The 231,469-nt window shown below is 40.0% G+C and overlaps 2 protein-coding genes across 4 annotated transcripts; both read left to right on the top strand.

Moving 5' to 3' along the window:
- Positions 1–23,110: 23,110 nt before the first annotated feature.
- Positions 23,111–179,259, top strand: RASGRF2 (Ras protein specific guanine nucleotide releasing factor 2). Of its 3 annotated transcripts, none has more exons than XM_089493837.1 (27): positions 23,111–24,673; positions 70,805–70,911; positions 73,895–74,042; positions 74,736–74,825; positions 77,783–78,036; positions 80,664–80,743; positions 81,719–81,912; positions 82,178–82,287; positions 84,781–84,899; positions 92,537–92,697; positions 96,785–96,851; positions 98,210–98,346; positions 102,522–102,604; positions 103,620–103,868; positions 105,612–105,883; positions 111,785–111,913; positions 114,224–114,313; positions 132,450–132,556; positions 156,820–156,932; positions 159,567–159,627; positions 162,082–162,185; positions 164,274–164,358; positions 164,866–165,063; positions 168,058–168,137; positions 173,081–173,198; positions 174,422–174,490; positions 175,753–179,259. In XM_089493837.1, the coding sequence occupies exons 1-27, from the start codon at positions 24,329–24,331 to the stop codon at positions 175,843–175,845; spliced, it is 3,663 nt and encodes a 1,220-aa protein (XP_089349963.1). In that variant the 5' UTR covers positions 23,111–24,328; the 3' UTR covers positions 175,846–179,259. The 3 variants fall into 3 exon arrangements, with proteins under 3 accessions (XP_089349963.1, XP_089349961.1, XP_089349953.1); XM_089493835.1 differs by having other exon boundaries at positions 105,495–105,883; positions 111,788–111,913; XM_089493827.1 differs by having other exon boundaries at positions 105,495–105,883.
- Positions 179,260–182,542: 3,283 nt separating this feature from the next.
- On the top strand, positions 182,543–226,334 carry CKMT2 (creatine kinase, mitochondrial 2). Its single transcript, XM_089493814.1, has 10 exons — positions 182,543–182,648; positions 201,316–201,488; positions 203,493–203,691; positions 208,630–208,725; positions 209,511–209,732; positions 212,631–212,716; positions 216,543–216,666; positions 218,166–218,300; positions 218,502–218,627; positions 226,076–226,334. Exons 2-10 carry the CDS (start codon positions 201,337–201,339, stop codon positions 226,193–226,195), a joined length of 1,260 nt encoding a protein of 419 aa, XP_089349940.1. The 5' UTR covers positions 182,543–182,648; positions 201,316–201,336; the 3' UTR covers positions 226,196–226,334.
- Positions 226,335–231,469: the final 5,135 nt, after the last annotated feature.

Here is a 231,469-nt window from a genome sequence, read left to right as displayed (position 1 = left end):
TAAAACAAAAAGATTTTATTCTTGGAGGTGATGGTTTTCCCTTTAGCAACTCCCAAACCTCTCTGTGGGGAATTTCCAAAGTGTTGCTTTTCCAGGGGTCTTGTGAGGCTGACTCATCTGCCTACCTGACCCACAGCTTCTAGGATCATGGCTGCTAGCCTGGCAGGTCAGATTGGGGTCATGAAGAAACCACACACACTCCAAAATTTATTAAAATCCATATGTGGTAACACTACCAAAAGCTGCTAGACTCCAGAACATTTCAAATAGGAGCTCTGTAGGTACAAACCCCATTTGTGTGAGGGCACAAATGATCACCCGAAGAACCACTGTTACAGGTAAGCAACCTGTTCTTCTTTATCCCTGTTTTCTGGTAGTTTGCCAGAGTTACTGCCAAATGCTGCACACTCCTAAATGGAGCAGATTGGAGCAGGGGCTGAAGATGGGACAGGGGCAAGGAATTGGATGTTGCCTTTGGGTGCTTGTACTGAATTCTTTTTGGCAGCTGTATGATGTTTCCGTACAAGGAAACCTCTGACTTGGGTTTGAGCTTCTGAAACATTTTTTTTCTCTAAAAACAATTTTTGTTCTCTCCCCCTCCAAAGGATTTTTTAAAAACTCACTAAACTGGGAGAGACAGATCAGATCATCTTCCATTGCATGCATAGGTTACTGCAGTTAGATGATAGACCCACTTCATGTATTGAGGTAGTTCCTTGGATGTATAAAAAGCTCTCTTTGCATCCAATCACACACACACACACAAACATATGCTAGTGTTGGTGAAATGCATGAAGTCCACCGTGGCATCTTTAGTTGGTCCATTCTGTATTGGTGGGGTACTTTCCTGCCCTCATACATAGGGTGGAAGGTGCATTTTAGGTAATATTGCACTAATCACAACAATGAACAACGCTCTGGTGGATGCCAACACCAAGATGCTCAGGCATCATACTTTGTGGGACTGCTCCTTCCTAATAATTCTCTAATGCTTTTTTTTAATTAAATGCAATTTCTAGCATATATATGAAGTTTGTAGCTGTCTTTTGTGCATGCCTCCAACAAATGAAGGTATCAATCTTCCTCTACTTAGATTACTAGCTATTCATTGGGTACACACATCAATATACTGGCTAATGAACTTATACTTACGTGTCACCTCTGTGGCACTCTAGAATTAACACTCTATAATTAACACAGTAAAATAATACTTAACACTAACATCAACATTATTATAGATTCTGGCAGAAGACAAATCCTTATCAACTTTGCTACAACTGTGGCTGTAGGACTTGTTCATTTAGATCCAGAAGCTCATAAGGTTAATATGCTCACTGATAGCTGCCACTCTGTTTTCCAGTAGTGGACTCCCAGGCCACTTATCTTGTCCTGCCTTTGAGAGCTGGATGTTTTCTCTTGTAGCAGATGCAAAACACAATCTGCCTGGAAACTTGTTCATTCCCAACTGTTATAGTAACCATGGGTAGAGGTACATTATATGGGATTCACATTTGTGTTAGTAATGTGTGCTCCTGCATTGACCCATGCCTTCATGTAAGCACCCTGAATCCATTTGCTGTAAGGCCTTGCTAATTTTCATACTGTCTTTGTCGTGTTGAACAGTCAAGTTAACAACTAACAATGTGGCTGCCATGTTTTACATAAATGTAAAAAAGTTGTATTGGAATCATAGAATCATAGAATCGTAGGGTTAGAAGAGACCACAAAGGTCATCCAGTCCAACCCCCCTACCATGCAGGAACTCTCAATCAAAGCATCCCCAACAGATGGTCATCCAGCCTCTGCTTAAAGACCTCCAAGGAGAGAGACTCCACCATTCTTCAAGGGAGTGTATTCCACAGCTCTTACTGTCAGGAAGTTCCTCCTAATGTTGAGGTGGAATCTCTTTTCCTGCAGTTTGCATCCATTGCTCTGGGTCCTAGTCTCTGGAGCAGCAGAAAACAAGCTTGCTCCCTCCTCAATATGACATCCCTTCAAATATTTAAATAGGGCTATCACATCACCTCTTAATCTTCTCTTCAGGCTAAACATCCCCAGCTCTCTAAGTTGTTCCTCATAGGACATGGTTTCCAGACCCTTCACCATTTTAGTCGCCCTCCTTTGGACACGCTCCAGTTTCTCAATGTCCTTTTTGAATTGTGGTGCCTAGAACTGGACACAATATTCCAGGTGGGGCTTGACCAAAGCAGAATACAGTGGTACTATTACTTCTCTTGATCTAGACACTATGGCCCAATTTAGATAGGCTTTTGCACCACCCCCGTCACGTGCTAGGGGTTGGCCAAGGATGCACCATCCATACCGGCCTCAACCCTAGCATGTGATGGGGGCTTCAAAATGGCGGCGCCCTGTACACATGGGCACCGCCATTTTGACGCAACGGACACATAGCGTCCGCACGTCCTGTTGCGCTTGTGACATCACGAGTGCACCATTTGCACACTCGGGCGTCGCAAGCGCAACACAGAAGGAACCCGCTTCTTACGGGTTCTTTTTCTGCTGCCAGCCAGGAAGCCTCACCGTTTGGCAGTTGAGGCTTCCCTCCGGCAGAAGGGAAGCTTTGGCCCAGCTTTCTAGTCTATTCAGGTCATTTTGAATTTTGATCCTGTCCTCTAGAGTATTAGCTATTCCTCCTAATTTTGTGTCATCTGCAAATTTGATAAGTATGTCCCCAACTCTGTCATCCAAGTCATTGATAAAGATGTTGACTAGCCCTGGGCCCAAGACAGAGCCTTGTGGGATCCCACTGGTCCATTCTCTCCAGGATGAAAAGGAGACATTGTTGAGCACCTTTTGGGTTCAGCCAACCAATTTGTCAACCAATTACAAATCCATGTAACAGTTGCCTTGTCTAGCCTACATTTCACTAGCTTGTTTGCAAGAATGTCATGGGGAACCCTGTCAAAAGCCTTACTGAAATCACGATATACTATATCCACAACCAAATATATCTGTCCCTTATGCTGAATTTATTAATAGTACATTATCTACCATTAGAAATAATGTACAGATATCTAAATGAAAAAAGTCTATTATCTGGAGAGAGCATGTATATGTCATTGCAATCCAAAGAATGAATCTTTTAAAAATATATTGGTATAGTGTAGAATTTGTAATAGAGACACATATACATTGTAACCTACTCTAGTGGAACTGAAGATACTGAATGCATTCATGATATCCATAGCTAATTCTATAAATTTGTTCTATTTCTATTTTGAGATTAACAATAAAAACAGTAATTACAATGATACATAATGTTGAAGAAAATTATAATATGGATTTTTAAAAGCACAAGAAACTAGTTTTCCTAAACCTGCACAAACAAATTTATATTTGAAATTGTGCATGTGAGAGTTTTTTATTATTATTTTTATTGTTTTAAGTATATAACTTAAGCCTAATTAATGTTATAAATATTTCCTGCTGTGTTTTTGCATAGTCATTACTTGGTTTAGTAATTACCAGTAATTGCTTGTCAGGTTTAAAATTAGAATAGGGAACAAAATGCTCCCGAATAGGTATTAAAAACTAAACATTTAATAGATGTTCCTGCCTTGTTCAGATACCAAATTATTCCTACACAACTCATCTGCAAACATGTAGCTATCATCAACCTCTTGTTCAAGCTACACCTCTACTTTGAGGTAAGTCTCTTATTTTTCCAGCATGTCACAACACAATATTATCACTCATGGATAGAGAATAATACCAAAAATATCCAAGGATGCCCCTTTTGTTGCTATCTTGTTCATTTCTGAGACCAGCCCGGTCACTTTATGTCATGTAGCCACATCAGACAATAGCCAGGTTGCCATGACACAGCCATAATTGAGCTTCATAATGGCTCCCTGATTAGTATTGCGATGGCTTGAAAATCATATGAAATATGTTTTAATTCTAGATATGAACTGCAAGTTTAGCCACATCTGGGAACCTTAGTGATGTTATTTTTCCCCCAGCTGTCACCTTTAAAGTTGGTATTAGTTCTGTTATTCATGTCTGTGTAAATGTACAAACCAACCAACTGAATGGGGAGAAGAAAAGTGGTACAAAGAATAATTATACAGTCAGTCCTTCTTATACACAGATTTGTTATACACGGATTCAAGCATACACAGTTTGAAAATGTTCAAAAAAAGTATAAATTTCCAATATCAAACCTTGATTTTCCATTTTTATAAGGGACACCATTTTGCTATGTCATTATGTTTAATGGGACTTGAGCATCCATGGATTTTGTTATACACGGGGAATCTTGGAACCAAACCCCAGCATATAACAAGGGTCCACTGTACATCAATTTGAAGATGCAAAGTGTTAAGGGTGCAATGTGTTATATGATATTGCAGAATATCATCATGATCTGAGCAAATTGTCTCTATTTCAATTCATGCATAGAATACTGGGTTGGTGAATTTAGGACAGTATCAAAAAATGAACTACGTTCTTGATTTTTATTTTTATTTTCCCCCACCCACCTTTTTCTTTGCAAAATGCATGTATATTCCTATACACAGGGGTACAAGGAAAATAGTTTTCAGTATCATTTATCCCACGGATAGTAATCTCTTTAGAAGAATCTGAAAAATCATAGATGTATAAGTTTTGTCACCAAAATGAAAACCATAAGAAAAGTGGAGGCAGTTGAAAGGGAAATAAAATCATCCTGACATATATTTTCCAAAAGCTTTTCAGTGGCCTCTAGAAGTTTCAAAATGTTTTTGTTTACCTTTGCAAGGCCTACCTGACCTGGTTGTTTCATTTCATTTGTGTGTAATGTTAATTTTGAATAAAACGCTTACTGAAACATATTAAACTGCTGTCATTTTTGTGGTCTAGGAACCTATCACTATTTTTTCATGTTACCATGTACTGTTGGTACCAACGTTACTGTTAAAGAAGCCCAGGAAAGAAGCTTCTTTCTGCTGAAGAAGCCCAGGAACACATCTGCTTTGTTAATTGAGTTATACCTTTATATTATTCCTGACCACTGGACTCTAAAGAATGTTATTAAACTTCATGGATCTTTATGGAGGTGAGTGATTAGTGGTTATTGATCTTCATGGAGGTGACACATAAAATTACTGTAAAGTCAGCTGTGGAGAGCAATTCTGAACCTTTAAAAATAAAACAAGTTTTGAAAGCAAATGGTACTCGGGTAAAATTTGAGACAGCCAATATTACCATCCTGCCAGAGTTACTCTTCCCTTTCATTCATGAGGTAGAGAAACTTATTAATTAATGACTTTAAAAACAAATAACATCAGATGCATAATAAGGTTCCCATAGTATCCAGGCCAAGTTTCAGGTATCTAAGTTTCAATCTTTATAGCATAGTTGGCACATGCACACATGCTTGCTGTCCTTTATCATTATAGATACGATCAGAGTCTGGCTTGATCTCTCAAAGTGAATTTGCTTTTGAATGCACCTAAAAACATACCTGTTTTTAACAATCCAATCAAATTCAATTCTGAGTGCCATTGATTTCAATAGCTTCAGCATGACCATTGCAAATCCCTTAGGTTTAAGGGATTAAAGTAATAATCCATTATTTAACTTTGTGGGATCATGCCCTTGACTTTTAATTCATGCTTTTACTAAATATTATAATTGTTTGACACACAGTATTACAGTCTAAGCAATTAGATTAATTTCTTAATTATACCATCTGCTAGTCAAAATTATATAAAAATTATAAAATAATTCAGTGATTAAAATGTTCAGAAAGCCTGAGTTCTTATTTCAAGTCAGGGGTTTTATTGCTACAAAAAAGTCTTCAAAGATTTCAAGATATTTATATCTTCCATGATTATGTAACACAAACTAAAGTTTCAGAGAAGTACAGAATCTTTTCTCCTGCCTACATATCGAAATATAATTTTTCCTTCTCTACATATGGAAAATTAGAGTTCAGCTATTGTGCAAAGTTTCTGCACACTAATACTCTATCATTTTCTAATAACTGAAAAGAAGACAGGAAATTTGATTGACATTAAACTGGAACATTAGCTATTTGAAAGCAAAAAGGGCGGGGGGGGGGGGGGACAAATTCAAGTATACATGAATGAGATGTAAGCTAGGAATAACTGACTAAGAAAAGGATCTTGGGGTTGTGGTAGATAGCCAAATGAAAATGTCAGCTTCTTGTGCAACTGTTTAAAATAAAATAAAATAAAATTTGTTGGGCATAATTAGAAAAGGAATCAGAAATCAAACTGCCAATATCACACTGCCCTTACATAAATCCATTATGTGACTGCATACAGAATACTGTGCAGAATTCTAGACATGGCAGCTAAGAGATACTGTAGAACTGGGAAAAGTGCAGAAAAGGACTTTCTGGTCAAAAAGGTTGGGAAGGTAGCACAGTAAGCTGGGGCATCCAATCTGAGTAGGACACTCCAGATAGTAGTCTGAGCTTTAAAAGAACTTTAAAAATGGCAGGACCTATTTGGGGGACAGAGTTTAGAACTTTCGATAGCAGATTCACAGCCTCTCTGACATCACCGCCGACAGCTTTCCCTCCAAGTTGGCTTACAGAAAATGAAGAAGAACAAGGCAGTCCCCTGCTTACTAGCTCATAGTCTAAACTGCAGCACACACACACACACACAGAGGAAAGAGGAGGAAATAGGGGGGAAATAAACCGAGTTACCAGTTCTTAAAGTTACTTTAGTTATTAATAATCTGCTGAAACTGAATCAGGGAGAGGAGAAGCCAAATGGAGCTTCAGCAGAGCCAATGGACTGAAAGCCTTGCTTTTCTTGCACATTTGTTCTGAAAAAGGATATTAAAGCCATGATTGTTTTTGGGCCCCAAACCAACATGCTTAAATTACAATAAACAGGCTTTTAATTGCATATTAATTAAACAGCTTCTACTTATACATTTTTCACTAAGGATAGTCTACAAACTCACAGGGCAGTCCACTCTACTATTGATGGTACTGTCAGGAACTTCATGGCAGTACCACCAATAGTAGAATGCACGGCCCTGTGAGTTGGTGGACTATCCTTTCTAAAGTGTGTTTACATAGAGGTTGTTTGGCTACTTGGCAGGGATGCTGTAGCCATGGATTTCTTGTGCTACCAGGCAGGAGGGCTAAATGACTTTTGAGGTCTCTTCCAGCTTCTACATGTTGTTAGATGTGCTAAGCATAAAAAGACATTTTAATCTTGAAGACGTAATAGTATTCCAGCACTGTGACATGCTGATCAGCCAGAGCTAGGGAAGATGTCATCTCATCCCCCACTCACTCCTCTTCCCAGGCACAATACAACCATACAAGTGTAAGTGCCTTTTGTACTTATATCCAGTCTGTGATGGACTGCCTTTTGAGTGTTTCTCTGTGGATGACCGCTCACTGTTTTAAGCTGAACATGGATAAATTAGAGACCCTGGTGTTTCAACCTGACCACCCAGCAGCCCCATTTTAATTAACTTCACTGTGTTTGCAGGGTTACAGACTGAACCCGTCTCTGTTGTCAGGAACCCTAAGTCCTGCTGGATGATCATTTGTACCTACACTCCTTTATTGGGGCAGCTGCTAAAGCATGTAACTTCCATCTTTTGAACATCCATAGGATCTGTAGGTGTTTGACCATTGAGACTGACCATTTACTTGTCCAGGCCTTGGTTATTTCACTCTTGACTATTATAATAGTCTACTGGCAGGTTTGTTTTCTTGCTCTCTTACGCTTCTGATTTAATCCAGAACAGTGCTGTTCAGGTTGTTTTACATCTCCCTAAATACTCACATGTCGCTTCCCCTTGTAGATCCCTCTACTGGCTACCAGTTTGTGCCAGGGTTCATTACAAGGTTTTGGTCCTGGTATTTAAGGCCCTGTACTCTTTAACCTCCCCCAGTATCTGGCATCTTGGCAAGCATTGTATGCATTATCCAGCAGGTATCCAAATTGTCAGAAAAACTGTCTCTGTTCATTTAAATTATTATTGTATAGTGAGTAGATATATGGTACACAGATGCACAGTATTTTTGATCAAGGCTGCCATTTTGAAGTGTTGTTATGGACAGTATTCAGGCTCAAGGCCTCTGCTGTGTTTTGAGTGGAAGAAACACTATTATCCTCAAAGAGGTTTCTCAGTTGTTTTCATTGTTACCAAGGTTGCTGCTTTCGGTTTTTTTCTATTTTTCATTCATTCATTCACTCACTCAGTCTGACTTTTGGAATAAATTAAATGGATTTAATGAATCTTCTGTTCTGAATTGTCAGTGATTTGTTGCTGGGTTCACAAAGAATGCTTTTATGGGGGCACTATGCAATGTAACCTTTGCCAAATTACAATATTTGACACTTACTTGTAATAGGAAGGGTTTGTTTCTGTATGCTGAAGCTCTATGAAAGAGGCAAGCAGAATCCTTCACCTTGTCTATATGTGCCAGGTAAGTCTTAGTCAATTAGTTATGATGTAAAAAAAAGAGGAGGAGTTTCTATTGCAGCATGAAACAAAGTTTATATTTTTGTCAGCACAGTTCTTTTGCATGCAATACAGTTGGTCCTCCATATCCACATATGTATGGTTGTGAAAGCCAAACAGTGAAGAAAGCTGACAGGGGAAACATCTACTCATTTGAGATGTGGAGAAGAAGTCTGAGAATACCGTGGACCACTAAAAAGACCAAAAGACCTAGAGCAAATCAGGCCCGAACTCTCCCTGGAAGTACAGATGACAATACTGAGGCTGTCATATTTTGGCTGTATCATGAGAAGAAAGAACTAATTAGAAAAGACTATGATGCTTGGCAAAGTAGAGGGCAATAGACAAAGAGGAAGACTGCATTCCAGGTGGATAGATTCAATCAGTGAGGCCACGGCCATGGATCTACAGGAGCTCAGCAGGATGGTTGAGGGTAGGGTGACTTGGAGGTCTCTCATACATAGCGTCGCCATGGATCAAAGTCGACTCAAAGGCAATTAACAACAAACAACAAACATTAGAATCACATATGGCCAGTCATATTCTATTCACATTCTACCAGGAGAATTTTTGTCATGTAGGCTTGCCCCTAAAGAATAAAGAACACATTTTCACTTTGTATTTTTGAAATAAACTATTTCTCCAACGCATTCGTTTTGAATAAATTCTGATTTCAGAAGAGGTTCAGATGGATTACACATTAAACATCCATAAACAAAACAATGTTCCAATGGTCTAAATGCTTTCCCAAACACAGCCATAGAGGGTTTTTTTTTCCATAAGAAGGCAAGCTCAATGACCGCCCCATCCTTTAATAAAATTATAGTTGAATTATTGTGATTGTAATAATAAAGATTAAATTTAACAGAATTAGTTAAAATATGTCAGGCGGGTGACACTGCAGAAGCTACTGTCAAAAAAACAGAGTTCGAATGTTTCTGCCAAGTTCTAGGCAAAAATAAATCAAGCAACGCTTCCCTCCTTTGCAATTAACTAAATGAAATCTGCATCATTTTGGCATGGAGACAGACTGTCCCTTTTGCTTATGCAAGCAGAGGGATTTTGTTCTAGCTAATAGTTCCCCTGTCCCTACTTGTTCCATACTCATTTCCTAGTTCTTTGTGTATTTAATGCTTTTTATGACACATTAAACAATTAAGATGTCCATTAATGTCTCATAATTTATATAGGTGATGCAACAATTACTATTTACCTTTCTTATGATGAAATTGCAGGTGCCTCGACTGTGAACTTCACTGCAGTATTTGCCACTATCAGTTCTCAGAGCCATTACATTTATATAACAATATCCTTGAGCTCAGATACTTACTTCATTGTCAGACAGGACTCACTTGCGTGATCAAAACTCATCAAAATGTATATATAAATCTAATGCCCTTCCAACTGCAAATGAATCTTTAGAATGGTTTACTGTAATTCACAAGCCCCTGAAAAGAAATAAAACACAGTTCTTGATTTATGAAAACACTCTTCATTCAGAATAAGTTGAAGTAGATCTCACAACCATGATAGCAAGAAGAAGAGGAAGGACATTGCAATGAGCAGAGCTTGGAAATATTACTTTTTTGGACAAACAGAAATCCCAACAGTGAGTAGCCAAGTTGTTTGGGGGGATTCTAGGAATTATAGTAGAAAGTAACATTTTTAAGTCCTACAGGTAATCATAGAATCGTAGAGTTGGAAGAGACCACAAGGGCCATCCAGTCCAACCCCCTGCCATGCAGGAAATCTAAATCAAAGCATCCCTGACAGATGGCCATCCAGCCTCTGTTTGAAGACCTCTAAGGAAGGAGACTCCACCACACTCTGGGGGAGTTTGTTCCACTGCTGAACAGCCCTTATTGTCAGGAAGTTCCTCCTAATGTTCAGGCGGAATCTCTTTTCCTGTAGCTTGCATCCATTGCTCCGGGTCCTAGTTTCTGGAGCAGCAGAAAACAAGCTTGCTCCCTCCTCAACATGACATCCCTTCAAATATTTAAACAGGGATATCATGTCACCTCTTAACCTTCTCTTCTCCAGGCTAAACATCCCCAGCTCCCCAAGTCTTTCCTCACAGGACATGGTTTCCAGAACCTTCACCATTTTAGTCGCCCTCCTTTGGACACGCTCCAGTTTCTCAATGTCCTTTTCGAATTGTAATAAATAATAAATAATAATAAATAAATGTTTTATTTGTATACCGCCCTTCCGTAGGATCAGGGCGGTTCACAACATTAAAATACATACATAAAATTCCAATAAACAGATTTAAAATTACAAAACAATGCAAAAATAAAACAACAGCAAATGCCCCCAGGTTAGCAAACCAGTGCCTGTGCGGCCTTTACGGCAGGGGGGCCAATAGGGACTCAGTCGGGGAATGCGATTTTAAACAGGTGAGTCTTCAGCTCCCTTTTGAATTGGGCCAGGGAGGTGACTGAGCGGAGCTCTATGGGCAGCGTATTCCAAAGGGCCGGGGCGGCGATGGAGAAAGACCTCCTGGAAGTGGAGGATAACCTCGCCCCGGGAACCCTAAGGAGTTGCTGCCCAGATGTTCTGAGGGTGCGAGGCGGAATGTATGGGGAGAGGCGGTCCTTCAGGTATCCTGGGCCCAAGCCATTTAGGACTTTATAGGTCATTACCAGCACCTTGTATTGCGCCCGGAAGCGAATGGGCAGCCAATGGAGGTTTTTTAAAACCGGTGTTATATGGCTGGCCCTGGACGTGCCAGTGACCAGCCTTGCAGCCATGTTCTGCACCAATTGAAGCTTCCGGGTTTGGTACAAGGGCTGTCCCATGTAGAGTCCATTGCAGAAATCCAATCTCGAGGTTACCAGGGCATGTACCACAGTTTCAAGGTCCCTCTGGGCCAGGTATGGGCGCAGCTGGCGAAGAAGCCGAAGCTGATAACAGGTGCTCTTGACCGTCGCATTCACCTGAGCAGTCAGGTGAAGCGACGAGTCAAGAAGCACCCCCAGACTGCGCACGGAGTCCTTCACAGGGAGCGTGACCCCGTTCAGGACAGGTGGAACCACCGCCATTCCTGGACCAGGGGAACCTATCACAAGTACCTCCGTTTTCTCTGGATTCAGCTTGAGTCGGTTTTCCCTCATCCAGCCCATTACTGACTCCAGACAGGCCACGAGAGGAGAGACGCCATCCTCAGTCACTGCATCAGTCGGAGACATAGAGAAGACTATTTGGGTGTCATCAGCGTACTGATAACCCCGCGCCCCATGTCTCCGGATGATCTCTCCCAGCGGTTTCATGTAAATGTTAAATAGCATGGGAGACAGAACTGGACACAATATTCTAGATGGGGCCTGACCAGAGCAGAATACAATGGTACTATTACTTCTCTTGATCTAGACGCTATGGCTCAATTTGGATGGGCCTTTGCGCTGCCTAATTTGGTGTCATCTGCAAATTTGATAAGTATGCCCCCAATTTTGTCCTCCAAGTCAATGATAAAGATGTTGAATAGCACTGGGCCCAGGACAGAACCCTGTGGGACCCCACTGGTCACTTCTGTCCAGGATAAAAAGGAGCCATTGTTGAGCACCCTTTGGGCTCAGCCGGTCAACCAATTACAAATCCATGTAACAGTTACCTTGTCTAGCCCGCATTCTACAAGCTTGTTTGCAAAAAGGTGATGAAGCAGATTACGAGTTTTTGCTGTGTTTGATACAGACACAAAAATGAAACTTATCATTTATTTTTTTAAATATTCTCTCAAACATTTATTTAAAATATTTATAGCCAACATTATAATGCCAAAATTTTTCAAGACAGCTTGAGAGGCAAACCTGAAACATAATGCAAAGCTGAAACTTAATAATCAGTTTCAATGGACAAGTGAGCTAGCATTTAACTATTACAGGTTGGCCTTCACAGAGTCCCACTTTCCTAGCAGCAATATATCAAGTAGTGCCAGAAGGGTGTGATGTTTTTGAATGTTGGACTAGAACTTTGGAGACCAGGATTTGAATCTCTGCTCAGCCATAGAAACCCACTTGGGCATGCCACACTTTTTCAGCCTCAGAGCTGAGCAGAGATTCAAATCCTGGTCTCCAAAATTCTTCATAAATATTGCCAAAAAACCCCCTATGATACGGTAACCTTAGCATCACCATAAGTAAAAAATGACTTGAAAGCACACAACAATATAATGTGTACATGTCCTTGTTTACTTATCCTGTTTGTTGATTATTACAATTTTTTGCATTTTTTTTGGCACAACCATCCTCCTCTTTCGTTGTTTTCTTACTGAAAAAATAGCATTACAGAACTGTTCAAGATATGTGTCCTAATAAATCATTAAGGTGGTAAATATGAATTGATGGTAGATCCCTATTTTACCAAACTTTAAAATATTTTTCTTGTTACTGTTGAATGCAGATAAAGGCATGTGAACTGCTACTCTAGCAATTCTGAAGTGAGTCTTAATTTAACTTTTTTTTTTTTTATCATGATGGTATTTAGATGCATTTAACTGCAGCGGGTGAAGAAGTCTTTGCCCTCTGAAAGAAACTCTTTTCTTAAATAAGATAATGACACTTTGGTGTTCATTTCATGTATACTTCTAAAATTGGTAAAAAAACTCATACTAAATGTATCCTTTCCTGTTCTGATTTCCCCCCCCCCCCAAAAGTTTAATAAATAGTATGATAGTACATGTAACTAAGAGCCAGAGTGGGTTAGTAGTTTGAGCATTGGACTATGACTCTGAAGGCCAGGGTTCAAATCCTGCTCAGCCATGGAAACCCAATGGGTAACCCTCAGCAGATCACATTCTCTCAGCCTCAGATTAAAAGAAAGGCAAATCTTCTTGGAACAAAACTTGTCAAGAAACCCCCATGATAGGGTCATGATAAGTCAGAAACGATTTAAAGGCACAAAAAACCACTCAATTAATTAATGACAAGAATTGTTTACAATATCTAGAGAAAGACAGTTCAGATGGTGTGGGATCAGGAAACCAGGTCTCACAATGAAAGACTGAAAGAGCTAGCTATGTCTGGATCAGAGAAGATTAAGCTTTTGAAATATTTGAAGAGTTGTTACACAGAAGATAGAGCACAGAAGATAGAGCTCCAGAGGACAGGACCAGAACCAGTGGGTGGAAATGCAGAGAAGTAAACCTCAGTTGAACTTCCTAATGGTACAGGCTGTTCCAACAGTGGAACAAACTGCCTCAGGACATGGTTTATTTTTCACCACTTGAAGCATACAGTTGGCCTTCTGCATCCACAGATTCTACCATCCACAGCTTGAAAAAATATTTTTAATTATTTTACTAAAAAGCAAACCTTGATTTTGCCATTTTATATAAGGGATATCATTTAACAAGGCTGTTGTATATAATGGGACTTGAGCATCCATGGATTTGGGTATCCATGGGAGTCCTGGAATCAAACCCCAATGGTTACCAAGGGCCTGCTGTAACCAAAGGTTTTATAGCCATGCTTGAAGAATGCTGAAGTTTCATCCTGCATGAGCATTTGATATTCTAGTAGTCAACAGAAACCATCTACTGTAAAAGCTGTACTTTTGCCAGCTCAGTCAGTTCAATCTTCTATCAGTTCTGTTCCTAGGTTGGTAAACAAATAAGTATCTGGACAAGGACTTGAAGAGGAATACAATTCCTATAAACAACAGCTGTTGCTTGGAAACTCCAGGTAGACACAGCTGAATTCCCAATTCATTTATGCAAATCTCAGTAACACAATTCAGATTGGCACCTTAATCATGATCAGATCATGGATTAGCAGCTTGGTGAAAATGGATACTTGGCATCTGTGTAATGTGCTGCAGACATGAAAAAGATGGATTCCAGGCTAAAGATTATTAGAAAATAAAATGGGCATATTTGTAATGTGTTTATATAAAAATATAGAGCAGGCTGTATTTGGAATAAATGCATTTATTGTATTTGGAATACAATAAAATGCAGGATATTCTGCATTTGTAATATACATCAGAATATATCATGCTGATGAGCCCATCTTTTTTTTTTTAAAGGTGTAACAAAGGATTGTCAAAATTAGCAAACTCTGCTTCTCTTGATGCACCTTTTGGGTTGGAGCACTTTCCATCTTTTTGAAAATAACTTCTCTTATTTCTTTTAAAAAATTTAAGTTATTGCAATCTATAGCCAGAGTTATGTAAACTAAAGGGTTTTTTTTGTTTTTGTTTTGTTTTGTTTTGTTTTGGGTGGTTTTAGTTCAGATCCAAATGGGTTAGTGACCACCCAAGTTCAGTATTAGAGCAAAAGTAGTCTGTGTTCCATATTACTGATTTAAAATAAATCTTCTTCTGTTCCAACTTCCTTTTATCTATCTAATCCCCTCACTTTTTTAAAAACACATTTCCTCTTTTTCAGATGAAATTATGATGGGAACATAATATCCTTCCATATATAACATATCCAAAGGCACATGACAATGTCCATCTTGTTTATCCACAATGCATTGTATTCAATGGGATACGCATGCAGATTAAAATCTACATACCTACCCACATTCTGGCATGTGCATAAATATAACTTTAAGCACAGCAAGAACTGGATATAGGTGACAGGTTTTCATTGTGCTTCCAGTCTGTAAACACACAGGTGCTTTTATATTCTATCTCTTTTTCTGATAGAAGAATTAAGACCCAGAAATCCTTTTATCAAAATTTTTGTGCAATCCTCCTGCTATATAATAGAAACTCTAATCCAGGCCCCTCATTTTCTTTCCTCTCAGTTATAGAGCTTGTCAGCTTGCATTACAGATGAATAACAGAGAAGCATAAAGACATACCCTTGGGTAGGAAACTTGCTCAGCTTTGTAGGATGGTCAGGCTTAATCATACAAAATAATTAGAACAGTATGTGATAATAACTATAACATTTTATAAACCTGACTGGCATGAACTAGGTCCCACTAAGCAGTACCAACAATGTACATTAAAAACAAAAAAAGCTGAGACTGTATGATTATGCCAGAATAACACAGAAGGCATTTGTTAACCTGGGGGAAAGTGGCCCGATTCTTTATTATGTGCAGTTTATAAAGAATCAATATATGTTTTTGACTATCAGAGCATATCCTGAAGACTTAATTAATGCAGGTGCAGTAATGCAGGTTAACTAGGCTGTTAACCGGGTAAATTTGCAGGTATCTCATAATTTCATTATTTATACTGAAATTACGACATATAAGTCTTGTTCCTTTCTATGTATCCACGGCTGTATGTGTATGTGACTACCAGTCAGATGTAATGAAAGATTTTCCCACAGTTTCACCTGTTGGAAGAGCTTTGCTATCTTACAAATCTGTAAGAAATTATTGATGACCTTGGTCTATGGCAATCCTATGAATGAGACCTTCAAATTACCCTATCGTCAACACCCTGGTAGGCACATAACACTAAAGTGCAGTATAGCATTAAACATAAGAGACTTCATGCACTTGATCTTCTTCCTCCAGCATAGCCATAACATTCAAAGTTTCTATGAATTGCAATCTCATGTTAAGTCTGAACAGGGAAAGGTAGGTAGTTTTAACTCTCTGAACAAATCAGGATAATTAACCATGGTTTGAAATTGTCTTGTTTGGAAAACATAGTTAAAATAACTACAGTTTGTCCAAGTTGTGACACGATAGCAAACCACAATTAATTGAAAAGAGAACCAAATGGCTATACATTTTCACAGTTGTGATTTGAGGAGAATAGTGGGAGCCGTGCTCATACTGACGTGGAAAGGAATAGAGCAGTAAGATAATTTGAAAATGAACAAGTTGTAAACATGCACTTGCATCCAGGTGGGCTCTGAGGATCTTTTCTTCCTTGAGTGATCTTGGTTGCATATATGTTCTGCAACTGACCCAGAGCTCTTGCTGCTTTGAACAGGAGCACAAGCAAAAGTCTATTTCCTCTGTCCTTTCTGCAGTCCAAGTGGCAACTGGTCATTTGGCCCCAGAGTTCTTTTGTGGGCAGAGGGACATGTTCCCTGCATTTCCATATTCCCTGGTCAACGGATAGGTCCAAGCTGGTTTTCCCCTTGCCAGAATGACAATACCTCTCTCAGTTGTCTTTCCAATAAGAGGCCATAAAGTGCTTTTTTTCTGTATTGTAGTCACACCACATCCTATAATTTACTTATGATTATGTGTGAACAGAAGCATAAGCTCACAATATGAAGTACTTAAGCATGGGTTGAATATGATACGATGCTTTAAAATTGAAGCAATAACACAATAATAAATAGTTGCCATAAATTCAGATCAAGAACTACATTGATCCCAAACTTTTATCAGAAGTACAATGTGTGCCTGTGCATTGCGCGCATGTGCATGCCTTCAATTTGCCTGTCAAGTTATGGTGACCCCATGAATTTCATAGGGTTTTCTTAAGCAAGGAATCCTCAGAGATGGTTTGCCAGTTCCCCCATCTGAAAAATAGCCTACAGCACCTGAACAAACCTGTTCAGCTCATCTTTATTACGGTCATAGACCAGCACATGGCTGACCTTGTTTAACTTCCATGAACAGATGGGATCTGGTATCTTTAGGATTTTAGGCAGGCCTCAAAAGGTCAGACCTCCAAAGAACTGTATGATTGATTTCTGCACACCAAAAAGTATTTGCTTGGTTCTCACTGGAGCTGCATTTGAGAATAGTTTGTGGTAGATTATACTGGAATAATGTATAACCTTCTGCAAATCATATGAGTTTGTGGGAACTTTATTTTAGAGTTCTCAGTTGCATAATACATTAAATATTTCTCTTAAGGTGACTGTAAGGAATGGTATAGTTACATTGGGATTTATAGTTTTGGAAAGCAGCACCACTCTTTGACAAAGAATGTTAAATAACTTGTAAAACAACAAATCCCAGGATTGCAAGATTAGCAGGTTGGCAGTTTGAGGCTCGGGTGCTGCAGGATGGGGAGAGCTCCTGTCACTAGTCCCAGCTTCTGCCAACCTAGCAGCTCAAAAGCATGCAAATGCAAGTAGAAAGATAGGTACCACTTCTCAGAGGGAATGTAATAGCGTTCGGTGGAGTCATGTTGGCCACATGACCACCAGAGCAGTCCTTGGACAACGCTAGCTTTTCGGTTTAGAAATGGAGATGAACATCACCCCCTACAATCGGTTATGACTAGACAGTCATGTCAAGAGACTACCTTTACCTTTACCTTTAGATGCACCCTTAGAGGTATGCATCTGCTCTTAAGCAACATTCAGGTTGAATATAAACTACTAGTCGTGAAATTTTGACCCTGATGTAACATGTTGCTTTCTTGCTAATTTTGTTTCCATGGTGACCAACATTCTTTTGATACATTTAGCAATACCAAACATTTTGCTTTTTGAATCTCGTCACACCATCTCAGTAGGTTAACATCAGATAAATTTTTGGTTGCTTTAGGGATTATGCATACCCCACCATAAAAGTACAGATGTCTTTTCTACCTTGAAACAGTTAGTTTGAACTCCTTTCCGGAGTTCTTACAAAGGTCTTGCATATGTGCATTTACTGATACAGTTTACCATTGCTCCACCTAGCTCAGTATTATCTATATGAGAGCTTAGCCACTTTGAGACCTAATATTATAATACATTCTAGAACATAAACATATAGGTAACATTTTTAGCATTTTTCACTTGGAAACGTCTGTGACCAAAATTGGGGGTTATTAGCAAATCAGGTTATGGAAACTACCAGTACAGTACGTTGTTAACATACCATGCATATACACATGGACATGGGTCATAATTATCCACATAACATTTTTTTAATGATCTAGACCAGTGATCTTCATGCAGAAATCTTGTCCATACATACTTCATTATAATATTTATCTGCAGCATTCTAGAATACTTCTTTAATTTGCTCCCTTGTTTCTGTCAATGTGTACTCTGCACATTGTGTAAACAATGTATAACGTGAAAACCACAAATTAAGCCTTTGCTAACTGCAGTGTACAGTTGATTATTTTCTGTTCTCCTTTTGGATTAACAACAGTCATAAGTAGCACAAGAAGCAAAAGAGAAGAGAGCTAAAATATACCTTTTAGGATTATTGAAGAGGCATGTTGATACTGTAGATAGCCTATTCGTAAAATACAAACAGTAATTATACATCTGAATGGGTTGGATACAAATGTACTCCCATATTGTTATAATCTATCTATATTGGCACCTTGTGCACCATTTCATGGAAAGGCAGAAGACAAATGCAACCAATAAAGAAATGGAGTTGGAGCCAGATTATTAAACTGGTCATACTGATGCTCCATTTAAAGTGATGCAAAATGTTTACTCTCAATTTTAATGGAGAATAAGTACAACTAACTTAGTAAGCATCCAAATTGTAATATATACTGTGTGTAGTGTCCACATATATGGTGTCAGCAGTATAAAATAAAATCAGAGTAAGGTGGCTAAGTACCTGTAATTCTCAATTATTTTAAAGCGTATCTAGAAAGAAGAGAGAAATTCAATGTCTTTTGAGTAAAGAAGCATGTACAGTATTGGTGAATTTGGCAGTCCATGTCTGTTCACTCAGGTATGGTGATCCATTTTTTGCTGTTGTTGACTCAGTGACAGGAAGCATGATTAGAGTTCTGGAAAATGCAACTGCCATTTGGAAATGTGTTTATGGCATAGGCACACACTGTCTTCAGCATACACAGTTTGCAGTCCAAACAGGGACATGGATGTGAAAACATGTCTCATGTGCAATGTCATCAGGGCATTTAGATGTTGGGTTGGAACTGAGTTTTATAACCATTTCAGGTATAGTCTCAAGTCAAGTTTATTGCTTATGGCCAATGGCTTTTGTATAAAACAACAATACATACAAAATGCATACATAGTGATTCTCTGGTGTAGAGGTTTCAGCATTGGGCTAGGACACTGGAAACCATGGAGTATATCACACGGAGCTTTTTTGGAGATTTTCCAGCTCAGTTCCGACGTGACTGCACTTCCAACAATGCGCATTCATGTCGTAATGTGAATGTGTTATCAGATGCCCTTCCTTTCTATGGGAGCTCCTTGTGAGGTGCTTCTGCAGTGATTCCAAAGTGACCCCTCATTTTGGTAAAACCAGAAAAAAAAGTGACTTCACAGAATTCGCTTCCAGGCTCACTTCAATTGCACTGCAAATTGGTCTGGTGTGGAAAACCACTCCGATGTCACCCCCCTTGGCCTCCTGTGTCCTGATCCATCATCCCCCTCCTCCTCCTTCATGCCATCTCGCCCCCTCTGCCACCCTGCAACCCTTCCCATCATCCCTTGCCTTCTCCTGCATCCCAATCCTGGCCCCAGGGACCCCCCGCCATCCATCCCATCATCCCCCGATTGCTCCTGCATCCCCATCTCACCCTCTCTGCCAACCTGCCACCTATCCCACCATTCCCTGACTGCTTCTTCACCCCGATGAAGGATGACAGCTAAGGAGGGGGCAGGGAAGGAGGACAGCATCCAGAGCCCCACTGAGCATGTGCAAAGGTGCTGATTTGAATCATTGAACCCTCCGGTGTGGTAATACAATGTGCATTCACTCTGCTTTGCTTGAATCTGCATCACGTGACTTGCTTGGAATAGAACTGACTTCACTTGCCCCTCACTTCGGAAGGACAACAGCAAGGCAAACAGGTGTGGTAAAACATCACGTTTTAACCTTAATTCACATTGCTAGAGAGGAGTGACTCTGGATCTGGTGTGAAAAAACATCATGCTTTGCATTGCTAGAACAGGAGTGACTGCGGATCTGAGCTGCAACCCCCCCCCCCCATGTGTGATAAGGTCCCATGGTTTGAACCCCCACTTAGCCACAGAAACTCACTGGGTGACCTTAGGCAAATCACATTCTTTCACCCTCAGAAGAAGACAAAGGCAAAAGCCCTTCTGAACAAATCTTGCCAAGAAAACCCCATAATAGCTTCCCTTTAGGGTCATCGTAACAGAAATGAGTTGAAGGCACACAGCAACAACAACAACAACAACAACAGATCATTAATATAGATTAATATACTGTTTTGGAAAAGAAGATCCACCAATGTATTTCCCTGAAAATTTTACACCAGAAATTATACTAGTGTATGTGTGTGTGCGGAAAGAATTAACTAGTAACTTGTTGCTTGAGCTAGGATTGTGAGTTGTAAATGGAATATCCTGTTTACTTTTGAAATGCGACAGTATTATTGTAGCTGGCAATCTCTATGGCGATTAGTGAACAGGGATGTCAAAGCTACCGAGATTTTAATTGTAAACAGCTGGAACAGCTGGTCAGTTTGGATTTTGCCAGTTCGTTTGATCACACTGCAGATACCTTGCAAGCCTGACTGACTTTGCTGCTGAGCTGATCCTGTACCAAAAATGTCAGTCTTATATTTACTGAGCTTGGCTTTATCTTATGTTTTAACTGATATTATCAGATTCATAATTGTGATAACCTGCAACTGTGAACAGGTTGTTGTTTTTAAAACCTGCCAGGATCAGGCAGTTAGTCTGTCACGAACCAGCTTCTGTCTGAACATTATAGACCAGTCTGAGCTAGTTTTCTGGGAAGCAGGAACGTGTGATATAATTCTATCATTACAGAACTGATCCCCCCTAGTTTTAAAACCGATGGCATCTTAATGCTCTAAAAATAAAGCAAGCAGATCATTTTCCACCCAAATTTCTATGGTTTTTTTGTTTTGTTTTGTTATCAGCTGCTGTCAAGTTGACATCTCCTTATGGTGACTCTGTCAGAGAGATCTCTAGTGCCACAATAAACTCCAGTTCCCAGGATTCCCTAACACTGAGCCAGGGCAGTTAAAGTGGTCTCAAACTGGATTATTTCTGCAGTGTGTTTTGGAGCTCTATGAATGAGAGCCAGCTTGGTGTAGTGGTTTGAGTGTTGATCTGACTCTGGAGACTAGGGTTCGAATCCTGGCTTAGCCAAGAAAACCACTGGGTGACCTTGGGCAAGTCATATGCTCTCAGCCTCAGGGGAAGCCAATGGTAAATGCCCTCTGAAGAAATCTTGCCAAGAAAACCCCATGATAGACTCATAGAATTGTAGAGTTGGAAGAGACTGCAAGGGCCATCCAGTCCAACCCCATTCTGCCATGCAGGAACTCTCAATCAAAGCATCCCTGACAGATGGCCATCCAGCCTCTATTTGAAGACCTCCAAGGAAGGAGACTCCACTACACTCTGAGGGAGTGTGTTCCACTGTCAAACAGCCCTTACTGGACGTTCCTTCTTCCTTCTCAATATGACATCCCTTCAAATATTTAAACAGGGCTATCGTATTATAGGGTTGCCTTAGGGTCACTATAAGTTGGAAACAACTTGATGGCACACAACAACAATGAAAAATGAACGAGAGACTTCCATGTTATGCTATCATCAACAGCCTTTCTCAGGTCTTGCAGACTCAGGGCCTTGGCTTCCTTATTTGAATCTATCCCTCTGCAATGCAGTCTCCCTCTTTTCCTACCGCCTTCTAATTTGCTTAGCATTATTGCCTTTTCTAGTGAGTCTTCTCTTCTCCTGATATGGCCAAAGTAGGACAGGGTCAGTTTAGTCATCTTGGCTTCTAGGAAGTGTTCAGACTTGCTTTGTTCTAGGACCCACTGATTTGTCTTTTGCAGTATTCTTAACACTCTTCCCTAGCACCACATTTCAAACAAGGTGACGCTCTTCCTCTCCGCTTCCTTCACTGTCCAGTGATCCTCAGGAGAGATGAGGGTTTTCTTGGCAAGATTTGTTCAGAGGGAGGCTTTGCCATTCCATTCCTCTGAAGTTGGGAGAGGGTGGCTGGCCCCAATATTTTAAACACTTGCCAAGCCAGCCAAAGACACACCTCTGTTCCCACGCCACACTAGGAAAAAACACTTCAGCTGTTGTACTTCTGCCAAGAGTCCCTTTTAGGAATGGAAAAGTGGCAGCTGTACAGATTGTGGAGTGTCAAAAGGGTCTCCCAAACTATGTCCCTGAACGAAAACTCAATGAGAAAAGAGAAAAGGGTTGCTTGAACTACAATCCTGGACTAAAACTTAACTAGAAAAGGGAAAGGGGTCACCTGAACTGTGTCCCTAGAGTAAAACCTGACTAGAAAAGGGAAAGGAGTGGCTTGGACTATGTTCCTGGATTAAAACTGGACTAGAAAAAATAAAGGGGTCACCTGAACTACAATCCTGCACTAAAACTAGACTAGAAAAGGAAAAGGGGTCACCTGAACTGTGTCCCTAGAGTAAAACCTGACTAGAAAAGGGTTACTTGAACTTGGTTCCTGGTCTAGAACTAGACTAGAGAAGGGAAAGGGGGTCCCCAGAAGTACATTCCTGGGCTAAGACAAGACTAGGCAAAAGGGGCTCTGAGGAGGAGGAGGAAGCCCCTGGCGCCTGCTCTGAAGGCCTCTTCAAGCTCTCCATCTTCCTTCCTGACCTATATCTTCCCAAGTCAGGGGTCCCAGTGGCGTGAACTCTTTTTCTGGCTCAAGGCTATGGAATTCTGGGAGTTGGAGTTTGTTGTGGGGCCCAGAGCTCCGCTCCGCGCCCCACAAGAAACTCCAACTCCCAGAATTCCATAGCCTTGAGCCAGAAAAAGAGTTAACGCGGTGCCAAACTGGGTCATTTCTCCAGCGTGGATGCACCATCAAGGCAGCCAAGGCCGAGGTTTCCTCCTGAGAGCCCTTTGGAGGCAGGCTTTTGGGCGCGTCCTTCAGGGGGAAATCTCAGGCTTCAGTCGGCTTGACTGGCTCCAGAGGAGAAGGCGAAGGAAAGCTGGACAGAAAAGCCCTGGAGGCAGCGAGGGAAAGAAGGCAAGAGCCAGGCGAGGAGGAGGAGGAGGAGGAGGCGGGGGAGAGGGCGCCCTGGCAGCCTCGGCGGCGGAGACTTTGCTCTTTAAATTGGTCTCCAAAGCCGATTACAGCTGATCTGCCACGTGATAGTTCCCCTCCTGGCTCCTGCTCTCCCTCTCTCTCTCTCTGGCTGAGGAAGAGGAGGGAGAAGGCCCCCAAACGACGAGGCTGCTGCGCCTTTACGCGCCAAGAGCCCAAGGGCGCCTGGAGCAACTTTTCTGGGCACCCGAGGGAGCCCCGCTCGCCTTCCTTTGGGGCTCCGAAGGGCGGCTCCCAGGAGGAGGCCAGGCGGCATCCCTTGGCGGGCGGCGCCGCTCAGACGCCAAAGCAGCGCACGGGAGCTTGGAGCGCGACGAAGCCGCAACAGCAGAGGAGCGGGTTTCTCTCGCCTGCCTCAGGCACTGACCAGCAGAGCCCAGCCCCCGAGGAGAGAGAGGCCTTGCGGCCCCGGGTCTCCTCCTCCTTCGACGACGGACTCCGGCGGAAGGAAGGAAGGAAGAAGAGAAGGAGAGGGAAGGAAAGAAGGAAAGAGGGAAGGAGAGAAGGTAGAAAGGGAAAAAAGGAGGAAGAGGAGGGAAAGACTAGAAAGGAAAGAAGGAAGGAAGGAAGGAAGTAGGAAGGGAGGAAGGAAGGGCGAAGCTTCCCTCTCCTCCAGACCCGCGCAAAGCAGCCGGGGCCAGTTGTTGCTCCATTCAGCCCCCGAAGAGCTGACAGGGCTTTGAGTCGCGACGAAGCCGGAACAGCGCCTCTGGCCTCCGCCGCTGAAGGAGCCCGGCTCCTGAGGAGAAGTCTTGGGCCCCGCGCCACTCTGCTTTTTCGACGACGGGCTCCGGCTGAAGGAGAAGGAAGGAAGGAAGGAAGGAAAGAGAGGAGGGAAAGAGAGAGGGAAAGGGAGAGAAAGAAGTTAGGAAGGAAAGAAAGAAAACGAAAGAAGGAAAGGGAAAGAGAGAGAAGGAAGGAAGGAAGGGAAGGGAGGCAGGCTGCCGGTGTGCCGGGGCCCTCCCGGGGCCAGGATGCAGCGGGGCGTGCGGCTGAACGAGGGCCACGCGGCCTTCCTGGGGCTGGTGGCCCGTAAGGAGGCCCCCCGTCGGGGCTACTTGGCCAAGAAGACGGCGGAGACCAGCCGGTGGCACGAGAAGTGGTTCGCCCTCTACCAGAACCTGCTCTTCTACTTCGAGAGCGAGCAGAGCCCCCGCCCCGCCGCCCTCTTCCTCCTGGAGGGCTGCACCTGCGAAAGGGCCCCGGCCCCCAAGGCCTCCGCCGCAGCCCTCGCCTCCGCCGCCTCTTCCTCCGCCGCCGCCGCCGCCGGCAGCAGCAGCAGCAGCAGCAGCGCCAAGGAGGCCGCCCTCGACAAGCAGGTAGCCAGACCCCAACCCACCCCCTCCTCCTTTCCCAGGACCTCTCCTGCATGGCAGCCCCAAAAGGCCCCTCCCTTTGTATGCCCTCCCTCCAGGGTCTGGAGCTTTGCTTAAGTCGGGTCCTTCCATTTGATTTCTGGAATGTCCTACATTTTGGTGTGCCTTGTCCTCCTTTGAGGGTTGGGACCTCTGGTCGCCCTGCCCTGCTCCACCCCCACAGCCTGGCAAGACACATGGACACACAGACCCAGCTGTCCACCCCCCCCCCGGGCAGCCCTGTGCCCTTTCTCGCCCAGCCCGGATGGAGAAGAGGGGCGCCTGCTTAAGAAAGAGGAGGACCTGCGCACTCCTCCTTTTGCAAACCTTCCCTCCTCGGAGCTTGCAGCTGGGACCTCCCTTTTAAGAAGGAGAGACTTAGGGAGCTGGAGAAGAGATGGTTAAGAGGTGATATGACAGCCCTGTTTAAATATCTGAAGGGATGTCATATTGAGGAGGGAGCAAACTTGTTTTCTGCTGTTCCAGAGACTAGGACCCGGAGCAATGGATGCAAGCTCCAGGAAAAGAGATTCCACTTCAACATTAGGAGGAACTTCCTGACAGTAAGGGCTCTTTGAGAGTGGAACACTCTTCCTTGGAGTATAGTGGAGTCTCCTTCTTTGGAGGTCTTTAAGCAGAGGCTGGATGGCCCTCTGTCCGGGGCAGTGGCATCCCTAGGGTTGGTGTCACCCAGTGTGGGAACTCATGGTGTCACCCCCCGCACTGACCTCCTCCCATTTCACACCCTGCAGAATCCTTAGGAACACTTCTTTGCACTAATGCTGCTCATAAATCATAATTCCCATATAGCATGGAGTGTAATGCTAATAGTTGTGAGATAAACAAGTGGCAAAATTGAAACCATATCCCCAAATTACAATATCATACACACAACCGAAATGTATTCACATATGCATAGTGAAGATTTGGTTAAAATGTGATGCTTTCACATTTTCTCCTCCCACTGAGCTTCACCCCACTCCCACCATCTTTTAGAGCATTTTAAAGGGAAGCAAATGAAGGCCAGAGCCCATTTCTGCCAAAAAGTAGGTGTTTGAGGAGCAGGGGTGTCACCCCCCCCTTAGAGTGTCACTTGGTGTGGTCCACACCCTCTGCACCCCTCTGGTGATACCACTGGTCCGGTGTGTGTGTGTGTGTGTGACTTTGGTTGTGATTTCCTTCATGGCAGGAGGTTGGACTGCATGGCTCTTGTGGTCCCTTCCAACTCTGTGATCCTACATTTCTAAGGCTCTTAAAGGGTAGAGTTTCTAAACACCATCTCCTCCGGCCTGTCTTATATTATGTCCCAGGCTGGGACACCTGTGCATGAAATTAAGGAATAGATATCCACCTTTGGAGAAGAAATGGGTTCAACATGCCTCTCCTGGCTGACATTCACTCACAGTAGTAGTCACCAGTTTCCATAATGGACCTGTGGCCAATTTCTGTAAGATATTGGGCTTGAAGCCACTTGGAAATTCTTTTAGGGTTGGAGCATTGGATTTTTTTGGTACTGGAGTTTATCAGACAAGGGGAATTGGAAGTATAATCCGATGGCAATCTGAATGCAATCATGTGGTTTCACATTATTGCACGATAGACTGCCACACGCAAATTTGGGCAATGGCATGCTATTTGCGGGCAATGGAGAGCCAGTTCGAACGCAATGCACATTCACGTAATTGCGCTAAACTAGCGACTTTAAGTGAATGCGTTCTGGCCCCACTTTCTTTTCATTCGAATTTAAGAGAAATTCCTCCCGTTTGATAAACTCCACTATTTTGTTTTGCTAATGTTTGCAGGAAGGTCCTTTGCCTGGTATAAGAGTTTGCCTGGTATAAAAACCGACTGCTGTAGGCTTGCAGATTTCTGGGGATGCCGGCAGCTCCCTTTTAGTACATGGTAGGCACTTTATATAATGATAAGGGGAGCTGGAATAGAAGACATTGTATTGTCCCATCCAGCGCCTCTCTGTGTTGGGCTGGTCTTGATCTGCCCACTTCCTCCTCCTAGCCGTGTTTGTGGGCAGATGACAGTGCAGCCCACTCCCGCTTGGAGCCATTTTCATGATGATTATTGTGACAATCACACGCTAGGGCTAAGCCTTGGTAAAACAGATTTAAGATCTGTTTGAATAGACTCCTGCATTTGAAGCTTGAGATTGCTAGCTCTAGCCCTCCTCAGCCTCTTCACAGAAAGATCCAGAGAAGGCAGAACACATGTAATACAGTATAATGGTTTGCCTCCATTGTAAACCTTTCTAATGTTAACATGCAAAAATGTTCTTCAGTGAGCAAAAATTCAACCCAGTGGAACAGAATAAGATCGGTGGAATTTTAGCAAGTTTAGTATCCTTATACAGTTGCATTACAAAATATTCATAATCCATGCCTTGCAATTTAGACAAGATGTGCCTTAAATATTTTGTTATGTATTTGGGCTTTATTTGGGGATCAAATATTGACTATGGCATAATTCATATATATCATTAAATAGGTATATTTCAATTGAAAAAGACATCTTCTGAAATTAATCTAAACAAACAGAATGTTTTGAACCATTCAGAATGAGAATTTATAACCTGGTTGGAATAGTTAAGCCTTCAAGCATTCAGTTTAACTGCTTAGACTGACTGGAGTAGTTTTTGACTCTTTTTAATCCTGGGCTGGAAAAAAAAGGCTCAGTCAGACAAACATTTCCCCCCCAAATCAGTTTCTACTATTAACCTAAACTAATTGGATTTCAGTGGGCACAAATCACAAATTTTAATTTGGTTAGTTATCCTTATAACATAACACTAATATAAACTTGTATTTGAAAAATTCTGGATCCAGTTTCCCAACTGTCGATTCACATGCACTGAAAATGTAAAAGGTGCTGGCATGTGTGATGGCCATTCTGTGTGAATGAAAAGATGTGAAGAGCTGTATTGTATAGATTTTTATTGTAAGCCACCTCAATCCTCATGGAGAGGCGGGGTAAAAATAAATTATTATTATTATTATTATTATTATTATTATTATTTAGGCATTATAGCAGTTAGATTCAGGAATGGATACACAAGTAAGGTAGTAATTCGCACTGGTTTTGGTTTCTAGACATTTGGAGACAGAATCAGAAGACATGATATTCAATGTGAGGTATGCCAAAGTATTTCTCATTTGGTGTCATGATTTGGTGTCAGGTGTGATCTACAAATGGGTTTACCTTTACAGACTGAGTATAAGAGCATGGCTGATGAATTAGGTTGTAATCAGCTGTGTGTGCACACGTCTTCAAGTTTTAAAATGCAGACAAATTATATTGCCCAGATAGGAATGGTATGAGTTACAAAACAATATGAAGAAGCAGTACTAATAGAACAGATACCTTCACAGGATTCTTCCAGACCAAAGGCTCTTACCATCCACAGTTCAAAGCCACTGTGCAGATATTATTATTGACTTAACAGATCTTCTGAGCTAAGAATACAACAACACATGGATGAACTATTGGGAAAGCATAGGAGAAATACAAGCTAAAGTCATAAAAGCTTGTCTAGAAGTACCCTTTTTAAGGCACTTAATGGAGGTTTCAACTTTGTCATTCCATTAATACCCTCTGAGAAAGAATTTGTATTTGGTAGATATTGAATCATTTCTCCTTGATTTGTGGAATCAAACAAGTGTCAGTTACACTGAAAGTGCTGGATGTTTTTTCTCTCTCCCTATCTCAAGAAATTTGCTTTTTGAACTACAAGAGTAAAAAAAGAGATTAAAATCTTGAACCACTTCAATAATCTTTCCACCAAGGTAATTTATAATGAAAATAGATGCTGCTGCTAGGAAAGCTACATTTCTAAAATATTTTTTTGGTGTTACATATGATTAAGCAACAATCTTAAGTGCCCTTTTTAAATCAAGTAGATTTCCAAGTGGCTGTCCTTAGGATATAGAGTGTTTGTTTTTCCACTTTTGTATCCATGTTAGGTATGAATGGTTTCTAATGTAACTCAGAATCTATGCACAAATGTGTTCAGCTAGAGCATACTCTGTTCTTGTAGTGAGCTGCCAGTCTACACCTACATGTAAAACTATATTTAATTTTGTACATTATTGCTTGCATATGAAGATGATTAATGGAAAGAAAGAAATATTTATTATTTTCTTTTTTTACTTACAACAGATACTTTCGTTGATCTTGTTGTGTTCCTTTCCTTAGGAGATATGGTTGGCCAAAACCATGCCAAAAACTAAATTTGTTTTGCATCTTAATAACAAATTGAAATAAGTCCTGTGGGTTTATTTCTTTTTAATGGGTGTACTGTTGTATGTTTCAATCCTTTAGTGCAGTTTTATTGGGCCTTACTCAAATGGAAGTATCAAACTGTTGGAGAAGATCTTTGCCTGCTAAATGGCTATGCATATCCTAGCCTGATGCCTTCAGGGGTGATGGAAGATGTTGTCCCATCACCTGTGTTGAAGAAAGATTCAATATGCAGTATACATTAAATGTATATTTAAAGTTGTTGGCCCAGTTAATTTTTTAACATGGAGAGTTGATACTTTACATGGAATGCTTCAGGGTGTGAAATGTATTAGAGAATGATGGACTTGGAAGAGACTCAAAGGATTATTTAGTCATGACCATGCAGGAATACACAACTAAAGCTCTCTTGACAAATAGATGGTCACCTAACCTCTGGTTAAAGTCCTCCCCCTTCTCAGGTAGTCCATTCCTGTTGATCTGCTCTTACTATCTAGAAGTTTAAATGGAATCACTTTTTTTGTTATTCAAAATCCATCTTCTACACAACATCCCTTCAGATATTTCAAGATTGCTGTCGTGTCACCTCTCAGTCTTCTCTTCCCCAGGCTAAGCATACACCACCCTCTAAACCACAGGGCTAAGTTTCTAGCACTTTTACCCTCTTGGTTGCCCTTTCTGGACATGTTCCAGCTGGCCAGTATCCTTCTTGAACTGTGGTACCTAGAACTGGGCACAGTATTCCAGATGAAGTCTGACTAAAGCAGAATAGAGGGATACTATTACTTCCCTTGATTTAGACACTATCCTGTTGATGCAGCCTGGAATTGCCTTGGCTTTTTTGATCACTGCATCACACAATTCACTCAGCTTGTGATCTCCTAAGGCTTCTAAATCCTTTTCACATGTGCTGTTGTCAGGCCATGTGTCACCCATCTTCTATTGTGTATTTCTGTTTCCTTGTCTAAATGTAGTATCTCACATTTATTCCTGTATATTTTTTCTATGTAGAAAAAGCTTGGGATGCTTTTTCTCTTAGACCAGCAAGGATACTTTTGTTTTTTAACAAGTTGTTATGATTTTTAACAAGTTCTTATGTTTGTTACGATTTACAATTAATCACATAACTATTTAAGGCCTCCATTCTACCACACTAGCACCAAACTGTTAAACGCAGAGTAATTACTGCATCTGCCACTGAGTGATGCATGGTAAAAGGTCCTCCTGTGATTCTGTGTACAAACATTTTTAAGGTAAGTGTACCTGTGGAACACTGAAAAAGTACTGTAAATTGTCATGAAGTGGATCATCCCAATCAGTAAAAAAATCTAAAGTTATGAATATAAAATCATAATTTAGAGATTAATTCCTGAAGCCTGTTTTATTTAAATATTACTGAACCTGAAACGAATGTGTTTGAAATTACCATGAAATTAGTAGCATAGCCTTAGTTGGGTGACAGTTAATGTATATATTTTTAACTGTTAAGGATAATAAAATAATATGCAATATGGTGACTGCCCATATGTCTTTAAAAGATTTAAGCATTTGACCTCGACATTCCTCCATAAGCTTTACACATGAAAAGAAAGAATATACATTTAATGTATATTGTATACATTAATTATACATTAATGTATAATTGTATACATTAATTATACATTAATGTACAATTGTATACATTAATTATACATTAATGTATAATGTAGTTAATGACAACAGTTAATACAGTAGTATGGAAATGATTATAGTGAAAGCAAAAGAGAAGCCTCAGCTGTTTAGTTTTTTGTGGTAGTCAGTTACCTGGCAGAATTTTATTAATAAAGTGCAGTAGTATGCCAAGACTCAGATTATTCATAATTATTTTTACATATCTTTGGGAATAATCTGTGTTGTATTGAAACCATTCAGTGCATTTACATTAATTTTTAAATATACTGTACAATTATTGCATTCATAGTAAAATGATTATATCTTTCTCTATATTGTAGAACCTTGTGGCAGTGTATAGAGAAAATCAATTTAAATAGGATTGCCATTCTACCCGGTTGGCTAGTTTTAAACCAGTTTCTGGGCATATCATCTAGTGCTCATTTTGTCCCACATTCCAATATTTATTTATTTATTTATTTAAAATGCAAGTTATTTTTTGTAAGAATGGAATTATGGGGCAAAATGTTTTGTTGTTTTTCTTTCCAAACCCATCCCTTTGAGTGTTTAGCCAATGAGTGAAGTCTCACATCTAAGAGTGACTGACAATAGAGTTACAGACGTAGACATGACCCACTTGTCAATCAGTACCAATTTCTAGCTTCTGGGACCAATAAATATTACAATAGATGTTACAGCTTTTCAGGAAACTAAGGGCTGTTACAGACTGCCAAAATAAAGCTGCTTCGGATCTCTTTGGTGATATGCTATTTAAATGATGCATGGGTCCTAAGAATCCAGAGGTCGTGCCAAAGCCACACTCCATTTCTAAGCACTGGAGTGTAGCTTTGGTGCAGCTTCCGGATTCTTAGGACCCATGCATCATTTAAATAGCATATCTCCAAAGAGACCCGAAGCAGCTTTATTTTGGCAGTCTGTAACAGGCCTAACATTTGAAGGAAAGTTTCGTTATTTGTTGGAGTGGTGAGTTCATAGCCGTTGGCAAGTGCTGGCTGTAAAGCATTCCCCTTTAAATGTCTGTGTGCTAGGTGTTTCAAAGCTGCAGACAGTTTAAAAGCCTGGGTTGTAGCAGATCCTCCAGGAGTTTGCCTCTTCCCTTCCCAACTTCCATATTGCATCTGACATCAGTGGGAATATGGTAAAATACAAGAGAAAGCAATGAACAATGGTGATGTATGCATGCTCCGGATGTGTGGTAGGGGCAGCTGAAAGTAGTGCAACTCTCTGGCTGCCTTTTGTTCTCTAAAGGTGTTCAGAACAAGGAGAAACAATCAATGGCTGAGAAAGAAAGAGAGACTGAAAAAGAGAAAAGGGAGGCAGTTCCCTTATATCAGTGAGAAAGACAAGCATTACTCAGAAGGCAGAAGAGAACTTGGGAAGCCTTTTTTATGCTCTCTACACTTGGTTTCTCTCACTCTTTCTGAGTAAATATCAACAGTGAAAACAGCTTTCAGATTTGATTTGAGGAACACCTAATGTCTTCTTAAGGCTTATCTTCTCCCTCCCCCTCTACTCCACTGGCTCTGGAATGAGGCAGAAGACGTACAAGTGGAGTGACTATCTCCTTGCTTGTTTCAGCCTTAAAGCCAGCAACACAAGCAGGCAGTATATGTGCTCAGGCAGTGAGGCACTCCAAAGAAAGCCCAGAAAGATTGGATCCCATTCTACTTTCAGCATCACAGGTTCAAACTCCCCCCCCCCCCAAATTTTTTTGACTGGGGCTTCTTACAGTCTTCTTCCTTGATCCACCCAAGCCGTCCCCATCTTCCTCTTTCTCCATTGTCCTGGCAGGGTTTGTTTCCCCCTCTCCAGAAAGGCCATCCAGTTCAACCCCCTGCCATGCAGGAACTCACAGTCAAAGCACTCCCAACAGATGGCCATTCAGCCTCTGTTTAAAATCCTCCAAAGATGGAGACTCCACCACACTCCAAGACTGTGTATTCCACTGTCAAACAGCTCTCACTGTTAGGCGATTCTTAATATTTAGATGGAATCTCTTTTCCTGTAGTTTGAAACCATGATTATTGGATTGTAAACATTTTATATTTCTACTTCTTCCTTTTTGTGTGTGTGTGCCTTCAACTCATTTCCAACTTGTGATGACCCTAAGGTGACCCTATTCAGTTCAGTTTTGGTTATCTCATTTTAAGAAGGATGTAGACAAGTTGGAGCAGGTTCAGAGAACAGCAACAAGAACAATAAGAGAACAATAAGAATGATAGGAGAACAAACACGAGAGGAACAGCTAAAGGATCTGGTTTTGTTCAGCTTGCTGAAGAGAAGACTGAGGGGTGACATGATGGTACTTTTTAAATATCTAAAGGGCTGTCACAAAGAGGAAGGTGCAGGTTCATTCCTCTGCTTTCTGGAAGTGTAGGACCAGGTCTAATGGATTGCATTACAGGAGGATAGATTTTGATTAAACCTTAGAAGGAAATTCTTGACAGTAAGAGTGATTCAGCAACAAAACAAATTGTCTAGAGTCTCCTTTTCTAGATGTTTTCAAAAAGAGGCTGGACAGCTACCTGCTGAGGATGCTCAAACTGGATTTCTTGCATTGAGCAAGACTCAATGGTCTATGGGGCCCCTTCCATTTCTAATATTTTGTGATTCTTTTTTAATAAACCTGAATTTAAAATAATTAAAATAATATAAATTTAAAACAGTAGGGAGGTAAGAGGAATTTAAACAGTAAAAATACTGAACAGTTTAACAATCAAACCATTAAACAATTTAACAATTGTAAAAGATTAAGATAGTTTGTACAAGCATCTTAAATATTTGATTGTTAGCCACTGAAAGTGCACTTAGGCTATTCCACACATCTCACATAAGAATGATATCACACAAACATAGGAACTACTGTCACATTTACTGGTGTACAAAGAGCCTATGACTAAAGGCTATTTTATTATTTCATGGCCCATAAATTCCTGGCATTTGGTTAGAAATATAGCAGGAACAATTGATGGAAATGCTGTTTAGCTTTAAAGCAAGCTACTGTGGAAATGCAGTGCAGGCATGCAGTTTTGGGGTTATCATAACAATAAATATGCCCACACACACACGTATGTATGTGATCTATGGGTGATTTATTTGGAGTAATTTCAGATAATTTCTCTGCCTCTTTCTATGATATATTGCCCACAAAAGTGTGGTCTGTTTTTCTGAAGATCTATCATGTCTTTTTAAAAAACAAAACATAACATTTAAAAATTCTCATGCAATCTTATAAACAGCAGGCAGGAGTAGGCACATGGCAATGCTGATAATTTTTTGGTGTCCACACCGTTGTCTTGGAATATTTATCAAGATGTTATGCTTGTGAATGTAAGAGTCTGATCAGAGCTTAATACGAAAAATAACATTCGCTTAGTCAGTTTGATTATACATATTGCAGGCTTGAGTCCTCAGCTTGAAATCAAGTTTGGGGTAGAATCCACTTAAGTCCTGAGTTTTATCCCAGTGTGTGCTCATAATGGAGAGGAAATATGCACTTGGAGACTTCAGTTTAACAGTTCTCTGTATCACCAGTTTTGCCAGGTATCATCTAAATGCACTTGTAGGCAGGCTTGCACACAGTCCAGACCTAGGCATGCTTTCCTGACAGACAACCTACTGAAGTTCTCTAAGGAGTGCTTCTGTGCAAGCGTGTATATGATTATGGCCTGATGAGAAGTAGGAAAGGTTACCTTTGTGGTGACAATATTCTAAATCAGTGATGGTGAACCTTTTAGAGACTGAGTGCCCAAACTCAAAGGCGTTCCCACACCAGGTTTTGCCTGGTGCTGGGGGGGGGGGACTTCCAGAATGGAAGACATGGGACTTCTAGGGGCTGAGATTTCCACCTTCTGGGGTGGGACTTCTACCTTCTGGGGACAGAACTTCAGGAGTGGAACTTCCTCTGAGACATCTCAAGGCCCGTGAGGGCAGGGGAAAGAAGAGGAATAGGTGTGTGCCTGTTCCTATTCTTCCCTCATCCTCCTGTCTCTCCATGTGTCCTCAGAAATGGTTTGTGTGGGCATGCATGGTGGGCATGCATGGCATAGATTTGCTACCATGGGTCAAAATCCTTATGGCTAGCATGGCTGTGCAAACTTGAGGATTCTGGGAGCTGTGTTCCAAAAAGTAACTTTCTCAAGCTTTGGGTCTTACTCTGAACCATACATTTTCTTTGGCTGACAAAAAGCCATATAAGAGAGATAATATATATCTGTACATGCAGATGGATTGCCATGCTATGATTGTGATTTCCTGCATGGCAAGGGGTTGGACTGGATGGCCCTTGCGGTCTCTTCCAATTCTATGATTCTATGGCGCTTTACAGAGTGCCCAAAAAGGGCGCTCTGCTGGCGCCTGTGTTTGCTGCGCTAGGGAACCACAGCGGACAAACCGCGTGATTCCCGGGTGCAGCAAAAAGAACTCGCAAAATGCGGGTTCTTTTTGCGGCGCAGTTATGATGCCACAAGGCGCCAATGGCGCACTTGCGGCGTCATAACTGCACCACGACGTCAAAATGGCGGCACCCATCTGTATAGGGCGCCACCATTTTGACATACCCAGTATGTCCTATGGGTGAGGCCTGATTGGACGCTGCGTCCTCGGCCAACCCCTAGGATGTGTAGAACGGGCCTAAGATTCTATAACAGCATAAGAAAGCAAGTGCTTTGCAAATTGATAAATGCAGACTGTCATACTAACTGAAGGCCAGTGTGGTGTAGTCATCTGAGTGTCACAATAGGATACACAAGTGGTGTCTTATAAATTTTGCATCAAAAAGTACAGTTTTTTTAATTTGTGAACTACCTTGGGTTCCTTTAGGGGAGAAAGGTGGGATAGAAATCAATCAATCAATCAAATAAATAAATAAAATATTTTGTGAGATTTCAGTATACATAACACATTTTCAGAAAAGATCCATGAACCCTGGAGCCAGTTCTACATTTGCTAGTGTTTTCTTACATTGTATTTGTACTGTGAAATTCTGGGAGCACCCCTTCAGGAAATAGGTTATCTCTATGAGTTTGTCTTGACTCCCATCTGTGGAAATGGGACATTTTAGTCCCCCAGAGTTGCATCTTGTTGCAGAATTCATATAGAACCAGACTACAGTGTAGTGCCTCTCCCTTAGGATCTGATGTGAAGTAACAAATGTATTGCCTGCTAGATTATGCTGCTTGTGCCTACCAATATTCTACTAAGATATTTGTAAATGAAACAAATATGGTATTTTCAGAAACTGTAAGCATCCACTGAATGACCTCTCTTCAAAGGAGGCTGTCCCTGGAACCTCTCATTTCTGAATAAAGTGGTGAGCACATAACAATATGTATCAGGATAGATCATGCATGCTTGATCTTTACCTAACTGTAGTGATAAGCCATTCACAGTTACTCAAAAGTAGGACCAGCTGAACTGAGTAGAGCAGCTGAACTTTGGGGTTGCCATACATAAGCATACACTAATATCACAGATAGAACACTGATATTGCCTCACATCCCATTGTCTTTGGTGAAATCAGACCATTTGTCTAGGTACCACTGAGTGTTCATAGTAGACCACTTGACAGCCAGTAGTGAATAAATTGCCTGGCACTTTGCAGATAAAATTGCTTGGATCCTCTCTGACTTGGATGCTATAATTGATACAGATCCAGACAGAGGTAAGACACAGGCAAAATAGTATTAAGGAGAGGGATATATGAGGTCAACAAACAACCATATAAGTCATCATTGTTATTAGTCTTCCATGAGAGTTCTTTTCTAGAAATTTAAATGCGGGTCTGGTGGTTTCGGCTGACAAGAATGATTGTTACAATATACCCTAAAAAAAGGCTGCCATCTCTCCTCAAAAGAAGTATAATAGAGGTTATTTATCCTGTTTGACAATTTTTCCGTTAGTAAACTGTTCCACAATCTATGTCACCAGTTATCCATTGTTAAACTGCCTGTCTTCCAATTCTTGGCTATCTCAATTCTTGTGATGATGTCAAGGAGAAAACAAATCAGTGACTTATGTTTTAAGTCTTTGTTCTCTCGCAAGAACACAGAGAGTAATAAAAGAACTGGGCAGGGAGCTATTTGTTGAAGAGTGATTTCAGAAATAATAGATAGTGCATTTGACCAAAATTGTGTAACTTTATGACAATGTAACCACACATGGACATGTGTCCCTTTGCAAGTACATCATCTTCAACATTTTGCAGTTGATTGTTTAGAAAATCTAGCCAGCTGCACAGGGGTGAGAACCATTTATAGAGTAATAATAAGTAACACTCTCTAAGCAGGGTAGATCTTGATTTGAATGGAGGGGGGAAGAATCCAAAAATTATCCCAAGCAGCCTCTGAAATCGATATTTTTCAAATCTAATTTGTATGTCATTTTATATGCCAGTCCTCCCTTCTCATGATGTGTTTAAAGTACGAAAGCCTCAGTTTGGTCATCTTGGCTTCCAGGAGATTTCCAGCTTGATTTACTCTAGGACCCATTTCTTTGGCCTTTTGGATGTCCATGGGATCCTCAGCACTCTTCTCCAGTACCACATCTCAAATGAATGGATTTTCTTCCTATCACCTTTCTTAACCGCCAACTCTCACATCCATATGTGTTAATAGGGAATACAATAATATGAATGAGTCTGACTTTTGTGCTCTCTTGTATGTCTTTGCATTCTAGAATCTTTTCTAGTTCTTTCATGGCTGCCCTCCCCATTCTTAATCTTCTTCTGATTTCCTGATTTAAGTCCCCATTTCTATCAATGTTGAATCCCCGGGAATTCTTTTACTACAGTATTTCTATTTCTTCATTGTCTAGGTTGAACTTGTGAAGATCCTCGGTGGTCATTATTTGGGCTTACCCTTGGGACAAAATAAAAATAATAATAAAAAAAATCTTGCAATGTATAGAGACTTTAGTTTTCCAGACTCCAAATTGGGAGATTTTGTCAGGACTTTTAAATTTAGGATGTAAAAGCAAAGATCTACTTGGAGAGGGGTTGGGAGCCATCAGATAATTCCATTTTCTCCATATTGCAAGAGAAGAGTGGAGAAACGGCTTTATGATTTCATTAATTGGTTTTTTTTATTTTTGGAAGACAGGAAAATAAATCTAATTCTGGGGAGAAATCATTTCCAATTTCCAGTTGAGCCCATTTATTAGAACTATCCCATCTTATCAGTTGAATAAGCTGACTTAACTGGAAGGCAACTGGAAACCCAAGTTCATTACTTCTTTCCACCATAAGCCAAGGAAGCTATTTTCATCTTAACTGTGATCAGTAATGGACTGGATGAGGACAAACAGTTTGAAATTTAATCCAGAAAAATGAAAGTGGTCAGTCAGAAGGAAAATCGGGTCTAGGGATTCAGCCTGTGCTAGATGAGGTTACTTTCCCCCTGGTCTGCAGCTTGGGTCTGCTGGATTCAGCTCTGAGCCTGGAATCTCAGGTTTCTTCTGTGGCTAGGAGTGCATCTGCATAGTTTGTTTCTGCACACAATTCTCAGATCCAGGTTATTTGATGTACCATATTCTCCCTTACGAACCTGCCTGTGCTTTGAGATTTGGGGAGGCCCTTCTCTCTGTCCCACCACCTTCACAGGTACATCTGGTGGCAATACAGGAGAGGAGGCCCTTATCAGTGGCTGCCCCCAGGCTCTGGAAATCCCTTTCAGGAGAAGTCAGATTGGCAGTCTCCCTATATTCTTTTTGCGGACAAGTAAAGACTTTTCTGTTTAAGGCCTATCCCACCGTAATAATGTGCTGGATGTTAATTGTTGTGCTCTCTCTCTGTGTGTATTTAAGGATATATTTTTAAAATATGGTTTTAAAATTTTTGATTCTTGTTTTAACTTTTTTTCATGTGGATTTTTAACTATATGTTTTTTAATTGTAAGCCACTTTGAGTTTTGAACTGAGAAATAGGCAGGATAGAAATAAACATAATAATAATACTTATCAAGTGGTATACATGGATATATGAACTTTACAGTACATGGCTATGTCTAGAATACAGTGCAGTCATAAAAGAAAAGAGCCTTTAAGTAAAACAACAATTTTACAAGATGAACTACAGATGACAGTTTGTCTTGTAGTTTTCTGAATATGTCATAATTGAGAGTGGCGTCCTTTGCAAACAGCAACAATGAAGCCTGAGTTGCCAAAAACATGGTCCAAGCATAAACATATTGAAAAACTACTGCTAACAATATTTATGAAGCCACAGCACCATTTGAGCTTCCAGATGTACAAGCAATTAATTGTGTATAGCTGCTTGTCCACTTTTGTTTCCCATTTGCTCAGCAATTAGTGTTTTACATTCATAAATTTAGTTCTGTCACCATAGTGCATCTGCTTCTTATGATGGAGCCCCAGTCTGGTGATTTCTGAATGGAGTGTGAATGCACTAACAATAGAACCCCAACGTCAGAAAACCACGTTGTACCTGAGCAGAATGTTTACTCCTGCTTTGTAAGCTGTTAACAAAACCAGGCATGGCAAGTTTAATGTTAATTCTAAACCCAAGATTATGGTTAATTTGTAAAGTTGAAGGCTTTCATGGTCGGCATCCATAGTTTTTTGTGGGTTTTTTGGGCTATGTGGCCATGTTCCTGAAAAGTTTCTTCCTGATGTTTTGTCAGCATCTGTGGCTGGCATCTTCAGAGAATGTTTGCCGGGAAAAGTTATGGTTAATTGTTCATAAACAAGCAGGACAATAAACCAGCATTAAACCAAGGCTTGCTGTTACTTATTGTTCCTGGCTTGTATGGGCACAGTAAACCATAATGTTGAGCTTTGACATACGTAACCTTAAACCAGTGGTATGCAACCTATGACCCTCCCAATGTTTTTGAACTGTGATTAGCATTGTGTCAGTCCAAGGGACACAAATGTAAACTATAGATCCCTGGTTTGTTTATCCACTCATTCAAACATAATAAGCATGTACTCCATGCTGTTGTTGTGTGCCTTCAAGTCATTTATCAGGTTGACTTATGGTAACCCTAAGGAAGTGTCCTATCATGGGCTTTTCTTGGCAGCCTATGTTCAGAGGGGCTTGCCTTTGTTTTCCTTTCAGACTGAGAGAATATGATTTAGCCAAGGTCACCCAGTGGGTTTCCATGGCTGAGGATGAATTAAAACCCTGGTCTCAAGAGTTGTAGTCCAGTACTCAAACCAGTACATTACTCTGGCTCCATACACACAGTTTATACACATGGTTTATTAAACCAGCTTTTCTGCCATAAAGTGGCATGCAAATATGGTCTCTGGTTTTAGATCACAATTTTTCTTGGACCAAAATCATAATTTGTGGGCACAGCAAGCTTGAATTCAGACACAAACCTAGGGCCCTTTTACACTACACAAATATAACACTATGATTTCACTTTAACTGCCATGTTTCCATTCTGTGGATTCCTAGGATTTGTAGTTTAGGGAAAGGCATTTAGAATTCTCAGCCAGAGAGTTCTAGTGCCTCACAAAACTACAAGCCCTAGGATTCCATAGGATGCAGCCATGGCTGTTAATATGGATTCATAGTGCTATGATAGTGTAGAATGAAAGGGCCTATAGTTTGGACCAACAAAGGGCCCGGACAGGTCAAAATAAAGCTGCTTTGGGCCACTTTGGAAGTATGCTGTTTAAATGATGCATGCGTCCTAAGAAGCCGGAAGCCATGCCAAATCCACGCTTCAGTCCTAAGGACTGGAGTGCAGCTGCAGCTTTGGTGCAGCTTCTGGCCTCTTAAGATGTGTGTGTCATTTAAACAGCATACCTCCAAAATGTCCCAAAGCAGCTTTATTTTGGCCTGTCAGCTTGGGCCCAAAGTCTGGTTAAATAACCAGGCTATACGTGAACTTTGAGCACCTAGGCATGCTTGCTGTGCTTCTGAAACCTTTGTGCAAGAGCAAAAGAAGGCAGGAAGCTGCACTTAATCATTGTTTCCTAAAATTTGACATTTATTTATTTAAAGCATTGTATATTTTGTTCTTTAGCCAAAGACCTGCCAGTGTACAAATAGTTATTTCAGCAGTCACTGTCCTCAGGCTTACAATCTAAATAAGATATGACACAATACAACACAAAAAGAAGAAGTGTGGGAATTAATTTCAGCAGCAGCCACATCTTAGCATGATGGAATGCTCTCTCAGAGGGCAGAGCATTGGCAGCTGGAGGGAGGGATGCTCCTGGGCTCAGATACAATGGTTCTGTGCCTGGCTGCTCTGCTTCTGCCTCCAGGGCCAGAGCAGAAGCAACAGGAAAGCTGGAGAGAGGGGAGATTGGTTAGTGGCTTGCTTCCAAACAAGTCAAGATATGGTTTAAAATTGGGCTGTGATCCTGCTTTCCTCTAACATTGGAAGAAGGGCCTTCTGTTTATTGAGGTTCCCATCACTGTAAATAAAGTATCGAAGATATGGAGCAGGTTGTACTATGTTTATGACAAAGTAATTAAAACAAAACATAAATCTTAAAATAATAATAATAATAATAATAATAATAATAATAATAATAAAACAAAACATAAAACACTCACACATTTTCCCTTCATTAAATACTATGACTAATAATATTTTAAAAAACAGAAAAGCTTCAGCTTAAGTTGCAACAATGAGCCTTATTTAAAGGTAATAAGCACTTCTTGGAATAAGTGAAGAAAGAGACAACATTTTGTATTTTATATCCATTTTAACTGTGAGGAGCTAGTTCTTTGTAGTCCTAATGGTTTTTATGTTTGTGCTGCTGCAAATGTTGCAAATGGAAACTGGAAGCCCTGAGGGGGAGTGGAGGATGGGGAGAAGGCTTATCAAACTGGTGTCTAGTATTATGGCCCAACATGTGCAGTGAACTGAGAGAGCTTTTTGTTAACCAATCTCAAAGTTGCTACCTCATAAAGGACATGGAAGGGATGTACAACATTTAGTCATATTAAAGCATATTATGAGGGAAATTTTTCCCCCTTTATGTTCTGTTACCTATTTTGAAGCTGAGTAGTAGCTACCTTGTTGGTAGGCCAGAATATTAATAATGTAAAGATATATTTTAAAATAATAATATAAAGAAATGCTGGTGGAATTAAAATGGAAAAAAGCATACAGAAACTGTGGACTTCATTAATAGTGTTAAATAATTTTAAAAACACAATTACCCCTGGTATTTTAAACATGTTTAATTAAATTGACAGAGTGTGCTTGAGGTTTACTTCTTTTAGGAGTGATCCTAACTTTTAACAAACACCAGTGAAAGATTTAAAAAAAAGGATTATAGTGTTGTCATAATTAGAAACAAAAGGAGCATTGGAGCACATAAATAAAATTAACAATGCCCAACCAATTAAAAAAGTCCATTAAACAATGTGTGTGTGTCTATGTGTGTGCGCCTGTGCCTTCAAGATCCCTGTGCATTATTATGACCCAATGAATTTGATAAGGTTTTTTTAAGGCAAGTATTATATACTCCATAACTTCCAAAAGTCCTTGTTTAACGGGCAGTCTCCATTACTGTTGCCCCACTTGCTCAGTTGCTTTCAAGTGTCTTGGTTTCTTTCTCATCTTCCCCTTTCCTCCTTCATCCTCAGCTTGCTTGAACTGCTGCATACTTAATTCAGATTAAAAAGTAATTCCCACTCAGTAAATTCAGCCAGAAGAAGAGGAGGGGATGGAGTCTTGCCCTTCCTGCTAGGCTCATATGGATTTTTTCTTTGTTCAGGGGTTCCTAAACTCAGTACATAAATTCCACAGTTTCTTGGCTTAAAATAGGGTTTTTTTTTGTTCTTCCCCAATTGACTACTTTTGTTATCTTGTTATCTGGCTATTTTCTTTTGATTACATGCTGCTGCTCCTCAGCCACATGATTCCCAGTTTTCATCTGTGAAATGTTAGGAGTTTTGGTTAAGGAATATAGATATAGAATTTACAAGAAGCAAAAGAAAAGAAAGGATAAAAGAAGAATAGGAGAAGGGAAAAAAAGAGATAAACATGTGTGTGTGTCTACCTTTTTTCTCTTTATTTTTTAAATATTATTTAGAGCAACATTATGTGAATTAAGTTAAGAAAAGAAAACACTGTATTGAAGCCAATGTTTAAATGTAACAAATAGCTACTATACATCATGCAAGTTAATAGATTTTATTTATATCAAAAAATAAAACTGGAAAAAAAGAAATATTAGGAGCTACGACGCTCATAGGCTGTTTCTCATTGCCTTTTCTGAATATAGGTGCGTTCCTCACATGCCAGAAGTATGTGCTCGGCACGTACTAGGGTTAGGAAAGGGCGTCCCTTCCGGAGGCCCTAACCCTAGTACGTGCTGAGCACGTACAAAATGGCGGCGCCCATTCTACATGGGTGCCGCCATTGTGACGTCACAACCGCGCTGCCTCCAAACGGAGCAGTGCAGAAGTGACGTCCTGGGGCGCCCTTTCCACAGCGCCAGAAGGAGCTCCGTTTTGGAGCTCCTTCCAGCTTTGCGTCACTGGGTGCAGACTTTAGACGTCTGCGCCAGCGACGCAAAGCAGAAAGGGGCCAAGCGGCCCCTTACTTTTTGTCCCCGCTGTCATCGGGTGTCCTTGGGGCATGAAGCCCCAAGGACACCCCTTTCCAGGCTGCGGGGAAGCGGCCTTTTGCCACTTCTCCACGGCCTGGAAAGCAGCGGATTGGGGCCTCAGAGGCTGCCACTGTGGCAGCTGAGGCCCTGATCTGGCGGGGAAAGGAGAGGGTACAGGCCGCCCCAAAGGGGCGGTCTGTAAACCGCCATTGACTACAACAACTGATCTTTTGGGGTAGTCCCCCTTCCAAGTGCTAAGCAAGCCTGACCCTGCTTAGCTTTCAAGATCAGGTGGGATCTGGGGCTTTTAGGGTATTTAGACTTTTCCCCTTACGTAATAGACTAGATTAAATGGTAAAATTCAAAGATATAGCCGTGCTAGTCTGTAAAACCAGGATGGGAAGATGTGATGAATGCATCTGAGAAAGTAGACTTAAGTCTACAAAAGCTCATGCTGCCAATTTCTTCCAGTCAGTCTCAAAGGTGCTACAAGATCTCTTCACATACTAGCATGAACAGCAAATACCTAACTAAATGAAAAGTTCTTCACTTGGGCTCGAAACAGATGGGCAGACGGGGGCAGCTTCCAGTCACTCCAAGGGCACGGTGTTTCCCTGACGCACCCTCCCCAGTGTGCCCAGAAGTTGCCCCAGGACCATGCTGGGGCCGTGCAAGTCAGCCCAAATCTAGTCCCCAAAGGAGGGGATCTTTTCAGCTCCTATTTGGGGCTGTGGCAGGAGGTGCCTTTGGGCTGTGGTGTGTGTTTGCCGCAGCTCTGGGGTGATCAGGCTGCGATTGGCTTCCAGCTGCTCCTTCCTGACCATCTGCTTTGCCCTTTGCTATCAGAAGGACCAGAAAGACACGAGCAGCCTGCCTTCCCTTGGGAATGATCACCTAGGCAACCCCCTCTCTCCCAGAGCCCCACCGAAAGTGCCTGCAAGGTTGATGTCACTGAGAAAGATTTTCCCATGATGATCTGGAAGCCCAAGCAGGTTCATATGAGATAATACAGGCCTCAAACAGACAGGCCCAAAAGGGTCACTGTTGGCCTGCATTGGGGGTGTGGTGTTCATATTACTTAGAAATTGCTAATAGGAAGTTCATGTTTTCTGCATAGGAAGGCATTAGCCATGTTTTTTTGGAGCAACTAGAATAACAGGGTAGGGTTGTCTACACTATTAAAAAAAAACCTCAGTTCAAATTAGCAGCAATCCCGACACATGATGTTCTGACCAATCAGTGGATGTGGGGCTTTTAGGCATCTGGGGGTTTAATCTGCAGAAAAAAAGAATCTTATTTTCCTCCAAAATTTTCTGGAAAATTTGGACGAGCAGCTGTATGATCAGTGGATTTGCAATGGTGGCAGAGGGAGGACCTTGTGGTGGCTGGGGCAGGATAGACAAGATGTGGCAGTTACATGATCATTCTTGCCCGGAAGTGACAGTTCTCAAGAGACAGGAAGTTCAAGCTTATTTAAAGAGTGCTGCATTTGTATGCATAACTGGTTATCATTATATCTGCTTTGTACATATTTATACCTATATCTGCGTACTTCCAATTAACTGCTTGGCTCAGATTTTGAGGCTGTACATGGCCTCCAGCCGCCCCTTTTACAGCCAGATTGGGCCTGTGGCAACTACACACTGCAACTCCGATCTGTCCTTTCAAGGGCACAAAAAGGATTTTGTGCCCTGGAAAGAGCACAATAGCCACAGCGCTGTGGCTTTACGGTGCTCCTTTGGCACTGCATCATGTGGGTGTCTTTGGCAAACTGAAGTTTCTGAACACCTTTCATGGCAGTCCCACACAGAACATATTACAGTAATTCAAATAGGATGTTACTGGGGGTATTATCACATGAGCCTCTCATCTTGCTACAACTGCATTACTTGAGGGAACAGAAACATACCAGTTGGGAGCATTTATTATCCCACTTCTCTGGAAAAGCGCGAAGGTGCCTTTTAAAAAAAATCAATGGTCTGCTTGCTGTCTTCTGCATGTTTCCCTTAACTCCACTTTCCTGCCTTTGCCCTATCCAGTGTGCCTTTGGGTGTTTTTTAAAAAAATTAATGGAATAGTGGGGTTATTGAATGCAATTTAATTTTTAAAAATAGGAAAGAAAAGAAATGGGGGGTGGGGGGAAGGAAATTAAGCCTGCTTGGGAATAGTGAGGGGAGGGGGGGAGAGATGACACCACATGACTCCCCAATACTGGAATTGCAGTGGAAGGGACATACAGTGTAGCACCTGAAGACTAGTGGGCCAGCAGTGATATTGAAAAGGGATGCTCTACCAACACTTTAAAGCCAAAGCAGCAGGAGATGCCACCATGTGATAAATATGGCCACAGATGCTATTCTCCATCTTTTATTTTGGGTTAAAAGCCTCATGTGATAATGCCTTAAGACATTTGTCACTGTAAACTCAAAGGCTTGTTTGGTGAAGATATGAGAGAGAGAGACCTTCGATATATAGTTAAGAGTTTTCCTTTTAAATTATATTATAAACATATCTTCATTAACCAAACCTGTGACAAAAAACATATTTTTAAAAATTCTTTTAATGCCAGCCTGCCCCCTTCCTCCTTGTCCTCTGTCTTACTTAGAGGTTTTTAGCAGCATTGGTGTTAAGGGGATGGTGAGGCAGGATTATAGAAACAATTTTTGATGTTGTTTCTGCTCCAGCCAATCCTACAAGATAATAATACCTGCCTCCAGAATCCTTTATATGTGTGAAGAGCAAAACAGAAAAAAAGAAGTGAGCAGATAAGCCTATCTCACCAGCTAATTGCAGCTTGATATATATATATATTTTAAAAGCATTGATCTATAAGTTTGCAATCAAAAGAGAAACAATAAGAAAAGTGAAAGATGGTTTTAAAAAGTTTAAAAATCATCCCTGGATGCATTTTGGAAGAAGTTTTCAAGTGGTCTCTGGGAGGTTTTGTATTACTCATGGAAAATGTTTTTGTTTACTCATGCAAGATTTACCTGACCCGGTTATTTCATTTAACATGAGAATATTATTGTTTTGTATAAAACATTTGCTGAACCTTGTTTTGACTCCCCGCCCTCTTTTTGTGGTGCAGAAATCTTTATTCTTCTTATGTTAGTTCTATCTCTGGTACTGGATTTTCTGTTAAAGAAGTCACGCACAGGAACACAATTCATTATATACCTGTAATTATTATTGCTACATTCTCCCACACCCCCAGTTTATGCAGTATATTGTTTTATGTAGTCTTAAGGCACAGCACCCCATCACCATCTCATCACCCTTTTCCTCCCCACTTACATCCTGGTTGATCTTTGCTTGGGGAGATGTGTGTTCTTCACTATGGATATATGTATATGAAATCTTCTCTTCAAGTGTACATAATAATAAAATATCTGATTAGCAAGAAGATAAATCAGGACAGAGTGGAGGGACCCTGAGTGGGCTTTGTTTTGGAGAAACTTCGTAATGCCCGTTTTTTAAATTATTATTAATTCAGTCATTAAACAAAGACCAAAATGGCAATGATGTTAAAAAGAGCTTTTTGAGTTCATATTTCACTTTTCTGGGATGAATGCCACCTGACACAAATCATCTGATTACAATACTGCCATATATTTATTGATTGTGTCTGCTATTATATCAGCCTCAAAATGTTAAAATATTGAAGCAAAATGGCAGTGTCTACATATTCCATAAAAATACAGCGGACCCTTGTTGTACACTGGAGTTTGGTTCCAAGATCCCTCGATGTATAACAAAATCTGTGGATGCTCAAGTCCCATTAAATATAATGACATAGCAAAATGGTGTCCCTTATAAGAAATGGAAAATCAAGGTTTGATATTTGAAATTTATACTTTTTGTGATTTTTGAGGTAGTGTTATTAGCTAATAAATTAAATTGTGGGTCTGAAATTGCTAGAATGCTTGACAGTGGACACAGATCATTTGGAAGCTAATTCAGGCGGTGTATAGACCGCCCCTTTGGGGCGGCCTGCACCCACCCCTTCCCCCAATGGATCGGGGCCTCAGCTGCCACAGCGGCAGCCCTGAGGCCCCGATCCGCCGCTTTTCCAGGCCGCGGGGAAGCGGCAAAAGGCCACTTCCCCGCAGCCTGGAAAGGGGTGTCCTTGGGGCTTCAAGCCCCAAGGACACCCCAACAGCGGTGGGGAAAGGGAGAAAGGGGCCACTCGGCCCCTTTCTCCTTTGTGTCATTGGCGCAGCAGTGTAAAGGCTGTGCCAGCGACACAAACCCAGGAAGGAGCTCCAAAATGGAGCTCCTTCCGGTGCTGCGGAAAGGGCACCACAGGTACCCTTCCACGGCTCCAGGACGTTATGTCCACGCCACTCTGTTTGGAGGTGGCGCGGCTGTGACGTCGTAATAGTGGCACCCATGTAGAATGGGCACCGCCATTACAACGTACTAGAGTTGCGGGGCATCTGGAAAGGATGCCCCGAGGCAACCCTAGTACGTGTGCAGGCCGGCGCCTCAGATAACTTTATTACATCTGAGCTTTAAGACCTTAGTTTGAGCTATCCAGTTACTCAAATGTTGCTCTTTTTCATAAGCAACTCCTAATTAGCTTTTTTGCCCTGAAAGCTAAGTAGGAGATGTCTAGATAAACACTTACAAGGTAAAATAATAAAACAAAATCCAAAATTCGCAAAAGATTGTATCACAAAATCTTTTGTGGATTTTACATTTTGTTTTATTTTGCTGCATGTCTAGCATGGCTACCCCATGTTTCCAAGGCACAATATTGCCACTATACAGAACCTAGATATCAATGCTACTTACTGGTGTGCATTTTCTTTCTCAGCTAAATGTAAAACAAATAATAAAAACACAATTCAAAGATGGCAATATGGAGCATCTTAAGTGTTTTTGCTTAGGGTACATATTTAGGAATATGGCTTGATGGGCAAGTACCCAAGCTCTTTTACCTAGAACATCCATAAACAATATTTTTCTTGTCTGCAGTATGCAGGCATGTTTAAACTTACCCAGTTTCTCCTCTGGGTGTGTTTTGTTACTGAACATTAGCTCCTACTAGCCTCAAAATAGAATTGGGACGAATTAATCTGAGTGGCAGCAGATCTTCCAGGGATCAGGCACATCACCTGCTACCTGATCCTTTTAACTGGAGATGGAATGGACTGAACCTGGGACCTTCTGCATACAAAGCTAGGTGCTGTACCATTGAGCTGTGGTTCTTTCTTTTCTGCAAGAACATACTGAGATTAGCATACTGTGTTGAAGGTGTACAAAACATTGAAATCTTCTATTTTCCCTTTGAGATGCATAGTGAAGACTAGGTTATGGAAGGCAGAGCTTGGAAGCATTAGTGTACTTTTCTCTAGGCTTTATTGAGCCAATCATTATTGAATTTGCAAACACAATCACACAACAGACTTCCTATCTTGTTACCAAGGATAACCAATTGTTGCCATCTCTTCCAGCTAGGATAATCTGGCAAACTCCAGATTGTTGCCACTTGCCTCCTCCCACCATAGCATCAGGGAGGAAGAATGGCAAAGAAACCCAGTGTGAATACAATACAACCCCCTTAAAAAAACCTCACGTTCAGGGTGAGCATAAAATGTTGATGTGGATGTTGGGAATTGCCAGCAAATAGTCCACGACAACAGAAACTTTGTATGATTATTTAAAACTGAGACAGCCACATTTGCCTGGTTGAAAACATACTCCCCCAACCTAATCTGTACAGACAAAAATCTTCATCAATGGCCAACCCCAACAAAGTCTGTAGAAGGAAACTGTGTAACTGCTGGAGTTATTCTTCAAACTTTTCACTCCTATCCTAACAAGGCTTTCTTAGTTTCTACTCTTTCTGTTTCAAAATCAGCATGTGCCTTCCTGAAATATACTGCTCTTTCAAGGTTCAAGTCAAATCTGTTGAACCATTTATCTATCTGGCCCACATTTTTATGTACTGTATGTAATTTATTCCACACTTACCACAGGGCCACAATTGTGTCGCTGTGAAAAATTCTAAAATCATGCAGTCTTTATACAGAGTCACCCAAAAATGTATTTAGATTTTGTGTAGCACTGGGCAGGGGGGATTTACTTGTTTTTAGTCCACGAGGCTGGAAAACTGCAGTTGTGGGCATCTAGCACTTTCATCTTCATGCTCTGAAGTTTTATCTCGGTTTAGTATTGTTTTTAAAGAACCCAGAACGGGAAGGATATGGAAAGGGTGGAGCACTATAGGGAATTTTGCCTGTAACTGGAAAAATGGTTTTAAGAATTGTTAAAACAAATCTAAAACAAATTTACGAAGCTGTAAGTTTCTGGACTGCTTCCCAAATTGTGTTCCATTGTATTTTTTAAACAGGCTTTTTTGGAGGGGGGGGGGAATAGATGAGAAAACCATATCCATCTATGGTAAAAGTACTGTGTTGTATATCAGGAAAAATTCTTTCTAATGCTATTTGGGTGTAGATTGGCAAGGGTTCTGACTCGTCTGACCTAACTTTTATAAAGTGGTGCTTTTAGTTAAAAAATCAAAATTTTAGTTAGTACTCTGGCAAAACATATTTATTTTACTGATATCTCAGGATTAGATGTGTGTGTATGGGTGTGGGGGGGTGTTCTGTCAACATCTACTGCTCTACAGGGAATTAAAAAAGGATCAATGGTTACTTAATTATTAACAGTATCCTGTTGTTTCAATTGTAATGTTAAATACCTTAAATAAAAATAATGCAATGCCAAGAATATAGTACTGGGATCTTGCCACTTCCTGAAGCACAGGCTACTTCAACTTGGATCTATTGAGAAACAGGAAAAATACCTTTACAATGCCTGCAAAGGTTAGCACTGCTCCTGCTGCTTCAGTTAGGAAAAAAAACCCAATAGAGGAAAACAAAAGAACAAAGAGTGTCTGCTGCTGCTGCTGGAAGGTCCTTTACGCACCTCCCCAACAGCAGCACCCAACTGTCCACTTCCTTCACCAGTACTTTCCAGAAAATGCCCTGGGGTAGCAGGTGAAATTAAGTGGATAAAATAAAGCCAGAAATACTTGTCCTATTTTTGCTCTGATCTAGAGCTAATAATTTGCAAAGACATTCCGTATGAAAGAGAACTACATTCAGGAAAGACTTCATTAGTTGGGTTTGGATTGTCACATCTTTGATTAATAATCCAGCATAAGATTATTATTTTTCACCCTTTGCACATGTGAAGAACTCAACGAACAAAGCAGGAAGCTAATTTTCATTTTTTGTTTTTCTCTGAAACGGGATAAACCATAGTATAATGGTGTTAGAGCAAGCTAATATGTCAAGCCATCTTCAAGCTGTGGTGTCAAATCAAGCCAAGATATTAAGCCAAATCAAGGTGAAGGTTGAATTCTATGATTAAAATGAAAATGGGAATCTCTATGCATTTGTCAGATGCACTGTTGCTCCCTTGTACTCTCGCCAGCTTGTCTGCATGAAGTGGTATTAAGTGCTTATATGTAGCATCAGATATGAATGTTTCCATACATAGAGAGCTTTCCCCCCCATCATGGAAAGCCCCAAATGCAGTGGATTTGATTATGAATGTGTCAATAACCACAACAAGTGCAACAGGGATAGCTCATAACTATACATTGTGGCAAAGTTGTGCACTGTTGTCTGACACTGATTTCACTGGAGATAGAATTGTAAAGAAAGTTATGAGGATGTAAAGAATCTTCCTTTTAATCATAATGTTCTTGAATTTTTAATTTTTGTTAACATTGGTCCTGCTACTCTGACTGTTGTTGTTGTTGTTGTTGTGTGCCTTCAAGGCATTTTCAATTTAAGGCAACCCTATCATGGGGTTTCCTTGGCAAGTTTCTTCAGAGGGTTTTTTTTTTATTGCCATCCTCTGATGCTGAGAGATTGTGGCTTGCCCAAAGTCACCTAGTGGGTCCCCATGGCTGAGACGGGATTTGAACCTAGTCTTCAGAATCATACCACATTGCCACATTTCCCTCTTATAGTGCTGCTATTCCACTTTGACTGCTCTGGCTGCCTCCTGTTGCATTCTGAGGTTTGTAGTTCAGTGAGGCCAAAGAGCTCTCTGGCTGAGATTTCTAAATGCCCCTTTCTGAACTGCAAATCCCAGAATGCAACAGGAGGCATCCAGAGTAGTTAAAGTGGAATAGCAGGGCTAGAACAGTGTAGTGCGGTAATCTAGACAATCTAATGCTCAAACCACCACACCTCGCTGGCTCAAGGATTTCTTATAGTTCCATTTCTAGATGTTCCTGATTGCAGCTTCTACCAACACTGGTTTTAATTTTCCTTTCCAAGAAACAGTAGTTTTTCAAAGAAATTCACATATATGCCCCATGTGGAGGAGCCCAATGGTCTGTAAATATTATAAACTTTTGCTGCTTAAAAATGCAAGCAGTTGGGAGTAGATGAGTTAGAACGTAGTGCTACTGCTTGAAAACTAAGTGGCAGAAAAGAGGAAGAAAGAGTACAGTCTGTAAAGATACTGTGATGTGGCTGGGAGATGTTGATATGTCTAATTAACAATTTATAAGCCACTCTGATAGCCTTTTGGCTGAAGAGCGGGGTATTAATAATAATAATAATAATAATAATAATAATAATAACTGTTATTATTTATTATATGTGGTGGGTGACAAGGATAACAAACAGCAATTCAGTGGCTTCAGAGCTCCCTGATAACTGAACATGAGAAAGGAGGAGAGCAGAGTTGGGATGTAGATGTAGCCTTGAGAAACAGGAGCTTAATTAGAAACTGTAAGTTGAAAGGTTTAGTAGTCAAGTGCTGCTAAGGCAACAATAATTCTGGATCCAAATCACTGTATATAGTTATTTAAAAGCATGGCTAATGGGGTGCTGTCTGTTAGTCTTGTTCAGCCACTTACAGTTAGCAGTGTGTTTCCATTCTGGAATGAATGGAAATTTCTTAGTTTTTTGTGGGTTTTTTGGGCTATGTGGCCCTGTTCTAGAAGAGTTTCTTCTCGACGTTTCATCAGCATCTGTGGCTGGCAACTTGCCTGGAAAAAATTGGGTGTGTGTGTGTGTGTACACACACACACACACACACACACACACACACACACACACACTGTGTGAGCCTGGGAATGCAGGAGTGATTTGCATGTGTATTGCATGCAATATACCCAATTTTTTCAGGCAAGCATTCTCATAAGATGCCAGCCACAGATGCTGGTGAAACTTCAGGAGGAAACTCTTCTAGAACATGGCCACATAGCCCAAAAAACCCACAAAAAACTATGGATGCTGGCCATGAAAGCCTTCGACTTCACATTGGAAATTTCTTATTCACAAGCACCATTTAGTTTAAATTTTCTTTCATTCTAAAACAAATGAATCTGTCTATATGAAATACCTATGATAATCTGTCAGTGTGGATCTCAAGGTCTTTCATTACATGCATACCATGTGAGGATAAAGACATCTTATTTTTCCCAGATGCATTGACTATTGCATTGTGTCTAGGTAATCGTGGGAGAAAGTGACAACTACAGTGGGACAGGGTGAGATGGTAAAGCCATAATCCTGAGAAAGCGACTGGAACTATGTAAGGCCAGAGGAATTCTGAATAAATAAAATGATAGTTGCTTGGAGACAGCTGCTGAAAGCAGCACTAAGGACCTTATCTCACAAAGCTAGGAAGGTGGAATTGTAACACGAGAAAAGCGTCTTTGGCTGGTACTTATCATATGGCATTGTGTCTGTCCTGCTGGCACCTTGCATTGTTGTAGTGCACCTTTTCATTGATGGAAAACCCATCAACAGGCTCTGAATCTTCCTGCTCTTAATTTACTGCCTTCATGCAGGTCTGCTTTGCAGGTGCTCATATGGTGTTAGTGAGCATGATTTTGCTTCTCTATCCTCTGCCTCTCCCCCTCACTGTGATTACAGCTGTCAACAGCTTCTCAAAGATGGCTGCTGGGTGCACATCCACACAGCCAGCTTCAGGAGGTGGTTAGCAGCCACAACCACTCATTCCCACCCTTCCTTCCAGAAGGAAGTGTTCTGCAATATGGAAAACAGATCACATGACCATGGATCACCAATATCCTATTGTGGGGGAAAGTGTGATAAGAAATTATGCCAAACTGGCATACTTCTATTATTAAACAAGTGCAATTGTGATGGGACAGCAGGCTGGTGTGATAATGTCCTATGAAAACTGGTGGAGAAGAAAAAAGTAAGAGCAGCAAAGCAAATGCACTTGCAATAAATGAATTGCAAAACATATGGTTTTCACAAAAAATAGAACTGATATGATTATTAAATCACAGAATGGACAAGAATAATATTTTAAAAACTGTTTGTATGCTCTCTGTTCTGAGTTGGGGCAATTCTTCCTTAAACTATCATCTACGTACATATTTGAATCACATTCTCTTGATAATTATATATCACAAAGGTGGATTTTTTAAATTGTCATTTTGATTTTTTTTTTTTAAATGAGAAGCTTGCTAGGAACAGATCTTAAGAAGGATCCTTTTGTCTCTTGACTTCTACAAATAATTTAGCAGAGCATGTTACAAAGAAAATTACCTTTAAGAAGAGAGAATATAATGGCACATTGAAGCCAACAATATGTGATCCTTGATAGAATGATGCTCTAAGGGTGCATCTGCACTGTAGAAATAATGTAGTTTGACACTACTTTAATTGCCATTGCTCCATGCTGCAGTATTATGGGATTTGTAATTTGCTGAGGCACAAACATTCTTTGGCAGGGAAGGCTAAGGACCTTTAGGTCCGAGACAGACGGGCAGGAAGCAGCGTGGCGGTGCTGATTCTAGGCTTCGGTAGCATGCACCAAATGCATGATCCTGAACTCTAGCACATAACAGCGGTGCCATGATGGTGGCCTCCCGTCCACACGGGGGGCGCCATTATGACATAAGCGACGCACAGCGTATAGACATCGCTGCACGTTGTTTGTCACTGATGTGCCACAGTACGCCAATGGCGCACACGTGACGTCTGCAGCACAAACTTAAAAGAACTCCAAGAATCCATAGGATGGAGATATGGCACTTCAAGTTGTGTCAAACTGCATTATTTCTGCAGTGTAGATGCACCATCAGGCCTGATGTGTCATCCTACCATTGCTGATTTGTGGATGACTTCACTATATACATTTTTCTTCAATGTAACTTTCTTTACTTTCATCTCATGTTATTATTCATTTGTCTTAAAAAATAACTTTCCAAGCTCTGCAATTCAGTCTTGCCATTTCTGCCTGAATTCACTGTTGTTCACGCAGTTTTTGCTTTCAAGGCAGAAAATTCACCTAACATGCACAAAACAATCATTACTGAGAAAAATGGAGTATCAAATATTTTTATTAAGAAATTTAGTCCATGTAAATTATGAATGTTATGAAATAAAGACTAGAACTACTTGTCTCTGATAGATATATGATTTATATGGCCACTTGAAACCTTTTAATTGCATGGTGTCCAATCATATGAAAATATTTTTATTTTAGAAGAATTATAGTATGTGAATGGATTTTAAATCCATTGCCAAACTATTTGTCGTTTGTTAATTTATACTGCAGTACTGATATTATGATTCACCCAGAGGTGCAGAGCTATCTTGAATTACAAATTTGTCTGAGTTTCCTAACAGGAAAATTCAGTTCAGAAATACAGTGGGCCCTTGGTATACGCGGGGGATCCGTTCTGGACCCCCCCGCGTATACCAAAATCCGTGTATGCTCAAGTCCCATTTGTCCCAATGGCGGCGTGTGTGCATGTGCGCCACCATTGGGACAAAAGTTCCTGCCCCCCACTTCCCCTCCCTTGCTTCCCTCCTCCCTTCCCTCCCTGCCTCCCTCCCTTTCCTTCCTCTTACTTACCTTTAAAGTCTTGGCGCAGTGGCTTGGCCTCCACCTCCGCCGCTGCGGGGGAAGCCGGGTGGCAGCGGCGGCAGTGGAGGCCAAGCCTCGGCTTCCTCTCCGCCACCGTGAAAGGGCACGATGGCAGTGCTGGGAGCCTCTTGGCCCCCAACAGCACCGCCACTGGGCCTTTACCACGGTGGCGGCGAGGAAGCAGGGATGCCACGCTGGAGGCCTTCAAGGCCTCCCGCGCTGGCATCCGGCCTCCTCTATGCCTCCGCCGCCGCAGAAGGGCCGGATACCGGTGCTGGAGGCCAAGAGGCGCTCAGGAGGCTGGGTGACGGTGCCAGAGGCCTTGAAGGCCTCTGGCGCTGCTGACCTCTGCGCCTCCTCTTTAAAAAAAGGCGCGGAGGTGGGGAAGAGTAGGTTCGGAGGGCAGCAGCGCCAGAGGCCTTCAAGGCCTCTGGCACTGTCACCCAGCCTCCTCAGCGCCGCGGAAGGGGCGGGTGTCAGTGCTGGGGCCCTCTTGGCCTCCAACACCGGTATCCGGCCCTTCTTCGGCGGCGGTGGCAAGGAGGACAGAGTCAGGCTTCGTCCTCCTCACTGCCGCTGTTAAAGAGCCGGGTGCAGCTTGGAGGCCAAGAGGCCTCCAGGCTGCACCAGGGTCCTTTGCGGTGGCGGCGGCAGCAGTGAGGAGGACAAGGCCAAGCCTCTTCTCCTTCGCGGCCTCGGCCTCCGCCACCACAAAACGGCTGGGTGCTGCTCCTGGAGGCCAAGAGACCTCCAGGCTGCATCCGGCCTTTGTACAGCGGCGGCGGCGGCGAGGAGGACGAGGTCAACCTTCGTCTTCCTCGCTGCCGCTGCCACCATGAAAAGGCCGGGTGCAGCCTGGAGGTCTCTTGGCCTCCAGGAGCAGCACCTGGATTTTGCCGCCATGGCGGCAGCAACAAAAACGCGGCGGCGGCGTGGCGACCCAGGTAAGCAGGGAGGGAGGGTGGGAGGGAGGGAAGGTAGGTAGGTAAATAGGTAGGTAGGTAGGTAGGTGGGTGGGTGGGAGGGAGGGAGGGAGGGAGGGAGGGAGGGAAGGTAGGAAGGAGGGGGGAAGAGGAGGGGAGGAGGGGAACAACTTCCGGGTTTGCCATGCGCGTATGCTCAAATCCGTGCATGGCAAATAAGCGTATAAGGAGGGCCGACTGTATAGCTGGGATTTTTTGTCGATATGCCTATAAGTGTAGAATTGCAGCATTATATTTGCATCTGTTGTGGGGCAAGGGGTGACATGTTCTGTGATGTTCGTTGTGAGTATATATGTCCTTAACTCCTTTTTAAAATCATGGTGTATTTGCCACTTACTGTAGTGGATAAACAAAAAACAACCTTCATTGCTGAACATGCTTCATGCTGCTGTTCCACAATCATAAAATTAAAATTATAGGGGAAGTATTACTGGCAGAGGAATGAAATACTTGAAATGTGGCACAAACCTGCTACACTATTGAAACTATGAGAACAAACTTGCCACATCAGTTGGAGGCAGATGGATGCCATGGCTGCATGTTCAGTCTGAGGCAACTGGATGGAGCAGAAGGGTACACCCCCTTTTCTGTGTTGGAACAAACATTATTTTTAGGGCACAGGGAAGCATCATATGAAGCCCAGGGACTCTTACTAATACAGGAACTTTGAAAAAGGACATGGCATAATTATGGAAAAACAGTAGCACGTTGGAAGTATGAAGTAATAATAAATAAAAAACCATCCATGTTTTGTAAGATAAATTTGAAAACATGGAACTTGATAGTTTGTGTGTGTGTGTGTGTGTCTGTGCTTGATATATATAGAGGGAACAAGTTCTATACACATAGGAAACTAGGAGAGATTGGAGGAGAGCAGGTAATGAGGGTAGGGAATAGATCTTTTAACGAGAGTGAAAAGATGGAACTGCGATGAGTGGAAAGAAAGTCCTATTTTGGCCAGGAGAACCACATCACTAACACCATAAGATTAAAGCATAACAGTTTCTGAGACCAAGTGATATGAAAGTTGCAAACAGTACTAAAACTCACTGTGCCTGGGAACAGTTAAATAATAGCTGGAAATTTAAACAATCCTTCCTGTTACTTAAAAATATTCTGCTTTCAGCTCCACTCCTTGCTTGTGTTGAAATTTCCTTAGCATCACCCCTCATAGCCCCTAGAGTGGCTGTACAGCTGGCCTTGAAGTGTTTCACCTGCTCTCTGAATCGTGTTTATGGGGTACGCAAAAGCATGTTTTCCTGGGTGCTCTTCCTGCTTCCACTGGGTTCTGCTGTTGGAAATCCAATTTTGGATTTCCTTAAGGTGATTCACAGCCATTAAAACACCTGTGTAAAGTATATATATTTTTTTAAACAATAGAGCTATCTAAAGACAGCATCATAAAAATGTAAAGCCTTGTCATGCTCTAAAAGGCCTTGTACCAAATATAAGAAAATAATAGTGCCATCCTATAATTAGTTAACCTGCCCTTCAAAAGTAGGGGTTTCATTTAATAATAATAATAATAATAATAATAATAATAATAATAATAATTTTATTCCTGTTTCCCCGCCTCTCCCATTGGATCGAAGCGGGGTTACAGACTAGATAAAATCCAACATATAGATAGAAATCTTTAAACAAATTACTAACATTAAAATCTCAGCATATCAATAACAATTATCAGTTAAATTACCAGTTAACAATACAATCGGGGAATAGAGCAGCATCTCTTTCAGGGAACATGTCAGTCAGTATATTATATCATATCGTGGTAAGCTTGGAGGAAAAGCTCGGTTTTAATCGCTTTCTTGAATGCCTGTAGTGAGGTCGCCAGGTGGATGTCCTCAGGAAGGCTATTCCACAAACTTGGAGCCCTTATAGAAAAGGCTCTTTGCGAAGTGGAGGCATATTTGGGATTCCTTGTTTCCAATAAATTTGTACCCGATGATCTGAGGTTGCGGGGCGGATTATGAAGGGAGAGGCGGTCCCTTAAGTAACTCAGGCCCAAGCCATGTAGGGCTTTATAGGTAATAACCAACATGTTGTATTGTGCCCGGAAGCTAATAGGGAGCCAGTGAAGATCTTTCAATATAGGTGTTATATGGTTAAACCTTGAAGAGCTGGTGACCAGTCTGGCTGCCATATTTTGTACTAATTGAAGCTTCCGAACTTGGTACAAGGGTAGCCCCATGTACAGCGCATTATAAAAGCCTAGACGAGAGGTTACTAGAGCATGTACCACCGTTTCAAGATCCCTTTGGTCCAGGCAGGGTCTCAGTCGGTGTATCAACCGAAGTTGATAGCAAGCACTCCTGGCCGTCGCATCTACTTGAGATGACAACTGTAGGGATGAGTCCAGGAGTACTACTAGATTGCGAACTTCATCCTTCAAGGGGAAGTGTGACCCCATCAAGGACGGGTGGACAAATATCCTTCCTTAGACCTTGGGGTCCTATCACTAGTATTTCCGTTTTCTCTGGATTCAGTCTGAGTTTGTTTTCCCTCATCCAGCCCATTACTGACTTCAAGCAGGCGTTCAGAGGAGAGATGCCTTCTCTAGTCACTGCATCAGTCGGAGACATAGAGAACCATATTTGGGTGTCATCAGCATACTGATAACACCTTGCCCTATGTCTCTGGATGATCTCTCCCAGCGGTTTCATGTAAATATTGAACAGCATGGGGGACAGAATAGCTCCTTGAGGGACACCAGATGTCAATTCCCTCATAGAGGAGCATGCGTCCTCCAGCTTCACCATCTGGAATCTGCCAGAAAGGTAGGGGTTTCAATGAGAAAAGCATAGTCAATGAGAAGGCCCTTTACTGGGCATCTGTCTCTCTATATTGGAATAGTTCTGAACACAATATGTATTACTAACACTATTTTGATGATAAATTCTACAAACCTAGGTCCTTTCAGTGAATTTTTATTAAAATAGTAATAGGTGGTGATAAAAAGTTAAAGGGAAATAACTACTACAAAGTGATAACATTGAACGTTCCATCAGTTTCACATAACTTACTGGTATTTGGAATTTTTGCAACTCTGAAGTAGGTTTCTACTACTGTACTGCCATTTTACATATGGCAAGCTGAGTGGTATACCCCCAGTCAGTCCTGAACTGCAGTTTCCCACATTGAGGTCTAGTGGATTTTTATGAACTGTTTGTGGTAGCAAGTGGTGGCAGTTTGCATTGCAAAATTAGTTTTCAGCTATTCAAATACATAAACTGCCTTGTCTTTACAACCTGGAGACATGTTTTTCGATAGTAAATACAACCAGAGCATTTCCTATCTTTTAAAATCAGAGCAATTGTAGGTTAACCAATTTTATAGCTTAACTGTCTTTCAATTGTTATCCCTTTGGCAATATGTTATTGGTTGTGGCATGTTTCCCTGCATGTGATTTCTTTTTGAGAGCTTTTCCCCCACTGTTACTGTACATTTAGGTAATGGTTTTATAAATTTTAATAAAATAAAATTGCCGTGAATTCTTGCCAGATGTATCAGTGCAGGTGCAGTTACAGTCCTGGTAAAAATTTAGAAACAATAAAATATTTGTTTTTCTTGTGTAGTGTATTTGTAATAGGATGTTTATAGAGAGATTTGTAACTTCCTATAATTCTTAAACAGGCTGAGGGAGATTTGAATTAGAGTGGTACAATAGGACATTCTCTTCTTAAGCCAGGAAGAGCAAACATTTCACTTCAGCCCAGTTGCAGTAATCATGTCTGGAGGTCCATAGGCTCCATAGATCATGCTTTTTCCATCTTAGGACAGAATGGTGTTATGTGGGCACTGCATACTTGTGTAACACAGAATGGAAGGATTGTATATACATGCCATATCTTTAGCTAGCTTCTGCCTCAGCTTGACACACTGCCTGGACATTGACTGGATTCTTATGCTTTATGGTGTGTGCTTATGCACTACAGTATGTCTAGAGCAGACAGAATGAAACTCTTGTTATATTTACCCAAGTAGAACTATTAATGATGAGATTTCCTTTCTTATATTTAATTGGCAAATCTGAATTTGAAGTAATACCTTAAGGGTAAGGAATAATTTAAAATAGTAGTCAGTGTTATGTCTATACAAACAATTACTTTGACTTTAAGATATAGTGCTGCTTGCAAAGCCAAGGTGACTTTGGCCCAAAACACACTGCAGAAATAATTCTGATTGAGACCACTTTAACTGCCCTGGATCAATGCTAGGGAATTCTGGGAACTGTAGTTTTGTGAGACCTTTAGCCTTCTCTGTCAGAGAGCTCTGGTGCCATAATAAACTATGGTTCCCAGGATTCCCTAGCACTGAGCCAGGGCATTTAAAGTGATCTCAAGTTGGATTGTTTCTGCAGTGTTCTGTTGGGAAGAGAAAAGCACCATCCAAATATTCTTTTTTCCTGACAAAATCCATAATGATTTAAGTGCATCATTTATTGGAGATATTTCATATCATAAAGTAATTTTGTACCATTAATTAATATTTGTTGTCAATTTGTGGCACAATGTCTGCAAACCACTGTGTTTTATCTTATGGATTTCATCCACCGACTCAGTTGTTAAAGTGTCATAGGGGCTGTACAGATTAGAAGAAAGGGGCGGCCAGAGACCACTCCTTTCTCCACCAGATCGTTGCTGTGGCAATCACACTGCTGCTACAACAATCGGCCCCCAAAAGGAGCTGTGCCATTGGTGCCCTGGCGTACATCGATGATGCGAGCATGGTGCCGTGATGTGCAGATGCCGTGCCACGCTGCAACATCATGGCTGCCCCCGTGTGGATGGGAGGCCACCATGATGGTGGCATCTGTATGGAGTAGGGTTTAGGAGCGTGCGATCGCTGCACGCTCTCGAACCCTAAAATTGCCGCCATATGTCCCACCCATATGTACCAAGCCATAGAATTTAGTATTCAATTGTGTGTGTGTGTGTGTGTGTGTGTGTGTGTGTACGCCCTCAAGTTGCCTGTTGACTTATGATGACCCCATGAATTTCATCGTTTATTTTTTTTAAGGCAAGGAATACTACTCAGGAATACACCATATAGTTTTTCCAGTTCCTTCCTCTAAAATTTAGCTTATAGCACCAAGTATTCATTAGTATCCAAGTACTAACCAGGGATGAACCTGCTTAGCTCTCAAGATCAAACAGGATCAGGTACCTTTGGGGCATTTAGGTTGAATTAAGGAAATAAAATTTAACTTAAACTTCACTCTGAACATTTTGATTCTTGAACTATTAGACATTGATTAGTTACTTGCAAACTGTGAAGAAAAGAGTTGCATGGAAATCCATTCAACATTTTTAAATTACTTGAATTTACTCTGGACATAATCTATATTGCCCTTTTGGAATTCTGTGATATTTGCACTAGAAACATCATGTGAGACCTGGTGGCGCAGTGGTTAAATGCCTGTACTGCAGCCATTCACTCAAAACCACAAAGTTGCGAGTTCAAGACCAGCAAAAGGGCCCAAGCTCGACTCGGGCTTGCATCCTTCCGAGGTCGCTAAAATGAGTACCCAGACTGTTGGGGGCAAATTAGCTTACTTGCTAATTAGCTTACTTGCTGTTCACCGCTATGATCTTTGGAATAGCGATATATAAATAAAACAAATTATTATTATTATTAATTATTATTATATGTTAATTTATTTTATGAAGTTATTTGCATCCCACCTTTTGGAGATAACTATTTCCATACCATTCAGGGACGTAGCCAAGGGGGGGGGGTTTCTTGAGGTTCGGACCCCCCCTTCCATTAGAAAAATGAATGGTGCGTGCTGCTGCGCCGCCGCACCCAAGCCTCATTATAATGGTGGCACTTAGTCTGGACCCCCCCTTCCTAAAATCCTGGCTACGCCCCTGTACCATTCCATTTCTAACCTGTATTTTTCTGGTGTTATTTGCTTACATATATGGAGCTTCTTATAAGGCTGAGAAGATTGATACAGGGCAATGAAGTCTCCAAAGCATAAAAAGTAAAGATTTTATCTGTCCACTGTATTTCCAGGTACACCCCTTCAGGAATATTACCAGTAAAACTGTTAAAATTTTATATCACAAAGGGGTGAAACAGACCGCCCGCCGTTGCGGCAACTACTTGTGTGTGGCTTCTATCTGTTCCGGCACTGCTGTTTTAAATTGGCTTCTGAAAAGGAGTATTTTACCCCCCCCACTCCTTTTCAAGCCAGCTTTTTACTTTTATGGTGGCATTGGGGTGGCTTCTGGCTGTTTTCAGGGTGTGCGTCGTGTAAATGCCATGCCCCCAACACAGCCTGATAGCTCCCCTTTTGGCCCATCTGTTTCAGGGCATAGTGCTATACTCATTTATCTGCTGATAAATTCTGGTAGAATCAGAGGGATGTCTGTGGAAATATGACTGAATTATGCATTTCCCTGTCGGTTGGGCATGGTTGGGTACTGTACTTGTAGTCTTTAACATTAGGTGAGCTGTAGCCTAAATCCAATTGCCAACCCATTGAATAAATTGATATCTGGTAAATCAAAACGTATAGAAATCCCATTGCTTTAATGGGTCTATCATAGTTGGGACTAGCAATTGGATTTAATTCCAATACATGAAGTGTATGGTTCAGTAGGTTCTGGAAGTTATGTACGTGAAAGTACCACTCCAACGTTTTGAAGTATTTTGAAATGGTATTGCAGTAGCACTAGGTGGTGCTACACATCCAAGACAGAGCAGGTATTTTTAAATATTATTTTGTTGGTGGTTTTTTGTATGCAACAGGGCTGGGAATCAGGTGATCACCAGCCATTGTAGGACTGCATCTTCTAGCAGCCCTAGCCAGTGAGTTGCAATTTAACAGCTAGGGTTGCCAGATTTTAGGGCTGGCCTTGAGTTTCCAGTTTTCATCAGACATCTCCAGGCAGGAGACAAATTCTTCTGTTTTTGTGAGCTCAGCTACATGCAAGAAGAAAGAACTCTGTGCTTAACTCCAGCCCAGCTATAAAAGAAGCAGTTTGCTACAGTTTGCATGGATTAGTTCATTTGTTGTTGCAATTTGCAAAGATTCTCCATAGAGTCCATATATGTACTTAGTAAATAACTTCCTACTTCCATCCTAGTTGTTGTAGTGCCTCCACTCTGCTCTGCATTCACCTTCTAGCTAGAAGTGTGTGTGTGTTTACCTTAGGCTACATTACATATTCTCTATCCTGTCACCAGAAACAAGGGAGAAAGAATAATCCCTTCGTTTCACCTTGATCTGGAAACAGCCTCTTTAAAATTTCTGTGTACATTTGTACATTCAGGTTTTGCCCCAGAAACCTCAGGGTCTGGAACAATCCTGGAGCTGGCAACCCTACTAACAACATCCAGAGAAGCACACAATTCCTACCCTAGTCTACAATTTTAGAGCACGGATACATGTGAAGATTTTGACTTTTGAAAATTCTGACAAAAGGCAGAATATTATGATGGTATAGAAATATCTAACACTAGTAATAGAAAAGCCACTGTTCATCTTTTCCCTTTTTATTTATTCCCCTTGATCAGTCTTCTTTGAAACTATTTTCCTTAGGAGTTAAGAGGGACAAAGATGAAGGAAAGATACCTGCAGTGCTAAGAAAGAGACGAAAAACGGTTGATGAAGGATAGCCAATGACTTGGTTTTTTTTTAAAGATTCGATTCCCCCATTCACAAAAAATCCTTTCCATCTTTATTTGCTAGATGGTGAGCCCTCTTTGTACTTTTTAAGACAGAGCTTTCATCTGTTGGGTTGTTATCGCATGTAAGCACCATATGTAGCCAGATGTATAGGTTTCATTCAGAAGTAACAGTGGACTTTTCCACACGGCGGGGACCTATGTGCTTCCATCCTGAAAATGGTTAAAGTGTTGGCATCCAAGTAAAGCAGGCAAATTCGCTAATGCTTATCACACACAGAGCACAACAGGGTGTTAAAAGTACATTACTTAGGCAAGAATATGGGTCGAAAAGTGAATTTGGGTTTCAGACTGATGAGGACAAATCCCCGTTGCTAGCTTGGAAATAACTTTTTTGCACATTCTCCAAACTGTCATTTCCACAAGTGCGCGTGCGCACACACACATGCTCCAGAGATGGAAGGGAAACTGGGGAGGAAAATCTTCGCCCCAGAAGCTGTTTTAGAGGGAGGCAGGCTGAGGTTCCCCTTTGCAAACTCCCTTAAAACTACACACAGACACAGACACACATATACACTAGAGACAAAGAGGAGGTGGCTGGTCCATAAACTTTCAGCAAGGGCTGAAACTCCCAGATGCCCTCCTTTTCCAGGACATATCCTCCATTTCCCCGTCCTGTACAGGACGAATTCCAAAACGTCCTCTCTCTGCTTTCTCCCACCAGCTGTTCCCTGCTGCAGGAGGAAGGAGAGGGAAAGAGGGGTGTGTGTATATATCCCTTTAAAAATAAGGTTTTCTCCCTCTCCTTAGCACAGCAAGCAGGGACGTAGCCAAGGGGGGGTGTTCTTGGGGTCCAGACCCCGCCTTCCATTAGATAAAATGAATGGTGTGTGCTGCTGCTCCGCTGCACCCAAGCCCCATTATAATGGTGGCACTTAGTCTGGACCCCCCCCCCCTTCCCAAAATCCTGGCTACGTCCCTGCAGCAAGGAACCCTGGGAACAGGGAGAATCAGGGACATGGCTTTCAAACTGCTGCAATTACGTGAATAGAGTGAATTTAAAAATGAACTGGACATGAAAACATGGCTTTTTGGGGGCAAAAATGCTTATTCCCTGATTCACTTTACTTTCTGTCCGGATTCTGACCGGTTTGTGCGCAGCATCATTTGAAAAGCAATAGTGAAATTGTCTCTAATGCCCTGGATAACCCTGCATTATGACTAGTTTAACCTTCCACTTTTCCCTGTGTGAAAAAGTCCAGTCTTGGGTCAATAAACCAAGCACTTTTCTATGTCCTACACACACACACACACACGGTTTGCTTCAGTGCTTCAGTCCGAGCTCATCAAAATATACTTTTCCATGATATATGTACCAGTAAACTAATAGATGGTCCTGATCTAAGTGGGGGGACATCACCCTGTCATTTTTGGGTGAGGTGTTCCTCTGTGATATCAATTCAGGTTTGTAAATAGCAATTGAACAACCAATTTCTGTTTAGAATGCCATGCAAAATTATGTTTTAATAAACCAGGAGAGATATTGGGGCCATGGGAAAGAAGGATGAAGGAGGAAGCATGTGGATGCATAGCTTTTCCCTCATATCAAGAAACCACAGTTTATTAGGCCAAGATTGTTTGAAGAATTGGGCCTTAGATTGAGATTTACATAGATAATACAAAGAAATAGAGGCTCACTATTTCAGTTTTGTCAATGAGAAGAGCCCATTAAAATTGTAGAGTGTGGTTGCCTTTGTTGATCTCATATAAAAGGATTGCAACAGACCATTATAGGATCACATACTCCAACCAAGAATTTATATTGTGTATACATGTACTTTCTCATAAACTAGTTTTATGACTTAATCATAAAACAAGCAATCCTTACTCCATAGCAGGATTCTGGGTCATGCAGAGTCTCCTAGACAACCAATTTGTTTTTCTGAACACAGTATTTCCATGTAATACAGAGAGTGTCCTTCCACATACAACAACTATTAGCAGGCATTAGCAGGAAAGTCATTAGCTAGATATATGGGGTAAGTTTGAATTGATATCTTGAGATTTTCACCTTTTTGTCATGTTTCTCAAACTAATTATCACAATATAACTTTGAGATATGCACCATACGATATTGCTAATGATGTCAAAAATAGAAAGGAAAGTGCAGAAATGTAAGGCTCCCATTTATAACTCTCCAGTCACAACCCCTACTGATGTTTCTACACCAGCTGCAGTACATTTTATTCAACTAAATTTTATCACAAAATTTCAGAGATAACAAAATGTTTCTCTTTTCTATTGTGAGCTGCTGCTAGAGATCCAAACAGTGGTTAATGACCCAATTAGGTACATAGCAAGCATAAATCAAACTGAATAGAATTGATTCTTAAATGTGTTGTTTTCACTGAAGTTTTCTGTGCAAAATTACAAAACTACAAATTTCACATTGGTACTGATACAAAATCTGCTAAATGTATGATCTAGTCCAGAAAGAAACTTTGGCAAACTGTACAATTTTTTTATTAGTACATCTGTAAACTTTTCTTCGCTGCACATATAAACAACTCTAGTCTACTTCCTTTCTCCTCCTTTTGTATTTTTTTGGTGAAACACAGGCTTCAAAATGTGTTGAACATGAATAACTGAGTACAGTGTGCTCTTCTGCTACTGCAGTAAGTCTTGGAAAAAGCTATTGGCATCAGAGATGTGGACATTCAACTATTTTGCTCACAAGTGAGAACACATAATTTCCACAGTTTTCTGCCCATTGTGGAGAAAACAGATATACAAAGAAATTGTAGTTCTTTCATATTTGCATATTCCAAAATGTTTTAGTAAATTATTTTGTGCAGAAATACATGTGGGTGTTTTTGTACAAGAATTATGACATTTTGTGCAAAAACCACTGTTTTCAGATAGCTACATGTGTTATTGTGCAAGATTGTTTTTCTTTTCTGCATGAAAATCAGAAACCTTGCACACAAAAACTGTGCTTCCCAGTGCCTATTACCTCCCAGTGAAATAAATATGGCCAAAATCAGCTAAAATGAGAGGGAGCATGAAGACATCTGGGAGTGATGTCACTCCCTGGTAGCAGGCTTCCTGGTAGCACCCTGTGGCCCGTGGGGTGGAGTGGAGTGGGGAAGATTGCCCCCTGTGCATTTGCTTACCTTCTAGAGCAGTGATCCAGATGTTTTTGGATCCAGATGTTTTTGGACTTCAGCTGTCAGAATCCAGCATCACTGGCCATGCTAGATGAGGCTTCTGGGAACTGAAGTGCATTTGGTTGCATAGTCAGGTATACATTAACTTGTGCAACATTCAATAGACTTGCAAAGAACAAGCACTTCATAAGACTGAAAGGTTATCCCTAGCCTAGAAAAACAGACTAATTCATGTGTGTTGATGAAAAGCCTTTGTCCAATCAGTGTACAAGAGAGAGTTGAACTTCTGCAAGAATTCTTCTAGATGGATGTTTGTACTGCTGTGTTGTTGTATAGAATTTGTTAAGATGATCTTTATGCAGCAAGGAATCCACATTGAAACCAAGTATTAAAAATATTGTTGCTCCACACTATCACATTTGAGTAGTGAATATACAAAGATTTTGTCTTGCTAGGAAGAGAGACTATTGGAGAACATTTATATTATTTGTTTTATTTACAGAGACATAAACTGTGCACTTGGGGGAAAGGGACACACAGATAAACTCTTAAGTGTATGTTGCACAACCACTAACTCTGCATCAAGCTTTTCAAAGAAAGCAACTGCACCCCAGAGTGTCTTACTTTTAGTCAGTTTACAGATCTTCTTCGCTCTCTATGAAAATAAATATTCATCGTCCCAACAATATACAGTCGGCCCTTCTTATACACGGATTTTTTATACACGGATTCAAGCATCCATGGTTTGAAAATGTTCAAAAAAAGTATAAATTTCAAATATCAAACCTTGATTTTCCATTTTTTTATTTTGCTATGTCATTATATTTAATGGGACTTGAGCATACACGGATTTTGTTATACACGTGGGATCTTGGAACCAAACCCCAGCGTATAACAAGGGTCCACTGTATATCTGCCCTTCACATTAACTGAAGTGTATATTTAGAGGGTAAGTACCAGTCATTAATTCACAATGAAAAAAAAAATCAGATGAATATCCCTGACTGACAGAAAAAGGGTGGCCCCCAAGTAGTTGTAGTACTATCTTATAGTCGCAATATCTTTGTAGTTCGTTGCTTAACGTTGAGATGACAATATTTGCCATTCTTCAAGAATGCTATTTAGGCATCCTTTCACACATTTGAGGAAACATTAATTTCAATTCCACATGAATGACTTTATTTTATATTCAGTGCCAACAAAAAAGTTCATAATATATCTGATATTAATTAAAAAGTAATAATATAAGGGAAGTAGCACAAGATAGTTGGGTATGAGAAGTATATCTGTTCTAAGCATAGCCCTGCTGGTGATTATGTTATTTTCTACCAACACCAGCTTGCATGTAACCTCTGTGCAAATGAAATACTTCTAAGGTTAGTAGCTTTCAATTTTTATATTATTTTTTTCCAAATTAAGTCATACTCATATAGGGAAACGTGCCCTTATAAAACATCTTCCCCATTTCTTTTTAATGTAATTAACAAACAGCAAGAGTTTCATCTGAAAGCTAAGCCATATAATCAAATTGTGGTGTCTATAGAAAAGGCACCCCAAAAGGTCAGTTTCAACAACCCTTCAAATTATTACTTTATAACTTGTTTTATACAGTACAGACACAATTTTCTAATGAGATGTAATGAGAAATATTGGGGAGAAGTAATGAGAACATGGAGAGAATGGGGAGCACAGCTATGAAAGAACTAGAAAAGATCCCAAAATTCAAAGATATACAGCTGGCATTAAGGTTGGAATCATACAAGCCATTGTATTCCCTATTACCATGTATGGATGTGAGAGCTGGGCTTTTAAGAAAGAAGATAGAAGATGTGGTGCTGGAAAAGAGTGCTGAGGATTCCATGGACAGCCAAAAGGACAAACAAATGGGTCCTAGAGCAGATCAAGTCAGAAATCTCCCTGGAAGCCAAATGACAAAATTGAGGCTCTCATACTTCGGAAGCATCATGAGAAGGCACAACTCACTGGAAAAAACAAAATGCTAAGAAAGGAGGAGGGAAGTAGAAAGAGAAGAAGGCCAATGCTAGATGTATGGACTCTATTAAGGAGGTCACAGGTATAGGTTTACAGGAACTAAGAAGAACAGTGCAGGACAGGGAGCCTTGAAGATGTCTTATCCACAGCGTCGCCATGGGTCAAGATCGACCTGAGGGTGGATAACAACAACAAATAAAATTCTGTCTGCATGAGAAAGGAAGAGACAAATGGAGAATAAAACAAAAGAACACATTACACTTTTCTATGTAATGCTATGTATTACCCACATGCGAGAGGCAGATTTGACCCCTATCCTCAAGAGATTAATGAAGGTATCAGTTGTAGTGGGTGCCTAACTAATGAGAATCTTATAGGCGAGGTACAGACCACCCAAAAAGGGTGGTCTGCCGGCGCCTTGTTTTGCTGCGCGAGGGAGCCGCAGCGAACAAACCACGTGGCTCCCTCACACAGCAAAAAGAATCTGCAAAAAGCGGGTTCTTCTTGTGGCGTGATTGTAACGCCACAGTGCGCCAATGGCGCACTCACAGCATCACAATGACACCAGGATATGCAGACGCTAAGTGTCCGTTGTGTCAAAATGTCAGCGCCCGTGTGTACAGGGTGCTGCCATTTTGACACCCTCGTCACATGCTAGGGGTGAAGCACGTATGGGCAGTGTGCCCTCGGCCAACCCTTAGCACATAACGAGGGCGCACTATAGGCCGGTCTGTATAGCGCTGTAGACTGGATGCTATTTCTGTATATGTTTTGCAAAATTTAAAGCTCAAGAGCCTGCATTTTGGAAGAAAAAATGGAAATCAATATATTCTGTGACAGTGTCTTCATAGAGTGAATAAGCCTATTATAAAGTCAGTTCTCATCATTTAGCCTCCTATGTATAAATGTAAGATAAATTAAAGTAAATGCAGGCGAGTTTTACAGAGAGAAAAAAGAACCAGAAAGCTGTCAAGGTGGACTTAATTAGTAAAAGAGACCTTGATCATGCTGGGTAATGCTTGATGTCAGCTGAGTATGTCTGTGCCTTCATGTTGCCTGTCAATTTATGGTAATATCAAGAATTTCATAGGGTTTTCTTAGGCAAGAAAGACTCAGAAGTAGTTTTGCCAATTCCTTCCTTGTCTAAAATACAAACCAATTACCTGGTATTCATTGGTGGTCTCCCATCCAAGTAAAAACCAGAGCTGATTCTGCTTAACTTCCAGCCAGTCCTAAACACTAATGAAGTTTATTTCCATTGGCAGAAGATAAGAATCACTAAGTGCAATGTGAAAAAATGACGATATATTCAAGCTATATTGATGTCAAGCCATATTAATGTGCTTTTGCAAGTGAGGCATTTTATTAATCTGAAGGAGGGTGATGTGCCAGGCTCAAATAGGATGGGAAGCCTGCATTTAACCCTTGTTTTGTTGCCCATTTAATATCGTTTTATAGTCCCTCGAGGCTTCCTTTAGGTGAATGGGTTTGGGGAAAGCAATAATGCAAGGCTTATTAGACTAAAGATGTTAACTCTGGTTTTGTGTGTGTGTGTGTTCTTTTGAATTTATTATATTATTAATCAGCTGCATATTGCAAAAAGGCTTGTTTCCTAAAAGCAAAGCAAAACAAAGTTAGAACCTCAGACAACAAATAAGCAAATGAGTTGAAAGCAACATGCACACTTCACTCTTCTTCTTTCTTAAGGCCCTTTTTGCTACCTTGCGGGATTCCCACTAGCACCTCTTGTCCACTGTTTAGAAAAAATAATGCTGGACTAGATAGGTCTTTGATCTCATTGAGCCATGCTTTCCCATTTTGAAAATGCACACTTTTTAAAATTGTGAGCCAGAATGAATTGAATGGTTGACTATATTAATACTACACTAAATGTTTGTATCTTGTTCACTTTTGTATTTTGTGTTCAAACACTATTTTCTTTTTCTTTCCCCCCCTTTTTTACAACTTAACAGTACTATTTCACTGTCCTTTTCGGCCATGAAGGACAGAAGCCACTTGAGCTCCGGTGTGAGGAAGAAGCAGATGGAGAAGAATGGGTAGAGGCTATTCACCAAGCCAGGTATGAAACCAACTCCAGTGATGACAATTAGTTTCTAATCAATCAAACCTGGGGTTTACTTAGACAGAATTTCCAGCTTTCTCTTGTGTACTTATTGTGGCCTCAGGGGTGTTACCACCATTGTAAAGTAGCAGTAACATAAACATCTGTTGTAGGTCTGCTTCTTTCTTCTACTGAGAGAGACAAGAATTCTAATCCAGGAACCTCAGCAGTAATTCTCTGGCCAGTGCATCCTCACATTACTCATAAGCAAATCTCTAAAACTCTCATTTGCTTATGCTGCCACATCATTACATGCTATATTTGTTGATGTTGTTGCGTGCCCTTGTTTTTTCCATTAAGACAAAGCTATCACCGGGTTTTCTTGGCAAGATTTGTTCAGAGAGGGTTTGTCTTTGCCTTCCCAGGAGGTTTCCATGACTGAGTGAGGATTTGAACTCTGGTCTTTAGAGGCTTAGTACAACATTTAAACCACTGGAGCACACTGGCCCTTCTACTATATATAGGTCTGTGAGGACCTTCTCAGCTCTACCTGGTTGACTGCTTTGCTTATGTTGTGGGAACATCACCTAACTCTGTTCCACTTGAGCAGCACTGCTCACTAAAAGTCATACATATCCCCAGTGTGGGCTCCAGCTACTTTCCCCTAGATAGTTTTTGGCCATTGCCCAGTATAAAATCTTGCTTCAGAGCACTGGATCTTCTTGATGTTGACCATTTCTTTGAATCCTCTTCCATATTGCTGCTATGATTTGGCAAGTCTATGGGTCACTGTCCCAATCTGATTTTTGCATCATTGAATCACCAGGGAAGCTGATTTCCACATTAGTTTCCCACACGTAATAATATGACAACCATTGTATCATGTTGGTGATATAAATGTCATAGCTACTTCTCATACAAATGCCATCCTTCTCATTTTGGGCAAATTACTTTTGGGGCTGTAAGTACTAGATACCCCACTCAGTGTAACTACTAGCCATGCTGCCTGGAAAATCCTGGGGGCTGTATGAATTCTGGGTTAAAGCAGAAAGCACAGAAGTACAGTACAGTATAGTTGTTGTTCCATGATGGTGGTGATGATAATGAGGGTAACAGGGATAACTATTATGTTTGCACAGGAAAAAATGACTTGAAGAGCTATTCCCATTTAATTTAATAGGGGTTTGTTTTCCAGGCCAGCAAGCAGGTTTAATGATAATTCCCAAAATATCCCATTGATTGATAGAATACCATTATATCATAATGAATAGTTTATAATAGTTTTGTTTAGTTTGAATAAGAAAAGATTGACATTTAAATACCCCAAATTCTTTATTTTAATATTTTTAAACAATAGATTCAAAGTGGGGAAAAAATCAGAATTTTAAGAATAGCCAATTTAAACTGTGATCAAGTAAGATGGCCCCATTAAACACAGCAGGAATAGACACGCATAGGATTATGCTGTTAATTGGTTACTTGATAATGCTTTTCTTGTACAAAACCTTTTCTTCTTAGGTAGGCAACAGTGAAACAGTGAAGGTTACTGCACCGGGGATAAAACATTCCCTGATGCGTTGCAACGGGCACGAGCAGAGCTACGCAAGGAGCGTGATAGGAACCTGATGGGGCCCAGAACGCTAGTTTACCGCACAGGGAACGCCACCGCCACTGCTTCCGCGCGTTCCCATCAGGTTCCCATCAGGTTCCAGGGGACACCATTTCTGGGAACTGTTTTGAAATGGCGGCGTTCCCTGTGCGGTAAACTAGCATTCTGGGCCCCATCGGGTTCCCATCATGCTCCGTGCGCGGCCCCGCTCGTGCCCGTTGTAATGCATCAGGGAACGTTTTATCCCCGGTGCGGTAACCTTCATTGTTTCACTGTTGCCTACCTAAGAAGAAAAGGTTTTGTACAAGAAAAGCATTATCAAGTAACCAATTAACAGCATAATCCTATGCTTGTAACGCATCGGGGAACGTTTTATCCTCGGTGCGGTAACCTTCAAAGTTAAAAGATCTGTAGGGTGGGGAACAAAATATACAGGAATAGAATTTTTCTATGGAAATTGGTGTTGCTCTGTCCTAGCGTTCCATATAGAAATTCATATAAACACAGGTGAAACATTTCAGTACTGATTCCAATGAATTACATGCTTTCCTTCAAAAGCGTTATAAAATAAACTGCTCTTCCCAGATATAGTTCTCAAGGGCAACAACTTGCATTAATTCTTAACACTTAAAACAATGTTTTAGAACTCCCTTGTTCATTTTTCCAGTGTATAAATATCAGTTGTATAAAACACATATTCTAATATCAGCATTTATCAGTAATTTATTTAAATTAATAATATGTTGGTGTCCTGATTTTCCATTCTGGCCCTTTAAGTTTAAAGAGTGGTATCTTGCCAATACATACAATTAATAAATGCCTATAAAAGTATGAAGTACCTACATTTTGCTGAAAATAATGGGAAAGTGTCAGTCAAAAATAGAAATGGGTTGTTCTGTGAATGTGAGTTTCTTTCTATTTCTAATTATTCCAGATGTCAATTTATTTCATCTTATTTCTACATCAGTTTGCAAGCTTAAAGAAATCAGGCAGGGAGGTTGTGTGGGTTTCTCCTAATATGCACATTTTGCACACATTTTTGATTAAAGAATTACATGATTAAAGAAATGCAAAGAAGTTTGAATACCAAAGACAGTTATATTATTGTTCATATGTATTCAGGAAATGTGAATTTGGACAATTTATAATCTAACTACTATATCCTGATCAAGTTCAACTAATCATTTTCTTAAATTCAAATTTAAAATTTAAAATATGATTATTAAAAGTGAAATCTGTCATAGCCCTTGGCTATGCCTGCTGTTTCTTCACTGCATTATTAAACATAGGATTTAGAAGTTTCTTCAATTTACATGTTCATAAAGTGATCACAAAAGTTTCTATCATGTCTGATAACTTGAAATGTTTCCTTTCTGCTTTGTCTGTTTGTAGTTACTCAGATATCCTAATTGAAAGGGAAGTATTAATGCAAAAATATATACATCTAGTTCAGATTGTAGAAACAGAAAAGATCTCAGCCAATCAGCTACGACATCAACTTGAAGATCAAGACACAGAAATTGAAAGGCTTAAATCAGAGGTATGTTCCAACAGCAAGTGCAGTTTACTTTTCTTGCTTCATTTTTACTGTACTGCAATTACTGACTATTTTATATATGGAATACAATCTACCCTTCACTTCACTTAGTGATAAAATTCCCATACATTATAATTTTTATGCTAGAAGACTTCACTGTCTTGAAAGTAAGGGGCTGTACAGACAGCTCGGTAAGGAACAGCTCTTTGCTGCCCCTGGAAGCACTGGATTGGGGCCACAGTAACCGCACACCCAACCTGTGGCCCCAATCTGACGTTTTACTGGGCCAAAGAGAAGGGGCAAAATGCTGCTTCTCCTTGTCCTGGAAAAGGGGTGCCCTTACGCCTTATGCCCCCAATGCACCCCGACACTAACGAGGAGAAAAGGGCAGCCCCTTTCTCCTCTGGATCGTTGGTGTGACTATGCGGTTGCTGCACCAATGATGCGCAGGCAGGAAGAAGCTGTATAGAGCAGCTTCTTTTTGAGATGTCATAAGGGCTGTGACGCTGTTACGTCCCAGGGTTGAGGAGCGTGTGGTTGCTGTGCGTTCCCGAACCCTAGAATTGGTGCCAGCACACCGCTTCCTGCTCGTGTGTTCTGGGCCTAAATCCTTAAGGTCTCAAGTAAGAATTATGGAATAGGCTTGATCTGGTAGAAAATCTTAATGATTTTTATTAATTTCTTTTGTTTTGCCAGATTGTAGCTCTCAATAAAACTAAAGAACGAATGCGACCTTATCAAGGCAATCAAGAAGAAGAAGATCCAGATATCAAAAAAATCAAAAAGGTAAACTTCAACACATTGTATAGAAATGGAGTGCACACATACATTGACCATATTTTTCTTCAAATTACACTTGTATCCACAAATTGAACCATCTAGGGCTTGAGAAAATCTTGCGCCTCTCCAAAAATTCCAATGGACAAACCTTAATTTTGTAGTTTTATAAAAGGGACACCATTTTACTATGCTATTGTATATAATGGGACCTGAGCATCTACAGATTTTGGTATCCTAGAGGGATTCTGGAAGCAAATTCTAACAGATACCGAGAGCCCACTGTATTAAAAAAAAAAGAATTTTATGTAAAGGTGAAATATACTGTTAATTGAAGCAGACATAGGTTTATGGTATTGTTTGGACTATACAGTATGTGGGTAAAGTCCATATGCCTCAAAGGTCATATCAGAGCAGCAGGTCAAAAAAGTAATGACACAGTATAATACAGAAACAACATTTTTTAAAAAAAAGTTTGCAAACTGTTGTATTGTTGTGTTTTTTTCTGACAAATTAATTTCCATTTACAAAAATAATTTGACAGTTGTCTTCCTTGGTCCATCACTTCCTCATTCCTTAATTACAGTATATACTTGACTATAAGTAAAAAAAAAATTATGTCCCAAAATTGACCCTAAAATCCTGGGTCAATTTATATACTGGTCAATACACTAGAACTGCTTGTTTCATTCCCTTGGATTGCCTAAACTTCACTTCTTGTAATATTTTATATATTACAGGAAGCTTATCTATTTGTTTTATTTATATTACTGCTGGAATAAGTCTCAAATATATTAAGAGCTCTTGGGGGACCTTAAGTTCTGCTTTTAAAAGGAAATGATGATGATCTTGATGATGATGATAATTTATTTATTTCCCGCCTCTCCTCAAGGTTTGAGGCAGAGTATAACAAAGTACAAAATGCAATTAAAGAAGAAAACACATAAAACCAACAGTTAAATTACAATACTATAAAACCATTAAAATACAGTCATATACAGTGGGCCCTTGTTATCCGCTGGGGTTGGGTTCCAGGACTCCCTGTGTATAACAAAATCCGTGGATGCTCAAGTCCCATTAAATGCAATGACACAATAAAATGATGTCCCTTATATAAAATGAAAAATCAAAGTTTGCTATTTGGAATTTATACTTTTTTGGAATATTTTCAAGCCGTGGGTGCTTGAATCCGTGGATAAGAAATCCATGAGTAAGGAGGGCCGACTGTACAGTAATATCTTCTTTAAAATATACCAGTTAAAAGTCATGATTTAATAATAATTATAATAACAAGTTTTATTTCTGTTTTCCCGCCTCTCCCGATGGATCGAAGTGGGATTACAACAGTATTTCGGACAATACAATATCTAACATTACAATTAAAAAACAATTTAAAACCATATAATATCAAAATATGATAGTACAATATCATATGTGTCTTTAATGTTGTTTTAAATGCTGTCAATGTTTTTAGCTGTCGTATCTCTTCCATAGTGTGGAATAACATGTTCTAGGTAATATTAATTTGTTCAAGTTTAACTTTAATTACACATCTCTTTAACTTTAATTGCACCTGTTTATATACACATGGGGTGTGTGTGTGTGTGTGTGTGTGTGTGTGTGTGTGTATAATCTCTTCATCTCTCGTACTGATTGTATTTAAGTTTTTGTTTAAATAAATGTACTCTAAAAACGGAAACAAAAGTTCTGGTAATATTTTTTTCCTGTTGTTAAACATCTCTTGGGTTGTCATTGGATGGTTATTTTCTTATGCTGTTTTCTTTTCAATACTGGTTAAACTATATCTGTTTCATGTGATTCTGATTCTGTTTCTGTTTCTATTGAAGCAAAGCAATTGAAGTACTGGAGCTTGTACATTTAACCACTTGAGTCAATTAAAATGCATAATATTGTGTCTCAAGATTAGGCATAGCTATACTCCCTGATAATTTGAGACTGTACTTGGCAATGTTAATAAATTTTAGAGATGTCTTCCTGCTATTAATTTCACAAGTGTCATCTACAGTTGCTTAAATTTTACTTTTTGTACTGGTAATGAGACAGAGTGAAATACAAATAATACAAAGCAGTGTGGCCCTTGGCATTTTTAGCATAATTAATGTCCAGCTTAGATTATTTGCATCCAAACAACTTACTGTTATGTGCTGTTCCAAGTAGTTTACTGAGCCTTTAATTCTTGATTGTTTGTTGATGTGTGCTTCACATTGTTTCAACCTATGGCAACCCTTAGTTGAAGCTATCATGAGGTTTTCTTGGCAAGATTCATTCCAAGGGGGTTTGCTTTTGCCTTCCCTGAGATGAGAGAATGTGACTTGCCTAAGATCACCCACGGCGTTTCCATGGCTGAATGGGGATTTGAACCCTGATCTCCAGAGTCATAGTCCAACATTCAAACCACTACACCACACTGGTTTTTATTCTCGATCAATATCTACTTTAGACTCCTTTTTAGATCCTATTTCACTATCTCAGTCTGAAATCTTGGGTGAACTGCAGTGTGTATGTGGTGTTCCTCAATAGCCAGGGTTTTTTATTCTTCTTACCTCAAGAGAAGATGGGTTTGGAATATAACACTTCATATTATGACATGTGCAGTTATGAAACAATGGAAACAAACTCTATATTTTGTCTGCAGCCCCAGGTTCAATCAGGGTCATTAACAGAGTTAACTATGAAAGACTACTGTCTGCATTCCTGGAAAGGTGCTTTCATTTATACCAATAGTCCATGTAATATTGAACAGCATGTACTATAGGTATAAGGCAGTTTCCTATTGTTTCTGTTCTAGCTTCACACATTTCTGTTCTCTTTTTTACAGTAATGTCAGACATTCCAGAGGGACCTATTATTTTTGTAAATGACCATTATTTTTAAATTATAAATTAATTATAAATTAATAAATACATTTTAATTTTAATTCAATCAATAATTTATTTTATTTTTAGGTCCAGAGTTTTATGCGAGGTTGGTTGTGCAGAAGAAAATGGAAGACTATAGTCCAAGATTATATTTGTTCCCCACATGCAGAGAGCATGCGAAAAAGAAATCAGATTGTTTTCAATATGGTTGAAGCTGAATCAGAATATGTGCATCAACTTTACATCCTTGTTAATTGCTTTCTAAGACCATTAAGAATGGCTGCGAGTTCAAAGAAACCACCAATTAGTCATGATGATGTCAGTAGTATATTCCTCAACAGGTATGATTTAATATAGTTTCTAATTCTCATTCCATCATGGCTGAATTAAGTTGGCTCATCTGTGTCTGTTTTCTCTCCTTCGGTATGACTTATCATAAACTGAACCATGGAGCAGGGCTGGCCTTACCGTTGGGCAAAGTAAGACAACTTGCAGGCCTTCTTCCTTGATATTCTTTTTCTTGCCTGTTCCCCTCTGATTGAGGACTATTCTGGGTCACCTGGCTATCCTGTCAGCCTCAGATATGGTTAAGGATACTGTTCTGTCATCAGCATTTAAATATCCACTTGCCAATCCAACTGATATTTGTGCATGGTGTGGTGAGGGGGTGCCATTTTGGAGGTGCCATCTTGTCCTTTGTCTCCGGTAGCAAAATAGCTGGGGCAGCCCTGCCATGGAGGATTTAATTCAGAGCATTAATATAAATTAAGTAGAATTTAATGCTTTGTGCTATATTATTGCACAGTCACCCCTCTGTTTTTGCAGGGGATCCGTTCTGGACCACACCTGTGTAAACAGAAATTCGTGTATATTCAAGACTCATTGACTTGAAGGAGCAATTTTACTGGGCTTTTTAACCAACTATACCCATATACAACATCCCCCCCCCCCTTTTATTCTTTTTATGCTGCAAGAGACTAACATGGGCACTTATTTGAAAATTATCATATATGAAAATATATTTCCCCCACTGACAGGGAATGAATGGAGATTCAGTGTGCCAGATTCAGAGCTGGCCTAGTTGATGATCCATCTGGGAAAATGCAATTGTTTTTGATGTAATAGATCCATGTCTGTCAGCCGATAGAAAGCCCCATTCTGTCATACTAGCTAGTGTAGCCACCAGAACAGTAGAAGACAGTAGAGAGCAAAGATGTGAAAGCCAGGAAAATAAATGAAAAACTTGTGGAAAATATAATTTCCCCTGTTTTCCTGCAAAACCCTTATTTTTTGGGTGTGTGTGTGTGGAAAAATGATTATAGAATAATTTCTTTTATAATTATGAAAAGAATGTTTAAGACAAAATGTTCACAAATTTATTACCCCTATATTGTTTCTAAAAACTATGTAGCAGGTAGATTTTATGTAAGACTGTGTACTACTATGCAAAGTGGTGGTCCACAGACCAGCATGTGAGCCATTAGCTGCCAGTGCATGGTGAGTTTACAAGAAAGAAACAAACAGTTGTAGCCAATGGACACAAATATATGGTGCTGATATGCATGCATTAGGAAAATACATCCAGTTATGACATAATAGAATCATTGAATCATAGAATCATAGAGTTGGAAGAGACTGCAAGGGCCATCCAGTCCAACCCCCTGCCATGCAGGAAATTTAAATCATTGCATCCCCGACAGATGGCCATTCAGCCTCTGTTTAAAGACCTCCAAGGAGGGAGACTCCACTACACTCCGAGGGAGTGTGTTCCACTGTCGAACAGCCCTGACTGTCAGGAAGTTCTTCCTAATGTTGAGGTGGAATCTCTTTTTCTGTAGCTTGCATCCATTGCTCCGGGTCCTAATCACTGGAGCAGCAGAAAATAAGCTTGCTCCCTCCTCAATATGACATCCCTTCAAATATTTAAACAGGCCTATCATATCATCACTTAACCTTCTCTTCTCCAGGCTAAACATCCCCAGCTCCCTACGTCGTTCCTCATAGGGCATGGTTTCCAGACCCTTCACCATTTTAGTTGCCCTCCTTTGGACAAGCTCCAGTTTCTCAACACCCTTTTTTAAATTGTGCTGCCCAAAACTGGACACAATATTCCAGGTGGGGCCTGACCAGAGCAGAATATAGTGGCACTATTACTTCTCTTGATCTAGACACTATACTTCTATTGATGCAGCCTAAAATTGCATTGGCCTTGTTAGCTGCTGCATTGCACTTACGCGGAAGGCAAGCCCCATTAGAAGTAATGAGGTGCGTACCCACGCTGTGCACCCCATGTGCCGCCATGTGCACATGCCTAATTATTCCCTATGCTCTTTCCTATGCTCTTTTCCCCATACGCACAGAACCTATCCCCCGCATATAGATAGGGCGAACTGTATTTGCTTGAAATGTCTTTGTTTTACTGATATGGATGATTCTTCTCTTCTTTTGTTTGATTGGTTGGTTCTCATAAACTGGCAAAACCAAAGAGGTTTCTTAAGAGTTCAAGACCTTATAGTTCCTTTTCTAAGAAAAAATTAAATAACAATTTAAAAAGAAATAAAAATGTAATCATTTTCTTAATAAACTTTACTTCTAATATACAAATAATCATTTTATGCCAAACAAAGCTATAGATCATACTTTTTATATTTCTAAAGTAAGAAATGACATTCAATCTGTAGAGGGTGCCAATATAGAATTTTAAAAAGAAAATTCTGAAAATGTACAATTTTTCCCCAAGAAAAAGATGGAAGAGTCAGGGCTTTTCCCCATGTTTCATAAACCCTGAACATACAATCCTAGCTCCGACATTTTTATGGCTGGAGCGGGTTAGGAAGGTATGCTTGTTTAATTGCCATTTAAGAACAACAGCTGCTTATGCAGATATGTTTGGGATCAGACTCCATGTGATAGGTGCAAATAACATTGAAATAATTCCTTTTTGTAACAGACTTTTATTTCTTTCCAGTGAAACAATAATGTTTCTGCATGAAATATTTCATCAAGGATTAAAAGCAAGAATAGCAAACTGGCCAACTCTTATTTTAGGTAACCCTAATTGTTTTCTTATATTAAAATGCAATTTTCATGTTATTTTCCAAAAATTCCATAATAATATATGGATAAGTACTGTTATTGTTATTGTTAACTGCCATCATGTCAGCTTCAAATTATGGCAACCAAATGAATCAGAGACCTCTAAGACATCCTATCTTAAACAACCCTACTGAGGTCCTGCAAACTCAAGGCAGTAGCTTCCTTGGTGGAGTCTACACACTTGCAATGCACTCTTCCTCTTTTACTACAGCCTCCCAGTTTACCAAACATGGTGATCTTTTGAAATGATTAATTTTGTCTCATGCTCAGTTTGGTCACTTTGTCCTTAAGAGATAGTTTAGGATTGATTCAGTGGTGTTAGAGACTACCAAATCTTTGTCAAATTAAAAATAAAGAAAGGTATGTCTTTGAATAGGACAGGATAGTAAATTAATTTGGAAATGAACATTCTTATCTCTGCACACTTTAAATAACTTTAGATTTAATCTGGACAAACCAAACATATTTGGAAGGAATAAAAAACTTAGGGCCGAATTGATGGCCCTTTAAAGCCGGAGCTACCCTGAAGGTGCCCAGAAGTCGGGCAGTTGCCAAGACATAGGTGGCTTCAAGACGCTCTCTGTCTTCAGCAACTGCATGGTTTAGATTTCCTTAACTCTGGATCTTTGTACCTAGAAAAGAGATGCCTTTTAAATGTCTTTCTATTTATATTACTTAAATGCCACACAGCTTCTATCAGGTGACTTCAGTCACCTAGTCAGAGATTAATATTAGTTTAACAACCTAGTCAGAAATTAGATTAGATTGCTACTATTGTTAAAGTTTAGTAGCAGCCAAATGATCGTAGTACTAGGTGAATCACACAGATTGTGCCATTCCTCCAGTGTAAATAATTTAATTTTAAGTTTTTGTTTTTCTTATGGTGACTTCCAGCACAACCCAACTATTTCTCTTTCTCTTTTATAGCTGATTTATTTGATATCCTGCTACCTATGCTGAATATTTATCAAGAATTTGTTAGAAATCATCAGTACAGTCTCCAGGTTCTTGCAAACTGCAAGCAGAACAGAGATTTTGACAAACTTTTGAAGCAATATGAAGCCAACCCTGCATGTGAGGGCAGAATGCTTGAAACGTTCCTTACTTATCCCATGTTCCAGGTAGGGTTTTTTGTTGTTGTTGTTACTGGTGTATTTTTAAAAACTATTTGTATAATTTTGATTGTTAATCCTAATGCCTGTTGCTGTTGAAGTACTGTATTGATTTTATCTGGTGGAAGGGCCTTTAGATTTGTAAAGAGTAGCATTTCCATCTGCTTTTAATAAGAGATTAATATTTCTTAATTATATTTGGAAGCTGTTTTGAACTATCATATTTAAAATCATTTTTAATTGATTGCTGCTAAACCCTTTAATTTGTTTTTAGATCCCTAGATATATTATAACCCTTCATGAACTTCTGGCTCATACACCACATGAACATGTGGAAAGAAAAAGCCTTGAATTTGCTAAATCCAAGCTAGAAGAATTGTCAAGGTGAGACTCCATTTATTCTATGAATGCAAGGTTATTGCTGCCAAGTGCAATAAGGGAGAGGGCTCCTGTCCCTTATATATGTGTGTGTGTGTCTGTGTCTGTGTATTCAGCAAGTGTTGCTGCATGACAAGCAGTAGCTGTTGAAATTTCCTCTTCTACACAATCATTAAAGGGGCAAGAGCCTTGTGCCTTTTTCTACCTGGCAACCCTATATGAGACTAAAATAGAAATTGCAAATTATGATATCTGTACATTCTTTTTCAAAGTGGAATTTTCCAAAGTGGAATTAAGGTGTATGTGAGCACAGGAAAAATAAAAAGTGTCCCCAGAGAATGATTCTGGCTTTTCAGAGATCACTCAACAACCAATATTACCCAGTATAAGCATAGTTTTACATGAATAATATATGAATTTTTTTCTCAGCCTAGTTTACATAGGCACAAAACTCATGTGCATAAAGAAGTTGTCTGTGTTTTTTTTATCATAGGAATATAAGATATGAGCTATGGATATTCCAGGTGGCTCCGCTTTCAGAAACTACTAATACTTTATCTCAATCTTTATTCTTGTTTATGTGCTACGGACATGAACTATGCATATAGAAAGCTGTTGTTTAGATATATTTTCTTAGAAACTGTATGCTATTTCAATGGAAAAAATGTGACTTTAATACACTGAGTAACTTGAGAATTTTTGGTACAGACAGTTCTAGTTCAATGAAGTATATCAGTAGGCAAATATCAGTGGAACATTTTATAAAACAGAAACAAATATTGTAACAATAGTGATGTGTTTTCTTCTGTTCTGAAATGTATTTCCATTTTCTATTGCCTGGCAGATTACATTTATTTATTTATTTATTTATTTATTTATTTATTTATTTATTTATTATATTTGTATTCTATACTTTTTCTTAGGAATTCACAGTTAATTTTTTAAAAAGGCTTTTAAATAGAAGTGGTTCTCTAGATGCTTTTGATCTTCAGCTCTCATCATGCATGACTATTAAGTATGCCAGTTAGAGCTGATGGGAACTGGGAGTCCAGACAGCAATGTGGGGCTGGCAGAGTATCCTAATCTCTACCTTGAATCATGAATTCCCAAGATTACCTACTGAAGTTATGAACAAGTAAATGTTGTTCACACCTAGCATTCTAGCCAATGCCAACATGGTTATTCATGTCTTCATTTGTGATATTTTAAGGGCTGTTTTCTGTTCTTGGAGCAATATGCTAAAAATGTTGAATTGTTGATTGAGTGGAAGAGGTTGTAGCATAAGCTTTTATAGACTTGGTCTACTTCCTCAGATGCAGATTATAGACCAAGTCTACAAAAATTTATACTACAACATCTTTTGCATAGTTAGCCTCAAAGATGCTACAAGACCCCTTGCCATACTGCTATTCCAGACTAATGGTTCTGAATTCTGACTGAGGAAGGTTATGCAGGAGATAAAACGTGAGCTTCTATGTGCATCCTCTTATGAATAATGGGAAGTGGTAAATCTTCAACATTAAAACTAGAGTTTAGAAAAAGTTACTTTGCGTCTCTCAGAACTCTTCTCCCACTAACAAACATGTAGTGGGAGGTATAGTCCAAAAAAGTAACTCAGGACTCTTGCATAGATTTCTTGGATCTGTACTAGGGCTTTTCCAAAGTGTTGTTGTTGTTGTTGTTGTTGTTGTTGTTGTTGTTGGTTCAACAGGGCGTGATTTGCTTAGGTTGTCCTATGGAGTTTGAACAGTAAATATTCTCTTTCTTTTAAAAAAGATCTCACAGTCTCACAAATAGACTACAACATTATAACTTAAAAATAGATAATAGATAAATAGATAGATATTGTTTTGAGATGTCTCTACATTTAAAAATACACATTTGAGGGTGGGAATAAAATATCACATCTGGTAGTGGGAATTGCTGGTGAAGAATCTGGGCCAGTGTAAATGTCATTTGGATACATAGAGAAAAAATCCTGAAAACTTCACTGCAATCACCTCACACATTTCTTTTTCTGGAAGAACCCTTAGCCTGAGTAAAACAGCATAAAACAAAGGAATGGCAGTAACGTATGAAATCATTCAAAACCATTCAGTAACAATTCAGCTAGATGAAGCACCTGAGAAAGAAAAAGGACCTTCTACTAATGCTAAAGGGATTAAGACTCCAGGCAAATCTTCCCATAGCAAAGTACAGTAACGAAAAAGATTATTTTTCCAGTCATCACCAAGCTGACCTTAAATATTAGTGGGGCCAAGAAGAAAGTCTCTATGAAGGTCATAAAAGTTGGACAGGTTCCAGTGTTCATGGTCCACATCTAATTGTTATTCCTAACTAGGGAAGAACCATTGGATCTATTGCTGAATGTATCCCATTGATTTCATACAACTGCTGTACCAGCTGGATTTAGGCCAGTTAGTGTACGCATATTTATGCAGTTAACAATTTATTTATGGGATCTAAAATTTCTTTTTTCCCCTCATGGGTTTTCAACAGAGTGATGCATGATGAAGTGAGTGATACAGAAAACATACGGAAAAATCTTGCAATAGAAAGAATGATAGTAGAAGGGTGTGACATATTATTGGACACCAGTCAAACTTTTATACGACAAGGTAAGACCATTTAGTTTAAGACTAATTCATAAAGCATTAAAAAATGTTTAAAACAGCAGACTTAATGTTGGCATCACTGGGAAAGATAAGGATGCAGGGTAGTATATAGCTGAGACCAGACATCTGCACGTATCTAGATATGATTAATGAATTTTAGCCCTACAGTTTTGGGCTGCTGCTGAGCCCCACCTCTATGCTGTTTTTTTTCCAGGGGACATGAAAAACAGCAGCACTATAATAGTAAAGCACCCATGGGAAAGTAACATACACAATAACGGGACTACCGTCTTCAGTGGACCAGAAATTATCTACAGCAGCATGGAAAATAGGTCTGTCTGGCCAATAAACGTTGCAGACCCAGATGATGCCAACATCCAGGCAAAAACTCAAGAGAAACTTGAAGTACTTGAAGCTATGTCAATTGGTGGAGAGATTGTGAGGAATGAAAACAGCTGCCTGTTGTTCCCATTTTTAATTTGTGCTTCAGGGACATCACAAAATGATAGAATTTGATTTTAAAAAAATCAGTAGGATTTTTCAGTGCCAGTGCCAGTGCCAACTGGATTTTTTTTTAATGAGAGAAACCATTACATGGTATGTTTGAAATGCCTAGGAACCTGTCCTGCCTTAACTGAGGGGGTTGTCCACACAGACCCAAAGCCCTGTGTTCTCCCTGGCCTCCCATCATCAATTAGCTCTGGGCTGGGATCTGGCAGACTGGTGGATCCTGCCTGATCCCAGGTCAAAGGCAGCTTAGTGCAGGACAAAATCGCCAGCTATTTGCCACAGAGTTACTTCAGACCCTGGCAAATCAGATGGCCCTGTGCACCCCTTACTTCTCTTCACCATTGTAGCTAGTGAGAAGACCCTCGTCACTGTGACTCATGTGGAAATGGGATGCCTGGCTACGTGGATGCAGCAAGGTGCCTGTTTCCAGATCAGATGTGATGACAGGGATCTTCTCCCTCATCATGCTAATGGTGGAGAGAGGTAAGGGACGCATAGTTGTAGTTTGCCCATGGCACAGAGACAGGTGCAAACACCCACCCATCCCCGGGGATGATCTGGGTAGCTATCCTGGCCCCTGTATCTGCTGGATGTCTTTGGTGGTTCTTTGGGAAGCTCAGCATATTTCCCTTCAAAATTAATTATAGAAAGATACAGTTTAATGAACCCACATTACTTGCAAATTATCAATACTACTGCTCTGTTACCTGAGTACCTTTCTGTAATTAAAAAAAAAAGTACTGCCTGAACACAAGATGGAGATATCATAAGCTAGAAGAGGAAGCCAAAGGAATGATCTTGAAATGGGTGAGGGAAGAGAAAAGATAGGTGGGAAGTCCTGGAATGTGGCATGAGTGGAACCTTATGAAGGAACACTTGATACTGCCACGTTTTGTTTCAGGACCAGTTTGTGCTGTATGAATGTAGGTTGCTTCGTGTGTTATAGTTTCTAAAAATATATATACATCAGAAAACAGCAACTATCATCTCGAGATCTTTTTAAAGAGAGTCCAAGGCCAGTTACTTACACATCTATGTTGATGTTGTCTCCCTTCAGGTTGTTTCTGACTTATGGCAACCTTAAGGCAAAAACCCTATCATGCAGTTTTCCAGGAAATATTTGTTCAGAGGTATTTGCTTCTGCCTTCCTGTAAGGCAGAGAGTGTGTGCCTTGCGCTTGGTCACCCAGTGGGTTTTCATGAGGGATTTGAACTTCAGCCTGCATCTGCACTACAGAGATAATAGTTTTACACAGCTTTAACTGCCATGGCTCCATCTTAGGGAATCGTAACATTTGTAATTTTTTGTGGCATCAGATCTCTCTGACAGAGCAGGCTAAATAACTAATAAAACTACAAATCTCAGAATTCCATAGCATTCAGCCATGGCAGTTAGATCTGTTTTAAATTTCTGCAGTGAAAATATAGCCATAGTCCAATGCTCAAACCTCCACATCACACTAGCCCCCTCATGTATACTTTGCAGTTTTTTTCTCAGACCAGCAGAATCCCCTGCAGTGTTGGGCTGCTGATTGCGAAGCATGTTGCAAAACGAATCCATTGACTGCACTGAGAAATCATTGCACACTTATCTAGATGGAACCGAAATATTTTGTATTGTTTTCAGAAATAATTTATCCAGGCATATTTACTTGGCATTCAGGCAGTGTTTGTAGTAATATTTCACACAGGGTTTCTTAAAAAAAAACACCATCAACTCTCCACTTCAAACAAAAGTACAGGAAATAGGCTCAGATTAAAAATTATCAGCTGGAGAGTTTCATTTTAATAAGATAGGCGATAGTAATCAAATGCAAGAAAGAAATGCAAGAAAGTAATGGCAAATCTTTGATTCTTTGGTGTTAATGGCTGGAAAACCCCCAGGCATTCAACAGCTGTTGCAGATGCCTAGGCATTTTGAACCACCCCCCCCCACCAGGTTTTGGAGAATTTGTATGAAAACAAAAAGCAGAAATTGTGTCAACTGTCATTGCTGTTCTTCTGATCAATATTGACATTAGAATTCGATGCCTGCAAGATGAATAATAGAACAGTGGAACCGAAAAGTGTGGCAAATGGCACTGGTACAAAAGTCAGTGCACCCACCGCTAAGGTTCATTCATTGGCTTAATACATTTTCTGACGCAGCCACTGGATCACAATGTCTTAGAAAGCAGGGTGCTTTGTGGGATGTACATCTATAGAAATAAAAAATAATTATTGTTAGAATTTTGCACAGCAGGTATTTTATTCTTGTAGACATGACGGTCTGTCTGTAGTATACACATTTGCTAAGGTGTGGCAGTTGACTTCAGTGATCTGGAAGATGGGCTTCATTTCATTTCATTTAGTTTTTTTTAAAAGATATCTTTCAGTCTCTTATAATAAAGTGTCCTTGGCAGAAGTATAGACAGTTGAATATGTTTCATTCTATTAAACATCTGTATTGATGGAAGTTTTTTCAGACTGACATTCTGATATGTTCTAGTGAAACAAGAATTATGCTTGAAATATTTAAGAAAGAAAGGTTTTGCTCTTGTAACATGTAGAGTCAAGAAAGACTTTCCGACTCTGTTGTATTTCACTATTGATACCATGTTCTGATGGAAATATGCTGTTGTATGTAAATCTTTATGCTGTGTATTATTTTATATGCTGGTGTATTAAGTATATTTATTGAGTAACGTATACATTCTTATACATTTTATAAAGTAAAATTTTACTTTAAATATGGTTCTACCTGTTTGACTACATTCAGTTGGACTTAAATCTGATTTGGATAAGATTGCGGGTACAGTCAGCCCTCCATATCCACAGAATCATATCCATAGATTTATACATAGATTCAGCCATCGACTACTTGAAAATATTCCAAAAAGATATAAATGCTGAAAACCAAACCTTGATTTTGCTATTTCATATAAGGAACAACATTGGAGAGGTGGGGTATAAATAAATTTATTATTATTATTATTATTATTATTATTATTATTAACTCCACTGAATGTATTGGGATTTGAACATTCATGGATTTTGGTATCCACGTGCAGTTCTGGAACCAAACCCCAATGGACCAAGGGCCCACTGTACTTCTCTATACAGGGTTTAATGAGATTTGGTAACTTGTTTAAAGGTTTCTTATTCAGTGGCTTGGCCTTTTGCACATCTGGGGCAGTCCAAGACTGTATTGCCTTAGAGCCTTATTGCATGAGAAAACAAAGCCGAAATGGAGCAAGAGAGTAGTGGCTTTCCCTGTGCCTCACCATGTGACGTCATAGTACTTTGGTTCTCTTCCCATAGGAGACAATCATAAAAGTGTGCCTTTTTTTAAAACGCATTTTTCCAGTGCAACAAAAGGCACACTTTTACGGCCTTCTCCTTTGGGAAGAAAGCAGAAGTGCTATGATAGCATGTGTTTTTTCCCTCATGTGATAAGGCTCTGAGCAGCAGTTTGGAATAGGGAGTGCAGGAAAAGCCATGTGGTACAGTCACCTCTGTCCTGCAACATATTTCTGTTATTCCCCATCCTCACCATCTGATCGCTAAAGCAACTGGCTTAGTCTGCCTTACAGTAGGGACAACACCTGCATATCAGTGATTTTGTGCCTTAAGGGAATGTGCATTGACATTTTAAAAAATGCACAAATTAAGAACCTGTTGATGTTAGGCTCCATGGATTATTACACAGGGTGGTTGTTCGTTAAGCATTATGTTTGAATAGGCACTTATTTCCCAGTATGTGTCTTTAAAATATCAAGCCTTAACATGTCAGTAATGGCTGCTTATGCTTTGTGTGCCTATCTAAAAATGTGGAAATTAATAAATTACAATATAACAAAATTGTATTTAGTATATTTTTTATTGAATGAAATATTTCACTCAAAGATGAATATTTTCAGAGCTCTGAACTGTACTTTTAAATATAAAAGTCAGTGCTAAAATTCATCATAGATTTAAAAAGATTTTTATTGGTTTGATTCTGTGTTTATGTTTACTCCCAAGTAAGGGTACATAGGAATACAGCTCTGAAAAGGGAGCAAGATATGTGGAGAATGATAGCCTGAAGAGGGGAGCCTCCCCTACACATGGAAGTTCTCTACATGAATGTCAACCCCAAGCAATACCTCCATATATAGTGGACACTGTCCCATTCAGATTGTCTCCTGACCCCCACAAGTTCAGTTTAACCCAATTATGAGTGCCTGAACAGAGTTACAGGTCAGTAGATATCTGTATTGATTTTTTAGACTGGGCAGGCTTGGGCTGAAATTCCCTCTTAATCATGAAGTTTGTTGACAATCTTCCGTATATAGTTGGCCCTTCTTATACATGGATTTCTTATACACGGATTCAAGCATCCATGGTTTGAAAATGTTCAAAAAAAGTATAAATTTCAAATATCAAACCTTGATTTTCCATTTTTTATAATGACACCATTTTGCTTTGTTATTATATTTAATGGGACTTGAGCATTCACGGATTTTGTTATCCACGTGGGAACTTGGAACCAAACCCCAGCTTATAACAAGGGTCCACTGTAAATGTTTTTTGGGGAAATGTGATAATGCTTTTTCCCTTGAGCTCTTTATATTTTATTTTATTTTATTTATGTAAAATATTTTTGGCTTTTTTCCACAAAATTAAAATATTTTACAGCATTTTGTACCTGTACATTGTAGCCCTGTTCAGGCATTTATAACTGATTAAACTGGATTAAATACTGTAAGGAAAAACAAAACAAAACTATACAATTCATTTTAGAATATGCAGCAATAAAGCAATAAAAATTAACATACAGCTGTTCCCATTTCTAAGAGGAAGTATTAGGAAAGAAGAATTTAAACTAAAAGCATTATACTGGAAAATTTGTTGAAGGGTTTACATCAACTGATGCAAAAAATAAAAGAATATGGTACATTTGCAGGTTTCACCATAAATAATGATAAAACAAAAATCTCGATTAAAAATATGATCCTCAAGAAAACGGAAAACTAGCTAGAAGAATGGGAATTGAGATAGTATACAAAGGAGTGAAACAGACCACCCTGAAGGGGCAGCTTGAAGCTGCCCCTGAGAGAACTGGGCTGGGGCTGCGGCAACTGCACACTGTGGCCCCAATCCAGCCTTTTGCTAGCCCCCAAAGAGGCAGCAAAATGCTGCTCCTTTTTGAGCTGGCAAAAGCAGGCTTTCCCCATCCTGTCATGACTTTATGGTGCTCATGTGGCATGTAAATGCTACAGCACTGGAGCGCTCTGAAGCTGGCTGTCAGGTGGGCAACCAAGTGGCATGAAGCTGGCTTCAGGCATCTTGGGTGTGTGCATTTCCATGTATAGAAAGGGCCCACTGTAAAAGGATGGTAGAACTGGAGAGTCATGAATTGAAATTTGGATGGCATGCACAATTTTGATATGAGAAACTAAAGGCAAATTGAGACTTTAAAACTCATCTAATATAAGAAGACAATTATTGAAAATATGCCCACAATATGTAAAAAAAAATGAGTTGGGATTAATATTCTTGGATGGTTATTCCCCACATGAAGAATTTCACAGATGGGAATTGGGACATGTACATAAATGGATAACATATAAACACTTACTGAAAGAAGATCAAACATTAGAAGATTAAAGAATTGTAGCAGTTGAAAAAGAAAGAATATAAGATGCAATTGTTATCATACCTTAAGTTAAGAGAAAGATTTAAGGAGGAAATGAATAGATTTAATTGTGAGAAAGAAGAAACAGCTTGAAAAACTGTTATGCACTGATGACACTCACTTGATAACAAAAACATACAAATTGTTGTTATGGTACAGTACTGAAGAACAATTAAAGAATGTGTGGTGAAATGGGCAACAAATATAGGTCATAATATTCAGTTGAAACCATGGGAAGAGGTGTGGACCAAAGTATTAAAATTTACATGTTATGACCCTAAAGAAATTTTTTATAAAATGATGTTCAGGCGGTATATGACCCCTGATGAATTATCTAAAATGTATAAAGGTGTATACAATGTATACAATATCTAGAAATGTATAAAGATAGGTCTAAAATAAGTGTTGGGAACATAACAAACTTGTAGGGCCCTTTTACCACTTTTAGTGGACCCCTAAGAAAGCAAGAAAATTTAGGTTAGCAATATAAAGGACTAATTTGTACTATAAAGAAAGATAGTTGTTATCAAAGATGTAATGTAGAAATCCAGAGTATAGGATAGGAATCAAATATATTACAGGACCAAGAATAGTTTGGATGTTAATCTAAATTCAAATTTAAAATAAGGGAAACTTCTAAAGAGATAGAGGTATATTGCAGTTAACAAAGGAGATGTGCTCCTGAGCGCTAACAGAAAATTTGATCCCAGAAGCAGAAATAACATGGAAAGAATAGGGATAAGCTCCCACCCCACAATAAAGGAGAGCAGCTCAACACATTTCAGCAAAAGTTTTATCCAGAACTAACAATATGCACATGTGAAATTAAATAACCAGCCAAGTGAGCTTTATAAGTAAATGAAAACATTTTAAACCTTCAAGGAATCACTTGCAAACATCTTCCAAAATGTCCTGAGATGGTGATGATTGATGATGATTTCAGCTTATTTCAGTTTCATAAACAGCATTAAACCACCACCAACACAAAATGTTCAAATAGGCTTAGGATACAAGTCAACAGAAAAACACGTATAAGGGATTTTAGTGTCCCAAATATTCAGCTATGCTTTTAAAAAACATGCTGGGGCTGGGTGGGGGTGGTTGCTTGTGAGGCAGGCTTATCTATTTTCCTTTTCTCTCTGTTTTGCTATTCTTGTATACTCAGTAAGGATTCTGAACGTAGCTGCAGGTTACCTTGATTGTGGTTACTTTGCCTGACACCAGGCAAAGTGTTTCTCCTGCTCTCTTTCACCATTCTCCCAATGCTAGTGCCACTAAAAAAATTCAGTTAGGCAGAGAACACGGATGAAATGGGGTCTTAGGTGGTGTTAAAATACTTTGTAAAAAGGAGCTTCTTTGTCAGAAGCTTTGTTAACTGAAGTATGATGCTGGCTATATAATAAGATACTAAATGTGAAGAACCCTACTGACTGACAATGTATTTACAATGTACTGTTTACTTTTGTAATCACCAGGTACTCTTATTCAAGTCCCTTCAGTTGAGAGGGGAAAACTTAGTAAAGTTCGCCTGGGATCATTGTCTTTGAAAAAAGAAGGAGAAAGACAATGTTTTTTATTTACAAAACACTTTTTAATTTGTACAAGAAGCTCTGGAGGAAAGCTGCATCTACTTAAGGTACAGCATTTTCACATTTACAACTAACATTGAGAAATGAAGAACATACAGCTTCAGTTTCCGGTGTTTCCCATGACACCTTTTTGTTATCGTACAGAAGTTTAATTTTAACATAAAGGTTTGAGCAGTAAATTGAGACATTGAAGTAATGCTCAAGAATCTTTTAGAAACATTCATTATATGCAAATTGGCTGGATTTAAAGATGGTGCTAAGCTTTTTGAACTAATTGTGCTTAAAATTGAAATCTGCTTAGTAAAATATTATAGGAATATTTTTATTGCAAAAAAGACAGTAACAGAGGTACTGTATCTCTTATGTATACTGTGTGAAACAATTCAATGTAATGTAAGCTTAGGAAAGAAGCTTTTGGATGCTTGCAGGCTTGCTTTCCTAACATTTAAAATTACATAAATTCCTTTCATTAATATGCATATTCATATTTGGAAAATACATGATTTCCAGTTTCTCCCCTCAAAATGTTTTAATTTTGATTTTTAGAATAATCAAAGAAAGAAGCCTAAGCAATATATTCTTCCTTTAGGGGAGATAATATATGCAATGCACCTTTAGCATTCTAACAAAGACCACTTCCCTATTAAATAACAAGAATGGGAAGCAGCTTGTTGTTCACAAGTGTATAAGAACCTTTCGATAAGAGCTATGCTTGTTGTTGTTAACTGCCTTCACATCGATCTCGACCCATGGAGACCCTATGCATGAGAAATCTCCAGCCCCCCCTCCCCCCCCCCCCGTCCTCTACTGTTCTGCCCAGCAAACTCATATTCGTGGTCTCTTTAATAAAATCCATCTATCACTGGTTCCCAACCTGTGAGTCGGGACCCCTTTTGGGTCCCTTTTCCTGGGAGTCACCTAAGACCATCAGAAAACACATTTACATGTAGCAATGAAAATAATTTTATGGTTGGAGGTCACCACAACATGAGGAACTGTGTTAAAGGGTTGTGCCATTAGGAAGGTTGAGAACCACTAGCATGTGGCCTTCCTCTCTTTCTACTTCCCTCCACCCTCCCTAACATTATTGTCTTTTCCAACAATTCATGCCTTCTCATGATATGTCCAAAATATGGCAGTCTAAGTTTTGTCATCTTGGCTTTTAGGGATATTTCTAGCTTGATCCCATTTGTTTGTTGGCTTTACATGAGATCCTTAGCACTCTTCTCCAGCACCACACCTCAAATGAGTTGATTTTCCTTTTATCTTCTTTCTTGACTGTCCAGCTCTCACATCCATACATAATAGGGAATACAATGGCTTCTATGATTCTGACTTTTGTGCTGAGTTATATGTCTTTGCATTTTAGGATCTTTTCTAGTTCTTTCATAGCCACCCTCCCCATTCTTCTTCTGATTTCCTGGCTGCAGTCCACATTCTGATCAATGTTGGATTCCATATACAAGAACTCTTTTACTATTTCTATTTCCTCATTGTCTAGTTTGAATGTGTGTACGTTCTCTGTGGTTGTTATTTTTGTTTTGTTCAGCAGTAATCCTGCCTTTGCACTTTCTTCTTAGATCTTCCTTAGTAGCTGTTCCAGGTCTGTGAGGTTCTCTGCTAGTATTATGGTGTCATCAGCATATCTCAGATTGTTGATATTTCTTCCTCCTAATTTCACTCCTTCCTCTTCCATGTAGAAGCCTTCTTTCCTTACAATATGTTCTGCATATAAGTTGAATAGGTAGGGTGATAGGATGCAGCCTTGAAGAGCTATGCTAGATCACCCCAAAGACCTCTGTATTCCAGCATTTTATTCCTGCAGTGGCCAACAAAATTCCTGTGGAAAGCCATTCGTACTTCTTGGGAACTGGTAGAAATACAGTACTGAGGTTAATACCAGGCCATCATGAATACCAGGTGTTGACTAGAAACTTCAGTGTTAGTTTCTATAAATTTACATGGATAGTGGGTCTCAGAGTTAGTTTCTATTCAAATTCTGTGTTTTGCTTAGGTTAAATCCAACTTTGTGGTACCATATTTCTGCTGGCACAAAACAACTTCTCTCTTCCTTCCAGTAGCCCTATTACTTGCCTGAAAATTGGTTCTGGAAAATTTTCCTGTCTGCTCTTACCAGTGTTTGAAGGCTTGTACAAGGCCGTAAGGGAGGGAAATGCTTCCTCTCATGGTTCTGTTGATAGACTTATTTCCATCAGCAGAATAATACTATTTGATTCTGGTCCCTGAGGGCACTCTTTGCAGTAGGGGTAGATTCAAGAGTTGAATCCAGCTCCCTCAGGGATTTCCCAGGTGGCTACACCCTCTTCTTCATGAGACTGGTAAAGCAAGTGTGGGGCAGTAGGGACAGCTTGCCCTGGGAGCAGGCAGTAAGAGGTGCATTGTCTGAATGTGGCTGGTGAATGCAGTGGCCCCTTCTTCCTTTTCCACTTCTCAGTGGTACCTGGAAGGAGGCGCTGAGCATAGGCAGCCACTATCCTTGGCCTTTCTCAGAACATTTACACTTCGCTTCACTTCCTGGCACAGGGAACTCCCACTGTTATAGAGAGGAAGTAAAACAAGGTGGGTTGGGTTGAGCGAACATTCTTCCTTTTTCTGGGGGAAAGAGAAGAATGGAGGCAGGCACCCCTAATTCCTTTCCCATTTATATTCTTGGAGCTGGGCACCCCCTCCTGCCAGAAGCTCCTCCTTCCTATTAATCAGTACCAGAAGAAGCCCCACATGAGGGGCTTCTTCCTCTTTTCTCACACCCCAATGCTTCTCAGCCTCCATTTTGAGACCCTCTTTTACACCCTCCATTCAGAGGGTGGCAGTGACACTTGCTGTCATAGGCAGAGGTCTTTCTTGCTCTTTCCGTTCTTGGCCTTGCACAGTAGTGCCATCCGCTGATGATAGATCCCTAATTCCTTGATTGCTCCTCTCTTTCTGTTTCTCCAATTGTGAGCCCATCCATGTTATTTTGGTAAGGAGGTAGAAGAGCTGATGTGCACCTCCTATCTATTTGCTCTGTGTGTCAAATATGCTAGTCATGACACTGCTTCATTATACCATTATTTAATGCAGTGCTTCTCAAGGCATGTGATGTGTAGGATCAGCAATGTTTCTTTCTCCAAGTGGCAAGAATCAGCACCATATTTGTTTCCATTGGCTACAGTGGTTTCTTTCTTTCTTGAAATGTTGCTGCCAATCAGCAGCCCCTGGATTGGCACTGATTCATGAACAACCACATTTGAGATGCGCTGCCCTAGTGGTTTCCTAGTCTGCGATGGTAGGGGTTCCTCATGAGAGAGGCTGAAATTCCTCTTCTAACATTTAGTTACTTGATCTAAAAGCTTAAACCTAAAATATGCTGGTGTTTTTGGTCCTAGCCTTTTAACTTTGGCTTTACTGAGCTTCTAAAGTGAAATTGGCCACCAACCTGAAAGAGATTCACTACCCTTCTTTTAGAACTTCGTCATTCAAAAGCTAAGTTCCTCCCCTGAAAAACCTCAGACTTTTGATGTATTTACAAACAGGGATATGGGGAACTTTTAGTCAACAGGCCTCGAATGGCCTGTAGGTCACTCCTCATCTGGAATGCCAAGCCTTCTTTTTTGACATAGGTTATTAACATTGCGGCCTTTTGTATGTTTACTGAAAAGTAAGTCCAAGTATGTTAAATAAGGCTTAGTCCCAGGTAAGTTTATATATAGGATTGCAGCCTTAAGAGTTTAGACATTTCTAGTATAATTTTAGGTTGTAATATATTTCTGAAATTTGGACCATATTTAGACAACTTTGGATGTACTCTTTATTTTATCTAATTTTTTCTCCTGTTCAGCCGCTGACCTGGTATAGATGAGTTACTATGTTATTATTCCTATTAATAAAATAGATTTCATTTGTACTGGGATATTACATTACAGAGTGATTTTAATTAGCTACAGAAATTATACATTTTAACATACTTTTATTTTGCTGGCATTAATAATCTACTTGATTCTTGGAAACACATCTAAGTTTTGGAATAATCCTTTCTATGAGTCCTTGTAACATTAAACTGCATAGTTTTGCATAATGTTAAGTTGGGAGAGATGGGAAAATAGATTTCTGAAAAAGTATAATTTGTTTCCCTAGGCAGGAGGTGTTCTTTCTCTAATAGAATGCACGCTAATTGAGGAAACTGATATGAATGATGACGATTGTAAGTTATATCAAACTCTTTAAAATATATTAAACATAATGTTTACATAATTTTTTTTAAAAAAGTAATGTTTATCTTTTTCCTGCATAGTATATATTAACATAAACCATGGGTAGTGCCTCTGGTACAGATTCCAATAAAAGGAAAAGGAGTTGTGATGCATTTGGAGTAGGTTGACTTTCCTCTTGCATAACTTGTTCAGAAAAGGACTGGGCAATCTGACAGGGGAGATGAATTCCAATTTCTATCCCACTACATAGCCTCCACAGCCCATAAGATATCAAGAAACAACATCTTGCTTCCTTCTAGCACTATAGCTAGAGGCTGGCTTTACCTCTCCTCTCCCCATGCAAGAAAATGGCTGGAGTAGTGAAAGAGGCTCATTTGTCACATGTAGATTTTGTCAGAGAGCAGTGAGCTTTACTCTTCTTCCTCTCCCTGTTTGGTACTATAATTCTTAGAATTTTGTAGCCATAAAGGGTGGAGAATTCTAGGAGATATAGTCCAAAAAAGGATCTTTTCCAGTCTCTGATCCTCCATTTTTCCTGTTAGAGGAAGAGGCGAGAGGAGCAAACCCAGCCATTTTCAACCAGTGTTTGTAGTCATTGGTTCAGTTGCTGTAAGCTGGAATAGGCTCAGTGGGAAGAGTTTCCCATTCCATGCAGTAAATATTACTGAATGTTGGCCTGTGACTCTAACATCACCATTTTTCTCCTGTATGATTTTTAATATCTGATGAAGAAGCCAATGAATCTTTGGAAGCTTGCATATTATGCTTTGGAGTTGGCCCAATAAAAGTATTCAAGTTGGTCAAACACCTTGTACTTTTCTGGCCCTGGTTTTAATATCCCCCTGTATGCTTTTCATTATAGATATTGTAGTATCTGTGTCTTCTAGCATTTAAAAATGTACAGCTCTCTTGTCGCAGTACACTGATATTCATCTTGTTTCACATAAATTTGGCAAGCAGTTCTCCCTGCTTGAAGCTACTTATTGCTGTAGGCTGAACACGGTAGCTGAAAACAAATTATTAAAAGTTTTGAAATCAATATATTTTCTGGGATCCTCAAGGAATGGCAGTTTACCTTTTAAATGGGTTGTAGGAATGCCTGCCTATTTAACATAAAAAAGTAACCATGGTAGCTCCCAGCCACCACCTTTTGGGAAGTATTTTTTTCAGCCCATGTGCTCCTCAGAAAATTGGCCTCTGGACCTATTTGCCCAGCCCTAATTTAGATTTTGGCTGTATTGAATGCATACCTGTGAAGTATAGTATTTTTATTATTATTTCTGGATGATGACCCTTCAGCTCCAACTGCCAGTCCATAACTGATTAATTCTCCTCCACAATTATGAAGCAAAAGGTTCTGGGCAAGTATTTGGACACCTTGACTTCAAGATCGTGGTAGAACCAGCAGATGCACCTCCTTTTACAGTTGTCCTGTTAGCTCCTTCACGACAAGAAAAAGCAGCATGGACGAGTGACATTAGTCAGGTAATGAACTTTTTTTGGCAACTGTGTGGTTTATATGGCAAGTTAAAGTCCTCTTGTAACATAAGTAGTATAATATTTTAGGCACTATTAACAAAATTTTGTTACAGCATAATTTTCTTGTGGATCTGGAGCAGTGGTATGGAATATATTGTCCTCTTGATGGTGATAAACTACAACTCCCATAATTCTTGATGATTGGCCATATGCTGTAGTGGAAGTTATAATCCAAGAACATATAGAGAGCCAGACTGCTCACCTTGACTAAGAATACAGAATTTAATCATTATTTTAATTATAGTTTAATAATTAGAGCATTGGATTACAAGTTGGGGAATCCAAGTTTAAAACCTTATTCAGCTGTGCAGTTTATTGGATTATTTTGAGCCAGTCACTAATCAGTTACAGGACATAGATGTAACAAGAAAAAGAATATGGTGGGTGGGATGAAATGAAAATCCCTGTGTGTTTTTTCTGAGATCCTTGGAAGAAGAGTGTGATAGAAACAAAACAGAACTTACTTCAGTTCTTCAATAGTTTGCCAGTGTACTGACTGTTGATAAGAAAAGAGAAGCCGCAACCCCCTGTGGTTGTATGGAACTTATTTAAGTCTTCTTTGCATCTCAGCTAGCAGACAATCCATGCATAATATTCTGCAGATCGTACATGCTTTTCTTTCCCACAATTCATATTCTGCTTTTTGAAAAGGAATGAGTGTTGATTCTGCACAGTTACTGTACATTTGTCCTCCTCTGTACTAGAATAGCTTCTAGTACATTTATAGAAGAATATTGAAGCAAATAGGGGGGAGATTGAAAGAAGAACTGAAAAGTGATCAGTTTTCCTAAATATGGAATGGAGAGATTCTGGGGTTCAAGCCTTTCACTTTTGCTAATGGAAAAATATGTGCGTGCTTGAGTCTACACACAATACTAAATAATCGGTATGATTTTGCTAGTGTTAATCCAGTTTTAATGAAATAGCACCAATAAGTAAAAAAATATATATATAGGAAAAAAGAAAGAGTAGTCAGAAAGAGGCCCAATGCAAGATTAGGATGTATCAACTGTGTGTGTGTGTGCACACCCATGCATGAAGACAGACAGAAACACACACACACACACATATATTCATAGCTCTTCAGTGGCATAAGTGATTGTGTATAGGCATATTAGAAAGTGAAGTAGGAAAAGTTTATAGATGTGGTGCAGACTATGCCTCCTCCTAAGAGAAATACCAGCAGCAAATTTCATGAAAAACTGTTCTTGCATAGAGAATCAATTAGATTTAGCAAAATTTTCTTAAGGTTAAGGTTGAAAACCTCGCATTACTTATTCTAGAACTGTTCATTTGGAATCAGTAAGCTGCTTGAGAAATAACCAAAAGCAAACGAGAGGGCATTTATCCCCCCCTGCCCAGCTTTGGTAATATGATTAGGGCTGCATCATTTAATCTTTTTAATTGGTACATAAATCAACTAAAGCTTTAACCACATATTAAAATTTGCCTCTGATTAATTAGTGGGGCTAAAACTAAAGGGTGAAATTCCTTTTGGCACAGAGACACACAGATCTTGTTATCCACCAAATTTGATGAGAGAATAACTTGGAAATGGTTCTTAAATATATACACACATACATATATTTGTCACATTAGAAAATATTTTAGTTTGATTTTAGTTATGCATCTACCAGCCAAACATATATCTGAAATATTAATATTCATAAAGGAGCAAAAACTGAACGCGTTTAAGAGCCTCATAGACATTCAGTCTTTAAGGCAGGACTTCATAGTTTAATTCCTATTTTTCCATTTTCTTTAAAAAGTCACTACTGGTTGTCATCCCATATTGTAGATATGTGGCAATGATCGTTACTTTTTAAAAATGGATACTGATTGTGATCACATGTTACAGGTATTTCAAAATTATGTTTATCTCCCATGGATATAAATTATTTCCCAAAAACATTATAAACATATAAATTCTTTCCCATGGATATCAATTCTTTCCCAAAAGCGTTACTTCAGAAAATTAGTTCTTTGGATGACAAATCCCAGAATTTCCCAGACTTTCCAGCCAAGGATTCTGGGCAGTGGCATCCCCACCCCTGGTGTCACCTGGTGTGTGTGTGTGGGCTTCTGGGAAAGAGTGGCCAAAAGGGTGTGCTGGGCCCTCTCCTTTGCTGCGGTGGTGGAGGTCTTCTGGTGAGGAGGCCTCTGCCATTGCTACAAAACAACAGGAGGGCACAGCGGTAGGAAAGTCTGAATCGGTATCAACTGGTGAGTATGTACCTCCACACACCCCTAGTGATGCCACTGATTCTGGGAGTTGTAGCTGAAAGTAATTTTTCCAAACCCTGTCTATAAGCTTGCCTGCTATTCCATCAACTCTCTGAACTTTGCATCCATCTGATGAATAAGTACAATATTTTTTGTGGGTTTTTCGGGCTATGTGGCCATGTTCTAGAAGAGTTTATTGCTGATGTTTCGCCAGCATCTGTGGCTGGCATCTTCAGATGAAACGTCAGGAAGAAACTCTGCTAGAACATATGCACATAGCCTGAAAAAACCACTATAAACTAAGAATGCCGGCCATGAAAGCCTTCACCTTCACAAATAAGTACATTGTTTCCCTGGAAGGTTTGCAAGATGAGATTGTTCCTTTCTGAACCTTAACCTTATGAATATGTGAAGAAATAGTGGGCCTGACAGGCTAGAATGAGAGAGAAAAAGCAGACCTAAGGCCTCCTGGTGATCGCATCATAGCTGAATGGTGATTTGGTTGGTTTTGCTACTCTTTATTGTAAGGTTTTACAGAGTCAGCATGGCATAGTGGTTCAAATACTGGACTCACACTGTGGGAGACCAGGCTTCAAAGCCTTACTTAGCCATGAAAACCTACTAGGTGATCTTGGGCCAATCATACTCTCTCAGCCTAATAGGGAGTCAATGCCAAACCTCCTCTGAATAAATCTTGCCAACAAAGCTCTATGACAGCATTTCCATAAACTGGAAGTGACTTGAAGGCACATAACAAATTTCATGGTTTTACAGATAATATTTTGATACTATATTTTCATTGGATTCCTGGGATGGTTCCAGATTTTGAAGTATCCATGGTTAAAGTTCCTGTGATGCCCCAAGGGGTTTGATTCTAATGGGATCTACCAGGAAAGAGGGCAAAGAAAGCAGTGACGGTATAGGTGGCACCAAGGGGGAGACATTATTTTAGATACCTTGAGTATCTAAGTAATGAGTAATGAGTGACACCCCAAAGCGACAATATGTCAAAGATACTCAATTTAAACAGATGACCCTTTTGCTTTGGAGCTATTCACTTTTCTTTTCATCTTCAAACAACAGCACTGAACAAAAAGCATTTCTAAAGGGATCAACACAGTCCAATGCAGCTGCCTGCATATCTGAGCCAGATAGCCCTCCCCTCACCCTGCTTTGTGCCAAGAAGAGCTTTGAATGGTTACAGTAAACAAGGGAGCAATCTATTTAATCCCTTTCTAGTGTCCCTGATGTATTGTTATTCCAAAGGGAGACTATATGGAGGATACTAGGAAAAGGATTAAAATGATGGTTCCATTTATCCCTTACTGCGGCTGCCCAGCATTTCTTCCACCCTCATGTTGAAATAACAGATCTAGCTCAGTGGCTAGACAGATGTCAGGAGACTATGCATGGGTCTCTGTAGTCTAGGATTTGCTTGACTGTGTTGTGTGCCTGATGAATTTGTTTTTCTTCTTTCTGGAATCATTGCAGACAAACTAACTGTCTCCCATATCAGTAGTATCCTATGGAAGGCTATATCTACAACTTACTATAGAAGTCTACATTTATTTCTTCCCAATAGTAATTGAAGCAATTGCTTCTTATAAAGGAATTACATTATACTTTGAAACTTGTTCAGAAGTTGCTCAAAAATACTTTGGAACAGTATAGTCAATTGCTATGACTCCTCTAGTTTGAATCTATACACAGCGTTCACTGAACCTATCCTGCAGTTCAGTCCACTGTATTTTCTGTTCCCTAGGTAACATTAAAATTTATTCCAGTTGTCTTTTCATTTCCTGTGAGTATAAAATGTATGGTTTCTAAGTTTGCAGGTATTTCTGATTCTGGGGGAAATGTGCTTCTGTAATGCTGTTTTTCATTATTAACCTTTGCAGTGTGTTGACAATATACGGTGCAATGGTTTAATGACCATAGTATTTGAAGAAAACTCCAAAGTCACTGTGCCACATATGATCAAGTAAGTGTGACAAAGTTTTGATGTAGGCATAATGTAGACTCAGACTTGTTGTATTTTTATTCAGATACAAAATTAGGGGATGAAGTCAGGTTTTCCTTTTTCTTTTATAGGATGCTCTGTTTCATAGAGAAAATGACATGCTATTTTTGTGTCTGCATTGATTTTTCTCCAAGTTTTATATACTGGAATGGGTACTGATTTTCTTTTCTAAAACATTATTGCAAACTATGTATTCAATGAACATACTGTTTAATATATACTTTTCTAATATTTTTCAGACATCTCAAAATTGATGTTATTGTGATAGAGCAAGGTGGGGGAAGTGTGCCATCACAAGCCCCTACAATATTGCCCAAGTCCACAGATCTCCCCCAAATTTCAAAAACATTGCATCATGTAAGATGGAAAAATAGGTTAGCGTGGCCCATGAGTGTGCAGGGATGAAAACTGGCCTCCACTTCCAACAGATGCCTACTTGTGGAGATGCACTAGAAACAAAGAAAATAAAAAAGAGAGATGTAGTTTTGAGTGTGCATCTGTACATTATTAAATATCATTCAACATGTTTTGAGAATCAATATCCCTTTGTTGGGGACAAACTGATAAACCTATGTGAGCTGGCATAGGAAACCTTTTAGGAAACCTGCTTCCCTACATAGCTGGAGTACTCAGGCAAAAGTTGGGAATGACTGATTTCCAAATGGCACACATATGGCACTAGTGGAGAAACAGGAAAGTGATGGGTCACATTAATCCTTATTACAAAGACCCTGGTGGTTTCAGGAATGTTACAAAAACATTTTCTGGTTCCCCTAAAGAAACCTATGGGGCTCTTCTCCATTTATCAGAGAGATGATTGCTTTCATTATATAGCCATTGGCTCCCTAAGAATATAATCAAGATTGCTCTTCATATAGTTGCAGTAATATCTGAAAGAATGTTCACAGTTTTTAAGAACAAAATGTCTCTTTTAAAGCAATGCTTAATAAGTCTTTTAAAATAATTTATTATGTAGATCTGATACTCGTCTTCACAAAGATGACACTGACATCTGCTTCAGCAAAACATTAAATTCCTGCAAAGTGCCCCAGATTCGTTATGCAAGCGTAGAACGCCTTTTGGAAAGATTAACAGACTTGCGATTTCTCAGTATTGATTTCCTTAACACTTTCCTACATACTTATCGCATATTTACTACTGCAGCAGTTGTACTGGAGAAACTGTCAGATATTTACAAACGGCCTTTCACTTCAATCCCTGTTAGGTGAGTCCATTTCTATTCTTGCTTTTTAATGAGATCTACTGTCATCATCTGGAACCTGCACTGGACAACAATTTTACTTACAATGGATAGTATTCTTTGCTATGGTATCATCAACTGGTTTACACTAAGAATTATCATAAATCTAAGATAACATCTTAAAACAATTCTTCAAAACAGTGTTTAAAAAGTCAGTACAATCTAACTAAACTAGCTGATCATTTTCATATACTGGTGGCGCAGTGGTTAAATGCCTGTACTGCAGCCATTCACTTGAAACCACAAGGTTGCGAGTTCAAGACCAACAAAAGGGCCCAAGCTCGACTCAGGCTGCATCCTTCTGAGGTCGCTAAAATGAGTACCCAGACTGTTGGGGGCAAATTAGCTTACTTGCTAATTAGCTTACTTGCTGTTCACCGCTATGATCTTTGGAATAGCGGTATATAAATAAAACAAATTATTAATTATTAAATTATTATGTTTATTACAGTGAAACATATGTTTAATCTTAGTATATATTTGTTTTTGTGAGATATGTACCCTGTTTTATGATTATTTAAATTTTGGTGTTATTGAAAAAATGTTGTATTTCATTATGGATATTTTTTGCAAAGTGAGGTGCTTTAACCTTGTTTTTACCATGGAAAGGCAGCATATCTAGAGAATAATGATGATAGGTAATGAAATACCAAGCCATTAGAAGACTGGGTAGGATGAAAATGCCTTAACAGAGTCCCAAAGGATGACAGTGAAGCTGGCCTGGTGTTCTGGGAGAGGGAATAGTACAGTACATGTGTAACCAGAGTAACTGATGTTAATCTTAGTTGGATATGATGCATGCATTTATTCATTTATTTATTTACTGTATATGCCACCCAACTGCCAAAGTTCTTTATGGGCACAAAACTCCAAAACAACCAATAAAATAATAAAGCAAACAATAATAACAGCCAATTTCAGGGTTAGGATTTTTAAAAAGCAGCAATGGAACTAATAATAAAAGCAACAAATTAAAGTTGAAATGCCTGCTAGAGGAGCAAAGTCTTAGCCTGGCTTCTCAATTTCTGACTTATAGCAGCCTCAAGGTGAACCTATCATGGGGTTCTCTTGGCAAGATTTGTTAAGAGGTTTGCAATTGCCTTCCCCTGAGGCTGAGAGCATGTGATTTGTCCAAGATCACCCAGTGGGTTTCATGGGCAAGTGCGGAATCAAATCCTATAAAATATCTGTTATTTTGCAAGTACTCACAGCAGGTACATATTGTGAAAATATGTTTCTAGGACTAGTTAGGTGGGAAAAGAAAGGTTATTGTACAAGTCACTGTGTTATTTGTATGGGTCCTCAATTATTCAACCCTCTTTTGCCACTAACCTAATGCTATTGCAGAAATGTTCCTGGTAGCATTTGGGCATAAACATTCAGAAATGTTTTGCTAAAGCAGTACAGATCAGACGTTTCATGCCAAATCATAACATAAATGATAGTTTTTTTTACCTTGTCCCTTTCATTTTCTAATCTGTAATGAATCATATATTCATTTTATAAAGTCTCTTATGTGTAGCTCTTACCGTTAGCTCTTTCATGAACTTTTCAACATTATTTATATACTTTTTGTTTTTGTTTTTCTAGATCTTTGGAATTATTTTTTGCTACTAATCAAAACAATAGAGGAGATCATTTGGTTGATGCGAAATCACCACACCTTTGTCGCAAATTCTCTTCTCCTCCACCTCTCTCACTCTCTAGGACTTCCTCACCTGTCAGAACCAGAAAGTTGTCATTAAGTTCTCCACTAAATTCAAGAATAGGGGCTTTAGATCTATCTACTTCCTCTCTTGCTAGCAGTCCTACCTCAACATACAGCCCTGCTACATCACCACCACCCACACTGTCTAAAGTACCCCTGGACTTGAGCAAAGGCCCTTCATCTCCAGAACAAAATCCTGGTTTTGCAGATGACAACTCAGAGAATCCACGCATTGAGCTTTGCAACAAACTCAGAAGAAGCCTTCGAAGAGGTATTTTTGATATATGCATCTTTTGTGCTGCGTAGCATACTGGCAATTCATGACCATGCTGAGATATTGCTGTCAGAAAGGGGTATGGGTTGACCCAAAGGAGGTAGGCATGCTTGTGTTTTATGTGAGCAATACCCATTGGACCAGTTTACCGCCTATAATCATCTAATGCTTGCAAGTATAAAGAGGAAATAGATAGTGGGGTGAATGATTAACTGTTAACTGTTATGGATGCGTTTGTGTTTTCTTTCTTTCTTTCTTGCACAAATTCGAACTATTTGCCTAAGTGATGTGACTACATACACTTTAGTGGCATACACTTAATTAGGAGCAGACATGTAGTGTAGTCCTTAAGATATAAGGTTTAGGTCCTCCTGCAAATCTCTGTATGAGATATACTTTATCTCCACAATTTAAGCAATAAAGCTGAGAAATTATTTTGATAGCTGTGTCTTTTTCTTAGCTGTATGTTTTCCATTGTTAAATACAGTATACACCTTCCTATCTGGAAATTACAACTAATTAAAACTGGTGTTAGTCTCATTATCTATATAGTTTTATTCTGGTAGTCACTCTTTTAATTTCTGTGAGAAACCTGACAAATTCAATGAAAAGGATCACAGCCATGACTGAAGAAGAAACGATTATCCCTTTGAGAAAGAGCATCTTAAAAAATCCCTGATGAGACATTTAATAGTCTTACCAAAGGATTTGTTGCAATATATTGTTTAACAAGAGATCTTTTGAAAGTGAAATTAATGATAATGGCAAAGGTAATTAGCCAGTCATTAAGAAAACAACAAGCTCAAGAAATAGTGTCAATAAAAATATTGCTAGTGAGTAAGAGAAAAGGTTGAAATCTATGTAATAACTGGTAATATATTGCTACTAAGTAAGATAAGGTTTTAACTGACATGAAAATACCAATGAAATTGTTTTCAGAAAAAAAGATATAGCGTATAGCAATTATGCATAGCTGCTATAGTTAGACTTTTAATGCCCGGTTGTGTTATCTTATGGTAGTGAAATCAAGAATGTAGTCATTACCATTGATTCACTGGTGTTAGAAGAAATTTACATCACTTATTTAAGTGCAATGTGGTGTTCAGACACCGCACACCACTGAAACACGGAAAAACCACTGTCACAGCAGCAAAGGTGCCTTTTACCCGGTGCAAAAAGGAGGGTCTTTCTGCTGCTTCTTTTTGTGCTTGGAAAGTGCTGGATCGGGGCTGCAGTGTGCGGTCCCAATCCAGCACTCAGAGGAGCAGCACTAGGCCATCCCATTACCATCATCTGTTTTCGGGCAAAGATAACATTTTAATAGGACAGTTTTAGAGACAATTATTTATTTATTTGTTTGTTTAGCGCTGTAGATTTGCACAGCGCTGTACATAAAACAATAAATATGTAAGAGTAAGCCTGCCTATGGCATACAATCTAAGAAATAATAGGATAATACATATAAAATACATAGCAATACAGGAAATGGTTCAATAAAACAGGCAACAACAAGAAAAAATCAAATAGCAAATGATAATCACGCAATGCCTGGGAACGCTTCTCTGAACAGGATGGTCTTCAACTCCGTTTTGAAGCTGGTTAAGGAACTGATGGCCCTTGCTTGTGGGGGAAGAAGGTGAGGGGCAGCAAGTGAACAGGGGCAAATCTGAGATGGGGCAGAGGAAATCCTGGGCTGGGACAGCAGACCTTGACTACCAGAAGGGAGGGCCCTAGTGGGAAGGTGAGGAGAAAGAAGGTCTGATAAATAAGGAGGGGCCAGCCCATGGAGGATGTCGACAGCAGGAGCTTATACTGAATACAGAAAGGGAGGGGGAGCCAGTGAAGGGATGCCAACAAAGGAGAGATATGGTCAGAGCGGTGGGCGGATGTGATAATGCAGGGGTAGGCAATCTTTTTGAGCCGGGGGCCGGGTTGCTGTCCCTCAGACAACTGGGGGGCCAAAGCCAAAAAATAAATAATTAAATAATTAAAAAAAATTAATTATATAAATAAACCAGGACAAATGTAGGACAAAATTTTCAAATGGAAGACACTTTTTTTAAAAAAATGGAGGACACGCGAAAAAATTTGCTGATTTTTAAAAAAATGTTGATATAAATGCATGTTTCTGAGGCTTCTATAGACAATTGCCCCCCAAAGGCCCCGGCAGCAATCAGCGGCAGGACCGGGCTGGGGCCGGTCCCAAGGCCTCGCCGGGCCGCATCCGGCCCGCGGGCCGCAGGTTGCCTACCCCTGTGATAATGCGTGCAGCTGAATGCTGGACAGAAATTAAAGGACGGAGGTGAGAAAGAGGAAGCCCAGCCAGGAGGATGTTACAGAAATCAAGTCGTGATACCACTAGGGCATGGACCAGGATCTTGGCAGTAGAGGTGGAGAGATATGGTCGGATTTTGGCAATATTGTATAAAAAGAATCTACAAGCCTTGGGTGTGGTCTGGATCTGAGGGATACACGACAGAGAAGAGTCAAAGATAAAACCAAGACTATGGGCTTGCTGGACTGGTTGAATAGAAATGTTGTCCACATAGACAGAAAAGGAGTGTTGAAGTGTGGACTTAGGAGGAAAGACAAGAAGCTCTGTCTTGGACGTGTTGAGCTTCAAACGCCGATGGCACATCCACTGTGAGACAGCTGTGAGACAAGACGAGACTTGCTGTTCAAGCCTTGGAGAAAGGTCAGGGATGGAAAGATACAACTGGGTGTCATCGGCATACAGATGGTAGGAAAAACCAAAAGAGCTAACGAGTTTACTTAAGGACAGTGTGTAGAGAGAAAACAGAAGAGGACCCAGAACAGAGCCCTGGGGAACTCCAACAGATAAGGGAACAGGAGATGAAGTCTGACCACCTGTGACCACTGCAAAAGATCTGCCAGACAGATAAGATCTAAACCAGTTCGAGAACAGAGTCTGAGAACCCAAGGTCAGAAAGTATATCAACTAGAAGACAGCGATCAACGGTGTCAAAGGCTGCAGACAAATCAAGAAGGATGAGAACAGAGTAAAGGCCATTAGCCTTGGCCCGTAAAAGGTCATTTGAGATCTTAGTGAGAGCTGTCTCTGTAGAATGCCTTGGGCGGAAACCAGACTGAAAGGGACTGAGAATGGAGTTGGCTTCAAGAAACTCAAGACAGCAAGAATTAACAACCCGTTCCAAAACCTTAGAAAGAAAGGGAAGAAGAGAAATCAGACGATAGCTAGACAAAGAGGAGGGGTAAAGAGAATGTTTTTTCAGAATTGGGGAAATGAGAGCATGTTTGAAGTCTGAAGGGAAGGAGCCTGTAGAGAGAGAGAGATTGAAGATATGGAGGAGCGAGGGCAGAAAAGAGGGAGCTATAGAAATTAGAAGATGAGTAGGAATTGCATCAAGAGAGCAAGTTGCAGGTTTGGAAGAGTTCATCCAAAGAAGCAGGAGGAAACACAGAAAGTTTTTTAGGCGAGGGCGATAGAAGATTATGAGCAGAAGAAGAATTGGTGGGACTATCTCAGAGCGAATGGTGGTAATCTTTGAGATGAAGTAATTAGCGAAGTCATTAGGAGAGAATGATGAAGAGAAAGGAGGAGAGGGAGGTTTAAGCAAAGTGTTGAAGGTGGAGAACAAATGGTGCGGGTGCCTCTCATTGGCAGAGATCAATGATTTGTAATAATTTTGTTTTGCCATAGACAGGGCGTGTGAGAAGAAAGAAAGAACAAGATCAGATTTAACAGATGCTGCTATTTTTATTTTAAGCAGTATGCAGACAACAGGGGCTGGTGGCTTCCATGTCATTTGGGAAATGAATCCACTGTGCTGAACAGTGGATAGCTGCTTTGAAGTTCAGAGTAAGGCACAGAGCAGATTTCACCAGTCTATTGGCATGGATGCTACCAGTTCCCACTTTTGTTGCTGTCAGAGACATAGTGATTGTGTCAAATCCTTTCACAAGCAGATCCCATTCTCTTTTTACCTTTATTGCAAAAGCAGCACTTTTAACCAATAAAGTCTCGTGTGCTTTTTTTTAGTAGACAGATTTGTAATTCTAATTGCTTACTTGTTGTTTTTCTATCTTCAGCTTTGATCGTGTGACTTATATTTTGTTTAAACAGATGAAAGATATGTGAAGTTGAAGGCTTCCATGGCTGGCATCCATAGTTTTTTGTGGGTTTTTTGGGCTATGTGGCCATGTTCTAGAAGAGTTTCTTCCTGATGTTTTGCCAGCATCTGTGGCTGGCATCTTCAGAGAATGCTTGCCTGGAAAGAGTGAGTATATATATACTGTGTGAGCCTGGGAATGCAGGAGTGACCAGGCTCTACAGGCTAATGGTTATTCCAGCTCAGACATCAGAAGGGCTACCAGGCCCAGGAAAACCCAGAGAAGTGAAGACCAGCAGCCACCAAAAGGGAAAGTATTTTTACCATAAATCAAAGGAGTCACAGACAGAATAGGCAAAGTGGTGAGGAAGCACAACCTTCAAATGGTTTACAAACCGACGAAGAAAACCCAGCAAATGATTCGCTCAGCCAAGGACCAGAGATACCCTCTCACAGCCACAGGAGTTTACCACATACCATGCAGCTGCGGACAAGTCTACATAGGGACCACCAAACGCAGTGTGCAAACAAGAACCAAGGAACACAAGAGACACTGCAGACTGGGCCAGCCAAAAAAAATCAGCAGTAGCAGAACATGCCACAAACCATCCTGGGCATAAAATACTGTTTGAAAACACTGAAATTCTGGACCATGCCAACCACTACCATGTCAGGATGCACAGGGAAGCCATTGAAATCCACAAACATCTGGATAATTTCAACCGGAAAGAAGAAACCCTTAAAGTGAACAAAATTTGGCTACCAGTCCTCAGGAATAGCAAAATAAGGACTCAGCAAATGCAAATGGGAAACCATTCAGAGTCAGGGGCTTTCCCAGCAGATAATGATCACCAATTAGCGGACACTAATCTTCTTTTGCATTAGCCTCCCAGCCTCAGGCCAGCCATCAGCACAGAACATACACATGCAAATCACTCCTGCATTCCCAGGCTCACACAGTATATATACACCCAACTTTTTCCAGATTAGCATTCTCTGAAACATCAGGAAGAAACTCTTCTAGAACATGGCCACATTGCCCGAAAAACCCACAAAAAAGATGAAAGATAATGTGATTGCTACCTTCACAATTGATAGTCCACCCCATGTTATTTTAAAATTATGTTTCCAATTTTCAAATATAATTTAAAAACTGTCGTGATTATGTTCTGGAGTACTGTTAAGTAATCCACTATTTTTTCAACCATAATAAATTTATATAAGCAGCTGTAGCAGGATAATCTTAATTATATATCAAATTTCCATGAACAGTCATTTCAAACCTTTATTGACAAAATCAAGTGTCAGTATGGTAAACATGAGGATATTTGATGTGCATACATTGTCCCATAAAAATGGGTTTGTTATGTTTATTTATGAAGACTGTGGAACCATCTTATTTTATGCATAGTACATTGATCAACACTAAAGATAACAGGAAAGATTTAATTTGTATTGAAAGACCTGTTGTATCTGGCCAATAGTATAAAAAATTTCCTTGATCCATGATGTGGAAACTGATGTTAGAACTGGGACTTGTTGAAGCTATGTGATAAAGTTTGCTCTTCATTTGTTTTAGGGGACTACCAATGCTTTCTTAGGAAACTGAATACATTACTGTATTTTGTTGTAAAGAGATAGTTTTAGTCTTTTAAAGATGCATCTGTTTGGTACAGAATCTGCACACTGAAAGAGAAACTTTCAAAGTCAGAGTTTAGGAGTTAAAGATACATGAAGCATCTTGCAGTTGCATCATGAATTTTCAGACCATTTGATACCTTGATATTAAAATGCATACTCTTTAAAGCAGCGGTCTTGGAGTCTGTATCAGTGGACCGTACAATCCCAGAAAGTGCCTCAACTGTGGATACTCCTGAGCTCTCCCCCTGCAGATCTCCTTCAACTCCAAGACATCTGCGTTATCGGCAATCAGGGGGTAAGATTTTTTTTTAAAGGTTTAAAGCATTCTATGAGTGTAAGCGGCTTCAGTACGACTTAGGGTTCTGATTTGATCCTGGATTGCAGTCCTTGTCTTGAATTAGAAACAGATTTAGGGTGTTTAAAAAATATCTTGTAATATTAACCCTTTAAGTAATTTCTTTATTTTATATTTCTGTTCATCACAGAGAATATAAAAAAAAGGAAAATGTGACTAACACCATTCCAGATTATAAGCATATGAGCAATAATAGAAAAGCATATTTGCATTAAGATGTGATGAAATGTTCTGCAATATTTTGAACAAGATGTACATTTGTTCGAGAAAAATATTGACTTGAGTCTTGCTACTGACAGATTTGCATGCACCAAGTTGAAGGCACATATTGGGTACTGTGTAAGCAATATGAGCTGTAATATCTATTATTGTTAGTGAGGGAGGGGGGGGAGAATCCATTTGCTCCCTCATGCGTGGAACAGAAAATCTACAGATGGTATCCCAATTACCCATTACAGGATGTGAACAAACTGTTTAACTAGGAACTGAAATTCTTTTGGTAGAACTCCAACATATCCTCTGCTCCATCACAAGATGCTTTAAAAATGCAAGATACTAGCAACTTGATCCTGAATACTTTGGCTGTGATGAAAGAGCTTACACCTTCCTGCATCTTTTAGTAACATCCAAACCAGAATGTTCATATCTCTCCTGCAATCAGATTTTTGAGAAACTGTAGAACCATAGCAGGAGCTATATAACAGAAGTGTGACTCTTTAAGATTTCTAGTTCCTCCTCCACCCCTAATTCTCAGTCATCAATTTTCATTTAAAAATAATCATCACTTGGGAAAATAACACTTTGTATTGGGTTTATCTGTGCAATCCTATTCATATTCAAAGTTTCTTGAATATGTATATAGGCATAGCTCACTAATACAATGAGTTAAATTCATGATCGCCGACGTAAAGCTATGCATATAAAAGATTAAAAACATATTTACAGACTGAGCACGGGAAACAAAATGGTGCTAACTGACTTGCTCAGTTCAGCTTGGAGTCAGCTGATATACATATCACTGCCAAAATCTCCTTAAGAGCAAGACAGTTACTGAAAATGAGAATAAACATGACTGTACTGTAGTTTAAAAGCTCTGTATTACTGAAGCATTCTAAAATGAAGCACCTAAAAGCAAGTTGTGCCTGTATATGAGATAAAATACAGGGTATACTTGATATGGGGGATATGTTTGGAACTAGCTGATGCAGGTGCTTTATTTACCTACTATTGCCCAGCGCACAAATGATTGAAAACACATAGATGTCAAAAGGGTGTTCTTTTTTTATCAAGGAAGAAGGGTTTGGAAAGACTCTCTAAAGAATGAGCAACATTTAATTAATGAAAAGAGGGTTCCAGAGCTAAAATATATATTTCTTATTAAGTTGATTATATATATATATATATATATATATATATATATATATATTGAAAATCAGTTTGTTACAATTACAATTATTTTCTTTACAATATGTTCCCATCAAGAAAGTATGTATATAATTGTTGTTAACTACTCTCGAGCTGACTCCTGCAAATGAGATATTTCCATGATCCCCTATCCTCCACTGCTCTGCTTAGGTCCAGCAAATTCATGTCCGTACCCTCCCTGATTGAGTCTATCCATCTGGTGTGTGGTCTTCCTCTCTTTCTACTATCCTCTGCCTTTCCTAGCATGATTGTCTTTTCTAATGACTCATGCCCCGTCATTGTGTGGCCAAAGTACGACACCCTCAATTTGATCATCTTGGTTTCCAAGCAGATATCAGACTTTATCTGTTCCAGGACCCATTTGTTTGTCTTTTTGGCTGTTCACAGTATACTCAGCACTCTCCTCTAGCACCACATCTCAAATAAATTGATGTTCTTCCTATCAGCTTTCTTTACTGTCCAGCTCTCGCATTCTTACATACAATGGGAAATGGCGTGGATAATTCTAACTTTTGTCCTCACATGTATCTTTACTCTTTAGGATCTTTTCTAGTTCTTTCATAGCTGGCTTTACCATTCCTAGTCTTCTTATTTCTTGACTGAATGCACTATTCTGATTAATATTTGCTCCTAGGTACGGGAACTCTTTATTTCGATTTCTTAACTGTCTAGGTTGAATTTCTGTATTTCTGCTGTGGTTATTATACACACATCCCCATATATACATACATAGACACACACATGTGTGCATGCCTGAAACAATATATTTTCAATGTGTATGCAAACACAGTTGCTGATGATTTATTTATTTATTTTTCTTTGTAGTACAGGCGACTGACAACAGCCATTATTCCGTTTCTCCTGCCTCTGCCTTTGCTATTGCTACAGCTGCAGCTGGACATGGAAGTCCACCAGGTGAGTCTTTTAGTGTTGGGAGGACAACATTTCTGAGTAATACATATATGTGCATGCAGGTGGTGTTTGCCTTCAAGTTGTTTCCAGCTTATAGTGACCCTAAGGCAAATCTATCATGGGGTTTTCTTGACAAGTTTCTTCAGAGGGGGGTTGCCATTGCCATTCTTTGCAGCCGAGAGAGTGTTATTTGCCCAGGGACACCCAGTGGGTTTCCATGTTGGACCACAAAGTGATTTTTTTTTAAAAAAAGTCACTTTGCGCTGTGACCTACAGGTGGGGTCCATTTGTGAAATTTGGCCCAGCAGTTGCCCACCTGTGATCTCAGTAATTACCTAAGGCTTCCTGCTTCCTAGTGATAGTGCTAGAATAGGTGACACATTTATGATTATTATCCTCAGTTTGCTTCTCAAAGAATTTACAGTTAGTCTACCCATGTCTGTACTCAGAAATAAGCCTGACTGAGTTCACTGGAGCTTGCTCCTAAGCTAAGCAGGCATTAAGGTCTGTAACTTTAAAGTGGCAGGTTTACTAATAGTACACAGTTTTTATTATATGCCTACAATGGCCTTCTCTGCAGATCTGTAAGCGCATGGATGTTTGTAAGCCACCTTGAATCCTGTACAGGAAGAAAGGAGGGCTGTTACTTTGGAGACATTACATTTCCAGACAAAGAAACAGCCTGGAAAGAAAAACAAAAACATCGTTGTTAAAAGTGTAAATGCAGAGCTGTGCATTAAACATTGCATTTGGATTCCAAGTAAATCAATAAATAAGGCTTTGCCCTTTCTTGAGAGAGCATCTATGGAGCAGAATTAGCTCTGCTTGGATAGTCGCATTAATAAAAGGTGGAAAGCGATTTTTTTCATTTCCATTCTCCCCTCCAGTCCCTTGGGGCCTCACCCCAAAGTCTGTTCCAGAGGATTGGAGGATTGGATTTGTGAAAGAGTTGTTAAGACCCATACCAATAAGGAAACTGACATTTTTGTCAATTAATTATGCTGCGTTAGAAACATCAATTGATCAGATTGTAAGAATTAACAGTGTGCATGCTGCTTCACAAGATTAATCATTTTCACTCATGTATATAGAGACCTATGTAAGTGAGGCTAAATTATGTTTGCATAGTGCAATTTCACACATTTGATCTCAGCTTCACTTACTCATTAATCCTGGAGGTAACGGCCTGTAAATAAGTGCCATGGAACTTAAATAGGTTTACTTCTCAGCAGACATGTATGGAATTGAGGTTTTGGTCTCTTTAAATGAGACAAGTAATTGCTTGTTGTTCTTGTTAACTGCCATGGCAAACCTGTGAATGAGACATCTCCATGATCCTCTATTCTCTGTATTCAGGCAGGCCTGTGAGCCTCTTGTCTAAGTGTAGCCATCTGGCATGAAGTCTTCCTCTCTTTCTACTGCCTTCTACCATTCCTAGTATTATTAAGTTTTCTAATGTGCTGTGCTTTTTTATGAAGTGGTCAAAGTATGACAGCCTCAATTTAGTCATCTTGGTTTCCAGGGAGAGTTCAGGCTTGATTTGTTCTAGGACCCATTTGTTTGTCTTTTTTGGCTGTCCATAGCAATTGCTAATTAGTACTAATTAAAAATATTAGTCAGTTTGCTGCTATTGCAGTATTTTTGTTTGCTTGCTTTTTGTGGATTTGGCAGAAGCTTTGTAATTGGAGTAACATGGCAGGACAGAATTTGAACAAAATTACATGCATCAAAGTATGTTTTGAATAGAGTCAAATGGCTACAGTGCAAATGTACTAACCAGGCACTCTAATTTGGAGTATTGTGGGCAAGTATACTGAGAAAGTTATAAGGTTGAATTATAGAACTAAAACAAATGTGTTGCAATATGTTTGCTGAATTCCTTGTCTAAAGAGGCATTTGTTTTTTGTATTTTGCTTGATGACTGATAATTTCAATGATTACCTTTGACAAAGGTAATGAGGCACACCTGTTTTACACTAACTATGGGATTTATAAATCAATAAATGAATAAATCTGGGAGGTGAGGAACGCTATCCATAGGTTCCATGCAGCTCCTAAAGCTATTTTTGGTCTTCTAAGAATTCATTAAAAAACAAAGAAACCTTAAAATACCCCCATGCCTTGCAAATTGCCATGTTTTTGGCTTTCTCTCACCCCCAGCCTGTTCTAGAAACAAAACACGCCTTTTAAATACAGATAGTAAATCCAGTGTTGACTTACTTCCTGGATCAAAGAAAGGTCTCTCCTGAATTTAAAACAGACCCCCCCCCCCCCAACATGGTAAAATTGGCCCCTTACAACTTAGAGGGCACTGTGGGGTATTTTGGTTTTGATGTTCATGGCTAGGGGGTGCCACGCAGCCTTTCTTCAAAACTTGGCAATTGCTACTCCTGAAAGTGAACTCTTGGAGCAGCCTGATGTGCAAGCCACAATACATTAAAAATAGTAAAACAACAAAGGCAATGATGGCATCTTTAAATCTAATAAGCTTTAATGAGTAAAAGACTATGTGATCATATGCATAAAACTGCATCTTTATAAGCATAGGATCTGAGGGGGGAAATGAAGATATAAATATAAATGAATGGGTTTGAGAGGCAAGTGATGTATATCTGACTCCACACATGAATTGTATCTTATAGTTTCCCAGGCTGCATCACCAATGTCCACAAGTTCACCTGTACATAATGCTTTCTCTTTGTGATAGAACCTTCATTGCACAGGGTTCCAAGTTACATGGAAGCCTATACATGAAAGCCTCTATATGTTGGTTTATTCATGCAGAACACATAAATGTTGAAGAAGCCATGCATCATTGAGGGGTATGCTCTACAGAATAGCTTCTTTTAAAAAACATAGAGCCTCCTCCATTAGTTATGTGACAGGTATTACAATAGGCTTTTATTTTGTTTTTTGTAGATGTATGGTACATATCTGCAGACTTAGAGTAACACTTTCTTCCTCCGATGAACTGAATTAATGTCCATGAAATCTTTTACCAGAATAAATATGGTTTGGCTCTTCTTTTTTGTGGTGCAGGAATTTATCCCTGTTCTTTTTGCCTCTAGTGCCTTTTTTGTTGTTGTTAAAGAAGTAATGCCCAGGAATTACATCTACTTCACTAATTGAAATTTTCCTGTACCATTTGTTTCCAAGGATGAAATGTATCTTGATTTCCACAATTAAGACTGCATTCCCCTTTGATTTTGATTTTAGTTCTATTGTCTTTTGAAAATTATTGTTATTAGTTTTTAGTATGTGCAGTCTTAATGTACAATCAAAATAATATACAATCAATGATATAGAAACAGAAGGAAGAAAAAGAGAAGAAGAAAAGAAAAAATAGAGATACAGTTAATGTATAGTGAGGCTCTGACCCCCCCCCCCCCCAAAATCCAGGCTGTAATGAATAAAAAAATAAACAAGAGAAACAAATTATTATTCAACTACTACAGATACAGATAAATAATCCTACTAAAATTACAATTAACCATAGTTGCAGATTATTATATCATTAGACTTCTTATTGCTTAAAAAAATCCACAATGGTTTCAAATCTTTCAAAAAAATATATCTTTAATTGGCTTATTCTTTAGAACCTCTCTTAATTTGGCCATTTGGGGTAACACAGCAACCTTAACAATGCATTAGCCATATTCAGAAAAATCAAGAACATGTCTATTCTAGAAAAGGATTCATGATACTCGGGGGGGGGGGGGGGATATAGTCTCTGCCGAAAATATCTCCGTCTATTAGTCCAAAGTACTCCATATACTGTATATACTCATGTATAAGTCTAGAAATTTAAGTCAAAAATCGACCCCAAAAAACAAGGTCCAATGTACATAGTGCACTTTACCTCTTATAAAAAAGGAACCATCCAATTGGTGAACCTTTAGTGTGAGCACAAACAGTTGTTGGCATCATTTTCCTTTCTTTCATCCTTTAAAGCCTTTGTTATATTCCCCTAGGTTTTACCCTCAACTTATACACAAGTCATATCAAAATCCATAATTTTGGCCCCCAAACCAGTCCCCGCCTTATATATGAAGTTGACTCATAGTCGAATATATAGGGTATTTTTAAAAATTTCTAGGTAGTCTCTCTTGATCTTCCTTAATACCTTTACTGGAACATTTATCTTTATAAAGATCAACAACCCCATTCCAATTGTCCATGCAAATCAGATTTTTAGGTCTGGTTCAGATACCTTTCTTATCAAATTTTAATGGAACATTGATTTCTCATTATTGGGGCCATAAATAACCATTAAGTGCATTGGCATTCCAGTTGATTTCCACAATTACACACAATTACACACATCTTCAAAAATCAATTTAGGTTGTAATGTTTGATTTATATAAAAGACAACTCCACTTCTTTTATTCTTGTTTGCAGACACAAACTCTAGGCCCATATTTCTAAGCAACATACATTTTGAACTCAGTTGATTTAGATTCCAGGAATTTTAAAATAACAATTTTAGTTGTTTTATTAAAAATCTTATTTTATTGTTCTCAGCTGTTTAAATATCTCCTTCAAGGGTCTCTTCCTTCAACATTTTGAACAAATCTCTCACTCTTTTCAAAGAATTTGTTGTATATTTTTACCTGCATGAGTGGTGGATAATAGACCCTCTGTGACTATCCAGCAAAAGATTATATCTTTCCTTTCCCCTGAGCACCTCCACCAAGAATTTATACTATCTGTGTTTTTTCAGCATTCTTTTGAGAATTTCTTTAAACATAATTATTTCATTTTAAGCCTTTTCTTAAAGTGTGATCTCACTATTTTATCTCTGATGTTTTTATATGTGAAGAATTATCACATCTTTTGGAAGTTTTTTCCTTGTGCATAAATAGAGTTTTGCCTATATATTGCTTCTATCATTATATCAAATTCTTCATCAGAGCTTTTTATAAGATACACCAAAGCTTTTAAGACTGTCTGTTTCAAATCATTCAGGACTTCTGGCATGGCTGTTGATTTAATTTGTGTTTCCTTGTATATTTAGCATCATTATTCTATCCTGTGCATTTTCCAAACCCTGCCATAAAATGTCCATTAATATAATCATAGAGTGATGGAGTTGGAAGAGACCACAAGGGCCATTCAGTCCAACCACCTGCTATGCAGGAACTCACAATCAAAGCATCCCTGACAGATGGCCATTCAACCTCTGTTTAAAGATCTCCAAAGAGACTCCACCACTTTCTGAGGGAGTGTGTTCCACTGACAAACAGCTCTTACTGCCAGGGAGTTCTAACTAATATTGAGGTGGAATCTATTTTCCTGTAACTTGCATTCATTGTTCTAGGTCCTATTCTCTGGAGCAGCAGAAAACAAGCTTGCTCCATCCTCAATATGACACCCCTTCAAACACTTATACAGTGTGCCCTCCCCTTACGCAGGGATCCATTCCGGATCCCTCCGCATAAGGGAAATTCTGCGTGTGCTGGAGCCCCATTGGAAGTAATGGGGCTTGTGTCCATGGCGCACGGCAGTGCACCACCATGCACCATGGCCATGTACCCCATTATTTCTTACGGGCACATGAGGGGCTATTCTGGCGCGGCTTTCAGCGTATGCTGAAAGCCATATGGTACGCCCACATAAAACACTGGTATGCTGTATAGGGCTATCATATCACCACTTAATTGTTTCTTCTCCAGGCTAAACATACCCAGTTCCCTTAATCTCTCAGCATAAGGCATGGTTTCCAGACCCTTCACCATTTTGGTCGCCCTTCTCTGGACATGTTCCAGCTTCTCAACATCCTTTTTGAACTGTGGTACCCTCGGTGTGTGGTGGAGTCTCCTTCTTTGGAGGTCTTTACAATGGCCATCTGTCAGGGGTGCTTTGATTATGAGCTCCTGAATGGCACAGGGTGCATGGATGGCCTTTGAGGTCTCTTCCAACTCTGTTATTCTATGATTTCCCCATCCCTGTTCAGCATGGGCCTTCCAAGGTCCTTCAATAATTTTGTAAATCTTTGTTTGGAGAGGCTAGTTATGTCTAGCTAACCTTAATGAATCCTTGTGAATCCTCAGTTCTACAATGGGGAATTTGTAGTTTCCAGAGTGTGGATCTTTACCAGAGTCCTGAGCTGGGGGTTTATTTGGGAGACTGTGTTTCTGCCCTTGTGGAATCCTTCCATATCTTTATAGGCTTAAAGATAATGAAGCAAAGCTATGAGCAGCACTCAAATTATGCTACTAGTGGTCAGCTGTCTTGGCCAGAGTCTTTCTCCCCTAATACCTTTCCATCTGAAATCTACATGTTTACTCCAAATACTGTATTTTATTGACTGTCTGAGGTGTCAGTAATAAATAGATAGTTAATTTATTTCAAACTCTCCTGGAATATTATACCAATGAACATTATGTTTTTTCCCTTGTAAGATGCACAAACTGTGGTAAATTTGAATAGCTTTCTATTTTTGTTCAAGAAGCAAGAGCTGTTTTGAATCTAGATAACTGTTGCTTAGCAATTATGTCAACTCTGTGAGCAAATGTTCTCCTTCAGACTGAGGCAAATCAGACTGTGCAGCTTTTATTAAGCAATAACCTTGCACTTAAAATTGTAATAATCACAGAAAGAGAAATATGCTCTCTTGATAATGCATACCTCTGGAGAGGTTAGAGGTGATAGTAACTGATGTTTCCTATGTCAGTGGGGCAATGAATCAGATTTTAAAGGTGCTGTCCAAGGTGCTGAGAACTACTCACCAAATCCAGCTCTTTCCAGTCAAAACGAATCTGGTTTTTAGCTGACATAAAAGTCACCAGCCATCACTAGGGAAGGATTGTAGCTCAGTTGAAGATCACAGGGCTTACATTCAGAAATCCCAGGATCGAATGCCATCATATCTAGTTGACACCCAGACACCAGGTAATGGGAGCAAGCTGTGCCAGAGACCTTCAAATAGCATTTTCAATAACAGTAGGTAACTCTAGGTTAGATGATCCAGTGATCTGACTTAGTGCAAGGCATCCTTTATATTGAGTTTGGTAACTGCTAAGGTTTGTGAGGCCAAATTGCTTTGCAGGGACATTTAGGCGGGCCGCCTTCACCCACTGTGCTTCCACCTGTATTTAAAAACTTTTGGGGAATTTTTTTGTTTGCCTCCTTGGGGTGCTTTACATGCAGGACAGTCCTTTTTCTAATCAAGAAGCAAACTGGACATTAACTAGAAATTCTGACAGGATTTTCAGGAATAAGTGTAAACAGTGGGGGGGGGGCTTCTGGGGTATCCTGGGTGCCTCACAAACAGTCTGGGGCTGTGATGCAACCCATGGGCCACACTTCCTTCACCCCAATATATACAGATGAATAGATTTAAATAGGCACTTAAATCCTAATTTATACTAAAGATGGGCAGATGATGCAAAGAAGGCATCAGATTAACTTGGAAATGATTGAGGATCTTCAGCAAAACTGGAACATTTTACAGTATTTTCTCCTAACCAACACCAAGATTTTAAAAAAATTGCCCATACATTCTTCCTTTATGTATATGTTTGTACCTTCTTCCTCTGCGTATATAAAAAAAGTACAGTGCTCCCTTCCCTTATGTGGAGGATCAGTTCCGGACCCCCCCCCCCCCAGAGTAAGGGGAAAATAGTGTATTCTCACGCCCCATTGAAAACAGTGGGGTGCATGTACGTGGTGTGGTGCGGGTGCCATGGGTGCATGTGCCATTCATTAGATTGTCCCACAGCTTCAGCATATGCTGAAAGCTGCAGAAGTGAAGCCCTTGTATGGCGTGGGCTCACTGTAATGCCAAAACAGTTCAGAGTCAAATGAAGTTGTATCTGGTTATACTATGTCCACAGCCCAGTTGCGTGGATAATCATATGAACACCTTTTTCATGCATGAAGGCTCTTCCTTGGGAAGCTTCCAGATAGACTTTTTAAGCATTGAGCATGGTTCATTACAGTAATTTTCATGCCATTTCTAGATGGTATCAACACTATTAATCAGCCAACACTTTCCCCTTCCCTTTGTCTATTTTTTTCTCTTTTAGTAAGGACAATAAGACTCTGATTAGAAGGGTGACTCTTAAAAGATGAACATGTTCCATAATGATTTTTCCTTGTAGGAGCTTTGATGCCAGCAGTGACACTTATTGCTCTGCTGATCCCTCCCTCCTTTCACTCTCCTGAACACGCTGGTTGTTGTAAGTGGGTTGTTGTAAGTGGGATTTCCTCTGCCCCATCCCGGATTCGCCCCTTTTCACTTGCTGCCCCTCACTCCTGGAACCTTCTTCCCCCACAAGCAAGAACCATCACTTCTTTAACTAGCTTCAAAACGGAGTTGAAAACCATCCTGTTCAGAGAAGCCTTCCCAGGCATTGCATAATTGTTGCTTACTATCTGATGTTCTTTTGTTGCCTGTTTATCGAACCATTTCCTGTATTGCTATGTATTGTATATGTATTATCCTACTTGAGAGTATGTATTTCCCCTGGATGAAGATTAACCTTCCATTTTGAAGCCAAGCCCTCCCTCCAGTCCATCTGCCTTGGTCCAGGCCTCGGAGGTAGAGAGGAACTGCTGGACCTCTTACCATTTCCCGCCACCACTCCCTTCTCCTTCTGTGTCATGTCTTTTTAGATTGTAAGCCTGAGGGCAGGGAACCATCTAACTAAAAAGATTGCATGTACAGCGCTGTGTAAATTTACAGCGCTTCATAAATAAAGGTTAATAATAATAATAATAATAATAATAATAATAATAATAAGTTTCAGGTGGCCAAGATAGCATTTATCTGAAAGCATGAGTGGAGGGAAAAGGCTAGTCCTTCCTCCATTATTCTCTTTATATGGAAAGAAAGAGGAAAGTGCCTTCTACATGTGGAGTGTCTCCACACCATCAAAATACCATGACTTTTCAAATGTTGTGGCTCTCAATAGTGCAAGCTTTGCTTTCCAGACTGTTGTTCTCCGCATGAAAGGAGCAACAGAGGAGGAGAGTAGAGCTACTTCGCCCCTTCAGTTTGCATCTCCAGGTTATGAATGTGGGCAATCTATCTTTAAAAAAACAACTGGAATTCTGGAAGCTAGACATAATTGATTATAGATCGATGGAGGTTTGAGTCTTGTTCCTCATATATTGTGGTTAGACAATTTACTGTTTCCTGCCTGAAAATGAAATGGCAGCTTCAGAGGTATAATGTCAATTTATAATGGAAGCTTTTGTAACAGGGAGAATTCCAGGAATTATTTTCTGATGCCATGTCACAAGCTATTGGGGAAATAAGAGAAGCTTATTCCTGCATTTATCAGAACATAGATTAGGTTGTCAGAGCACAGCTGTGAACACAGTTAAGACCACATTGAATGCTTCACCCTACTGACTTTATTCCAGAGATAAGATAGTTCACATGCTCTTGCTGGGAAACAAATTAGTTTCTGTTTCTTTCACCCCATTCAGGAGAGTGTAACTGTGAATCAGGCACTTTACCCATTTCTCTCCTTTTGATAGCAATTTCTAGAAGAGTTAGGTAAACTTACTAAAAAGCTACAAGTTGACAGACCACCTTGGGTTCTTGTTGCATAGCAAGAAATGTGCAAGCATCTTTAGCCATGTATCCATCTATCAGTGAGTGGGACACCCAGTAACTAGGAAGGCTGCTGCAAAGGTCCCTTGCTTGTTCTTTTTGTTTATATTTTGTATCCATAAGCCTTAATTGTACTGAATAAATGCTGTTGTCATATTTCACACAGAGTGGCCTAATTTCTTCCTAAGCACACTTCATTCTATTTTGTAGGTGACTTGAGGGGATCAAGCCTCTAGTTAAGACCCAAGCCACCTGATTTTCTGTGCTGTGTTGAGCCACACTTCAGGATATAAACACTGAGAGATGGAATAGTCAGAAGAGATGGAAAAATGCAAAATGTATCAGCAATATGACTCTTAGGGGTGAAACAGACTGCACCAAGGAGCGGCTTTTGGCTGGCTCTTTGCTCGCTGGGTTGGGGCCTAGGCAACTGCACACAATGCCCCCAACATGGCCTTTTCCTGGTGCAAAAAGGAGCGGCAGAAAGCCGCTCCTTTTTGTGCTGGGGAAAGGGTGCCTTGGCCGTGGCAGTGGCATTTTTTCAGCTCAACATGTGTAAATGGTGCGCCGCTGGAACACTGTGGATCCGCTGCATATGCAGTTGGCCATGCAGCTTCTTGGTGGACTGGGGCATGCTGCTATCTGAATGCCACACACCCCAGTCCACTGGGATGCCAGCTCTTTTTGACTGTCTATTTCCTCCCAAGGTGTGAAAGGAAGAGCAGATAACGTAAATTGAAATTCTGGAAAAGAATAGAAATTTTGAAATTCTGGAATAGAGAGATAGATAGATAGTTTGTAACACCTTGCCTGATGAAGAAGCCAGTGAAGCTTCGAAAGCTTCCAACATGTATATTGTGCATTTTGGTTGGCCAATAAAGGCATCACTGTTCGGTGGACTTTTTATTGGATTTGCTAAATGGCCAACCCTGGATTATAGGATCATAGAATCATAGACTTGAAAGAGACCACAAGGGCCATCCAGCCCAACCCCCTGCCATGCAGGAACTCTCAATCAAAGCATCCCCAACAGATGGCCATCCAGCCTCTGCTTAAAGACCTCCAAGGAAGGAGACTCCACTACACTGCAAGGGAGTGCTTTCCACTGTCGAACAGCCCTTACTGTTTTCTGGATTTTAAAATACTGCATTATAGCCACAACAGGGGAATCCTAAGGAGTTAGCCAGTGGACTGGGAACTTCCTATTTGAAGTTTTGACCTCCAACAAAAGTAAAACATTTTTTTTTCTGCTTAAAGTTGGATTGAATTGGCATATTTTACCTCAACACCACCTAAAGTTTTCCTGTTGCAAAAGTATGGAGGCTGATTGAGAAATCCAGTGTCCTCTGCCTAACTAAGGGGCCTGTCGCCTCACAAGAATGGAGACATGTTGGATTGCAAAGGAAGTGTTTTTGTTGTGATGCAAATGAATGGTAAATTTACTGGACTTTGAAAATCTTCCAGTTGCCACATGGCCAGAAGGAGGAGGTGCCAGCCTGCAAGATACATCCCTCCATACCATCTTAACTAAGAAAAGAAATAGCAAAATGCAGGCCCATGACCAACGCCTTCAATTTTTCCCCCTCCTGCTGGGTTTGTAACACCTTGGCTGATGAAGAAGCCAGTGAAGTTTCGAAAGCTTGCAACATGTATATTGTGCATTTTGGTTGGCCAATAAAGGTATCACTGTTTGATTGACAGATAGATAGATTTAAAGAGGTGCACACAGCTGTATGAAACACCAATGTGTATGCTCACTTCACAGCAAATGAATTCTGGGTCAAGGCCAGGGGAAATATGGGAGGGAAAAAACATTGAAGTTGGTGAGACAAGTATATAGACGTCTGAGAACATAAAATGTGGATAGAACAGATTCCTTTGAAATAGCAGAAACAGTTCCTACAATAACAAGAACTAATTGTGTAAGTGCTACATTGAGAGCAACAAAAAACGGGAAAGCAATTAGATGCAAAAGAAGGCTCATGGAGGTAGTCTTAGTCTGATTAATTATATACATTTTAATTTTTTAAATTAGCAACAATAAACATGTTATTTCTATAAAAAAATTCCCCATATTATAAACAATATTAAGAAAAATAAAACCAATTTGTGATAACATTGTTTTAAAACAAAGATGGAACAAGTTGTCAAGTGGGTCATATGATTCATATGGAAACTGGGAGGGAGGAGGAATCATGGCAAATGAAACGCAGAGTTTACATTCTCAGGCCCTGAGTGAACAAAAACTACCACTTTCCAATATTTTTATAAGAAATTTCAAAAAATTGTACATATATTTCTTCATAAATGCAGTAACACTTTTTTAAAAAATCAGATTCAAGAGAAATCCAAACTGGCAGATTTGTCATCTAGACAAAAGGCTTTGGATATTAGAAGTCTGCCTCTGAATCCCTGGTTATACAAATTTGTGATGCAGTGACCACCTCTTTTTTTCCTGATGCTTCTCACTTGTAACTACCACATGGTAGGCTTTTTCCACATGATTATATCTATACAGAGAAAAACTGTCATTTGATATCAGATATTGAGAATTTAATTCACACACACACACACCATAACATGTTAATAACCACGTTTCTTTATAAATTTGTGGGAAAATACGAGATATTAAAACAATTGAAATTTGGAAGACGTAGAGGATGGTGCAACACTATTTTACATTAAAAAAATCAAGAAAACTAATGGAGGAAGTAATGGTCAAGTCAGATAGCTGGGGAAGACTGTGTTTCTTCTCTTGTTTTATCTGTTCTGTTACTACTATTATGTAGACTGATACTCCCAGGGGTAGTTTCCCTTCCATCCTTCATCAGTCTTCTATCAGCCAGATTTGTGAGATGGAAATTTTTCCATCTCACAAAAAATTTATAGTATCAGAAAAGTTTCCAGAACAAGGTGGAGTGGTTATACTCATGCTGCCATATAGATAAAACAAGAGAAGAATAGTGGCTGTCATCAGTTACTTTTCAGCACAGAGATGACAATCACCAATCCACTTCTCTGCTTCAAGTTTCAGATATGTTTGTAAGGATAAACATGAAACTAGAGACACTCTGAGGAATTTGCTGTACAAAAGAAGTGGGTGGAGAAAAAGTTAATCATCCCTTTTCCTCCTACAATTCTTCTGGGTTGAAAATTACCCTTTCCTGAAACTAATTTCCCACGCCAAAAAGCAAGTGTCATAGTCGAAATGGATGTATTTTAGCTTAGTTCCATTGTAGGCTGCAAACCATGTAATGGTTTGTGATACTATATTGTATTTAAGACATAAAAAATGAAAAATGGGCAGAAATGTTTTCTCCATATGCAGGCTGTGTTTGTAGAATAAGCTTTCATAGTGTTTTCATTGTTTAAAACATTATTAGTTTATTATTATTTTGTAAGATGTTTATTAAGTACTTTTTGTGGTTTTAAAACTTTTTCAATATTTTAACTCACAGACTATTTTAATAATTACTAAATGAACCAGGAGAAATTCATTCTAGATGTCTTTATTTGTGAGTAAATATGATTTTGGTATTTGGATTTTTTTCAGGGCACTTCACACTTTTTAATCACAGCACTTAAAGACTACAGCCCACTTTTACTTACTAATGACATTTGTTTTGGACTGCAGTGTTATAATGCCATTCACACTTACATGGCAGTAAGCCCCACTGAACCCTAAAATTCATGACCAACTCTTTTTTGTTCCATAGTATCTCTTGATCTGCCTGATTCCATAACACTACAGTCCACCTGCTCTATCTTTCTAAATAATCTATTTTTATCATTCAGAAACATCTGTTTACCATTCCTGAGAAGGCAACTGCATCTTTTAAACCAGGGGTAGGCAACCTGTGGCCCACGGGCCGGATGCAGCCCGGCAAGGCCTTGGGACCAGCCCCAGCCCGGTCCTGCCGCCGATTGCCGCCAGAGCCTTTGGCCTCTCACATGAGGGCATGGGGCCTTTGGCCTATCAGGAGGAGGCGGGCAAGGGGGGGCAAGCGGCAGGCAAGAGGGGCAATTGTCTATAGAAACCTCCAAAACATGCATTTATATTAACATTTATTTAAAAATCAGCAATTTTTTTTAGCGTGTCCTCCATTTTTAAAAAAAGTGTCCTCCTTTTGAAATTTTTGTTCTCCATTTGTCCCGGTTTGTTTATTTATTTAATTTTCTTTTTAAATTATTTAATTATTTATTTTTTGGCTTCGCCCCCCCCCCCCCCAGTTGTATGAGGGACAGCAACCCGGCCCCCGGCTCAAAAAGGTTGCCTACCCCTGTTTTAAACATTATGCTATTTTTTTATCAGCAGCCGGACATAATATTTCCTTGCTAATAACACTGCAGATTACATTAGATAAGTTCTTTCTGATATGATTTTTCCATGTCTCTTCTGTATTCTTATTTTTTTTAATGGACACAGCACACTGCTGCTGCACAACTTCTGTTTAGCTCAGTGAGTTGTTTCACAGTACATTTTAACTTTTTTTGCTGTGAGTATAAATAAAGGCTAGCATTCTGTTCAGCAGTTACAAGATCATAAACTGGATTTACAATCTGGTAATTTTTGGGATTCATGATTACATTTGTTAATGACTGAATGTGATCTCAACGAACACATTTCTGAGTGACTATTGATTAGGGTGCTCTATGTGCTCTCCCAGTTGTGGGGCACATTAAGAGAAGCAGCTGCAGCATGACCCTGAGGGGTCTTTCCAGCTTCCTTTTGGTTGGAGAGCATTATCAGGTGGTGGAGCTCCATCACTGTAGCTGCTTCTGACAATGGAGGATCTCTACCACAATGTTTGGAAACTACTGCACTTATTTTCATCAGTCAATGGATACTTTCCTGTTTTAGAAAGCCAGAGAAAATAGTGATAATTAAAAAAATAAGACCTATTACAATTAGCAATTTTGTAAAATAATTTACTATTTTTGTAATATTCTTTCCCACTAAAACCAGAAAACTCTGTTGTTGTTTTGACCATTATTTATTTTTCTTCATTGTGCATTTTAGACTTTCAGAAACATCTCTAGACAAGAGAAAAAATATTTTTTTTAAAATGAGAAAAATATTGATTGAGTAGCTCAGTGAAATTTCAGTTCTCTTTTAGTAACAAAAATGAGGCAATCAGGCCAGCATCTTAGTCCCCTTCCCCTTCTGTCATCAGCCAGATGCTGGTGCAAAGTAAATAAGCAACAGAGGGAATTCATTCCAAAATAGCTGGGGAAAAGATCTCTTTTGTTGTTCCGTAAACCACTGGCTGCTTCTGCAGTTTCCCTGACCATGTGCCAGTTTCAAAGGCTGATGTGTGAACCAGGCAATTGCCAATTCTTGAGAAGGTTTGGTGGCAGAAATAATCCAATTTGACAGTGCTGTAACAGTCATTGCTCAATGCTATAGAATCCTGGGAAGTGTAGTTAGTTGTGGCACCAGAGTCCTCTGACAGAGAAGATTAGACATCTCACAAAACTACAGTTCCTTTAATTCCATGGCAATTAAAGTGTTGTCAAACTGGATTCTTTCTGCAGTGCAGATTCAGCCTTAGAGGGGTTGCCTGCATGGGCTAAAAGGCCCATGTTCCTCCAGCTTCATGTCGTATAGTTCAGTCAATGTAGGTGAAAACCCTGGGGGTAGCATTGGTGGCTGTCAGACTGCTTGTGGATCCAGTGGATCCGGCCCAGTCTCAGGGTAAATAGCCATTTTGTTGTTTGTTGTTGCATGTCTTCAAGTAACCTATCATGGGGTTTTCTTGGCAGTTTCTTCAAGGGGGTTTGCCATTGACATTCTCTGAGGCTGGAAGAGTGTGATTAGCCCAAGGTTATCCAGTGGGTTTACATGCCTGATCCAGGATTCAAAACCTAGCCTCCAAAGCTATTAGCCATCTGGTATCCAGGGAAACATCAGTAATACAGCAGTACATAAAGATATGATTTAAATTATATCAGGTTAACAAAAAAGATGAATTTAGAGAAGATTCTAGGAGGAGGCCGGTGGCAGCGGCCTCTATAAAATCTCGGCTCGCCGGCCCCGATGGAGGACGCCTCCACACCCCCCACGCCATCGGGGAGAGAGGCCAGAGGACTCGCCTGCGCCTGTTTGGGGCGTTCCCTCCACCAGGAGGAGGCCGGTGGCAGCGGCCTCTATAAAATCTCGGCTCGCTGGCCCCGACGGAGGACGCCTCCACACCCCCACGCCATCGGGGAGAGAGGCCAGAGGACTTGCCTGCGCCTATTTGGGGCGTCCCCACTGCCACTGCTGCTAGCGTGGCCGGAAGAACTGTGGCTTGTGCCCTGATACCATCTGGGCAATCTGGAGTCTTTTGTTTTTGTGGTAATCTCTGGGGGTTGGAGGGCTAATTGCTGTTTGGATATTGTTATTGCTGTTATTGTTATGTAATATTGGCTGTTTTGTGATATGCACTGAGAATTTATATTGTTGCCTTTGTATTGAGATGTATTGCCATTGATGCTATGATGTTATGATGTTTTTGAGATATGCTGTATTACGTTATTGTTTGCGAACTGTTGTAAACCGCTTTGATTAATTCATTTTAGAAAAGCAGTATACAAATAAATCTTATTATTATTATTAAGATCATCTTAGAGAAATGTCTCTACTATACTTAAAAGATGGATCATGTTTACGGGCAAATGGTAGCAATAGTAATTTATTTTGACAAAAATAGTGAGCTTCTTGTGTGTAACCAGGACTTTTCTCATAGGCCCAAAACACATGGGCCAAATAAAGTGTCCTCTGGGTACTTTGGGGGCATGTGTTCAAATAACACACACTCCCAAATTGCTCAGAAGTCACTCTGAGGCTGTCTAAGGTGGTCTGAAGCTGGGCCAAAAAGGAGTGGCAAAAAGCTACTCTTGCCGGTTGCTGTTTGGGACCACAGAGTCCAGTTGCTATCCTCCTGAAGCGATTGGGATCAGAGCGGTCTCTGACTGCTCCTTTTGCACCATCTGCTTCACCCTATAGATTATAGAAATATGTGATTTCAGGCAAAAGGATATAAAGTCTGGAAATAAATAAATAAAATAATAAATAAATTGTAAAATAATGAAAAGTGTCTTAGCAAACCATAGTACATAATACTTTTCTTAATAGGTTGTTTCAGGCCAATGAATGCTGCATTCATTTTGAAGACTATGTAGCATTATCTTTTCTTCTAATATTCATAGTATTGTAAATCCAGAGCATGGAAAAGTTACTTTTTGGGGACTATCCCTCCCAGAATTCCTAGATAGCTGGGGATTCTGGAAGTTGGAATCCAAAAAAATATTTTTCAACTTCTGAATAAATCTTCAAGCAGTTTTATTTCTCATTTTCTTACTCTTATGTTGTTATGTTGGTTGCTTCCCTTACATTGCTCTTCACACTTCTATAATATTTATTATAAACTTCTTTCAAAGCTTACAGCAAATCAGACCTAAGGTCTCTTTTACAGCAGCATTGTGTACTGAAGAATGTTCCATCAGTTAAAAAGCAGAAAGAGATGTCTATAAATAGCTTGTGCATTTAAGAATCTTCACCAGCTGAAACTTCAAAAGACACAACCAAAGCAAAAATTAAAGCAGCCAAACATATAGGTACATACATCTAGTATTGCATTATGAACTCTGTCAGACCTTTGGTAATGTTGAAAAAGGACTGGCCTATTCTGAAGTATACCAGCTATTTCCAGTCCTGAAACTGGGCCAACAGCATACCTGTTCCCACAGATGTAGCCATAAATATGGCTCTGATTCCAAGTAAATGAACCATGTGCCATTCATATGACCAACACGTTGAAGAGACTTGAGAGAATCCTCTTTCCATACAAGTTTACATTCTATTTGGAAACCATGTGAGCAAATGGAGACTTTGGGGTAATTCCCACTGCAGTTTGCTCCAAAGCAGGATTCGGTGCAAACAACCCTCATTCCCATTTGAAACCGCTTCCGTTCTTCATTGGATCAATTCCAGGAGGAAAGAAGTGGGACAAACATAAATAGCCCGGGGTTTCCTGACACTACTATAGAAGTGGTTTTTTTTTTTTTTTTAGAAGAATCGATTCTGAAGCATGCCCAATAGTGGGAACGCCAGATCAGAATCGATTCTTTCTTCTTCTTTTTTTTGCAATAGAAATAATCTAAAAATCAATATATTGTTAAAGCTCCATCTAATGGGAATGACAAGCATTCCCAGCAAAAAAAGCAATTCCACAAAAAGTTCCTTTTCATAGTGAGAATGAAGGACCTTTTGGGAATTGCTTTCAAAGTGGAATGGAGTCTGATCGGAATGTGGATTATACCCCAAGTGGGAATGACTCCTTTGTGTGTTTGCACATGGGGGAAAGCAAAGAGGAGAAAAACAGGCAATTTAATATTTTCTCTACCCTACACGTTTAATACAAATACTATATCAAAATCTTCAAAATCTTTTTCAATGTTAAAATTCAAGGAAACATGCTTTTGTCCAGTACGTTATACAGTGAAGACTTTTCTATTGGTGATTTCCTTAGATTCCCACCCCACATTCCTCTCACTGCATTTATTTCAACATAATCTGTCTTTTAAACTTTGTAGGATTTAATAACTCCGAAAGAACATGCGATAAGGAGTTCATAATACGTCGAGCAGCCACTAATCGTGTCCTGAATGTCCTTCGTCACTGGGTCTCAAAACATTCTCAGGTACATTTTATGTCAAACTTTTCTTGTAAAATCTAAATCATGTGAAAGATTTGTATTTCCTTTGCATTGTCGGGATGTGGTACACACTTCCTCCCTTAGTGCTACAGAATTGTCAGGATTGGTGGTTAAAAGAGCTATAATAACATGAATATAATTTCCACCTCCTATCTCAGGGATAGGCAACCTTTTTGAGCCGGGGGCTGGGTTGCTGTCCCTCAGACAACTGGGGGGCCGAAGCCAAAAAATAAATAATTAAATAATTTTTTAAAAAATTAAATATATAAATAAACCAGGACAAATGTAGGACAAAATTTTCAAATGGAAGATACTTTTTTTTAAAAAATGGAGGACACGCGAAAAAATTTGCTGATTTTTAAAAAAATGTTAGTATAAATGCATGTTTCTGAGGCTTCTATAGACAATTGCCCCCCAAAGGCCCCGGCGGCAATCGGCAGCAGGACCGGGCTGGGGCCGGTCCCAAGGCCTTGCCGGGCCGCATCCGGCCCACGGGCCGCAGGTTGCCTACCCCTGTCCTATCTTATTAAAAATAGCTCTTCTATGAAATACTTCTTCTGTTCTAAGCTAGTCAGTGATTCTCAGCAAGAAAACATTGCTTTTAGTCAAAAGGAATGCCTTTGCATGTCACTGTCATGAATAAGAAAGGTTTATACCTATCAGTTAATGCGACAGACTCAGGATTTTTGAGAATCCAGCACTGGAACAGCAAAATATGTCTCCTCTGTTACTCATTAAGTGTATTTTAATAATCCCCAGTCTGTAGTGTACTCTTACAATTTGGGATTCAACCTGTAATCCTCCAAAGAACATCAGCATAACAAATGTATCCCTGTGTGATTCAGCCATTATATTTCTGCACAAGGAATCTAATGCTGTCATGTTGTAGCTCTCCACAAAACAGAGAATAAAATTTAAGTAAAATGTAGTGAATGAATCAGTCAGTCATGGAATGTCTTCACATCAGTAGTGCATTTTCTTGACAATGGTTAAAGCTGGTAATGACATGCTCCTCCTGGCTATGCTGACTGTTGCAGTTGTCCCCTTACAAACATTATTTGCCATCATGTGGAATGTTGTCATTTGGCATTGGTTTCAGGTTGCTTGTGTGTTGACATAAGAACCGCCTTCTAGATGAGACAAAATCTTGCCTAATCACAAAACTTGGAAGTAATGAGCTCCTCAGTTGTTGTTTTTGTAATGAGAATGTATTATAGTTACATTTAAAATTTGTTATAATGAACGGGTTGAAATTACATTGTTGATGCAATGAGATTTCCAGTTACATTTAACCTTTAGAATGCATTTTAAGGACCATTCTCTTATCAGTCCTAAGGTGTGTTTCTTTAAAAGTAATAAAAGAAGAGCCAGCAACACAATGGTTTGTATCCAGTCCTGTCTTCTCATGATGTGGGCAAGTATGACAATCTCAGTTTAGTTATCTTGGCTTCTAGGGAAAGCTCAGGCCTTGTTTGCTCCATTTGTCTGCCTGTTTAGTAGTCCACAGTATCAACAGAACTCTTTCCCAGCACCACATTTAAAATGAGTTGATTTTCTTCCTGTGTGCTTTCGTCATTGTCTAGTTTTTTCAGCCATAAAGAAGAAGGGAAAATACAATGGCTTGGACAATCCTGTGTTTAGTATTAAATTATACATCTTTACACTTTTCATGATCTTGCCTAATTCCTTCAAAGGTTCCCTTCCAAGTCCTAGTATTCTTCTGATTTCTTAGCTGCTGTCTCCATTCTGATAAAGGTCTTGAATCAAGATATGGAAAGTCTTGAAGTGTTTCAAAGTCTTCATCATCTAATTTAAAGTTATGCCATTCATCTATGGTCATTATTTTTGTTTTCTTGATGTTCAGCTGTAAACCATTTTTGCACTTTCTTCTTGCCTTTCTACAATAATTGTTCCAGGTCTTTGCTATTTTCCTTCCTCCAGTTCTCATGCATCTTTCCTCCTGAGTTTAATTGGTTACTGCAGTTCCTAGTGTCCTCTTTCTTGGGAAAGGGAATGTATATTGAGCATTTCTAATTTTTGGCCTGTTGTTTTGTTTACTCAATTTGTTGACATACTTTAGTTAGAACCAGAATAGATTCTGTCTCTGTAGCTTGAAGCAGCTCTATTGGTATGCCATCTGTTCATGGTAATTTATTTCTCACAAGTGCACTGAATGCAAGTCTACTCCACCTTTTAAAACTGGACTTTCATCTTCATATGTTTCTTCTTTAAATTTCTCTGTTATTCTTTTATCTCTTTTATATAGTTGTTCTGTGCATTGTTTCCATTGTCATATTATTTCAATTTGTTCATGCAATGTGTTCCCCCATCAGTTGTAAATCATCCTTACTCTTGGTGTAAATTTCCCTTTGATTTTTTGGATCTTGTGGAAGAGGTCTCTTGTTCTGACTTTTGCAGGTGCTTTTACAATATCCCAGTTTCGTTCTCTTCCTTCCACTTTCCTCCTTTATCATGAGCTTACTTCAGTTGCTGAAAACTGAGTTCAAAGTGCAAAAGTAGTTTGTATGCTGTTAACTCATCAGAAAGGAGAGGAGAAAAGAAAAGAGGAGGGGGCAAAATTGACCGAGGTGAAAGCAAACTTCTTCACTTTTTCCTAGCTTGTTTGTCCTTCCTCATTTATAACTTTGCCATCTTGACCACTCTCTGATATTGCTTGGCCACATGTGTCCTAGTTCTCATCTGAAATGCTGGGGAGTATTAATGGGAGTTAATAATATTCCTAAATGAATTTTAAAGAGTAATTTCTTAAACTCTTCCTAGTTTAGGAAACATTCTCACAGTGGCCAATTACATAAATATGGAAAGTCCAGAAGAAGGAGATGAAGGTGATAACTGCTTCCTACTGCTGTTTCCTAGAAGCTAGTATTTAGGGGCATGCTGCTCCTAATCCTAGAAGTCATATATAGTAGACACATGTACAGAGACAAAATAACAGTTTCGTTTGATGGTTCAAATAAGGGGCCACTTTGGTTTGCTTTGGACAAGGTGTGTTTCTTTCAGACTCATTGCACAATCTTATCGTGGTTGTCCAGGACTTCAGATGTTTCACCTTTGAATAACTGTGTGACAGACTGCAACCATCATTGTGAACTGCTCTGATGGCATGTGTCAAAGGGGCAACTGTCAAGGCCCTGGTGCAAGCCTTCAGGATACTCCCTTCTCATGCTGTCAAGAGCAGAAGGAACTGCTTGTAAGATGTGTATGGGGACTTTGACAGCTGTTCCCATATGTACCTTGAAATCAGTTAGCTACTCTATTAGCAAGAGGCTTGCAGGTATGCATATTAAGGCTGCTGTCATGGGATAGGGAATGGGAATAAAAGATGAATCTTCTAGAATAGCTGCTGGAGTAGAAAGTCCACCTCCTCAATAGGGACCCTGGTGCTGCAAGGGCACTCACAGTAGAGTGGAGCTGATGACTCTGAAATTAGTCAGGCACTGGATCCACTCTGTGACTTAGCCTAGATTTTAAAAGTGCTATTGAAAAGACTAAATCTATTTGGGGGAAGGGGGTATCACTTTGGATAGTTCCTTAAAAAAATCTTGTCTAAGTGTGGAGCAGATATTCCAGCTGACATTTCAGCTATCCTACTTCACTAGACCCTTGCTGGTGGGCTAGGCTTTTCGATCCAGCCATTTTTAGGGTAGTGGCTCTTATATTTTCCCCTGTCTAAGTGAACTGAGATAAAGTCAATTGAAACTCAATTGGTTTGCACAGAGGGAAAAGAGAAGCACTATATCTGAAAATAATTGGGAGGGGAGATTATTTTATTCATAGCAGATATTTATGAGGGCACTTCTGTGAAAAAATGTCATGAAGCAGTTCATAAACCACTGACCAATATAGAAACTATCCATATGCAAACCAATCCATAAATGTGTACAATAAACTCAACTTACAATAAATATGTATAATAAACTCAACTTCATCACATCACAACTGCTTTATTTTAATTAGGCTTATCTCCTGTCAGTTATGATGTCATAAAATAGGCTTATGACTTTGTAATTATTTCACATTCACATTTATGATCATCGTGCCATTTCCACAATTTTAAATGCACCTAAAACCCACCTTAGATCTCTGTCAGCCATCCTAGCAATGGTGTTCTGTGATTCTGGACAGTGGGGCACTGCAGCATGATGTGACCAGCCCCCTCCTATCAGCAAACATCAGTGCAAAGAGCAGAAGCTGGAACCTGTGTAGGGTCCATTCACAACTTTGTATAAAACCATCTGCTGGTGGGATGGGGCTGATCACATCATACCACAGCATTCTGTTTATTAATGCTGCAGAACTCCACCTCTCAGGATGGCTGACTGGCTTTTAAGGAGGGTTTCAGGGGTTGGATTAGGATATGGTAGCTATATGTCTGATGCAGGATCTTGGCTATAATATACTGATAAACAAGCAGATGCTCTGTTTTCTATTTCTTCTGTGTGCTAAATGTAGTAGAGAATCTATCAGAGAAATTGAGCTTTTACAGTTATTAAAATATATATGGATGCTATTGTGATTTGCTATGTTATTTTGTTATTGTTATTTTGCCATGTTATTGTTATTTTGCCATGTATTCTGGGGTTTAATTTTAAGTTGTATTGATTTGCTATGTGAATTGTTATGTAGTTTTTATTGCTATTGTTGTTATTTGTTTGCATTCTTCTTGCTATTTATTGTTATTGTGAATTGTTATGTTATTTTTCATTTTACTGTTATTGCTATGTGGTTTTTTTTTTACTGTTGTAACCCGCCCGGATTCTTCATGACTGGGCAGGCTATAAATAATAATAATAATAATAATAATAATAATAATAATAATAATAATATCATAAATTATAGACATGCAGTACAGTTGTATGCATATTTCCTGAGAGATAAATCCCACTTTGTCTGGTGTTATATTTCCTAATATGTATCTATAGAACTGCAACATGAAGGATCTAGCAGCATCAGTTCTGATATGAGAAAGTCCAGAATATTTTACCATAATTATTTGCTGAATTTCATATTAACTGGACAATTTATAAGTATTCTCAGAACAGTTTCTAAGGCTCTCATGAGGAGGAGACACATACACACTTCCACACTGACCCAAGAGGGCTTTTAATTCAGATCTAAGAACCACAAAAGGACATTCTGATTAATTTTTTCATCTTCTCCTGTGGGAATCTCCAGTGGATTTGTAAAACATACATGCCACATTTGGTCATATATTAACTATATAGCTATATATAAAATATTTAATATAGGTAGTTATAATATTGCTCCAGCAAACAAGTTGAAATGTAAGGTTTTGATCTTCTACATCCCTTCAGGAAATATGAATCCCCTTAGACTACTAACCAAGCATACAATCAGTCAAACTAATTAGAGGTACACTGTAGTTGCTTCAGCTCATGTTTGACAAGTTCTTCTTCATTAGCAAGTGGGCCTTTTGGTGATGACATTAGACATTCTAGATCAGAAGATCTGCACACAGAAGTGTCAGATGGTGGTTTTTTTTAAAAAATCACTACTGAAAATGGTTGTCTGACAGCTCCTGTTGTGACTGGGTTGTTCTTCCAAGGTTACTGTGGAGTGGCAAAACAGCCAAAGGCCTTTCAGAATTATGAAGTCATTTTATTAGCATAGCTTAGAAACTTAAACAAATTATATGAAATCAGATTTGACAGGCTGCTGTTATAGCCACAGAGCTGGCACTTTCCCTAAATGCTGATACCTAGTTTTCTGCTGAAATTAAAAGAGGAACATTTTATAGCAAAACCAAGGACAAATTAGAGCTATTTCCATTTGTAAATAATACTCAGGCTTCATGGAATATAATTTATTGACACAAACTTATCAAGATTCACTTAAATTTATTTCTAAACTTGGTACCACAACTAGACTTAAAATTATATAATTGCATCATAAGAAGCCTGCAGTGCCTGCAGTAAACATAGCAATAAAAGCTTTGGTTCTGAAATAATGGATTTTACTCTGGTTGTGTGTACCTGCCTGCATCAGACAAGGTAAACAGCAGCTACTTTCAGAAGCCTTTACTGACCGTGTATGAATAGCAAAACAGTGAAAAAATGGGAAAGTAGCCAAGCCTGCCTCACAGCTTCTCAAAGCATGTTAAACATAGATATATAATTTTGGTTACCCAAATGGAAAGGCTAGTGAAAGAAAGGGTCGTAGCTGGATACTTTTTTTAAAGAAGTCTTCAAGTAGTTTCTAAAAAGGCTAAAAATTACGCTATCTACTTATGCAAAGCGTACCTGGCCTAGTGATTTCATTTCAGAAGTGCATATTGTTAGTTTTGAATTAAAAATTGCTGAAACTTGTTGAACTGCTGTTCTTTTTTGTGGTGTAGAAACCAATCTCCATTCTTTCCTTGTTATATCTATCTCTGGTATTAAATGTTTCATTAAACAGCTAACACCCAGGAACATATTTACTTCACCAACTGAGGTATACCTGTATGTGTGTACAATGAAGCCATTACTTTCTTTTTCTCAGGCAAAACTAAGTATGGGCTCTCCAGTCCAGACTGGTGACATGGACATGGCAGTTCCACTCCCATATCTTGTAGATGATCAAAAGCTCTTTGTCTAATACATATTTGTATGAATCTGTTTGGATTTTTAGGAGTTGCCATGTTGTTCACCTAAGCTCCCAAGGTTACAAAACCCAGCTCTATCCAATACTCAGATCAGTAGCATTATTTCCCTTAAGTATGGTTACGCTTTGATCTATTGGGAAATTAACAGGAGAATATATTACAGCTTTTATTTTAAGATTTGTTCTTTTAGCATAAACAGCACAGATAAATACGCTGTCGTCAGCTGTACAGCTTACATAGACCTTGAATCAATCTGGACACAATCTTGCACCTCACTTAGAATTATACATCAAGGATTTACATCCCCTGTCCTAGCATATCTGTTTAACCTTATCTATACACTGGCATTTGCTAGAGTATTAAATAACAAGTGCATAAAGAAAAGAGTATCTTGCCATATGGAGGAATTCAGGTTATCAGCAATTGCTTAGCAGCAGCAGCCTAAATGTGGACCACTTTGTGGAGAGCAAAATCTGGTACTGTGCTGCTCAAAACATTTTATCTTACACCCTCAATAATGAGAAAAGCAATCTAATTGTGTGGGTATAACTTAGTTCTTTTATTCTCTTTTGATGCCCACAGTGGCCTGGAACAGACCGGCTGATAAAGCCAGCATTTGCACAGCTTGGGGGCATGGTGTTTAGATGGTGCACACCCCCAAGACATCAGGAAGCCACCTTGGCTGACCATACTTGAGTGGCTTCAAGACATACTGGGGATGCAGTGTTTACATGCCTCACGCCACTGGAGCAGCTTGAAGCCACCCTAGGGTTGTGGCTGGGCCACCATAGGCAGTTTTTACTAGCCCAAATAGGACTGGATCTTTTCTGCTCCTATTTGGGCCAGCTGCCAGGTGGAGTGGAACCACAGTGGGTGGTTGCCATGACACCGGGTTGAGTGCCCAATCCACCCTTTTGCAGCAGTCTGTTCTTCCTCTAAGTGTATTGGTTATCCAATCAGAGGTTTATATATTACAGTCCACCCTCTGTATCTGTGAACGTGCCATCTGCAGATTTGAACATCTGCGGATGGCAAGTCCGCATGAGGGGGGGGGGCAGCAGAGGAGGAGGAAGAGGCAGAGAAGATGAAGAGGAGGAAGGAGGAGCTACCACTGAGGAGAATGGGATTTAGCATCTGCAGATTTTGGTATCTGTGTGGGGATCCAGAACGGATCCCCCAGGGATACTGAGGGCCCACTGTATTTTTTTGGTTGGTACACTTGAGTCTAGTGCACAATCCACTTTAAGGATATAAATAATAAACACAACTTTCAATTAATTTTGAAGCAATTTCAAACAGTTCAACAGGCTATTAATTTGAACAGAATCTTTTTCTGATGGTGCATTCCAGGTTGGGAAGCCCAGGGTTGCAATTTGCATTACTAACAAAGGATCCCTTGAACCTTCCTACTCCTCATACCAAAGGAACTCTCTTGGCATTTTGATCCCATTTAGCACTATTGTGGAAATTGTGGGTTATGATTACATGAGTTCTTTGGTAATTCAGGTTGCCACTAGGAAGACACATCGCTACTCACATGTATGTACCAATTTGAGCTTTTTATATCTTTTGAAAGCCAGTGTGAAAATATATTCTTATTTTCCTCTTTGCTATAGGCTGTTTTATTACCTGAGTATTATGGGTAACTTCTGGACCTTGGGAAGTTGCCCAAGCCCTGCTTTAAATATTGCTATAGTCAACACTGGGGTTTATCACTAACAGGTGTATCTAACCCATTATTAATTGTTGAGGATTTGGAGGTACTTTTGACATGCATTCCTGTTAAATTTTATTTTATTTATTTATTTAGAGTATGTTTACCCTGCTCTTCAGTCAAAAAGGGTCCCAGAGTGGCTTACACATTGTAAATTGGACATTCCCCTGCCCTGAGGCTATTAAATCTTACTGAAAATATGTGTAATATAGGTGAGATTGGCTGCTAAGAGTAACATAGGATGTCACTGAAAACAACACCCTCTAATCTGCTCGTTCCTGTCTAGTGAAATCCAGTGAAGCAATTTAGAATACTGAAATGCCTTGGCAAGATTTTCCTCCATCCTGAATGTAAAGAAGGGACAAGGAAATTTAGTTCAGTGATATCAGACTACATGATGAGTTCTATTAGATATTACAGGACACAAGGAAGGAGAAATGGATATTGGGTGACATTTACAATGACAGCACCATGTGTCATTTGTAAAATCTAGTTGTGTCTTGAGTGTATAAATTCTACTGTTTTTTGCAAGATCTGTAACTTTTCTCTGGATTGTGCCCAAATGACACATTACTTACCTATATCCCATTCTTTACCAGGCTTTCAAGTGAGGATTTTTCTTCCTGTAAATTTCTGTTATTAATTACTTGTAGATTTTTCCTTTCCTTTTTCTAGAAAGGCAGGAGCATGTGTGTGTTACCATGATCTCAAAATGCAGTTAGTTTCCATGGTGATGCACTGGTTGTCCCATAATGTGCAAAGTGGCCCCTGTTGTGGGCTGAATATGAGTGTTTAGCACCCACAGTGCAATGCTCCTACAATTTTCGTAGCAGAGCATCCCAAAGGTATTTTTCATTTCTCGCCTCTTCAAAGCTCAGTATTATGTAACAAGCTCTAAGAAATGCACTTTCTTTATATGCAAGAGAAAGAGTTCTAAGAATTATGCTGACAAGCAGTACTCCTCCTCCTCTTCCTCCCCCTTTCCACATGGAAGTTGAGAGACCCTGCCCCCAGTAACACTGCAAAACTTTTCTTGGCAAAATTTCTTAAGAACAAAGATAGAAAGTTGACCCTGCTTTTAAGAGAGTCGGAGCAATGTGAGACAATAACAGGTATTAAGTCTGACATATTTATATGTATAATGTGACAAATCTGGTATGTGGGTGTTTTAAACTTTTCTATAGTCGTCATCATTGCTACTCTAGAAAACTGCATTAAGAAGTTTCAGTAGCACTCCCTGTCTTTGTGCTCTCCTGTTGTATTGGACAAGATGCCCCACTACCAGGATGGACTAGGCTATATTCAGTTATTTAGCTGAGGGCTAAACTATACTTGAAGTTCAACTATATCTACGTTGTCCCCGGTCCTGCAGCCTCAACAAATTGAAGCCGGAGACCAGCACAGGCACTATGGATGGAAGAAGAAATTCTTCTACACTTCAAGAATATCCTAATAACTAACAAGAAATATTTGGATATTTGACAAAAAAGAGCTTGCTAAGTTTTTATGGGAAGGGAAGAAGGCCAGAATTAATTGGAGCACCTTAACAGCACCAAAGGAAGAGGGGGATATGTGCTCCCTAATATTAAAATATACTATTGTGCCTGTTGTGCAACATGGGTTAAATTAACTAATGAGAAAACATTAGCCATTGAGAGGAACAACATAAGATATGGGTGGCATGGTTATAAGTGGTACAACAAAGTAAAAGAGAACAAAAATTTTGAAGACCATTATGTAAGAAAGGCATTACTGAAAGTGTGGACCAAAATAAGGAAACCTTTTTATAGAAAAATATCATTATGAGTTTCCTCATAGGAGGCTTTTTTTCACAGGTGTAGAAGCAATAGGGAACCATGGCTTAGATTTTGGAACATTAGAAAAACAGTAACTATGAAATGAAATCAAGAGAATAATTAGAGAAAGAAGGCAGAATAAATAATTGGTTTTTGTATAAACAGATAAAGGAGAGATTTAATATGGACAAAAAATTTGAAGGTTTTGAGAAGCAAAAAATGGAAATAGTATTTTTTTAAAAAAAAAAAAGAGGAGAAACACCATATAGCAATTTTTTAAATAAAATTATGAATGAACGGGAACTGAAAAAAGAAACAGTCAAACAAGTTATGATTAAATGGGTCCAGGATATAGGTAGAAATATAGGCCTGTTACAGACTGCCAAAATAAAGCTGCTTTGGGTCTCTTTGGAGGTATGCTATTTAAATGATGCATGGGTCCTAAGAGTCCGGAGGTCGCGCCAAAGCCACACTCCATTCCTAAGCACTGGAGTGCAGCTTTTGGTGCAGCTTCCGGACTCTTAGGATGCATGCATCATTTAAATAGCATACCTCCAAAGAGACCCGAAGCAGCTTTATTTTGGCAGTCTGTAACAGGCCATAGAAACAGAACAGTGGGAAAAGACATGGAAAGATACAGCAAATTTCAACTATGTCAAAACCTAAAAGAATTTTTTCTGCAAATAATGCATAGATGGTACTTGTCATCATTTATATTAAATGCCATGTACAAAATTAGCTTGATAAATAAAGAAAAACTAGATTAATAATGGTGGAAATTAAATAAGAAATATGTAGGAATCTCAAGAATATTATAAGAAAAAGAAAGTCTGGGATAATATTTAGGTAAAGGGAAAGACAACCCAGATGCAAGTTTTTTGTTGTTTGTTTGTCTATGTGTTTGTACTGTATGTTATGTACAGGAGGGTAGGGGGAGGTGGGATACATGAACGTTAAATGTATTTTAACTTTGAAATATAATATTTTTTTAAAAAAAGAAAAATTCTTTTACACTTTGTGTTGCTTTTCCCCCCAAAGATTTCCAGTTGCTCATTTTTTGCCCTATAATGGAATGTATACTGGAATCTGAGAAGGTTAACCTGTGGCTTTTGCTCTTCTTCAGTTACTGGCATGGGCCTGTGTATTCTGTACCACAACATCTGATAGGTTCAGAAATGTAACACTAAGTTTGACTTACTTTGATTCCCTCCCCCTTTTATTCTGCCATCTGCCTGGGACAACATATATGGTTCCCTCACATTCTCATTTTACAACAACTCTATGAAGTAGGTTATGCTGAGAAACACTGACAGGCTCAAAGCTCAAGTACACCTGGCAAGTTATGAAACGAGTGTAGATATTTATAGTGTTACTCTTGGTCTTTGTTCAGCAATTTAACTGCTTAACTGCTGTCTGTCTAGCATCTTGGTAGGAACACTCCATGTCATTTATCTCTCACCCCATCATCCTGGTCACAAAATATATAGACAGGCTGGTGAAGACCACAAAACATAAGGAATTATTAAGGAAGGCATAATTTGTGCTCAGAGTAAAATATTCTGTGTAAGAGAATAACGTCTCCTTCAAGGAAGGATATTTTCCAGCCAGCTTAAAACTGGCTGTGGTTAAAGCTTTAGTCAAGAACCCTTCCCTTGATCCCCTGGAGAGATCTAGCTACCAGCCAGTTTCTCTTCCGTTTTTGGGTAAGGTGATTGAGAGGGCAGTTGCAAACCAACTCCAAGCAGTTTTGGATGAAACTGATTAACTTGGTCCATTTCAAACTGGCTTGGTCGCCTTGGTCGATGATCTCCATCTGGGCATCAACAGGGGAAGTGTGACCCTGATGGTGCTTTTGGACCTCTCAGCGGCCTTCGATATCATCGGCCATGGTATCCTTCTGGAACACTTGAGAGAGTTAGGAATCGGGGGCTCTGCGTTGCAGTAGTTCTGGTCCCACCTCTCGGGCAGATTCCAGATGGTATCACTTGGGGACAGTTATTCGTCCAAGAGGGAGTTCAAGTCAGGCGTCCCTCAGGGCGCAATTCTGTCCCCAATGCTGTTTAACATTTACATAAAGCCACTGGGTGAGATCATCTGGAAACATGGGGCAGGGTGTTATCAATACGCTGATGACATCTAAATTTGTTTCTCTATGTCTCCAACTGCTTCAGTGACCAAGAAAGGCATCTAATGACTGTCTCAGGTCAGTAATGGATTGTATGAGGGAAAAAAGACTTTAAGTTGAATCCAAATAAAACGGAGGTACTCCCTATAGGAAACCCTGCACCAGGTATGGAGATTTGTTCACCAGTCCTGGACAGGGTCACACTTCCCCTAAAGGACTGTGTCTGCAGCTTGGGGGTACTTCTGGATTCATCGATTCAGCTGTCTTCCCAGGTTGATGCCACAGCTAGGAGTACCTGTTATCAGCTTCGGCTGATATGCCAGCTGCGACCCTACCTGGAGCAGAGGGACCTAGAAATGATTGTACATTCACTGGTAACCGCTTGTCCTGATTTCTGTGATGTGCCACGTTCAGAAGCAGCAACTGATTCGGAATATGGCAGCCAGGTTGGTTGTAGGTAAAGCTAAATTCGACCCTATTACACCTATATTGAAATCTCTTCGTTGGCTGCCTGTTAGCTTCTGGGCTCAGTACAAGGTGTTGGTTATTACCTATAAAGCCCTACATGGCTTGGGTCCAGCATACTTGAGGGAATGCCTCCTCCCATACAATCTTTCCCGCGCACTCAGGTCCTTTGGGAGGAACCTACTCCAGCCAAAGAAAACCAGGCTGGTGGTGACTTCCCAGAGGACCTTTTCAACTGCCGCTCCTAAAATATGGAATGACCTGCTGGAAGAGATCCGCCATATTACATCTTTAGAGGCGTTTAAAGATGGATCTCTTTATCCAGACTAACCTCCAGCTGAATTAACCAAATTGATCCATTCACTCTTTCACTGCCTCTCCTGATGATGTCTTGGAATAATTTGACCTGTGTCGATCCTTAGTTACAAAATTTGTAACTAAGTACACTGTACTGGGGATATTGTATTGTATCTTGATGTTTATGTGCAATTTTAGCAGAAGAAGGGAGGGTTAAGGGAATTAAGGAAATTTTATTATTGTCTGTATATCTGTTTTATTGGACTGTTGTTACCCGCCTAGATCCTGGAAGGGAGAGGCGGATATAAATTATTATTATTATTATAATGGGAGGCACCCAGTGTTGGTTTGTGAGTGGCTTCATCAGTGTGACAGCACAGTGTCAGTAACAATTTTTACATGCTTATTTTTGTTGTTTGTTATCAGTGGTAACTGATACTAGATTTTGTATTTACGTATGATTTTCCAGAATAATAAGAAATAGCCAGGTTCCTGCCATTATGTTGCTAATGGCTTTAGGCAAGACATGGTTACCTCCTGCACCTTATTTAATAATAGAAATAATAACATAACAACTGGATTTGGTAATCTCTGCTGTGGGCCTGATGCCCCTCCAGTCTGCAGCAAATTCCAGCACTTGAGAGATGGATGGATCAGCAGAAGAGGTAGGGCTGAAGAGGGTGTGTGTGAGAGAGAGAGATTAAGAATGTGGAAGTATTGAAGCCTTTGGGCCAACAACCGTTCCAAATCCCTGCCTTACATGTTTAGTGTAAGGACTACCATAAAATAATCCATGTGGAATGATTTGAATGTTTGAGAGTACTATATAAATACTAAATGTTGTGTATTACATGCTTTCCCCATGCTGTTTTATATTTAGCTAATTCACTTCCATGAATATGATCCAGCTCATTTTACAGTTTTATTATTGGCAAGATATAAACAAGTAGGTTTTAAATGTTAACCTTAAAGTATGGAAGAGATACCACACAAAGGCAGGTTAAAAACAGAGACACAAAAAGAGTCTTGCCAATAAAAGTAGAAGACGAGGTTCCTGTCTAGGAGTTGCACACTGATATGACTGTACTGCAGGTAAAATGGAAAGCTTTTTGGCTGCTTGACAACACTCTATTTACTTGTTATTTACTGATCAGCCCTCTTAACCTTCACTTGCTCTGCATGCCAGATAGTTCTGCAGTTCAGATACAGATCAATAACTGCTGCCTGAACATCAAGTATCTTTGTGTTCACATGAATAGAATAGAGCTTGCAAATGATTCACAGGATAAATATATATATATGTTATTACTTTTCATTTATTATTTTACCATGAGCAATGTGCCTGAAGAGACAAGTAAATGAAGGGTGAAGCTTTGTTGAATTTTGTCTCAGTGACTTCCCACTGTGAGTTGAATTATTTTGATGTGCATGCTTTGTACAGTCAAAATAAAAGATTGCAGTTTCAGTTGGTAGTCTATGGGATATAATTCTATACAGTTACACTACATTACATTGAACTGTAAGTAAACTAAAACACTACATGTGACACTATGTGTTAACTGTGGCACAATATCACACTGAGCTATGATTTAGTTCATGTTTGCGCAATTGTCAATATTATTCGCAACTAACAAGGATAGGCAGAGCTGATGTAACTTGCAGTTGGCAACATTTGTTAGGTCAGAAGTTTTCTGTCCCTGGTTTACTGCTGTGTGAGCAAACATTGGGCTTATGTACTTCCTGCTCCCTCTTTTCAGCTAATACCAAGATTGAAAGTATTTCATTCCATTTGCAACTACAGTCATCCCTTCATGTTTGCGGCTTTGATATTTGCGGATTTGATTATTCACAGATTTCATTAATATGTTCTCTAGGACTGTCTAGGTCCTCCAGTGCAACTCTGTGGTCAACTTTAACTAAAAGTTGCACTGAAAGACCATTTGTAGCTACTCCAGTGCCATTCTATGATCAGTGTATGTTGGACAATGACCACAGAGTTGCACTGGAGGACCTAGAGATTCCTAGAGAGGTGTCCTCTCAGGTAAAAACAGTGTTTTTGTTATTTGTGGTTTTTCCATAGTCACGGGGGTCTTGTTCCCCTAACCCTAGAGAATATAGAGGGACAGCTGTAACTATGGTTTATCACTATATCTAAACAAAGATGAATTATGATTTGGTTTTTTAAAACATATTTTCATTTGTATTTTTAACAGTTTTTTTTTGTATACTAAATTAAAATATTGTTAGATATGGGAAGTGGTATCAAAATAGATTATATCCTCCTCCTTCTCTTTATCACAACCATTACCACGTCTGCCCAATCAATGGTTTGTTTGAACAAACCAGCTTTAAACCATGGTTTACACTCTGGGCTTGCAGTTTAAAATAATGAAAAAAAATGCAGTTAGCTGAAAATGGAAGCAAATGTTTCTTGCCTCCTTGCAGTAATGCCAGAAAAGAAGGAGAGGAAAATGGAGTGGTTTTGTGTGTATGTTGAATAAGATGGAAGAACTATGGAAAGGCTAAGGTGCTGATCAGACAGCAGCTGGCCCTCTTGATGGCATGAACCATTACACATGTATGTCCCTTCTAACCACTGATGCCATCTGTACTCACTCATGCAGATTGCTTCAATGGCAGTTTGTTACATGCCTTGTCTGGTTATTACTGAGAATTCTGGATGATGTAACTTCTCAGCCATTAGCTAATGACTTCATTTTTCCTAGCTTTATTGATCCTGGCAAACTGAAGAAAAGCAGCGGCCAGAGCACTACTGTTGGCTTCATTTTATTTGAAGTATATGTGCCAATAAGGTTCATGGAGTGTATAACTGGAAAAAAGCACAGAGGGAGTTTTCTTTGAATCCAAAGGCATTGTGGGATGGAAGCTAAGAGTGCTTTGGTCAAAAATCCAGAGAGTTCCATTGGAGTATTTCGTATAAGGACAGGGTACTATATATCCCTTGTTCTTGCTTATAATTACAAATACAGATTTGCAATCTGCAGAGCCCCAAAAAACTGAAATTGAACTGCTAAACATTTGGACAGAAGGACAGTTGAATACTTCTAGCTCTATTAACCTCTGTTCATCAGACAGATGATAAAATGGGATTACAAAAAGATATTATATATATGAAAATCCCTGACTGTTCTAAAGTACTTTGTGAATAACATGTATATATTTATTATTTTAAGGAAATGTTGCTTCTTTTTCTCTATTAATTTTTTTAAAGCCGCTTACATGAAATATTAAAATATAAAAAAAAACACACAGCATTTAGCTAAGCTACTGACCAAACCAGACATAGTGATCGCAATAAGGAGAGAGTAAGTAACACAAAACAACAAAATAGAGGGTTAAATCAAAAGTTGGCAGTATGAAATACTGCTCTTATGAAACTTCTACAGAGATCTCCTACAAAGACTCACATTTTAATGCATTGATGAAAAGAAGGGTAGTGCCAGGTGGGCCTTTCTGAAAAAGCCCTGACACATATACTCATCCATCAAACAAAATCTTCAAGAGCTGACAGACTGTACAGAAAGAAACATATGGAAGCAGCCAACCAAATACTCCTCACAAGGACACCAGGCAGGAGACTTGGAAAAGCAAATCTGGTTTTCTGGAGGCCAGGGTTAGCGGATGTTGCTGTTGTTTGTTTGGTGTTGTAAAATTATTTTCCTAAAATTAAGACTCAAAACAGTTACTGAGTGGGCTTCAGTATGTGAGAGGATGGTTCAGTGGCATCTCACACCAGTAATGAAGGAATACCACTTTTGCATGTAAAGAAAGGCACTGAGTTCTCTAATGTACAGTATAAATGCTCAGTGTCATTGTTAGCCTTCATTAGGAATGGACAAATTTGTTCCTTTCATTTATTTTATTGAATGTTAGCATGTACTAATATGTATTATATTTAATTATTTTTGTAGAATGTATGCCATAGGCAGATTTATTTTATCCATTTTAATTGGTTGTATGTACAACACTGTATAAATTTACAGCGCTGTATAAATAAAGCTTAATAATAATGATGATGCCCACATTTGGGAATTTTGGAAATTTTGGTGTAAACTGGTTTTAAAAATTGGCATGAAATTCCTACCCATTATTTAGTCTTATAGATCTTTTGATTGGTCAAGACTGGAGCTGATATTGATGATAAAGAAGTTTAATTCAAAATGTTTGGTCTGCTTCACGTAATGATTTGAAATCTCCATAATGGGAAAACATGGTTTCTAAATGGTCAATAATGTTTTGTTTTGTTTTTTATCTAGCAAAATAATTGTTTACCTACACAAACGCTTTGTCTAAAAGATAACATAAACCAAGCCCCAGACAAAGTCAGTAGAAACCAGAATTAAAATGTTTAGATATATTTATGGAATTATAGCATCTGTCTCTCCTAATCATACATTCAAAGTAAAATGCGCAGTACTCTTAAAAACTTTGCTAGAGACTATTGTTTCTGTTTCTATGGAAACATGCTGCATTGCTTTGCACATGGCAGTGAACAATCAATGGAAAAGGAACTGCTACAAATATACTGGATAGATGAGGCTTTTAGTTTAAATCCTTTGTACAAACATCTGCACTAAGCTCAAATGCAAATGGCTAAAATTAATGCTTCTCACTGATTCCAAGCATGAACATCTACTGAAGTTATTGCTGCACATTGATTCATTTGAGCCTCACCCCACTTCATTGCTTAATCTTTGGAAATAGCAATTCTTCTGGAAAGGGACACAAGTATTTTATAAAGAGAAAACATTTATTTATTATCTGTCTAGATTTGATGCAAAGAAAGCATTTTTTAAAAAGCATAAATAGCATTCCTTGGATACATGAGCTGGCCCAAGATATTTTGCTAAGTAGAGGACAAGATGGCACCCTCTCCATTCCAAGTAAGCTCACTGGATGGATGTTTGAATTTTAATTCACCACTGGCAATGAGCCAGGGCCCTCTGCTATATCTAACAGCAGCTAACCAAACTGATAGTTGAATTTTAATAGTATTGGACACAAGATAAGAATATTTCATCATACTCAGGGGCATCACATGTCCAGTGCAGGATTGGCTGTGTGGCACATCTGGCTTAGGCAAGATCTGCATGGGACAGGATACTCCAGGAGCAGTCTGGAGTATTCTGGCCCCAGAGCTGTTCCAATATCCTTCTATTACCTACCACTGTGCTGCAATGCCAGATGGCTCTTCACACGCATATCCTGCTGTGCTACCTGGCACCAGTGCCACTAGTGTGAGTTGCTCACTCTAAGGTAGAATGAAGTGCCCAGCACTGACCACATGGCCCTCATTCTGACCTTGGAGTGAGTGACCTGCCACAGTAGCACCAGGGCCAAGCAGAACAGCAGGAGACATTGTAAACAGCTGCCCATCATTGCAACAGAGGGCTTCAGATCTTCTGGGAAGATCCAGAGCAAACTGTGAGGGTTTTTACACCATTATAAAGGAAGTTGTATGGCAAGTTTGATGCTGAACTAACTGGATTTTGTAACTGACTTAACATGGAAATGAGGGGAGGACATTTTATTTGGCCCCTGTAGACAGAGCCAAAATCTTCTAAAAGAAGGGAATAGCTGGGGAGAGAGGTTACGGAGAAATATCATTGAGGCTGCCACTGATGATCCTAACCCCTCGCAGCAAAAGGTTGCCTGGTTTGGCCATATTAGCTATATAACTAAGTAGCTCAGTAGCTGGGAAACAGCTGTAGTTGAGTGATGGTGTGCTTGCTTTGTATACAGAAAGTCAGCTGCTAGTCCCAGAATCTCTTGTTAGGAATGAAAACGCTTCTACCTGAAATCCCAGAAATCTGCTGCCAGTCAGTTTAGACACTACTGGGCTAGTTCATAGAATCATAAAATCATAGTGTTGGAAGAGACCACAAGGGCCATCCAGTCCAACCCCCTGCCATGCAGGGACTCACAATCAAAGCATCCCTGACAGATGACCCTCCAGCCTCTGTTTAAAGACCTTCAAAGAAGGAGACTTCACCACCCTCCAAGGGAGTGTGTTCCACTATCCAACAGCTCTTCCTCCTAATGTTTAGGCAGAATCTCTTTTACTGCATCTCTTGTTCCGGGTCTTATTCTCTGGAACAAAGCTGAATCCATCTAACTTAATGCTGGCCTGGGACAGACCGCCCAAAAAAGGTGGCCTGCGGGTGGCCTTTTTTCCTCTGGAAGGAAGCTGCAGCCACCAAACCGCGCGCCTTCCCTGCGGAGGAAAAAGAACCCAAGAAAAGCGGGTTCTTTTTAAGACGCAGGGGCGGCGTAACAAGTGCACCACTTGTGCACTTGTTATGTAAGCACCGCATGGCAACGTGCGGACGCAGCGCAGGGCTTACGTAACAATGGTGGTGCCCATGTACACAGGGTGCCACCATTGTTATGCCATTTGTCTGTTCTAGGATTAGGGACCATGCAGTTGCCGTGTGGTCCCTAACCGGCATTGGTATACCACTTTATGGCGGTATGTACCGCACCATAGACAACCTTCTGTGTTCTTAAGATTCCTTGTATCCTAGGAGACCAGATATTGACAGGTTTGAGCTGGTATAGCCATGTATTGTTTATTTTAAAGGAAGACACTTCCTAACACTCATTTCCAAGCCAAAGTGCTGTTTTTGTCACCTTTAACATCCATAAATGAGTTGTGCCTTAATTATGTTGGGAAAATGGCTAATACAGTGGGCCCTTGGTATCATCTGTGGTTTGGTTCCCAGACCACTACCACTACCACCACCACCCCAATACCAAAATCTGTGGATGCTCAAATTCCATGGATCCATGGCTAAGGAATCCATGGATAAGGAGAGTTGTTTGTACTGTAAGAACCTCCTGGTAATTAAGAACTACAATTGGGGTCCTGCTTCAGATTCAGATATGGAAAATCTAAGTTGTCCTTCACAAGAAAGAGACATTTCCCATCATAATCCTGTGCCAAAAGTCTACAATGACTTGATTAAAAGGAAACTGGACTCAGGACTTCCTCCTGTTAAAGGTGTATACTTAATAATAAATCAAATTTTGCTGGCATATAATGTATGAAACACACTTAGAATCATAGAATCATAGAATCGTAGAGCTGGAAGAGACCACTAGGGCCATCCAGTCCAACCCCCTGCCATGCAGGAATCCAAATCAAAGCATCCCTGACAGATGGCCATCCAGCCTCTGTTTAAAGACCTCCAAGGAAGGAGACTCTATCACCTTCCGAGGAAGTGCATTCCACTGTCGAACAGCCCTTACTGTCAGGAAGTTCCTCCTAATGTTCAGGTGGAATCTCTTTTCCTGTAGCTTGCATCCATTGTTCCGGGTCCTGTTCTCTGGAGCAGCAGAAAACAAGCTTGCTCCCTCCTCAATATGACATCCTTTCAAATATTTAAACAGGGCTATCATATCACCTCTTAACCTTCTTTTCTCCAGGCTAAACATCCCCAGCTCCCTAAGTCGTTCCTCATAGGGCATGGTTTCCAGACCCTTCACCATTTTTGTCACCCTCCTTTGGACACGCTCCAGTTTCTCAATGTCCTTTCTGAATTGTGGCGCCCAGAACTGGACACAATATTCTAGGTGGGGCCTGACCAAAGCAGAATACAGTGGCACTATTACTTTTCTTGATCTAGACACTATACTTCTATTGATGCAGCCTAAAATAGCATTGGCCTTTTTAGCTGCCGCATCACACTGTTCACTCATGTTCAACTTGTGGTCTACTTGGACTCCTAGATCCCTTTCACACGTAGTTTCATTCAGCCAGGTGTCACCCATCCTATATCTGTGCATTTTATTTTTCCGCCCTAAGTGCAATACCTTACATTTCTCTGTGTTGAATTTCATTTTGTTAGCTTTGGCCCAGCTTTCTAGTCTATTCAGCTCATTTTGAATCTTGATCCTGTCCTCTGGGGTATTAGCTATTCCCCCTAATTTGGTGTCATCTGCAAATTTGATAAGTATGCTCCCAATTCTGTCATCCAGGTCATTGATAAAGATGTTGAATAGCACTGGGCCCAGGACAGAGCCCTGTGGGACCCCACTGGTCACTTCTCTCCAGGATGAAAAGGAGCCATTGTTGAGCACTCTTTGGGTTCGGCCGGTCAACCAATTACAGATCCATTTAACAGTTCCTTTGTCTAGCCCACATTTTACAAGCTTGTTGGCAAGAATGTCATGGGAAACCTTGTCAAAGGCCTTACTGAAATCAAGATATACTATATCCACAGTATTCCCTTCATCTACCAAGCTGGTAATTTTATCAAAGAAAGAGATTAGATTTGTCTGGCATGACTTGTTCCTCTGAAACCCATGTTGACTTTTTGTGATTATGGCATTGCCTTCTAGATGTTCACAGACTCTCTGTTTAATGATCTGCTCCAGAATCTTTACTAGAACTGATGTCAGACTAACTGGACGATAATTGTTGGGATCCTCTTTTTTCCCCTTTTTGAAGATGGGGACAACGTTTGCCCTTCGCCAGTCTGCTGGGATCTCTCCTGTTCTCCAGGAGTTTTCAAATATGATTGCCAATGGCTCCGATATTACTTTTGCCAGTTCTTTTAATACCCTTGGATGGAGTTCATCTGGTCCCGGAGACTTAAATTCATTTAGATTAACAAGGTGTTCCTCTACTATCTCTTTACTTATTCTGTGCTGAAATTCCCCTATTCTGTCCTCTGCTCCATTATCCTCAGGTTGAGCACCCTTTGCCTTTTCTGAGAAGACTGAGGCAAAGAAGGTGTTGAGTAATTCTGCCTTTTCTCTGTCCCCTGTTAGCATTTTGCCATCTTTTCCACGCAGTAGCCCTACCGTTTCCTTCTTCTTCCTCTTGCTGCGGACATATCCAAAAAAGCCCTTTTATTGTTCTTAACCTCTCTAGCAAGCCTGAGTTCATTCTGCGCTTTAGCTTTTCTGACTTTACCCCTACACATGCCTGCTATTTCTTTGAATTCCTTTTTCGTGATTTCCCCCTTTTTCCATTTCTTATACATGTTCCGTTTCAAACTTAGCTCAGTTGAAAGTTCCTTAGTCATCCATCCTGGTTTCTTGAGACACCTCCCGTTTTTCTTTCTCACTGGAACTGTTTGAAATTGTGCCTTCAGTATCTCCCTTTTGAGAAAGTCCCATCCGTCCTGAACTCCTTTATCTTTTAGTATTTCTGACCATGGAATCGCCCTCAATACTTCTCTAAGTTTACTGAAATCCGCTCTCCTAAAGTTTAGGATGCGTGTCTGACTCTGCCTGGCTTCTCCTTTCCACTGTATTACAAACTCCAGGAGAACATGGTCACTTCCACCTAATGATCCCACCACTTGCACCCCATTAACCAAGTCATCCTTGTTGGATAGGATCAGATCTAAAATAGCTGACCCCCTTGTTGCCTCTTCCACCTTTTGGACCATGAAATTGTCTTCCAGGCAAGTGAGGAATTTGCTAGACCTTGAGGATTTTGCTGAGTTTGACTTCCAGCAAATATCAGAATAGTTGAAGTCGCCCATCACTACTACATCTCTCTTTTCTGATTGTGTGGTCATCTGTTCTAGAAAGATATCATCCAATTCCTCAATCTGACTTGGGGGTCTGTAGTAGACTCCCACCGTAACACCCTTGTTGTTTCCCTCCCCTTTGATTCTTATCCAGATGCTCTCCACCTGGCTTCCATGATTGATGTCCAGGATCTCTTCACTGGTGTAAATATCTCTGACATATAGTGCTATTCCTCCTCCTTTCCTGTTTGGCCTATTTCTCTTAATAAGGTTATACCCCTCTATTTCCACATTCCAATCATGAGACTCATCCCACCAGGTTTCAGTGATGCCTATTATATCATATTTGCTTTGTTGTACTAGGAGTTGGAGTTCATCTTGCTTATTTCCCATGCTCTGTGCATTAGTGTAGAGACATCGCAGACCATGGTTCCCTTTTACTTGCTGCCTGTGCAAGTTTTTTTGCCTCCCACTGTTGGGTCCTTGCACTGTTTGCCTTGTTTCCTCTATGTCAGTTTGACTATTTTCGCCATCCCTTTCGCCTTCCTTAATATTGTCTCCCTTCCCCTCGGAACTCAGTTTAAAGCTCTCCTGATCAAGTTCTTGAGACTGTTGGCAAAAACATTTCTTCCAACTGGCGTGAGATGCAACCCGTCTGTTGCAAGAAGTCCCTCCTCATGGAACCGCAGCCCATGATTGAAGAATCCAAATCCTTCTCGGCGGCACCATCTGCGAAGCCAGTTGTTCACATCTGCTATTTTCCTCTCCCTTCCTGGACCATGCCCTTCAACTGGCAGAAGAGACGAGATGACAACCTGTACATCCATTCCTTTCAGCTTCCTACCAAGCGCCTCGTAATCCCTTTTGATGTTCTGAATGCTGTGTCTTGCAGTATCATTAGTTCCCACGTGGACCAAAAGGAAGGGGTATTGGTCAGTAGGCTTGACCAGTCTTGTCAGCCTCTCTGTCACATCACGGATCTTTGCACCTGGAAGACAACACACCTCTCGAGACATCTTGTCAGGCCTACAAATCACTGCTTCTGTACCCCTCAGCAAGGAGTCCCCCACTACGACCACACGCCTCCTCCGAGGCTTAGCAGCGACTGTTCCCTCGGGTGGGACTCTCAGGCTCCCCTGTTCTGTCCCCGAAGCCTGTCCTTAGAAATTTAGGACTGGAATGATAGTGTGACTTCTTTAATTAAAAGTGCAGAGAGAGAACGTTTGCCAGCAAAATAATCCAAAAACAAATGTATAATAAGCATTTGACAGATTTTCTGAAACCAAACAATATACATAGAGTCATATCTCTAGTGCTAATGGCAAAACTAAGCAACAGTTATAATTTACAAGATCACTGTGACTGTTATTCACTTGTTCTTTCTCACAAACCTGTAGTAATTTCAAAATGGCTTATGTGAGATAGTCTCATGTATACTCACTGTTCTAATATTGTTGAAGCAGCCTGGTATTGAGTTATTTGCATGATAACCAAAGCATCACAACAATAGAAGTGGCTCTAAAACATATCCAGAAATTAAGTATAAAGAAGTTGACATATAACAACAAGCAGGTCTTCAGTTCCCCAATCTGTTGTCTTCAGAGTAGTCCATGGTGTTCAAATGTTTATTGTAGCTAAAACCATAGTAGAAAAGCAGAACAAAAAACTCACAAATAAGAATATATCACATGATATTATATATAAAAATAGTTTTCTTTTATAGGATTTTGAGCTAAACAATGAACTGAAAATGAATGTTCTAAATCTACTAGAAGAAGTGTTGAGGGACCCTGACTTGTTGCCACAAGAAAGAAAAGCTACAGCAAACATCTTGAGGTAAGGACATTAAATTAAGAGATTGTACTGTTGCAATAGAGACAGCAAAGAATCACTGCTGTGGAGTAGGGTCTAAAATGGGCCCTAGCCTATGCTTGGATTTATCCTAAGTCTTCCTCTCTTGTTGTCCCAGTTGTCTTCCCAAGCAAATCAATACAGTCTGGTCCAACAGAGTTGCTTTGGATATACAAGGGGCTATCACATTCAATACCTCACTGCTGAGGAGGAGGAGTCAGGAGTTCACAGAGACAAATTTGCTAAATACTTTGCAGAGAAAATTGCTCAGATCTATTCTGACTTCACATGGAAAATAGAGCCTGGACTAGTTGCTGAGGCATATGTTTGTCTGGTTTTGATGGACAAGTTTCAGTTTATTCAATATGATGATGTGGGCAAGTCACTTGGAAAGTGTCTGTTAGACCCATGTTCATCTTAGGTGGTGGAGGTTATAAATGATTCCTTGAAAGAGAGATATGTTCCATACCATCTTTAAAAAGCAATTGTAACATCCCCGTTAAATACTTTTTTACTGGACCCCACCACTCTAGATACTTAACAGAGAGATTCTAATCAAACTTTCCTAAATAAGATCTTAGAGTGAGTAGTGGCAGCACAACTCCAGACTATCTTGGATCAAATGGATTACCTGGATCCATTCCAATCTAAATCCTGGCCTGATAATGGGACAGAAATTGCTTTGATCACCTTGGTAGATGACTTGCACCCAGATCTGAATAAAAAGAGTGCATCCTTATTGGTCCTCTTGGACATTTTAGTGGCTTTCAGTACTATTGATCACGGTATACTTGTGGGCCGTTTAACTGATATGAGACTTGGGGATGTTGCTTGGCAGTGTTCCCAGTCTTTTTTTTGGCTGAATGTTTCCAGAAGGTGGTGTTGGGTGCCTGTTCAGCCTCTTGGCCATTAGACTGCATGGTGTCCTACAGGGTTCAATACTGTCTCTTTTAACATCTACATGAAGCTACTCAAGGAGGCCGTTTGGAGTTGGGTTTCACCAGTATGCTGATAGTACCCATGGAGACTGTGAAAGTTTTGAATCATTGTGTGGATGCAGGAAAGGAATGGATCAAGATGAATAAACTGAGGCTCAGTCCAGATAAAACAGAAGTGTTGTTGCAGTAGGAAAGCTAACCTGGGATTAGGATTACAGCCTGTTCTCATTTAGGAAAAGTGTCCTGACTGCTCTAGCTGTTCAAAAGTGAGTATTTTTTATTTTTAATGAGTATTTTACATTTATTTGTACATTTTTGTAATCTACATATTGTTTTAAATGTTTTCACCCATTGTGTATTGCCTTCAGGTCCCTCAAGGGCCAAAAAGCTCTCTCTCTCTCTCTCCCTCTCTCTCCCTCTCCCTCTTTCTAACAAACATATCACTCTAGACATAACCAGTCAGTTTTTCTCCAATGTTACTATTGACGTTGGCAGAATATATTCATTGGCCTTCTGCTTATCTTTATGCTACCAAACTATTAATGAAATAAATGAAGAAGAAATTTGTCTTGCTTCTGTATCCATTGGAGAAGACTCATACTTCATTATTTATATTTATATATTTACTCCCATATCTCCTTTCAGGATTAGTTTAAATATAGTAGAGGTTTCAGAAGGCTAAACCTCCTTGGAAATTCACTCTTAGTTTTTACCCAATCTAGAATCTTTCAGATGTGTTAGATCATAGGCTCCAAACAGACAAGCCAAAATAAAGCTGCTTCGGGTCACTTTGGAGGTATGCTGTTTAAATGACACACACATCTTAAGAGGCCAGAAGCTGCACCAAAGTTGCGCTCCAGTTCTTAGGACTGTTCCATCCAGTTCCAAAACCTTCAAAGAAAGAGATTTCACCATACTCATAAAATGTAGTCCTCTTCCCACTTAGGGGCAAAACAGACAGACCCTTTGCGGCGACTTCCCAGCAGTGTGAGGATGTGCCATTTAGACAATGCATGCCGCCAAGCCAGCAGGAAGCCACTGTGAAGCCACCTGTCTGACCACATGGCGGGCAGCTTTGCAGTGCTCTGGCGGTATGCTGCATGCTGCAGGAGCACTGCAAAGCCACATTGGTGGCAGTAAGGCTAGCTTTTTGCCAGCTAAAAAAGGCCTTTTGCCTCCTCTTTTGGGGCTGGCAAAAAGCTGGACCAGGGCAAAGCGTGCGGTTGCTGTGACCCCAATCCAGCTTTTTTAGGGGGCGGCTTGAAACTGCCCCTTCAGGGCCATCTGTTTCGGTCCTTAGCCAGATTTAAATCCAGTGTTTCAGAAGCAGATACCCTATAGCACAAGACTTTCTTACTCTCCCCCTTCAGCCTCTGTGTTGCCAGAAGACCGATTTTTATAGGTTTTCCAATCATTCAGAACAAGTTCTGAGTATGAATGTGGGATGGTTTGTGTTAGGAGCTGCACCTCACCCATTTCACAAACAAAAGGAATGACTGGATCCCAGCCAATGAGACTCACCTTTAAATAGAAATGCATAGGATTGTGTTATTATTAGAAAATATCCAAGGCAGTAATCATAAAATTTACCACAGTTTTGTCATATAATTTTAACTGACATATTGTCACTATCAACAGAAAGGTTCATTTTTCAATCACATGTTTTGTCAATTGTTTTTAGGGCACTTTCCCAGGAAGATCAAGATGACACTCACTTAAAAATAGAGGATATAATGCAAATGGTGAGTTTATATAAATGCCCCTTTCATAATTGCATTTGATCACTGTTTGTGTTCAATTTTTTCAACAGCAGTTGTTGAAAAAAGGATAACTCTACATATGAATGCTGGTTCAGTGAGAATTTAGGCAGAATATGGTCCACTCTTTTGAATATACAGTGGAGGTTATTTTAAATGGGACACATTCTGTGAATGAGCATCTTATATATTGGCACTCCAGCTGTGTTATTATACAAATTATTGAAAACTAGTGTCAATTTGCAAGTGAAAGCACAAACAAAAGAATGTTGGGGGGGGGGGACACAGTGTGCTGTCTTAAACCACAAAGAAGCCATTTACATGGGGAAAGCATCAAATGAGAGGACATTTGAAGTACAGAAAAACTTCACCCTGGAAAAAGAGATAGCTTTGTAATTATACGTAGTCCTTGCCAATCAGTGTGTTAAAGTGCCTGCTGTAAAAGTGACAGCAAGCTCTCATCTCTGTTTGATATTCAGAAGCTAGAGAAGATCAGTTACTGGATTAAGCTCTTTTTAATTCTTCTGAGGAAGGATTGTATCTCAAAGATAGAACACAAGCCTGACATGCAAAAGTCCCCAATTCATCATTGGCATTTCCAAATAGAAAGAGGAAAGACTCCTGCATAAGAGCCATCTTCTGTCAGTGGCTGTAGTAGCAGTAGTAGTTTAGACAGACCAATTATCTGACTCAGTATAAAACAGCTTGCTATATTCCTTTTTTCCCCATTGTGCCTTAGTAGATATTACAAGCAGCTATGTGCATTATGCACCTATATTTTAAGTACAATTGTACTAATACTTTAGTAATTCCTGCATAATTATTTCTTTTACTTTATTCATTTTTGGTCAACTATTTTATCACCCCTTGTAATATTGAATGGAGGTAGATAGTGCCAATAGAATTGTAGGCAAATAAGACCACTCAGAATCCATGGGAAGAACCTAAAGAGGAAAGAGCAATAGCCATATAAGGGCTGAGAATGCTGAAATGACACAGAATAATGCATGTCTATTGGGGGGGAAAAACAGAAAACTGCATTGGTAAGGAGAATCAGAAACTAAGGAACAAAATGAAGGAGACCATGGCTAGAATTCTGCATAGGAATACTCCTTTTAGGAAGTAATGATATACTGCAAAATTTTGTTGTAGGTCCAGCTTATTATTTACTATTTGTTGTTGTTGTGTGCCTTCAAGTCATTTCCAATTTATGGCAACCCTAAAGTGAACCTGTAACAGGGTTTTCTTGGCAAGATTTGGTCAGAAGGGATTTGCCTTTGAGGCTGAGAGAATGTGACTTGTCTAAACTAGGTTTCCTTGGTAAAGTGGAAATTCAAACTCTGGTCTGCAGAATCATTATTAACCACCGTTAAATAGCAACAGTACACTAAATTCCATAAAGAATACAAATGTAACATTTCCAGCACAGATGCCTCATTTGTATAGTCTATATATGTATCAGAAAATATATTAATCCCAATTTACAGAGGGGAAACTAAGGTATGGAAACAAGAGGAGGAATGTCTAGAGTCCTGTACAACTGGTTTTACTTGCAAAAGTCACAAAACACAGTGCTGAAGATTACCAAACAAACAACAGCAGGGTGCAATTGGGTGAAATCTATGTGCTTATTAGCTTAATTCTGTCTTAATCCTATTATTGAAGTTTAAGGATCAAAATCTGAATTTCACAAATAAGATCGTCAACTTGTATTTAATGCTGGCATGTTTTTAAGAGAGATCCGGCATGCTGTAGTGGTTTAAGCGTTGAACTGTCACTCTGAAGACCAAAGTTCAGTTCCCTGCTTGGCCATGAAACCACTGGGCGTCCTTGGTTGGGTCATATAATCTCAGCTGCAGAAAACTCTGCCTTAGGATCACCATGAATCGGAGACTACTTGAAGGCACACAACAACAATAACAATGTTTTTAAGACTATTTCAAGGATCAGTGTATAAAAATACTGTACATACAAATTATATTTTTGATAATATACTTCCAGAAAAACGATTACAATATTGAATGAAATATTTTCCATAATAAGCTTCATTCTCAAACATTTTAGAAACTGGAGATGTTAACGTTTTGGTTGGGGAAGTTTATTTTATAGATTCTTTAAAAGAATGTGAGACACTTCTGAACTCTAGGGTAATGAGGCACTATATTTTAAAAAGATGTATTTTCATATGGATATCCTTTTTATTTTTGTCAAAATCTGTTCAATAGGTACTTAACTCAGGCCACATTGTGCCCAAATTGACTATTCCTCATGCATAGCAGAATTCTTGGTTGTGTTAGTTTGTTCCCTCTTACTGTTTTACCTTCTACGTATAACAGCAACTAAACAGTAAAATTAATACAGTACTGTGTCATTAACCAAACATGGTGTGAAATAAACTAAAACTTATTTTTAATCAATTGTGTGCTTCCTTACTTACAGTTAGAGTGTCCTAAACCAGAGTGCTTTGAAACGTTATCAGCAATGGAGCTTGCTGAACAAATAACTCTTTTAGATCACATTGTTTTCAGAAGCATACCGTATGAGTAAGTGGTTTTCCAATAATTATAATCAAAGTAAAAATACTTTATAGGTGAAGTTTTGAACTTTGTGACAAGCCTTCAAAAAGTAATTTGAATGTATAATAGATAGAGATGGGTTTGGTGTTGCTTAAGATTTATCAAAGCATAAATGGTCTATGAAAGATTAATGTCAACATGTTGAGTAGTACCACTGTATCTCTATTCCAGTTCTTTGTGAACAGGATGCAGTTCATTTCCTGAAGAGAGTAACCTATCTGTCTATAGTAAAACTGCAAAGAACATCTGACATTAATATTCCCATGCCTGCTGCAAATTCAGGAAATCTGTGGGAACAAGGCCAGGAAAAGTTGAGCATAAAAAGCAAATGTTGGATGGCCAGTGCCAGCATTTCTCATTGTTGGCTATGCTAGATAGGACTGTTGGCCCCTTAGGACCAAGAACAACATTTTGCCCACACCTGATGTAGTCCATTTGTTCTTATTACTTCCTAAATTAGTCATGTCCTTAGTAGGGGCTTCACAGAATCCAATAAGGGGCAATCTCATATTGCCCCTGGGAAGAGGTCCCTAAGGTCTTATGAGATAGTGGATTTCCCTTTCTGAGGGTGTCCGCCGTAGAAACTTTCATGATGGCTGCTTCCTTCCATGATGGAATCAGAACTCAGGGTGGGGAACCTGAGCCACAAAAAGAGGACAGGATGTGTGAGTGATGTGCCAGTAGGCAAGGATAGGTTATGGATTTGGAGGAAGGAAAGGAAAGTTTCTGGAGTCACCCCTGATGCAAACCCACCACAGATAAAACACAAGATGTGTATCAGTTCTGGACTTGACTAGATGTTTATCCCTCTTACTGCTTGTAATGGAAAAGATTTTTTTCTTCTTTACTAAAAAACATTGAGAGGAAAGTCTGCATGCATGAGAGGGAACCAGCTTCTTTCTCAGTTTTGCCCTATTAGCAAGATCCTAGTAGGTCTTAGGAAAAATTGGAAGTTCCTATACCAGAGGGCTCTGTAAAGCCAGAATCTTTTTTGTCTTTATGATGATATAAATTCTATTACACAAGTGGTTGCATTTGATCAGAGATTGCACAAACTTATTACCCTATTCAGGGTTGCATGAACAATGCATGTGGTTGCACTGTCTAGAAGGCTCTGTAAACAAAGCCCTAAATAATTGTAAGCCTGAGGGCAGGGAACCATCTAATTAAAAATAATAATTGTAAGCTGCTCTGATAGCCTTTAGGGCTGAAGGGCTGGGTTTAAATACCATAATAATAATAATAATAATAATAATAATAATAATAATAATGCTGCGTAGATTGTCGATTAAGCTGTCAAGTAACAGAAGGATACATGGATGAACAACACTGTGATGTAGTGCTCCAGCATTGCTACACTTGTGTAATCTTATGCTTGGTGAACAAGCTCTCGATATAATTGTGCACACAATTAGTCCATAATTTTTTCATGGGAGATATTAGAGCTAAAAATGTATATGAGAAATTCTGTTACTCATCAGCTTGTTGTTGTTGTGTCTTCATGTCATTTCTGACTCATGGGAACCCTAAGGCAAACCTATCATGGGGCTTTCTGGGGCTGAGAATGTGTGACTCACCCAAATTCACTCAGTGGGTTTCCATGATTGAGTAGGAAATTGAATCCTGATCCAGAGTTGTAGTCCAGCACTGAAACCACTACACCACCCTGGCTCTCTTAAGATCAAATGTACAGTACTATAATTTATTTTAGTGTCAGTACAAAAATCTTGTGATTTGCTTCCTTGTTTTAAACAATTGTCTATAGAAAACCTACCAAATAGGATCTGGGCATTTATATGTTAAAGATGGCCACAGCTTTAAGTTGTAAGAACAGAGTTTGGGATATATAATCAGCATTCCTTTCCTACAGTCAATACTTACTGAATCCCTATACATGGGCTGATTCAATTCTTTGTTCAGGTGGAAGAGAAACATCTAACATGGGGATTAAGGCCCTCTTTGTAAGACAGGAGTCTGTCTTCAATCAAACAATCAATATTTTGTTCTGCCTTTTCCCATCTTTCTTCATTTCCTTTTTTCTTTCATATTTTCCAGAGAGTTTCTTGGGCAGGGTTGGATGAAATTGGACAAAAATGAAAGAACACCTTATATTATGAGAACCAGCCAGCATTTTAATGATGTAAGTTACCATAAAATCAGAATACTTTCTAGGAATTCAAGTGTTCTGGATTCACAATAGAGATCTCCACAGATTTTCGTTTTTCTGAACAGCTGCAAGCAATTTGGTAGTATTAGTTTGCTGAAATCTATAAGTATTGGCATAAAAAAGTAAGCTATATCTGTATTTAATAAAGGCAAACTAAAATAATATTATGTCTGTTACACATAATTTAGTTTAATAAGTCCTACTTAGAACTAATCCTCCTCATTCTTGCTTTTAGCATACAGCTGAGAGCCATTGCCATTAGCAACCCTGCTTAATGTCAGCAGCCATGTTCTCTGATGAATATTAGTCTGCCATTCTCATCTACTCCTTAATTCACGTGCTCTTGTCCTGTTCCTTCAGACATTCATGAAATGTATTTTTAGTCTTACTTGCTAAAAAGTCATAATCTTTCACTTATTTTATACTGTTTAACCCTGTGTTGTAAATGTAAGTGTCTCAAGAACTACTTGTTTGGTCTAGATGAGCAACCTTGTTGCATCCCAGATTATGAATTATGCTGATGTTGGCTCACGTGCTAATGCGATTGAGAAATGGGTAGCAGTGGCAGACATCTGCCGATGTATGCACAACTATAATGGTGTGTTGGAAATCACATCAGCCTTGAACAGAAGTGCAATCTACAGACTGAAGAAAACCTGGGCTAAGGTTTCTAAACAGGTAAAGAATTTGCATTGATCAACAATTTCACAAAATGGGTTATTCTTATTTGTATGCATCCTTACTATAAATACTTTTAAGTGAAGAAATAATCTGATGGATTAACACAGTTCAGAATGAGGTCACTGCATAACTAGAACATCAGCATTTCAGCAATCATGAACTAGATGGCCTGAATCATGAGGCACAATGGAGCACAACAGGCTGAGGACACCATTTCCCTTCTGATTTAATACTTTACAGGTTCTCCTACTTTAGAAAGCACCAGGAACTGTTCTGCACATTTTTAGTGAGGACAGAGCCTGACTAAACCCAATCCTTTAGGACAGGAAAGGAGAAAGTCACAGAAAAGTCAAAAAGAGCAATAGCATCCTCCAGTCACTCTTACCAATCCATCTGCTTAAATTTGCTCTTCCAGCAAAGTGGGATCTTCACCTATTGAAAAAGAATGGTCAGGTTCATAAGAAGGTTTGGGTTGCAAGGGAAGAGGGTGTTTAGAGGTCATTCACTGATTCACTTAGGGCCCATTCCCACTATTGTTTAAATCGGATCGTGTCGAATCATGATCCGGCTTAAACCACCATGGTTTCCACTTGGGAATCAATTTGGAATCAATTCCTAAGGGGGGGGCATGGTTTCCCCCCATTTAACCCGTGTCAAAAAGGAGCTGGGTTTTCCTTCTCCTTTTTGGGCTGAATTGATTTATTTGACAATAAATCGATTCATCCCAGTGGGAACCCTGGGCGGATTCGAATCTGCCCTGGCAGCCCCTCTCCGTGTCCGGCCGTGCCTCCCTCCCACCCATACCTCCAAACATAGCAAATTGCTTCATTGACCTCCTAATGTGGTAAACACATTACACCCCCCTGCAACCTCCCCCCGCTCCACATTCATAGATTGACATGTGAGGAGAGCCATTGAACACCATTTTAAAACTATTATTACATGCCTGCTCGATCGCCCCCCAGACAACACAGGGAGCAATGGGAGAGACAAAGGGACTTGGGGGGGAGGTAACAAAGGGGCTCAGCAGACCGTCCCAAAGGGGCAGTCTGGAGCCACCCATTTTCCCTCTGGAGGGAGCCTGCAGCAACCAAACCATGCCAGCTCCTTTCACTCCAAAAAGAACCCGCTAAAAGCAGGTTCTTTTGCACACATGTGGGCACTGCCAAACAAAGCACCCAATGTGCGGATGCGGCGCCATGCTTGCGTCATTATGGCAGCCTCCGTGTGGACCGGAAGCCACCATGATGGCAGTGCTGCTCTGTATTAGGGTTCAGGAGCATGGAGTTGCTGTGTGCTCCCAAACTCTAATTTTGGTCTGAGGACGGCACTTCCCGCCCGTCTGTCTCGGGCCTAAAATGATTAAAAGTTTGGAAAACAAGCCTTATGAGGAGTGACTGAGGGAGCTGGATATGTTTAGCTTGGAAAAGAGAAGACTGAGAGGTGACTCTCTTTAAATACAGTGGCTCCTTGGTATCTGCTGAAGTATGGTTCCAGGACGCCCTGTGGATACCAAATCCGTGGATGCTCAAGTCCCGTTAAATACATTGACATAGTAAAATGGTGTCCCTTATATAATGTAGGAAAATCAAGGTTTGCTTTTTAGAGTTTATATATTTTTCAATATTTTCAAGTGATGGACGTTGGAATCGATGGATAAAGAATTCATGAGATTATATCTGAAAGGACATCATGGAAAAGATGGAGAAATCTTGTTTTCTGCTGCTCCAGAGACTAGAACATGAATCAATGGATTCAAATTATTAGGAAAGAGATTCCTTTTAACTTTATGAAGGATTTTTTTCTTTCTTGCTGTAACAGTGGTTCAAGATTGTCTTGGAGGGTAGTTGACTCCATCTTTGGAATCTTTAAATAGAAGTTGGATGGACCTCTTCGGGGAATGCTTTAGCTGTGTATTTCTGCATGGCAGGGAGTTAGACTAAATGGCTCTTGTTGTCCCTTCCAACTCTTAAGATTCTGTTATTCTAAAGTACTCAGGCAGTTGAAAGTAAAGTCAGTCCTATGTATCCACAGATTCTGCATGCATGGATTCCACCATCTATGGCTTGAAATATTCCATTTTTAAAAATCTCAAAAGCAAACCTTCATTTTGCCATTTTATATAAAAGACACCATTTTACCATGCCATTGCATATAATGGTACTTGAACAAACACAGATTTTGGTATCTGTGTGGGTGGGTGCGTCCTGGAACGAAGCCTTTGTTGTGTCTAAATACAAAGGCTTCTATCAAAGTCTCGTATTACAGTATTTAAATGAGTGTTTATTTAATCCTGCATCCACCACAGTTGGTTTCCCTGTTTCCTTTTCAGCTAGTGCAAATGTAGTGTAATGGACCTATACTGAACTTTCTTTGGGGAGATAAATATTTAAATCATGATTCAGAGCAAAACCACATATTTCTCAAACAAATGTTTGCTGAATAATGGGAATGATACATGCACTGTATTGGGAGTAGGGCTGCCACCATCTAACCCCTCCCAGATATTTTGGATTTCACCCAGGTTTTAGGTATACAACTCAGTGCCCATTTGAATCATTATCCATCCCAGATTTCAAGTTTTATTTTCTTTTAAATGCAAGTCTCTTGTACAAGCTAAGTTACAGGGCAAAATGCACAACTCCTCCTCTGTCAAATATATTCGACATCACTTTGACTGTTACAGAGCAACAGGATCCATGTTTGCTCAGGTCAGAAATATCTAGCATGTGCTTTTGGAGTGTTGCATGTGATTTACACATTCAAATCAGTTGCCATCTGGATAAAATGCAAGTGTTTTGCCAGTGGCTAGTATCTTATTTTAGCTCATCTACGTTTAGCAAAGGTTGATTAATTCCACAATTGCTTTCAGAGCTACAATACAAGTTTATTTAAAGCAAACTAATTTTAAAAAACAACAACACCTCTAGCATCTGGTTAGTGTCATATTTTATTCCCTTGGAAAACTAACTCTTCTTACTTTTTTTGTAGACTAAAGCTCTTATGGATAAACTTCAGAAGACTGTATCATCTGAGGGAAGATTTAAAAATCTCAGAGAAACACTCAAGAAGTATGTCCTAATTACATTTTGTTATAAATCTTGAATGTTAATTATGATGTTAAGTTTTCCAATCCATTTATTATTCCTTTATTTCTTAGTCTTTGGAAATTCTTGGAGACTGCAGGTGGGCAAAGTATTTCTTCCATCTTTCAAGGCGGTGGGGGGGAGAGCACACAGAGATCAGTCAGCTTGATGTCAGTACCAGCAAAGGACCTGGAATAGATCATTAAAAGCTGGTTTGTGACCATAGTTTTTTGTGGGATTTTCTTCAGAGATGCCAACCACAGATTCTAGCAAAGTGTCAGGAATAACCTCTTCCAAACACAGCCACATAGTCCAAAAAACTCAACAAAAAACTATGGATGCTGGCCGTGAAAGCCTACAACTTCACACGGGTTTGTGACCACTTAAAAAAGAATACTGTGGTAAGACCCAGCTTAGATTTCTCAAAAGAAAAGAAAAGAAAAAACATGTCAGACTAATCTCTCTCTCTCTCTCTCTCTCTCTCTCTCTCTCTCTCTCTCTCTCTCTCTCCTCCCCCCTCCCTACCCTTTTCATTTAAACAGAATGCAAGCTAGGCAGGTAGCTCAGGGGAAAGCTATGTATACTGTTTTCAGTCGGGCTTTTAAATAAGGATACCAATGATATTCTTCCAGACAAGCTGGTAAACTATGTCCTAGGATAATGCAACTGCTTAGATTTATAGCTGGTTGACAGATCAAAACCCAAACAGTACCTACCAATGGTTTCTTCACAGTAGTATACAAAAAGATGCCTACATTACTCTGCTTTTGCATTAAAAGACATAGAGGAATCCAGTACCATCTTTGAGGTTAACTAGGAAAATAAATTTCTAGCATAAGCTTTGCACTTAATCAGATAAAAGTAGAAGTAGCATTCTGTGCATACTGGGTAGACATCATCTTAGTAACGATAGAGAGTGCATGCAGTGATTAGAGATCCTGATTAAGGAGTTAGGACACCAGTGGCTTAGGGACAAAGCACACAGCTGATAAAGAGCTGCCTCTGGCCACTCTGGCCATGTTCGCACTGGGATTTTGGCAACTGCAAGGCCCACTTCCAAAGTGGGCAACTACCATGGTCCCAAGCCAGCCGCCTCCAGGAGCCAGGTTATTTCCTCTCCTTTTTGATCTTGTCCAAAGGATCAGATTGCAGCATTGAAGTGGCTTCTGGCCACTTTCGGGTGTGCATCATTTGAACACCATGCCCCCACAGCAGCCAGGAGCTGCTTTATCTGGCCTGTGTGTTTTGGGTCTTAGAGAAACAAACTAAGGGCTTTATTATAGGAACTCCATTCTAAGATAGGAAAGTTACTCAGGGTGCTAATCTTCATCTTTTCCTACTGCCTTCCACTTTACCAAGCATTATAGTTTTTTCTAGTGAGTCCTTTCTTGTCATTATATGGCCAAAATTCGGGGAGAGGGGCATTTGGGCCTGATCTGCTATAGGACCCATTCATTGGTCTTTTTAGGTGAATAGTCCACAGTATTCTCAATTTCAAACTCTTCTCAAATGAGTTTACTTTTCCTATCAGCTTTCTTCACTGGCCAGCATTTACAACCATACGTGGAAATGAAAAATACAATGGCATGGACAGTCCTAATTTTGGTATTTAATGATATATCTTTACACTTCAGGATCTTGTCTAGTTCCTTCATAGCTGTTATTCCAAGTCTAAGTCTTGAGCAGACGGGCCGAAAATCCATGGTGGAGCTGCTCTGGCACCGTTTGCATCAGGGAGACTGCACTCGGCCAGCCCCAATCCAGGTCACCGCCACGGTTTTGAACCAGGCCAGCAAAAGGAGCAGGTTTTGTCCACTCCCTTTTGGCCCTGTTCTTTTGCCTTGGAGTGGTGTTGGGGTGGCCTCTGGCCAAGTTTGGGGCATGTGTCATCTAAATGCCACACCCCCAACACAGCACAACAGCAGCCATTTGGCCTATCTGTTTTGGCTTTTTGGAAATCTTTTGATTTCCTGACTGCAGTTTGATAGTGGATTGAACCCAAGTATGGGAAATCTCGAGCTATTTTGATCTCTTCATTGTCTACTTTAAAATTATGTAGATCATCTGTGGTCATAATTTCTGTTTTCTTGATGTTCAGTTGTAAACCTGCCTTTGCATGTTCTGCATTGACCATCTTCATTAGTTTTTTTCATATCTTTGATTCTCTGCAATATTCTTGTTATTTGAGATGTAACATGCACATAAGAAGTTTACAGTTACTCCCACTTCATTATGGAGATTGTTGCATTAGCTTCGCTGCTGGGATAGACCTGGGATGTAACTTTATTAAGGCGGATCTTATCGCATTCACCCATCACTGGGCAGTATGCAGCTTGTATGCAACCTAGACTTCTCCAGGTTTGTCCGGCATCTTTTCAAGAATAGAAAAATCCAGTTCTTGAAAAGCTGTGAGAGAAGCCCAAGTTGCATATAGACTGCATCTCTGTGAATATTCTGTGGAGGTTCTGTGATACAATCAATACCAATGCAAGTTTCATTCCTTTTAATGGAATTTGTATTGCAGCCTTCGTTACATGAGAGGAAAGTATGCAATAATATTTCTTTGCCCATTGTGAAAGGGTTCGCATGTTGCTTAATTATGTAATGAATAGAGTCCACAACTGATTTACTCTCTGATTTCATAGCATTACAGTGGGTATACATCAAGCACATCTGTTGAATTATTGTTCTTTTCTTGGCCGTCAAGGCATATGGTGTATCAATATCCAGTTGTTGCTGCTACTTTTTCTGGACAGACTCCATAGCAACAGAAGGTGTACTTCTGCAGTATATAGAGGCATTCACACAATACATATCTTTAATTATTTAAAGTTAGCCACTCCAGAGACTCTATTTTGTGTTTCCAGATATGCCCAGGAAGGTGGTGGGAGAGTGAGAAAGGTTTCCTTCTAAAATCTCAGCACTCTCAAACTTGTATGGGAGAATATAGTTCTCCAAATAGCCTGGATCTGAACAAAATAGGGCTTTATAGGTCATCATAGCACTTTGAGTTGTTCCTGGAAATGGACTGGTAACAGCAGAGCTCTTGTAAAAAGGGAGTAAAATCTCCCTGTATGAATGAATGAATGAATGAGTCTTTATTTATATACCGCCGTTCCTTCGATCACGGCGGTTTACAGAATAATAAAATACAAGTTACATTAGCAAAAGTCCCCCATAACCTACCAGGCTCTGTTTTATAACCTGGCTACAGATCTTTGAAGAGCTGAAGTTTAGAAAAATTATTCAAAGGTAGTTCCACATAGAGAATGTGACAATAATACAAACAGGATATAATTTAGTCATTGTGACCAGATCAGACAACTCCAGGAATAGGGCCAATCTGTATACTAATATTAACTGTGTAAATGCACTCCTGATCACCACCAACACCTGGGCATCCAAGCTCAGGTATGAATCCAGGAGTACAACTGAACTGTGAACCTGCATGTTCAATGAACTATAACCCCACATAGCATAGACTGAATTGCTATTCCTTGATCTGTCTTTTGATCGACTAGGGACACCTCTAATTAATTGGATTAAGCTTCATTTTTTCCACCCCCACCAAATCCATTACTGACAATAGACACCAGTTTAAAGCCAAATTTCCTCTTTGTGTTTACTGTATATATTTGACTATAAGTCAATCTCACATATAAGTTGAGGGCAGGTTTTGGAGCCAGAATTATGGATTTTGGTATGACCTGTGGATAAGTCGAAGATAAAACTTGAAGGGTCCCTTAGTGTGTGTGTGTATGTGTGCATGCAGCGAGAGGGACTCTTAAAGAATCAGCAACCAATCACCTACAACTCTTTCTGCTTCAGTGTTTCAGCATTCACTCATGAGACAGTGAGGGAGACAGAGAAGGGTGTGTGTGTGAGAGAGACTCTTAAAGAAGCAGCAATCAGTCACCCACGACTCTTTCTGCTTGGCTCAGGAGAGAAAGAAACTGCTCTCCCCACTGCAGGGCCAGAGAAATGTGAAAGAGCTGCCATCACATTACCCTATTGACCCATGTACGACCCAGGATTTTGGAGTCAATTTTGGGCATACTTTTTTTTAACTTATAGATGAGTATATATAGTAGATGGAAGTAAGAAATATAGCTGTGTGTCATCAGCATATTGGCAGCACCATATGCCAAAATTCCAGGCAACTTTTCCCAGCAATTTCGGTAGTCCTGAGAGACTTCACAAGGAGGAGACTCCCAGCACAACCTATCCTCCAGAAAGGAATGGATGCATTTTAAATATTGCCTCCAAGTCCCATCCCAATCAGGTGGTCTGGAAGGATACCATGATCAATAGTTTTGAAAGTTGCTTAGAGGTCCAGCAGAACCAAAAGCAACCCTGGTGGCGCAGTGGTTAAATGCCTGTACTGCAGCCATTCACTCAAAACCACAAGGTTGCGAGTTCAAGACCAGCAAAAGGGCCCAAGCTTGACTCAGGCTTGCATCCTTCCGAGGTCGCTAAAATGAGTACCCAGACTGTTGGGGCAAATTAGCTTACTTGCCTATTAGCTTACTTGCTGTTCACCGCTATGATCTTTGGAATAAATAAAACAAATTATTATTATTATTATTATTATTATTATTATTATTATTATATTCTCCTGTGCAGTTCCTGATGTAGATCATCAGCCAAAGTGACCAAATAATGTATCTTTCTCATATCTCTCAGTCTAGAAAAATAACAATTTATCATTGATGCATCCTTAAATTAGTTCATGTTTAATCACAGTATTATCTTAAATTGCAAATTTATTGCATACCTGATAGGGAAATTCATTAGACACAGTGGAACATATTTCCAAGTAAACATGTACAGAATTATTTTAAAGGTTGCATTGTTCATTATGCTAAAACAGCCTATATACAGTAGTAAAAACCATACAGTAATCAGAACTAATGTTTCTTTTCATGCAGTTGTAATCCCCCTTCAGTGCCATATCTTGGGATGTACTTAACAGACCTGGCATTTATTGAAGAAGGAACACCAAATTTTACTGAAGAAGGCCTTGTTAATTTTTCAAAAATGAGAATGGTAATTATGCGATGGTCTTTACTTATTTATTTATTTACAAAGATTTATAATATGTTGTGTAAGTGGTTGCATTTCAAAGGTATTTATTGCACAAATGAGAAAACAACTATTTGTATCTGCATCCAGGATCAGTGTTCTATCACCACCTGCTGGTTAATTCTGTAGTATCTGTATTACTATGCACATACATTTTCTGTTTTTTGAAAAGGTCAGAGAAGAGTAGCTAGCTCAACTATTTTTTGCAGACTTTCGAAAAGTTATGTTTTGGACTACAACTTGCAGAATCCCAGAGTCATGCTGACTGGAGGTTTCTGGGATTTGCACTCCAAAAAGTAACTTTTCCAAGCTCTTTTAAAAATATATATATATATATAAACTGTGAAATATACATAATGCAGTGATGCTATACTGGACTCTCTTAGGCAATATTACCAATCTATGAGGAGCATGTTTATTTTCTAGGAAGCAAAAATGCACAAAATGAATATTTCTTTGGCTGCAATCCTATATGCTAGGGCTTAGAATTGTGCAGCCCTCCAAATATTATTGAATTGCAACTCCCAGCAGCTCCAGCTGCCACAGTCAATGGTGAGGAATGCTGAGAGTTTCCCTCAACAACATCTGGAGAGCCATACAATTCCTACCCTGGTAATACATACTCATCTGGGAGGAGGCCTTATTACATCCAATAGCACTATCCTATTCAATTCAGTAGCACTGACTTTTGAGTAGACATGCATAAAATTGTATCAGTTTTCAGTGTTGTTCATGCAGCATTATTTGAGAGGTGACTAGTTTGGGGTGGGTAGGTATACTTTTGTTGTATTAGTAATGTATCATAAAACATAGGAGGTGAATAATTTGGGCAATATGGCCTGAGTGGACTGAATCTGAATTGTTCTTCATAAAAATGATCAACATTAAGGCCACTGAAACAACATTTGTTCCAGGAAAACTACATTTTTGTTGAGTTCTGGTTGCTTGGATCCTGAGTTGCTCTCCTCCTTGCATTGGTGGGCAAGTATTTCTAAAAGTTCCCTCTTTTAAAGCCTTTGCAACATACCCAGTACCAATCCCATTCACCCCCCAGCCCCAAACCAAAGGATGCTAGAGGTTACCAAATTTGGAGGAAGACAAGTTAGGATCCAAGTCTGCCTGTCTGCCTGCCTGTCTATAAATGAATTTATTAAATTAAAAAAATCTTTATATTTGTTTGTTTAAAGATATCACATATTATCAGGGAGATACGCCAGTTCCAACAGACTTCTTATCGCATAGAACATCAACCAAAGGTACAATATTTTTATTTCTCCTTTTTTACCAATATTTTGAGTATTTGTCTCTGTTTTATTTTATAACCTTCTATATCATCCAAATTGAGTATTAGAAAGAAAGATGGGGAAGTTGTGGCATTTGGTTTTGAGATATACACAAATTATTTTAGAAAAGGTTCATGAGTCTTGGACTTTATTCCAAAGCTTGAACTCTATAAATCAGTGGTTCTCAAACTGTAGGGTGCAACTCTTGGGTGGGGGCTGATAGGGGCGCAAGACTTCTGCATCATCACTGGTCGCTCCTGGTGATTCTGTGCCATCATGCTAACCGACAGTTGGCCAGTGTAGAAAGAGGACCTGATGTGACTGGCCAATACCTTCTGGCATGTGGTGCAATTGCACTAAATCTGATAGATGGATTACTCGCACTTGGTCATAGTGATGGCACTACTGGCCCATTTTGTAGACAGACTCAATTGCACTGGCAGCTCCCCATGTACCCACTTGCATGTGTTGATGCCCTGCTTATACAAGTGGCTTGGACAGCCCAGGGTCATGAAGTAATGTTTGGCTTGGATCTCCCAGTGGTACCAGCACATAAAGTCCCTGCAGCTGGCTGTGCTTCTCATTGCCAGTAATGACAACACCTAAAGCCTGGAGCTCTTTCATTAGGTGGAGGACTTGCAGTGTGTGTAGTGGGATGATGAGAAAGCATCCTTTTTCATGGGACTCTTGATGCACCAGCAAGTGAGCCTGGTTCACAGCATGAGCCTAGAAAAGTGCTCATTTAATTACCCATTTTCGGGCATGTAGCCCCTCAGAAGTTGGTTCCCCTGAGTTCAATGAGGAGACAGCAGGCCTTATTCCTTACTTCTGATTCAATGGGAGTTACTCGTGAACAGTCACAGGCTTAGGTCCACAGCTGCATGTACACATGTTGTATGCAAATATTTAGTACCACTTTCTGTGATGGAATTTATTATTTGAGAACTCACAGAGCAGCGAGGGCATTGGAACCCTCCTTCAGGATTAGGCTGAGAAACCACTGCTATAGGTGATTTCTCCAAAACAGAAATATATATTTCCTTATGACATATTTTCACACATCTGCTTTCATAAAACATACCTGTATCTTTTCAAAACAAAACACTCACCTGTTTGCTCTCTTATTGACAAGAAGGAATGTTGAATTATTTAGAAAGAGAACACAATTGCACTTAAGGCTATACATGCTCTTTACAATATTACAGAGCAACTGTTTACTATTTTTATTCTTCCAGGTCACTCAGTACTTACTTGACAAGAGTCTCATCATAGATGAAGATACTTTGTATGAACTATCCCTAAAGATTGAACCCAGACTGCCTGCCTGAGAAATCAGTTTCGTCCTTCATTGCACAGAGAACTTTAGTGTTATGGGAAAATTATGCATGGCATGCCTCTAAACAATGCAAGAGGGAAACACTGAGAAGAATTCAAGTTTCCTTTGTCATTAAGGGTCACAGAGCCTCACAGGGATTGCTTTTCAGGCAGTGAAGAAACTGTTGGAGATGCAAGGCAAAATATCAGGGACATGGGTTGAATGCTTTCTGCTTGGTAAAGGTAACATTTCATGAGAAAAAAGACTGCGAGCTGAGAAGAACATAAGAAGCATTTATAAGAATTATACTGAATATGGCAGTAAGGGTGTACAGTGAAACATAGGGATGACCTTCCCTTATGTGCCACTAAGTGAGGTAAGCCAGCATTAAAGAGAGAAGCTTTGCCAGCCCTGCCTGACTTCGACAAAACATCTGACCCACAATGAGCATGAAAGCATCTATGTATTTTGACACAATTGCATTTGATGGTGTCCATTGTAAACAGTAAAGCATTTTAGAGTAATGTTTTATTCTGTAGAGGCTATATAATATGATCTTTAACAACAGGCAATGATATTTGCTTTCTAAATGAGTTGTTTTATGTGAAAATGTCTCCTTCATAACTTAATTTCAGTACATTGCCAATTTCCAAAATGGACAGAGGGTTGGGATACATGGAGGTGGCATATCAAAAGCTAGCTTAATACTGTAAATAGTTTTCTCATCTTCTAGGTCTGTGGTGTAGTAATCTAGGATGCAAATGCATAAACTGCCTTTCATGGTTGTGAAACATACAAGCCTAGTTGCGATTTTTAAATTTGATACTTGCATTTCATAGAAAAGATGGCACTGTAATAGATTAATTCCTTTGGTATTTTATACCTTGCTTTTTCACCATAAATGTTATTCCTGTGACCTTTGTTAAAAACTGCATGCTCGAACACAGAGCACTGCAAGATCTCCAGGGCAACTATAGGTTACCTTACATGATGGCTGGGACTCTTTCATTCACTTAAGAAAGCAAATTCAAGCAAGTATCCCAGCATGAACACTGTGTTCCATGTCCAATGAAGCCAGTGGGTACCTTCCACCCCTGCATCAGCATCAAAGCCTAGTGACCTAGTGAAATAAATAGTTCAGCTTTGGTAATAGTACTAGTTATATATGCCTTTGTTTTCTTGTTATGTTCTTACAGCTAGTTTTCAAGGTTTATACTTTGTTAAACTAATCCTTTGTGCTTAACTACTACATAGCATGAGCACTACCCATTGCACTGTGATGTGCTTTCAAGTACCATTGAGCCTCACATTATGGTACACTATACTGTGACCAATCTCTCCCCCCCCCATAAATAGGCATGATTCCAAAGTCAGTTTAAATGTAGTATTTGCATCCATTATGGTCTCTAATCCAAGAGAATGCATGTGAGCATTTGCTCTGGTGTGCACATGAGCTGGGATTGCCCCACTTCTTGGAATGAGTGTGCATTTTTCAGCAATTGTTAGCACAAAGGGGCTTACACATGTACCTCTCTCTGAATTCTGTGGGAAAACTATAAACACAACCACAATTAAAGTCCCAATATATATATTTTAATGACAGTACATCAAATTAGATATTAAACTTGACATATATGCACTATCCCAAAGGTTCCAAGCATCCATTGAGGTATCAGGGCAGCCCTTATTCCAGGACTTTACTGCCTGTGCTGCTCAGTTGTTCTGCAACATTTGGATGCAGATCTTAAAGCCTTAGGTAAAAGATACAAAACAGGTGGCAATGCATAATAGAAATTCCACTATAAGGACATTTACCCTTTGTTCCTTCCCAACTCCCTTACTGAAAACACTGTGACCTTATTCAAGGTGAAAAGGACCTACTCCTTATCCCTGACGAGCGCAACACATCTCCTCCCCAGTTCTCCCTCTCTTTCTGAACTCAACAAGTAGGTAGAGCATGCTCCTTAGGGTTTCCCCAGCCATTAGGCAAACCAATAACTAAAAGGGGTTTAACATATGGGAACTCAGAAACAAGTCTCAGACGGTATCTGTGATCTTGTAGGAGTTACAAATATATTTGTGCATGAAATAATTTCTCCCTCCCATAATGACTCCCTAAAAGACAAAAATCCAGAGCAGAATCCCAGAAGAGAGGAGCTTTAAGTTCTATTAAATCAAATAAGAAGAATGTACTTAAATATTTGTCATTGCAATGAGGGGAACAGAAAAATATGTGTGTTGATCTGGCTTGTGGCCTTTAGTAATAGATTTTTTCTGTGTGATCCCAGATTAAGTCTTTTAATATTTTAAGATATATGTGACACTTCCTATGATGTGTGAAATTTCCTACATCGCCTCCTCCTTTCCATTGTATCAAAAGTGAACATAAACATAACCGTGAAGACACAAAGCAGATATTAGCACTGTTGAATAACTAGGCTGGAAAAGTGCCCTTACTTTTCCAATCACTATACAGCCTATTGACAAAATAGGGCTAAATATTGTTTAACCCTCTCAGGTAGACAGCTGGGTTTTTTTTAAAAAAAGATTATGATTTAGGCATATTTGAGCTGATATTTCTTACCAGATTAAGCTGCTAAATCCTAAAACCTGGAGGGGGGGATCTGCCTAGTTCCTGCTTTTTGTGTGTTTCTGTGCACTTTAATTATATTGTCAGCCCAGACAAGAGCTGAACAATAAACTCCATTTTTGTCTAATTGTAAATGCTAGCATTTATAAATTATATTTCCATAGTAATTTTTGCCATTTCTACTTATTAAGGGTGTATTTTTATAAATAAATGCACAAATAAATGTCTAAGAAGTCTAAAAAAATTCTAAGTTGGGGGGAAGTAAGAAAATCAAAAATCCCTAAGGCAGGTTTAAATACTTTGGGTTAATGAATGTGGTAGAGGTGAACATAAATAATGTTATTTATAGATGCTTATTTATCATTCTAGTGCAAGCTGCTTGTTCTTTTCACTAATATCCAGCAAGAAATTATGATTGCATCCTGATGCATGATAAACAGAAGCATGGGTTATTTGGACCAAATTGCTAATTTACTGCATATTTTCTTTGTGTTCAAAATACTTTTTTAAATAAAAAAATGTCACATGTCAGATATTGAACAAAGTGACACTAATGTCAGACGCAGTACATTTTTACTTGTTTCTTTTTCTTTGTGTTTCACAGAAACTGGCCCATTACCACAAAAATCTATACAACATAAGAATCCTTCCATGGGCATTATTTGTGATGTATTGTGGTTGATTATTTATTGTTTGAATTTCTTGTATTTCAGTTTACAATATCAGCTTTGTATTTTGGGATGGGGCCACTTTGCTGTTCCTGGTATTGAAGTGCTGCAGAAGGTGCATTTATCTGTATTTATTTTACATCTTTCATTAAAATATAGATTCACACGGTTACTGTGTAGTCCTTGCTGTCAATAATTGGCCTGCTCCTTTTAAACTTTTAGTGAACCTGAACTAATTTATGCCACACTAGTCCAACTCATGTGTAGAAACAGACAGAAATACAAAAGACACAAACAGTTGGGGCACAAATTCAAAAAATACCTGCTAAGGACAAGGGATGGGTGGGGATCTTTCATCTATCAACTAGCAGACATCTATTCTCTTGCATCATCCTAAAATCAGGTTCCATGAAACCTTACTAAAAACACATCCAAAATATATGAAAATGAGCAAGATCTTTCTGCCTTTGTATATTCAGTGAATTATGGCTTCCTATAAGAAGCATATACCTGCATATGTATACTTTAAGATGTGGAAACAATGACATTTATGTAAAAATACAATATGTTCTACCATAGTGCAATATGTCACAAGTGGGTGTTTGGTCCATTCTCTAGGGCAAATTGAAAGCCACAGTCATCTCTATTTTTATAGTACTTGAGCTTCAAAATAGACTTGGACTATACCCTTCAAGAAGAGGCCCATTTGTAATGCAGGACACATTGCTTTACTAAATGAAAGACTAGAAGAAACTTTGGTGTAAGTCAGTAGAGCTTTTCATATCTTCTTGTCTATTGCATAAAATATATTACCACCTAGGTAAATGGGGCTACTGGTGGGAAAACACAACCCACCATCCTTGATAATTAAAACCTTAACATTGAACAGACTTTTACAGTAATACTGACGCTGGGTCCTCCCTCCCTTCTATTTTAGTTGCAATTTTAATCTGTTAAATGTTTTAAACACCTGTTGTAATCCGCCTTGATTCCATTGGGAAAAGGCAGAATAGAAATAATAATACAGTCCGTCCTCGCCTTACGTGGGGGATACGTTCCAGATCCCGCCGCGTAAGGCGAATTCCGCCTATGCTCGAGCCCCATTGGAAACAATGGGGCTCGTGCGCGGCGGCGCGGGGCGCAACAGGCGCGTGCGCCCATTCAATTGAAAGGGACGCGCCGCCCCATGCGCGCCCCACGGCTTGAGCGCGTATGCTCAAGGCCGCGTATGGTGCGCCCGCGTATGGCGTGGGCGCACTGTAACAACAACAACAACAACAATCATGCAGTAGCCAGTCTGTTACATTCCTTTGATTGTGTCCCCTTCTTTAATTTGTTTTTTTCTTCCTCACTGTTTTGTGGAATTGTCCCTGCATTTTTCCTACCTGCTTTTCCAGTGTGCGCAGGTGACACACTATTCCTGAATGGTGGAAATGGCTTAGCCTGAAAAACTGGCTTGGGGACTTTCTGTTCTGTTTGTATCCATTTCTAGCATCTCCTCTACTTCAGTTTCCATGACCTCAGCCACCCATACTTTGGTGACCTTTCCACCACTATTTCAGTAATAGACATTTTTTCATTTTGAATTTTTATTTCCTTCATAAATTGCTCTTTGGATATTTATGAGGGTGTGTGTGTAGATTTAAAATATGCAGTTACACAACTATACAGTGTACACTTACACAATGGTCAGTAGCCATCTGAATGTTGCTGTTTTCTTTTTTTCATTATATACAAAGATAGGCAGCTGAAAGTAGAACCTGTTACTGAACTGATGTCCAATCATTGAGATTCTACTTTCAGCTGCCTATCTTTGTACATAATGAAAAAAAGAAAACAGCAGTCTGTTACTGAAAAGGCAGCAATTAATATTCGAAAGCTGTACAGCAAATTACTCTTCTTACCACATTTCTGCTTCCCAAAAGATATGTGCATGCATCATCTGGAGGGGCGGGGGAGCTCCCTTCTTGACTCCAAGCTGTATGGCATCATAAAGGTTGAATAAAACTTTTTTAAAAAAGAAATTCACTGCTCAGTCATTGAGCGCTTTGCCTCCATCAACGTACATATAAAAGGGGGATAATATGCAACTGAGAACAGCCTACATGACATTGCAGATATCAGCCTACCTGCCACACACTTGCCATCCCTCTTCAATAGTGACTTGGGGGGAAAGAATCATGCAGTGTCCATGAAAGATGCAGAATAGGACTAATGATTTATGTGGAAAGAGAGTGGCAATATCATTTTTAAGAGAGATGAGCTGCATCCACACTGCAGAAATAATCCAGTTTGACGCCACTTTAACTTCCATGGCTCAATGCTGTGGAATTCTGGCAACTGTAGTTTGTTGTGGCACCAGAGTTCTCTGACTAAATGTCTGACAAAACTACAGTTCCCAGAATTCCATAGCATTAAGCCATGACAGTTAAAGTGGTGTCAAACTGGATTATTTCAGCAGTGCATATGCGGCCTGAGAGGGCATTGCTTCAACATACTGAGGATCACAACCATGGAGTAGACTCATGCTGGAACACTCATACTTTCTAAAAGCATTGATATCAGGCCCATTATGAAGCAAAGTAACCTTACTAGTTGAGGTATCTAATTCTAAAATAGGTATATTTGAAAAAATTTAATAAAAATTTTAAAATTCTAATTCTAAAATGAGTATCATTTTTCTGCATCAAGGAAGAACCTTTTTACTGTAACGGCTGTTTAATAATGGAATATTAAATGGCTGTTTAATAATGGACTGCCCTGGCCTGGAGGGTGGTTGACTCTCCTTTGTTGGTTTTTAAACAGAGGCCCGGTGTCCACCTCTCAGGGGTGCTTTAATGGTCTATTCCTCCAGGGTGAGGGTTGGATTAGATGGCCCTCGTGGCCTCTTCCAGCGCTATGATTCTATCATTCTAAGCCACTTCAGATCTTGGAAAATGTATTCTTTGGGCTGTGTATGCATGAGAGAATCTGCAGTTCCCAGATTCTGGGAGTTAAGTAAAAAAAAAAAAGCAACTTTCAGTAAGCTCTGCTCTGCTGTGATGTCTATGGCTGCATCCGCACTACAAAAATAATTCTGGTGCCACAAACAACTACCATTCCCAGAATTCCATAGCATTGAGCCAGGGCAGTTAAAGTGGTGTCAAAACAGATTATTTCTGTAGTGCGGGTGCACATTATGTGTGTTTTATTAAAGTGCCATCCAAATTGCTTGAGGATGAGAGACAGGAGGAATTTTGCCTCAAGTACCAAAAGGAAAAGGATGAGGGAAGCTTGAGACCAGTGTTAAATATCTATTTAGGAACAGATTCTTGAGGGTGCCAAACTAAGACATCCTTGTGGTGCTCTCAAGGACATGGCTGCATGACCAAAATGTTTCAAAGAGGTCAGAGAGGAATGGGATTGGCTAAGGGGAGAAACACTTCTTCCCTTTCTTCGCCCACCCGCTCTCACTTTGCTCCTCGTATGACCTATAATTTTGTCACAGCACAAACTACTTGTTCACTTTACACTTCTTGGCTCCTAGGCGTGCAGGACGTGTCTGGCTTCAGTATCAAGGTCAGTTGGGCTTGTGTCTGTTTATTTACCCTGGGCATTGACATTTAAAGGGGAGAGTTATTAAAAATGTACTCACAAATGCCACAGATTGTAGCCTTTTGGGAGACAGAGCTTCCTTATTTGCATAAGTGCTCAGAAAACTGTGACAGTGATATTTTGTCAGGCCACACTGCTTCTCCTCCAGATAGAGATACTGAAACAAACATGTTAAATATATGAAAATAAAACTTGTCATATGCAAATAGGAGTAAACATTTCTACAGACAACCTGCTGAGCAGACAGCTTTAAAATGCCAGCGCTGTCCATAAATGTCTTGCATTAACAAGAGAGAGAATCAAATGTGGTTGCGACACCTGCTTTATTGTTAGACGATAGTATTATATGCCAAGATTCGATTGCTGCCCAGAATTTTTTCTGCCTAAATTGCCCAACACCTCTTTGAAATCAGTTCAGATTATAGTGAAGAGCATTAACTGGTGTGCCTTGTTTATGCATTTAAATAACCATTGTTGCGTAGCTTAATAAGAAACGGTACAATCCTGGAGTCGCAAGTTCTTGTCCTCAGATTTGTTCTTTCCCCTTCAAAGGCATGTTGCCTTATTTAATTTGTCCATATAGAACCATTTTCTTTACCAAGAATACCATGGCACAATCTTAAAGTTGCATTCCTAAACACACATACTTAAGAGTAAGTTGCTTTAAGTACAGGAAAACATCTGAGTAACCACACATAGGATTGTTCTGGTAGAGGCTTCCCTATAGTGCTCCTTTGAGAAACGGTGACCTTGCAATTTTGCAAGCCAGGGCTCTCATCCCAACAGAGGAGCCAGATTAGCTACCGGCCACTGATAACCTTTCCAAGTATGTTTTAAGCCCAATTGGACACAAGATGCATATTCCTTTTGAAATGAATTTTTATTGCACATTAGACCATATCCAAATAATTGGGGTAAATGGTTTTATTATCTACCATGGTTCAAAAATGTATAAACTAAGTGAAGATTTGAACTGGTCTTCGCTATGTTATGTTGCATAATTAAATGCGATCTACTATTAACAGTGCAATGCAAATACCATCCTGTGTGCTTATAAACATAATACAATCCTATTCTTAGGCATAAATTCCTCTCATTTCAGTGGGGCTTACTTCCAGGTAAAAAGATAACAGGATTGCTGCCTAAACTACTAGTAGATTAAATAATGCACAGATTGGACCCCTACCTGAATTCCAAAAGGAATTGTTTTAAGTGCTTAAATATTTCAATTGTATCCAAGGTATAAAAGTATTATGAACACAAAAATTATTTGTTTTGTGACTATATGAACTTCTCTTCCAGGGCGATGTTTCATTATCTTGTTTTTATCTTAAAGCAAATTTTAAAAAAAACCAACAAAGCAGTTGATTATTATACTACAATTGAGAAAATTAAAAATTTGGGTAGATTGTTACTGTTTGTGGAATATACTGATGTGGACATTTCCCCCTAGCCACAACTGAAAATGCAGATCTGTCCATACAGTAGTTTTTTATTCAGATTTTGATGCTTTTCTGTTTAAATTATATCTGTGCAGTTTCTGAGTGGATGCATAGCATATTGCTACAGCTTAAGATGCCTTCCAAAAGTCACAAGTCACATGGTTCACATGATGTGTTTTTATTCCTGCCATGACCAGTGTAAAATCTACATCCATTTATAAAGGGCATCTTCCTTCCTGTACCAAAACAAGCAAAGCAGTCTAATGTCTGTCTGCTCCTACATATGAAGCCAAGAAGAAAATATATGTATAAAGAAGCAGGGAACAGTTTATTTAATCTTCCTACCTCACCCATTTCTCTTTCAGCAGGATTGCTCTTAAGCACCTCTAGCTTCAGTGGTTTAACATCTGACATGCAGTTTATAAATTCACTGGGCTTAATCTGACACCATTAGAACATGCATGCCAAGAGAGCAACTGTCCCTGGAAAATGCTGCCAATATGTGAGGTGAAAACTCTAGGTCAGCTATGAAAGCCTTGGTGGAAGTAATAACAGTGAGTCTTTGCTGTTCTTAAATTGCAAATCAGAGATATCACAGCTCAGATCAAGAAGAAAGCAGATCCTCTTTGGGAGGGTGGGATTGAGATGTTTAATTGTGCTGAGTAAACAGTAAGGAAATGTCCCTTCAATGTTAAATGTTACAGTCCAGCTAAGCTAATATGAGAGGTTCATGTTACAAGGCTCAACACAAGTACCTAAAAGAGAGAGCGCGACCTGATGCTAGTGACCTCTGGTCTGGAATGAAGGCTGAAAGTGACTTTGTTTTAGTTTTAAAGTGGATTAACAGCACTGCCCTTGGCTGAAAATATGATGTGTCCTCCTTGCCAAGGATAGGGCTTGTAGAGAAGATATAAAATTATAGGCTGGAGTCCTGTATTAGCTTATATTTTACTAAGTATTTAACTGAATAATTTCTCCTGGCTCTACCCTCCACCCCAAACCTAATGGAAACATCATTCAGCTGTGCTCTGATCTTCCTTTCATGCATCTAATGTCTGGTAAAATAGATGGGGGTGGGGGTGAATTATTGTCGTGGCAATAGTGTCAAAATTGTGAGTAGTGATCATGCATATGAATCAGTCACCAAACTGTAACTGTTTTGTATTCTCTGTCAGTACTTAGTCACTACTTTGGCACCATTGCCCCCCAACCTACTCTACCTAGCATCAGATGCATGAGGAGCACCATTCTGCCGATGATCAGGTGAATGATATTTCCATTAGGTTGCAGGGGTGGAGGGGTGGGGGCAAGAGCAGTTACTTAGTTAAATATTTAGTTGAATATAAGCTGATACAAGATTCTAGCCATAGTGTATTTCTATTTTTATTATATGTTTCCCATTTCCACAAGAAGTGAAACATGTAAGGAAAAATGTGCTAGCCTTTACATTTCATAGAGAAAGAGCAAGTATGTCAGAGTGTGTGTTAGTGATGGAAGGGTGAATTGTATACATATATATAATATACATTTGTAATATATTTATACATATACAAACAGACTGTATTGAAAGCAAACATACTTAAAAGGAGGCAGCACGACTGCTAACAAAGCATCACATTCTGGAAAGGGTGATTGCATCCCAAGGTGCTTTTTTCAGACCTTTCTTCCTATGCTTCTGTCCAAATTCAGACAATAAAAAAGTGTGGCTGGCTTTCTGTCTAATCCTGCACAGACATCCTCCTTTCACACAAATATTGCCTTAAATGCTAGGTTGAAGGCTGGCCAAGCCTGTTAGCCACACAACCAGCAGCATTAACCCTGCAGAGAACACACCCTAAAGGCTGTGCTTTCGGCACTGATGTGTAAGAATAAATGTGTCACCCTGGATGTATTGCATCAGAATACATGGCCAGCTGGCATGGTTCTGCTTTCTCTTCTGTGTATGCATGAAAAAAGAAATGTGTTCACAATCCTTTCTCTCACCTAAATTGTCATGAGCACCATTCCATAGGCTAGAGTCATCAAGAAACAGCCCTCTCATTAAGTACTTGATCACTCATCAAGTTTGTCAGGCAAAAGAAATCATTAATATAATTCATGCTAATCCAAATAGCTAATTTATAGTGGCATAATATCAATTTACAGAGAACTTGCTTTCACTTGGAAGAGATACTAGTGCAATGTTTCAGACATGTTCTGTAGGTGAGTCCTGAGTTCAAAACCAGTTACATGTTGAGGGATAGGGCCCTAAATTCAGTTATTAGTCCCAAATAGAATAGACCTATTGAATCAATGTACATTAGTACTGACTTAAGAAGTTGCCATAGATTCAGTGGCTCTACTGAGTTGGATTTAGGCCAATCTTCTGCAAGTATTTTTGTTGCTTTCTTCATACATGTGCAGAGCAGTGCTTTCAAAGCTTCAGAAATGTAAGACTGGCATGAAAGAGGTCCATAAGAATAAACAGGATAACCTCAGTTTAAAGGAATGCCTCTCTCCACATGTACCTACACATACATTAAGAGTGGCAACATGAGAACTGCCTCTAGTCTCAGTTGATGGCTAACATGGAGAAAGGGCCTTGTGGGGTGTGACATCCCAGTAGTGGAATGTTCACCTTTCCCTATCACTTACTTTAATGTGTTTTTTGGTAAAGACCTTAAGAAAAATATTCTAAATTTTGCAAAAATAATTTCAGTTTTCCTAATTTTTAATATTGTTTTTGTGAATGTGTGGCCTTTTAGTTTACCATGTTTTCTGCTTGTATCTGCTTCTTTACTTATTTTATTTTATTCTCTTTTCTTCATTCTCTCTTGGAATGTGATTCAAATGAGCTATGCAATTACATAGAATACCTACCTGCCTATGCACGCTTACATTGTATTTTGGCAATGAAGGCAAAAAATGAAAGCAGAAAATGAGGACTGGAAACAGAAGAGACAGAGCATAGGAACAATGCATAAAGTGGGTTGGGGGCCTGTTTAATCCCACTGCATTCTAATTCTTAAGGTGGGTTTACACTGGCCAGAATATTCTTGGCTGCTGCTGGAGTATTCTGTCACTGAAGCTGCCGTGAAGTCCCTCTGTTACCTGGGCACTCCAAAGCAATGCTGGGTGGTTGTCCACCCAAGTGTCCCACTGTGCCACCCAGTGCTACCAACACTGGCTTGAGTTGCTCCCTCTAGTGTCAAAAACAAGGGTCCTAGCATTGATCAAATGGCTGGGCATCTTGTTGTGACCTCAGAGGGGACGGCTTGCTCTGGTAGTGGCTGTGCCAGGCAGCCCAAAAGGATGCTGTGTAAACAGCCACTTGATGTTGATCCAAAGTGCTCTGGATTTTTGGGGCAGATCTGGAACAAATAGTTTTTAAAATTTGCTTTAAGGGAGGAATGGCCCAGATTCATTACAGAACTGCCCTTCCCGTGTGAAGAGAGTCCAAAGTTGAATTGGACCTTTGGTATTGCCCTGTGTGGGAGATGAATGAAAGGAGACAAAGTTCCATGTTCAGTATGATGGTTTAAAAATTTTTATTTCTTAAAAAGGCCAAAGGTGACACAAAAACATGAAGACATGAAGGTAGAGGGAAACGATGCAAATGACACATGCAGACATGCCCTTAGCACATATTGGTGAGAAACCTGTTGTTGACATATGCAATAGTCAGAATCTTGTTGGGGCCCTATGTCTTCATATGTATTCAATAATTACTTTATAAATTTTAATAATATAAATAAATAAATAAATAAATATTAAATAATAAAACATTATGTCTTTTTATAAGATGAATAAGCAATGATTCTAACCAGAATGTAGACTTTACATGTTTTCCATTAACTAGTGCATAAACTTGCAGAGCCTACATTTATTTTAAAATATTCCATCAGATCTGCTGACATTTGAGGTCTAAACTGTTCATCATTGAGAAATGAAACATTAAAATGTCAGAGACTAAAGGGTTTAGGACGATTAGAAAAGTGTAGTTCTAGATTAGTCAGAGTACAGGCTGATATTATCTAGGATTCAATTTTGCATGTGTTTATATTACTAACCAAAGATGAAATAATTAAGAAATAATCTAATCTGTATTCTCTGTCCTGAGTGTACAGTTCTCTCTACATCAATTAAACCATATTCATTCATATGTGCCTCTACAGTAGCTCTCACCATGGGTTGCTTTCTTGGCAGAAGTGTATTTCTGTCTAGCAAAGGATATAAACTTTTAAATTTTAAAATTTAAAATCAGTACTAACAATCAAATAATGGTATTCTAAGTCAACAAGGTTACTAAAACAATTATGAAACTTCTCTGGTATAGCATGATCAGACACATAAACATTAATCAAAACAATTATTTTTTAAAAAATATCTTAAGTAAAATAAAAAACTGTCCATCTGAAGCTATTATTGACCCAGTGTACTAAAACTGATATTTGTGGCTTAGTATCACTGACTTTCTCCTAGACAGCATACTTTCCAACTGTCCTGCTTGGAAGGGACAGTCCCAATTAATCCTCTGTTGACCTACTTTTCCAGCTGCTTTCTACTTCTTCCTTTGTCCTCAGCTTACCATATATACTCGACTATAAGTTGACCTCATGTACAAGTCAAGGACAGGTTTTGGGGTCAAAATTATGGATTTTGATATGACTCATAGATAAGTTGAAGTTAAAACTAAGGGGAATGTAACAAAGATTGTAAAGAATGAAGCAAAGGAAAATGATGCCGAAGAATATTTTTTTGTGGTTTTTTGGGGGCTATGTGGCCATGTTCTAGCAGAGTTTCTTTCTGACGTTTTGCCAGCATCTGTGGCTGGCATCTTCAGCCACAGATGCTTTGCCTGGAAAAATTGGGTGTATATATACTGTGTGAGCCTGGGAATGCAGGAGTATATATACACCCAATTTTTCCAGGCAAAGCATTCTCTGAAGATGCCAGCCACAGAGGTTGGCAAAACGTCAGAAAGAAACTCTGCTAGAACATGGCCACATAGTCTGAAAAACCCACAAAAAACTATGGATACCGGCCATGAAAGCCTTCGACTTTATGATGCCAAAGAAATTCCAGCAGGCATAACTGCTTGTGCCCATCCTAAAGGCTGGATGGATGAGAGAGCAGAGGGAGGTCAGTGCTTCCAGGACAGATTACACTCTTGCCTTTCACCAGGTGATGGTTCTTTTTTTGATAAGAGTTCAAATACAGTACTTACATTGACCAGTGGATAAGTTGACTCAAGTTTTTGATGTCAGCTTTTTGACTAAAATTTCTAGACTTATACATGAGTATATACAGTACTTCAGTAGCTACAAAATATAAATGTTGTTTGCATTCAAATCAGCAGGGGAGAGAGAAGGGGACAGATTCCTGTCCTCCCAATAGGCTGGGGAAAAGCACACTGCTGTAGCCTCTTGTAGTTCATTAATAGCTTTTGTCAGCTTGACTACACTCTGATGTTACTTGGTCACATGTGTCCTGGTTTTTATCTGTGAAAATACTGGAGGGTGTGAAATGATGAAAATCTAGCCCCACATATCTTTCTTGTAAAGTTCAAGAATCTGTGTTAGAAATGGGAAGCATTACCAGAATCCTCCAGACAGCATGACCAGTGGCCATTCTGGCTGAGAGATTCAGGGATCTGTAGTTCAGAAAAGTAACTTTCCCAAGCTCGCTACCTAATTTTCCTCTGCCCTATATTTTAGTGCCCACAAATTCCTTGGAACCCTACTCCAATCCTGTGGAAAAGGTCAGTGGGTGGAATTGGATGGTGGGTGAAGTTCAGAGTGTTAGAGCTTCAGTACAGGAGGCAGCAGGAATGACAAAGACATTCTCGGAATGAATCCAGCTAAGTGTGGGCTGGAGTTTGTTTTAATGACTAGTCCGTGGAAGTAATAACAGCAAAAGTAATAATATATCTCTGCCATTCTTTTATCAGTGCAGTGTTAGCTAGAATTTTTTCTTCAGTTATTCAAGGCCTTGTAAATGATGTAAATGATTCCTTGAAACCCTATTCTGTCATACTTTTTATGCAAAGGGCTGGGCTTACTGTTATAGCAGGGATGTGGAAAGTGTTGATTATGGACCACATGCCGCTTCCAGCACCATTTTTACACTCCCCCCCCCTTCTCCACACACCTCAGAGAACCCAAACACCTCCAGACACTATTAAAAAATGGTGGCTGATTTTCTTCCTCCAATGCTAAAAAATCCTACAAAGAGCCCCCAAATTTGGTGGTTTGTTTCGCTCTTGTTGCAAGATGTCAGTAAAGAATTCTGACCTCCACAGTGACCAAAAAAGACTTGCAATGATGTGAGTTGGACCCATTACTGTTGTAATTCATTCAAACAGGATGCCAACCATAATCCTTACATATTTTATATACCTTAGGGTTCATGATATGGTTTGAATCTCTCAACAGGAGGAGCAGGAAAGCTTTTCTTTGAGCATTGGCCTTAGTCCAAAGAGTAGTGATTAGAAACAGCTTTTGCTCCTTTTAATACTTTATTTCCAAACTTTTAAAGTTTCCACTGATCTACCTAGTCTACTCCAACCTAGTCTGCTGAACATCTGATTTTTATTTTATTGAGTGGGCAAGCAAATGGCTGTTTCAGAAGCTTGTCTTACAGTAGATGTACAAATCAGTTTAAAAATATACTGGAGAAAGGTGAAAGCTTTCAAGTGTGTGACCGTCTATATTAGCTGGCTGCTATCAGTTTTTTGAAGTTCATGTATCACAGGTCTGGGTGAAGAAATGTTGCTCTAGTAAAAGCAATTAAACTTGTTCTGAGTTTTCATTTTCTTTTGTGGCAGTCTGTGTCAGCTTGAAAGGTCATGACAACAAATTAGCTCCAAGGGCAGTGTTTGAAATCTCTATGCAGAATTAAAATGGTGTCCATTGTTTTCAGTTAGTGTTCTCTATTAATCACTCCCACATAAAAATCAATTTAAAAATTAGGAAACAGATATTATGTAATTCCTGCTTCACATTATGTTATACATTCATTAAAACAAATCTGTCGTCTAAGATCTTATATTGTACATTTGTAGCATAAATCTACAAACATGTCGTTAAGTCTACAAGCATGCACTATGCTACCCTTCTCTTGAACATTAACATTGCACTACTAATTATGTATCCGCAATTAGATCCATATTGTCCCATTTTGTCATGGGATATGCACAGTGAGTGGCTCTGGAACCCTAGTGAATCAAGGGATACATTGAAATCACTGACAACTATGTAACATCTGAGAATGTGCAATTGCATATGAAATATGCAAAGGGATCTTGTATAGGCTTGCCATATCCCGCCTGGGGGTGGGACTTTCCCAGTTTGGGGTGGGTCCGCATGGTCCGGCCCCTGCTTGGCCCCACCCCTGGGATCCCCCCCAGCGAGGCCCTGGAGGCGGCTCCGCGATTGCGGAGTCCTCCAAGGCCTGGCTGGGGCTTGGGAGACGCTGTCTCCCAGGCCCCAGGGAGGCCTTGGACAAGGTTTTAAAATGTAGGACCTTTTTTTTATAATTTCCTTGCCAGGAAATTAAAAAAAAAAAAAAAGGTCCTACATTTTAAAACCTTCTTCTACATTTTCCCCAGTTTGGAGGTCCTCAGGGATGGCAACCCTAATCTTGTAGCACCTTAGAAACTAAGAGAAAGAAAGAACTGGTAACATGAGCTGTTGTAGACTTAAATCTACTTCCTCAGATGCATAGAGTGAAGTGCCTAGGAACAGACCTTTATAAGCAGGCAGCATGTATGAATAACAATAGAAATGCAAAATTTGTGGGTATGGTGATGAGGTGACAAGTTCAGTCTTAATGATGGTGGATGGGGGACAAAGGCAGGAGAAAGGATGTTGCCTAGAGTCAAGGCGAGTAAATAACAATATGAATGATAGTGGGAGTTATTGGAATGTAATATGATGCTGCCTGGGAACCAGAAAGAAGATGTGATGAATGAGTCAAGAGAGCCCTCATGAGGCTGGGGTGTTAACTAGCATTATAATGTGTGCAGTGTGCCAGGAAAGCCTTGTTTCTGTTCAATCGACTGTTGACAGATGAGAGTTTCTGTATATATGGCCCAATTCTGCCGTTTCTCTTTCCAGTCTCCCTTCCATGATATTAAAGGTACTTTCACTTGACTCATCTACTTATATGATATATGCCACCATTGCTGTCAACAATGTTCTTCAACACTCTACATTGAGGAAACAGCAGTCTCTGTGCCGGAGGATAAATGGACATAAACAGTAAGATTGGAGAAAACTAGCTGCAGAACACTTCAGTCTTCCTGGGCATTCCATCTCAAACTCCAGAACAGTGATCCTTGAACAAAAAAACTACAAAAGAACATTGGAAAGAGAAACAGCAGAATTGGGGCATATTGGTGCCAGATTTCACTTCTGGGGTTCAATCATAGAATCATACAATTATAGAGCTGGAAGAGACCACAAAAGCCATCCAGTCCAACCCCCTGCCATGCAGAGAATCACAATAAATGTTCATTATATTATCCAAACAAGTCAAATGAATGTGTTATGTTGTATCTGTTTAGACACTGTAATGAATAATTTGGGTGTGGAGGAAAGGAGAAAGCCTGTTCTCCCAACAAACATTCTCTCTACGTACAAATGCCTGAAAAGTGTTTTTTTTAGTATACATTCATATTAAATAATCATCATACAAGATAGCTGAAAAAACTATTCTTGTGTTAACTTTACTACATTTGAAAGTCACTTTAGAAGCTGTTTTGTATCTTTCCCTTGTTTTGTCTTACACTCAACTCTTTCCCACATGCCCCATTCCATGAATGTGTACCTACTATCAGACCTCCTTGTACTCTACTCCCACTCCTATCTCTCTGTGCCTTCTGTTATGCATGCCTCCCATGAGGGAACATGGGCTAATTTTAGATACTTGTTAAGAGAGAAGGTTGATGAAACTGGCATGGGGTGAGACTCGAGGCAGCTCAGTTTGCTCCAGGGTCAGGTGTTATATCAGTTAATGCCAAGAAAGGTTAAGGACACATCACAAATTAAATAAGCCATTGAAAAAAGAGCCAAGGGGCTATCTGCCAATAGCCATTCTTCAAAACACAGAGCATTATTTGAACAATGTTCTGATCAGAACATTAAGGGTTTCAAAAGCAGGCTGCCATTCCCAATATCTTGAATAGGAGATGACTCTCATATTGTTTTGAAGTACACAAAATTCTTCATCTACTGAACCATCTCAGTTTTCCAGGTGCAGTGGTTCAATGAAATAGTCTCCATGTTGAAAAACCAGTTTACTATTGACTATGGGTTTTTAAAAAATTATTTCTATTACACAATAACATTTAGGTTAGGGGCACTGGGTACTTCCCATACAGATCACACCTGGGACAAAATAATGGAAATGCCAATAGGTAAAACTTTTATAAAAACTGTGTTGTTGTTATAATTTTGAGGCACACAAACCAAACAGCTTTTACTATAAAAACACTGTGGCATTTGCCATTTCTATGTTATAATTTTCTGGTTTTTCCATTCTGTTTTATCAAAGGGCATCAGAATGTAAAAATAATAGCCAGTCAATCAATCATTGCTAGGACAATGTACGTGATGACTGTGTCACATCCCATTATTTTAAAGAATAGTCAGGATATGAAAACAGCTTTCCATGTAATGCCAGCTCGTCCTTGCTAGCAGAAATGATATGAACTAGCTACATATGACAGACTGTCTAATGATATTAATGTTACCTGTTATTTGATGGAATATTCTGCATTCAACAGAGGAAACGTGTTGCCTATTTTTATGAAAAACTAAGATCATTGTCTAGTTTTATTTTCTTAATTTTGACAGATTATCAGTCTAAGAAAATACACTGGAAGAGACAGTCCCTTGATAGACTAAGAGTGCCACATATATCATTCAGGACACTAGCAATTCTAACAATTTCATACTCCTGGGTAGTCAACAGAAAATAGTTTTTGATCCTCATGGCCGTTTTAAAGTCACAAGAAAGGTTCCTGTTGATGTCAATGAATATTTGGAAATGTTTCCCCACCCCAAATCCTAAAGGTACTGATTTCCATGAGATTTTTGTGATCAGAATTTGAAATATGAAGGCTGCTTCCAGTGCCCTTAGCTGTATTTTAAAGGTGGATCTTAACAGGTACCATTTCAATATATAAAGTTACAAAAATTGGCTGTTCTTTCATTTTCCTCTCGAGGTGTACATAGGGAAACTGACTCTCAGAAACAGCCCTCTCTTTCTAAAGAAGCAGATCTGATTTTTATATCCTTTTGAAAATCTCTTCTATATCCACTGCTTCCTATTCATAAGACTCATGGGGCACTCCTGTGTCAACCTCCAGGGCATATGATTGGCCTGTTAATGCAGTCTTGAGCTGTACTGTTTTGTGATGAACCCACAAGGCACAGGGCTGTCACCAAAGTATAAGACAGCTGTTCTGCAGATATTGTATTCCTGGGGCAAAGATCTGGGGAAACAAACACTGGGGTAAATTAACAGTTACAGTTGAATGATGCTCTCATTCCATCTTGATAATTGGGTTAGTAACTTGGAAACTGGTCTTGTTACCAAAATAATTGCGTCCTCTCCCTTCTCCTACTGTATAGCTGGGCTCCAAGAGAACAATATTTATAGCTTCAGCATCACTTCAGGGCTTGTTGTTCTGTTATTAACATCCCAGTAGCTAAAAGATATGAAAAGAAACCTCATGCATCAAATCTGCACCTCCTGCCTGTGTTTAGGTCAAGCTTTACTCCTGAACTATGCGAATTATTGACCCAAAACCTTTCCTTTTATTTGCTAGGTCAGTGCTTCTTCTTTGTGATTAAGCCCTGATATGTGAAATGTGTGCACGCTGGTTGTAGAAAAAGTTTAATTTGTTTTCCAGTGTCCATTGCCTTGAAGACTAATGGAAAGCTGGGATCAAATGTTTAAAGCAGTCACAGAACAAGCGTCAAACGTGGCCCTCTGCAGACCTGGACAATAATATGTAATAAGTACATGAGTAACAGAATGATAGCTTGCAGCCCTAAGACCGAGGGGGGGGGGATCTTATGACAAAAAGAGCTTTACCAAGAAAATAGCTAAAGTATCATATGAACACCAACCACCCCACAATATGAATACTAAGAAGATCGAGATGACAATAATCAGATTCGTTCTGAGGCCATAATTATTGTTGTTCAAAAATGACATTGTCTTTGTCAGAATAATATTTGGGAACACAGTGCAAACTCTGCTGAAGCTTTCAAATACAAAGCTATAGAGAGATGACTTAGCAGGAGCAACATACTAATGAAATCAGAGAAGGAAAACTGAGTGGGTGACTCAGGGCTGGTAAGCCTAAGCATTATGCTCCAAGAATCTTCTGGTCTCCTCCCCACTTTCAATCCAGCTCAGTTTCTTTGTATGATGCTAGCTTTCTTTCAGGGGTTCATAATATAAACTTGGCAGGTTTTGACTGTGGGAAATGGATGAGATTATTCATTTCTCATGCAGAGAAAAACACTACTAAGCCACATTCCAACTGGCTTATCCTTTCCTTTCTTGAAATGATGGTGCTGGCGGTGCAATGTGGGCATGTGCAGACCCCAGTGTATGTAAACAACCACCTGAAGCAGAATTGAGATGGGTAATAAAAGTCAAACTAAGTACACTACACATTCCTGCCTACTGTTAGGTAAGGAAAATACCAAAGCACCCCACCAGCACAGACATAATAATGGCTGGCATCCTGCACTGCAGTTATGGATTTGTAACATACAGTTATAGATCGGAAACTGCTCTGTATTCAGTTATACTCCCTATTCACAAACATGACAGTATTGCCACAATTGTAAATATTTCTCAGAACCCACCTAAAGCTCAAGGGAGCTACCCTGAGTGACAGAGGTCTGTGGTGTGGGTGAGTGGAGTGCTTCAGGATGATGATATAGGCTTGCCATGTCCTGGTTTGTGGTGGGACATTCATGGTTTTTTAACCCATTTTGAATGTCCCATCCCGGGTTGGAGCCAGTCCCAGCTCCTGGCTCCCTCCTTCTCCTCCTCCTCCTCCTCCTCCTCCTCCTCCTCCTCTGCCTCCTCCATTGCTTTTAGTGTTGCCGTGCTTTTAGTGAGGCAGCGGCAGCATGAAGCAAGACCTAGCTGCGTTGTTAGGCTTTGCTGGGCCCAAGGAGAGGCTAGGGGTGGAGCCTTGGCAAGGCTTCCTGCAGCAGCAGTGGAGCCGTGAAGGGCCAGAGCCGGACGGCTGGGCCCTCTGGAAGGAGGCCACCATGGAGGAGTCCTCCAGCGACCTCCTCCAGCGGCGGCACAGCTGCGTGGGGCCTAGCCAGCCAGCAAGGCCTCCTTCAGCGGAAGGAAGAGCCTAGCCAGCTGGCTGGGCCCCAAACAAGGAGACCGCCGCTGGACCCCAAGAAAACAGAGGGAGGCTGCCGCAGGCTCTCACAAGTAAGATCTCTATATCTTTATTCTACTTCCTGAGATGTATTTTATTATGTTTGTTGTTGTGTGCCTTCTGTCTAGGAAGAATGTTTTCTGTAAATAAGGATTTATATTATTTTTTAAAAAATTATTAATGTTTTTTGCTTTTACCTGGTTGTGTCCTCCATTTTTCTTGCATGTCCTACATTTTATGCAAAATTTGTCCTATATTTGTTCTACATTTGTCATACATTTTTAAACATTTTGTCCTGGTTTTGTGGTAGCAAATTATGGCAACCCTATCTGAGTAGCCCTCTCCTGCGCTCAAGCTACATTGTCACAACTTCTTGGAGACAATGTCTGCTTGTTGCACCACAGGTCAGGAGCAGAGGAGGCTGCCCACATCATCCTGAAGTCCCTCACTCACCTGCACTACTGACCTTGGTTGCTCAGAACAGCTTCACTGAGTTTAAGGCAAGTGCCAGAGGTTGATTCCTTAGCTCATTCCTAACTATGGCCTGGGACAGACCACCCGAAAAGGGCAGCCTGCCAGCGGCCTTTTTTCTTCCACAGGGAAGCCGCAACTGCCAAACCGCGCGGCTTCACTCTGGAGGAAAAAGAACCCACAAAAAGCAGGTTCTTTTTCCGCTGCGCCAGTTACATCCAAGTGTGCCAAAGGCGCACTTGTGATATAACTAGCATGGTGCGACGTGCGGACACTATGTGTCCATTATGTCATAATGGTGGCACCCATGTAATGGCGGTGCCATTATGGTGCCACCAGAACTTGCTAGGGTTAGGGACTGTGTGGTTGCCACGCAGTCCTTAACCCTAGCTACACTGCTGCCATGCCACAAAAGGATCATCTGTCCCTCGCCTATATTTGCTTGAGGGCTTTCTTGGCCAGTACATCACATGTTTTTTAAGCTCACACACTCCATCTCAATACTCATGTATATGATTATCTACTAGCCTTGGCTTCAAGGAACATCTTTGCCTTGTCCCAAACAGCCATTGTTAAAAATAAACATCACTTCATCCCTACACCGATAAAGGTTTGTATTCCATGGAGACAGCATTGTATTCCATGGAGACTGATATATAGGTCTGTTCCTGGGCTTTCTATTCCACCAAATACATCTAAGGAAGTAAACTCATGCTACCAATTTCTATATTTCAATTAGCCTCAAAGATGCTGCAGTATCCCTTTGCATATGTTTACATGGAAGATTATCAGATGTAGAAAAACAATGGGAAAGAAGCAAGATGCTCCCATCATTGTTGAGCGATTGAGCAAAGATTATTACACAACATCCCACAACATCACTCTCATCCCATCCTTCTCCTGTCAGTGAAGTGCAATGGTCCTGTAAGTTCTTTTTGATGGGAAACTGCCATCAATAAAAAGTTATGGGACCATTCCACTTCACTGATGGGATGAGTGTGATGTCGTTGGATGTCATGTGATAATCTTTGTTCAATCACATGACAATGACAGGAGCATCCCCTTTCTCCCCTGTCATTTTTCTCCATTTGATAATCTCCATAGTTAAAGATGTAATGTAGGGTCTCAGGCAGTACTTAATATATAGACATTATTTTTTTACAATACCTTGGTTTACAGACAAACTGTAGCAATGACCTATGGAATTATTATTAATAATAGATAATATGATAAAGGGATAAAGTGGCTGCAATAATACATTGGTTGCTGTGCAAAAATATGATTTGACATCTACAAAGAACTGGTGAGAACATAAGCCTGAAAAAGATATTGAAAATAGTGGTATACACACACACACGTATGCACTATGGACCTTTAAGATGCAAACTGATGAACAAGTAAAACATAATATGACAGACATGACTGTGCTTGAGAAAAACAAAAGCTGGAGGACAGCAGAATTGAAGACAATGAGAGGGAAAAGTTTTTGAAACAGCAAGACCTACAAATTGGGATTCAGTGCCTTAGGGGAAAGAAAACAGCTGTGGTTTCAATAGTGATAGGTGCTCTGGCAATAATATCAAATTGACTGACAAAACATCTAAACCAAATTGCATTAAGTAAGATCACAATAGCACTATTACAAAAATGACATGGCTCGGAACATCCCATATTATTTGACAACATATTTAAACTGTCAACAGAATCAACATCAGTTAAAAGTGTGACTATTAAACATAGCACATTGTGGAAGGCCCCTTCCTCCTGAGCAATCAGTCTTCAAAGGCCTGTTGATACAAATCTTCACCTGTTTATGGAAGGATAAGAAGGAGGGTATCAATCTCCCTAGGAAGGGAGTTGCAGAGTTTGAGGGAGACTACTGAGAAGGCCTTCTGCTATGTTCCCATCAAAATATATCTGTGAGGGCGGTAGGAAAGAGAGAAGGGTCTCATCAAAAGATCTCTAACTATGGACAGGCTCATATGGGAGCATTCAATTCTTCAGGGAAGCAGGACCCAAGCCAAGTTAGAAAACTTTATTTCTCATGATACAGTATAATATTATGGAATGAATTTGTAGCTGCAGAAAGAAAGCCATTGATTTCTAGAAAATATTTATAGTCAGCTTTAGGCAGTATTCTGTCAACAGACTTTCACATTTCTCAGACTGAGATCAACCACTATCTTTTAAAAACAACAACAACTTCTGATTGAAGTTTCCTTAGAAGCAGGAATATTTACAAAAAAACCCACACCAGATTATTTACAAACCTCCGTTAGCCACTTGGTGTTCCAATTTTGGGGGAATATGTCAAGATATAAAGTTCATTGGTGAAATTGCAGTCAGCCCTCCATATCCATGGATTTTTTTAAGGCTGCAGATCCAAGCATCCCATTGTTTGAAAATATTTTTAGAATATATGAATTCCAATAAGCAAACTTTGATTTTGCCATTGTATAGAAGGGACACCATTCCACTATGCCTTTGTATTTAATGGGATGTGTGCATCCACAGATTTTGGTAACCCCAGGTGATCCTGGAACCACAGTGGATAGTGAGGGCCCACTGTAATAAAAACTGTTAAAACGTACCCCACCCAAAAGAGTAGCAGCAATGGATGTCAGAAATTTAGCAAACTGGTTTTCTAAATTTAATTTCATTTTCTTTGGAGATTTTTAAACAGAGGCCAGATGGCCATCTGTCAGGATTGCTATAATTGTGTGTTCCTGCATGGAAGCGAGTTGGACTGGATGGCTCTTGAGGTCTCTTCCAACTCTAATTCCCCAGACATGGAGGAATAAAGAAGTTCTACTCATCTCTGAATGGAGAGAAGTGACAAATGGATATACCAAGTCATCATCTGAGATGCCATTACAGAGAAAACTCACCTCCTAATTTAGGAGTAAACAAAGAACAGCCCTCCATATGTTTTGGACATGAGCTTCCATTATCTTTTATGACTGGCTATACTAGCTAGAGTTGATTGGAGTTGTTGTCCAGCAACACCTGGAGGGCTGTACTTTTCTCAACTTGTCCTAGGTAAGGACAATCTAGCATTCAAACAACCTAGGAATTTATTGCCTGATCATAAATCTCAAGGATGGAGGTCATAAAGGAGAAGCTCAGATAACCAAAACCCAGCTCTTTGAACAAGAACGGTCTGCTTCTTGAGAGGACAATTTTCACCCACAGCCCCCTCCACACAGGCCAATGCCATGTATCTGGGTGCTGTGGGAGTGATGTAACATCATTTCCAGTCATCTGTTTTGGTCACTTTGGGCAAAAAAAATTCCAGGAGTAAGTGGAGCATGGCTTAGGGGAATGGGAAGAATAAAGAGCACATTGGTGTATGATTTTGGTGCATTTCAGACTGTATTCACCATCTAAAAATCATCCAGATTTTTTAAATATTATTTGGGACTTGTAGAGGCTTTTTTGGGGTGGGGTCTTCATATGGGATTTGAGGGCTCCAAAAGTAAAGCTCAGGAACCACATGTGACCAACATTGTTTAATGTGAAAATGCTTGCACTTTCACTACCGCTGCCATTAAGAGACTGAGTGCTCAAAACAGTTTTAAGTGTAGGTGTGAAAACAATCTGGAGACCAATTACAATTACATTATAATTATGCGATGTAGTGGTTTGAGTGTTGGACTAGGGCACTGGAGATTGGGTTTTACACTAGGAGTGCTGGAGGTATGGACTGCATCTGGTGACATCTTGGAGGGGGACACCTTGTGGGGAGGTTATTCATTGTCCATCCCAAGAAGACCTCCTAGTCACCCCTCACCACCAGCCAGGGTGCCCCTGCCAGCTGCTGGTAGGAATGGGGTGCTGCTGCCACCCAAAAGCCCATTCTGGGCTTGGTAGATCTGCTGGCTAGACTGGGAAAGGGAGGTGCCATTGGTAACAGCAGCACCCCACCTCCACAGCAGTTGCTAGTTAGGGGCTGTCTTCTGGAAGGGGCTCCTGGCTGATCAGGAAAGGGAAACAACTCCTTTTTCCATTAGGCCAGCAGCCCTGCCAGAGCCACAAAGATCTGTCAGGCAGTGGCAACACCCAATCCCCACCATGGCAGAGGTGCCATGGTGTATTCTGGCTGAAATTTCCCAACAGTCTTTAGGGGCATCCCCACCAAGGACCCAATATGACTAAAATGAATAGGTGCTTATCTGACCTTTCTGTTTAATGTGAATATGTGTCCAGACTGAATTAGGTCATGATCTAGTTGATCCCATCACCGCTCCTATTTTTATAATTAATCATTTCCTCTTACACTATTTCAGTTCTCATTACAACTTTCCTCTTTTTCCAGAAATAACTGGGTTGTCCAAAAATGGCCAGTACATTCTCACGTTTCCTGGTGGGTGGGAGAACTGCTGTTCTCTTAGCAACAGTGAGCACTGGAGCCTTGACAACTGGATACCTGTTGAATCAACAGAATGTGAAAGCTGGGTCCTTTGAAAGACAAAGATTATTCCCCCCAAGGTAAATACTTTGATTCAAAAGAACAAATGCTGGGTATGTTGCTTGAAACACCTCTACTCAACTATTTTTGGAAAGGGATACCATGCTGAGAAGCTGAAGGTAGCAGAGCAGAATAGCCAGTCAGCAAGAAAGGGAAGAAAATATGTAGACATTGACTTGGGGTTTCTCTGAGCTGTAGGCCAAAAATGTGGCCTTTGCAAGATTTGGGGCCAAAACAAAATGAAGCAGAGGGATACAGAAAATGAGAATGTAGTGCACAATGGACACAGACAAAGTTGGTGAAAAATCTTAGCAAAGAAAGCCTACGAAAATCTGTGCTGAAAACAGTATAAGCAAGGAAATGGCACTAGGGCAGTAAGTCAGAAGGATGAATTGAAGTGAAGAATGTGTCACAGGGTGTAGCCGCACTACAGAGTTAAAGTAGTTTGATACCACTTTAACTGCCTTGACTCTATCCTACAGAAGCTTGGGATTTGTAGCTTGATGAGGTATTCAGCCTGGCATGTCAGAGAGCCCTGGTGCCTCACCAAACTACAAATTCCAGGATTCTGTAGGGCAAGAGTCATGGCAGTTTAAATGGTATCAAACTGCTTTAATTCTGCAGTGTGGCCACACCCTGAGAAAATGGAAACTTAAAAGTGTAAGCAGATGTTCCTCATAATAGGCATGTCATCATTTTTAAATTCACAGAATTTTTGGCGGAAATAATTATGCTAAATTTCTAATTGCTTGTCTTTATTAAATGTATATCCTCCAAGACATTTAAAGTATCTCTCCCTACCTGTGAGGTAGGCTGAGTGTGATTGACCTGGTAAATATTCCCCCCAAAAGTTTCATGGCTGCCTGATACCTTGAATGAAAGCCTTCTTAGGCTTATTAGTCTAATAGCCTGAGCACCACGCTGCACTGGCTTTGACTTCTGTGGATTTTATTATACAGTCGGCCCTTCTTATACACGGATTTTTTATACACGGATTCAAGCATACACGGTTTGAAAATGTTCCAAAAAAGTATAAATTTACCTTGATGTTCCATTTTTTATTAGGGACACCATTTTGCTATGTCATTATACTTAATGGGACTTGAGCATACACGGATTTTGTTATACACGGGGGATCTTGGAACCAAACCCCAGCGTATAACAAGGATCCACTGTATGCAGGTTTGATTAATATGCTCTCTCTAGGAATCTCTAGGTCCTCCAGCATGACTCTGCTAAAAATTTACTCTAGAGTTACACTGGAGGACCTAGAGATTCCTAGAGAAAATAGGTTCTCCAGTGCAATTCTTTGGTCAGCTTTTGCCGAATGTTGGTAATAGAGTTGTACTGGAGGACCTAGAGATTCCTAGAGAGATGTTCTCTCGTTTTGTTTTGTTTTTAAATTGTGTTTTGTATGCATTGTTTTCACTTTCATGGGGGTCTTGTGACCCTAACCCCAGTGAATGTGGAGGGCCCACTGTACTGCAAAAGTATCTATCAATGTTTTAATGTAAAATGTCCATATTTGCAAATTGTGTGAACAATTACAGTTTCAACAATTTCTGCTTTGACTATGTTGATTTCCACCAGCTGTGTATTCAGCTCATTAACTTTACTTGCACTTTGGATCTGGCAGAAACATGCAAAAATAAAAATTCTGAAATACGTTTGTTTCCTTCCATCTGCCTAAGTGCTTCGGTTCTCTACTCAAACTACCTTTGTGGTTTCAGCTGGAAATCAGCATACCCCCTGCAAGCACTGTGTGTTTGCTTCCCATGTAAATTTCAACTGCATGCATGAGTCAACAACCAATCACATTTTCAGTCCCCTGCTGTTTTCTTAAAATCATCCAATTCACTGTAAAATATTTACACACACTCTCCTTTCCCCCTCTCCTTCCCCCAAAGCCATGAAGAACAGAACAATACTGATTTTCTTTAGCACCCCCAGTATAGATTTATGAACTTTAAAGCAGAGCAAGCTTTACTTATCAATATCAATTTCTTCATTTTATTTTTACCCAGTGCAGACTATCCTGATCTTCGTAAACACAACAACTGCATGGCCGAGTGCCTCACTCCAGCAATCTATGCCAAACTGAGGGACAAGATGACTCCCAACGGCTATACCTTGGATCAGTGCATCCAAACTGGCGTTGACAATCCTGGCCACCCTTTCATTAAAACCGTAGGCATGGTGGCTGGGGATGAAGAATCTTATGAGGTGATTTTTTTTTTTTTCATTTTCATATGCTGTGCCTTCATCTTTGGCTTGTACATTTAATTAATGAAATACATAAACACTCATTCTTTGAGTAACATAAATGTAGTTATTAAGGAAAATAGGACACCGGAGTGTGCACAAAACACAAGCCATATGGATACTGTTTGTACCTCTTTCTAGCCTTTTAGAGTCTTCCCCTCCCTTCTTCCTCAGTGGGAAACTCAGTGAAAACACCATTTAAGAAGCTGTCTGTATACCAATATTCAGAATAATACAATGTAGACTCGAAAGACAATATATGATTTACCTCCTGTCACTGTCTGCTCTCCTGCTGCTAAATTCAGCTTGAGATTTAAAAAACTACAAAGGGAAAGAAATAGGGACAGAAGTGGTAGATGCATGTACTTGGGCTCATCATACAGTTTCGACCAAGGCAAGTAGTAGAGCACTAGTACTGCCATGTGTGGGCCTTCTTGTAGTACAAATATTGGCAGTAGTGATACTGGACCTGGGGGAAGAAAACAGTGTGATGCGGCAGATTAAAAGGCCAATACGATTCTAGGCTGCATCAACAGAAGTATGGTGTCTTGATCAAGGGAAATAATAATAATAATAATAATAATAATAATAATAATAATAATATGGGTCATATCAAAATTCATAATTTTGGCCCAAAAACCTGCCCTCGACTTATAGATGAGGTTGACTTATAGTCAAGTATATATGGTAATTATCTAAAAATGCTGACTACAAGTGACCCAGAAAGCATGGATACAGCCTGCAAGTGAGAGGCCACAGAGTTAAAATTGGCCCTTGCTCCACATATGGCTGCCCACCTCCAATACGGATACATCTCCAGTGTAAAGTATTATAGCTTTTCTCTTGAACAAGAAACAAACAAAACCCAAACCAAAAATTGATATTTTGACAGATGGATAATCCAGGCATATATCAAAAAATATTTTCAGAGAATAGGCAAGACAAAACCCGATGAAAGAATAGGTTTAAAATATTTTAAAATATTTATATACTTCTTTCCTTGACTGTGTTTTCTGAAAACAAAACAGATTCTTGTTTTATTTATTAGGCTCATAATAACCATTAACAGTTCACTGCTTGGCAAACCACCCCAAAAATGGAGAAATATTTTCCACTCCAAACAGGAAGAAATATATAATTATTGTAGGTTTTCAAAATCAATTCATAAGCCTCCTGATTTAGAGACTAGAACAACTGTAGCAGCCAGCAGGACAGATGATTCCTGAAAAGGGGCAATTCTGATTCTTAAGTAGAAAAAGCTGCCATAATAGTCTAAAAAGGCAGTGTTTTGCTGTCATTCTGGCTACAGCAATGTGCAGTTCAAGAGCAGTCTTTTGAATCATCCTGTTACTTGCCTAATGACACTTAATATATTAACTTCTAACTCTAATTCCAAGATATTGTGCCTTGTAAAATTACAGTATACTAAATTGTCTCTTATTTTGTTATTTTTAAGGATTTCTTGTCATTAGAGTTGTGAATTGCAAGAAAACATCCTTCCAGGGTCACTCCCTTCCCTCATCTTGGAGAGAAATGGCAGTTTTGTTTTTTATTTCTAATGTATATTAACATATGCATGTTAAACTGGGGTGGGCATGCTCCAAACATTAGAGGCATGCATCTGCCAGTTTTGTCACCTCTCAACTCTGCAGCTATGCTGTCACCTCTGCTACTTTGGCACTGGATGTAATGTTACACCATTCCCAGTCACCTTTTGGATTATTGGGGGAATACCTTGCAGTTTCAGTGCAGCGGACTGCATCCCCAAACCACCATTTTAAAGCAATCCAAAGAGATTTTTCAGCTAAAAACTGGGGAGCAGTTGCTAGGGGTTGCGGTGATTGTGGGTCCCAAAGTTTGCTCTCAACCCCTTCCACAACTGCATATTGTCCTTTGGTTACACAATTCCCATTCCTTTTTGTAACCTGAAGCACTATGAGTTATGATGTCTGACACTTTTCATAGTGTAGCAGCTAAGATGCTTCACCTTTAGTGGGACTTTGACACAGAAGAGAAAAAAGGGCTGTCCCTACCATTAGACAGAGTGGGTAAACTACCTGGTGACAGATACCGGTGGGGTAGAGCAGTGGCAGTTTTTTCTGCTGTGCCCCATGAACTACCCTGTTGCCCTCATATGTAGCAGAAAACATTGTCCTGTCACCAGTGTTTAGGTCCTTTGAGAAGAATGTCTAGTCGTAACCGACTGTAGGGGATGGTGCTCATCTCCATTACTAGGCCAAAGAGTCAGCGTTGTCTGAGGACTACTCTGATGGTCATGTAGCCAGCATGACTGCACCAAACACTGTTGCCTTCCCCACCAAAGTGGTACCTATTCATCTACTTGCATTTGCATGCTTTCCAACTGCTGGGTTTTTCACTAGTGTTTAACCAAGCATTTAAGTGCCAGTCTGATTGGATTCTGCATGTGGAATTAGGAGGAGGGCATCATCCTAAACTTCATTTTAAGAAGCCCAGTGTTCTCAGCTGGCAGCACAAGCCTCAGGGTGCTGAACTCTGGCCCTGGTATCATGTTCAAGCCTAGTATGTCAAATGTACCCCTTATAATTAGGACCCCCAGAAAGAGCATCCCTTGAACCACATTCCTCTGAGGAAATCCCCTGAGAGGGAGCTTATGTTTTCCACTGCCTGTTTGGAAGTGCAAGAACAGCCCTCCACTCTTTAGGAAAAGAATGCAAATCGGAAGATATAGACTGTCCAAAGTGGAATCAAATCCAAACGCCTGTTAACCTTCAGACTTTGCTGTTGGCTTGGAGCTATCCTGGTTCTTACAATTCCTGAATAGCTCTCCCTGTTAATTGACTAATGTCACACTAGCAATAGCAAGTACATTGCTATACTATTTACCGATGTATTAAGTGGTTTACAAAGTGTAAGCTAATTGCCCTCAACAAGCTGGGTACTCATTTTAGAGACCTACGGAAGGATGCCAGGCTGAGTAGAACTGTATAACAGTGTATAACACTACACTGTTATAGCGCTATTATTCCACTTTAACTCCTATGGTTGCCTCCTGTGGAATTCTGGGGGTTGTAGTTTAGTGGAGCCAAGAGTTCTGTGGATAAGAATTCTAAATGCCACTCCCTAAACTGCAAATCCCAAGATTCCATGGGTGGCAACCGTAGCAGTTAGAGTAGAATAATAGCTAGAACAGTGTAGTGTGATATTCAGCTAAGATTGTATCAGCACTTCACAGTTTCAACACTTTGATATCACTTTAACTGTCATGGTCCACCCTACAGAATCCAAGGATTTGCAGTCTGGTGAAGTACTTCGAATTTTCTGTTAGAGAGCTTTAGAGTACTCTCCTAAATTACATTAGAGAAGTCAAACTATCCCGCCAAACTACAAATTTCAGGATTAATTCAAATTGAGCCAAGCCAGTTAAAGTGCTTTCCTGTATAACTATGTAAGATAGAGTCTAACCCACCCTCAGGTCCATCAAGCAGGACACTTTTATGTGAACAAAATTCCTCCATTTTCCATTTACCCACCATTTCTGGCATTAAAAGCCCACACAAAGAAAAAAATCAGCTAATTTTTAGGGACTTCACATTTGCGCTTTGGCTATGAAGTGTGTAACAACTATGTATGGTAGGTCATACTGAGAAAGGTGGCTAGCCCAGACTCATCCAGTAAGGGTCAAAGCCTCCCTGAAAATCCTACATGCGCTATTGCTATTCAACACTCCAATTCTAATTACCTCAGATGAATAATCTGACATCTCTAAGGACTAATTGCCTCAAAATATAGCAGACTAATAATAGGATAAGATGAATATTTGTGTTGGTTGGGAATAGTTGTATTGTTTTTTTAAAAAAGACAAAGCATATTTTGAGATACAATGGGGATTTTTAAAACAGATCAGATTTTAAAAGACGCAAAGAGAAACACTGCAAATTATGGCGAGGAAAAAAAACAGGGAAAGGAGGAAAAAGACTTTGTCAGGTAGTCCCTAACATTTAAACTGTCACTACCAGATATACTAGCTAATTAATGTAATTTGTGCATAGGTTAGTGATGGGAACTATAATTTTCTAGAAGACAGATTGTTCTACTGAAGTGCTAACGCTCTCTGGGAACTCTTTGTTAATTCTTCTTTGGATTTAGAATTCAATACTAGCACTATTAATTTAAATGCAACATGACACAGTCATACAGGACTTATTATAACTTCCTTGATGACCAGAGCAAATGGTAAGCCTGGAATGCACAAAAGCAGAAAAGTATTCATCATAACTGTCAAAATTGCACCTTTCAAGCCAGTGCTATCAGGAGGAGAGTTAAGTCAATGCTTCAAATAGTGAATTAGAAGGAAGTGGCAAAAGGGTCCTTTCTTTCTTTCTTTCTTTCTTTCTTTCTTTCTTTTTGCAGGATTATCACCTACCACTTTTGGCAAGAGAGAAGGGTACTGATGTCTCTGAATAGTGCTTATATAATTTCTTAAATATATTGTATACCTTTTTTTAAAAAGGCAGAAAAACTAACAATCAAAATAAATTTAATAAGTAGAAGAATATGCAGAAGAATATTAGGTAAAGATACATAGTATAAGTTACGATCATGAAATAGTTATTACTAATAGAATAATAAAGTTAGTATAGGATAACATTCATGTCTTCTCAAACATGTGCCAGAAAAGCAGGGTCTTAACTTAAAAACAAATCTTGAATTGGACTGCTGAACACCTCTATTGAGGGATTAAATAAGTAGAATCTCAGAAAGTTACTTTTGAAAAGTGATCCATTACCAAAATCGTTCTAAGCCCCAAATAGTCAGTCACTGTAGTAGTTACTTTTTTCTTTGAAACCAATTCCTTCCATTTTCTGTTAAATTACAAACTGTGGAAATAATAATCGATATATGCTATTGACTCTATAGGTATTTGCAGAGATTTTTGACCCTGTTATCAAAGTGAGGCACAATGGCTATGATCCAAAAGTAATGAGGCATCACACTGACCTGGATTCTTCCAAGGTAGGACTTGATTTAGGACTAAGGAGAAAAATGCTCATCTGTACAGAAAATGGTAATGAGAATAATAATAAAGCTACTGCATGAAAATAATGAGAATATTTATATTGGTATTTTATATTAAATATTTCTTACAAGACAGAGAAGAACAGGACTATATTAAAAGAACCAAGAGCTAAAACAACATAATTAAAATCTCCTGGTTTTTAATTTGTGTGTATTATTGAAATGCGGAAGACTCTCATTTTTAATGGGAAAAGAAGGTTAATCCTATTTGTCTGAACACAGTTATAGTCCTTACTGTGATATGGAACTCAGACTGTAGAGGGGTCCCAAGTTTGTGGAGTATAACCTGTGTCCAGCCAAAGGAATATACAAATCTCCCTTCTGACCTTCCCATGGGGACAGACAAAACTCATGCAGCCTCCCCCCGAATCCTCAGAAAATGTGTGTAAAGACCCACAGGATTGCTCACTACTACCAGTGGTACCATTAAGTAGAGTGCTGTTGGAGCTGGTTTTCATTATCATGAAATGGCAGAAAATGTTTATTTTTAAAAATGTATTATTATTGTAGTTTTGCTCCCAAGGAGAGGTCCTTGCAGAGAAAATCTGATCTTACATGTTGCCATTTGTGTTCTGCCTCAGGCAACAAAATGTCTTGGGCCAGACCTGGAATGAATAAATGAATGAACTTTGTATCCCACTTTTCTTCTGGCATAGGACGAGTCCTTAATATAACATAAAGTTCTCTCAATACATTTTGTCACAACCTTTCTGTGTATTCAGATTACCCAGGGACAATTTGATGAGCGTTATGTCTTATCATCCCGCGTACGCACTGGTCGCAGTATCCGAGGGCTCAGCCTACCTCCTGCCTGCTCCAGGGCAGAGAGGAGAGAAGTTGAAAATGTTGTTGTTACTGCACTGGCAGGACTGAAAGGAGACCTTGCTGGAAAGTATTACAGTCTGACCAGTATGTCTGAGAAGGAGCAACAACAGCTTATTGATGTAAGTACAATGCCCAGCTCTGGAAGCTGAGCACGGATCATCAAACTATTGTTAGCATTGCATTTGAATCCTAAACAGTTAAATATTGTCTGAAACAGTTCCTGAGACCAAGATGTCCCAGAAGATTTAAGCTTCCACTGTTGTTGTTGTGTACTTTCCTGTCGTTTCTATGGTGACTCTAAGGCATTTTCTTGGGAAGATTTTTACAGAGGGTTTGCCTTTGCCTTCCTCTGAGGGTGACAGAGTGTAATTTGCTCAAAGTCACCCAGTAGATTTCCTTGGCTGAATGGGGGATTGAACCCTGGTCCCCCAGTTCAAAACTTATACCACTATACCTCACTGGCTCTCTTCCATATATGTATGTACACTGTAGAATTTACACTAAATTTTAAATTTAAATTTGTAGAATTTAGGTTTTCCTTAGGTGTATGTTTTAATGAAAAGCAGCTTCTGCAGTTTGAACCAACATCTCCAGAATTTGATAAAACACAATCCATCACACAAACTCATTCTTAAATCAGAACCTCTATATTTGCCCACATTTACATACACAGGAAGGAGCTCAGTGTCTACAAAAAGAACTATAAAATTCATTGCATTGTTTATAATTACAGCATCACATCCAGACTTAGTTGTCCTTAGCACAGACCCACTGAAAGCCATAGAATTGAATTGTGATTAACATGTCCCATTGATTTCTGTGAGTGAGATGAAAGCATGTCAATATCCAACACAGAGGTTTGACATTTCGGTACATGCAGAATTATGGCCCTTTGCCCTTTGGTACAAGCTTGTACACAGGTGTAATTTGGCAGATGTGCAGACTGTGGTGCATTTGCAGTGTAGAAATAATGCAGTCTGACACCACCTTAAATGATGTAGCCCCGTCCTTATGGAATCCTGAGATCTATAATTTTACAAGGTCTTTAGCCTTTGCTGCCAAGGAATGCTGGTGGCTCCCAAAATTACAAATCCCAGTATTCTCTAGGATGGAGCCATGACAGTTAAAGAGGTGTCAAACTGCATTATTTCTACAGTATAGATATACCCTGTGACACTTTTCATCTAGCTGGCTACATGCATCTAACAGTGTTAGGACATTACTTTTCTGAAAGGAGATAAAATGAATATAATTGTTAATTCTCACTGTCAGCCTTTCTTTGCAAAGAACAACTGAAATGGGCAAACCCATTTCATACCAAGGATTAACTGATGCCCACTGTTTAGGAAAGGAACTTGGTGGATAGTTCAGATACAAAGTAAAGGCTTTATATACAGAAAATGTAGGGTACAATTCCTGACACCTTCCATGATGTGAAGGCCCTCCGCTTAAGGTTCTGGACAACCACTACCAGTCAGTGAGCACTAAATGACAAATTGTCTGACTGGCTTCCTGTCATATATTTATGTTTCATGGACTAACTCTCTTCCATATCCCACTATGCCAGCCCCACAGCTTAACTTAGGTAATTACTAAACCAATTTCATTTTGGAATTGGATTATAGTATGGTATGCTGACATTTTCACACATGTGTAATTGTATCAACTTCCTTTTTTCCATTGTGATTTAATATATTACTCAGTTTACAAATGATGGTACACCAGGGGTTTGCAGGACTCCTGCCTCACCATGTGTGACCAGTACACTGATATGCATGCCATAAAACACTCCCACCTTCAGCTAGTCTCACTAAAGAAGCAACAGACTTTTAGTCACTGATTTGTTTTAATAAAACGTGTAAACCTGAGAGAACCAGAAAATTCACCATACAAAAAATCCTGTATTATTTCTCTGGTTTGCATTCTCAGGTCTCAATAAACAAACTACAGACCTAAGATCTGTGGTATGTTTTTTAGTGAGTCACTAGTATGCTCAGTTTTGAAAAGCTGAAATTCACTAAAATTCCAGCTTGTCATGCTGGTTAAATAAAGCCACTGTGCATTATGTCCTTTTGTGAATACATAGTAATCTGGAAAGTGAACGAAGATATTCATCTAAAATGTAGCAAATTGCTCATGGTCCTAAGAAGGCTCAGACATAAAAAGAAACGAGTATCATTTAATTCAAGATCAGATTACAAGATGAGTAACAGTTCTCTGATTGATTGACTGATTGATTGATTGTATTTCTGTGTTGCCTTCCAGCCCACAACAGCTCCCAAGTCAATGAACAAATAGAAAACCAATTGAAACAATACAAAGAGAAAAACATTTTTAAAGCACATTAAAATACTAATCTGTCAAGAAGATCAGTCAGTTCAGATTTCCAAATCTGGGGGGAAATTCAAATAGGGAAAAATTTGTAATCAAATTGGGATATATCATTCTGTATTTTTTATTTTTATTTATTTATTTGATGGGAGGAATAAAGATGGGACAGAAATGTCCAGTTAGAAGCTCAGTTTTATTTGGGTCTTAACTCATTGAGCAGAAATAGAAATGAGAATGAAGGACAGGATTAATCAGTAATATCAAAAAGGTCAGACCAAGCTGCTTTTCTGTTTCTACCATGGGATTTTAATAAGCTTCATGACTGAAAATTTGTATACTCAGGTTCTTAACATTTAGACTCCTCTCTTCAAGCCGCTGGGATATAACTTGGTTCACCAACATAAACATTAATTTCCTACCTTTTGATTCTGTATATTGTTTCTCCTTCAATTTGTTTTAACTGTATGCAACAGAATGGTTACTACTCTTATTAGAATCTCTGTCATTACATGTAAATAAAAACTTATAAAATTATCTGAGGAAACAGGCTGATAGTGCAGAAAAACCCAGAGGAATCTTTATATATTGATTGGCTGGCCTTTGGAACCTTCTTTACAGTGATAAATAGAAGACCCAGAATTTAATTGTTTTTTCCCCCTCTGCCTTGCATATCTGCTGGTCTGCAGGACCACTTCTTGTTTGATAAGCCAGTGTCCCCTTTGCTAACGTGTGCCGGGATGGCCCGTGACTGGCCAGACGCAAGAGGAATTTGGTATGGCATGGGAACCGTGTGCTAAATTTGTGAACAAACAAGTTTATTAATTCCTTGTTTAACAGAGGAACTGCTATTCCTAACTCTGATTGCATGCTTTGCACACATTCTATAATTGATGCTGACTTCTCTTTTTATTTTGTTCCATTAATTAATTTTAAAGGGAACAATAACAGGACACATTTTATATTTTTAAAGTTTTGACAAATCAACAGCAAAAATATGGCAATGAAATCAAATGTCTAGGGAAATGGCTTCTTTTCTTCAGTCCCTTCCTGTCCCCTGCTCCAGTTTTAATTTAAATGAAAGACATTGATTAAACTGAGCTGGCTTGTGGCAAGCATGATTTTAATTCTGTATTTGTCAGTCTTTTGGTGTTTCATTGCATGGATGCTATGTGAAGATACTGGCTGTTTATTTTGTTGTTGTCAGAAAAATCTTACTTCTTGGATTAAAGCTACACTGAGGAATATTTCAAAATTTCTGAGCATGGCTATCACTAATTGTTTTATATTTTGAAAGGTTGCTGTATACACTCGACTATAGACTGACCTCATGTATAAGTTGAGGGTATATTTTGTGGGCAAAATTATGGATTTTGATATGACCCATTAATAAGTTGAGGGTAAAACTTAGGGACATGTAGCAAAAGATGTAAAGGATGAAGCAAAGGAAAACGCTCCCAAAGAACTTACAAAATTCTGGCAGGCATAACTGTTTGGGCTCATCCTAAAGGCCGCTTTTGTTCAGAGAGATTTGCTATTGCCTTCCTCTGAGGTTGAGAGAGGGTGGTTTGCCCAAGGTCACCCAGAGGGTTTCCATAGCTGAGCATGGATTTGAACCCTGGTCTCCCAAAGTTGCAGCCCAACAATCAAACCACTACACTACACTGGTTCTGTGAGTGGGAGAGTATATAATTACACATGTAATTAATTTTTGTGCTGATGTTGTTATGGAACACCTAGAAAATTACTTACTTTTAAAGAAAAAATAATCACACTTTAGGCTTCAGACAAGATGTAACCTCAGGTGTTCTTGTTTCAAAATGTTCTACACTTGAGTGACAAATTTCCCCTCCCACCATTTGTTAAAAAAGATGTCCACGATCTTCCATTTCTCAGTTCCCATAGCAGCACATGGCTCATGCTGCGTTTGTTTCATAGAATAATATGTATTTTCTAGACTAACAGCACTTCATTATCAGTGGTACTGATAGTGAACAGGGTTGTTCTTCATATAACCCTTAGAAACCAGACCAATTATATTGTTACAATACAACAAATTTGTAGAAGTCTTCAGTAGCCTATATTTTTTAACTTTGACACAGTAATATCATCATTCAGTGCTTGACCCCTTCATAATAGTAGTAAAAAGGCAGTATAGGTTTGCCAGGTCAACACCTTTCTGCAGCTCAGTACCTGACACCTGGGTAGGTCATTATGACCTCAAAAAGAGTGTCATTGTGATGTTACAGAGTCAAGGCAGGAATGAATTGCAGGGTGGGCTGTAACTAGGGTCATCAGATTAAGAGCATCACATGTACTGAGATTTCAGGACCAAATCATGAGACCTGAGGCCAGTGCCCAGTGATGTCACAAGGGGCAGGCCACTGCTGCTGATGTCACAAGAGGCAGTCCCTGATGATGTCATTAAGCATGATAAATTAAATATTAATTGAAATAGCTCAGATCACGTCTTTTTTAAAAATAAAATAAAAAAATATAACAAATAAGAACACATTTCCTTCCTTGGAAACTGCATTTTCTAAGCAATCATCTAGTACCATTAACTAGTACCATTCTGTGATCACATTTTCTTTTCCTTTTTAATCAAGTTGTGGAATCCTCTCTCACTCCTTGTTTAGCAATCATCATCATAATAATAATGCTGTGGATAATCACCAAATGTTAGGGGAAGGAGAGGATGATGATGATGATGATGATGATGATGATGATGATGATGATAGCAATAATAATTATAATTATAGAAATAATAAACCTACAGGGCAAGAACCAGGCAGAGCAAGAGGTCAGTATCTCAGAATCGTAGAGTTGGAATGGACCACAAAGCTCCAAACACCTGCCCTGAAAGAATATACAACTAAAACATTCCTGAGAGATGTCCATCCAACCTCAGTTTAAAAGCTTTCAAAGAAGGAAGGTCCACCACCCAAGGCAGTCTATTCAATAGCTGTTCTTTGTCTTGACTACTCCTACATTTTGTCTAATGTTTAGGTGAAATATCTCCTAATTTTGTGTCATCTGGAAATTTGATAAGTCCACCTTCTATTTCATCATCCAACTAATTTATGAAGATGTTGACCAACATTAGGGCCAGGACGGAACAGTGTGATCTTGTCAGAAGCAAGTCCTGTTGAGCTGAATGGAACATATAACTTTTAAAAACTGATAATTTAATATATTCCAGTTATGGCTTGAAATGTTTCTTGGTGGAATGGATAAGGGAGAGGAGGAAAGGGAGGGAAAGCCCTGGTGTAGCCAGGAAAAGTAGGGGCAGAAGGAGAAAAAAAATGAAATCAAGAAAGAAAGGGATGGAAAAGGAGGAGTACAAATGTAGCCAGGAGAATTTTTGAGTTGGGGAAATAGAAAAAGAGAAGGAAGGGTAGCAGGGAAAGAAGGACAATGCAGAGTTGTGAAGAGGAGAAAGATAGAGAGAAGAAATGAAGACATATATAGAGGAGCTGTGGACAGACGAAGGGAGAAGGAAAAGGAGAGTGGGTGGAATCCTCTATAGTGAATCCTGGCCCAATTTCCCACCATACCTATTTACTGGTCAACAAATGTTGTGATCAGTGGTGGACTCTTCCACTGTCACTCAAGCGACTAACATTCCCACCTCCTTGCATGAAGAATTTCCATTGTAACAGGCAGAAACAGTCCCTATCACAATTTTGTCTCTCAGCAGAGATGACTCATGGGGAGAGGAGATGATAATATAAGCCAGCTGCTTCCTGAGATACAGGGAAACATACCTCTGCTGATCATAGTAGCTAGTGACTGGCAAGTGGGGATTGGTGACTTTTGTGGTACCTATGCAACCCCTAAAAGAGGGGGCAAATAGGGATTGTGAATTCAAAGCAGCCATGAATGTGTAACTCTGTTATGCATTTCATCTGTGAGCTGCCTTGAATCGCTACTGGGAGAAAGGCAGCATACAAATGAAATAAATAAAAATAAATAAATAATACCTACCAAACAGGATTCTAGTCAATGTGTGTGTGAGAGAGAGATAGGGAGGGAGGCGGGGAAGGAAAGTAGAAGATGTTTAGCCAGGAGTTCAGGGCGTGAAGGAGAAAGAGGTTGAGAAAGAGAGAGATAGGTAACATCAACAATGAAAAAAGAAAGGAATCAAGTGCCTAAGCAGAGCTGAAAAAGAAAGCTATTTATATCAGACTAACAATAATGAAATTCATGTGTGTTCCAATAAATGAAATTGCATTGCAGCTTCGAACATGGGAACAGAACTGGGGAAGTTAATAGGAAAATAGGAAAAAACACAAAACCACAATCCTGTAGTAATACATACAGGAAGAAGGAGAAGGCTGCCAGCAAATCCTTTAAAGAGTCAAAAGTAGCTGTTCTGAATTAGCCTGCAGAAGCATGGGCCAGCATCACAAATTGAAAAAGAAATTATTTTCAAGGCAGTGCTCTTATCCTGAAATTCCTCTCCCTGTCTGAAGGCTGAGGGGAGATGGGACAGGCCCATATTTCTGGGAACTCTAAAAAAGGGAGAGGTGATGAAATGTTGAGGCATGTTTTAAGGTTCATGCGACTGCAATGCCAACTGCTTATTCTTTTCCAACCAGGCACAATAATGACAAAACATTTCTTATTTGGATCAACGAAGAGGACCACACAAGGGTGATCTCAATGGAAAAAGGAGGCAATATGAAAAGAGTCTTTGAACGATTTTGCCGTGGATTGTTACAGGTAGGCACTCAGTTCTGTCATGGAAAAACATGGACTTTGGAAATCATTGTTATAGCATCTGTCTGTGCTTTTGTGCTATTGCTGGTAACTTTTCTGCTTATCTTAAGGTCTTCATGTTCTGATAGTTTTTAGAGAAGTGCAGAATAGGGTCACCACATGCAAAGGTGGACAGAACTCCTGCATGTTAAAGTGCTGTATGGGGAGGAGGATTTCAGCTGGCATGGCTTATTCAAAGAAATGGATCATTCTCTGTCTGCCTCTGGGTGGAGGATGTACTTTTCAATTCTCTACTTTATTTTTAATCTTCCAAATAGAAAAGAGTGAGAAGGTTTCTGAAAATCTAGTGCAAGTTTTCAAGGGAAGGCATGTTAATTGCAGGAAACTTTGCTTTTCGTTGTAGATGGAGACTCTTCCGGAAATGTCATTTCCCTTTGCAGTCTATAGTAACCTAATTTTAAGTTGTTTTCTAAGTTTAAAATCTAAAAGATGTGGTTTTTTTCTGCTTCACCTTCATAGAGAATATTGAGAATAATTTTAGTGCAAATATGCAGTGAATATTTCTTATCCAAAGAAATGGATCCAAAGAAAGTATAAGACAACCTAAGACAACCAAACCACAGTGCTATTGCATCAAATATGTCTAAAGATGTGCTTTTGTACCAACACTAAGGATAATGTGCAATTTTGGGAATAAAGATTCTGGAGTCATGTGGGTTGGGGAATGTAGGACTTGTGATTCAACACTTCTGGGGTATGGGAAAAGATTGGGGTGTTTCCTAAGGCTCTCTCAGAAGTATTCACTCTTTGGACAAGGTCTCTTCTGGCCCAGCTACTATGACCTTCAGCTTTCCAGTTAGTTCCTAAGGAAAACATGCCTATGATTGCCTACTGAAAAACATAAAATAAATCAGACTTCTAATCTGTAGCTCTTTAATCTCAAACAGGAAAAGTTGGTGATGAGCTAATTTGGTTGGAATATGCATGCTGATAACACATTAGAGAGCTGAGAAATAAGCCTGACACATTTTCCAATAGAGAATTCTGACTATCTGAAACCACTAGGTCTGTTTTCTTAGTAGAAATTCTTAGGCATAGATGGAAAAAACAGTAGGCTCCAAAGCTATAGATTTATTATATATCTTTTTAAAAGGCAAAAATGTACAGTCGGACCTCTGTATCCATGGGGAATCCATTCCGCCGCCCCCCTGCGAATACCAAAATATGCATATGCTCAGGTCCCATTTTTCTTAATGGTGGTGTGGTGCGTGCCTTGCTTCTACAAGTAGAATATTACAGATGTCACTGGCTATGCTGGCTGGGGGTTAGAGATAACTTTTGCAAGCTCTGTTTTGTCTGTACATCTGTCACAGCAAGCTTCAGTGCTGTGCAATTATAATATAAACTGCTGGGGGTAGAATGTATTTTAACAAGACACTGGTGCTTACCAACAGACAGCACATTTTTATGCTGTGGCTCATTACATTTTATTTCCCCTACAGGTTGAAAAGTTAATTAAAGAACGAGGATGGGAGTTTATGTGGAATGAACGCTTAGGATATGTCTTGACTTGTCCTTCCAATCTGGGAACAGGATTACGTGCAGGAGTTCATGTTAAACTTCCCAAGCTTAGCAAGGTTGGTAAGCACCTAAAGTGACTTTTCATCATAAATTAATCTTTTCCATTGTCAGTAAGAACAGTTTTCAAGAATTAGCATTGCCTCTACATATCTTCAAACTTAAAAATGTAAAATGTGAATGAAATAAACCATTGTTTTCAAGCACATCTGTAATACAAATCACCCACATTTAAAATAATGAAGTCTCGCTTATTACAGGATCCTAGATTTGCAAAGATCCTGGAAAACCTGAGACTTCAGAAGCGTGGCACAGGTGGAGTAGACACAGCTGCTGTAGCAGACATATATGATATCTCCAACCTAGATCGTATGGGCCGATCAGAGGTAAGCTTCTTACCCCTATTTTGAGATAGGATAGAAGCTCAAGCAAAAATTACTTATATTTGCAGTGCCATTCTATACATGTCTGTTCTTTGTTGTAGAATGCCCCCCCCCCCCCCCCCCCGGGAAGCCTCAAGGATGTGGATGCTGATTTTATTCTAGTGTCGAGTTAAAACACAGCTTTTCATTAAAATTTTTTGGACCTAATGATCACATTTGTACATGCACATGATTTTAAATTGTTTTAACATTACATTGTTTAATATGGTTTTAGTCTGTTTACATGATTCTTCTATGACTTGGGATTCTGAGAGTTGGAATCTTAAAAGGAATTTGCCCAAGTTCTGTTCAAAAGTATGTATGTGTGGATATGCTCACCTAAAATGTAGGACCTAAATTGAAATGAAGGGAAAAGCTTACATGATAGATAAAATTAAACAGAACTATCTGGCCTGAATCTTTTTAATGAGGTTTGGGAGAATTCTATAAATCATACCATAGGAAGAGATCCTAAGCAATGATCTAAGTAATCCTCCTATATTAAAGCAGGGCTTTTTTTCCAATGGCATTGCCCTTCCATGGTGGTGGGATTGTCTGCTGAGAAGCAAGAGGCTATGCTGCTGGCAGGGTCCCCCATGTCAGACAGGCTTTTGTTGAGGAACCAGACTAAATGTGCCAAACAGCTACTAGGCAGCAGTAGTAGTGGGGCTAAGAATCTTGCAGGGACAACAGCAGTGGCATCATAGCTAACATTTGTTAGTGCTGTGCAGTAGGAGGCAGAGTAAACCCCTTTTGAATGTATTTTACCATGAAAACCTTATGATGAGACAATCCAAAATGAAACAAGAGATAGTGGCAGAAGATGGAACTCCCAGGTCAGATGGCACTCAGTGAGCTACTGGGGTGGAGCAGAATACAACTATGTGTAGTGTTGTGGGTGACAACACTACTGGACTCAAGCCAAAAGGATGTTCAGCTGTTGACATGCTCAGAGATGAAAGGAAAGTCCAAAGCTGCACAACACATATTTTAGGAACATATAATGTGAGACGCATGAATCAGGGGAAGCTAGACATAGTAAAATAAAAAATAGGAATAATAATAATAGGTTTTATTTATATCCCTCCTCTCCAAAAGGGTTGATTCCAATATTTGTAGTGAGAGAACTAAAGTAGACAGGAAAGGAACATTCAAGTCACCTAATTGACAGTTTTCCTCAGAAAATGAAAATCTAAGAAGAAATGGGGTGGCATTAATAGCGAGGAGAAATGTAGCAAAAGAAGTCAACCAATATCAGTCTGAACAAATAATATCAAAAGATGTCAGGAAAAATCCATCAATATAACCACAATCCAAGTTTATACTCCAACTAGAGAGGCAGAAGAAGAAGAAATTGAAAGATTCTATGATGGAGTCCAGGAGGAAACTGATCACACACCAACACAGGATTTTGTGTTAATCATAGTCCATTGGAATGCAAAAAGAGAAAGCAGAATCAAAGACTGTAGAAAAATTTGGCCTAGTATCAAGAAATGAAGCAGGAGAGCAACTGAATTTTGTAAGGCCAACAGATTGTTAATTGCAAACACATTATTCAAGGAAACAAAGAGACAACTATATACATGGACATCATGTGATGGTCAATATAGAAATCAAATTGGCTACCTGGTTGGAAACAGGAGCTCTGTTCTCTTTGCAGTACAAGGAGCACTTTGTGGCAAAGACCATGAGTAGCTGATATCAAAAATTAGAGTAAAGCTAAAGAAGTAAAGCTAAAGTGGCTTTTAACCTCTTTGAAGGTGGGGTGTTTTGACGACACACGAGGAGAAACCGTGAGGAAAGCCAAATGAAGCCATGCTCCAGGACTAAAAGCAGGAGCAAAAAGAAGCTGGGATAGTTCAATTCAAGGTGGAAAAGACCCACCTTCATCACACTGGCATATAAACAGCCTGGTACCATTTGGGGACTGAAGCAAAACAAAAAGGCTTCCACCAATCATGCAATGGATGTAATTACAACATACACAAACTAGACAGTTCAACAGAGAGCATGGGTTGAAGGGGGCATGTATGGAGGGCCTCCGTTATTGTGCTTTGCCAATGTACCACTGGGCACACTCATGCACTGTACATGCAGCGCATCACACATGCAATTCTGTGGCCAGTGATACAGGTGGGCATCCAATGGGATGGCATCTGGTCAGGAAAAAGGGGGTAACTGGAGGTTGCAGGCAGTGTGTTTGTGCAATGGTGCACATACATGGTGCAGGGGTGACAAAAACTTGCACAATGCATCTTGATAGTTGCATGGTGGGTGTTTGGCCTACCTTGGGAGCAGGCTATGGGGGTATAGACCCATAGGATTTTGACTCACTTTCAGAAAACCCAGGATCAAGTTGCTTTTTCTTGCCCATCTTCTTTGCCTCAGTGTATAGTTGTGAAAGCTGGATAGTGAAGAAACCTGATAGGAAGAAAATCAACTCTTTCTAAATGTGTTGGAGAACAGTTCTATGACTGTCTAAAAAGACAAATAAATGGATCCTAGAGCAAATCAAGCCTGAACTCTCCCTAGAAGACAGGATGACTAAATGTAGACTGTCATACTTTGAAAATATAACGAGAAGACAAGACTCATTAGAAAAAATAATAATGCTTGGTATGGTAGAAGACAGTAGGAAAAGAGGAAGACCACATTACAGATTGATAGACTCAATCATGGAAACCACAGCTCCAAGTCTGCAAGACTTGAACAGGGATGTTGAAGACAGGGTAACTTAGAGGTCCCTCATTTGTAAGGTTGCCATAAGTCAAAGTCAACTTGATGGCAGTTAACAACAACAAAGCAGGATTTATTGTACCCAGGCCACCTTTATCTTCTCAATTCTGTACTCATTTGACAATGGATCCAATATGTAAAGGATGAAACCAATGAAGCAGGTACATTCATTACCCCAAAGAATGTTCAATTTAAATAAGACAAGACAGAGCAGCCCAAGAGGACAGGGAAATTTCATTATCAGACATGTATTTTTCACTATATAATAACATTAATGTGATCATAAGATAAATGTTTTTTTCCTTTGCTTTTCCCACCGGAACAAAATAAAGCTATTTACTTTTGGTTTGCTTCAGTCACTGGTCAATACAAACTTAATAGATTTTCCACCATCTAGCAATCTGGAAAATAAGAACTCTAGTTTCCCCACATGGATTGCTTGTAAAGGGAGAATAAAATAAATGACTAAATCACTCAAATATCTCATACTGTGAAGGAAAAAAAATCAATTTAGAATCAGTCTTTGGCACAATCAAAAACATTGGCTTAGGCAAATTGTTTAATAAACCACCACTCAAAACAGGTAATGGGCCATTTTCTGAGGCTTAGAAATATCAGTAGTACAGTGTCCTTAATATTAGCAGTGGAAATAAAACATGTCAAAAAGGTTTAGCACACTGCTATTTCAGCCAGGCTTTGATTGGGCTGTCCAGCTCAGGCGTGTCATCTGAATTATCAGACAATAGCATCAAGTTTTTTAAAAGGCAACAAATGTCAGATGCTGTCACTGGATAGAACTTGAGTGCTTCTCCTTCATCTGGTGGACTCTCAGAACTGTTGCTTGGAATGTCCTCCTAGCAGTGAACTATTCTTTGTTCTGGACTGGATTTGCCCATTGAGACTGACCATTGAGTCCTTCTTCACATGAAGACTTATAAAACCTCATGCTTAACCTGAGACCTTTCTTCAGAAACAACTACCATGTTCAGGCATTATTCATATCTAGGCTGAGTACATGTACTATTTTAAATGGAACAGTACCGTCATATTTCCAGACTCTCCCATTGTTTTAATATAAATGTACCGTTTTCAAGAAAGATGCCCTGTTATGTCGCAAAAATATTGAAATTGTGGTTGTCAAAAAAAAGTGCCATGGAGTGCGAGATGTTTTATGTTGAAAGAGCATAATTTGCTGCACAAAATTACATCATTGGAGAAATATCCATGGTACAATCGTGGTGAAATACAGTCCCCCCTAGGTCTACCTAAATTTTTGTATGAGGCCACTGAAGAATAATTGTTAGCTCAATATATTCATGTAATAAAACTTTTGTTATCATCTCACCTTTCCATGAATATGGAATATTACATAACCCTGTCCTGTTTTTGCCATCCCAATGTCCCATTTTTGTCCTACGGAAATATGGTTAGCCTACTCGTATCATTTCCTCAACAGGTGAGCAAGAGAGCTCCTAGCCCTGCCCTAACTTTTCTCAGTAGGCAACATTACTAAAGGGGAGAGGTTCCTGGTGTATGGGGGTAAGGGTAACCATCCTCTTCAGGCTTATCACAGCCAGCCAGTGGTGGTTCTCATGCCAGTGCAGTGGGGAATCAGCTCTGGGTTTAAGTCCACATTTTAGAGGAACTATTGAATGTGGTGAACCTATTTTAGGAATAGGATTCAGTAGTTTCAATAGCCCCTTTAAACTAAAACTGAGAATGGATTTACTGCACCACTGGCATCAAAGCTGTCAGCTGCAACTGACAGACACGCATCCTAGACTTTAGGAGAGCGGATTTCAGTAAACTTAGAGAAGTATTGAGGGCAATTCCATGGTCAGAAATACTAAAAGATAAAGGAGTTCAGGACGGATGGGACTTTCTCAAAAGGGAGATACTGAAGGCACAATTTCAAACAGTTCCAGTGAGAAAGAAAAACAGGAGGTGTCTCAAGAAACCAGGATGGATGACTAAGGAACTTTCAACCGAGCTAAGTTTGAAACGGAACATGTATAAGAAATGGAAAAAGGGGGAAATCACGAAAAAGGAATTCAAAGAAATAGCAGGCATGTGTAGGGGTAAAGTCAGAAAAGCTAAAGCGCAGAATGAACTAAGGCTTGCTAAAGAGGTTAAGAACAATAAAAAGGGCTTTTTTGGATATGTCTGCAGCAAGAGGAAGAAGAAGGAAACGGTAGGGCTACTGCGTGGAAAAGATGGCAAAATGCTAACAGAAGACAGAGAAAAGGCAGAATTACACAACACCTTCTTTGCCTCAGTCTTCTCAGAAAAGGCAAAGGGTGCTCAACCTGAGGATAATGGAGCAGAGGACAGAATAGGGGAATTTCAGCACAGAATAAGTAAAGAGATAGTAGAGGAACACCTTGTTAATCTAAATGAATTTAAGTCTCCGGGACCAGATGAACTCCATCCAAGGGTATTAAAAGAACTGGCAAAAGTAATATCGGAGCCAATGGCAATCATATTTGAAAACTCCTGGAGAACAGGAGAGATCCCAGCAGACTGGAGGAGGGCAAACGTTGTCCCCATCTTCAAAAAGGGGAAAAAAGAGGATCCCAACAATTATCGTCCAGTTAGTCTGACATCAGTTCTAGGAAAGATTCTGGAGCAGATCATTAAACAGAGAGTTTGTGAACATCTAGAAGGCAATGCCATAATCACAAAAAGTCAACATGGGTTTCAGAGAAACAAGTCATGCCAGACAAATCTAATCTCTTTCTTTGATAAAATTACCAGCTTGGTAGATGAAGGGAATACTGTGGATATAGTATATCTTGATTTCAGTAAGGCCTTTGACAAGGTTTCCCATGACATTCTTGCCAACAAGCTTGTAAAATGTGGGCTAGACAAAGGAACTGTTAAATGGATCTGTAATTGGTTGACCGGCCGAACCCAAAGAGTGCTCAACAATGGCTCCTTTTCATCCTGGAGAGAAGTGACCAGTGGGGTCCCACAGGGCTCTGTCCTGGGCCCAGTGCTATTCAACATCTTTATCAATGACCTGGATGACAGAATTGGGAGCATACTTATCAAATTTGCAGATGACACCAAATTAGGAGGAATAGCTAATACCCCAGAGGACAGGATCAAGATTCAAAATGACCTGAATAGACTAGAAAGCTGGGCCAAAGCTAACAAAATGAAATTCAACACAGAGAAATGTAAGGTATTGCACTTAGGGCGGAAAAATAAAATGCACAGATATAGGATGGGTGACACCTGGCTGAATGAAACTACATGTGAAAGGGATCTAGGAGTCCAAGTAGACCACAAGTTGAACATGAGTGAACAGTGTGATGCGGCAGCTAAAAAGGCCAATGCTATTTTAGGCTGCATCAATAGAAGTATAGTGTCTAGATCAAGAGAAGTAATAGTGCCACTGTATTCTGCTTTGGTCAGGCCCCACCTAGAATATTGTGTCCAGTTCTGGGCGCCACAATTCAAAAAGGACATTGAGAAACTGGAGCGTGTCCAAAGGAGGGCGACAAAAATGGTGAAGGGTCTGGAGACCATGCCCTATGAGGAACGACTTAGGGAGCTGGGGATGTTTAGCCTGGAGAAAAGAAGGTTAAGAGGTGATATGATAGCCCTGTTTAAATATTTGAAAGGATGTCATATTGAGGAGGGAGCAAGCTTGTTTTCTGCTGCTCCAGAGAACAGGACCCGGAACAATGGATGCAAGCTACAGGAAAAGAGATTCCACCTGAACATTAGGAGGAACTTCCTGACAGTAAGGGCTGTTCGACAGTGGAATGCACTTCCTCGGAAGGTGATAGAGTCTCCTTCCTTGGAGGTCTTTAAACAGAGGCTGGATGGCCATCTGTCAGGGATGCTTTGATTTGGATTTCCTGCATGGCAGGGGGTTGGACTGAATGGCCCTAGTGGTCTCTTCCAACTCTACGATTCTATGATTCTATGATTCTAACTGCTTTCTATGAGAGTAAAATAGTGATTGAGCAGGTGGGATAAGACATTCCCCTGCTTGAATGTTGAAGAAAGCAAAGTGATTAATGCTGGGATATGGCTAAGGTCTTCCTGGCTTGGGTATCTTTGTGGTCCTTGGCTTTAACATCCTGGCTTGGGCTCTTTTCACAGGCTCAGTTCCTGGATCATGTAAGTTCCACGGATCAATGTATTCCCAAGCCCTCTAGACAATTCTCTTTCCCACAATCTCCCTTTTGTTTATGGTTCTCAGGATTCAACTCCATGTTTTGACAAATGGCAATTGACATTGATATTGAATATGTGGAGGCTACTAGCTACACCAGCTAGCATTTTCTATACCTTCAGCTATTAGAGAAAGAGGGCTATACTATACTGCGGAGATACTGCCTCTTCTGGGATCCAAAATTCAGCAAGATCACATGATGGATTCTTTCTGGACTGCACCACTTCAGACTGCAGATTGTATATTCAGACTGGTCTTTTAGAGAGCTCTAGTGCCTCACCAAACTACAAATCTTTGGATTCTGTAGGACAGAATCATGGCATCTAAAGTGGTGTCAAACTGCTTTAATTCTTCAGTGTGGATATGCCATTTGAGTCCCATTACTAGGAGAAATAAATGAATAAAATAATAGTAGTGATAAATAATTATCAGTTCAGTTCCTTAACTTTATTATATAATCTCAACAGGTTTTTCTTTCTTTTTTTTTAAGGTGGAACTTGTTCAGTTAGTCATTGATGGTGTGAATTATATGGTTGACTGTGAGAAAAAGTTGGAGAAAGGTCAAGATATCAAGATACCGCCACCACTGCCCCAATTTGGAAAGAAGTAAAACCGCTTCCAGTGACTATCAACTGACCTGAAATGTGTCTGTTGCGGCAGATTTTTAAGCCTGTATATTCAATTCCTTAAAATCTTGCTACTAAGAAAACATCCTAGCACAAATTCAGTAAAATGCTGCTTCTGCCTCACATGTTTTATGTTTCAATAACTTATTTTGGAAGGACAGGTCTTAGCATTCAAACAAGCCAATCTATGGGGGTGGTGAGGTTGGTAGGTTAGGCCACCATGATGTATATGTGATTCCAGCAGCAAAGCAGATAGCAAAATAGCCGGGATGGGGTAAGGTAGCAACATCAAGAGTGTTTACTACAGTATCCCTGAGAACATGAGCAGCACCCACCAATCACTGCAATGAATACCAGTTACACCTATAATAGCTTGTCCATAGAGAAAGGCACTAATCAACCTGCAGAAACAATGGGAGTGTCATGATTATGCCACCTTGCCCATACAATCCACCCACACGATGCACACCTCCATGGTCCCACTGCTTTAATTTGGCTGCCCATGCCAGCCAACCACATAGTCCATGGTAATTGGTATGTAGCTACTGGTTCTTCTGCTAGCATACTACACCATGACATGCCATCAATTGCTCCTCCACTTCATACAACTCACCTACCCGGTCATCACACTAGCTCTATCTGAGGTGTAGCATAGGGAGAATCAAGCGGCTTAGAACACAACATGACTCGCAGTGGAGGTGGAATACTGTGAAGGGTCCCTTTCCACTGCTTATTTCAGCATGGGCAGCTGAAGTAACAAATGGTAAGTACTGAGTTCAAAGCTTTTACATAAATTGTAATTTATCTGTACATAAATTGAAAGGGAATATGACTGCAGGCACTGCATCAACAACAGCATACAACAAACAGTCAGATATTTATCCAAGTATAAACAGTATCACCTTCATATTTCATCTATTTTATTTCTTACCACACAATACCCTTCCCAAATTTACTCTGCTTTCCATAGTGTGCAGACGGACAGGTTGCTTACCTGTAACAGTATTTCTTCGAGTGGTCATCTGCGAATACATACAAATGGGTTTTACTGCGCCTGCGCAGTGCTGCTCGGAACCTACTGGAATCACTGGGCAGAGTTTACTCTGCAACATATTGAAACTTTTTGGCGGTAACTCCGCCCACCCGTTATAAGGCCCCTGCCTTCCCGCTCTTTTCCCCAGTTCCGCAATTTTTCCGCCAAGCAGGCGAAGGAAGAGAGCCAATGAGAGCAGGACACTGAGGGGACGGACGGGTGGGATTTGTATGTATTCGCAGATGACCACTCGAAGAAATACTGTTACAGGTAAGCAACCTGTCCTTCTTCTTCGTGGTCTCTGCGAATCATACAAATGGGTTTAGACTGACAAGCTTAGGTATGCGGCGGAGGGAGTGTCCTGAAACCAAAGCTATGGTAAACCAAAGGTTTATTTATTACAAATAAACATCCTGAACCATAAAGAGTCAGTCTTTTTGTTCATGCATAGATAAAATAGCAACAACTTTGCTAAACCTGAGAAGGGAGCAGAGGTCATGCAAGACCGATCCCATAGGAGTTGTGCAAATCAACATTCAACAGTATAAACAGTGTAACTGTATAACACAAATACATCAGTAGTGCAATCAATGCAACCCTGAGACCAACACAGCCCTCCCGAAAGCTGCGTCTCGGATTGCCCTGGTGTCCAACCTGTAATGCTTAATAAAGGTAAGGGGTTGGGACCAGACAGCAGCCTTACAGACATCCTCCAAAGGAATACCAGACAGGAATGCTGAGGATGCCGCCACAGCTCTTGTGGAATGTGACCGAACCCTGCCAGGGAGAGGTTTGCCCAGCAGTTCATAGCAGAGGTGGATGGTACTGGCCACCCATTTGGAGAACCTCTGCGAAGACACGGGCAACCCCTTCTTCGGTTCCGAGTAGCATTGAAAGAGTCTCTCGGACCGGCTGGAGGCAGCAGTTCTGTCCAGGTAAAATGCCAGCGCCCTCCTGACATCAAGGGAGTGTAGGCGTCGCTCCTCATCCGACGTCGGATCGGATGCTAGAGTGGGCAACACAATGTCCTGGCACATGTGGAAAGCAGACACCACCTTTGGCAAGAAGGTGATGTCCATACGGAGGACCACCTTGTCCTTGTGGAACCTCAGGAATGGTTCGTCCCTCCGTAAGGCACAGAGTTCGCCCGCACGGCGGGCAGAGGTGATGGCCACAAGGAAAGCGGTTTTCCAAGTCAATAGTCTCAAGTCCGCTGTGGCCATGGGTTCAAAGGGCTTGGATTGGAGAGCGGACAGTACCGACTCCAAACTCCAAGCCGGTGTTGGTACCGACACAGGAGGATATAGGTTGGCACAACCCCTCAGAAAGCCCTTCACTAAGGGATCCTTAAAGAAAGACACCCTCCCCCCGAACTGATATTTTGCACAAATGGCAGAAAGGTAGCCTTTGATGGATGTGAGGGACAGCCCTCCGTCCAAAAGCGCCATCAAAAACTCTAGCACCACTGGAGTGGAAACCTGTGCAGGAGACAAGCCCTTCTGGTCAAGGAAGAGGCAAAATCTCCTCCATTTCAGGGCATAAGAACGCTGGGTGGAAGGTTTTCTGGCAGCCAGGATCACCGTCCTAACCGATTCTGGCAAGTCGGTCAGGGCCGGATCTTCCAGGCCACCAGCGGCAGGCTCTCGATGTCCGGGTGGAGAATTCGTCCGTCCTGGATCGAGAGCAGGTCTGGACGCGGGTCGAGACGGAGGAAGCATCTCCCGGAGAGGTGGAGAAGGGATGCGAACCATGGTTGTCTCGGCCACCACGGGGTGATGAGGATCGCCTGCGAGCGGTCCGTTGTCATTTTGGACACCACCCTGACGATGAGAGGGAACGGAGGGAAGGCGTAGAGGAGCTCCCCCGTCCAGAGGAAAGCGAATGCGTCTCCAAGGGATCCGTCGAATCGCTTCCTGGAGCAGAACTGGGGACAGTGGCTGTTCCACCTGGTCGCGAAGAGGTCGATCCGGGGGGTTCCCCACCGATCGAAGAGGTCGCTGACCGTCTCGGGATGGAGCCTCCACTCGTGGCACACCGATGGAGATCTGCTGAGGCGGTCTGCCAGCTCGTTGTCCTCTCCGGGAAGGTGAATCGCCTGGAGGAGGACACGTCTTTGGATGCACCAGTTCCAGATGCGGAGCGTGAGGTCGAGCAGGGACCTGGACTTGGTACCACCTTGCTTGTTGATGTAGTACATTACGGTGGTGTTGTCCGTCCTCAGGAGGACCACTCTTCCTGAGACAGCAAACTCGAATGCCCTCAAAGCCTTCTCCACTGCGAGCATCTCCAAAGCGTTGATGTGGAGGAGCTTGTCTTGTGCGGACCACCTGTCCTTGACGACAAGGTCGAGCAGGTGGGCGCCCCATCCCTCCAGGGATGCATCGGTTGTCAGCGTCAGCTGTGACTGAGGCTGATGGAAAGGCATCCCGGTGCAGACGTTGGAGCCGTCTAGCCACCATCTGAGGGAAGCGGCTATAGGTCTGGGTACCGTGAGCCACTTTGAAGGTGGGTCCGTCAACGGAGAGAAGACGGAGAGGAACCAGGATTGGAGAGGACGAAGACGCAGTCTTGCCCAGGGGGTGACGAAAGTCGTCGATGCCATGTGGCCCAGGGCGACTTGGACGTCTCTGGCTCTTATCCTTCTGTGTGAGATGCACGGCCTGAGGGATGTAGCCAGGGCCTGAAACCGGTCCGGAGGGAGGAAGGCTAGGCAGTTGTCGGAGTCGAGGATGGCCCCGATGAACTTGACCTGTCTTGTCGGCGTGAAGTGGGACTTTTCCCTGTTGACAACCAGCCCAAGGGAGTTGAAGAGGTGCAAGGCGAATGAGACTGCCTCGTGCAGCTCTTCCTGGGATTCGGCTGCAAACAGCCAGTCGTCCAGGTAGGGAAAAACCATGAAGCCCTTCTGATGAAGGTATGCCACCACCGGCGCTATGCACTTCGTGAAGACTCGTGGGGCCGTGGCCAAGCCGAACGGGAGCACGTTGTAGTGGTACGAGTCGGAGCCGACAGCGAAGGCGAGGAATCTCCGGTGGGATTCTCGGATCCCGATGTGGAAATAGGCGTCCTTCAGGTCGACAGTCGCGAACCACAGGCCCTGGTGGAGGAGAGGCAGAATGGAGGCCAAGGTTACCATTCGGAAGCGACGGTAGTTCAAAAACAAGTTCACTTGTCTCAAGTCCAGGATGGGCCTAACGCCCCCATCAGCTTTAGGTACGGTGAAGTACCTGGAGAAAAAGGCCCGAGGATGTTGGTCGGGCGGTAAAGGGGAGATTGCCCCCTTACAAAGCAAGGTGCGCACTTCGTCGAGAAGGGTGTCCGAGGGGGGAGTGGACATGAAGGCTCCAGTTGGAGGGAGCTCTTGGAACTCGAGGGCATAACCCCTACGGACGATGTTAAGAACCCACGAGTCCGATGTTATAGAAGCCCAGGCGTTAACATAGGGCCTCAAGACGTCCAAAAAGAAGAGGGGTGAAGGGGAGACGAAGCGCGCTGCGTCCTTTCAGGCTCTCTTCTTCCCCTGGTCGGTATCCTGCCGACGGTACTTGCGGTACCGAGGCGGGAAGGTGCGACGGCCAGAGGAGGAGGAAGACTGCGAAGGGAAGCGCTGTCTCTGAGAGCCTTGGTGCTGGGGCTGTCGGTCCCGGGAGAAGATCCCTTGTGACTGACCTTGCGGCTGCCACGGGCGCTGTCGCTTCCGGAACGGAGAAGCCGGTGCTGAGGACATGCCGTGCTTCTTCGCCGCCGCCTTCATCCTGAACTTGCGGTTCAAGCGGTCGTCGGTCTCGGCGTGGAAGAGGCCGGTCCCGTCGAGCGGCATGTCCTCAATGGCCGCTCTAACCGTCGGGTTGAGGTCAGAGGCCCTGAGCCACGCGTGGCGCCGAAGAGCCATGGCAGCTGACATGGACCTCCCGGAGCAGTCCGCCATGTTCCTGGAAGTGGTGATTAGCCAGCTTCCGATGGAGTGAGCCTCGTCTCTGATCTCCACCAGCTGCCTCTGGATGTCATCTGGGACGTCCGGAACCATGGGAGAGATCCGTTCCATGAGGGTTTGAATGTAGGCCCCCATGCAGGCGGTGTAGTTGGCGGCCTTGACCCCAAGAGCCGAAGCCGAATAAGCCTTTTTTGCCAGTCCATCGATCTTCTTTGCCTCTTTGTCGACAGGGGAAGTAGCCTGCTTCGGAACGAAGCTGTGCTGGGCCCCCTCCACAATGGCCGAGTTTGG

Source organism: Sceloporus occidentalis, unplaced genomic scaffold, assembly GCF_023333645.1.
Source record: "Sceloporus occidentalis isolate IW3139 unplaced genomic scaffold, rSceOcc1.0.p SCAF_1, whole genome shotgun sequence".
Taxonomy (NCBI): Eukaryota; Metazoa; Chordata; class Lepidosauria; order Squamata; family Phrynosomatidae; genus Sceloporus; species Sceloporus occidentalis.
This window is presented reverse-complemented; position numbering and strand designations above follow the sequence as displayed.

Bases quoted from the DNA above. Each gene is read 5' to 3' on its own strand.
- RASGRF2 (XM_089493827.1), top strand. From the start codon at position 24,329: ATGCAGCGGGGCGTGCGGCTGAACGAGGGCCACGCGGCCTTCCTGGGG. The intron at 105,884-111,784 runs GTATTTTTGATA...TACTCTTTAAAG, and splicing joins CAGAAGAAGCCTTCGAAGAG to CAGCGGTCTTGGAGTCTGTA. The intron at 132,557-156,819 runs GTACATTTTATG...TTTCTTTTATAG, and splicing joins GGGTCTCAAAACATTCTCAG to GATTTTGAGCTAAACAATGA.
- CKMT2 (XM_089493814.1), top strand. From the start codon at position 201,337: ATGGCCAGTACATTCTCACGTTTCCTGGTGGGTGGGAGAACTGCTGTT. The intron at 201,489-203,492 runs GTAAATACTTTG...ATTTTTACCCAG, and splicing joins CAAAGATTATTCCCCCCAAG to TGCAGACTATCCTGATCTTC. The intron at 218,301-218,501 runs GTTGGTAAGCAC...CGCTTATTACAG, and splicing joins AACTTCCCAAGCTTAGCAAG to GATCCTAGATTTGCAAAGAT.